General features: G+C 40.4%; 5 protein-coding genes and 1 long non-coding RNA gene across 12 annotated transcripts in view; 1 reads left to right on the forward strand and 5 right to left on the reverse strand.

Moving 5' to 3' along the window:
* Nucleotides 1-2,668: 2,668 nt before the first annotated feature.
* On the reverse strand, nucleotides 2,669-9,359 carry LOC147646794 (uncharacterized). Of its 4 annotated transcripts, none has more exons than XM_086872908.1 (12): nucleotides 9,091-9,359; nucleotides 8,663-8,734; nucleotides 8,503-8,574; nucleotides 7,791-8,415; nucleotides 7,090-7,161; nucleotides 6,930-7,001; nucleotides 6,744-6,842; nucleotides 6,185-6,292; nucleotides 5,828-5,899; nucleotides 5,127-5,204; nucleotides 3,921-4,086; nucleotides 2,669-3,391 (listed from the first exon to the last, which is right to left on the reverse strand). In XM_086872908.1, the coding sequence occupies exons 4-12, from the start codon at nucleotides 7,894-7,896 to the stop codon at nucleotides 3,193-3,195; spliced, it is 972 nt and encodes a 323-aa protein (XP_086729034.1). In that variant the 5' UTR covers nucleotides 7,897-8,415; nucleotides 8,503-8,574; nucleotides 8,663-8,734; nucleotides 9,091-9,359; the 3' UTR covers nucleotides 2,669-3,192. The 4 variants fall into 4 exon arrangements, with proteins under 4 accessions (XP_086729034.1, XP_086729032.1, XP_086729030.1 ...); XM_086872906.1 differs by having other exon boundaries at nucleotides 6,807-6,842; nucleotides 9,091-9,317; XM_086872904.1 differs by having other exon boundaries at nucleotides 8,503-8,580; nucleotides 9,091-9,317.
* A 4,290-nt stretch (nucleotides 9,360-13,649) lies between these two features.
* Nucleotides 13,650-226,715, forward strand: LOC147646795 (uncharacterized). The gene is made up of 3 exons (XM_086872855.1): nucleotides 13,650-13,701; nucleotides 13,888-14,932; nucleotides 225,742-226,715. Exons 1-3 carry the CDS (start codon nucleotides 13,650-13,652, stop codon nucleotides 226,625-226,627), a joined length of 1,983 nt encoding a protein of 660 aa, XP_086728981.1. The 3' UTR covers nucleotides 226,628-226,715.
* Nucleotides 35,791-201,409, reverse strand: LOC147646796 (serine/threonine-protein kinase pim-1-like). Its single transcript, XM_086872932.1, has 6 exons — nucleotides 201,364-201,409; nucleotides 37,648-37,754; nucleotides 37,493-37,543; nucleotides 36,922-37,288; nucleotides 36,132-36,308; nucleotides 35,791-35,897 (listed from the first exon to the last, which is right to left on the reverse strand). Exons 1-6 carry the CDS (start codon nucleotides 201,407-201,409, stop codon nucleotides 35,791-35,793), a joined length of 855 nt encoding a protein of 284 aa, XP_086729058.1.
* Nucleotides 208,309-210,247, reverse strand: LOC147646797 (uncharacterized). The gene is made up of 2 exons (XR_015281784.1): nucleotides 209,953-210,247; nucleotides 208,309-209,376 (listed from the first exon to the last, which is right to left on the reverse strand). It is a non-coding gene; the product is annotated as an uncharacterized LOC147646797 (long non-coding RNA).
* Nucleotides 214,324-221,073, reverse strand: LOC147646798 (uncharacterized). Of its 4 annotated transcripts, none has more exons than XM_086872864.1 (13): nucleotides 220,747-221,073; nucleotides 220,319-220,461; nucleotides 220,159-220,230; nucleotides 220,005-220,070; nucleotides 219,446-219,553; nucleotides 218,745-218,816; nucleotides 218,585-218,656; nucleotides 218,399-218,497; nucleotides 217,840-217,947; nucleotides 217,483-217,554; nucleotides 216,782-216,859; nucleotides 215,576-215,741; nucleotides 214,324-215,046 (listed from the first exon to the last, which is right to left on the reverse strand). In XM_086872864.1, exons 4-13 carry the CDS (start codon nucleotides 220,030-220,032, stop codon nucleotides 214,848-214,850), a joined length of 1,002 nt encoding a protein of 333 aa, XP_086728990.1. In that variant the 5' UTR covers nucleotides 220,033-220,070; nucleotides 220,159-220,230; nucleotides 220,319-220,461; nucleotides 220,747-221,073; the 3' UTR covers nucleotides 214,324-214,847. The 4 variants fall into 4 exon arrangements, with proteins under 4 accessions (XP_086728990.1, XP_086728987.1, XP_086728988.1 ...); XM_086872861.1 differs by having other exon boundaries at nucleotides 220,319-220,390; nucleotides 220,747-221,011; XM_086872862.1 differs by lacking the exon at nucleotides 218,585-218,656 and having other exon boundaries at nucleotides 220,319-220,390; nucleotides 220,747-220,984.
* A 23,182-nt stretch (nucleotides 226,716-249,897) lies between the features above and the next one.
* LOC147646799 (serine/threonine-protein kinase pim-1-like) overlaps nucleotides 249,898-281,740 on the reverse strand; it is a 34,570-nt gene continuing 2,727 nt past the window's right edge. The window contains exons 2-6 of the mRNA XM_086872945.1: nucleotides 251,805-251,978; nucleotides 251,647-251,697; nucleotides 251,076-251,442; nucleotides 250,286-250,462; nucleotides 249,898-250,051 (exon numbers count right to left, since the gene is read on the reverse strand). Of these exons, the coding sequence (XP_086729071.1) occupies nucleotides 249,945-250,051; nucleotides 250,286-250,462; nucleotides 251,076-251,442; nucleotides 251,647-251,697; nucleotides 251,805-251,978 (876 nt within the window). The 3' untranslated portion in view covers nucleotides 249,898-249,944. The remainder of the gene's footprint in view (nucleotides 250,052-250,285; nucleotides 250,463-251,075; nucleotides 251,443-251,646; nucleotides 251,698-251,804; nucleotides 251,979-281,740) is intronic.

Below are 281,740 nucleotides of genomic sequence, written 5' to 3' on the forward strand. Positions count from 1 at the left end.
TTTTTACCTTCCCCCCCCTTTTTTTTTCCTTTTTTCATCTTTTTATTTATTTACACTTAATTTGGGGGGCCAAGGGGCAGGAATTTTGGGGTGGGGTCACCTGGGGGGACAGGAAGCAGGGAGACCCCCCTCCCCAAAAATACGGGAAAAATCCTGAGATTTCTGGTGTTTCTCCCCCCACCCAAGGTATGAAAAAATTTATGTTCTCAGATTTTTGGTGATTTTTGGGGAGAGAGTTGCAGTTTTGTTGGAGGTTTTGGGAAGGCTTGCTGTTTTTTGGGGAGTTCTCCCAGGATTTGGGGTGGAATTGGAGAAATTTGGGGGTTCAGGGAGAAATTTGGTGTTTTGGGGCGAAACTCTGAAGGTCCTGGGGGGAATTTTGGGGTTTTAGGGCAAGAATTTAAGGACTTTTTTCTAATATTTGGGTGTTTGGGGAGGAGATTTGGGGTTTTGGGGAGAACTTTTGGGTTTTTAGGGAGAGGATTTGGGGTTTGGGGAAAAAAATTGGGGATTTGGTGGGGGAGGAAATTTGGTGGTTTTGGGGGGAAATTCAGGGGTCCTGGTGGAGTTCTGATTTTGGGAAGGGGATTTGGGGAGGATTTTTTGTCTTTTGGGGGAATTTCCATTGATGGGGAGAGGTCCTAATCCCAGTGAGGAGGGGCATTTTGGGGAGGCCTGAATTTGGGGAGGGGTCTCAGGGAGGATTTCTGATTTTGGAGTGAGATTTGGGGGATTTTCCAGCAATGGGGAGGTGTCTTGGGGGTGGGATTTGGGGAGGGGTCTCATCAGGGCACCATCCTGAGCTGGAAGCGGGGGAGATGTTGGGAGTGGAATTTGGGGAGCGTAATAAATGGAAATGATTTGTGCTAATTAAATTGTAACTATTTGGAAAGTTGTTATTAGAAGCAATCAAGGGAATTGGTGATACAAGGCAGATGTACCCCTTTGCAGATGTTACGTGTTGAAATTAAGGTACAGGATGTAGTTTTGAGGTAAGTGGTGTCCCAAGAAGAAATCAACCTTGAGATGGATAAAGTTGGAACAACTTTAGGCATAGGCCTGAAGATTATGAAGTGTAAGACTAATTAGTGGAACGCAATGCTTATTTACATAACACTTAGTACACATGCAAAACCGGTAAGTTTATCCAGAGGACAATGAGGATGAGCGTAAGCCTTCATCCAAAATACCATCGAAAGGAGACTGAAGACCCCCTAGCAACAAGTGAGGCTTGCGCCATGAAGAATAGTGATGTAAAATTAAAGAATCAAAAACAGGAGGAGACTTAGGGGAAACATGAATGAATATGTATAAGCATACAGTATATAAGTTTAGTTTGAATTGCTTTGTTTTGGTACGTGAGGCAGGGTGAGAAGCCCTGCCCATACCCCAGTCAGTTTTGCTCATGCTTTAATCATACTCAATTACTAGCAAATTATATTCACATATATATATATATATATATATGAAGATATTCACTAAATTGTACTCTTTTACTGAATTGTTTTCCTTTTATACTAAATTTCTATTCAACCCACTAAATAGTATTATTTTATTATATTGCATCCTTGTATTCAATTCACTCAGTTGTATAATTTTTTCCCTTGTTATTTAATTGCTGTTAATTCAATAGATCTAGTTGTCTGATTTTAATTTCATTTACAACAGCACCAAGAAGAAAAGGGGCTTACTGAGAGCAACTTAATCCTCTGCCAGGACACAAATTTAGAGGGCAAAAATTACAGAACCCCACAGCATCAGCCCAGCTTCCCAGTGAGAAGAGTTGGAACTCTCTGCCCTCAACACTTCCCCAGCAGGTTTACAAAGGTAACTGGGATCTAAGCTGTGCCCTCTGAACCAACAGAGCCAGCCTCCCCTCAGGCTGAAAAGCCACGGCCCCAGTTATAGCCCTGGGTGCCTCCTGTGCCCCAGAGAATGGCCCGGCTCACCCGGCCCAGCCTGGCCCGAGCAGCCCGGACTGGCCTCAAGGGATGGGCTCCACCTGCCCGCTGTGCCCACAGGCCGGGCCCAAGGGCTCACAAGAGGCTTCCTCCCAGCTCTGCAAAACCTTGGCCAAGACTGTCCCCTTTGCTGTGCTGAGAAGAGTAAAAAACCCTCTCAATTTAACCCCACTGCACTCCTCATGGGGAATCCCTGCACACCTTAGGAGAGAGCCCAAATTTTCCCTGTGTGCCTCATGAGGTGCAGGCCCAGGTGATGCCACTGAAGGAAATGTGCCCTCACAGCCCAGGGACGCTCAGCACGGGTTCCCCCAGCGCCTCGGGGCCCCACCGCTGGTCACGGCAGCCCCTGCCTGGCTCCTGCCTGCCCACACCATGGTCAGCCCTGCCTGCTCCTGGACATGGAGCTCAGCCAAGGCTGGTGCCATGTGGGCTTTGCTGGTGGTACCAGCCAGACACTGGGGTGACAGCTCCATCTCTTTATTTGAACAAAAAACATGGGCCAACCCCTGCTCTGGTGTCGCTGCCTGCTCGGCCCTTCACGCCCCGGCTAGCTTGTGCCAAGCGTCGGCGGCAGGAGTGGGGAACCAGGTGAGCACTATGTGGCTCGACCTGGAACCTCTAGAGCTCCTTTGGGCTTGGGCTCTATAGTATGCAGGGCGACACGAGGTGAAGTAAAGGGAGAGAGAGTGCTCGGAGTCCTCCAATTTCCCAGGAACAAGTTTATTCCAGCAGGTGCAGGGAGAAGGCGATGAGGGACAGGGCTGGGATCTCGAGGAGAAAGTCCGAGCCGAGCCCCTGGGCACCTCTGTGCGCCAGGTTTTAAAGCCCGTGGGCGGCTCATACAACAACCAATAATATTGCAGCAGGGGAGGTGTTGTGGGAAGGGGTTACAATACACAAATCCAATGGTAGGGACTTGGGGGAGGTAGGATAGCTATACAACCAATAGGGCATCGAGTAAGGGATGATGAGCAGGGAAGGAACCAGAACAAAAGGTGTGGTGTACATAGATTGATAGGGCTTGGGGGTAGGACCAAAGTGATGGATGGGGAACAATCTGGAAAGAGGGGAGAGGTTTACAATGACAGGCAACTGGGAACAAACTATATCGGGATAGTGGGGAGTAACTGGGGCAAACCAACTCTAAACTCAATGAAGGTGAACAAACATACTTAATGAAGGCAAACTAACAGGCGGCAACACTCTGGTGGACAGGGGCTGCCCAATTTCAGTCCTGGCCAGGGAACAGGGCCAGGGGGCTCAGGGGCAGAGGGTCTCGCTTGGGAGGTGTGGGTCTTGGGATGCCCTCAAGACGGGGATGCAGCTGCAGCACAGCAGATAGGGAGAGATGTGGAGAGCGAGGATAACAGGTCAGCTTCTCAGACACTGGAATCTTTGGCTGCTCTTCTGAAGCTGCAGAGGTGCTCCTGTGGAGAGAGGAGGTGGCTGAGGCCCCCAGCTACTGCTGGCACTCAGGGACCCTCCTGAACAGCAGGGCCCAGAGCGGCCAAGGCTCCCCAGCACCGCTGGAGCTGCTGGCACAGCTTGGCCCAGCTGGACAGCTGCCCCTCAAGGCCCCAGCGAGCAGGGGATGGCTCTGGGCAGGGTCCCTGGCCGGGAGCGGGCCCCAGAGCACCTCTGCCTTTCAAGGGCAATCTCGTCCCCGCTCTTTCTCCTGCCCACCTTGCTTTGCCTCTGCCCGCTGCTCCTGGGGCTGCTCTTGGCCAGGCAGCCTCAGTGGCAGCCAGCACTGGCTGCAGCCCCAGCGGGCTCCCCAGGACAAGGCCCAGCAATTAAGAGGCCAATGAAAGGCCTGGGCAGCAGCAGAACTCTCAGCAGTGTTATTTGGGCAACCAAGGCCTACCCACAAGTGCACAGCAGCCTCACTGGGAATGTTTCCTGACTATGAGCAGCCTTTCAAGAAGCTGTTTGAGGCTGAGATCGCAAAACACTCACCGTTTTCCCTTCTGGCAATACCAGATTCCGGCACAGCACATCATCAGGAAAACTGCTCCACCAGCCACAATGGCCATTAACTTAATCAAACCATCTGTTCCCTGGTAGAAAACTCTTCTCATGCTCTCCCAGATCTTCTGAGCATGTGCTGTGGTGCCAGCTGCATCTGTGGGAGCAATGGGCAGTGTGAGCCTTTGCTGTGCTCCACTGCTGAGCTGGCAGCACGCTGGATACAGCCAGGACGTTCTCTGTTTCCCCCAGAGCTGGGGCCTGCAGGCACCTTGCCACCCCTTGGCACAAGACTGCTCAACCCCCTGAGCTCGAATGGCACAATTTCTCTGTGCTGTGCTGGTCTTCTCCAGGCAATACTTGTCAAAGACATGGATAAGGATCAGGAAAATGCCCACGGTTTTGGAAATGCTCCAGGGCCACCCCTCTTCCAAACAGACCCTAAACCTGAACTAGCCTGAGACTGGAAATTTTCAGGGGATCTCAAGGTGTGCGTGCCCCATGGTGCAGTTTGGGTTCCCTGTCACCTGATGCCAAATGCTTTCCTGCAGAGGCTGGGGAGAAGCTGCAGCCAGGCCAGGCTGGGAAACAGCCCTGTAGGCCATGAAAGCAGCAGTGGGGCAGCAAGGCTGCCATGGATCCCTTCCTGCTGTACCGGGCACGGCGTGTCCAGATGTGCAGAGAAAGCCCCTGGCTGCTGAGTGTCAGGAGGAGGCTGAGGGACATGGACCCACCATGGCGTCCCTCCAGATCATTCAGGATTATGTCCAGGTATTTGAGTTCCCCCATTGCTACATTACTATCTCCTATAGGTTTGTCCTTCTTTCTCAGGGGACCATTATATAAAGTATTTGCATTTCTCAGGAATGGATCCCACAGAACCAGTGGTCAGCCTGTGGGATCAGCAGGGAGGCACCACACACCCCAGCGATGGGAGCTGGGCTTGCTGGCAGAATTTAGCTCAGGAGCTGGGAAAGTCCTCCCTGCAGACACACCTATAACTCAACAGCCACAGAAGCTTCAGTCATGTCTGCTGATCTGCACAGGCAGCACTGAGCCACAGGAGCAGTGAGAGGATCACGCAGGGTGAGGGCACAACCATGCACGGCTCTGTCCTGGCACCTGCAGAGATGCCACCGTGGCCGACCCTTGGGCTCTGAGCTGGCGGCTCTCCCAGGGGGAAAGGCCTTGACCTACCCTCATAATCTTCCTCATCATCAGGCTCAGTAACTGATATGGATTGGGAATCCGGATCATCTTCATCATCAGGTTCATCTGCAAAGAAAGTCAGGACAGAACAACTCCCGTGACACTGCTGAAGATTCTTCTTCAGGCTGGAGTGGCAGTGAGTACACCCAGGTGACTGCTGCCCTCCAAGGCACTTCCTCATCTCTGCTTTCAACTCAGTAGCAAGGGCAGGGGGACCACGTGCCTGCAGTGGGCCCACAGTGGGATGGAAGGAGCCCCTTGCACGGCAGTCAGGGGAGAAAGGACTCCCTGGAGCTGCCAGCAGCTCTGAACTGAGCCTCAAGCAGGGCCAGGGCTTGGCAGCTGGAGCAGGAGCATCTCAGGTTCCCTGGGGCCAGAAAGGAGCCACACAAGGCAGAGCCCCAGGGCACAGCCCTGAGCCCAGCCCTTCCCTCTCTGCTCTTCTCCGTGGCTGTACAGAGCACACGGAAGGAGACACTGGCATTACACACAGGAAGAGGATCGACAGCTAAATGCTCCTTCCTCCCACTGACAGCAATGCTGTGGGATCACTCAGGGCTCCAGAAGGGAGCAGGGCAAGGTTTCCAGAATCCGTCAACCTTCAGACTCTTGAGGGAAATGGCACATGAGTGAGCTTTTGCCACCTTGACACGGATTGTTCTGTGCGGAAAGGGACATTGAGAACTTGCCTCCAGCATCTGGCAAGGTCTTCAAACCGCCATTTACCAGCACTTCCAGATGCTCCATGTCACCATGCCAATCTAGAAGGGAGAACAGATCAGAACCATTCCATGGTGTGCTGGGATCCCTTTCTGCCTTAGGGAACTGGGCACTGCAAGGAGGTCACGTAAGGCCGTGGGAGCCAGATGTCAATGGACATGGCCAAAGCTGCAGAGAGGCCTGAGGAAAGCTCTGGACTGGCTCTGGACATTCTCAACACCATTTCCATGCTCTGTGCAAAATCCCTGAAAGGCAGGCACTGCCAAGGAGCAGAGATTTACATCTGAAGCCTCAGCAGGGCTCAGGCCCAGAGGCACAGCAATTACCTCCTGGGACTGTGCCTGGCATGGCCTCCCTTCCTGCAGCAGAGGCTGCCCATGAGCCACTTCTTCCTCCGGGAAATGGCACCTTCAGCACAGCCTTTGGGTTCATCTCTGGAGGAAGGAAGAGCCACAGCTGGATCAGATAGAACCATTCCCCATTGAGGAGGTGGCATGTTCAAGTGGCAATATTTGTTAAAGTCATGGTTAAGGATCAGGAGAAAGGCCAGGTTATTTGGGCTGGCCAGGGCCCTCCCTCCTCCAAACAGCCCCTACACCTGATCTAGCCCAAGACCAGGAAATTGCAAGGGATCTCTGGCTGTGCATGGCCTGTGCTGCAGTTTGGGCCCCCTGTCAGCTGATGCCAAATGCCTTCCTGCAGGGACTGGGGAGAAGCTGTAGCCAGGCCAGGCTGGGAAACAGCCCTGTAGGCCGTGAAAGCAGCAGTGGGACAGCGAGGCTGACATGGATGCCTTCCTGCTGTGCCAGCCATAGCATGTCCAGATGTGCAGAGAAAGCCCCCGGCTGCTGAGTCACAGGAGAAGGCTGAGGGACATGGACTCACTATGGCGTCTCTCCAGTTCACTCAACATCTTATCCATGTGTTTGGATGTCTCCAGCGACTTACTATCCTCTGTAGGTTTGTTCCTCCCTCTCGGAGAACCTTAACAGAAAGTATTTCCATTTCAGATGTATGGATCCCATAGAACCAGGGCTCAGCCTGTGGGATCAGCAGGGACACACCACTCACCCCTGTGATGGGAGCTGGGCTTGCGGGCAGCAACCAGAAAAGGAGCTTGAAATGTCCTTGATGCAGACACACCTGTAACTCAACAGCCACAGAAGCTTCTGTCACCTGGTTTGTGACAGGTTGTCAATGATTATTTCTTGTTGGGACAGTGAGAACATACCTGCATGGGGCTCCAGAGGCTTAAAATCTTCATGCAGCCAAGCTGCTGGAGGAGCCTTCCTACCACCCTCATCTGGAAGGGAGCACAGATCAGAACCATTCCATGGTGTGCTGGGACCCCCTTCTGCATTAGGAAACTGGGCACTGCAAGGGGGTCGGGGGATGGCCAAGGGAGCCAGATGTCAGTGGACATGGCCAAAGCTGCAGAGGGGCCTGGGGAGCTCTGGGCTGGCTCTGGACACTCTCCACCTTCTTTGCAGGCCCTGTGCAATATCCCTGGTGGGGCAGCGGCACCAGCCCAGGGCCCAGGGGCTCTCCCTGCCACAGAGGAAACCATTAAGCCCTGGGCCAAACTGCAGCATTCAGTGCCACAGACATCCCTACCTCCGTCCTGCCCTCTCTCCTGCCCTCCGTCCTTCAGCTGGGACAGCTCCCCCAGCCCAAGGGGACAGAGCCAGGCCCTCTCAGGGCACACTGGAGCTTTACCCTCCCCTCAGCCCTTTCCCCACCATGGGCATTCCTTGCAGCCGCTGCCAGGTTTTGGGATGTGTCTCCCATGGAGGGACTTCAGCAGAACTGCTCAGTAGCCGAGTGCCCTGAGCCTGCTCAGGATAATTCCTCTGCACTGTGCTCACAAAGCCAAGCAACAGAGATGGCAGCTCAAGCCTCAGCAGGGCTCAGGCCCAGAGGCACAGCAATTACCTCCTGGGACTGTGCCTGGCATGGCCTCCCTTCCTGCAGCAGAGGCTGCCCATGAGCCACTGCTTCCTCCGGGAAACGCTGCCTTCAGCACAGCCTTAGGGTTCATCTCTGGAGAAAAGAAGAGCCACAGCTGGATCAGGTGGGGCTGTTCCCCAACAGGAAGGTGGCATCTTCAAAAGGCAATACTTGTCCAAGTCATGAATAAGGTTCAGGAAGCCATCAAAACTTCGGAGCCAGGCCAGAGCCTTCCCTCCTCCAAAGAGCCGCCATTCCACATCTACCCCAAGACTGGGAAATTGCAAGGGATCTCTGGCTGTGCATGGCCTGTGCTGCAGTTTGGGCTCCCTGTCAGCTGATGCCAAATGCCTTCCTGCAGAGGCTGGGGAGAAGCTGTAGCCAGGCCAGGCTGGGAAACAGCCCTGCAGGCCAAGAAAGCAGCAGTGGGGCAGCAAGGCTGCCATGGATCCCTTCCCACTGTGCCAGGCACGGCATGTCCAGATGTGCAGAGAAAGCCCCTGGCTGCTGAGTCTCAGGAGAAGGCTGAAGGACATGGACCCACCATAGCGTCTATCCAGTTCACTCAGCATCTTGTCTTCTGTGGGTTTATTCCTCCCTCTCAGAGAACCTTAACAGAAAGTATTTCCATTTCAGATGAATGGATCCCACAGAACCAGGGCTCAGCCTGGGGGATCAGCAGGGACAAACCACTCACCCCCGTGATGGGAGCTGGGCTTGCGTGCAGCAACCAGAAAAGGAGCTTGAAATGTCCTTGATGCAGACACACCTGTAACTCAACAGCCACAGAAGCTTCTGTCACCTGGTTTGTGACAGGTTGTCAATGATTATTTCTTGTTGGGACAGTGAGAACATACCTGCATGGGGCTCCAGAGGCAGAAAATCTTCATGAAGCCAAGCTGCTGGAGAAGCCTTCCTACCACCCTCATCTAGAAGGGAGCACAGATCAGAACCATTCCATGGTGTGCTGGGACCCCCTTCTGCCTTAGGGAACTGGGCACTGCAAGGGGGTTGGGAAAGGCCGTGGGAGCCAGATGTCAATGGACATGGCCAAAGTTGCAGAGGGGCCTGGAGAGCTCTGGGCTGGCTCTGAACACTCTCCACCCTCCTTGCAGGCCCCATGCAACATCCCTGATGGGGCAGCGGGACCAGCCCAGGGCCCCTGGGGACTCTCTCCCATCCATAGAGGAAACCCTCCCTGAAGCCCTGCGGAAAACCATCCCCAACGCTTCCCAGGGAGAAGGAAGTGCTGTCTCAGGAAAGGGAAGCCAGGCCCTGGGCTCACCTGCTCGCCTTGCTCGCCACGGAGCAGCCTGGGCAGCCCTGTCAGGCAGGGCCACTGCCAGGAGGAGCAGGAGGAAGAGGCGCAGAGCAAAGGCCATGGTGCCTTGCCCACTGCCAGTCCTGCAGCTCTTGCTGCCACCACTGTCCTGACACCGCTGTCCCAATGTCAGCACCGCTGCTGCCGCCGCCGCTGCTGCCACAACAGTCGTGGTCAAGGACTGACTGCTCGGTCCTTGTGGTGCTGTGCAACCACGGGGCTCTGGGACCTCTGTGACCTCAGAGCCTGCTGTCACCTCAGCCTGCTGTCACCCCAGAGACTGCTGTGACCTCATGGCCTTGGCTGTACCCCCCGAGTGTACTCCCATCTGTACTCCAAACTGTACGGGACTGATTGTAAATATTTGACTTCATCTAAGGGTCATTGCTAAACAAAACCTTGGTTTTGCCTGCTGACATTGCTGGTCATGTTCTGTCCCAGGAGATACTCTTGATGGTTGCCTCTTTTCCTGGGCATGGCACTGGAGGAGGTCCAGGCCCAGGTGATGCCACTGAAGGAAATGTGCCCTCAGCCCAGGGACACTCAACACAGACTCCCCCAGCCCCTCAGTGCCCCGCTGCTGGTCACAGCAGCCCCTGCCTGGCTCCTGCCTGCCCACACCGTGGTCAGCCCCGCCTGCTCCTGGACATGGAGCTCAGCCGGGGCTGGTGCTGTGTGGGCTTTGCTGGTGGTACCAGCCAGACACTGGGGTGACAGCTCCATCTCTTTATTGGAACAGAAGAGCTGTGTCAGGCCCTGCCCTGGCAGGAGGGACCCACCTTCAGTCCAGGCCACAGAGCAGGGCAGGTCCCTTCAGGGACACAGGGCCTTGCTTTGGGTGGTGGCAGCATCTGCACAGCAGCAAGCTGGTAATGCAGCTGTGACAGGGACATCACGTATGGGCATGGAGATGTGAAATGTGTGGTGCAGGTGTCCCTGAGGGAGGTGTTTGGCTTTTCCTGTGAAGCTGCAGAGGGGAACCTGTTGAGAGAGGAGATGGCTGAGGCCCCAGCTGCAGCTGGCACACAGGGACCCTCTTGCACACTGGGAGATTCTCACTGTGCTCAAAGTTTCCCTCTGAAGACTAAGAGGTGAATGTGGATGGGCTTAGCAACTGGTCTGCAGGCCAAACAATTGAGGGAGCAAAAGAAGAAATTGAGAAAATACAGGTTTATCCATAGCAAGGAAGAAAGCAAGGCCGTTAGCATGGAAACCAATAAAAAGGTGCATAAGGCGTATTTGCAGTGGTAATAAATGGAATTGGTTCGTGCTAACTAAATTGTAGCTGTTCTTAAAGTTATTATTAGAAACAATCAAGAATCAGTGTTACAAAGCAGATGTGCCCCTTTGCAGATGTTACATGTCAAAATTAAGGTACAGGATGTAGTTTAGAAGATAAATGGTGTCTCAAGACCAAAATGGCCTTGAGATGGACCAAAATTAGAACAAATTTAAGCATTGGACGTAAGGACTAGTAAATATAAGGCTAATTAGTAGATTAATATAACACAAGGCTTAGTACGCACATACAAACCTGTAAGGTTATCCAAAGGACCATGAGGAAGAGGAGAAGCCTTTGCCAAAAGACCACCAAAAGAAGACTGAAGACCTCCTAACAACAAGTGAGGCATGTGCCGTGAAGGAAAATGATGTAAAGTCAGAAAAATCGGAAATAGGAGGAAACTTACAGGAAACATTAATGAATATGTATAAGCATACAGTATATGAGTTTAGCTTGAAGTGCTTTGTTTTGAACGTGAAGCAGGGTGGGAAGCCTCCGTACCCTGGACGGTTTTGCTTATGCTTTAATCATACTTAATTGCTAGTAGATTATATATATAAATTTTAATCTTTTATTAAACTGTATTATTTTACTAAACTGTATTCTTTTATACCACATTACTATTCACTTTAGTAAATGGTATTCATTTTTAATTAAACTGCCATTAAGCCAAGGGACCTAGTTGTCAAAATTCTAATTTCATTTATAACAATATTTTAGCAAAGAAAGCTGGTACAACAACATTGGTATTTAACAAACATGACACAATATGAGCTATATTAACAAAGAAGGCACCTTACGGTGACAACATTCTACTGTTCAAACTGTAAAATATCTTTCTGTACTGATCAGGAGGTCATGATTTACTCTTTACAATCCTGATGCTGAATGTCTCCTTAGGCAGTCTGGTCACAGGGAAGAATGAGGACCCTGTGGGCTGCCCCTGTTTGGACAACCTGCTCCTCAGCCCGAGCCTCAGCATGTCTGACATGGCCCACCTGGGACTGACATCCCAAAACATTGATAACATTTCTCTTTAGAATTTTTCTTTATAATTAAAATCTAATTAATTAAAAAAATAAAATGTTATTTTTTATAATAATATTGTTCTGTACTTATAGAACCTAATTTTTATATTTATATAAAAGAATTTATACAATTTTAGGAACAAAAAACATTATCGGTCCTTGGTTCAAAGTACCACCATTCCCTTCATTAATTAATTGACCACTATTTCTCCCTCTTTATGCTAATTTGTCCTACTTTTAGTCCTTTGATAATATTTTTTAATAATTTTCTCAGACAGGGTAAAAGGGACCACTTTGGGGTCCATGGAAACTTTTCTGGGGAACATTTGGGGCAGTTTTGTGTCTGGGGAGGGAATTTAGAGAGAACTTGGTGGTCTGGAGGACACTTGGGGGAGCCAGGTGGGCACTTAGGGATTCTGTGGGACAATTCGTGGTCTGGGGAAGCACTTGGGCGTCCAGGGGGGCGCTTGGAAGTCAGGGAGGAGAATCTGGGGGCCCTTCGGGGTCCGGGCGGGCACTTGGGGGGCTGTAACGGGGAATCTATGGGTCGCAGGGGATGATGGGAGTTGTAGGTGCCGATATAATACAGTTTAATGGGGCCGCGGAGCATCACGGGAGTTAAAGGCGCAGCTCCAGTGGATTCCGGTGAGGCGTGGGGCATGACGGAAGATGGAGTCATGGCTGGAATAGCACCATATGGGCGCCGCGGAGCATGATGGGAGATGTAGTTCCGTAAGTGGCTCGGAAGGCGCGTTTGGTGTTGCAGGGAAGCACTCAGAGAGAACTTTTCCGTTCGAGCTGTGGTTGCAGGTCCTCGGGGCGAATGTATACAGCTCGTGAGCACTTGGGGGGAACCTGGGGAGCTGTAACTGGGCTCTTTGGGGCGTGGGGCACGGCAGGAGGTTTGGGCGCGGAACTGTGTTCTGGGATGATGGGAGATGAATTCCCAGCTGTGTCTGGAAGGGGCATCTGTGGTGTCGGGAGCATTCAGGGATCCAGAGATGCTTTGGGGGGTCCTGAACGAGCGCTGAGAGGGCACTCGGGGATCCTGAAGGGTTTGGGGGAGACTTACGAGACATATGGGGGGCGATGCCGGGGTTCTAGGGAGTGCAGGGCATATTCCCAGTTCCTCACAACCTGATCTCAATTGCCCCCTGCAGTCTCCTACTCACTGCCAGGACGATCCCAGTATGATATCCCAGGATGATGTCAGTACACAGCCAGTGCAATCTCAGCCAGTGCCAGGACGATCCCAGTACAAACCAGTCCCTGCCAGTGCTGCCACTCCTGGAATCCCCCAGCCCTCTCTGTGTTCCCCCCTCCCACATCTCCCCAGAGGAGCCCCAAGGGCTGGCAGTCCCCAGCCAGGGTCCCCAGCCAGCCCCAGGTTGGATCTGCTGCCCCAAATTTTCCCAGTTTCCCTCTCCTTTTCCTCAGGCCGGGTTCCCCCCGTCCCCAGTGTGTGGGAGCAGCGGAGAGCCCCGCGCTGCCCATCCCGACCTGTCCCGGTTCCATCCCCGCTCCTCCCATGGGCTGTGAGGGGTTCGGGAATGGGGCACCGAGGGTGTCACTGCTCCTGGGGGAGGAGGGGGAGGGATGAAAGAGGAGCAGGAGGAGGAGGAAGAGGGACAAATGAGGATCAGGGAAAGGAGAAGGAACTACAAGGTCGAGCACTCCCTGAATTTATAGTCCCCCACCTGTGCGATCATCACCCACCATCCCACAGGTGACTGGGGAGCGGGAGCTTTGCCCAGATATCCTGAGGGGGTCCCTGGGTTGGGTTTATTTGGGGGGGGGATGTTTGGAGAATGTGGAACTCCAAAGCTGAGTGGAAAATCCTACTTGGGGGGACATTGGGGGGGTCCCACCATCCTTAAGTGGGGAGATGGAAACAGGGGGAACTTTTCAGATTCCTGGCACTCTCAGCAGCCCGGGGAGGGCAGGGACCAAGCCGACAGGTGATCCCCAGTACAAGCGTGACTCCCAGCAGCTGGGACAGGGGGAACCCTTGAACCCCAAACAGGAGAGACCAGAGATGGGGAACTCCTGGGAGGCATTTTCAGGCTGAATTTTGGTGTTTTCTGGAGGTTTTATGGACCCCAGATGTCCGGTGACTTCTAGAGATGAACACGGGCAGAGGGACCTGCAAACTCAATGTCCTCATCCCTTGTATTTCCCCAAAACAGGATTTCCCATTGCCAAACCTTGGCTGGATGGAGAAGGAGACTGTGAGGAAGAGGAAGATGCCCCGGGACACCCAGGCAGGTGAGGAGGAAGTCAGTGCCCCTTTCCCTCTCTCTCCTGCTCCATCTCCCAGCCCAGCATGGCCCCCAGCTGCAGGACAACCCCACTGCCAACACTGTCCTGCCAGGGACACACTGCGGGGATCTCCTTCCCCTTCCATCTGGCACGGAGGCAAATCCCATCCTCTCCTTGTCCTTCCTCCCCCAGACAAGGAGCTGAGGATGGAGACCAGGGAGGACAAATCCCTGCAGCAGAACCTTGTGGAAGAGGCTGATTTGAGCAGTTCCACAGTGCAGGAATCCAATGGGGAGGAAAAGCCCCGGAGATCCTGCAGGAGGAGGGGCTCCAAACCCATCCCAGGGTGCTCTGAGGAGGAAAGACCCACCCTGTGCCAGGAAGGCGGCCGGAGATCCAGCCGGGGCTCTGAGCTGGTGGTCCATGAGCAGCTTCAGGATGGGGAGAAGCGCTACGAGTGCTTGGAGTGTGGGAAGAGCTTCAGCCACAGCAACAGCCTGATCTGCCACCAGATGATCCACACTGGGGAATGGCCCTACAAGTGTGGGAAATGTGGGAAGGGCTTCAGCTTTAACTCCAAACTCATCATCCACCAGCGCAGCCACACTGGGGAGAGGCCCTACGAGTGTTCTGAGTGTGGGAAGAGTTTTCGGATCAGCTCCAGTCTCCTCGTGCACCAGAGGATTCACACAGAGGAGAGGCCCTTCCGCTGCCCTGACTGTGGGGAGGGCTTCAAGCACAGCTCCACCCTCACCATTCACCGGCGCATCCACACTGGGGAGAGGCCCTTCAAGTGTGGGGAATGTGGGAAGAGCTTCAGCCGGAGGTCCCACCTGATCCGCCACCAGAGGACCCACTCCGGGGAATGTCCCTATGAATGTGAGGAATGTGGGAAGAGCTTCAGCCGGAGCTCCCAACTGACCATCCATCAGATGATCCACACTGGGGAGAGGCCCTACGAGTGTCCAGAATGTGGGAAGAGGTTTCAGACCAGCTTCCAGCTCCTCAGGCACCAGCAGATTCACACGGATGAGAGGCCCTTCCGCTGCCGTGACTGTGGGGAGCGCTTCAAGCAAAACTCCCACCTCATCACCCACCGGCGCATCCACACTGGGGAGAGGCCTTATAAGTGTGACGAATGTGGGAAGGGGTTCAGCCAGAGCTCCAGCCTCAGTACCCACAAACGCATCCACACCAGGGAGAGGCCCTATGAGTGTCCCCAGTGTGGGAAGAACTTCTCAGACAGCTCTCAATTGACCAGACACAAACGGAGGCACCACTAAGGGAAGCCCTGCGAGTGCTCCAAGTGCAGGAAGAGCTTCGTGCGCTGCTCCAACTCCATCCCCCATCAGTGGACCCACGTTGGGCAGAGCCCTGATGGCCCATGTTCTCTGTGATCTGTGTTGGGAAGACACTGGGCTGGTGGTCGTTTTGGTTTTGTTCGAATTATCTTTAGATTCATCTTCATCCCTTTGGAACAGACTAAATTGGGGTAAAAATCAACAAATTAATGGCATCTAATTAATCAATGGCACCTAAAACCTCACATTTTACTAGTGCTTCAAGAGAAACTGGGAATCAGGGAGCTACTTGAGAGTATTTAGGGGTTGTGGGGTATTTGGAGTTGTCTCCATTTCTTGGCACTCAAAGAGATGAGGGGCTTCAATCTGTCACCTCAAGACCTCTCAGTGCCTCTGAATGCTAATCAGTCCCACCCCAAAATTAGTCAATTCCACCCCCCCCCCCCAGCTATGATGCCCTTAGTTTTAGCTTTCATATTTTTCATATTCTGCACTGCCTAGGTTTGTAGTTTTGAACTTCGTATTAATTGTTAGTGTCAGAAAAAATTAATCCACAAACACCAGAGGTTTATATCCAAAAAGGAGACAGAGGAGTGCTTTCAATTTTTTCAAATAAAGGGAGAGGCCACGGGGCATTCCCCTGGGATCTCTCTAATTTTTGGAGGGCGCAGCCTCCCTTTTATCCCAATTCCAGGCCGTACGTCCCTTCTCCCTTTCCCCATAGGCTGAGGGATTTGAGAGGTACAGACTTCCTGGTACTCATGATACCTGAGATACCATCCCCCCTCCCCCCAGTGCATAATCTCCTTCTTAGTTCTTAGCCCTTGTGGAATTTTGTGGTGCTTCCCCAGTGTCTCTTTCATCTTTCAGTTGAATCCATCCCATTGTTTCTGTTATCTCTCAGTGATAGTTTCATTTTATCGGCAGACTCACAGCTTGTTTGTAAAGACAAGTGTCACTCTGATAGTATAAGGTTTTAAAATCTTAGAAAATTTGGGGACTTAGAAAGAAAGTTAGGTTTGGTGAGCCCAGGAAGAGTAGGTCCTGGGAAGTGTTAGGCCTTGTACTTGCTAAAGATCATGTCAAACTGTACCTGTGTAATTGGTATATGATGAATGATACAATTGTTAAGTGTGATTAGATATAATTATTGTTTAAAGAACATGAGGAACAATGTTAGGGGGTTGAGGGGGATCAGGAGCAATCCATGCTTGGGTAAAAACAATGCATACAATAGAACAATGTAAGTTTAATAATTAATATGAAAGTTATATAATGATAGAGTATAAAAGTATGTTCAACTCAAAACCAAGTCAGGTCAGATTTGGGTATGTGTAACCCTGACACCCAGAGCTCTTAATAAAGCACCTTCATTTAATCATTCTGTGATTATGTGTGTTCCTGAACACTAACATTTTGGCGACCCCAGATGGGACCTTGTGAGTGCTGCTGAGCAAACTCACGACCCGATCACGCTCCAGCCGGCACCGAGGGATTCTTGGGGACCCCATCAGCTGCGACCGTCTCTGCTGCTCACAATTTCCCCAGGAGAGAAAGGTAAGGTGCTTTACTGTGGGGGTCAGGAAACCAGCTGATTCAGAGATCCTGGCTCTCCCTTGGAGGCAAGGCACTTTCTCTCAGAGAGAGAAAAGTATTACTCCCAGAAATCTTTGAGTTAGTTGCGTAGGCGCCGTCTGTCAGATGACTGCAATAGCGTTACAGATCCAGCATTTGTGGTATATTATAGTTATAATATGGAGAAACTTAAAGGGATTTTGGGCAGCAATGCTCCCATACCGGATACTTCTCCTTTGGGTGCTTATTAGCACATTGGAAACAAGGTAACTTTGGGGAAGAATTACATAAGACTAAGATGATTTCGGTCAGATCTTCCCACAGAAGAAGACCCCAGCAACCCCGTCTCTTCTGTTGGTAGCTATAACCCCCTCTTCTCTCTCTTTACTTTGTTTTCTTTATCTCTCCCTCTCTTCCTCTCCTCTCTCGCATAACCCTTGTTGTCACTAAAATAAAGGTACATTATTGTTGTTGTGATTTAAACTGAAATCCCTTGTGTCCGTCTTGCACTCTGAGATCAAACGAACCTCTCACGAGTCCCACTCGCGTTAGCGAATCGTGGCATTTAAACTGGAGTCACGGACAGGATTTCTGACAGACAGAAGGGGCTGCAGGTTTGTTGTGCAGTCTGTATTAGGGGAAGGACGTTTTGCTCCAGTTGCACCCAGCCCGACACTCCCAAAAGAGTGAGCGGTGTCTAGAAAGCAAGGGGGGCAACTTGAATTTCCCACAAACTGCACACGCCGAGGTGAAAAGCACCCCGCACTCACTTGAGGGCTCTGTCTGCAGAATTTCGCAAAAGATGTCTTAGTGCAAAAGGACTGGATTGTTTTTGTTGTTGCGTGTAGGAATTTTGACTGCTTGGTGTAGCAAAGAGACAACCAGAATTTTAAACTGAAGGAGTGCCTCCCAAGCAAATTTGTTCTTTTTACCCATACAGGGAAGCAAAAATTTGTGAGTGTGTGTGTGTGTATAATTTAAGTTGATACCTCCCTGTAGTGGTTTTTCCCTCTGTAAAAATGACAGAAAATGTCTGCAGAAGTTAAAGCTGTATTCTATGCATGTTATGCTTTGTTAGCAAAACACAGTGCCAAACCTCCAGGAGGGAAAGGTTCGTGCTTAATAATTGGTTTAATTTGGATAATGTGATTGATAGACTATGTTTTATTTACAACATGAAACAGAATTTAAACTGGGCAAAAATAAAACTATACTCTGCTCAGTTTTGGGAGCTTGTCTTACAGCAGCTATAGAAACTCGCTTTAAGTGAAGAAGTGAGGAAAGAACTACAGTAGACTCCCTCCAAAACCTAGTTAAAATTTTGCAAAAACAATTGGATGAAGAAAGGAGTAAGATCAATCTGTTGTGAATAGCCCTCCATGATAAAAATTTAAAAAATGCTGACTTGCTAAAGGAAACAAGAGAGGGAAACCCCTCTCATTAATCAAATTTACCCTCAAAAGGAGCTAACTTGGATAAAATTGTGGGGAACACTGGTGTCTTAGTTTGAAACCTCTAATTAAAACAGATTATAATATAATTATATCAATAATGAAAAGGATCTTGATCCGCATATAACCACTGAAAATAAAGAAAAAGAAAAAAAAAAGAATAAAAAAAAAAAAAGGGAGTACGGAGTCTGCCTCATGAGTCAGAGACAGAATATGTATTCTGAGTGTCTCTTACTGGAGGTGATCAAATTCGATTGAGAGAATGGGAAGCCAGTGGGTACTGGGGACATGGAGTCTTCGTAACAACAGGAGACAGACATAACCCATGGTCCCTAAATCAGCATGCAGCTTATCAGGCAGAGGGGCTAAACCCCTTGGAAAGGGGGGACCCTATAGCTATAGTTGGTACCCCCAACCAACTACTGGAAAACATTCACAAAGCTGCCTGCTTGCAAATGATACACAAAAGAAAATTAATTGCTGGTTCTAAATCACCAGTGTAGTTACCTGTGAAAACTGAAATTATGACCTCTTTAATTCAAGGCCTTCCAGAATCACTTAAACCTACAGCAATTTTTCTTATAAAAAACCCCCAAAACCACAGCAGCTATAACCCCTGTGGATAGACTAGATAGATTTCTTGGGAACCTGACTGATTGACCTGGTTCCACTGATCCTGGGTTTACTCCCTTCACCACCCCCTCTCAGCCGACAGGTTCACAACTGCGTTCTCCTGCTAGGAACCATAAAATTTGGACATGGAGCAAAGTTGCAAAAGAGTTAATTAATTACAGTAGAAATTATGGACCTGTAAAAATCCCAGAAGAAAAATCAGAGAAAGCAAAGGGTGTTAGATACATTGGTTCTCTTAATGAAAACCCAGAAAAGAGAAAACAAATCTCTAACCACCAGTACTGGTGGTCACTAAGGATAAAGAAGAGGGTCCCCAGAAACATAATGGATGACTTATCACTTAAAAGTTGAGTAAAGTAGTTTCTAATTAACACTGTCCCAAGTTCATTGTATCGAATGCCCCACTGTATAACCCAGCACACCTCCACAGGCTCTGGGCTGCGAGCCAAAGCAGTCTCCTTCTCAGCTTCTGGGAGTGGATCCCAAACAGCCTCAAACCCCAAATCAGGGAAACTGGGAACTCTGCCTCTCATGGGTGAGCAGAGAGGTGGAGGTTGGTTGTATTTAAAATGCTCACTAGAAATAACAAAACTGGAGACATACTGATTTTAGCAATGGTGGGTCCCAAACGTGCGCCTATTACTTCCAGTTAACGCTAGAGCCCAAATTTCTGTGTTAACCAATACAGACTAGTACAGGATTTGAGAGCAATAAATGCAATAACTAAAGATATTTACCCAGTGGTAGCTAATCCTTGCACATTGTTAACATCCATAAAAGAGAAATATAAATGGTTTACTGTAATTGATTTAAAAGATGCCTTTTTCTGCATACCCCTTGATAAATATATATGATAAAAATATATGAGATAAATATATGAGACAAATATATGAGATAACACACTTAATGTATCTCAATTTTTCTGCATACCCTTGACAAAGAAAGTAGGAAACTGTTTACCTTTGAGTGGGAAAATCCAGAAAATGGAAGGAAAACTCAGCTCACCTGGACACACCTCCCACAAGGATACAAGAACAGTCCAACCCTATTTGGAAGCCAGCTGGCTAAGGAGCTGGAGATTTGGACTGAGAATGAGCAAGTACTGAGAGAACAATACCTGCTGTTCCAATATGTTGATGATACACTGACAATTACAGAAGAGAAAACAACCTGCATAAAGGTAACAATTGAAATTTTAAATCAGCTGGGAATGGGAGGATATAAGGTGTCTAAAGAGAAGGCACAAATTGCCCGGCAAACTGTGATTTACCTGAGATGTGAAATCTCACAAGGGCAACGTAAGCTGGGTACTGATCATATTCAAGCTATTTGTGCTATTCCAGAACCCCAGAACCTGCATGAGCTGCGAGTTTTCCTTGGGATGACAGGGTGGTGCCACCTGTGGATCATGGACTATGGACTAATTGAAAACCTCTGTATGAAGCCCAGAAGACACAGCCGTTTACCTGGGGCAAACCACAGAAGGAGACCTTCCTCAAACTGAAGGAGGCATTGACAACAGCTCTGGCATTAGGATTGCCTGATTTGTCCAAAGATTTTCACCTGTTTGTGCATGAAAGACTACACCTAGCACTGGGAGTGCTGACCCAACCTTTGGGAGGCTGGAAAAGGCCGGTAGGCTACTTCTCCAAACAACTTGACAATGAGAGTGCCTGATGGCCTTCGTGCCTGCGGGCAGTCGCAGCCACTGTGATGCTGATACAAGAAGCCAGGAAACTCACAATGGGTAGAGACATAGATGTCTATGTGCCACACATGGTGACCACTGTTGTAGAACAAAAGGGGGGCCATTGGCTATCTCCAAGCAGGATGATGAAATTCCAGGTAATCCTGACTGAGCAGGATGATGTCACACTAAAGACAACTAACCTCTTGAATCCAGCTTTGTTCCCACGTACCACAACTGAAGAAGGCCCATTAGAGCACGACTATGTAGAAGTAATAGAGTACACCTATTTGGCAAGAGAAGACCTGAAAGACATCCCACTAGAGCAAGCAGAGTGAGAGCTATTCACAGATGGAAGCAGCTTGGTGGAGAACGGGACCAGATACGCTGGATATGCGTTAACAACAGTCAGTACAATAGTGGAGGCAAAAGCAAATACCAAATACAAATCACCAAATTCATCTGCCCAGAGGGCAGAACTGGTTGCCTTAAGCAGAGCACTAGAATTGAGTAAAGGGAAAAGGGTAAAGATATGGACTGACTCAAAGTATGCTTTTGGAGTAGTACATGTACATGGAGCACTGTAGAAAGAAAGAAGACTACTGGCTTCTCAAGGTACACACGTTAAACATCAAGATGCAGTCCTGCAATTGATAAAAGCAATACAAAAACCTGAAAAAGTATCAATTATACAGTGTAAAGCACACCAATCAAGAAACTCCAAAATTTGTGAGGAAAATCGAAAAGCAGACTGGACAGCTCGACAGATTGCTTGAGAAGTGCAAACAACAATGGCATTGATACCTTTAAAAGTTAATGTATCTCAATGTAATTTGCCTCCAAAACCAAAATATTCAGTAGAAGATGAGAAATTGGGACATTTGCTAAATGCACAAAATAATTCAGAAGAGTGGTATGTAACTGCACAAAGACAAATAGTGTTAACCCCCTTGATAATGAGAGAAGTTCTACAAATTAAATATAACAAATGCCATTGGGGTGCAGAAACATTGGTAAAATTGCTAAAACAAAAATTAATCTTGGTATGGATGCTAACAATGGCAAAATCAACTCAGTGGCTAGACACAGGCAGAGCTAGGAAGGATTAAGATAGGAATAGAATCAAGATGACACTTGGTAAGAACCCTTTAGTAGAGCGAAATTTGGGTGGGCCCTAGAGTCTTTGCTTGGTCCTATAGCAAACTATCAGAATAAAGAAATGTTGTACAAACTTACAGGTCAGGTAGATAAATTAGCAAGAGTGACCTGAGAAAGATTTAAAGAACTAAACATACAATTACAATTTACTACTCCTGAAAGAGCATGGAGTGTGTGGGTTTTTTAAAGGGATGGATTGATCATTGCTGCATCCACATCCCAAATGTAACTGCAGATGTAGAATATGACATCAATCAGTTGCAACAAATAGAGCATGGAGCACAGGAAGAGCAAAAGGATTTGACTACAATTGGTTAGGGAGAATCTTCAAAGGGTTAGGGTGGAATGTGAGGTCGTGGAGTAAATCTATCATTGAGAGTGCCATAATCTTACTAATTGTATTCTTAGCAATTTGGTTAGTTTGCAGCATCTTCAAGGTAGAAATACAGAAGAAAATGTCCTGGAACCAGAAAATAATAAAGGCACTGATGTGAGATCCACCATCTTCTGGTTCTCCAGTTCCTGACAGTATCCAGGACAGCTCACCTGGATGAGGTTTACATCAATCAAGGATTCAAAGAACATCAAGTATAAACTCAGAAACAAAGAACTGTATCAAGTGAAAACATTTGCACTTCTAGTGAAGTGAAAATGCTTTCATTTAGATATGTAATATCAAATATATAATACAAATATGTAATGATAGTAAAAGGTCTCAAAATCTTAGAAAATCCAGGGACTTAGAAAGTTAGGTTTGCCAAGCCTGGGAAAAGTTGGCCCTGGGAAATGTTAGGCCTTGTACTTGCTAAAAATCAGGTCAAAACTGCACCTGTGTAATCAGTAGATGATCATGATACAATTGTTAGATGTGATTAGCTGTAATTATTGTTTAAAGAACATGAGGAACAATGTTAGGGGGCTGGGGGGGATCAGGAGCAATCCATGCTTGGGTAAAAACAATGCATACAATAGAGCAATGTAAGTTTAATAATTAATATATAAGTTATATAATAACAGAGTATAAAACATGTTCAACTCAAAACCAAGATGGGTCAGATTTGGGTATGTGAACCCCTGACACCCAGATCTCTTAATAAAGCCCCTGCATATAATCATTTGTGATTATGTGTGTTCCTGAACGCTAACAATTTCATCAGATTTTACTGGAATTTTGTGGGATTTTTCTGGAATTTTGTGGGATTTTCCTTGAGTTTTGTGGGATTTTTCTTGAATTTTGTGGGGTTTTGAGAAGATTTAGGGACTTGTGGGATTTTTCTGGAATTTTGTGGGATTTTTCTTGGATTTTTCTGGCTATTGAAGAGATTTTGTGGGATGTTTCTGGAATTTTGTGGGATTCTCATGGAATTTTGTGGGATACTGAGGAGACTTGAAAACTTTTGAGGGATTTTTTTTAGATTTTGTGGAAATTTGTGGAGATATTGTGGAATATTTCTGGAATTTGGTAGCATTTTGAGAAGATTTAGGGGATTTTGTGGGATTTCTTTTCAATTTTGTGGGATTTTTGTGGAAGTATGTGAGACTTTGAACAAATGAAAATAATTTTGTGGGATGTTTCTTGAATTTTGTGGGATTTTTGTGAATGTTCTAGAATTGCCTAAAATTTTGTAGGATTTTTTAAAATTATTTTCGTGGGATTTTTCGGAAATTTTGTGGGACTTTTTTGGAATTTTGAAGGATTGTTCTTGAATTTTATGGGATATTCAGGCAATTTTGTGGGATTTTTCTGGAATTTTGTGGGATGTTTCTGGAATTTGGTAGGGTTTTGAGGAGATTTAGGGAATTTTTTGTGATTTTTCTGCAATTTACCAGGATATTGATGAGATTTTGTGGGATTTCTCTGGAATTACGTGGGATTTTTCAGGAATTTGGAAGTATTTTGAGGAGATTTAAGGAATTTCGTGGGATTTTTTTGAATATTAGTGGGATATTGAGATTTTTTGGGATGTTTCTGGAATTTTATGGGATTTTTCTTGAATTTTGTGAGGTTTTCCAAGGATTTTGTGAGATTTTTCTGGAATATTGTCAAAATTGACGGAGATATTGTGGGATTTTTCTGGATTTTTTTTTATTTTCCAGGAGTTTTGTTGGAAGTGGAGGAGATTTTGTGGGATGTTTCTGGAATTTGGTGGGATTTTTCTGAAATTTTGTGGGATTTTCCTTGAATGATGTGGGATTTTTTTCTAGATTTTCTTGGAAGTTGTGCAGATTTTGTGGGATGTTTTGTTATTTGGTGGGGTTTTGAGAAGATGTAGGGAATTTTGCGGGATTTTTCAGGAATTTGTGGGATTTTTCTTAAATTTTGTGGGATGTTTCTGGAATTTTGTAGGATTTTGAGGAGACTTGAAGAATTTTGAGGGATTTTTCTTAGAATTTGTGGAAATTTGTAAAGATCTTGTGGGATGTTTCTGGAATTTTGTAGATTTTTCTTCAATCTTGTGGGATTTTTCTGTAATCTTGTGAAATTTTTCAGGATTTTTTCAGAAATTTGTGGAGATTTAGTGAAATGTTTCTGGAATTTGCTAGGGTTTTCAGAAGATTTATGGAATTTTGTGGAATTTTTATTGAATTTGGTAGGATTTTTCTGGAATTGTGTGGGATTTTGAGGAAATGTTTTGGAATTTTGTGGGATGTACCTGGATTTTTTGTGGGATGTTTGTGGAATCTTCTCAGCTTTTTCTGGAATTTTGTAGGAAATTGGAGAAAATTTTGTGGGATGTTTCTGGAATTTGGTAGCGTTTTGAGAAGATTTAGGGAATTATGTGGGATTTTTCAGGAATTTAGTGGGATATTTCTGGAATTTTGTGGGAATTTCCCTGAATTTTATGTGACATTTCCTGAATTTTGTGGAATTTTTTTGGCATGTTGTGGAATGTTTTGGCATTTTGTGGGATTTTAGGGAGACTTGAAGAATTTTGAGAGATTTTTCTTAGATTTTCTGGAAATTGGAGGAGATTTTGTGGAATGTTTCTGGAATTTGGTGGGGTTTTTGTGGCATTTTGTGGCATTTTGAGGAGACTTGAAGAATTTTGAGGGATTTTTCTGAGATTTTGTGGAAATTTGTAAAGAATTTTGTGGGATGCTTCTGGAATTTCATAGCGTTTTGAAAAGATTTAGGGTATTTTGTGGGATTTTTCTTCAATCTTGTGGTATTTTTCTGCAATTGTGTGGAATTTGGAGGAGATTTTGTGGGATGTTTTTAGAATTTGGTACGGTTTTGAGAAGATTTAAGGAATTTTGTGGCATTTTTGTGGAGTTTTGTTGGCCTTTTGTCCTTCTTTAAGGCCAATTTAGGAGGAAAACTCCAAGTGGGGGTTTCCCCAGGGAAATGACCCCTCCCCCCTCAACTGTTCCGGGAAAGGAAAAGAATTTCCTCGGAGAGAAGTGGGAGAAGCTGTTTATTTAACAGAAATTGAATAATATTAAATAAGAAAACCTCTCGCTGTTGAATGGGATGGCAAATCTAGGAAGAAAAGTCCTTTTCATGTGCTGTAGCTCGGCTCGCTCAGGTTCTTATCAGTCCTTTCGGCGCTGGAAAGTGCCGAGGCCCAGGCCCTGGTGGGCCACAGGCGTGAGCTCCCGGGGTTTGGCTGCGTGTTCGGTCCAGAGCAGGCTTGCACAGATGCAGGTAAAAAGGGAAAAAACAAAGGTCCAGGGAACTCCTCTGCCTCAGCTAGCTAAAACTAACTAAAAGCCAGAGAGAAGCTGTGTCCTGCAGTGTGTCCGTGCTGCAGACACCACAGTCCAGGAGCGGGATGTGGGGGAGTGATGTTTTCTTTCAACACAAATTGCGCACTTCTTCTTCCGCCCCCTTCGCTCTCAGAGCCAGGCTTAAAGGTGCACAACTTAATATATAACATAAACCAGACGACTGGGGATACCAGGATCATAAAGTCACCCCAGGACAGCTCTATATATGACCTTTTTATTATTATTTTTTTTCCTACCAACTGGCCTCCTTTTCAGACACCTTAAGTCTTTTTAGCAAGAAAATTAAGCAGCTTTACAGTAGCCTCTTCAACCACTTTTTGTCCCCCTGACAAAAGCAAATCATCCACATCCTGCAACATCCTAACTCCTGAGGCTGGAGTAAACTCTCTTAATATTTTCTGCAAAGCTTGCCCAAACAAAACCAGTGACGCCGGATATCCCTGTGGGAGGACTGTCCATGTCAAATGTTGTTGTACCATTTTCCTTCCTTTTGTTCCAGTCATTTTCCTTTTAAACATGTTCCAGTTCAGTGGCAAGCAATGCCACTGCCTAAAGCCAATCACATTTTTTGTTTTAGTAACCAATTGCTCCCTGTCCCAATTTTTCGCATCAAGTCCATCTTAGGCGTAGGGAGGTGACTAAAAAATTAACCAAGGAAAGATAATAAAATACTTTCCCCTCAAGTTTTCCTACAGCCCCCACAGAGGAAGCTGCATGAGAAATACCTGGGCCTGCATAGGGACAGCACCAGCCCCGCAAGGCAGCAGCTGCAGAATCGGCCTCAGAACTGAATCCTGCCAATTCTGCCTTTTTACAACAAAACACACAAAAAGCAGAAGGGGCACGGTGAGACACAAACTTTGAAGAATTTAAGATTCTAGAGAAGCTGAGGCCTTAATTAAAAAGAAGCCTTGCTAACTCTAATTAAAATCAATAGATGGGCCTTGCTAAAATTAAAGGTAGATAGAGAGGATGTCGCTCTATTAGGAATGGCGAGAAGAACGACACAGACTCTCTTGGGAGTCGATCAGGAGAATTTCTCTCTGGTTTATTACCTCAGGTCTTTTTTATAGACCGATACGTGAAAAGTACAGAAAAGAAACTCTTATTGGTTAGTAAACTAACACATCACTATCATTGGTCAGTGGGGTACACCACCCCTCGACCTTCTCTTGCAAGAAAACAAGGAACAGACAAACAGCACCTGCAAGGCTGTTTTCTGTCTCTGAGGATTGTTTTAATTCCTCCTCATGATTTCCCAGGCCACTTTCTAAGGCAAGACTGAGAAAGCTATGTGGCCTGCAATTTCCATAGGCACCGTGCTCTCTGTTTCAGTTAGCATCCACAAGAGGCCTTGCTAAAATAGAGGTTAAGCATTGGCTAATAACTAATTGTCAACTTTATGCTTGTTCAGTTGGGCTTATAGTGAGAAATAAAGTATCTGGTAAAGAACTTCAAGAACATAAGACAGTTGCAAATCAGAAACTCATTGAAGATATGAAACAAGGAGCCCAGCCAAGGGTCCATTTGTCACTTTGCATTGAAAAGGTTGAAAGGGCAGAACGAGGAAGAGCCATATCCCTTCCTCCCTTCTGTGACCCCTCCTCAGAAAAAGACCACCGACCCATTTCAAGGATCATGCTTAACTGCTTTTTTTCCTAAGTAGCATAGGAAGTGAAAAGTTGGTGGGAACTGGGTCATGAATATGTATTTGTATTCAATACTTCTGTAAATAAAAAGCCTGTATTCACCTGTGCTTGGGGCCGTGTGTATTAAGGGGTGACCTGACACATCAGCCCAGTGCTGTGAATAAACATACACTTTTTAATCCTAAAACAGTTAAGGAGTCTTTGTCTTTCTCAGTTGGATATTGATACCAGATCATATCCATGTTTTAGTAAATCAGCCTTAAAATGAATCCAAAAATTGTATGTGGAAAAAGGAAAAGAATTTGGGGGTTTGGGAAGAGTAGGATGGGTTTTGTTAACAGCAAATAGGAAAAAGCACCAACAGAAGGAACAATTGTTTTTGGAACACTCCCATGTGGAGTGACAGAAGAAGGTTATAGTCTTGAGCTCAGATTTGTTTGTACAAGTGAAAAAACAACAACAAGAACAATGATGATAATGATTATAATAATGATGATAATGATGATAATGATAATGATAATGATAATGATAATGATAATGATAATGATAATGATAATGATAATGATAATGATAATAATAATATAACACAATAATATATATTTATATACATAAATAAAAATTGATAATTTGAAATAATGTTGACAGTACTGATTTGTGAGCTTTGGCTGCTCACTGTAACACTAAGCACCCTACAAAAAAGGACTGGCAAAGACCCAAATGTCAGTGGTAAACTTTTGTGAATTGTATACATGGAATAAAGGAGGAAGGGGTGAAATTGGCTGTTTTTATAGGGTTTGGTGATACTATGATGCAGAATGCTCTGTCTGTTCCTGTGAAAAACACACTGATTAAGACTGCTGGGTTTTTCATGTACCAGACTCTCTACAAGCTGCAGGATTGGTTGAACAGGTGAAGGAGTTGTTAAGAGAGCAGTTGATAAAATGAGGAAATGGGAACCTGTCCTGGTGGAGAACCCATCTCCCAGATGTGTTCCATGCCCTTAACAATGGGCCCACTGGGGAAATGGAAACCCCTGGGTGTGCAGGGCTGCACCCAATTTGCAAACACAACCATGGACAGTGAGACTTGGACTGCCTGGGAAATTGTTCTGGGTGTGATGGCCCCTGACAGGGCCACCCCAGAGGCTGCAGGGCTGGACCTTCATGCACTGGAATTAATTAGGAAAAAGCCAAAGCAAATGAAAGTTAACAATACAAGAATAGGAATTCAGATTCCTCCAGGATGCTTTGGTTTGGTAACTGCTCACTTGAGCTTGGCCTTGCAAAGTGTTGATGTCATGGGAGGAGGAATTGATGCAGATTATCAAGGAAAAATTGATGTAAGTCTGTTAAACAATAATGAACAAGATTTTGTTTTCCAACCCCATGGCAGGGTATTACAGTTATTAATACTGCAGTTTTAAAAACAATTGTGAAAGAAGGACATCTACCTCAAATCACCTCTGTTCATGGAGATCAAGAGTTTGGATGCACCAGTCCTAATAATTGGTCCAGAGGCCAAATGGGCCTCCAGAGGCAGCTGAAGGAACAGCTCTGGGGAAAGACAACGCTGTTTGAATCCTGAGACCTGGGCAGGAACAATGGGAATATGTCCCTGCAGCCAAGTGTTCTCTGCCACAACAAGCTGATGTTATGGGATATTGTTTTACAGATGCTGCCAGAGCAAATTACCCTGTTTGGCCCAACGACCCCTTTGGAAAATGCTCTGATCTACGGGGCTCCATGTGAAGGCTGATGTGACACTGAGGGACTTGCACACCAATTCCAGCCAGGAGCCTGGGTGCCCGTCAGGGACTGGGACCTGGCACTTCTCCAGCCGAAGGGGAGAGGATCCCAGTTTCCAGCTCCTGGCTGGAATTGGTGTGCAAGTCCCTCAGTGTCACATCAGCCTTCACATGGAGCCCCGTGGATCAGAGCATTTTCCAAAGGGGTCGTTGGGCCAAACAGGGAGATTTGCTCTGGCAGCATCTGTAAAACAATATTGACTTTTTCTGGCAGAGAACACTTGGCTGCAGGGACATATTCCCATTCTTCATGCTCAGGTTTCAGGATTCAAACAGTGTTGTCTTTCCCCAGAGCTGTTCCTTCAGCTGCCTCTGGAGGGCCATTTGGCCTCTGGACCCACACTCTGGACCAATTATTAGGACTGCTGCATCCAAACCTTTTATCTCCACAAACAGTGCTGATTGGAGGTGGATCTCCTTCTTTCACAATCGTTTTTAAACTGCAATATCAATATTTGTGATAACCTGTCATGGGGTTGAATAATCCAATCTTGTTCATTCATTTTTAACAGAATTTCTTTAATTTCTCCTTCATAATCTGCATCAATTCCTCCTCCCATGACATCAACACTTTGCAAGGCCAAGCTCAAGTGAGCAGTTACCAAACCAAAGGGTTCTGGAGGAATCTGAATTCCTATTCTTGTATTGTTAACTTTCATTTGCTTTGGCTTTTTCCTAATTAATTCCAGTGCATGAAGGTCCAGCCCTGCAGCCTCTGGGGTGGCCCTGTCAGGGGCCATCACACCCAGAACAATTTCCCAGGCAGTCCAAGTCTCACTGTCCATGGTTGTGTTTGCAAATTGGGTGCAGCCCTGCACACCCAGGGGTTTCCATTTCCCCAGTGGGCCCATTGTTAAGGGCATGGAACACATCTGGGAGATGGGTTCTCCACCAGGACAGGTTCCCATTTCCTCATTTTATCAACTGCTCTTTTAACAACTCCTTCACCTGTTCAACCAATCCTGCAGCTTGTAGAGAGTCTGGTACATGAAAAACCCAGCAGTCTTAATCAGTGTGTTTTTCACAGGAACAGACAAAGCATTCTGCATCATAGTATCAACAAACCCTATAAAAACAGCCAGTTTTATCCGTTCCTCCTTTATTCCTTGTATAAAATTCACAAAGTTTACCACTGACATTTGGGTCTTTGCCAGTTCTTTTTTGTAGGGTATTTAGTGTTACAGTGAGCAGCCAAAGCTCACAAATTGGTATTTTCAGCATTATTTCACATTATTGAGTTTTGGTTATATATATAAATATATATTATTGTGTTGTTATTGTTATTGTTATTGTTATTGTTATTGTTATTGTTATTATGTTACTTGCACAAACAAATCTGAGCTCAAGACTAAAACATTTTTCTGTACCTTCATGTGGGAGCATTCCAAAAAACAACTGTTCCTTCTGTTGGTGCTGTTAAGAAAATCCATCCTTGTCTTCCCAAACCCACAAGTTCTTTTCCTTTTTCCATATGCAATGTTTGGATGCATTTTAAGACATCCTGCGGTTCAGCCTCTTTTAACCGACTGCCCCACTGCTCGCACGGTGCTCCCACCTCAGCCCCACTCCAGAGCCAGTGAACTCTGGGGAGGGCTTCCCTTCTGGGAATTTCAGATGGGACTGATTCCTTACATTTACATTTAAAAAGTGATATTTTGTTGTGATCTGGCCAGACTTTGCCAATTTTGTTTCACCAGTGGGCAGAGTCAGCACCAAAGGCACAAACACCACCTGAAGGAATCAGTGTCACTTACTGCAGCTCCAAGCAGCAAAGGATCACAAAAGGAGCAGCTCAGCAATGCACCCAATCATCACTGCCAAAGATTGCCTGCAGGCATTAACAAAGATCCAGTTCCCCTCAGACTTTGCCATCCCCAGATCCACCCATCAGCTGGGGATGCTGTCACAGCCAAGGACTGGAGAGCCACTCCTGGACACTGGGAAATCCTGCAGGTGCCTCCAGCCACAGGTGAGGCTCAACCCCCGCTGTGAGAGAGGGCCCAGCTTTGATAGTGCTGAATAAACAAACTGACAGCACTTCTGCTGTGGGAACATCTGGTTTCATCCTCCTCTTGCGTCCCTACCAAAGCCTGGCCAGGCCTCAAGGAGGAACCAAGGGAGTTGACTCTGTCCATACACCCCAAACAAGGCCAGATGTCGGATTGAATGGCCTTGTCTGGCTTCTAAACACAGAAAGGTCAATCCATGTTTCATTGATGAGTGGATCCATCTATCACAGTGCTAATGACCATGCATATTTCAGTAATGAGCAGACAGACAGATAACCTCTGGTTGGAAGGTTCATCCAGAGGTCACCTTTGGCTCAGGGCCTGTTGTTCAGGCCTCACTCAGGGCCTGTTGTTCAGACCTTGGCACTTCAGGGACAAGGTTTAGTGCTGGGCTTCACACTGCTGGGTGACTGGCTGGACTGGATGAGCTCAGAGGCCTTTTCCAGCAAAATGGATTCTATAATTGCAGGATTCTATCTGCTGCATTCAGCTAGGTCCATTACTTAGCAGCATTACTTTGGCCCAAAAGCCCCCTCTTACTCAGCTCTTGTGGCCTGAGGCTTCAGCTCCTTCAGCTCCTGGTGCTGAGCTGCTCACACTGAACGAGACGACTCAGAGAGAAGAATACAGTTCATCCAATTCCTTCTGGGACACAGAGAGGGGAGGTGTGAAAACAGGAGCATTGTTTGGTGTGGCCTCTTCTCTGCCCTTCACACCTTTCAGGGCTTTGAACCAGCCAAGAGCTTCCTCCAGGAGTTCAATGAAGCAGCTGTTCCTGCTCCCAGGTCTGGCTCTTCCCAGTCTCTGACCTTGACTGCTTTTGTCCCTCTTGCTGTGCCCTCTGCTCCCCCAGGGCTTGGTGGCTGCTGCCCAGGACTGTGGGACTGGCACAGATCAAGGGGTTGAGCCCCTCCTTTCTGTGCCCTTGGAGCTGCCTGGTCACAGCAGCCTTTTCCATCTGGAAGCTCCACATGGGGAGGGAGTCCCCAGCTCTGTTCCTGGCGTAACATGCAGGAGCCCAGGGCTGCCATCTCAAGTACCTGCTGGCACTGAGGGCTCCCAGGTGCCTCAGGCTGCTGTGACACTGCTGCAAAGGGAGGGAAGCATGGCAGAGGCTGCACTGAAAGTCAGCTCCATGTGCTGGTGTTGGTACTGCTGCGGGTGCTGGCACTGCTGGTGCTGGTGCTGCTGGTGCTGGTGGTGCTGGTGGTGCTGGTGCTGGTGCTGGTGCTGCTGCTGCTGCTGCTGCTGGTGGTGCAGGTGCTGGTGGTGGTGCTGCTGGTCCTGCTGGTTCTGGTGCTGCCACTGATGCTGCTGGTGGTGATGCTGGTGCTGCAGGTGCTGCTGCTGCTGTGCTGGTGATGCTGGTGCTGATCCTGCCCCTGGTGATACTGCTGGTGCTGCTGGTGCTGGTGATGCTGCTGCTGGTACTGGTGCAGGTGCTGGTGCTGGTGCTGCTGCTGCTCGCACTGGTGGCAGTGCTGCTGCAAATGCTGCTGCTGCTGCTGCTGCTGCTTGTGTGCTGGTGATGCCACTGATGCTGCTGGTGCTTCTGCTGGTGCTGCTGCTGGTGCTGCTGGTGCTGGTCCAGCCCCTGGTGCTGCTGCTGGTGCTGCTGGTGCTGGTGCTGCTGGTGCTGCTCTTGGTGGTGGTGGTGCTGTTGGTGGTGCTGCTGCAGGTGCTGCTGGTGCTGCTGCTGTTGCTGCTATTGTTGCTGCTGTTGTTGCTGCTGCCACTGATGCTGCTGCTGATGCTGCTTCTTCTGGTGCTGCTGCTGCTGCTGGTGCTGGTCCAGCCCCTGGTGCTGCTGCTGATGCTATGGCTGGTGCTGCTGCTGGTGCTGCTGGTGCTGATCCTGCCCCTGGTGCTACTGCTGGTGCTGGTGGTGCTGCTGCTGGTTCTGCTGGTACTGCTGGTGCTGCTGGTCCTGGTGCTGCAGGTGATGCTGCTGCTGGTGCTTCTGCTGGTGCTGCTGCTGGTGCTGGTGCTGGTGCTGGTGCTGGTGCTGCTGGTACTGGTGCAGGTGCTGCTGGTGCTGCTGCTGGCACTGCCGCTGGTGCTGCTGGCACTACTGGTACTGCTGCTGTTGCTGCTGCTGGTGGTGCTGCTGGTGGTGCTGCTGGTGGTGCTGGTGCTGCTGGTGCTGATCTTGCCCCTGGTACTACTGCTGGTGCTGGTGGTGCTGCTGGTGGTGGTGCTTCTGGTGCTGCTGGCACTGGTGGTGGTGGTGGTGCTGCTGCTGCTGCTGCTGGTGCTGCTCGTGCTGGTGGTGGTGCTGCTGCTGGCACTGCTGGTGAAGCTAGTGCTGGTCCTGTCCCTGGTGCTGCTACCGCTGCTGGTTCTGCTGGTACTGCTGGTGCTGCTGGTGCTGCTGGTGCTGGTGCTGCTGCTAGTGCTGCTGGTGCTGGTACTGCTGGCACTGCTGGTGCTGTTGGTGTTGGTGCTGCTGGTGCTGCTGGTCCTGCTGCTGCTGCTTCGGCTGCTGGTCGTGCTGCTGCTGGTGCTGCTTTTGGTGGTGCTGCTGCTGTTGGTGCTTCTGGAGCTGGTTCTGCTGGTGCTGCTGCTGCTGCTGCTGCTGGAGCTGCTGGAGCTGCTGGAGCGGGTTCTGCTGGAGCTGGTTCTGCTGGTACTGCTGGTACTGCTGGTGCTGCTGGTGCTGCTGCTGGTGCTGATCCTGCCCCTGGTGCTGCTGCTCGTGCTGCTGCTGATCGTGCTGCTGGTGGTGCTGCTGCTGGCGCTGCTGGTGAAGCTGGTGCTGGTGGTGGTGCTGGTACTGCTGGTGCTGCTGGTGCTGCTGCTGCTGCTGCTGCTGCTCCTGCTGCTGGTGGTGCTGCTGCTGATGCTACTGCTGGTGCTGCTGGCGCTGGTGCTGCTGGTGCTGCTGGTGCTGCTGCTGGTGGTGGTGCTGCTGCTGCGATCATATTTCCAGCACTGCCCCACACTGAGGGATCAGATCGAGGCACTGCTTCTGCTCCCTCAGGACCAGCCCCACTTTGGTTGTTGCTGTCAGTGCCAGCAGAAGCCGTGGCTGGAGGAGCGGGTGCTGACAGTGCCCCAAGGCCCAGGGCTGGAGGGGTCCCTGGGCTGGGGCTGGGAGGGAGCTGCCCCTTCTTCTCCCTGTGCCTCACGCAGAGCTGGGCCAGGCACAAGTGGGGCAGCAGAGCCAACAGGGAGCCTGCGAGTCTCTTCCAGCTGTGTCTGCTCAGAGTTTGGCCTTGGAGCTTCAGGTGGGCAAAGGCAGCTGCTCTGCTCCCTCTGCGTGTCCCTGTGTTCAGCAGTGCTGCTCCATCAGTCTGTGCCCAGCAACGGGGAAAAGCCTCAGCCCTGCAGGGCCAGGAGCTGCTGGGCTCTGCCTGAGCAGCTCAGCCAGCGGGAAGGGAGCTGCTCCACACAGGAACCAGGAGCAAAGGACACTTCTTTTTCATAGCATGATTTCTGTTTTAAGGGGAAAAATGCGGAAAAATAAAAGAAAAAAAACTTATATAAAATGTGAAAGATAAAAACAGAACCCAAGTGTGCAGTGAAATATCTTCTCTAACTTTGAATTAAGGTGTAATTGGTCTTTTGAAACATAAAACACAGTTATTTACTTTGCAGATGTGCTGATGGCATGATGCATCTTACTGGCCTCAGAAACCTTTCTGAAAAAGTTTTTGGGGTTTGATTCCAATATTGTTATTTGAAATTGTGGTGAAATTGGAGTGAAGCAAGAAGAAAGTGCTTTGCGCCTTGCCAGCTCCAAGCAGCGCTGGGAATCTAAACTCTGTCAAACCCCAAATCCTTTAGAAGGTGCCCTTCCTTCTCACCCTGTGAATGAGCTGCACATTCCCTTTCAAACATTCAGGGGTTTCTTAAAGATGCAAAGTCCCACTTACAGCTTTTTGCTCTGGTTTGGAAGTGCAGAAGGGCGATTCTTCATCCATCAGCTCCAGACTGAACTGCCTCAGGAACACAGCAGTGGCACTTCTAGAGGAGGAAGAAAGTGCAATTGCACAATTGCAGCCAAAAAGAAAGGAAGAGTGGGACACAGAAAACATCCTGTGCAGATGCAGGCATTCAGCTGGGACTGTGGAGAGTTTGGGTCCTTGCCAATTATATGTGTGTCCCTAACTGCAATCTCTTGGCCTGCAGGAGAGTCTCACTCACCTGCAAAAGTAGAAAGCTCAGGCGGTGTGCTGGGAACGGGCTCGTGTGATGCAAAGCTGTCAGAGCAATGGGAGGGCAGGGTGAGCCCAGCTGTGCCTGGGGCTGAGCCCAGCAGAGCCCTGGCAGAGCCCAGAGCAGCCTCAGCATCCGCAGAGCCCGGCTGCAAGGAGAGAAACCAGAAACCGCTCGTCAGCTGAAGGCTCCTGTCCCCTTGTCCCAGCCACCCGCGGTGCCCAGGCCATGCTGGCCGTGCTCAGAGCTGGGCCCAAAGCTGCCCATCACTGCTGCCTTTGGGAGCAGAGCAGGAGGGCAGGCCATGTGCCCAGCCTGCAGCCAGCCACGGCAGACCCAGCCCCTCAGCAGCTGTCCAGAGACAAAAAGCAGCTTGGCAGCCAACTGAAGAATTGCTTGCATCCACCCCAGCCAAGGGGGGAACCTTTGGTGCCTGGCCAGGCTGTGCCATGCCCAGATCTGGGAGCATCCCCTGGCTGTGGACTCACCTGCAAATTGGGCGTGGAGCGAGTCTTTGAAGAAGACATGCCAGAATTGAAATCCATCATCTTCAGCTGGCCAGCTGGAGGAAGAGATTGCCATCCTTGAGGTTGCCCTTGGTGTCTCCAGCAGCAGCCCCAGCTGGTAACAGCTTCTCCAGGGGCTCCTTCTCCTTGCCTAGGGGCCAGACCAGGCTGTCAGTGCTCTGCCCAGGGTCCCAGCCATCAGTGAAGCAGACAAGCAAAAGCAGGGGGAATGGTGGCCACCAGTGCTTGCCACACCAGGTGTCCAGCTCAGCTCCAGCCCAAGAGCTGTGTGTTCCCTTCTGATGACCCCTGCTCAGAGCTACAGGCACGACAAAAACAGCCTGGTTTGCTTTGCCACCGATTGCCAAGAAATGTGTGGAGCTGTTACCTGCCAGGCCCCTGGATCCAACTGTGCATGTGGATCTCTCCCATCTCCTAGGGCAGATGAACAGCCTGCATCCAAGGATCGCGCAAAAGGTCTTCTAAGGATGGCCTGTCCGAGGGTTGCATGGACAAACACCTCTTAATAATATCTTGGCATTCTGAAGAGAGAAACCAGGAATCACCAGTCAGTTGGAGAAGTTGCCGCCCCCTTCCAGTGCCCAGGCCATGCTGGGTGTGCCCAGAGCTGGGCCTCAACTTCCCCATGGATTCCCTGTCTGCAGGAGAGCAGGACATGTGCCACCTCCTCAGCAGCTGCCAGAGCAGGATGCTCATAAGCCCACAGCTGTCTCCCAAGCCTGGTGTTCCCCCTGTGCCCAGAGATGAGGATTCACCTTGGAAGAGCCGTCGTGGGAACAAGATCCGCCCCCAGATGATCTGCTGGCCCCTCATGAATGGGTGCTTCCCTATGACCAGCTGGTAGAGCAGGAGGCCCAGGGACCAGATTGTTGCTGCCTGGCCATGGTAGCGTTGCTGGTGGATCCACTCTGGTGGGCTGTAGGACAGGGTTCCTGTGGAACACAGATGGAGCTCATCAGGGGGATGCTGCTGCTCCCAGAGCCTGGCCCCAGCATCCCTGGGCATGTGGGGGCTGCCCCAGCGGCACACGGGGTGACCCACTGCCCTCTTGCCAGCACCTGGCACTTGGCTACAAACCCAGGGTTGGAAAAGAAGCCACTGCTGCTGGAAGAGGGCAGCAGAAGCACTGGGGAGGCCCAACCATGGCAACCAAATAAAAACACACCCCGTGGTAGAGAAAACACACTCTCCTCCCTGCCTGCATGGCCTCCAAAAAATTGTTAATAGGCCAAGGCAAACGTGGGGAGCAGAGGAGTTCAAGCCCTTCCTCGCTGACTCACTAAACTCTCTGGGGCATGGTGTCAGACCCCTGCCCTCTGCTACCCCCATGGGGGTTTTTGTCAGGCTGGCTGTCCCAGCCCCAGCCCAGGGCACAGTGGGTGCTGAAGGCTCTTGGCAGGGCTGGGAGCTGGTCCCCCTCACACCCCCATCCAAATCAATTTGCCTCAAGCTTTGATCCCATCCTGGCAGCACCACGGGGAATCCCCGGTGCCACAGCCAGGCTGGGCCATGAGACGGCCAGGAGCATCCCCTGCGAGGGCTCACCTGCAAACTGGGTGTAGGCTGTGTCTTGCAGGAAGGCGCCACAGCCAAAGTCGATCAATTTCAGCTGCCCAGTGGCCAGGTCGAGCAGGATGTTCTCCGGTTTTATGTCCCTGTGCAGGACCCCGCAGCTGGTGCAGTGCTGCACGGCCTCCAGCACCTGGCGAAAGAGCCCCCGCGCCTCCTCCTCTGGCAGGAACCTCCGCTCCGCCAGCAAATGCGAGAGGTCCTGGCACCGCTGTGGACGCTCCAACACTAACACGAAGCTGTCGGGGAGCTCAAGCCACTCCAGCAGCTGAATGACTGCAGCACAGCCAGAGGAAACCCTGTCCAGCAGCACAATCTCCATGGGAGCACGGGTGCCGTCGGGCTGCGGGAGGAGCACGGTGCTGTCAGTGGGGCTGAGGCCGGGCCAGGGCTCTGGGACCCCTCAGCCAGCCCGGGATGCTCTGCACACCTCGCTCACCCCGCGCCCGCTCTCCCCGCAGGGCTCTCGGCGGCTCCCACCCCGCCTGGCCCCGGCTCATCCCTGCCCGGCACGCCCCGGCTTCTGCCGCTGGCTCCGCACACTCACCAGCTCGCCCCAGAGCCGGACGCGATCCCGCGGCACACATTTGATGGCCACCTGCGAACAAGGAGCAGCAGAGGCTTGAGCTCGCTGCCCGCCCCGCCGCGCCCCCGCCATCTCCTCCGCCCCCTCCTCCTCCTCCTCCTCTGCCCACCGCTCACCGGGGCGCCGTCCGAGAGTCGCGTGGCCGCGAAGACGCTGCCGAAGCCGCCGCGCCCCAGCAGCGGGCCCAGCTCGTAGCGCTGCTGCAGGGCCTCCTGCGCCTTCCCTGGGGGCGAGTCGCGGCCATCAGCGCTCGGCCCGGGGACAGGAACGGCCCCCGAGCGCTCCCCGAGCTCCCCGGGCCGGGCATCCGCAGGCGTTCCCTCATTGGAACGCGGCAGCGGCGGCTCGGGGCCAGCGGCCGCGCTGCTGAGCGGCGGAGCTCGGGCCGGGGAAGCCGCAGCGGAGGCGGCGGCAGCGGCCCCGCCGCCTGTGTCCTCCGCGGGCCCCGGGAGGAGCCGGGGCCGGGGCCGGGGCCGGGGCCGGGGCCGGGGCCGGGGCCGGGGGCAGGGCTGCGGTCGGGACCGGAGCTGGGGCCGGGACCGGAGCCTGCGTCGGGGCCGGGGCCGGGATCGGGCAAGGCGGAGCCAAAGGGCAGCGATGCCGCCCCAGCCCCAGGCAATGATGCCCGCCCAGCAGCGCCAGCGCCAGCACAGCCAGAGCCCAGCGGAGGCGAGACCACGGCGGGACGGCCGGGGCCGGGGCCGGGGCCGCCGGGGCCGGGGCAACCCCGCCTGGGCCCGTGGGCGGGACCGGGGGCGGGCCGGGGGCATGGCCCGGGCGGGTACGGGGAGAGGGAACCTGGAAGAGGGGGGGACGCAGGAAAAGGGAGACCCGGAGGGAATGTGGGTCCGTGGGAAAGGGAGAGGAGAGACAGAAAAGTGATAAATTGGCTGCTTTCGCTGCTTCCACTGCTGCTGCTGCCGCCGCTGCTGCTGCTGCTGCCGCTGCCGCCGCTGCAACTGAAGCACCGGGACAGTTTGTCCCCGTGTCCGTTTGTCCGTTGCCCGCTCGGCCCCGGCCCGAGCCCCGCACTCCCCGGGCAGCCCCTGAGCCTTGCCAAACACGGGAACTTTGCCGTGTTGAGCCAAGAGCCAGAGTCTTGAATCCTGCACAGGGGCACAGGAATGCCCTTGGCTGCTGCTGTGCCTTGTCCCTGCTGAGGGTCAGGCACCATCTGAGCACATTCCCTGAATGCAGAATTTGTACCCGACCCAAGCGCTGCACTTGTGTCTCCAGCATTGCTTTCCAAGGAAAACAGGGCAAGGCAAACTGGGTATAGCTCATGGTATTTTACAGTGTCTAAAACTTGCCAAGTCTCAGATCTTAGAGGTGAGATCCATTTGGAATGAATGGGATGGAGAAAGTGCAAGATGGAAAAGGGGAACATAAAAATAAATAGAGAAAAATAGAGAAAAACATATTGGTTGTTTCTTTTGATTTGATTCTCATTTCATAAGAAAGTTGTTTCAATTTTCCCAGAATCTTCTCCACAGTCCCGTCTGTTCTTTCCAAAAACCTGTCCTGGAGAACAAGGCGCAGCTCCTATCACAAGATGTGCCCCCAGCTGCAGCTTCTCTTGGCTTCCCACACTGTAAGTGACTGCAGCACAACTCTTGCAGCAAAGCAGAACAAATATTTGAAGCACTTGAAACTTGTTCTTTCTTTTCCTTGTGCACTGGGGAGTTGTGCCATTGGTAAGGTTTCCACTGTTACTCTTCTACCCAAAGAAAACATGATGAGGTACCAGGAATTGTTAGGGAATACAAGCCTGGCTGAATGTGGAGAAAGAATCTCCAGGGTGTGCAGCCAGAAGTGGAGAGCTGATCATTCCAAATCCCCCATGGACACCTTGAAAGTGATCTGGAACATGAAAATGGGCTGACAGAGAGAGTTTGTTTCTGTGTTCAGTTTAGATGATTCTACATCTCTTGCACTGGGAGAAATCAAGAGCACAATCAGTTGATGATAAGCATCAGAACATGATAAGCTGGACCTCTCTGGATGACAGAAAGAATGTGAAAAGGAGAAATGCAGGGAATGACTTGGTGAACTTTGTATATAAGAAGGTACATTTTTTCCTAATAATTTCCAATTCATTCCCTTTGTTTTATCCTTTTAAAAAGGCCAATTGCATCTCAGATTCCCCATGAAATGAGAACCCTGAGCTTGTGGAACTGCCTGAAAGGTGCCCTGTTCCTTTTTCTTCTGCTGCTCGGTAGAAACAGTGAAGTGAGTTGGGGAGTTCTGGGTTTTTTTTCTCCTAGTCGATTTTTTCATTTTATTTGCCACTGTAAAGGCAATTTCTGGCCTCTGTCAGTTGATTCTATTTCAGCAGCAGCAGCAACAGGGCTGTGTTTGAGCACTGCAAATGTGACCTGTGTGGCTTTAATTCTCTTTGATTTTGTGCTCAGGGAGTTGGGAGCATTTGGAGATCTACTACTCATGAGGCCTTTTTAACAAGCAGTCCGAGTTCCCTGTCAGAGAAGCACAGTGGGTAGCACTGATTGAAAGAGGCAATTGCAGCTGTACTGCTAAAATTCAAGTGGCAAGCAGAAGAGGGGCAAGATCAGCTGGGATCTCCAATTGCCAAGGCCAAGGCACCAACAGCCTCCTGCTGTCACCTCAGGGTGAGCAAAACAGTGCTGAAAACAGCGCTGGAACCCGATCCTTTCTTCCTCTGAGGGCTGGCTGAGGGCAGCAGAGGCGGGCCTGAGGAATCAGGGCTGTTTGTGGGGGATTGTTGCTGTAGTCCAGAATTGCCCTGGCAAAAGCCCTGGCAAGCCGAGGCAGGTGGGAAGGGCCGGCGCTGCTGCTGCTCGTGGCCGGGAGCCCCGGCCGGGCCGGGCCGGCGCCCGCTGCGCTGCGGCTGCTGCTGCTGCCAGAGCCGGGCGGGACTCGGGGACAGGGAATGGACACGGGGGGACAGCAAAGGCCTTGGGGGCTGCAGGGATGTTGGTGCTCGGGCCAGCGCCAGCACAGAGCTTCAGCCTGCAATGAACCCCGAGGGAAACGCTGGGGAAAGGCTCCATTCAGCCTTTGTTTACTCGTCGCTATGAAGGGACCGAAATAAAAGGAGAAAGAGCAGGGCCCGACCCCTTCTCCTTTGGGAGGAGCCCCGCGCCTGGAGCTGAGAGGGGCCGTGAGGAAAAATGAGGGGCCATGAAGGGCTTTGAGAGGCCATGAGGGACCATGAGAGGCCATGAGAGGTTTTATGGGGCCATGAGAGGTTCTGTGGGGCAATGAGGGGCTGTGAGGGGCCATGAGGAGCCTCAGCCCTGGCAGGAGGGGGTCCCACCACGTCCCCAGGGCAGGGCCGCCGTGAGGGGCCGCGAGCGCAGACGTGGCAGCAGAGCGGGCTTGGGGCGCCTCTGGGAGGGGATGAGACCCTTCCCCAGCTCCAAACCACACCAAACCCGGCATTAACAGGATTTTCCGTCTTTAGAATCCACTGGCAACTTGGAGTTGAGTGTCCAGTTTAATTCTGGTGGGAAAAACAAGGGAATTTTCCCAGTGTGTGACATCCAGCATTTGTTATTTATGTCTAAGATTTAAAAGTCTTGACAATGAAAAGTAATACTAATAAATAATAATAACAACAAGACCAAGAAATAAAGCCCCGAATCCCAACAGTCAGCTCAGAAACATGTTTTTGTTTGTAGTAATAGAGTAGTACTAAAGAAATAAATGAAAGGGATTTAATTTGTAATTCAGACAAAAGATGTTTCATCTTTTTCCAAGGTTCTGGTCCCCTTCCTCCAGGGTCATTTCCTTTACTCACCCACTTTCTAATAGGTAGAAGGGAGTTAAGGCCATTGGAAAAGACAACAGCTCCTGTTTCCAAGATTAGCAGCCACCACTCCAGGGACCCTGAATTGCCCCCAGGCACGTGTGTGCACTTGAAGGGTGAGCGGGTGTTGGGGACAGAGATCTCAAACTCCTTCTAAGGCTGTGAGAAACCCACAAGTGGCAAAGTATCATTGTGGGTCAGCTCCTGCTGAAATTGCATTCCCCCACACCCTCCAAATGGGCAGGCAGGGCTGGGCTCTGGCAGGGCTCAGTTTTGAGTGCCTTGTGCTCCCTGGCATGGAAGTGATCCTATGAACTCTGGCATTGATGGACTGTGGTATGGCTGCTGAAAGAGGAGGGGGAATCTCAGGAGACAGGAATGTCTCTTGTTCTCCCTTCTCCCTGCAGAACCCCCTCTCCAAAGAGAAATGCCTGTGCCGGGTTTCCATGAGACCCCTTCCCTCAGGCCAGTGTCTGAGCCACTGTGTGGTCTGCAGGAGCCAAAGCCAGGGGAGTCCCAATATCAGTCACCCCACGGTCCCCACACAGCAGGAGAAAGCACTGCTTGCAGTGGGGCTGCTGATCTGTGACCTGTCCTGGTTCCATCCACCCCACTCCTCTCAGCCACAGGACCAGAAGGATCCCAGGAAAGCCACAGTGCTCTACCAGATGTCAGGAGCACTCCCTGCTGTGGCCTCAGGGATGCTGGGTGACCTCGTCGATGAGGATCTCTGACTGGTGATGGAATGTACAGTTACAGCAGAGAACGTTGCTTGTTTCTAGAACTAGAACAAAGATCCCAGATGGAACAAGCCTTGCTGGTTATAGTCAGAAGCATCAGTGACCAAATGTTGTATTTCCTTTGGTTTGGTCACTTCTTTGTTCGTTCTCAGTGTTCAGGCTGGGCTGTGGGGTGTCCTCATTTGCTGCATTTTCTGAGCTCCTCTTGGATCCTTTGAGCAATAGGTTGTGCCCTCTGAGGATCCTTTGTGCTCCTTGGTGACCCAGGAGAACCTTGCAAACAATTTTTGGGGGAGCTGCTGCTGTGATGTCACAGGAACGTTGCCGTGTCCTTGTGGTGTTCCCGTTGCTGTGGGGCACAGAGGCCTCAGTGTCAGAGCGGCTCTGGGCACCTGCTCATTGCCTGAGGATCGTCCTGCCCAAGGCATTCTCAGCAGCCAGCCCAGCCCCTGATGGGTGTCCTTCTGTCCTTGCAGGGGGACAGAGAGTCTGCAGACATGTGCAGCACAGCCAAAATGATCCAGCAAGTGGTTGTTGCAGTTTTGCACTCTGGACTCTGTGGCTTCTTATGGGTATTTTTTAACCCACTGGGCCCTGAAGTTGAGGATTTCCCCAGGTGCACCATATGTGCCTTTGGGATTGCTGTGGGCTTTCTGTTCATCCTTTGGAACGGAGGTGATTTTGAATGAAAATTGCCATTAAGATGCCATTTATTTGGGACAGCTCCTGCCAACAACTTCTTAAAAAAGGGGTTGTTTGTAGCCAGCAGGGTGTGCACAGCATTGGAATGGAGCCTTGGGGGGTTCTGTTCCCCAAGAGGAGAGTCTGTGGCAACGGACCCTGGCGCTCCCTCTGTTTGCTCACCCAGCCAAAAACTGGACACAGCCTTATATTTTGTGCTGTTCTCTTGCTTGCTGTGTGATCCAAAAGGACTATGACTCCAGGAGGGAAGTTGTGAAAGTAAAATGCTCTCTCTTGGCATTGACTTGTTGTGTGGGATTTGCCAGCAGAGGCAGCTTTTTCTCCTAACAGCATCTGGTTCAGGTGAAGGTCCCCTCACACATGGACACTGGGAAGCTCCTTCTTCAGTGGGCAGGAAAAAAACCTTTGGTGTTCAGAGATCCCAGCTGTTCCCTTTCAACACCAGTATGAGTCCAGTAAGCTCCAGTATGATCCTTGTCACATGGCAGCACTCCCAGGATGGTCCCATTTGCCTCGGACTAGATCAACCCAGTCAGTCCCAGTATGATGCCGTTGGCTCCCAGCACGCTCCCAGTTGCTCCCAGTCACCCCCAGTATGGGGGATGATGTGCATGGTATGTTCCCAGTCATTCTCAGATACTCCCAGTATGAGTCCAGTCACTCCCAGTATGATCCAAAACTGGATTGGTGGGAGGCTTCATGGAATCCTGGAGACCATTGTGACACTCTAGGGCCCCATGGAACCGTGGTGACACCAGCTTGGCTGGGAGTGTTGATGTGCTACAGGGTAGAAGGGCTCTGCACAGGCAGCTGGACAGGCTGGATCCAGGGCCCAAACCCAACAAGGTGAGGTTTAACAAGTCCAAGTGTCGGGTCGTGCACTTTGGCCCCAACAACCCCTGCAGTGCTACAGGCTGGGGACAGAGTGGCTGGACAGCAGCCAGGCAGAAAGGGAGCTGGGACACTGATGGACAGCAGGCTGGGCATGAGCCAGCAGTGTGCCCAGGTGGCCAAGAAGGCCAATGGCTCCTGGCCTGGATCAGGAACAGTGTGGCCAGCAGGAGCAGGGCAGGGATTCCTCCCCTCTACTCTGCACTGGTTGGGCAGCACCTCGAGTGCTGTGTCCAGTTCTGGGCCCCCAATTTATTTAGGAAGGTCATGGATGGGCTGGAGCGTGTCCAGAGAAGGGCAACAAGGCTGGTGAGGGGTCTGGAGCACACAAGTCCTGTAAGTGATAGTAAAAGGTCTCAAAATGTTAGAAAATTTGGGGACTTATAAAGTTAGTTAGGTTTGGAAAGGCCTTGGAAAAGTTGGCGCTGGGAAATGTTAGGCCTTGTACTTGCTAAAAATCAGGTCAAAATTGCACCTGTGTAATCAGTAGATGATCATGATACAATTGTTAGATGTGATTAGCTGTAATTATTGTTTAAAGAACGTGAGGAACAATGTTAGGGGGCTGGGGTGGATCAGGAGAAATCCATGCTTGGGTAAAAACAATGCATACAATAGAACAATGTAAGTTTAATAATTAATATGTGAGTTATATAATGCTAGACTATGAAAATATGTTCAACCCAAAACCAAGATGAGAGAGATTTGGGTATGTGTACCCCTGACACCCAGATCTCTTAATAAAGCACCCGCATATAATCATTTGTGGTTATGTGTGTTCCTGAACGCTAACAATTTAATCAGATTTTACTGGAATTTTCGGAGATATTTGTGGAATTTTGTGTAATAATTGTGGAATTCTGTGGGATGTTTCTGGAATTTTGTGGGATTTTTGTGGAATTTTGTGGGATACTGAGGAGACTTGAAAAATTCTGAGGGATTTTTCTTCGATTTTGTGGAAATCCGTAAAGATTTTGTGGGATGGTTCTGGAAAATGGTAGGGTTTTGAGAAGATTTACAGATTTTGTTGGGATGTTTGTGGAATTTTCTGGGATTTCTCTGAAATTTTCTGGGATGTTCCTGGAATTTTGAGGAATTTTGACTAGACTTGAAGAATTTTGAAATATTTTTCTTAGATTGTATAGAAATTTGTGGAGATTTTGTGGGATGTTTCTGGAATTTGGTGGAGTTTTGTGAAAACGTAAAGAATTTTGTAGGAGGTTTCTGGAATGTGCAGGTTTTTTGAAATCTTGTGGAATGTTCTGGAATTTGGTGAGATTTTGAGAAGACTTGAAAAATTTTGAGGGATTTTTCTAGGATGAGTGGAAATTTCTAAAGTTTTTGTGGGAAGTTTCTGGAATTTGGTGGAGTTTTGAGAAGATTTAAGGAGTTTGTTGGGATGTTCATGGAATTTTGTGGGATTTTCCTAGAATTTTGAAGGACTTTGAAGAGACATGAAGAATTTTGACGTATTTTTCATAGATTGTATGGTAATTTGTAAAGATTTAGTGGGATATTTCTGGAATTCGGTGGGGTTTTGATAAGACTTAGGGAGTTTATTGGGATGTTTGTGGAATTTTGTGGGATGTTTCGGGAATTTTGAAGGACTTTGAGGAGACAAGAAGAATTTTGAGGTATTTTGCTTACATTGTGTGGAAATTTGTGGAGATTTTGTGGGATATTTCTGGAATTTGGTGGGGTTTTGAGAAGATTTTTCTGGAATTTTGTGCGATGTTTTCGGAATTTTGTGGGAAGTGGAAGAGATTTTGTTGGATGTTTCTGGAATTTGGAAGGGTTTTGAGAACATTTAGGGAATTGTGTGGGATGTTTGTGGAATTTCGAAAGACTTTGAGGAGACATGAAGAATTTTGAGGTATTTTTCTTAGATTGTGTGGAAATTTGTGGAGATTATGTGGGATGTTTCTGGAATATGGTAGGGTTTTGAGAAGATTTTGGGAGTTTGTTGGGATGTTTGTGGAATTTTGTGGGATGTTTCTGGAATTTGGTGTGATTTTTCTGGAATTGTGTGGGGTGTTTCTGGAAATTGAAGGACTTTGAGGAGACATGAAGCAATTTGAGGTATTTTTCTTAGATTGTGTGGAAATTTTTGGAGATTTTGTGGGATGTTTCTGAAATTTGAAAGACTTTGAGGAGTCATGAAGAATTTTGAGGGTTTTTTTAGATTGTGTGGAAATTTGTCAAGATTTTGTGGGATATTTCTGGAAATTCGTAGGGTTGTGAAAAGATTTTTCTGGAATTTTGTGGGATGTTTGTGGAATTTTGTGGAAATTTTTGTAGATTTTGTGGGAAGTTTCTGGAATTTGGTAGAGTTTTGAGAAGATTTAGGGAGTGTGTTGGGATGTTTGTGGAATTCCATGGAATGTTTTTGGAATTTGGTGGGATTTTTGAGGGATTTTGCTGGATGTTTCTGGAATTTCGTAGGGTTTTGAAAAGATTTTTCTGGAATTGTGCGGGATGTTTGTAGAATTTTGTGGAAATTTTTGGAGATTTTTGTGGGATGTTTCTGGAATTTGAGAGAGTTTTGCAAAAATGTAAACAATTTTGTGTGAGGTTTCTGGAATTTGCTAGGGTTTTGAGAAGACATGAAGAATTTTAAGGTATTTTTCTTTGTGTGGTAATTTGTAAAGATTTTGTGAGATATTTCTGGAATTTGGTAGGGTTTTGATAAGACTTAGGGAGTTTATTGGGATGTTTGTGGAATTTTGTGGGATTTTTCTGGAATTTGTGGAATGTTTGTGGAATTTTGTGGAAATCGGAAAAGTTTTTGTGGGATGTTTCTAGAATTTGGTAGGGTTTTGAGAAGATTTAGGGAGTTTGTTGGGATGTTTGTGGAGATTTTGTGGGATGTTTCTGGAATTTGGTGGAGTTTTGCGAAAATGTAAAGAATTTTGTGGGAGGCTTCTGGAATGTTGTGCGATTTCTTTGAAATGTCGTGGAATGTTCTGGAATTTGGTGAGATTTTGAGAAGGCTTGAAGAATTTTGAGGGTTTTTCTAGGATATGTGGAAATTTGTAAAGATTTTGTGGGGTGTTTCTGGAATTTGGTAGGGTTTTGAGAAGACATGAAGAATTTTGAGGAATTTTTCTTAGATTGTGTGGTAATTTGTAAGGATTTTGTGGGATATTTCTGGAATTTGAGAAAGTTTTGCAAAATTGTAAAGGATTTTGTGGGAGGTTTCTGGAATTTGGTAGGGTTTTGAGAAGACATGAAGAATTTTGAGGTATTTTTCTTAGATTGTGTGGTAATTTGTAAAGATTTTTTGGGCTATTTCTGGAATTTGGTGGGGTTTTGATAAGACTTAGGGTGTTTGTGGGGATGTTTGTGGAATTTTGTGGGATTTTTCTGGAATTTTGTGGAATGTTTGTGGAATTTTGTGGAAATTGGAAAAGTTTTTGTGGGATGTTTCTGGAATTTGGAAGGTTTTGAGAAGATTTAAGGAGTTGGTTGGGATGTTTCTGGAATTATGAAGGACTTTGAGGAGACATGAAGCATTTGGAGGGTTTTTTTTAGATTTTGTGGAAATTTGTCAAGTTTTTGTGGGATATTTCTGGAATTTGGTAGCGTTTTGAGAAGATTTTTCTGGAATTTTGTGCAATTTTCGTAGAATTTTGTGGAAATTTTTGGAGATTTTTGTGGGATGTTTCTGGAATTTTGAAGGACTTTGAGGGGACATGAAGAATTTTGAGGGTATTTCTTAGTATGTGTGGAAATTTGTCAAGATTTTGTGGGATATTTCTGGAATTTGGTGGGGATTTGCGAAGATTTTTCTGTAATTTTGTGGGATGTTTGTGGAATTTTGTGGGAAGTGTAAAAGATTTTGTGGGATGTTTCTAGAATTTGGAAGGGTTTTGAGAAGATTTAGGGAGTTTGTTGGGATGTTTGTGGAATTTTGTGGGATTTTTCTGGAATTTATGGAATGTTTGTTGAATTTTGTGGAAATTGGAAAAGTTTTTGTGGGATTTTTCTGGAATTTGGTAGGGTTTTGAGAAGATTTAGGGAGTTTGTTGGGATGTTTCTGGAATTTTGTGGGATGTTTCTAGAATTTTGTGGGATGTTTCTGGAATTTTGTGGGATTTTGACTAGACTTGAAGAATTTTGAAAGATTTTTCGTAGATTGCTTGCAAATTGGTGGAGGTTTAGTGGGAACTTCTGCAATTTGGTAGGGTTTTGTGAAAATGTAAAGAATTTTGTATGAGATTTCTGGAAGGTTGCGCGATTTTTTTGGAATGTTGTGGAATGTTTTGGAATTTGGTAAGATTTTAAAGAGACTTGAAGAATTTTGAGGGATTTTTCGATGATGTGTGGAAATTTTTAAGGTTTTTGACTTTGAGGAGAGATGAAGCATTTTGAAGTATTTTTCTTAAATTGTGTGGAAATTTTTGGAGATTTTGTGGGATGTTTCTGGAATTTGAAAGACTTTGAGGAGACATGAAGAATTTTGAGGGTTTTTTTTTGATTGTGTGGAAATTTGTCAAGATTTTGTGGGATATTTCTGGAATTTGGTGGGGTTTTGAGAAGGTTTTTCTGGAATTTTGTGGGTTGTTTGTGGAATTTTTGGAAATAGGAAGAGATTTTGTGGGATGTTTCTGGAATTTGGAAGGGTTTTGAGAAGATTTAGGGAATTGTGTGGGATGTTTCTGGAATTTGAAAGACTTTGAGGAGACATGAAGAATTTTGAGGTATTTTTCTTAGATTGTGTGGAAATTTGTGGAGATTTTGTGGGATGTTTCTGGAATTTGGTGGAGTTTTGCGAAAATGTAAAGAATTTTGTGGGAGGTTTCTGGAATGCTGTGCGATTTTTTTGAAATATTGTGAAGTGTTCTGGAATTTAGTGAGATTTTGAGAAGACTTGAAGAATGTTGAGGGATTTTTCTAGGATGTGTGGAAATTTGTAAACATTTTGTGGGAAGTTTCTGGAATTTGGTGGGGTTTTGAGAAGATTTTTCTAGAATTTTGTGAGATGTTTCTGGAATTTGGTAGGGCTTTGAGAACGTTTAAGGAGTTTGTTGAGATGTTTGTGGAATTGTGTGGGATGTTTGTGGAATTTGTAAGACTTTGAGGAGACATGAAGAATTTTGAGGGTTTTTTTTAGATTGTGTGGAAATTTGTCAAGATTTTGTGGGATATTTCTGGAATTTGGTGGGGTTTTGAGAAGATTTTTCTGGAATTTTGTGGGTTGTATGTGGAATTTTGTGGAAATTGGAAGAGTTTTTGTGGGATGTTTCTGGAATTTGGAAGGGTTTTGAGAAGATTTAGGGAATAGTGTGGGATGTTTGTGGAATTTCGAAAGACTTTGAGGAGACATGAAGAATTTTGAGGTATTTTTCTTAGATTGTGTGGAAATTTGTGGAGATTTTGTGGGATGTTTCTGGAATTTGGTAGCGTTTTGAGAAGACTTAGGGAGTTTGTTGGGATGTTTGTGGAATTTTTTGGGATGTTTGTGGAATTTTTTGGGATTTTGACTAGACTTGAAGAATTTTGAAAGATTTTTTTTAGATCGCTTGCAAATTGGAGGAGATTTTGTGGGATGTTTCTGGAATTTGGTAGACTGAAGAGACGTGAAGCATTTTGAGGTATTTTTCTTAGCTTGTGTGTAAAATGGAGGAGGTTTTGTGCGAAGTTTCTGGAATTTGGTAGGGTTTTGTGAAAATGTAAAGAATTTTGTGTGAGGTTTCTGGAAGGTTGTGCAATTTTTTTGGAATGTTGTGGAATGTACTGGAATTGGGTAAGATATTTAAAGAGACTAGAAGAATTTTGAGGGATTTTTTTAGATTGTGTGGAAATTTTTAAGGTTTTTGACTTTGAGGAGACATGAAGCATTTTGAAGTATTTTTCTTAAATTGTGTGGAAATTTTTGGAGATTTTGTGGGATGTTTCTGGAATTTGAAAGACTTTGAGGAGACATGAAGAATTTTGAGGGTTTTTTTTAGATTGTGTGGAAATTTGTCAAGATTTTGTGGGATATTTCTGGAATTTGGTGGGGTTTTGAGAAGGTTTTTCTGGAATTTTGTGGGTTGTTTGTGGAATTTTTGGAAATAGGAAGAGTTTTTGTGGGATGTTTCTGGAATTTGGAAGGGTTTTGAGAAGATTTAGGGAATTGTGTGGGATGTTTCTGGAATTTGAAAGACTTTGAGGAGACATGAAGAATTTTGAGGTATTTTTCTTAGATTGTGTGGAAATTTGTGGAGATTTTGTGGGATGTTTCTGGAATTTGGTGGAGTTTTGCGAAAATGTAAAGAATTTTGTGGGAGGTTTCTGGAATGCTGTGCGATTTTTTTGAAATATTGTGAAATGTTCTGGAATTTAGTGAGATTTTGAGAAGACTTGAAGAATGTTGAGTGATTTTTCTTCGATGTGTGGAAATTGGTAAAGATTTTGTGGGAAGTTTCTGGAATTTGGTGAGGTTTTGAGAAGATTTTTCGAGAATTGTGTGAGATGTTTCTGGAATTTGGTAGGGCTTTGAGAAGGTTTAAGGAGTTTGTTGGGATGTTTGTGGAATTGTGTGGGATGTTTGTGGAATTTCAAAAGACTTTGAGGAGACATGAAGAATTTTGAGGTATTTTTCTTAGATTGTGTGGAAATTTGTGGAGATTTTGTGGGATGTTTCTGGAATTTGGTAGCGTTTTGAGAAGACTTAGGGAGTTTGTTGGGATGTTTGTGGAATTTTTTGGGATGTTTGTGGAATTTTTTGGGATTTTTACTAGACTTGAAGAATTTTGAAAGATTTTTTTTTAGATTGTGTGCAAATTGGTGGAGGTTTAGTGGGAAGTTTCTGGAATTTGGTAGGGTTTTGTGAAATTGTAAAGAATTTTGTAGGAGGTTTCTGGAAGGTTGTGCGATTTTTTTGGAATGTTGTGGAATGTTCTGGAATTTGGTAAGATTTTAAAGAGACTTGAAGAATTTTGAGGGATTTTTCTAGGATGAGTGGAAATTGGAAAAGTTTTTGTGGGATTTTTCTGGAATGTGGTAGGGTTTTGAGAAGATGTAGGGAGTTTGATGGGATGTATGTGGAATTTTGTGTGATTTTTCTGGAATTTGGTGGGATGTTTCTTGAATTTTGTGGGATTTTGACTAGACGTGAAGAATTTTGAAAGATTTTTCTTAGATTGCTTGCAAATTGGTGGAGGTTTAGTGGGAAGTTTCTGCAATTTGGTAGGGTTTTGTGAAAATGTAAAGAATTTTGTAGGAGGTTTCTGGAAGGTTGCGCGATTTTTTTGGAATGTTGTAGAATGTTCTGGAATTTGGTAAGATTTTAAAGAGACTTGAAGAATTTTGAGGGATTTTTCGATGATGTGTGAAAATTTTTAAGGGTTTTGACTTTGAGGAGACATGAAGCATTTTGAAGTATTTTTCTTAAATTGTGTGGAAATTTTTGGAGATTTTGTGGGATGTTTCTGGAATTTGAAAGACTTTGAGGAGACATGAAGAATTTTGAGGGTTTTTTTTAGATTGTGTGGAAATTTGTCAAGATTTTGTGGGATATTTCTGCAATTTGGTAGGGTTTTGAGAAGATTTTTCTGGAATTTTGTGGGATGTTTGTGGAATTTTTGGAAATAGGAAGAGTTTTTGTGGGATGTTTCTAAAATTTGGTGGGGTTTTGAGAATATTTAGGGAATTGTGTGGGAAGTTTGTGGAATTTCGAAAGACTTTGAGGGGACATGAAGAATTTTGAGGTATTTTTCTTATATTGTGTGGAAATTTGTGGAGATTTTGTGGGATGTTTCTGGAATTTGGTGGAGTTTTGCGAAAATGTAAAGAATTTTGTGGGAGGTTTCTGGAATGCTGTGCGATTTTTTTGAAATGTTGTGGAATGTTCTGGAATTTAGTGAGATTTTGAGAAGACTTGAAGAATTTTGAGGGAATTTTCTAGGATGTGTGGAAATTTGTAAAGATTTTGTGGGAAGTTTCTGGAATTTGGTGGGGTTTTGAGAAGATTTTTCGAGAATTGTGTGAGATGTTTCTGGAATTTGGTAGGGCTTTGAGAAGGTTTAAGGAGTTTGTTGGGATGTTTGTGGAATTGTGTGGGATGTTTGTGGAATTTGTAAGACTTTGAGGAGACATGAAGAATTTTGAGGTATTTTTCTTAGATTGTGTGGAAATTGGAAAAGTTTTTGTGGGATGTTTCTGGGATTTGGTAGGGTTTTGAGAAGATTTAGGGAGTTTGATGGTATGTATGTGGAATTTTGTGTGATTTTTCTGGAATTTGGTGGGATGTTTCTGGAATTTTGTGGGATTTTGACTAGACTTGAAGAATTTTGAAAGATTTTTCTTAGATTGTGTGCAAATTGGTGGAGGTTTAGTGGGAAGTTTCTGGAATTTGGTAGGGTTTTGTGAAATTGTAAAGAATTTTGTATGAGATTTCTGAAAGGTTGTGTGATTTTTTTGGAATGTTGTGGAATGTTCTGGAATTTGGTAAGATTTTAAAGAGACTTGAAGAATTTTGAGGGATTTTTCTAGGATGAGTGGAAATTGGAAAAGTTTTTGTGGGATTTTTCTGGAATGTGGTAGGGTTTTGAGAAGATTTAGGGAGTTTGTTGGGATGTATGTGGAATTTTGTGTGATTTTTCTGGAATTTGGTGGGATGTTTCTGGAATTTTGTGGGATTTTGACTAGACGTGAAGAATTTGTAAAGATTTTTCTTAGATTGCTTGCAAATTGGTGGAGGTTTAGTGGGAACTTCTGCAATTTGGTAGGGTTTTGTGAAAATGTAAAGAATTTTGTATGAGATTTCTGGAAGGTTGCGCGATTTTTTTGGAATGTTGTAGAATGTTTTGGAATTTGGTAAGATTTTAAAGAGACTTGAAGAATTTTGAGGGATTTTTCGATGATGTGTGGAAATTTTTAAGGTTTTTAACTTTGAGGAGACATGAAGCATTTTGAAGTATTTTTCTTAAATTGTGTGGAAATTTTTGGAGATTTTGTGGGATGTTTCTGGAATTTGAAAGACTTTGAGGAGACATGAAGAATTTTGAGGGTTTTTTTTGATTGTGTGGAAATTTGTCAAGATTTTGTGGGATATTTCTGGAATTTGGTAGGGTTTTGAAAATATTTTTCTGGAATTTTGTGGGATGTTTGTGGAATTTTTGGAAATAGGAAGAGTTTTTGTGGGATGTTTCTGGAATTTGGAAGGGTTTTGAGAATATTTAGGGAATTGTGTGGGATGTTTGTGGAATTTCGAAAGACTTTGAGGAGACATGAAGAATTTTGAGGTATTTTTCTTATATTGTGTGGAAATTTGTGGAGATTTTGTGGGATGTTTCTGGAATTTGATGGAGTTTTGCGAAAATGTAAAGAATTTTGTGGGAGGTTTCTGGAATGTTGTGCGATTTCTTTGAAATGTTGTGAAATGTTCTGGAATTTAGTGAGATTTTGAGAAGACTTGAAGAATGTTGAGGGATTTTTCTAGGATGTGTGGAAATTTGTAAAGATTTTGTGGGAAGTTTCTGGAATTTGGTGGGGTTTTGAGAAGATTTTTCGAGAATTGTGTGAGATGTTTCTGGAATTTGGTATGGCTTTGAGAAGGTTTAAGGAGTTTGTTGGGATGTTTGTGGAATTGTGTGGGATGTTTGTGGAATTTGTAAGACTTTGAGGAGACATGAAGAATTTTGAGGTATTTTTCTTAGATTGTGTGGAAATTGGAAAAGTTTTTGTGGGATGTTTCTGGGATTTGGTAGGGTTTTGAGAAGATTTAGGGAGTTTGATGGTATGTATGTGGAATTTTGTGTGATTTTTCTGGAATTTGGTGGGATGTTTCTGGAATTTTGTGGGATTTTGACTAGACTTGAAGAATTTTGAAAGATTTTTCTTAGATTGTGTGCAAATTGGTGGAGGTTTAGTGGGAAGTTTCTGGAATTTGGTAGGGTTTTGTGAAATTGTAAAGAATTTTGTAGGAGGTTTCTGAAAGGTTGTGTGATTTTTTTGGAATGTTGTGGAATGTTCTGGAATTTGGTAAGATTTTAAAGAGACTTGAAGAATTTTGAGGGATTTTTCTAGGATGAGTGGAAATTGGAAAAGTTTTTGTGGGATTTTTCTGGAATGTGGTAGGGTTTTGAGAAGATTTAGGGAGTTTGTTGGGATGTATGTGGAATTTTGTGTGATTTTTCTGGAATTTGGTGGGATGTTTCTGGAATTTTGTGGGATTTTGACTAGACGTGAAGAATTTGTAAAGATTTTTCTTAGATTGCTTGCAAATTGGTGGAGGTTTAGTGGGAACTTCTGCAATTTGGTAGGGTTTTGTGAAAATGTAAAGAATTTTGTATGAGATTTCTGGAAGGTTGCGCGATTTTTTTGGAATGTTGTAGAATGTTTTGGAATTTGGTAAGATTTTAAAGAGACTTGAAGAATTTTGAGGGATTTTTCGATGATGTGTGGAAATTTTTAAGGTTTTTAACTTTGAGGAGACATGAAGCATTTTGAAGTATTTTTCTTAAATTGTGTGGAAATTTTTGGAGATTTTGTGGGATGTTTCTGGAATTTGAAAGACTTTGAGGAGACATGACGAATTTTGAGGGGTTTTTTTTGATTGTGTGGAAATTTGTCAAGATTTTGTGGGATATTTCTGGAATTTGGTAGGGTTTTGAAAATATTTTTCTGGAATTTTGTGGGATGTTTGTGGAATTTTTGGAAATAGGAAGAGTTTTTGTGGGATGTTTCTGGAATTTGGAAGGGTTTTGAGAATATTTAGGGAATTGTGTGGGATGTTTGTGGAATTTCGAAAGACTTTGAGGAGACATGAAGAATTTTGAGGTATTTTTCTTAGATTGTGTGGAAATTTGTGGAGATTTTGTGGGATGTTTCTGGAATTTGATGGAGTTTTGCGAAAATGTAAAGAATTTTGTGGGAGGTTTCTGGAATGTTGTGCGATTTCTTTGAAATGTTGTGAAATGTTCTGGAATTTAGTGAGATTTTGAGAAGACTTGAAGAATGTTGAGGGATTTTTCTAGGATGTGTGGAAATTTGTAAAGATTTTGTGGGAAGTTTCTGGAATTTGGTGGGGTTTTGAGAAGATTTTTCGAGAATTTTGTGAGATGTTTCTGGAATTTGGTATGGCTTTGAGAAGGTTTAAGGAGTTTGTTAGGATGTTTGTGGAATTGTGTGGGATGTTTGTGGAATTTGTAAGACTTTGAGGAGACATGAAGAATTTTGAGGTATTTTTCTTAGATTGTGTGGAAATTGGAAAAGTTTTTGTGGGATGTTTCTGGGATTTGGTAGGGTTTTGAGAAGATTTAGGGAGTTTGATGGTATGTATGTGGAATTTTGTGTGATTTTTCTGGAATTTGGTGGGATGTTTCTGGAATTTTGTGGGATTTTGACTAGACTTGAAGAATTTTGAAAGATTTTTCTTAGATTGTGTGCAAATTGGTGGAGGTTTAGTGGGAAGTTTCTGGAATTTGGTAGGGTTTTGTGAAATTGTAAAGAATTTTGTAGGAGGTTTCTGGAAGGTTGTGCGATTTTTTTGGAATGTTGTGGAATGTTCTGGAATTTGGTAAGATTTTAAAGAGACTTGAAGAATTTTGAAAGATTTTTCTAGGATGACTGGAAATTGGAAAAGTTTTTGTGGGATTTTTCTGGAATGTGGTAGGGTTTTGAGAAGATTTAGGGAGTTTGTTGGGATGTATGTGGAATTTTGTGTGATTTTTCTGGAATTTGGTGGGATGTTTCTGGAATTTTGTGGGATTTTGACTAGACTTGAAGAATTTTGAAAGATTTTTCTTAGATTGCTTGCAAATTAGTGGAGGTTTAGTGGGAAGTTTCTGCAATTTGGTAGGGTTTTGTGAAAATGTAAAGAATTTTGTATGAGATTTCTGGAAGGTTGCGCGATTTTTTTGGAATGTTGTAGAATGTTTTGGAATTTGGTAAGATTTTAAAGAGACTTGAAGAATTTTGAGGGATTTTTCGATGATGTGTGGAAATTTTTAAGGTTTTTGACTTTGAGGAGACATGAAGCATTTTGAAGTATTTTTCTTATATTGTGTGGAAATTTTTGGAGATTTTGTGGGATGTTTCTGGAATTTGAAAGACTTTGAGGAGACATGAAGAATTTTGAGGGTTTTTTTTTGATTGTGTGGAAATTTGTCAAGATTTTGTGGGATATTTCTGGAATTTGGTAGAGTTTTGAAAATATTTTTCTGGAATTTTGTGGGATGTTTGTGGAATTTTGTGGAAAGTGGAAGAGATTTTGTGGGATGTTTCTGGAATTTGGAAGGGTTTTGAGAATATTTAGGGAATTGTGTGGGATGTTTGTGGAATTTCGAAGGACTTTGAGGAGACATGAAGAATTTTGAGGTATTTTTCTTAGATTGTGTGGAAATTTGTGGAGATTTTGTGGGATGTTTCTGGAATTTGGTGGAGTTTTGCGAAAATGTAAAGAATTTCGTGGGAGGTTTCTGGAATGTTGTGCGATTTCTTTGAAATGTTGTGAAATGTTCTGGAATTTAGTGAGATTTTGAGAAGACTTGAAGAATGTTGAGGGATTTTTCTAAGATGTGTCGAAATTTGTAAAGATTTTGTGGGAAGTTTCTGGAATTTGGTGGGGTTTTGAGAAGATTTTTCGAGAATTGTGTGAGATGTTTCTGGAATTTGGTAGGGCTTTGAGAAGGTTTAAGGAGTTTGTTGGGATGTTTGTGGAATTGTGTGGGATGTTTGTGGAATTTCAAAAGACTTTGAGGAGACATGAAGAATTTTGAGGTATTTTTCTTAGATTGTGTGGAAATTTGTGGAGATTTTGTGGGATGTTTCTGGAATTTGGTGGAGTTTTGTGAAAATGTAAAGAATTTTGTGGGAGGTTTCTGGAATGTTGTGCGATTTCTTTGAAATGTTGTGGAATGTTCTGGAATTTGGTGAGATTTTGAGGAGATTTGAAGAATTTTGAGGGAATTTTCTAGGATGTGTGGAAATTTGGAAAGTTTTTGTGGGAAGTTTCTGGAATTTGGTAGGGTTTTGATAAGACTTAGGGAGTTTGTTGGGATGTTTGTGGAATTTTTTGGGATGTTTGTGGAATTTTGTGGGATTTTGACTAGACTTGAAGAATTTTGAAAGATTTTTTTAGATCGCTTGCAAATTGGAGGAGATTTTGTGGGATGTTTCTGGAATTTGGTAGACTGAAGAGACGTGAAGTATTTTGAGGTATTTTTCTTTGCTTGTGTGTAAAATGGAGGAGGTTTTGTGCAAAGTTTCTGGAATTTGGTAGGGTTTTGAGAAGATTTAGGGAGTTTGTTGGGATGTATGTGGAATTTTGTGTGATTTTTCTGGAATTTGGTGGGATGTTTCTGGAATTTTGTGGGATTTTGACTAGACTTGAAGAATTTTGAAAGATTTTTCTTAGATTGTGTGCAAATTGGTGGAGGTTTAGTGGGAAGTTTCTGCAATTTGGTAGCGTTTTGTGAAATTGTAAAGAATTTTGTAGGAGGTTTCTGGAAGGTTGTGCGATTTTTTTGGAATGTTGTGGAATGTTCTGGAATTTGGTAAGATTTTAAAGAGACTTGAAGAATTTTGAGGGATTTTTCTAGGATGAGTGGAAATTGGAAAAGTTTTTGTGGGATTTTTCTGGAATGTGGTAGGGTTTTGAGAAGATGTAGGGAGTTTGATGGGATGTATGTGGAATTTTGTGTGATTTTTCTGGAATTTGGTGGGATGTTTCTGGAATTTTGTGGGATTTTGACTAGACGTGAAGAATTTTGAAAGATTTTTCTTAGATTGCTTGCAAATTGGTGGAGGTTTAGTGGGAAGTTTCTGCAATTTGGTAGGGTTCTGTGAAAATGTAAAGAATTTTGTATGAGATTTCTGGAAGGTTGCGCGATTTTTTTGGAATGTTGTAGAATGTTTTGGAATTTGGTAAGATTTTAAAGAGACTTGAAGAATTTTGAGGGATTTTTCGATGATGTGTGGAAATTTTTAAGGTTTTTGACTTTGAGGAGACATGAAGCGTTTTGAAGCATTTTTCTTAAATTGTGTGGAAATTTTTGGAGATTTTGTGGGATGTTTCTGGAATTTGAAAGACTTTGAGGAGACATGAAGAATTTTGAGGGTTTTTTTTTGATTGTGTGGAAATTTGTCAAGATTTTGTGGGATATTTCTGGAATTTGGTAGGGTTTTGAAAAGATTTTTCTGGAATTTTGTAGGATGTTTGTGGAATTTTTGGAAATAGGAAGAGTTTTTGTGGGATGTTTCTGGAATTTGGTGGAGTTTTGCGAAAATGTAAAGAATTTTGTGGGAGGTTTCTGGAATGTTGTGCGATTTCTTTGAAATGTTGTGGAATGTTCTGGAATTTAGTGAGATTTTGAGAAGACTTGAAGAATTTTGAGGGAATTTTCTAGGATGTGTGGAAATTTGTAAAGATTTTGTGGGAAGTTTCTGGAATTTGGTAGGGCTTTGAGAAGGTTTAAGGAGTTTGTTGGGATGTTTGTGGAATTGTGAGGGATGTTCGTGGAATTTCAAAAGACTTTGAGGAGACATGAAGAATTTTGAGGTATTTTCCTTAGATTGTGTGGAAATTTGTGGAGATTTTTTGGGATGTTTCTGGAATTTGGTGGAGTTTTGTGAAAATGTAAAGAATTTTGTGGGAGGTTTCTGGAATGTTGTGCGATTTCTTTGAAATGTTGTGGAATGTTCTGGAATTTGGTGAGATTTTGAGGAGACTTGAAGAATTTTGAGGGAATTTTCTAGGATGTGTGGAAATTTGGAATGTTTTTGTGGGAAGTTTCTGGAATTTGGTAGGGTTTTGAGAAGGTTTTTCTAGAATTTTGTGAGATGTTTCTGGAATTTGGTAGGGTTTTGATAAGACTTAGGGAGTTTGTTGGGATGTTTGTGGAATTTTTTGGGATGTTTGTGAAATTTTGTGGGATTTTGACTAGACTTGAAGAATTTTGAAAGATTTTTTTAGATCGCTTGCAAATTTGTGGAGATTTTGTGGGATGTTTCTGGAATTTGGTAGACTGAAGAGACGTGAAGTATTTTGAGGTATTTTTCTTTGCTTGTGTGTAAAATGGAGGAGGTTTTGTGCAAAGTTTCTGGAATTTGGTAGGGTTTTGAGAAGATTTAGGGAGTTTGTTGGGATGTATGTGGAATTTTGTGTGATTTTTCTGGAATTTGGTGGGATGTTTCTGGAATTTTGTGGGATTTTGACTAGACTTGAAGAATTTTGAAAGATTTTTCTTAGATTGTGTGCAAATTGGTGGAGGTTTAGTGGGAAGTTTCTGCAATTTGGTAGGGTTTTGTGAAAATGTAAAGAATTTTGTATGAGATTTCTGGAAGGTTGCGCGATTTTTTTGGAATGTTGTAGAATGTTTTGGAATTTGGTAAGATTTTAAAGAGACTTGAAGAATTTTGAGGGATTTTTCTAGGATGAGTGGAAATTGGAAAAGTTTTTGTGGGATTTTTCTGGAATGTGGTAGGGTTTTGAGAAGATGTAGGGAGTTTGATGGGATGTATGTGGAATTTTGTGTGATTTTTCTGGAATTTGGTGGGATGTTTCTGGAATTTTGTGGGATTTTGACTAGACGTGAAGAATTTTGAAAGATTTTTCTTAGATTGCTTGCAAATTGGTGGAGGTTTAGTGGGAAGTTTCTGCAATTTGGTAGGGTTCTGTGAAAATGTAAAGAATTTTGTATGAGATTTCTGGAAGGTTGCGCGATTTTTTTGGAATGTTGTAGAATGTTTTGGAATTTGGTAAGATTTTAAAGAGACTTGAAGAATTTTGAGGGATTTTTCGATGATGTGTGGAAATTTTTAAGGTTTTTGACTTTGAGGAGACATGAAGCGTTTTGAAGCATTTTTCTTAAATTGTGTGGAAATTTTTGGAGATTTTGTGGGATGTTTCTGGAATTTGAAAGACTTTGAGGAGACATGAAGAATTTTGAGGGTTTTTTTTTGATTGTGTGGAAATTTGTCAAGATTTTGTGGGATATTTCTGGAATTTGGTAGGGTTTTGAAAAGATTTTTCTGGAATTTTGTGGGATGTTTGTGGAATTTTTGGAAATAGGAAGAGATTTTGTGGGATGTTTCTGGAATTTGGTGGAGTTTTGCGAAAATGTAAAGAATTTTGTGGGAGGTTTCTGGAATGTTGTGCGATTTCTTTGAAATGTTGTGGAATGTTCTGGAATTTAGTGAGATTTTGAGAAGACTTGAAGAATTTTGAGGGAATTTTCTAGGATGTGTGGAAATTTGTAAAGATTTTGTGGGAAGTTTCTGGAATTTGGTAGGGCTTTGAGAAGGTTTAAGGAGTTTGTTGGGATGTTTGTGGAATTGTGAGGGATGTTCGTGGAATTTCAAAAGACTTTGAGGAGACATGAAGAATTTTGAGGTATTTTCCTTAGATTGTGTGGAAATTTGTGGAGATTTTGTGGGATGTTTCTGGAATTTGGTGGAGTTTTGTTAAAATGTAAAGAATTTTGTGGGAGGTTTCTGGAATGTTGTGCGATTTCTTTGAAATGTTGTGGAATGTTCTGGAATTTGGTGAGATTTTGAGGAGACTTGAAGAATTTTGAGGGAATTTTCTAGGATGTGTGGAAATTTGGAATGTTTTTGTGGGAAGTTTCTGGAATTTGGTAGGGTTTTGAGAAGGTTTTTCTAGAATTTTGTGAGATGTTTCTGGAATTTGGTAGGGTTTTGATAAGACTTAGGGAGTTTGTTGGGATGTTTGTGGAATTTTTTGGGATGTTTGTGAAATTTTGTGGGATTTTGACTAGACTTGAAGAATTTTGAAAGATTTTTTTAGATCGCTTGCAAATTTGTGGAGATTTTGTGGGATGTTTCTGGAATTTGGTAGACTGAAGAGACGTGAAGTATTTTGAGGTATTTTTCTTTGCTTGTGTGTAAAATGGAGGAGGTTTTGTGCAAAGTTTCTGGAATTTGGTAGGGTTTTGAGAAGATTTAGGGAGTTTGTTGGGATGTATGTGGAATTTTGTGTGATTTTTCTGGAATTTGGTGGGATGTTTCTGGAATTTTGTGGGATTTTGACTAGACTTGAAGAATTTTGAAAGATTTTTCTTAGATTGTGTGCAAATTGGTGGAGGTTTAGTGGGAAGTTTCTGCAATTTGGTAGGGTTTTGTGAAAATGTAAAGAATTTTGTATGAGATTTCTGGAAGGTTGCGCGATTTTTTTGGAATGTTGTAGAATGTTTTGGAATTTGGTAAGATTTTAAAGAGACTTGAAGAATTTTGAGGGATTTTTCTAGGATGAGTGGAAATTGGAAAAGTTTTTGTGGGATTTTTCTGGAATGTGGTAGGGTTTTGAGAAGATGTAGGGAGTTTGATGGGATGTATGTGGAATTTTGTGTGATTTTTCTGGAATTTGGTGGGATGTTTCTGGAATTTTGTGGGATTTTGACTAGACGTGAAGAATTTGTAAAGATTTTTCTTAGATTGCTTGCAAATTGGTGGAGGTTTAGTGGGAAGTTTCTGCAATTTGGTAGGGTTTTGTGAAAATGTAAAGAATTTTGTATGAGATTTCTGGAAGGTTGCGCGATTTTTTTGGAATGTTGTAGAATGTTTTGGAATTTGGTAAGATTTTAAAGAGACTTGAAGAATTTTGAGGGATTTTTCGATGATGTGTGGAAATTTTTAAGGTTTTTGACTTTGAGGAGACATGAAGCATTTTGAAGCGTTTTTCTTAAATTGTGTGGAAATTTTTGGAGATTTTGTGGGATGTTTCTGGAATTTGAAAGACTTTGAGGAGACATGAAGAATTTTGAGGGTTTTTTTTTGATTGTGTGGAAATTTGTCAAGATTTTGTGGGATATTTCTGGAATTTGGTAGGGTTTTGAAAAGATTTTTCTGGAATTTTGTGGGATGTTTGTGGAATTTTTGGAAATAGGAAGAGTTTTTGTGGGATGTTTCTAAAATTTGGAAGGGTTTTGAGAATATTTAGGGAATTGTGTGGGAAGTTTGTGGAATTTCGAAAGACTTTGAGGGGACATGAAGAATTTTGAGGTATTTTTCTTATATTGTGTGGAAATTTGTGGAGATTTTGTGGGATGTTTCTGGAATTTGGTGGAGTTTTGCGAAAATGTAAAGAATTTTGTGGGAGGTTTCTGGAATGTTGTGCGATTTCTTTGAAATGTTGTGGAATGTTCTGGAATTTGGTGAGATTTTGAGGAGACTTGAAGAATTTTGAGGGAATTTTCTAGGATGTGTGGAAATTTGGAAAGTTTTTGTGGGAAGTTTCTGGAATTTGGTGGGGTTTTGAGAAGATTTTTCGAGAATTGTGTGAGATGTTTCTGGAATTTGGTAGGGCTTTGAGAAGGTTTAAGGAGTTTGTTGGGATGTTTGTGGAATTGTGTGGGATGTTTGTGGAATTTCAAAAGACTTTGAGGAGACATGAAGAATTTTGAGGTATTTTTCTTAGATTGTGTGGAAATTTGTGGAGATTTTGTGGGATGTTTCTGGAATTTGGTGGAGTTTTGTGAAAATGTAAAGAATTTTGTGGGAGGTTTCTGGAATGCTGTGCGATTTTTTTGAAATATTGTGAAATGTTCTGGAATTTAGTGAGATTTTGAGAAGACTTGAAGAATGTTGAGTGATTTTTCTTCGATGTGTGGAAATTTGTAAAGATTTTGTGGGAAGTTTCTGGAATTTGGTGAGGTTTTGAGAAGATTTTTCGAGAATTGTGTGAGATGTTTCTGGAATTTGGTAGGGCTTTGAGAAGGTTTAAGGAGTTTGTTGGGATGTTTGTGGAATTGTGTGGGATGTTTGTGGAATTTCAAAAGACTTTGAGGAGACATGAAGAATTTTGAGGTATTTTTCTTAGATTGTGTGGAAATTTGTGGAGATTTTGTGGGATGTTTCTGGAATTTGGTAGCGTTTTGAGAAGACTTAGGGAGTTTGTTGGGATGTTTGTGGAATTTTTTGGGATGTTTGTGGAATTTTTTGGGATTTTTACTAGACTTGAAGAATTTTGAAAGATTTTTTTTTAGATTGTGTGCAAATTGGTGGAGGTTTAGTTGTAAGTTTCTGGAATTTGGTAGGGTTTTGTGAAATTGTAAAGAATTTTGTAGGAGGTTTCTGGAAGGTTGTGCGATTTTTTTGGAATGTTGTGGAATGTTCTGGAATTTGGTAAGATTTTAAAGAGACTTGAAGAATTTTGAGGGATTTTTCTAGGATGAGTGGAAATTGGAAAAGTTTTTGTGGGATTTTTCTGGAATGTGGTAGGGTTTTGAGAAGATGTAGGGAGTTTGATGGGATGTATGTGGAATTTTGTGTGATTTTTCTGGAATTTGGTGGGATGTTTCTTGAATTTTGTGGGATTTTGACTAGACGTGAAGAATTTTGAAAGATTTTTCTTAGATTGCTTGCAAATTGGTGGAGGTTTAGTGGGAAGTTTCTGCAATTTGGTAGGGTTTTGTGAAAATGTAAAGAATTTTGTAGGAGGTTTCTGGAAGGTTGCGCGATTTTTTTGGAATGTTGTAGAATGTTCTGGAATTTGGTAAGATTTTAAAGAGACTTGAAGAATTTTGAGGGATTTTTCGATGATGTGTGAAAATTTTTAAGGGTTTTGACTTTGAGGAGACATGAAGCATTTTGAAGTATTTTTCTTAAATTGTGTGGAAATTTTTGGAGATTTTGTGGGATGTTTCTGGAATTTGAAAGACTTTGAGGAGACATGAAGAATTTTGAGGGTTTTTTTTAGATTGTGTGGAAATTTGTCAAGATTTTGTGGGATATTTCTGCAATTTGGTAGGGTTTTGAGAAGATTTTTCTGGAATTTTGTGGGATGTTTGTGGAATTTTTGGAAATAGGAAGAGTTTTTGTGGGATGTTTCTAAAATTTGGTGGGGTTTTGAGAATATTTAGGGAATTGTGTGGGAAGTTTGTGGAATTTCGAAAGACTTTGAGGGGACATGAAGAATTTTGAGGTATTTTTCTTATATTGTGTGGAAATTTGTGGAGATTTTGTGGGATGTTTCTGGAATTTGGTGGAGTTTTGCGAAAATGTAAAGAATTTTGTGGGAGGTTTCTGGAATGCTGTGCGATTTTTTTGAAATGTTGTGGAATGTTCTGGAATTTAGTGAGATTTTGAGAAGACTTGAAGAATTTTGAGGGAATTTTCTAGGATGTGTGGAAATTTGTAAAGATTTTGTGGGAAGTTTCTGGAATTTGGTGGGGTTTTGAGAAGATTTTTCGAGAATTGTGTGAGATGTTTCTGGAATTTGGTAGGGCTTTGAGAAGGTTTAAGGAGTTTGTTGGGATGTTTGTGGAATTGTGTGGGATGTTTGTGGAATTTGTAAGACTTTGAGGAGACATGAAGAATTTTGAGGTATTTTTCTTAGATTGTGTGGAAATTGGAAAAGTTTTTGTGGGATGTTTCTGGGATTTGGTAGGGTTTTGAGAAGATTTAGGGAGTTTGATGGTATGTATGTGGAATTTTGTGTGATTTTTCTGGAATTTGGTGGGATGTTTCTGGAATTTTGTGGGATTTTGACTAGACTTGAAGAATTTTGAAAGATTTTTCTTAGATTGTGTGCAAATTGGTGGAGGTTTAGTGGGAAGTTTCTGGAATTTGGTAGGGTTTTGTGAAATTGTAAAGAATTTTGTATGAGATTTCTGAAAGGTTGTGTGATTTTTTTGGAATGTTGTGGAATGTTCTGGAATTTGGTAAGATTTTAAAGAGACTTGAAGAATTTTGAGGGATTTTTCTAGGATGAGTGGAAATTGGAAAAGTTTTTGTGGGATTTTTCTGGAATGTGGTAGGGTTTTGAGAAGATTTAGGGAGTTTGTTGGGATGTATGTGGAATTTTGTGTGATTTTTCTGGAATTTGGTGGGATGTTTCTGGAATTTTGTGGGATTTTGACTAGACGTGAAGAATTTGTAAAGATTTTTCTTAGATTGCTTGCAAATTGGTGGAGGTTTAGTGGGAACTTCTGCAATTTGGTAGGGTTTTGTGAAAATGTAAAGAATTTTGTATGAGATTTCTGGAAGGTTGCGCGATTTTTTTGGAATGTTGTAGAATGTTTTGGAATTTGGTAAGATTTTAAAGAGACTTGAAGAATTTTGAGGGATTTTTCGATGATGTGTGGAAATTTTTAAGGTTTTTAACTTTGAGGAGACATGAAGCATTTTGAAGTATTTTTCTTAAATTGTGTGGAAATTTTTGGAGATTTTGTGGGATGTTTCTGGAATTTGAAAGACTTTGAGGAGACATGAAGAATTTTGAGGGTTTTTTTTGATTGTGTGGAAATTTGTCAAGATTTTGTGGGATATTTCTGGAATTTGGTAGGGTTTTGAAAATATTTTTCTGGAATTTTGTGGGATGTTTGTGGAATTTTTGGAAATAGGAAGAGTTTTTGTGGGATGTTTCTGGAATTTGGAAGGGTTTTGAGAATATTTAGGGAATTGTGTGGGATGTTTGTGGAATTTCGAAAGACTTTGAGGAGACATGAAGAATTTTGAGGTATTTTTCTTAGATTGTGTGGAAATTTGTGGAGATTTTGTGGGATGTTTCTGGAATTTGATGGAGTTTTGCGAAAATGTAAAGAATTTTGTGGGAGGTTTCTGGAATGTTGTGCGATTTCTTTGAAATGTTGTGAAATGTTCTGGAATTTAGTGAGATTTTGAGAAGACTTGAAGAATGTTGAGGGATTTTTCTAGGATGTGTGGAAATTTGTAAAGATTTTGTGGGAAGTTTCTGGAATTTGGTGGGGTTTTGAGAAGATTTTTCGAGAATTGTGTGAGATGTTTCTGGAATTTGGTATGGCTTTGAGAAGGTTTAAGGAGTTTGTTGGGATGTTTGTGGAATTGTGTGGGATGTTTGTGGAATTTGTAAGACTTTGAGGAGACATGAAGAATTTTGAGGTATTTTTCTTAGATTGTGTGGAAATTGGAAAAGTTTTTGTGGGATGTTTCTGGGATTTGGTAGGGTTTTGAGAAGATTTAGGGAGTTTGATGGTATGTATGTGGAATTTTGTGTGATTTTTCTGGAATTTGGTGGGATGTTTCTGGAATTTTGTGGGATTTTGACTAGACTTGAAGAATTTTGAAAGATTTTTCTTAGATTGTGTGCAAATTGGTGGAGGTTTAGTGGGAAGTTTCTGGAATTTGGTAGGGTTTTGTGAAATTGTAAAGAATTTTGTAGGAGGTTTCTGAAAGGTTGTGTGATTTTTTTGGAATGTTGTGGAATGTTCTGGAATTTGGTAAGATTTTAAAGAGACTTGAAGAATTTTGAGGGATTTTTCTAGGATGAGTGGAAATTGGAAAAGTTTTTGTGGGATTTTTCTGGAATGTGGTAGGGTTTTGAGAAGATTTAGGGAGTTTGTTGGGATGTATGTGGAATTTTGTGTGATTTTTCTGGAATTTGGTGGGATGTTTCTGGAATTTTGTGGGATTTTGACTAGACGTGAAGAATTTGTAAAGATTTTTCTTAGATTGCTTGCAAATTGGTGGAGGTTTAGTGGGAACTTCTGCAATTTGGTAGGGTTTTGTGAAAATGTAAAGAATTTTGTATGAGATTTCTGGAAGGTTGCGCGATTTTTTTGGAATGTTGTAGAATGTTTTGGAATTTGGTAAGATTTTAAAGAGACTTGAAGAATTTTGAGGGATTTTTCGATGATGTGTGGAAATTTTTAAGGTTTTTAACTTTGAGGAGACATGAAGCATTTTGAAGTATTTTTCTTAAATTGTGTGGAAATTTTTGGAGATTTTGTGGGATGTTTCTGGAATTTGAAAGACTTTGAGGAGACATGACGAATTTTGAGGGGTTTTTTTTGATTGTGTGGAAATTTGTCAAGATTTTGTGGGATATTTCTGGAATTTGGTAGGGTTTTGAAAATATTTTTCTGGAATTTTGTGGGATGTTTGTGGAATTTTTGGAAATAGGAAGAGTTTTTGTGGGATGTTTCTGGAATTTGGAAGGGTTTTGAGAATATTTAGGGAATTGTGTGGGATGTTTGTGGAATTTCGAAAGACTTTGAGGAGACATGAAGAATTTTGAGGTATTTTTCTTAGATTGTGTGGAAATTTGTGGAGATTTTGTGGGATGTTTCTGGAATTTGATGGAGTTTTGCGAAAATGTAAAGAATTTTGTGGGAGGTTTCTGGAATGTTGTGCGATTTCTTTGAAATGTTGTGAAATGTTCTGGAATTTAGTGAGATTTTGAGAAGACTTGAAGAATGTTGAGGGATTTTTCTAGGATGTGTGGAAATTTGTAAAGATTTTGTGGGAAGTTTCTGGAATTTGGTGGGGTTTTGAGAAGATTTTTCGAGAATTTTGTGAGATGTTTCTGGAATTTGGTATGGCTTTGAGAAGGTTTAAGGAGTTTGTTAGGATGTTTGTGGAATTGTGTGGGATGTTTGTGGAATTTGTAAGACTTTGAGGAGACATGAAGAATTTTGAGGTATTTTTCTTAGATTGTGTGGAAATTGGAAAAGTTTTTGTGGGATGTTTCTGGGATTTGGTAGGGTTTTGAGAAGATTTAGGGAGTTTGATGGTATGTATGTGGAATTTTGTGTGATTTTTCTGGAATTTGGTGGGATGTTTCTGGAATTTTGTGGGATTTTGACTAGACTTGAAGAATTTTGAAAGATTTTTCTTAGATTGTGTGCAAATTGGTGGAGGTTTAGTGGGAAGTTTCTGGAATTTGGTAGGGTTTTGTGAAATTGTAAAGAATTTTGTAGGAGGTTTCTGGAAGGTTGTGCGATTTTTTTGGAATGTTGTGGAATGTTCTGGAATTTGGTAAGATTTTAAAGAGACTTGAAGAATTTTGAAAGATTTTTCTAGGATGAGTGGAAATTGGAAAAGTTTTTGTGGGATTTTTCTGGAATGTGGTAGGGTTTTGAGAAGATGTAGGGAGTTTGATGGGATGTATGTGGAATTTTGTGTGATTTTTCTGGAATTTGGTGGGATGTTTCTTGAATTTTGTGGGATTTTGACTAGACGTGAAGAATTTTGAAAGATTTTTCTTAGATTGCTTGCAAATTGGTGGAGGTTTAGTGGGAAGTTTCTGCAATTTGGTAGGGTTCTGTGAAAATGTAAAGAATTTTGTATGAGATTTCTGGAAGGTTGCGCGATTTTTTTGGAATGTTGTAGAATGTTTTGGAATTTGGTAAGATTTTAAAGAGACTTGAAGAATTTTGAGGGATTTTTCGATGATGTGTGGAAATTTTTAAGGTTTTTGACTTTGAGGAGACATGAAGCGTTTTGAAGCATTTTTCTTAAATTGTGTGGAAATTTTTGGAGATTTTGTGGGATGTTTCTGGAATTTGAAAGACTTTGAGGAGACATGAAGAATTTTGAGGGTTTTTTTTTGATTGTGTGGAAATTTGTCAAGATTTTGTGGGATATTTCTGGAATTTGGTAGGGTTTTGAAAAGATTTTTCTGGAATTTTGTAGGATGTTTGTGGAATTTTTGGAAATAGGAAGAGTTTTTGTGGGATGTTTCTGGAATTTGGTGGAGTTTTGCGAAAATGTAAAGAATTTTGTGGGAGGTTTCTGGAATGTTGTGCGATTTCTTTGAAATGTTGTGGAATGTTCTGGAATTTAGTGAGATTTTGAGAAGACTTGAAGAATTTTGAGGGAATTTTCTAGGATGTGTGGAAATTTGTAAAGATTTTGTGGGAAGTTTCTGGAATTTGGTAGGGCTTTGAGAAGGTTTAAGGAGTTTGTTGGGATGTTTGTGGAATTGTGAGGGATGTTCGTGGAATTTCAAAAGACTTTGAGGAGACATGAAGAATTTTGAGGTATTTTCCTTAGATTGTGTGGAAATTTGTGGAGATTTTGTGGGATGTTTCTGGAATTTGGTGGAGTTTTGTGAAAATGTAAAGAATTTTGTGGGAGGTTTCTGGAATGTTGTGCGATTTCTTTGAAATGTTGTGGAATGTTCTGGAATTTGGTGAGATTTTGAGGAGACTTGAAGAATTTTGAGGGAATTTTCTAGGATGTGTGGAAATTTGGAATGTTTTTGTGGGAAGTTTCTGGAATTTGGTAGGGTTTTGAGAAGGTTTTTCTAGAATTTTGTGAGATGTTTCTGGAATTTGGTAGGGTTTTGATAAGACTTAGGGAGTTTGTTGGGATGTTTGTGGAATTTTTTGGGATGTTTGTGAAATTTTGTGGGATTTTGACTAGACTTGAAGAATTTTGAAAGATTTTTTTAGATCGCTTGCAAATTTGTGGAGATTTTGTGGGATGTTTCTGGAATTTGGTAGACTGAAGAGACGTGAAGTATTTTGAGGTATTTTTCTTTGCTTGTGTGTAAAATGGAGGAGGTTTTGTGCAAAGTTTCTGGAATTTGGTAGGGTTTTGAGAAGATTTAGGGAGTTTGTTGGGATGTATGTGGAATTTTGTGTGATTTTTCTGGAATTTGGTGGGATGTTTCTGGAATTTTGTGGGATTTTGACTAGACTTGAAGAATTTTGAAAGATTTTTCTTAGATTGTGTGCAAATTGGTGGAGGTTTAGTGGGAAGTTTCTGCAATTTGGTAGGGTTTTGTGAAAATGTAAAGAATTTTGTATGAGATTTCTGGAAGGTTGCGCGATTTTTTTGGAATGTTGTAGAATGTTTTGGAATTTGGTAAGATTTTAAAGAGACTTGAAGAATTTTGAGGGATTTTTCTAGGATGAGTGGAAATTGGAAAAGTTTTTGTGGGATTTTTCTGGAATGTGGTAGGGTTTTGAGAAGATGTAGGGAGTTTGATGGGATGTATGTGGAATTTTGTGTGATTTTTCTGGAATTTGGTGGGATGTTTCTGGAATTTTGTGGGATTTTGACTAGACGTGAAGAATTTTGAAAGATTTTTCTTAGATTGCTTGCAAATTGGTGGAGGTTTAGTGGGAAGTTTCTGCAATTTGGTAGGGTTCTGTGAAAATGTAAAGAATTTTGTATGAGATTTCTGGAAGGTTGCGCGATTTTTTTGGAATGTTGTAGAATGTTTTGGAATTTGGTAAGATTTTAAAGAGACTTGAAGAATTTTGAGGGATTTTTCGATGATGTGTGGAAATTTTTAAGGTTTTTGACTTTGAGGAGACATGAAGCGTTTTGAAGCATTTTTCTTAAATTGTGTGGAAATTTTTGGAGATTTTGTGGGATGTTTCTGGAATTTGAAAGACTTTGAGGAGACATGAAGAATTTTGAGGGGTTTTTTTTGATTGTGTGGAAATTTGTCAAGATTTTGTGGGATATTTCTGGAATTTGGTAGGGTTTTGAAAAGATTTTTCTGGAATTTTGTGGGATGTTTGTGGAATTTTTGGAAATAGGAAGAGATTTTGTGGGATGTTTCTGGAATTTGGTGGAGTTTTGCGAAAATGTAAAGAATTTTGTGGGAGGTTTCTGGAATGTTGTGCGATTTCTTTGAAATGTTGTGGAATGTTCTGGAATTTAGTGAGATTTTGAGAAGACTTGAAGAATTTTGAGGGAATTTTCTAGGATGTGTGGAAATTTGTAAAGATTTTGTGGGAAGTTTCTGGAATTTGGTAGGGCTTTGAGAAGGTTTAAGGAGTTTGTTGGGATGTTTGTGGAATTGTGAGGGATGTTCGTGGAATTTCAAAAGACTTTGAGGAGACATGAAGAATTTTGAGGTATTTTCCTTAGATTGTGTGGAAATTTGTGGAGATTTTGTGGGATGTTTCTGGAATTTGGTGGAGTTTTGTTAAAATGTAAAGAATTTTGTGGGAGGTTTCTGGAATGTTGTGCGATTTCTTTGAAATGTTGTGGAATGTTCTGGAATTTGGTGAGATTTTGAGGAGACTTGAAGAATTTTGAGGGAATTTTCTAGGATGTGTGGAAATTTGGAATGTTTTTGTGGGAAGTTTCTGGAATTTGGTAGGGTTTTGAGAAGGTTTTTCTAGAATTTTGTGAGATGTTTCTGGAATTTGGTAGGGTTTTGATAAGACTTAGGGAGTTTGTTGGGATGTTTGTGGAATTTTTTGGGATGTTTGTGAAATTTTGTGGGATTTTGACTAGACTTGAAGAATTTTGAAAGATTTTTTTAGATCGCTTGCAAATTTGTGGAGATTTTGTGGGATGTTTCTGGAATTTGGTAGACTGAAGAGACGTGAAGTATTTTGAGGTATTTTTCTTTGCTTGTGTGTAAAATGGAGGAGGTTTTGTGCAAAGTTTCTGGAATTTGGTAGGGTTTTGAGAAGATTTAGGGAGTTTGTTGGGATGTATGTGGAATTTTGTGTGATTTTTCTGGAATTTGGTGGGATGTTTCTGGAATTTTGTGGGATTTTGACTAGACTTGAAGAATTTTGAAAGATTTTTCTTAGATTGCTTGCAAATTGGTGGAGGTTTAGTGGGAAGTTTCTGCAATTTGGTAGGGTTTTGTGAAAATGTAAAGAATTTTGTATGAGATTTCTGGAAGGTTGCGCGATTTTTTTGGAATGTTGTAGAATGTTTTGGAATTTGGTAAGATTTTAAAGAGACTTGAAGAATTTTGAGGGATTTTTCGATGATGTGTGGAAATTTTTAAGGTTTTTGACTTTGAGGAGACATGAAGCGTTTTGAAGCATTTTTCTTAAATTGTGTGGAAATTTTTGGAGATTTTGTGGGATGTTTCTGGAATTTGAAAGACTTTGGAGAGACATGACGAATTTTGAGGGTTTTTTTTTGATTGTGTGGAAATTTGTCAAGATTTTGTGGGATATTTCTGGAATTTGGTAGGGTTTTGAAAAGATTTTTCTGGAATTTTGTGGGATGTTTGTGGAATTTTTGGAAATAGGAAGAGTTTTTGTGGGATGTTTCTGGAATTTGGTGGAGTTTTGCGAAAATGTAAAGAAATTTGTGGGAGGTTTCTGGAATGTTGTGCGATTTCTTTGAAATGTTGTGGAATGTTCTGGAATTTAGTGAGATTTTGAGAAGACTTGAAGAATTTTGAGGGAATTTTCTAGGATGTGTGGAAATTTGTAAAGATTTTGTGGGAGGTTTCTGGAATTTGGTAGGGCTTTGAGAAGGTTTAAGGAGTTTGTTGGGATGTTTGTGGAATTGTGAGGGATGTTCGTGGAATTTCAAAAGACTTTGAGGAGACATGAAAAATTATGAGGTATTTTCCTTAGATTGTGTGGAAATTTGTGGAGATTTTGTGGGATGTTTCTGGAATTTGGTGGAGTTTTGTGAAAATGTAAAGAATTTTGTGGGAGGTTTCTGGAATGTTGTGCGATTTCTTTGAAATGTTGTGGAATGTTCTGGAATTTGGTGAGATTTTGAGGAGATTTGAAGAATTTTGAGGGAATTTTCTAGGATGTGTGGAAATTTGGAATGTCTTTGTGGGAAGTTTCTGGAATTTGGTAGGGTTTTGAGAAGATTTTTCTAGAATTTTGTGAGATGTTTCTGGAATTTGGTAGGGTTTTGATAAGACTTAGGGAGTTTGTTGGGATGTTTGTGGAATTTTTTGGGATGTTTGTGGAATTTTGTGGGATTTTGACTAGACTTGAAGAATTTTGAAAGATTTTTCTTAGATTGCTTGCAAATTGGTGGAGGTTTAGTGGGAAGTTTCTGCAATTTGGTAGGGTTTTGTGAAAATGTAAAGAATTTTGTATGAGATTTCTGGAAGGTTGCGCGATTTTTTTGGAATGTTGTAGAATGTTTTGGAATTTGGTAAGATTTTAAAGAGACTTGAAGAATTTTGAGGGATTTTTCGATGATGTGTGGAAATTTTTAAGGTTTTTGACTTTGAGGAGACATGAAGCATTTTGAAGCATTTTTCTTAAATTGTGTGGAAATTTTTGGAGATTTTGTGGGATGTTTCTGGAATTTGAAAGACTTTGAGGAGACGAAGAATTATGAGGGGTTTTTTTTGATTGTGTGGAAATTTGTCAAGATTTTGTGGGATATTTCTGGAATTTGGTAGGGTTTTGAAAAGATTTTTCTGGAATTTTGTGGGATGTTTGTGGAATTTTTGGAAATAGGAAGAGTTTTTGTGGGATGTTTCTAAAATTTGGAAGGGTTTTGAGAATATTTAGGGAATTGTGTGGGAAGTTTGTGGAATTTCGAATGACTTTGAGGGGACATGAAGAATTTTGAGGTATTTTTCTTATATTGTGTGGAAATTTGTGGAGATTTTGTGGGATGTTTCTGGAATTTGGTGGAGTTTTGCGAAAATGTAAAGAATTTTGTGGGAGGTTTCTGGAATGTTGTGCGATTTCTTTGAAATGTTGTGGAATGTTCTGGAATTTGGTGAGATTTGAGGAGACTTGAAGAATTTTGAGGGAATTTTCTAGGATGTGTGGAAATTTGGAAAGTTTTTGTGGGAAGTTTCTGGAATTTGGTGGGGTTTTGCGAAGATTTTTCGAGAATTGTGTGAGATGTTTCTGGAATTTGGTAGGGTTTTGAGAATATTTAGGGAATTGTGTGGGAAGTTTGTGGAATTTCGAAAGACTTTGAGGGGACATGAAGAATTTTGAGGTATTTTTCTTATATTGTGTGGAAATTTGTGGAGATTTTGTGGGATGTTTCTGGAATTTGGTGGAGTTTTGCGAAAATGTAAAGAATTTTGTGGGAGGTTTCTGGAATGTTGTGCGATTTCTTTGAAATGTTGTGGAATGTTCTGGAATTTGGTGAGATTTTGAGGAGACTTGAAGAATTTTGAGGGAATTTTCTAGGATGTGTGGAAATTTGGAAAGTTTTTGTGGGAAGTTTCTGGAATTTGGTGGGGTTTTGAGAAGATTTTTCGAGAATTGTGTGAGATGTTTCTGGAATTTGGTAGGGCTTTGAGAAGGTTTAAGGAGTTTGTTGGGATGTTTGTGGAATTGTGTGGGATGTTTGTGGAATTTCAAAAGACTTTGAGGAGACATGAAGAATTTTGAGGTATTTTTCTTAGATTGTGTGGAAATTAGTGGAGATTTTGTGGGATGTTTCTGGAATTTGGTGGAGTTTTGTGAAAATGTAAAGAATTTTGTGGGAGGTTTCTGGAATGTTGTGCGATTTCTTTGAAATGTTGTGGAATGTTCTGGAATTTGGTGAGATTTTGAGGAGACTTGAAGAATTTTGAAAGATTTTTCTTAGATTGTGTGCAAATTGGTGGAGGTTTAGTGGGAAGTTTCTGCAATTTGGTAGCGTTTTGTGAAATTGTAAAGAATTTTGTAGGAGGTTTCTGGAAGGTTGTGCGATTTTTTTGGAATGTTGTGGAATGTTCTGGAATTTGGTAAGATTTTAAAGAGACTTGAAGAATTTTGAGGGATTTTTCTAGGATGAGTGGAAATTGGAAAAGTTTTTGTGCAAAGTTTCTGGAATGTGGTAGAGTTTTGAGAAGATGTAGGGAGTTTGATGGGATGTATGTGGAATTTTGTGTGATTTTTCTGGAATTTGGTGGGATGTTTCTGGAATTTTGTGGGATTTTGACTAGACTTGAAGAATTTTGAAAGATTTTTCTTAGATTGCTTGCAAATTGGTGGAGGTTTAGTGGGAAGTTTCTGCAATTTGGTAGGGTTTTGTGAAAATGTAAAGAATTTTGTATGAGATTTCTGGAAGGTTGCGCGATTTTTTTGGAATGTTGTAGAATGTTTTGGAATTTGGTAAGATTTTAAAGAGACTTGAAGAATTTTGAGGGATTTTTCGATGATGTGTGGAAATTTTTAAGGTTTTTGACTTTGAGGAGACATGAAGCATTTTGAAGCATTTTTCTTAAATTGAGTGGAAATTTTTGGAGATTTTGTGGGATGTTTCTGGAATTTGAAAGACTTTGAGGAGACATGAAGAATTTTGAGGTGTTTTTTTGTGATTGTGTGGAAATTTGTCAAGATTTTGTGGGATATTTCTGGAATTTGGTAGGGTTTTGAGAAGATTTTTCTGGAATTTTGTGGGATGTTTGTGGAATTTTTGGAAATTGGAAGAGTTTTTGTGGGATGTTTCTGGAATTTGGAAGGGTTTTGAGAATATTTAGGGAATTGTGTGGGAAGTTTGTGGAATTTCGAAAGACTTTGAGGGGACATGAAGAATTTTGAGGTATTTTTCTTATATTGTGTGGAAATTTGTGGAGATTTTGTGGGATGTTTCTGGAATTTGGTGGAGTTTTGCGAAAATGTAAAGAATTTTGTGGGAGGTTTCTGGAATGTTGTGCGATTTCTTTGAAATGTTGTGGAATGTTCTGGAATTTGGTGAGATTTTGAGGAGACTTGAAGAATTTTGAGGGAATTTTCTAGGATGTGTGGAAATTTGGAAAGTTTTTGTGGGAAGTTTCTGGAATTTGGTGGGGTTTTGAGAAGATTTTTCGAGAATTGTGTGAGATGTTTCTGGAATTTGGTAGGGCTTTGAGAAGGTTTAAGGAGTTTGTTGGGATGTTTGTGGAATTTTTTGGGATGTTTGTGGAATTTTGTGGGATTTTGACTAAACTTGAAGAATTTTGAAAGATTTTTTTTAGAACGCTTGCAAATTGGAGGAGATTTTGTGGGATGTTTCTGGAATTTGGTAGACTGAAGAGACGTGAAGCATTCTGAGGTATTTTTCTTAGCTTGTGTGTAAAATGGAGGAGGTTTTGTGCAAAGTTTCTGGAATTTGGTAGGGTTTTGAGAAGATTTAGGGAGTTTGATGGGATATATGTGGAATTTTGTGTGATTTTTCTGGAATTTGGTGGGATGTTTCTGGAATTTTGTGGGATTTTGACTAGACTTGAAGAATTTTGAAAGATTTTTCTTAGATTGTGTGCAAATTGGTGGAGGTTTAGTGGGAAGTTTCTGCAATTTGGTAGCGTTTTGTGAAATTGTAAAGAATTTTGTAGGAGGTTTCTGGAAGGTTGTGCGCTTTTTTTGGAATGTTGTGGAATGTTCTGGAATTTGGTGAGATTTTAAAGAGACTTGAAGAATTTTGAGGGATTTTTCTAGGATGAGTGGAAATTGGAAAAGTTTTTGTGGGATTTTTCTGGAATGTGGTAGGGTTTTGAGAAGATGTAGGGAGTTTGATGGGATGTATGTGGAATTTTGTGTGATTTTTCTGGAATTTGGTGGGATGTTTCTGGAATTTTGTGGGATTTTGACTAGACGTGAAGAATTTGTAAAGATTTTTCTTAGATTGCTTGCAAATTGGTGGAGGTTTAGTGGGAAGTTTCTGCAATTTGGTAGGGTTTTGTGAAAATGTAAAGAATTTTGTATGAGATTTCTGGAAGGTTGCGCGATTTTTTTGGAATGTTGTAGAATGTTTTGGAATTTGGTAAGATTTTAAAGAGACTTGAAGAATTTTGAGGGATTTTTCGATGATGTGTGGAAATTTTTAAGGTTTTTGACTTTGAGGAGACATGAAGCATTTTGAAGCATTTTTCTTAAATTGTGTGGAAATTTTTGGAGATTTTGTGGGATGTTTCTGGAATTTGAAAGACTTTGGAGAGACATGAAGAATTTTGAGGGGTTTTTTTTGATTGTGTGGAAATTTGTCAAGATTTTGTGGGATATTTCTGGAATTTGGTAGGGTTTTGAAAAGATTTTACTGGAATTTTGTGGGATGTTTGTGGAATTTTTGGAAATAGGAAGAGTTTTTGTGGGATGTTTCTGGAATCTGGAAGGGTTTTGAGAATATTTAGGGAATTGTGTGGGAAGTTTGTGGAATTTCGAAAGACTTTGAGGGGACATGAAGAATTTTGAGGTATTTTTCTTATATTGTGTGGAAATTTGTGGAGATTTTGTGGGATGTTTCTGGAATTTGGTGGAGTTTTGCGAAAATGTAAAGAATTTTGTGGGAGGTTTCTGGAATGTTGTGCGATTTTTTTGAAATGTTGTGGAATGTTCTGGAATTTAGTGAGATTTTGAGAAGACTTGAAGAATTTTGAGGGAATTATCTAGGATGTGTGGAAATTTGTAAATATTTTGTGGGAAGTTTCTGGAATTTGGTGGGGTTTTGAGAAGATTTTTTGAGAATTGTGTGAGATGTTTCTGGAATTTGGTAGGGCTTTGAGAAGGTTTAAGGAGTTTGTTGGGATGTTTGTGGAATTGTGTGGGATGTTTGTGGAATTTCAAAAGACTTTGAGGAGACATGAAGAATTTTGAGGTATTTTTCTTAGATTGTGTGGAAATTTGTGGAGATTTTGTGGGATGTTTCTGGAATTTGGTGGAGTTTTGTGAAAATGTAAAGAATTTTGTGGGAGGTTTCTGGAATGTTGTGCGATTTCTTTGAAATGTTGTGGAATGTTCTGGAATTTGGTGAGATTTTGAGGAGACTTGAAGAATTTTGAGGGAATTTTCTAGGATGTGTGGAAATTTGGAATGTTTTTGTGGGAAGTTTCTGGAATTTGGTAGGGTTTTGAGAAGATTTTTCTAGAATTTTGTGAGATGTTTCTGGAATTTGGTAGGGTTTTGATAAGACTTAGGGAGTTTGTTGGGATGTTTGTGGAATTTTTTGGGATGTTTGTGATATTTTGTGGGATTTTGACTAGACTTGAAGAATTTTGAAAGATTTTTTTAGATCGCTTGGAAATTGGAGGAGATTTTGTGGGATGTTTCTGGAATTTGGTAGACTGAAGAGACGTGAAGCATTTTGAGGTATTTTTCTTAGCTTGTGTGCAAAATGGAGGAGGTTTTGTGCGAAGTTTCTGGAATTTGGTAGGGTTTTGAGAAGATTTAGGGAGTTTGTTGGGATGTATGTGGAATTTTCTGTGATTTTTCTGGAATTTGGTGGGATGTTTCTTGAATTTTGTGGGATTTTGACTAGACGTGAAGAATTTTGAAAGATTTTTCTTAGATTGCTTGCAAATTGGTGGAGGTTTAGTGGGAAGTTTCTGCAATTTGGTAGGGTTTTGTGAAAATGTAAAGAATTTTGTATGAGATTTCTGGAAGGTTGCGCGATTTTTTTGGAATGTTGTAGAATGTTTTGGAATTTGGTAAGATTTTAAAGAGACTTGAAGAATTTTGAGGGATTTTTCGATGATGTGTGGAAATTTTTAAGGTTTTTGACTTTGAGGAGACATGAAGCATTTTGAAGTATTTTTCTTAAATTGTGTGGAAATTTTTGGAGATTTTGTGGGATGTTTCTGGAATTTGAAAGACTTTGAGGAGACATGAAGAATTTTGAGGGGTTTTTTTTGATTGTGTGGAAATTTGTCAAGATTTTGTGGGATATTTCTGGAATTTGGTAGGGTTTTGAAAAGATTTTTCTGGAATTTTGTGGGATATTTGTGGAATTTTTGGAAATAGGAAGAGTTTTTGTGGGATGTTTCTGGAATTTGGAAGGGTTTTGAGAAGATTTGGGAATTGTGTGGGATGTTTGTGGAATTTCGAAAGACTTTGAGGGGACATGAAGAATTTTGAGGTATTTTTCTTATATTGTGTGGAAATTTGTGGAGATTTTGTGGGATGTTTCTGGAATTTGGTGGAGTTTTGCGAAAATGTAAAGAATTTTGTGGGAGGTTTCTGGAATGTTGTGCGATTTCTTTGAAATGTTGTGGAATGTTCTGGAATTTGGTGAGATTTTGAGGAGACTTGAAGAATTTTGAGGGAATTTTCTAGGATGTGTGGAAATTTGGAAAGTTTTTGTGGGAAGTTTCTGGAATTTGGTGGGGTTTTGAGAAGATTTTTCGAGAATTATGTGAGATGTTTCTGGAATTTGGTAGGGCTTTGAGAAGGTTTAAGGAGTTTGTTGGGATGTTTGTGGAATTTTTTGGGATGTTTGTGGAATTTTGTGGGATTTTGACTAAACTTGAAGAATTTTGAAAGATTTTTTTTAGAACGCTTGCAAATTGGAGGAGATTTTGTGGGATGTTTCTGGATTTTGGTAGACTGAAGAGACGTGAAGCATTCTGAGGTATTTTTCTTAGCTTGTGTGTAAAATGGAGGAGGTTTTGTGCAAAGTTTCTGGAATTTGGTAGGGTTTTGAGAAAATTTAGGGAGTTTGATGGGATGTATGTGGAATTTTGTGTGATTTTTCTGGAATTTGGTGGGATGTTTCTGGAATTTTGTGGGATTTTGACTAGACTTGAAGAATTTTGAAAGATTTTTCTTAGATTGTGTGCAAATTGGTGGAGGTTTAGCGGGAAGTTTCTGCAATTTGGTAGGGTTTTGTGAAATTGTAAAGAATTTTGTAGGAGGTTTCTGGAAGGTTGTGCGATTTTTTTGGAATGTTGTGGAATGTTCTGGAATTTGGTAAGATTTTAAAGAGACTTGAAGAATTTTGAGGGATTTTTCTAGGATGAGTGGAAATTGGAAAAGTTTTTGTGGGATTTTTCTGGAATGTGGTAGGGTTTTGAGAAGATGTAGGGAGTTTGATGGGATGTATGTGGAATTTTGTGTGATTTTTCTGGAATTTGGTGGGATGTTTCTTGAATTTTGTGGGATTTTGACTAGACTTGAAGAATTTTGAAAGATTTTTCTTAGATTGCTTGCAAATTGGTGGAGGTTTAGTGGGAAGTTTCTGGAATTTGGTAGGGTTTTGTGAAAATGTAAAGAATTTTGTATGAGATTTCTGGAAGGTTGCGCGATTTTTTTGGAATGTTGTAGAATGTTTTGGAATTTGGTAAGATTTTAAAGAGACTTGAAGAATTTTGAGGGATTTTTCAATGATGTGTGGAAATTTTTAAGGTTTTTGACTTTGAGGAGACATGAAGCATTTTGAAGCATTTTTCTTAAATTGTGTGGAAATTTTTGGAGATTTTGTGGGATGTTTCTGGAATTTGAAAGACTTTGAGGAGACATGACGAATTTTGAGGGGTTTTTTTTGATTGTGTGGAAATTTGTCAAGATTTTGTGGGATATTTCTGGAATTTGGTAGGGTTTTGAAAAGATTTTTCTGGAATTTTGTGGGATGTTTGTGGAATTTTTGGAAATAGGAAGAGTTTTTGTGGGATGTTTCTAAAATTTGGAAGGGTTTTGAGAATATTTAGGGAATTGTGTGGGAAGTTTGTGGAATTTCGAAAGACTTTGAGGGGACATGAAGAATTTTGAGGTATTTTTCTTATATTGTGTGGAAATTTGTGGAGATTTTGTGGGATGTTTCTGGAATTTGGTGGAGTTTTGCGAAAATGTAAAGAATTTTGTGGGAGGTTTCTGGAATGTTGTGCGATTTCTTTGAAATGTTGTGGAATGTTCTGGAATTTGGTGAGATTTTGAGGAGACTTGAAGAATTTTGAGGGAATTTTCTAGGATGTGTGGAAATTTGGAAAGTTTTTGTGGGAAGTTTCTGGAATTTGGTGGGGTTTTGAGAAGATTTTTCGAGAATTGTGTGAGATGTTTCTGGAATTTGGTAGGGCTTTGAGAAGGTTTAAGGAGTTTGTTGGGATGTTTGTGGAATTTTTTGGGATGTTTGTGGAATTTTGTGGGATTTTGACTAAACTTGAAGAATTTTGAAAGATTTTTTTTAGAACGCTTGCAAATTGGAGGAGATTTTGTGGGATGTTTCTGGAATTTGGTAGACTGAAGAGACGTGAAGCATTCTGAGGTATTTTTCTTAGCTTGTGTGTAAAATGGAGGAGGTTTTGTGCAAAGTTTCTGGAATTTGGTAGGGTTTTGAGAAGATTTAGGGAGTTTGATGGGATGTATGTGGAATTTTGTGTGATTTTTCTGGAATTTGGTGGGATGTTTCTGGAATTTTGTGGGATTTTGACTAGACTTGAAGAATTTTGAAAGATTTTTCTTAGATTGTGTGCAAATTGGTGGAGGTTTAGTGGGAAGTTTCTGCAATTTGGTAGGGTTTTGTGAAATTGTAAAGAATTTTGTAGGAGGTTTCTGGAAGGTTGTGCGCTTTTTTTGGAATGTTGTGGAATGTTCTGGAATTTGGTGAGATTTTAAAGAGACTTGAAGAATTTTGAGGGATTTTTCTAGGATGAGTGGAAATTGGAAAAGTTTTTGTGGGATTTTTCTGGAATGTGGTAGGGTTTTGAGAAGATGTAGGGAGTTTGATGGGATGTATGTGGAATTTTGTGTGATTTTTCTGGAATTTGGTGGGATGTTTCTGGAATTTTGTGGGATTTTGACTAGACGTGAAGAATTTGTAAAGATTTTTCTTAGATTGCTTGCAAATTGGTGGAGGTTTAGTGGGAAGTTTCTGGAATTTGGTAGGGTTTTGTGAAAATGTAAAGAATTTTGTATGAGATTTCTGGAAGGTTGCGCGATTTTTTTGGAATGTTGTAGAATGTTTTGGAATTTGGTAAGATTTTAAAGAGACTTGAAGAATTTTGAGGGATTTTTCGATGATGTGTGGAAATTTTTAAGGTTTTTGACTTTGAGGAGACATGAAGCATTTTGAAGCATTTTTCTTAAATTGTGTGGAAATTTTTGGAGATTTTGTGGGATGTTTCTGGAATTTGAAAGACTTTGGAGAGACATGAAGAATTTTGAGGGGTTTTTTTTGATTGTGTGGAAATTTGTCAAGATTTTGTGGGATATTTCTGGAATTTGGTAGGGTTTTGAAAAGATTTTACTGGAATTTTGTGGGATGTTTGTGGAATTTTTGGAAATAGGAAGAGTTTTTGTGGGATGTTTCTGGAATCTGGAAGGGTTTTGAGAATATTTAGAAAATTGTGTGGGAAGTTTGTGGAATTTCGAAAGACTTTGAGGGGACATGAAGAATTTTGAGGTATTTTTCTTATATTGTGTGGAAATTTGTGGAGATTTTGTGGGATGTTTCTGGAATTTGGTGGAGTTTTGCGAAAATGTAAAGAATTTTGTGGGAGGTTTCTGGAATGTTGTGCGATTTTTTTGAAATGTTGTGGAATGTTCTGGAATTTAGTGAGATTTTGAGAAGACTTGAAGAATTTTGAGGGAATTATCTAGGATGTGTGGAAATTTGTAAATATTTTGTGGGAAGTTTCTGGAATTTGGTGGGGTTTTGAGAAGATTTTTTGAGAATTGTGTGAGATGTTTCTGGAATTTGGTAGGGCTTTGAGAAGGTTTAAGGAGTTTGTTGGGATGTTTGTGGAATTGTGTGGGATGTTTGTGGAATTTCAAAAGACTTTGAGGAGACATGAAGAATTTTGAGGTATTTTTCTTAGATTGTGTGGAAATTTGTGGAGATTTTGTGGGATGTTTCTGGAATTTGGTGGAGTTTTGTGAAAATGTAAAGAATTTTGTGGGAGGTTTCTGGAATGTTGTGCGATTTCTTTGAAATGTTGTGGAATGTTCTGGAATTTGGTGAGATTTTGAGGAGACTTGAAGAATTTTGAGGGAATTTTCTAGGATGTGTGGAAATTTGGAATGTTTTTGTGGGAAGTTTCTGGAATTTGGTAGGGTTTTGAGAAGATTTTTCTAGAATTTTGTGAGATGTTTCTGGAATTTGGTAGGGTTTTGATAAGACTTAGGGAGTTTGTTGGGATGTTTGTGGAATTTTTTGGGATGTTTGTGATATTTTGTGGGATTATGACTAGACTTGAAGAATTTTGAAAGATTTTTTTAGATCGCTTGGAAATTGGAGGAGATTTTGTGGGATGTTTCTGGAATTTGGTAGACTGAAGAGACGTGAAGCATTTTGAGGTATTTTTCTTAGCTTGTGTGCAAAATGGAGGAGGTTTTGTGCGAAGTTTCTGGAATTTGGTAGGGTTTTGAGAAGATTTAGGGAGTTTGTTGGGATGTATGTGGAATTTTCTGTGATTTTTCTGGAATTTGGTGGGATGTTTCTTGAATTTTGTGGGATTTTGACTAGACGTGAAGAATTTTGAAAGATTTTTCTTAGATTGCTTGCAAATTGGTGGAGGTTTAGTGGGAAGTTTCTGCAATTTGGTAGGGTTTTGTGAAAATGTAAAGAATTTTGTATGAGATTTCTGGAAGGTTGCGCGATTTTTTTGGAATGTTGTAGAATGTTTTGGAATTTGGTAAGATTTTAAAGAGACTTGAAGAATTTTGAGGGATTTTTCGATGATGTGTGGAAATTTTTAAGGTTTTTGACTTTGAGGAGACATGAAGCATTTTGAAGTATTTTTCTTAAATTGTGTGGAAATTTTTGGAGATTTTGTGGGATGTTTCTGGAATTTGAAAGACTTTGGAGAGACATGAAGAATTTTGAGGTTTTTTTTTTGATTGTGTGGAAATTTGTCAAGATTTTGTGGGATATTTCTGCGGTACGGTTTTGAAAAGATTTTTCTGGAATTTTGTGGGATGTTTGTGGAATTTTTGGAAATAGGAACAGTTTTTGTGGGATGTTTCTGGAATTTGGTGGAGTTTTGCGAAAATGTAAAGAATTTTGTGGGAGGTTTCTGGAATGTTGTGCGATTTCTTTGAAATGTTGTGGAATGTTCTGGAATTTAGTGAGATTTTGAGAAGACTTGAAGAATTTTGAGGGAATTTTCTAGGATGTGTGGAAATTTGTAAAGATTTTGTGGGAGGTTTCTGGAATTTGGTAGGGCTTTGAGAAGGTTTAAGGAGTTTGTTGGGATGTTTGTGGAATTGTGAGGGATGTTCGTGGAATTTCAAAAGACTTTGAGGAGACATGAAGAATTTTGAGGTATTTTCCTTAGATTGTGTGGAAATTTGTGGAGATTTTGTGGGATGTTTCTGGAATTTGGTAGCGTTTTGTGAAATTGTAAAGAATTTTGTAGGAGGTTTCTGGAATGTTGTGCGATTTCTTTGAAATGTTGTGGAATGTTCTGGAATTTGGTGAGATTTTGAGGAGACTTGAAGAATTTTGAGGGAATTTTCAAGGATGTGTGGAAATTTGGAATGTTTTTGTGGGAAGTTTCTGGAATTTGGTGGGGTTTTGAGAAGATTTTTCTAGAATTTTGTGAGATGTTTCTGGAATTTGGTAGGGTTTTGATAAGACTTAGGGAGTTTGTTGGGATGTTTGTGGAATTTTTTGGGATGTTTGTGGAATTTTGTGGGATTTTGACTAGACTTGAAGAATTTTGAAAGATTTTTCTTAGATTGCTTGCAAATTGGTGGAGGTTTAGTGGGAAGTTTCTGCAATTTGGTAGGGTTTTGTGAAAATGTAAAGAATTTTGTATGAGATTTCTGGAAGGTTGCGCGATTTTTTTGGAATGTTGTAGAATGTTTTGGAATTTGGTATGATTTTAAAGAGACTTGAAGAATTTTGAGGGATTTTTCGATGATGTGTGGAAATTTTTAAGGTTTTTGACTTTGAGGAGACATGAAGCATTTTGAAGCATTTTTCTTAAATTGTGTGGAAATTTTTGGAGATTTTGTGGGATGTTTCTGGAATTTGAAAGACTTTGAGGAGACATGAAGAATTTTGAGGGTTTTTTTTTGATTGTGTGGAAATTTGTCAAGATTTTGTGGGATATTTCTGGAATTTGGTAGGGTTTTGAAAAGATTTTTCTGGAATTTTGTGGGATGTTTGTGGAATTTTTGGAAATAGGAAGAGTTTTTGTGGGATGTTTCTAAAATTTGGAAGGGTTTTGAGAATATTTAGGGAATTGTGTGGGAAGTTTGTGGAATTTCGAAAGACTTTGAGGGGACATGAAGAATTTTGAGGTATTTTTCTTAGATTGTGTGGAAATTTGTGGAGATTTTGTGGGATGTTTCTGGAATTTGGTGGAGTTTTGCGAAAATGTAAAGAATTTTGTGGGAGGTTTCTGGAATGTTGTGCGATTTCTTTGAAATGTTGTGGAATGTTCTGGAATTTGGTGAGATTTTGAGGAGACTTGAAGAATTTTGAGGGAATTTTCTAGGATGTGTGGAAATTTGGAAAGTTTTTGTGGGAAGTTTCTGGAATTTGGTGGGGTTTTGAGAAGATTTTTCGAGAATTGTGTGAGATGTTTCTGGAATTTGGTAGGGCTTTGAGAAGGTTTAAGGAGTTTGTTGGGATGTTTGTGGAATTTTTTGGGATGTTTGTGGAATTTTTGGGATTTTGACTAAACTTGAAGAATTTTGAAAGATTTTTTTTAGAACGCTTGCAAATTGGAGGAGATTTTGTGGGATGTTTCTGGAATTTGGTAGACTGAAGAGACATGAAGCATTTTGAGGTATTTTTCTTAGCTTGTGTGCAAAATGGAGGAGGTTTTGTGCAAAGTTTCTGGAATTTGGTAGGGTTTTGAGAAGATTTAGGGAGTTTGTTGGGATGTATGTGGAATTTTGTGTGATTTTTCTGGAATTTGGTGGGATGTTTCTGGAATTTTGTGGGATTTTGTCTAGACTTGAAGAATTTTGAAAGATTTTTCTTAGATTGTGTGCAAATTGGTGGAGGTTTAGCGGGAAGTTTCTGCAATTTGGTAGGGTTTTGTGAAATTGTAAAGAATTTTGTAGGAGGTTTCTGGAAGGTTGTGCGATTTTTTTGGAATGTTGTGGAATGTTCTGGAATTTGGTAAGATTTTAAAGAGACTTGAAGAATTTTGAGGGATTTTTCTAGGATGAGTGGAAATTGGAAAAGTTTTTGTGGGATTTTTCTGGAATGTGGTAGGGTTTTGAGAAGATGTAGGGAGTTTGATGGGATGTATGTGGAATTTTGTGTGATTTTTCTGGAATTTGGTGGGATGTTTCTGGAATTTTGTGGGATTTTGACTAGACTTGAAGAATTTTGAAAGATTTTTCTTAGATTGCTTGCAAATTGGTGGAGGTTTAGTGGGAAGTTTCTGGAATTTGGTAGGGTTTTGTGAAAATGTAAAGAATTTTGTATGAGATTTCTGGAAGGTTGCGCGATTTTTTTGGAATGTTGTAGAATGTTTTGGAATTTGGTAAGATTTTAAAGAGACTTGAAGAATTTTGAGGGATTTTTCAATGATGTGTGGAAATTTTTAAGGTTTTTGACTTTGAGGAGACATGAAGCGTTTTGAAGCATTTTTCTTAAATTGTGTGGAAATTTTTGGAGATTTTGTGGGATGTTTCTGGAATTTGGTAGGGTTTTGAAAAGATTTTTCTGGAATTTTGTGGGATGTTTGTGGAATTTTTGGAAATAGGAAGAGTTTTTGTGGGATGTTTCTGGAATTTGGTGGAGTTTTGCGAAAATGTAAAGAATTTTGTGGGAGGTTTCTGGAATGTTGTGCGATTTCTTTGAAATGTTGTGGAATGTTCTGGAATTTAGTGAGATTTTGAGAAGACTTGAAGAATTTTGAGGGAATTTTCTAGGATGTGTGGAAATTTGTAAAGATTTTGTGGGAGGTTTCTGGAATTTGGTAGGGCTTTGAGAAGGTTTAAGGAGTTTGTTGGGATGTTTGTGGAATTGTGTGGGATGTTTGTGGAATTTCAAAAGACTTTGAGGAGACATGAAGAATTTTGAGGTATTTTTCTTAGATTGTGTGGAAATTTGTGGAGATTTTGTGGGATGTTTCTGGAATTTGGTGGAGTTTTGTGAAAATGTAAAGAATTTTGTGGGAGGTTTCTGGAATGTTGTGCGATTTCTTTGAAATGTTGTGGAATGTTCTGGAATTTGGTGAGATTTTGAGGAGACTTGAAGAATTTTGAGGGAATTTTCAAGGATGTGTGGAAATTTGGAATGTTTTTGTGGGAAGTTTCTGGAATTTGGTGGGGTTTTGAGAAGATTTTTCTAGAATTTTGTGAGATGTTTCTGGAATTTGGTAGGGTTTTGATAAGTCTTAGGGAGTTTGTTGGGATGTTTGTGGAATTTTTTGGGATGTTTGTGGAATTTTGTGGGATTTTGACTAGACTTGAAGAATTTGTAAAGATTTTTCTTAGATTGCTTGCAAATTGGTGGAGGTTTAGTGGGAAGTTTCTGCAATTTGGTAGGGTTTTGTGAAAATGTAAAGAATTTTGTATGAGATTTCTGGAAGGTTGCGCGATTTTTTTGGAATGTTGTAGAATGTTTTGGAATTTGGTAAGATTTTAAAGAGACTTGAAGAATTTTGAGGGATTTTTCGATGATGTGTGGAAATTTTTAAGGTTTTTGACTTTGAGGAGACATGAAGCGTTTTGAAGCATTTTTCTTAAATTGTGTGGAAATTTTTGGAGATTTTGTGGGATGTTTCTGGAATTTGAAAGACTTTGAGGAGACATGAAGAATTTTGAGGGTTTTTTTTTGATTGTGTGGAAATTTGTCAAGATTTTGTGGGATATTTCTGGAATTTGGTAGGGTTTTGAGAAGATTTTTCTGGAATTTTGTGGGATGTTTGTGGAATTTTTGGAAATAGGAAGAGTTTTTGTGGGATGTTTCTGGAATTTGGAAGGGTTTTGAGAATATTTAGGGAATTGTGTGGGAAGTTTGTGGAATTTCGAAAGACTTTGAGGGGACATGAAGAATTTTGAGGTATTTTTCTTATATTGTGTGGAAATTTGTGGAGATTTTGTGGGATGTTTCTGGAATTTGGTGGAGTTTTGCGAAAATGTAAAGAATTTTGTGGGAGGTTTCTGGAATGTTGTGCGATTTCTTTGAAATGTTGTGGAATGTTCTGGAATTTGGTGAGATTTTGAGGAGACTTGAAGAATTTTGAGGGAATTTTCTAGGATGTGTGGAAATTTGGAATGTTTTTGTGGGAAGTTTCTGGAATTTGGTAGGGTTTTGAGAAGATTTTTCTAGAATTTTGTGAGATGTTTCTGGAATTTGGTAGGGTTTTGATAAGACTTAGGGAGTTTGTTGGGATGTTTGTGGAATTTTTTGGGATGTTTGTGATATTTTGTGGGATTTTGACTAGACTTGAAGAATTTTGAAAGATTTTTTTAGATCGCTTGGAAATTGGAGGAGATTTTGTGGGATGTTTCTGGAATTTGGTAGACTGAAGAGACGTGAAGCATTTTGAGGTATTTTTCTTAGCTTGTGTGCAAAATGGAGGAGGTTTTGTGCGAAGTTTCTGGAATTTGGTAGGGTTTTGAGAAGATTTAGGGAGTTTGTTGGGATGTATGTGGAATTTTGTGTGATTTTTCTGGAATTTGGTGGGATGTTTCTTGAATTTTGTGGGATTTTGACTAGACGTGAAGAATTTTGAAAGATTTTTCTTAGATTGCTTGCAAATTGGTGGAGGTTTAGTGGGAAGTTTCTGCAATTTGGTAGGGTTTTGTGAAAATGTAAAGAATTTTGTATGAGATTTCTGGAAGGTTGCGCGATTTTTTTGGAATGTTGTAGAATGTTTTGGAATTTGGTAAGATTTTAAAGAGACTTGAAGAATTTTGAGGGATTTTTCGATGATGTGTGGAAATTTTTAAGGTTTTTGACTTTGAGGAGACATGAAGCATTTTGAAGTATTTTTCTTAAATTGTGTGGAAATTTTTGGAGATTTTGTGGGATGTTTCTGGAATTTGAAAGACTTTGAGGAGACATGAAGAATTTTGAGGGTTTTTTTTTGATTGTGTGGAAATTTGTCAAGATTTTGTGGGATATTTCTGGAATTTGGTAGGGTTTTGAGAAGATTTTTCTGGAATTTTGTGGGATGTTTGTGGAATTTTTGGAAATAGGAAGAGTTTTTGTGGGATGTTTCTGGAATTTGGAAGGGTTTTGAGAATATTTAGGGAATTGTGTGGGAAGTTTGTGGAATTTCGAAAGACTTTGAGGGGACATGAAGAATTTTGAGGTATTTTTCTTATATTGTGTGGAAATTTGTGGAGATTTTGTGGGATGTTTCTGGAATTTGGTGGAGTTTTGCGAAAATGTAAAGAATTTTGTGGGAGGTTTCTGGAATGTTGTGCGATTTCTTTGAAATGTTGTGGAATGTTCTGGAATTTGGTGAGATTTTGAGGAGACTTGAAGAATTTTGAGGGAATTTTCTAGGATGTGTGGAAATTTGGAAAGTTTTTGTGGGAAGTTTCTGGAATTTGGTGGGGTTTTGAGAAGATTTTTCGAGAATTGTGTGAGATGTTTCTGGAATTTGGTAGGGCTTTGAGAAGGTTTAAGGAGTTTGTTGGGATGTTTGTGGAATTTTTTGGGATGTTTGTGGAATTTTGTGGGATTTTGACTAAACTTGAAGAATTTTGAAAGATTTTTTTTAGAACGCTTGCAAATTGGAGGAGATTTTGTGGGATGTTTCTGGAATTTGGTAGACTGAAGAGACGTGAAGCATTCTGAGGTATTTTTCTTAGCTTGTGTGTAAAATGGAGGAGGTTTTGTGCAAAGTTTCTGGAATTTGGTAGGGTTTTGAGAAAATTTAGGGAGTTTGATGGGATGTATGTGGAATTTTGTGTGATTTTTCTGGAATTTGGTGGGATGTTTCTGGAATTTTGTGGGATTTTGACTAGACTTGAAGAATTTTGAAAGATTTTTCTTAGATTGTGTGCAAATTGGTGGAGGTTTAGCGGGAAGTTTCTGCAATTTGGTAGGGTTTTGTGAAATTGTAAAGAATTTTGTAGGAGGTTTCTGGAAGGTTGTGCGATTTTTTTGGAATGTTGTGGAATGTTCTGGAATTTGGTAAGATTTTAAAGAGACTTGAAGAATTTTGAGGGATTTTTCTAGGATGAGTGGAAATTGGAAAAGTTTTTGTGGGATTTTTCTGGAATGTGGTAGGGTTTTGAGAAGATGTAGGGAGTTTGATGGGATGTATGTGGAATTTTGTGTGATTTTTCTGGAATTTGGTGGGATGTTTCTTGAATTTTGTGGGATTTTGACTAGACTTGAAGAATTTTGAAAGATTTTTCTTAGATTGCTTGCAAATTGGTGGAGGTTTAGTGGGAAGTTTCTGGAATTTGGTAGGGTTTTGTGAAAATGTAAAGAATTTTGTATGAGATTTCTGGAAGGTTGCGCGATTTTTTTGGAATGTTGTAGAATGTTTTGGAATTTGGTAAGATTTTAAAGAGACTTGAAGAATTTTGAGGGATTTTTCAATGATGTGTGGAAATTTTTAAGGTTTTTGACTTTGAGGAGACATGAAGCGTTTTGAAGCATTTTTCTTAAATTGTGTGGAAATTTTTGGAGATTTTGTGGGATGTTTCTGGAATTTGAAAGACTTTGAGGAGACATGACGAATTTTGAGGGGTTTTTTTTGATTGTGTGGAAATTTGTCAAGATTTTGTGGGATATTTCTGGAATTTGGTAGGGTTTTGAAAAGATTTTTCTGGAATTTTGTGGGATGTTTGTGGAATTTTTGGAAATAGGAACAGTTTTTGTGGGATGTTTCTGGAATTTGGTGGAGTTTTGCGAAAATGTAAAGAATTTTGTGGGAGGTTTCTGGAATGTTGTGCGATTTCTTTGAAATGTTGTGGAATGTTCTGGAATTTAGTGAGATTTTGAGAAGACTTGAAGAATTTTGAGGGAATTTTCAAGGATGTGTGGAAATTTGTAAAGATTTTGTGGGAGGTTTCTGGAATTTGGTAGGGCTTTGAGAAGGTTTAAGGAGTTTGTTGGGATGTTTGTGGAATTGTGAGGGATGTTCGTGGAATTTCAAAAGACTTTGAGGAGACATGAAGAATTTTGAGGTATTTTCCTTAGATTGTGTGGAAATTTGTGGAGATTTTGTGGGATGTTTCTGGAATTTGGTAGCGTTTTGTGAAATTGTAAAGAATTTTGTAGGAGGTTTCTGGAATGTTGTGCGATTTCTTTGAAATGTTGTGGAATGTTCTGGAATTTGGTGAGATTTTGAGGAGACTTGAAGAATTTTGAGGGAATTTTCAAGGATGTGTGGAAATTTGGAATGTTTTTGTGGGAAGTTTCTGGAATTTGGTGGGGTTTTGAGAAGATTTTTCTAGAATTTTGTGAGATGTTTCTGGAATTTGGTAGGGTTTTGATAAGACTTAGGGAGTTTGTTGGGATGTTTGTGGAATTTTTTGGGATGTTTGTGGAATTTTGTGGGATTTTGACTAGACTTGAAGAATTTTGAAAGATTTTTCTTAGATTGCTTGCAAATTGGTGGAGGTTTAGTGGGAAGTTTCTGCAATTTGGTAGGGTTTTGTGAAAATGTAAAGAATTTTGTATGAGATTTCTGGAAGGTTGCGCGATTTTTTTGGAATGTTGTAGAATGTTTTGGAATTTGGTAAGATTTTAAAGAGACTTGAAGAATTTTGAGGGATTTTTCGATGATGTGTGGAAATTTTTAAGGTTTTTGACTTTGAGGAGACATGAAGCGTTTTGAAGCATTTTTCTTAAATTGTGTGGAAATTTTTGGAGATTTTGTGGGATGTTTCTGGAATTTGAAAGACTTTGAGGAGACATGAAGAATTTTGAGGGTTTTTTTTTGATTGTGTGGAAATTTGTCAAGATTTTGTGGGATATTTCTGGAATTTGGTAGGGTTTTGAAAAGATTTTTCTGGAATTTTGTGGGATGTTTGTGGAATTTTTGGAAATAGGAAGAGTTTTTGTGGGATGTTTCTAAAATTTGGAAGGGTTTTGAGAATATTTAGGGAATTGTGTGGGAAGTTTGTGGAATTTCGAAAGACTTTGAGGGGACATGAAGAATTTTGAGGTATTTTTCTTATATTGTGTGGAAATTTGTGGAGATTTTGTGGGATGTTTCTGGAATTTGGTGGAGTTTTGCGAAAATGTAAAGAATTTTGTGGGAGGTTTCTGGAATGTTGTGCGATTTCTTTGAAATGTTGTGGAATGTTCTGGAATTTGGTGAGATTTTGAGGAGACTTGAAGAATTTTGAGGGAATTTTCTAGGATGTGTGGAAATTTGGAATGTTTTTGTGGGAAGTTTCTGGAATTTGGTGGGGTTTTGAGAAGATTTTTCGAGAATTGTGTGAGATGTTTCTGGAATTTGGTAGGGCTTTGAGAAGGTTTAAGGAGTTTGTTGGGATGTTTGTGGAATTTTTTGGGATGTTTGTGGAATTTTTGGGATTTTGACTAAACTTGAAGAATTTTGAAAGATTTTTTTTAGAACGCTTGCAAATTGGAGGAGATTTTGTGGGATGTTTCTGGAATTTGGTAGACTGAAGAGACATGAAGCATTTTGAGGTATTTTTCTTAGCTTGTGTGCAAAATGGAGGAGGTTTTGTGCAAAGTTTCTGGAATTTGGTAGGGTTTTGAGAAGATTTAGGGAGTTTGTTGGGATGTATGTGGAATTTTGTGTGATTTTTCTGGAATTTGGTGGGATGTTTCTGGAATTTTGTGGGATTTTGTCTAGACTTGAAGAATTTTGAAAGATTTTTCTTAGATTGTGTGCAAATTGGTGGAGGTTTAGCGGGAAGTTTCTGCAATTTGGTAGGGTTTTGTGAAATTGTAAAGAATTTTGTAGGAGGTTTCTGGAAGGTTGTGCGATTTTTTTGGAATGTTGTGGAATGTTCTGGAATTTGGTAAGATTTTAAAGAGACTTGAAGAATTTTGAGGGATTTTTCTAGGATGAGTGGAAATTGGAAAAGTTTTTGTGGGATTTTTCTGGAATGTGGTAGGGTTTTGAGAAGATGTAGGGAGTTTGATGGGATGTATGTGGAATTTTGTGTGATTTTTCTGGAATTTGGTGGGATGTTTCTGGAATTTTGTGGGATTTTGACTAGACTTGAAGAATTTTGAAAGATTTTTCTTAGATTGCTTGCAAATTGGTGGAGGTTTAGTGGGAAGTTTCTGGAATTTGGTAGGGTTTTGTGAAAATGTAAAGAATTTTGTATGAGATTTCTGGAAGGTTGCGCGATTTTTTTGGAATGTTGTAGAATGTTTTGGAATTTGGTAAGATTTTAAAGAGACTTGAAGAATTTTGAGGGATTTTTCAATGATGTGTGGAAATTTTTAAGGTTTTTGACTTTGAGGAGACATGAAGCGTTTTGAAGCATTTTTCTTAAATTGTGTGGAAATTTTTGGAGATTTTGTGGGATGTTTCTGGAATTTGGTAGGGTTTTGAAAAGATTTTTCTGGAATTTTGTGGGATGTTTGTGGAATTTTTGGAAATAGGAAGAGTTTTTGTGGGATGTTTCTGGAATTTGGTGGAGTTTTGCGAAAATGTAAAGAATTTTGTGGGAGGTTTCTGGAATGTTGTGCGATTTCTTTGAAATGTTGTGGAATGTTCTGGAATTTAGTGAGATTTTGAGAAGACTTGAAGAATTTTGAGGGAATTTTCTAGGATGTGTGGAAATTTGTAAAGATTTTGTGGGAGGTTTCTGGAATTTGGTAGGGCTTTGAGAAGGTTTAAGGAGTTTGTTGGGATGTTTGTGGAATTGTGTGGGATGTTTGTGGAATTTCAAAAGACTTTGAGGAGACATGAAGAATTTTGAGGTATTTTCCTTAGATTGTGTGGAAATTTGTGGAGATTTTGTGGGATGTTTCTGGAATTTGGTGGAGTTTTGTGAAAATGTAAAGAATTTTGTGGGAGGTTTCTGGAATGTTGTGCGATTTCTTTGAAATGTTGTGGAATGTTCTGGAATTTGGTGAGATTTTGAGGAGACTTGAAGAATTTTGAGGGAATTTTCAAGGATGTGTGGAAATTTGGAATGTTTTTGTGGGAAGTTTCTGGAATTTGGTGGGGTTTTGAGAAGATTTTTCTAGAATTTTGTGAGATGTTTCTGGAATTTGGTAGGGTTTTGATAAGTCTTAGGGAGTTTGTTGGGATGTTTGTGGAATTTTTTGGGATGTTTGTGGAATTTTGTGGGATTTTGACTAGACTTGAAGAATTTGTAAAGATTTTTCTTAGATTGCTTGCAAATTGGTGGAGGTTTAGTGGGAAGTTTCTGCAATTTGGTAGGGTTTTGTGAAAATGTAAAGAATTTTGTATGAGATTTCTGGAAGGTTGCGCGATTTTTTTGGAATGTTGTAGAATGTTTTGGAATTTGGTAAGATTTTAAAGAGACTTGAAGAATTTTGAGGGATTTTTCGATGATGTGTGGAAATTTTTAAGGTTTTTGACTTTGAGGAGACATGAAGCGTTTTGAAGCATTTTTCTTAAATTGTGTGGAAATTTTTGGAGATTTTGTGGGATGTTTCTGGAATTTGAAAGACTTTGAGGAGACATGAAGAATTTTGAGGGTTTTTTTTTGATTGTGTGGAAATTTGTCAAGATTTTGTGGGATATTTCTGGAATTTGGTAGGGTTTTGAGAAGATTTTTCTGGAATTTTGTGGGATGTTTGTGGAATTTTTGGAAATAGGAAGAGTTTTTGTGGGATGTTTCTGGAATTTGGAAGGGTTTTGAGAATATTTAGGGAATTGTGTGGGAAGTTTGTGGAATTTCGAAAGACTTTGAGGGGACATGAAGAATTTTGAGGTATTTTTCTTATATTGTGTGGAAATTTGTGGAGATTTTGTGGGATGTTTCTGGAATTTGGTGGAGTTTTGCGAAAATGTAAAGAATTTTGTGGGAGGTTTCTGGAATGTTGTGCGATTTCTTTGAAATGTTGTGGAATGTTCTAGAATTTGGTGAGATTTTGAGGAGACTTGAAGAATTTTGAGGGAATTTTCTAGGATGTGTGGAAATTTGGAAAGTTTTTGTGGGAAGTTTCTGGAATTTGGTGGGGTTTTGAGAAGATTTTTCGAGAATTGTGTGAGATGTTTCTGGAATTTGGTAGGGCTTTGAGAAGGTTTAAGGAGTTTGTTGGGATGTTTGTGGAATTGTGTGGGATGTTTGTGGAATTTCAAAAGACTTTGAGGAGACATGAAGAATTTTGAGGTATTTTTCTTAGATTGTGTGGAAATTAGTGGAGATTTTGTGGGATGTTTCTGGAATTTGGTGGAGTTTTGTGAAAATGTAAAGAATTTTGTGGGAGGTTTCTGGAATGTTGTGCGATTTCTTTGAAATGTTGTGGAATGTTCTGGAATTTGGTGAGATTTTGAGGAGACTTGAAGAATTTTGAAAGATTTTTCTTAGATTGTGTGCAAATTGGTGGAGGTTTAGTGGGAAGTTTCTGCAATTTGGTAGCGTTTTGTGAAATTGTAAAGAATTTTGTAGGAGGTTTCTGGAAGGTTGTGCGATTTTTTTGGAATGTTGTGGAATGTTCTGGAATTTGGTAAGATTTTAAAGAGACTTGAAGAATTTTGAGGGATTTTTCTAGGATGACTGGAAATTGGAAAAGTTTTTGTGGGATTTTTCTGGAATGTGGTAAAATTTTGATAAGATTTAGGGAGTTTGACGGGATGTATGTGGAATTTTCTGTGATTTTTCTGGAATTTGGTGGGATGTTTCTGGAATTTTGTGGGATTTTGACTAGACTTGAAGAATTTTGAAAGATTTTTCTTAGATTGCTTGCAAATTGGTGGAGGTTTAGTGGGAAGTTTCTGGAATTTGGTAGGGTTTTGTGAAAATGTAAAGAATTTTGTATGAGATTTCTGGAAGGTTGCGCGATTTTTTTGGAATGTTGTAGAATGTTTTGGAATTTGGTAAGATTTTAAAGAGACTTGAAGAATTTTGAGGGATTTTTCGATGATGTGTGGAAATTTTTAAGGTTTTTGACTTTGAGGAGACATGAAGCATTTTGAAGCATTTTTCTTAAATTGTGTGGAAATTTTTGGAGATTTTGTGGGATGTTTCTGGAATTTGAAAGACTTTGAGGAGACATGAAGAATTTTGAGGTGTTTTTTTGTGATTGTGTGGAAATTTGTCAAGATTTTGTGGGATATTTCTGGAATTTGGTAGGGTTTTGAGAAGATTTTTCTGGAATTTTGTGGGATGTTTGTGGAATTTTTGGAAATAGGAAGAGTTTTTGTGGGATGTTTCTGGAATTTGGAAGGGTTTTGAGAATATTTAGGGAATTGTGTGGGAAGTTTGTGGAATTTCGAAAGACTTTGAGGGGACATGAAGAATTTTGAGGTATTTTTCTTATATTGTGTGGAAATTTGTGGAGATTTTGTGGGATGTTTCTGGAATTTGGTGGAGTTTTGCGAAAATGTAAAGAATTTTGTGGGAGGTTTCTGGAATGTTGTGCGATTTCTTTGAAATGTTGTGGAATGTTCTGGAATTTGGTGAGATTTTGAGGAGACTTGAAGAATTTTGAGGGAATTTTCTAGGATGTGTGGAAATTTGGAAAGTTTTTGTGGGAAGTTTCTGGAATTTGGTGGGGTTTTGAGAAGATTTTTCGAGAATTGTGTGAGATGTTTCTGGAATTTGGTAGGGCTTTGAGAAGGTTTAAGGAGTTTGTTGGGATGTTTGTGGAATTGTGTGGGATGTTTGTGGAATTTCAAAAGACTTTGAGGAGACATGAAGAATTTTGAGGTATTTTTCTTAGATTGTGTGGAAATTAGTGGAGATTTTGTGGGATGTTTCTGGAATTTGGTGGAGTTTTGCGAAAATGTAAAGAATTTTGTGGGAGGTTTCTGGAATGTTGTGCGATTTCTTTGAAATGTTGTGGAATGTTCTGGAATTTGGTGAGATTTTGAGGAGACTTGAAGAATTTTGAGGGAATATTCTAGGATGTGTGGAAATTTGGAAAGTTTTTGTGGGAAGTTTCTGGAATTTGGTAGGGTTTTGCGAAGATTTTTCTAGAATTTTGTGAGATGTTTCTGGAATTTGGAAGGGTTTTGAGAATATTTAGGGAATTGTGTGGGAAGTTTGTGGAATTTCGAAAGACTTTGAGGGGACATGAAGAATTTTGAGGTATTTTTCTTATATTGTGTGGAAATTTGTGGAGATTTTGTGGGATGTTTCTGGAATTTGGTGGAGTTTTGCGAAAATGTAAAGAATTTTGTGGGAGGTTTCTGGAATGTTGTGCGATTTCTTTGAAATGTTGTGGAATGTTCTAGAATTTGGTGAGATTTTGAGGAGACTTGAAGAATTTTGAGGGAATTTTCTAGGATGTGTGGAAATTTGGAAAGTTTTTGTGGGAAGTTTCTGGAATTTGGTGGGGTTTTGAGAAGATTTTTCGAGAATAGTGTGAGATGTTTCTGGAATTTGGTAGGGCTTTGAGAAGGTTTAAGGAGTTTGTTGGGATGTTTGTGGAATTGTGTGGGATGTTTGTGGAATTTCAAAAGACTTTGAGGAGACATGAAGAATTTTGAGGTATTTTTCTTAGATTGTGTGGAAATTAGTGGAGATTTTGTGGGATGTTTCTGGAATTTGGTGGAGTTTTGTGAAAATGTAAAGAATTTTGTGGGAGGTTTCTGGAATGTTGTGCGATTTCTTTGAAATGTTGTGGAATGTTCTGGAATTTGGTGAGATTTTGAGGAGACTTGAAGAATTTTGAAAGATTTTTCTTAGATTGTGTGCAAATTGGTGGAGGTTTAGTGGGAAGTTTCTGGAATTTGGTAGGGTTTTGTGAAATTGTAAAGAATTTTGTAGGAGGTTTCTGGAAGGTTGTGCGATTTTTTTGGAATGTTGTGGAATGTTCTGGAATTTGGTAAGATTTTAAAGAGACTTGAAGAATTTTGAGGGATTTTTCTAGGATGACTGGAAATTGGAAAAGTTTTTGTGGGATTTTTCTGGAATGTGGTAAAATTTTGATAAGATTTAGGGAGTTTGACGGGATGTATGTGGAATTTTGTGTGATTTTTCTGGAATTTGGTGGGATGTTTCTGGAATTTTGTGGGATTTTGACTAGACTTGAAGAATTTTGAAAGATTTTTCTTAGATTGCTTGCAAATTGGTGGAGGTTTAGTGGGAAGTTTCTGGAATTTGGTAGGGTTTTGTGAAAATGTAAAGAATTTTGTATGAGATTTCTGGAAGGTTGCGCGATTTTTTTGGAATGTTGTAGAATGTTTTGGAATTTGGTAAGATTTTAAAGAGACTTGAAGAATTTTGAGGGATTTTTCGATGATGTGTGGAAATTTTTAAGGTTTTTGACTTTGAGGAGACATGAAGCATTTTGAAGCATTTTTCTTAAATTGTGTGGAAATTTTTGGAGATTTTGTGGGATGTTTCTGGAATTTGAAAGACTTTGAGGAGACATGAAGAATTTTGAGGGTTTTTTTTTGATTGTGTGGAAATTTGTCAAGATTTTGTGGGATATTTCTGGAATTTGGTAGGGTTTTGAGAAGATTTTTCTGGAATTTTGTGGGATGTTTGTGGAATTTTTGGAAATAGGAAGAGTTTTTGTGGGATGTTTCTGGAATTTGGAAGGGTTTTGAGAATATTTAGGGAATTGTGTGGGAAGTTTGTGGAATTTCGAAAGACTTTGAGGGGACATGAAGAATTTTGAGGTATTTTTCTTATATTGTGTGGAAATTTGTGGAGATTTTGTGGGATGTTTCTGGAATTTGGTGGAGTTTTGCGAAAATGTAAAGAATTTTGTGGGAGGTTTCTGGAATGTTGTGCGATTTCTTTGAAATGTTGTGGAATGTTCTGGAATTTGGTGAGATTTTGAGGAGACTTGAAGAATTTTGAGGGAATTTTCTAGGATGTGTGGAAATTTGGAAAGTTTTTGTGGGAAGTTTCTGGAATTTGGTGGGGTTTTGAGAAGATTTTTCGAGAATTGTGTGAGATGTTTCTGGAATTTGGTAGGGCTTTGAGAAGGTTTAAGGAGTTTGTTGGGATGTTTGTGGAATTGTGTGGGATGTTTGTGGAATTTCAAAAGACTTTGAGGAGACATGAAGAATTTTGAGGTATTTTTCTTAGATTGTGTGGAAATTTGTGGAGATTTTGTGGGATGTTTCTGGAATTTGGTGGAGTTTTGTGAAAATGTAAAGAATTTTGTGGGAGGTTTCTGGAATGTTGTGCGATTTCTTTGAAATGTTGTGGAATGTTCTGGAATTTGGTGAGATTTTGAGGAGACTTGAAGAATTTTGAGGGAATATTCTAGGATGTGTGGAAATTTGGAAAGTTTTTGTGGGAAGTTTCTGGAATTTGGTAGGGTTTTGCGAAGATTTTTCTAGAATTTTGTGAGATGTTTCTGGAATTTGGTAGGGTTTTGAGAATATTTAGGGAATTGTGTGGGAAGTTTGTGGAATTTCGAAAGACTTTGAGGGGACATGAAGAATTTTGAGGTATTTTTCTTATATTGTGTGGAAATTTGTGGAGATTTTGTGGGATGTTTCTGGAATTTGGTGGAGTTTTGCGAAAATGTAAAGAATTTTGTGGGAGGTTTCTGGAATGTTGTGCGATTTCTTTGAAATGTTGTGGAATGTTCTAGAATTTGGTGAGATTTTGAGGAGACTTGAAGAATTTTGAGGGAATTTTCTAGGATGTGTGGAAATTTGGAAAGTTTTTGTGGGAAGTTTCTGGAATTTGGTGGGGTTTTGAGAAGATTTTTCGAGAATTGTGTGAGATGTTTCTGGAATTTGGTAGGGCTTTGAGAAGGTTTAAGGAGTTTGTTGGGATGTTTGTGGAATTGTGTGGGATGTTTGTGGAATTTCAAAAGACTTTGAGGAGACATGAAGAATTTTGAGGTATTTTTCTTAGATTGTGTGGAAATTAGTGGAGATTTTGTGGGATGTTTCTGGAATTTGGTGGAGTTTTGTGAAAATGTAAAGAATTTTGTGGGAGGTTTCTGGAATGTTGTGCGATTTCTTTGAAATGTTGTGGAATGTTCTGGAATTTGGTGAGATTTTGAGGAGACTTGAAGAATTTTGAAAGATTTTTCTTAGATTGTGTGCAAATTGGTGGAGGTTTAGTGGGAAGTTTCTGGAATTTGGTAGGGTTTTGTGAAATTGTAAAGAATTTTGTAGGAGGTTTCTGGAAGGTTGTGCGATTTTTTTGGAATGTTGTGGAATGTTCTGTAATTTGGTAAGATTTTAAAGAGACTTGAAGAATTTTGAGGGATTTTTCTAGGATGACTGGAAATTGGAAAAGTTTTTGTGGGATTTTTCTGGAATGTGGTAAAATTTTGATAAGATTTAGGGAGTTTGACGGGATGTATGTGGAATTTTGTGTGATTTTTCTGGAATTTGGTGGGATGTTTCTGGAATTTTGTGGGATTTTGACTAGACTTGAAGAATTTTGAAAGATTTTTCTTAGATTGCTTGCAAATTGGTGGAGGTTTAGTGGGAAGTTTCTGGAATTTGGTAGGGTTTTGTGAAAATGTAAAGAATTTTGTATGAGATTTCTGGAAGGTTGCGCGATTTTTTTGGAATGTTGTAGAATGTTTTGGAATTTGGTAAGATTTTAAAGAGACTTGAAGAATTTTGAGGGATTTTTCGATGATGTGTGGAAATTTTTAAGGTTTTTGACTTTGAGGAGACATGAAGCATTTTGAAGCATTTTTCTTAAATTGTGTGGAAATTTTTGGAGATTTTGTGGGATGTTTCTGGAATTTGAAAGACTTTGAGGAGACATGAAGAATTTTGAGGTGTTTTTTTGTGATTGTGTGGAAATTTGTCAAGATTTTGTGGGATATTTCTGGAATTTGGTAGGGTTTTGAGAAGATTTTTCTGGAATTTTGTGGGATGTTTGTGGAATTTTTGGAAATAGGAAGAGTTTTTGTGGGATGTTTCTGGAATTTGGAAGGGTTTTGAGAATATTTAGGGAATTGTGTGGGAAGTTTGTGGAATTTCGAAAGACTTTGAGGGGACATGAAGAATTTTGAGGTATTTTTCTTATATTGTGTGGAAATTTGTGGAGATTTTGTGGGATGTTTCTGGAATTTGGTGGAGTTTTGTGAAAATGTAAAGAATTTTGTGGGAGGTTTCTGGAATGTTGTGCGATTTCTTTGAAATGTTGTGGAATGTTCTGGAATTTGGTGAGATTTTGAGGAGACTTGAAGAATTTTGAGGGAATATTCTAGGATGTGTGGAAATTTGGAAAGTTTTTGTGGGAAGTTTCTGGAATTTGGTAGGGTTTTGAGAAGATTTTTCTAGAATTTTGTGAGATGTTTCTGGAATTTGGTAGGGTTTTGATAAGACTTAGGGAGTTTGTTGGGATGTTTGTGGAATTTTTTGGGATGTTTGTGATATTTTGTGGGATTTTGACTAGACTTGAAGAATTTTGAAAGATTTTTTTAGATCGCTTGGAAATTGGAGGAGATTTTGTGGGATGTTTCTGGAATTTGGTAGACTGAAGAGACGTGAAGCATTTTGAGGTATTTTTCTTAGCTTGTGTGCAAAATGGAGGAGGTTTTGTGCGAAGTTTCTGGAATTTGGTAGGGTTTTGAGAAGATTTAGGGAGTTTGTTGGGATGTATGTGGAATTTTGTGTGATTTTTCTGGAATTTGGTGGGATGTTTCTTGAATTTTGTGGGATTTTGACTAGACGTGAAGAATTTTGAAAGATTTTTCTTAGATTGCTTGCAAATTGGTGGAGGTTTAGTGGGAAGTTTCTGGAATTTGGTAGGGTTTTGTGAAAATGTAAAGAATTTTGTATGAGATTTCTGGAAGGTTGCGCGATTTTTTTGGAATGTTGTAGAATGTTTTGGAATTTGGTAAGATTTTAAAGAGACTTGAAGAATTTTGAGGGATTTTTCGATGATGTGTGGAAATTTTTAAGGTTTTTGACTTTGAGGAGACATGAAGCATTTTGAAGTATTTTTCTTAAATTGTGTGGAAATTTTTGGAGATTTTGTGGGATGTTTCTGGAATTTGAAAGACTTTGAGGAGACATGAAGAATTTTGAGGGTTTTTTTTTGATTGTGTGGAAATTTGTCAAGATTTTGTGGGATATTTCTGGAATTTGGTAGGGTTTTGAAAAGATTTTACTGGAATTTTGTGGGATGTTTGTGGAATTTTTGGAAATAGGAAGAGTGTGGGATGTTTCTGGAATTTGGAAGGGTTTTGAGAATATTTAGGGAATTGTGTGGGATGTTTGTGGAATTTCGAAAGACTTTGAGGGGACATGAAGAATTTTGAGGTATTTTTCTTATATTGTGTGGAAATTTGTGGAGATTTTGTGGGATGTTTCTGGAATTTGGTGGAGTTTTGCGAAAATGTAAAGAATTTTGTGGGAGGTTTCTGGAATGTTGTGCGATTTCTTTGAAATGTTGTGGAATGTTCTGGAATTTGGTGAGATTTTGAGGAGACTTGAAGAATTTTGAGGGAATTTTCTAGGATGTGTGGAAATTTGGAAAGTTTTTGTGGGAAGTTTCTGGAATTTGGTGGGGTTTTGAGAAGATTTTTCGAGAATTGTGTGAGATGTTTCTGGAATTTGGTAGGGCTTTGAGAAGGTTTAAGGAGTTTGTTGGGATGTTTGTGGAATTTTTTGGGATGTTTGTGGAATTTTGTGGGATTTTGACTAAACTTGAAGAATTTTGAAAGATTTTTTTTAGAACGCTTGCAAATTGGAGGAGATTTTGTGGGATGTTTCTGGAATTTGGTAGACTGAAGAGACGTGAAGCATTCTGAGGTATTTTTCTTAGCTTGTGTGTAAAATGGAGGAGGTTTTGTGCAAAGTTTCTGGAATTTGGTAGGGTTTTGAGAAAATTTAGGGAGTTTGATGGGATGTATGTGGAATTTTGTGTGATTTTTCTGGAATTTGGTGGGATGTTTCTGGAATTTTGTGGGATTTTGACTAGACTTGAAGAATTTTGAAAGATTTTTCTTAGATTGTGTGCAAATTGGTGGAGGTTTAGCGGGAAGTTTCTGCAATTTGGTAGGGTTTTGTGAAATTGTAAAGAATTTTGTAGGAGGTTTCTGGAAGGTTGTGCGATTTTTTTGGAATGTTGTGGAATGTTCTGGAATTTGGTAAGATTTTAAAGAGACTTGAAGAATTTTGAGGGATTTTTCTAGGATGAGTGGAAATTGGAAAAGTTTTTGTGGGATTTTTCTGGAATGTGGTAGGGTTTTGAGAAGATGTAGGGAGTTTGATGGGATGTATGTGGAATTTTGTGTGATTTTTCTGGAATTTGGTGGGATGTTTCTTGAATTTTGTGGGATTTTGACTAGACTTGAAGAATTTTGAAAGATTTTTCTTAGATTGCTTGCAAATTGGTGGAGGTTTAGTGGGAAGTTTCTGCAATTTGGTAGGGTTTTGTGAAAATGTAAAGAATTTTGTATGAGATTTCTGGAAGGTTGCGCGATTTTTTTGGAATGTTGTAGAATGTTTTGGAATTTGGTAAGATTTTAAAGAGACTTGAAGAATTTTGAGGGATTTTTCAATGATGTGTGGAAATTTTTAAGGTTTTTGACTTTGAGGAGACATGAAGCGTTTTGAAGCATTTTTCTTAAATTGTGTGGAAATTTTTGGAGATTTTGTGGGATGTTTCTGGAATTTGAAAGACTTTGAGGAGACATGACGAATTTTGAGGGGTTTTTTTTGATTGTGTGGAAATTTGTCAAGATTTTGTGGGATATTTCTGGAATTTGGTAGGGTTTTGAAAAGATTTTTCTGGAATTTTGTGGGATGTTTGTGGAATTTTTGGAAATAGGAAGAGTTTTTGTGGGATGTTTCTAAAATTTGGAAGGGTTTTGAGAATATTTAGGGAATTGTGTGGGAAGTTTGTGGAATTTTGAAAGACTTTGAGGGGACATGAAGAATTTTGAGGTATTTTTCTTATATTGTGTGGAAATTTGTGGAGATTTTGTGGGATGTTTCTGGAATTTGGTGGAGTTTTGCGAAAATGTAAAGAATTTTGTGGGAGGTTTCTGGAATGTTGTGCGATTTCTTTGAAATGTTGTGGAATGTTCTGGAATTTGGTGAGATTTTGAGGAGACTTGAAGAATTTTGAGGGAATTTTCTAGGATGTGTGGAAATTTGGAAAGTTTTTGTGGGAAGTTTCTGGAATTTGGTGGGGTTTTGAGAAGATTTTTCGAGAATTGTGTGAGATGTTTCTGGAATTTGGTAGGGCTTTGAGAAGGTTTAAGGAGTTTGTTGGGATGTTTGTGGAATTGTGTGGGATGTTTGTGGAATTTCAAAAGACTTTGAGGAGACATGAAGAATTTTGAGGTATTTTTCTTAGATTGTGTGGAAATTTGTGGAGATTTTGTGGGATGTTTCTGGAATTTGGTGGAGTTTTGTGAAAATGTAAAGAATTTTGTGGGAGGTTTCTGGAATGTTGTGCGATTTCTTTGAAATGTTGTGGAATGTTCTGGAATTTGGTGAGATTTTGAGGAGACTTGAAGAATTTTGAGGGAATATTCTAGGATGTGTGGAAATTTGGAAAGTTTTTATGGGAAGTTTCTGGAATTTGGTAGGGTTTTGCGAAGATTTTTCTAGAATTTTGTGAGATGTTTCTGGAATTTGGTAGGGTTTTGAGAATATTTAGGGAATTGTGTGGGAAGTTTGTGGAATTTCGAAAGACTTTGAGGGGACATGAAGAATTTTGAGGTATTTTTCTTATATTGTGTGGAAATTTGTGGAGATTTTGTGGGATGTTTCTGGAATTTGGTGGAGTTTTGCGAAAATGTAAAGAATTTTGTGGGAGGTTTCTGGAATGTTGTGCGATTTCTTTGAAATGTTGTGGAATGTTCTAGAATTTGGTGAGATTTTGAGGAGACTTGAAGAATTTTGAGGGAATTTTCTAGGATGTGTGGAAATTTGGAAAGTTTTTGTGGGAAGTTTCTGGAATTTGGTGGGGTTTTGAGAAGATTTTTCGAGAATTGTGTGAGATGTTTCTGGAATTTGGTAGGGCTTTGAGAAGGTTTAAGGAGTTTGTTGGGATGTTTGTGGAATTGTGTGGGATGTTTGTGGAATTTCAAAAGACTTTGAGGAGACATGAAGAATTTTGAGGTATTTTTCTTAGATTGTGTGGAAATTAGTGGAGATTTTGTGGGATGTTTCTGGAATTTGGTGGAGTTTTGTGAAAATGTAAAGAATTTTGTGGGAGGTTTCTGGAATGTTGTGCGATTTCTTTGAAATGTTGTGGAATGTTCTGGAATTTGGTGAGATTTTGAGGAGACTTGAAGAATTTTGAAAGATTTTTCTTAGATTGTGTGCAAATTGGTGGAGGTTTAGTGGGAAGTTTCTGGAATTTGGTAGGGTTTTGTGAAATTGTAAAGAATTTTGTAGGAGGTTTCTGGAAGGTTGTGCGATTTTTTTGGAATGTTGTGGAATGTTCTGTAATTTGGTAAGATTTTAAAGAGACTTGAAGAATTTTGAGGGATTTTTCTAGGATGACTGGAAATTGGAAAAGTTTTTGTGGGATTTTTCTGGAATGTGGTAAAATTTTGATAATATTTAGGGAGTTTGACGGGATGTATGTGGAATTTTGTGTGATTTTTCTGGAATTTGGTGGGATGTTTCTGGAATTTTGTGGGATTTTGACTAGACTTGAAGAATTTGTAAAGATTTTTCTTAGATTGCTTGCAAATTGGTGGAGGTTTAGTGGGAAGTTTCTGGAATTTGGTAGGGTTTTGTGAAAATGTAAAGAATTTTGTATGAGATTTCTGGAAGGTTGCGCGATTTTTTTGGAATGTTGTAGAATGTTTTGGAATTTGGTAAGATTTTAAAGAGACTTGAAGAATTTTGAGGGATTTTTCGATGATGTGTGGAAATTTTTAAGGTTTTTGACTTTGAGGAGACATGAAGCATTTTGAAGCATTTTTCTTAAATTGTGTGGAAATTTTTGGAGATTTTGTGGGATGTTTCTGGAATTTGAAAGACTTTGAGGAGACATGAAGAATTTTGAGGTGTTTTTTTGTGATTGTGTGGAAATTTGTCAAGATTTTGTGGGATATTTCTGGAATTTGGTAGGGTTTTGAGAAGATTTTTCTGGAATTTTGTGGGATGTTTGTGGAATTTTTGGAAATAGGAAGAGTTTTTGTGGGATGTTTCTGGAATTTGGAAGGGTTTTGAGAATATTTAGGGAATTGTGTGGGAAGTTTGTGGAATTTCGAAAGACTTTGAGGGGACATGAAGAATTTTGAGGTATTTTTCTTATATTGTGTGGAAATTTGTGGAGATTTTGTGGGATGTTTCTGGAATTTGGTGGAGTTTTGTGAAAATGTAAAGAATTTTGTGGGAGGTTTCTGGAATGTTGTGCGATTTCTTTGAAATGTTGTGGAATGTTCTGGAATTTGGTGAGATTTTGAGGAGACTTGAAGAATTTTGAGGGAATATTCTAGGATGTGTGGAAATTTGGAAAGTTTTTGTGGGAAGTTTCTGGAATTTGGTAGGGTTTTGAGAAGATTTTTCTAGAATTTTGTGAGATGTTTCTGGAATTTGGTAGGGTTTTGATAAGACTTAGGGAGTTTGTTGGGATGTTTGTGGAATTTTTTGGGATGTTTGTGATATTTTGTGGGATTTTGACTAGACTTGAAGAATTTTGAAAGATTTTTTTAGATCGCTTGGAAATTGGAGGAGATTTTGTGGGATGTTTCTGGAATTTGGTAGACTGAAGAGACGTGAAGCATTTTGAGGTATTTTTCTTAGCTTGTGTGCAAAATGGAGGAGGTTTTGTGCGAAGTTTCTGGAATTTGGTAGGGTTTTGAGAAGATTTAGGGAGTTTGTTGGGATGTATGTGGAATTTTGTGTGATTTTTCTGGAATTTGGTGGGATGTTTCTTGAATTTTGTGGGATTTTGACTAGACGTGAAGAATTTTGAAAGATTTTTCTTAGATTGCTTGCAAATTGGTGGAGGTTTAGTGGGAAGTTTCTGGAATTTGGTAGGGTTTTGTGAAAATGTAAAGAATTTTGTATGAGATTTCTGGAAGGTTGCGCGATTTTTTTGGAATGTTGTAGAATGTTTTGGAATTTGGTAAGATTTTAAAGAGACTTGAAGAATTTTGAGGGATTTTTCGATGATGTGTGGAAATTTTTAAGGTTTTTGACTTTGAGGAGACATGAAGCATTTTGAAGTATTTTTCTTAAATTGTGTGGAAATTTTTGGAGATTTTGTGGGATGTTTCTGGAATTTGAAAGACTTTGAGGAGACATGAAGAATTTTGAGGGTTTTTTTTTGATTGTGTGGAAATTTGTCAAGATTTTGTGGGATATTTCTGGAATTTGGTAGGGTTTTGAAAAGATTTTACTGGAATTTTGTGGGATGTTTGTGGAATTTTTGGAAATAGGAAGAGTGTGGGATGTTTCTGGAATTTGGAAGGGTTTTGAGAATATTTAGGGAATTGTGTGGGATGTTTGTGGAATTTCGAAAGACTTTGAGGGGACATGAAGAATTTTGAGGTATTTTTCTTATATTGTGTGGAAATTTGTGGAGATTTTGTGGGATGTTTCTGGAATTTGGTGGAGTTTTGCGAAAATGTAAAGAATTTTGTGGGAGGTTTCTGGAATGTTGTGCGATTTCTTTGAAATGTTGTGGAATGTTCTGGAATTTGGTGAGATTTTGAGGAGACTTGAAGAATTTTGAGGGAATTTTCTAGGATGTGTGGAAATTTGGAAAGTTTTTGTGGGAAGTTTCTGGAATTTGGTGGGGTTTTGAGAAGATTTTTCGAGAATTGTGTGAGATGTTTCTGGAATTTGGTAGGGCTTTGAGAAGGTTTAAGGAGTTTGTTGGGATGTTTGTGGAATTTTTTGGGATGTTTGTGGAATTTTGTGGGATTTTGACTAAACTTGAAGAATTTTGAAAGATTTTTTTTAGAACGCTTGCAAATTGGAGGAGATTTTGTGGGATGTTTCTGGAATTTGGTAGACTGAAGAGACGTGAAGCATTCTGAGGTATTTTTCTTAGCTTGTGTGTAAAATGGAGGAGGTTTTGTGCAAAGTTTCTGGAATTTGGTAGGGTTTTGAGAAAATTTAGGGAGTTTGATGGGATGTATGTGGAATTTTGTGTGATTTTTCTGGAATTTGGTGGGATGTTTCTGGAATTTTGTGGGATTTTGACTAGACTTGAAGAATTTTGAAAGATTTTTCTTAGATTGTGTGCAAATTGGTGGAGGTTTAGCGGGAAGTTTCTGCAATTTGGTAGGGTTTTGTGAAATTGTAAAGAATTTTGTAGGAGGTTTCTGGAAGGTTGTGCGATTTTTTTGGAATGTTGTGGAATGTTCTGGAATTTGGTAAGATTTTAAAGAGACTTGAAGAATTTTGAGGGATTTTTCTAGGATGAGTGGAAATTGGAAAAGTTTTTGTGGGATTTTTCTGGAATGTGGTAGGGTTTTGAGAAGATGTAGGGAGTTTGATGGGATGTATGTGGAATTTTGTGTGATTTTTCTGGAATTTGGTGGGATGTTTCTTGAATTTTGTGGGATTTTGACTAGACTTGAAGAATTTTGAAAGATTTTTCTTAGATTGCTTGCAAATTGGTGGAGGTTTAGTGGGAAGTTTCTGCAATTTGGTAGGGTTTTGTGAAAATGTAAAGAATTTTGTATGAGATTTCTGGAAGGTTGCGCGATTTTTTTGGAATGTTGTAGAATGTTTTGGAATTTGGTAAGATTTTAAAGAGACTTGAAGAATTTTGAGGGATTTTTCAATGATGTGTGGAAATTTTTAAGGTTTTTGACTTTGAGGAGACATGAAGCGTTTTGAAGCATTTTTCTTAAATTGTGTGGAAATTTTTGGAGATTTTGTGGGATGTTTCTGGAATTTGAAAGACTTTGAGGAGACATGACGAATTTTGAGGGGTTTTTTTTGATTGTGTGGAAATTTGTCAAGATTTTGTGGGATATTTCTGGAATTTGGTAGGGTTTTGAAAAGATTTTTCTGGAATTTTGTGGGATGTTTGTGGAATTTTTGGAAATAGGAAGAGTTTTTGTGGGATGTTTCTAAAATTTGGAAGGGTTTTGAGAATATTTAGGGAATTGTGTGGGAAGTTTGTGGAATTTTGAAAGACTTTGAGGGGACATGAAGAATTTTGAGGTATTTTTCTTATATTGTGTGGAAATTTGTGGAGATTTTGTGGGATGTTTCTGGAATTTGGTGGAGTTTTGCGAAAATGTAAAGAATTTTGTGGGAGGTTTCTGGAATGTTGTGCGATTTCTTTGAAATGTTGTGGAATGTTCTGGAATTTGGTGAGATTTTGAGGAGACTTGAAGAATTTTGAGGGAATTTTCTAGGATGTGTGGAAATTTGGAAAGTTTTTGTGGGAAGTTTCTGGAATTTGGTGGGGTTTTGAGAAGATTTTTCGAGAATTGTGTGAGATGTTTCTGGAATTTGGTAGGGCTTTGAGAAGGTTTAAGGAGTTTGTTGGGATGTTTGTGGAATTGTGTGGGATGTTTGTGGAATTTCAAAAGACTTTGAGGAGACATGAAGAATTTTGAGGTATTTTTCTTAGATTGTGTGGAAATTTGTGGAGATTTTGTGGGATGTTTCTGGAATTTGGTGGAGTTTTGTGAAAATGTAAAGAATTTTGTGGGAGGTTTCTGGAATGTTGTGCGATTTCTTTGAAATGTTGTGGAATGTTCTGGAATTTGGTGAGATTTTGAGGAGACTTGAAGAATTTTGAGGGAATATTCTAGGATGTGTGGAAATTTGGAAAGTTTTTGTGGGAAGTTTCTGGAATTTGGTAGGGTTTTGCGAAGATTTTTCTAGAATTTTGTGAGATGTTTCTGGAATTTGGTAGGGTTTTGAGAATATTTAGGGAATTGTGTGGGAAGTTTGTGGAATTTCGAAAGACTTTGAGGGGACATGAAGAATTTTGAGGTATTTTTCTTATATTGTGTGGAAATTTGTGGAGATTTTGTGGGATGTTTCTGGAATTTGGTGGAGTTTTGCGAAAATGTAAAGAATTTTGTGGGAGGTTTCTGGAATGTTGTGCGATTTCTTTGAAATGTTGTGGAATGTTCTAGAATTTGGTGAGATTTTGAGGAGACTTGAAGAATTTTGAGGGAATTTTCTAGGATGTGTGGAAATTTGGAAAGTTTTTGTGGGAAGTTTCTGGAATTTGGTGGGGTTTTGTGAAGATTTTTCGAGAATTGTGTGAGATGTTTCTGGAATTTGGTAGGGCTTTGAGAAGGTTTAAGGAGTTTGTTGGGATGTTTGTGGAATTGTGTGGGATGTTTGTGGAATTTCAAAAGACTTTGAGGAGACATGAAGAATTTTGAGGTATTTTTCTTAGATTGTGTGGAAATTAGTGGAGATTTTGTGGGATGTTTCTGGAATTTGGTGGAGTTTTGTGAAAATGTAAAGAATTTTGTGGGAGGTTTCTGGAATGTTGTGCGATTTCTTTGAAATGTTGTGGAATGTTCTGGAATTTGGTGAGATTTTGAGGAGACTTGAAGAATTTTGAAAGATTTTTCTTAGATTGTGTGCAAATTGGTGGAGGTTTAGTGGGAAGTTTCTGGAATTTGGTAGGGTTTTGTGAAAATGTAAAGAATTTTGTATGAGATTTCTGGAAGGTTGCGCGATTTTTTTGGAATGTTGTAGAATGTTTTGGAATTTGGTAAGATTTTAAAGAGACTTGAAGAATTTTGAGGGATTTTTCGATGATGTGTGGAAATTTTTAAGGTTTTTGACTTTGAGGAGACATGAAGCATTTTGAAGCATTTTTCTTAAATTGTGTGGAAATTTTTGGAGATTTTGTGGGATGTTTCTGGAATTTGAAAGACTTTGAGGAGACATGAAGAATTTTGAGGTGTTTTTTTGTGATTGTGTGGAAATTTGTCAAGATTTTGTGGGATATTTCTGGAATTTGGTAGGGTTTTGAGAAGATTTTTCTGGAATTTTGTGGGATGTTTGTGGAATTTTTGGAAATAGGAAGAGTTTTTGTGGGATGTTTCTGGAATTTGGAAGGGTTTTGAGAATATTTAGGGAATTGTGTGGGAAGTTTGTGGAATTTCGAAAGACTTTGAGGGGACATGAAGAATTTTGAGGTATTTTTCTTATATTGTGTGGAAATTTGTGGAGATTTTGTGGGATGTTTCTGGAATTTGGTGGAGTTTTGTGAAAATGTAAAGAATTTTGTGGGAGGTTTCTGGAATGTTGTGCGATTTCTTTGAAATGTTGTGGAATGTTCTGGAATTTGGTGAGATTTTGAGGAGACTTGAAGAATTTTGAAAGATTTTTCTTAGATTGTGTGCAAATTGGTGGAGGTTTAGTGGGAAGTTTCTGGAATTTGGTAGGGTTTTGTGAAATTGTAAAGAATTTTGTAGGAGGTTTCTGGAAGGTTGTGCGATTTTTTTGGAATGTTGTGGAATGTTCTGTAATTTGGTAAGATTTTAAAGAGACTTGAAGAATTTTGAGGGATTTTTCTAGGATGAGTGGAAATTGGAAAAGTTTTTGTGGGATTTTTCTGGAATGTGGTAAAATTTTGATAAGATTTAGGGAGTTTGACGGGATGTATGTGGAATTTTGTGTGATTTTTCTGGAATTTGGTGGGATGTTTCTGGAATTTTGTGGGATTTTGACTAGACTTGAAGAATTTTGAAAGATTTTTCTTAGATTGCTTGCAAATTGGTGGAGGTTTAGTGGGAAGTTTCTGGAATTTGGTAGGGTTTTGTGAAAATGTAAAGAATTTTGTATGAGATTTCTGGAAGGTTGCGCGATTTTTTTGGAATGTTGTAGAATGTTTTGGAATTTGGTAAGATTTTAAAGAGACTTGAAGAATTTTGAGGGATTTTTCGATGATGTGTGGAAATTTTTAAGGTTTTTGACTTTGAGGAGACATGAAGCATTTTGAAGCATTTTTCTTAAATTGTGTGGAAATTTTTGGAGATTTTGTGGGATGTTTCTGGAATTTGAAAGACTTTGAGGAGACATGAAGAATTTTGAGGGTTTTTTTTTGATTGTGTGGAAATTTGTCAAGATTTTGTGGGATATTTCTGGAATTTGGTAGGGTTTTGAGAAGATTTTTCTGGAATTTTGTGGGATGTTTGTGGAATTTTTGGAAATAGGAAGAGTTTTTGTGGGATGTTTCTGGAATTTGGAAGGGTTTTGAGAATATTTAGGGAATTGTGTGGGAAGTTTGTGGAATTTCGAAAGACTTTGAGGGGACATGAAGAATTTTGAGGTATTTTTCTTATATTGTGTGGAAATTTGTGGAGATTTTGTGGGATGTTTCTGGAATTTGGTGGAGTTTTGCGAAAATGTAAAGAATTTTGTGGGAGGTTTCTGGAATGTTGTGCGATTTCTTTGAAATGTTGTGGAATGTTCTGGAATTTGGTGAGATTTTGAGGAGACTTGAAGAATTTTGAGGGAATTTTCTAGGATGTGTGGAAATTTGGAAAGTTTTTGTGGGAAGTTTCTGGAATTTGGTGGGGTTTTGCGAAGATTTTTCTAGAATTTTGTGAGATGTTTCTGGAATTTGGTAGGGTTTTGAGAATATTTAGGGAATTGTGTGGGAAGTTTGTGGAATTTCGAAAGACTTTGAGGGGACATGAAGAATTTTGAGGTATTTTTCTTATATTGTGTGGAAATTTGTGGAGATTTTGTGGGATGTTTCTGGAATTTGGTGGAGTTTTGCGAAAATGTAAAGAATTTTGTGGGAGGTTTCTGGAATGTTGTGCGATTTCTTTGAAATGTTGTGGAATGTTCTAGAATTTGGTGAGATTTTGAGGAGACTTGAAGAATTTTGAGGGAATTTTCTAGGATGTGTGGAAATTTGGAAAGTTTTTGTGGGAAGTTTCTGGAATTTGGTGGGGTTTTGAGAAGATTTTTCGAGAATTGTGTGAGATGTTTCTGGAATTTGGTAGGGCTTTGAGAAGGTTTAAGGAGTTTGTTGGGATGTTTGTGGAATTGTGTGGGATGTTTGTGGAATTTCAAAAGACTTTGAGGAGACATGAAGAATTTTGAGGTATTTTTCTTAGATTGTGTGGAAATTAGTGGAGATTTTGTGGGATGTTTCTGGAATTTGGTGGAGTTTTGTGAAAATGTAAAGAATTTTGTGGGAGGTTTCTGGAATGTTGTGCGATTTCTTTGAAATGTTGTGGAATGTTCTGGAATTTGGTGAGATTTTGAGGAGACTTGAAGAATTTTGAAAGATTTTTCTTAGATTGTGTGCAAATTGGTGGAGGTTTAGTGGGAAGTTTCTGGAATTTGGTAGGGTTTTGTGAAATTGTAAAGAATTTTGTAGGAGGTTTCTGGAAGGTTGTGCGATTTTTTTGGAATGTTGTGGAATGTTCTGTAATTTGGTAAGATTTTAAAGAGACTTGAAGAATTTTGAGGGATTTTTCTAGGATGACTGGAAATTGGAAAAGTTTTTGTGGGATTTTTCTGGAATGTGGTAAAATTTTGATAAGATTTAGGGAGTTTGATGGGATGTATGTGGAATTTTGTGTGATTTTTCTGGAATTTGGTGGGATGTTTCTGGAATTTTGTGGGATTTTGACTAGACTTGAAGAATTTTGAAAGATTTTTCTTAGATTGCTTGCAAATTGGTGGAGGTTTAGTGGGAAGTTTCTGGAATTTGGTAGGGTTTTGTGAAAATGTAAAGAATTTTGTATGAGATTTCTGGAAGGTTGCGCGATTTTTTTGGAATGTTGTAGAATGTTTTGGAATTTGGTAAGATTTTAAAGAGACTTGAAGAATTTTGAGGGATTTTTCGATGATGTGTGGAAATTTTTAAGGTTTTTGACTTTGAGGAGACATGAAGCATTTTGAAGCATTTTTCTTAAATTGTGTGGAAATTTTTGGAGATTTTGTGGGATGTTTCTGGAATTTGAAAGACTTTGAGGAGACATGAAGAATTTTGAGGTGTTTTTTTGTGATTGTGTGGAAATTTGTCAAGATTTTGTGGGATATTTCTGGAATTTGGTAGGGTTTTGAGAAGATTTTTCTGAAATTTTGTGGGATGTTTGTGGAATTTTTGGAAATAGGAAGAGTTTTTGTGGGATGTTTCTGGAATTTGGAAGGGTTTTGAGAATATTTAGGGAATTGTGTGGGAAGTTTGTGGAATTTCGAAAGACTTTGAGGGGACATGAAGAATTTTGAGGTATTTTTCTTATATTGTGTGGAAATTTGTGGAGATTTTGTGGGATGTTTCTGGAATTTGGTGGAGTTTTGTGAAAATGTAAAGAATTTTGTGGGAGGTTTCTGGAATGTTGTGCGATTTCTTTGAAATGTTGTGGAATGTTCTGGAATTTGGTGAGATTTTGAGGAGACTTGAAGAATTTTGAGGGAATATTCTAGGATGTGTGGAAATTTGGAAAGTTTTTGTGGGAAGTTTCTGGAATTTGGTAGGGTTTTGAGAAGATTTTTCTAGAATTTTGTGAGATGTTTCTGGAATTTGGTAGGGTTTTGATAAGACTTAGGGAGTTTGTTGGGATGTTTGTGGAATTTTTTGGGATGTTTGTGATATTTTGTGGGATTTTGACTAGACTTGAAGAATTTTGAAAGATTTTTTTAGATCGCTTGGAAATTGGAGGAGATTTTGTGGGATGTTTCTGGAATTTGGTAGACTGAAGAGACGTGAAGCATTTTGAGGTATTTTTCTTAGCTTGTGTGCAAAATGGAGGAGGTTTTGTGCGAAGTTTCTGGAATTTGGTAGGGTTTTGAGAAGATTTAGGGAGTTTGTTGGGATGTATGTGGAATTTTGTGTGATTTTTCTGGAATTTGGTGGGATGTTTCTTGAATTTTGTGGGATTTTGACTAGACGTGAAGAATTTTGAAAGATTTTTCTTAGATTGCTTGCAAATTGGTGGAGGTTTAGTGGGAAGTTTCTGGAATTTGGTAGGGTTTTGTGAAAATGTAAAGAATTTTGTATGAGATTTCTGGAAGGTTGCGCGATTTTTTTGGAATGTTGTAGAATGTTTTGGAATTTGGTAAGATTTTAAAGAGACTTGAAGAATTTTGAGGGATTTTTCGATGATGTGTGGAAATTTTTAAGGTTTTTGACTTTGAGGAGACATGAAGCATTTTGAAGTATTTTTCTTAAATTGTGTGGAAATTTTTGGAGATTTTGTGGGATGTTTCTGGAATTTGAAAGACTTTGAGGAGACATGAAGAATTTTGAGGGTTTTTTTTTGATTGTGTGGAAATTTGTCAAGATTTTGTGGGATATTTCTGGAATTTGGTAGGGTTTTGAAAAGATTTTACTGGAATTTTGTGGGATGTTTGTGGAATTTTTGGAAATAGGAAGAGTGTGGGATGTTTCTGGAATTTGGAAGGGTTTTGAGAATATTTAGGGAATTGTGTGGGATGTTTGTGGAATTTCGAAAGACTTTGAGGGGACATGAAGAATTTTGAGGTATTTTTCTTATATTGTGTGGAAATTTGTGGAGATTTTGTGGGATGTTTCTGGAATTTGGTGGAGTTTTGCGAAAATGTAAAGAATTTTGTGGGAGGTTTCTGGAATGTTGTGCGATTTCTTTGAAATGTTGTGGAATGTTCTGGAATTTGGTGAGATTTTGAGGAGACTTGAAGAATTTTGAGGGAATTTTCTAGGATGTGTGGAAATTTGGAAAGTTTTTGTGGGAAGTTTCTGGAATTTGGTGGGGTTTTGAGAAGATTTTTCGAGAATTGTGTGAGATGTTTCTGGAATTTGGTAGGGCTTTGAGAAGGTTTAAGGAGTTTGTTGGGATGTTTGTGGAATTTTTTGGGATGTTTGTGGAATTTTTGGGATTTTGACTAGACTTGAAGAATTTTGAAAGATTTTTTTTAGAACGCTTGCAAATTGGAGGAGATTTTGTGGGATGTTTCTGGAATTTGGTAGACTGAAGAGACGTGAAGCATTCTGAGGTATTTTTCTTAGCTTGTGTGTAAAATGGAGGAGGTTTTGTGCAAAGTTTCTGGAATTTGGTAGGGTTTTGAGAAAATTTAGGGAGTTTGATGGGATGTATGTGGAATTTTGTGTGATTTTTCTGGAATTTGGTGGGATGTTTCTGGAATTTTGTGGGATTTTGACTAGACTTGAAGAATTTTGAAAGATTTTTCTTAGATTGTGTGCAAATTGGTGGAGGTTTAGCGGGAAGTTTCTGCAATTTGGTAGGGTTTTGTGAAATTGTAAAGAATTTTGTAGGAGGTTTCTTGAAGGTTGTGCGATTTTTTTGGAATGTTGTGGAATGTTCTGGAATTTGGTAAGATTTTAAAGAGACTTGAAGAATTTTGAGGGATTTTTCTAGGATGAGTGGAAATTGGAAAAGTTTTTGTGGGATTTTTCTGGAATGTGGTAGGGTTTTGAGAAGATGTAGGGAGTTTGATGGGATGTATGTGGAATTTTGTGTGATTTTTCTGGAATTTGGTGGGATGTTTCTTGAATTTTGTGGGATTTTGACTAGACTTGAAGAATTTTGAAAGATTTTTCTTAGATTGCTTGCAAATTGGTGGAGGTTTAGTGGGAAGTTTCTGCAATTTGGTAGGGTTTTGTGAAAATGTAAAGAATTTTGTATGAGATTTCTGGAAGGTTGCGCGATTTTTTTGGAATGTTGTAGAATGTTTTGGAATTTGGTAAGATTTTAAAGAGACTTGAAGAATTTTGAGGGATTTTTCAATGATGTGTGGAAATTTTTAAGGTTTTTGACTTTGAGGAGACATGAAGCGTTTTGAAGCATTTTTCTTAAATTGTGTGGAAATTTTTGGAGATTTTGTGGGATGTTTCTGGAATTTGAAAGACTTTGAGGAGACATGACGAATTTTGAGGGGTTTTTTTTGATTGTGTGGAAATTTGTCAAGATTTTGTGGGATATTTCTGGAATTTGGTAGGGTTTTGAAAAGATTTTTCTGGAATTTTGTGGGATGTTTGTGGAATTTTTGGAAATAGGAAGAGTTTTTGTGGGATGTTTCTAAAATTTGGAAGGGTTTTGAGAATATTTAGGGAATTGTGTGGGAAGTTTGTGGAATTTTGAAAGACTTTGAGGGGACATGAAGAATTTTGAGGTATTTTTCTTATATTGTGTGGAAATTTGTGGAGATTTTGTGGGATGTTTCTGGAATTTGGTGGAGTTTTGCGAAAATGTAAAGAATTTTGTGGGAGGTTTCTGGAATGTTGTGCGATTTCTTTGAAATGTTGTGGAATGTTCTGGAATTTGGTGAGATTTTGAGGAGACTTGAAGAATTTTGAGGGAATTTTCTAGGATGTGTGGAAATTTGGAAAGTTTTTGTGGGAAGTTTCTGGAATTTGGTGGGGTTTTGAGAAGATTTTTCGAGAATTGTGTGAGATGTTTCTGGAATTTGGTAGGGCTTTGAGAAGGTTTAAGGAGTTTGTTGGGATGTTTGTGGAATTGTGTGGGATGTTTGTGGAATTTCAAAAGACTTTGAGGAGACATGAAGAATTTTGAGGTATTTTTCTTAGATTGTGTGGAAATTTGTGGAGATTTTGTGGGATGTTTCTGGAATTTGGTGGAGTTTTGTGAAAATGTAAAGAATTTTGTGGGAGGTTTCTGGAATGTTGTGCGATTTCTTTGAAATGTTGTGGAATGTTCTGGAATTTGGTGAGATTTTGAGGAGACTTGAAGAATTTTGAGGGAATATTCTAGGATGTGTGGAAATTTGGAAAGTTTTTGTGGGAAGTTTCTGGAATTTGGTAGGGTTTTGCGAAGATTTTTCTAGAATTTTGTGAGATGTTTCTGGAATTTGGTAGGGTTTTGAGAATATTTAGGGAATTGTGTGGGAAGTTTGTGGAATTTCGAAAGACTTTGAGGGGACATGAAGAATTTTGAGGTATTTTTCTTATATTGTGTGGAAATTTGTGGAGATTTTGTGGGATGTTTCTGGAATTTGGTGGAGTTTTGCGAAAATGTAAAGAATTTTGTGGGAGGTTTCTGGAATGTTGTGCGATTTCTTTGAAATGTTGTGGAATGTTCTAGAATTTGGTGAGATTTTGAGGAGACTTGAAGAATTTTGAGGGAATTTTCTAGGATGTGTGGAAATTTGGAAAGTTTTTGTGGGAAGTTTCTGGAATTTGGTGGGGTTTTGTGAAGATTTTTCGAGAATTGTGTGAGATGTTTCTGGAATTTGGTAGGGCTTTGAGAAGGTTTAAGGAGTTTGTTGGGATGTTTGTGGAATTGTGTGGGATGTTTGTGGAATTTCAAAAGACTTTGAGGAGACATGAAGAATTTTGAGGTATTTTTCTTAGATTGTGTGGAAATTTGTGGAGATTTTGTGGGATGTTTCTGGAATTTGGTGGAGTTTTGTGAAAATGTAAAGAATTTTGTGGGAGGTTTCTGGAATGTTGTGCGATTTCTTTGAAATGTTGTGGAATGTTCTGGAATTTGGTGAGATTTTGAGGAGACTTGAAGAATTTTGAAAGATTTTTCTTAGATTGTGTGCAAATTGGTGGAGGTTTAGTGGGAAGTTTCTGGAATTTGGTAGGGTTTTGTGAAAATGTAAAGAATTTTGTATGAGATTTCTGGAAGGTTGCGCGATTTTTTTGGAATGTTGTAGAATGTTTTGGAATTTGGTAAGATTTTAAAGAGACTTGAAGAATTTTGAGGGATTTTTCGATGATGTGTGGAAATTTTTAAGGTTTTTGACTTTGAGGAGACATGAAGCATTTTGAAGCATTTTTCTTAAATTGTGTGGAAATTTTTGGAGATTTTGTGGGATGTTTCTGGAATTTGAAAGACTTTGAGGAGACATGAAGAATTTTGAGGTGTTTTTTTGTGATTGTGTGGAAATTTGTCAAGATTTTGTGGGATATTTCTGGAATTTGGTAGGGTTTTGAGAAGATTTTTCTGGAATTTTGTGGGATGTTTGTGGAATTTTTGGAAATAGGAAGAGTTTTTGTGGGATGTTTCTGGAATTTGGAAGGGTTTTGAGAATATTTAGGGAATTGTGTGGGAAGTTTGTGGAATTTCGAAAGACTTTGAGGGGACATGAAGAATTTTGAGGTATTTTTCTTATATTGTGTGGAAATTTGTGGAGATTTTGTGGGATGTTTCTGGAATTTGGTGGAGTTTTGTGAAAATGTAAAGAATTTTGTGGGAGGTTTCTGGAATGTTGTGCGATTTCTTTGAAATGTTGTGGAATGTTCTGGAATTTGGTGAGATTTTGAGGAGACTTGAAGAATTTTGAAAGATTTTTCTTAGATTGTGTGCAAATTGGTGGAGGTTTAGTGGGAAGTTTCTGGAATTTGGTAGGGTTTTGTGAAATTGTAAAGAATTTTGTAGGAGGTTTCTGGAAGGTTGTGCGATTTTTTTGGAATGTTGTGGAATGTTCTGTAATTTGGTAAGATTTTAAAGAGACTTGAAGAATTTTGAGGGATTTTTCTAGGATGAGTGGAAATTGGAAAAGTTTTTGTGGGATTTTTCTGGAATGTGGTAAAATTTTGATAAGATTTAGGGAGTTTGACGGGATGTATGTGGAATTTTGTGTGATTTTTCTGGAATTTGGTGGGATGTTTCTGGAATTTTGTGGGATTTTGACTAGACTTGAAGAATTTTGAAAGATTTTTCTTAGATTGCTTGCAAATTGGTGGAGGTTTAGTGGGAAGTTTCTGGAATTTGGTAGGGTTTTGTGAAAATGTAAAGAATTTTGTATGAGATTTCTGGAAGGTTGCGCGATTTTTTTGGAATGTTGTAGAATGTTTTGGAATTTGGTAAGATTTTAAAGAGACTTGAAGAATTTTGAGGGATTTTTCGATGATGTGTGGAAATTTTTAAGGTTTTTGACTTTGAGGAGACATGAAGCATTTTGAAGCATTTTTCTTAAATTGTGTGGAAATTTTTGGAGATTTTGTGGGATGTTTCTGGAATTTGAAAGACTTTGAGGAGACATGAAGAATTTTGAGGGTTTTTTTTTGATTGTGTGGAAATTTGTCAAGATTTTGTGGGATATTTCTGGAATTTGGTAGGGTTTTGAGAAGATTTTTCTGGAATTTTGTGGGATGTTTGTGGAATTTTTGGAAATAGGAAGAGTTTTTGTGGGATGTTTCTGGAATTTGGAAGGGTTTTGAGAATATTTAGGGAATTGTGTGGGAAGTTTGTGGAATTTCGAAAGACTTTGAGGGGACATGAAGAATTTTGAGGTATTTTTCTTATATTGTGTGGAAATTTGTGGAGATTTTGTGGGATGTTTCTGGAATTTGGTGGAGTTTTGCGAAAATGTAAAGAATTTTGTGGGAGGTTTCTGGAATGTTGTGCGATTTCTTTGAAATGTTGTGGAATGTTCTGGAATTTGGTGAGATTTTGAGGAGACTTGAAGAATTTTGAGGGAATTTTCTAGGATGTGTGGAAATTTGGAAAGTTTTTGTGGGAAGTTTCTGGAATTTGGTGGGGTTTTGAGAAGATTTTTCGAGAATTGTGTGAGATGTTTCTGGAATTTGGTAGGGCTTTGAGAAGGTTTAAGGAGTTTGTTGGGATGTTTGTGGAATTGTGTGGGATGTTTGTGGAATTTCAAAAGACTTTCAGGAGACATGAAGAATTTTGAGGTATTTTTCTTAGATTGTGTGGAAATTTGTGGAGATTTTGTGGGATGTTTCTGGAATTTGGTGGAGTTTTGTGAAAATGTAAAGAATTTTGTGGGAGGTTTCTGGAATGTTGTGCGATTTCTTTGAAATGTTGTGGAATGTTCTGGAATTTGGTGAGATTTTGAGGAGACTTGAAGAATTTTGAGGGAATATTCTAGGATGTGTGGAAATTTGGAAAGTTTTTGTGGGAAGTTTCTGGAATTTGGTAGGGTTTTGCGAAGATTTTTCTAGAATTTTGTGAGATGTTTCTGGAATTTGGTAGGGTTTTGAGAATATTTAGGGAATTGTGTGGGAAGTTTGTGGAATTTCGAAAGACTTTGAGGGGACATGAAGAATTTTGAGGTATTTTTCTTATATTGTGTGGAAATTTGTGGAGATTTTGTGGGATGTTTCTGGAATTTGGTGGAGTTTTGCGAAAATGTAAAGAATTTTGTGGGAGGTTTCTGGAATGTTGTGCGATTTCTTTGAAATGTTGTGGAATGTTCTAGAATTTGGTGAGATTTTGAGGAGACTTGAAGAATTTTGAGGGAATTTTCTAGGATGTGTGGAAATTTGGAAAGTTTTTGTGGGAAGTTTCTGGAATTTGGTGGGGTTTTGTGAAGATTTTTCGAGAATTGTGTGAGATGTTTCTGGAATTTGGTAGGGCTTTGAGAAGGTTTAAGGAGTTTGTTGGGATGTTTGTGGAATTGTGTGGGATGTTTGTGGAATTTCAAAAGACTTTGAGGAGACATGAAGAATTTTGAGGTATTTTTCTTAGATTGTGTGGAAATTAGTGGAGATTTTGTGGGATGTTTCTGGAATTTGGTGGAGTTTTGTGAAAATGTAAAGAATTTTGTGGGAGGTTTCTGGAATGTTGTGCGATTTCTTTGAAATGTTGTGGAATGTTCTGGAATTTGGTGAGATTTTGAGGAGACTTGAAGAATTTTGAAAGATTTTTCTTAGATTGTGTGCAAATTGGTGGAGGTTTAGTGGGAAGTTTCTGGAATTTGGTAGGGTTTTGTGAAAATGTAAAGAATTTTGTATGAGATTTCTGGAAGGTTGCGCGATTTTTTTGGAATGTTGTAGAATGTTTTGGAATTTGGTAAGATTTTAAAGAGACTTGAAGAATTTTGAGGGATTTTTCGATGATGTGTGGAAATTTTTAAGGTTTTTGACTTTGAGGAGACATGAAGCATTTTGAAGCATTTTTCTTAAATTGTGTGGAAATTTTTGGAGATTTTGTGGGATGTTTCTGGAATTTGAAAGACTTTGAGGAGACATGAAGAATTTTGAGGTGTTTTTTTGTGATTGTGTGGAAATTTGTCAAGATTTTGTGGGATATTTCTGGAATTTGGTAGGGTTTTGAGAAGATTTTTCTGGAATTTTGTGGGATGTTTGTGGAATTTTTGGAAATAGGAAGAGTTTTTGTGGGATGTTTCTGGAATTTGGAAGGGTTTTGAGAATATTTAGGGAATTGTGTGGGAAGTTTGTGGAATTTCGAAAGACTTTGAGGGGACATGAAGAATTTTGAGGTATTTTTCTTATATTGTGTGGAAATTTGTGGAGATTTTGTGGGATGTTTCTGGAATTTGGTGGAGTTTTGTGAAAATGTAAAGAATTTTGTGGGAGGTTTCTGGAATGTTGTGCGATTTCTTTGAAATGTTGTGGAATGTTCTGGAATTTGGTGAGATTTTGAGGAGACTTGAAGAATTTTGAAAGATTTTTCTTAGATTGTGTGCAAATTGGTGGAGGTTTAGTGGGAAGTTTCTGGAATTTGGTAGGGTTTTGTGAAATTGTAAAGAATTTTGTAGGAGGTTTCTGGAAGGTTGTGCGATTTTTTTGGAATGTTGTGGAATGTTCTGTAATTTGGTAAGATTTTAAAGAGACTTGAAGAATTTTGAGGGATTTTTCTAGGATGAGTGGAAATTGGAAAAGTTTTTGTGGGATTTTTCTGGAATGTGGTAAAATTTTGATAAGATTTAGGGAGTTTGACGGGATGTATGTGGAATTTTGTGTGATTTTTCTGGAATTTGGTGGGATGTTTCTGGAATTTTGTGGGATTTTGACTAGACTTGAAGAATTTTGAAAGATTTTTCTTAGATTGCTTGCAAATTGGTGGAGGTTTAGTGGGAAGTTTCTGGAATTTGGTAGGGTTTTGTGAAAATGTAAAGAATTTTGTATGAGATTTCTGGAAGGTTGCGCGATTTTTTTGGAATGTTGTAGAATGTTTTGGAATTTGGTAAGATTTTAAAGAGACTTGAAGAATTTTGAGGGATTTTTCGATGATGTGTGGAAATTTTTAAGGTTTTTGACTTTGAGGAGACATGAAGCATTTTGAAGCATTTTTCTTAAATTGTGTGGAAATTTTTGGAGATTTTGTGGGATGTTTCTGGAATTTGAAAGACTTTGAGGAGACATGAAGAATTTTGAGGGTTTTTTTTTGATTGTGTGGAAATTTGTCAAGATTTTGTGGGATATTTCTGGAATTTGGTAGGGTTTTGAGAAGATTTTTCTGGAATTTTGTGGGATGTTTGTGGAATTTTTGGAAATAGGAAGAGTTTTTGTGGGATGTTTCTGGAATTTGGAAGGGTTTTGAGAATATTTAGGGAATTGTGTGGGAAGTTTGTGGAATTTCGAAAGACTTTGAGGGGACATGAAGAATTTTGAGGTATTTTTCTTATATTGTGTGGAAATTTGTGGAGATTTTGTGGGATGTTTCTGGAATTTGGTGGAGTTTTGCGAAAATGTAAAGAATTTTGTGGGAGGTTTCTGGAATGTTGTGCGATTTCTTTGAAATGTTGTGGAATGTTCTGGAATTTGGTGAGATTTTGAGGAGACTTGAAGAATTTTGAGGGAATTTTCTAGGATGTGTGGAAATTTGGAAAGTTTTTGTGGGAAGTTTCTGGAATTTGGTGGGGTTTTGAGAAGATTTTTCGAGAATTGTGTGAGATGTTTCTGGAATTTGGTAGGGCTTTGAGAAGGTTTAAGGAGTTTGTTGGGATGTTTGTGGAATTGTGTGGGATGTTTGTGGAATTTCAAAAGACTTTGAGGAGACATGAAGAATTTTGAGGTATTTTTCTTAGATTGTGTGGAAATTTGTGGAGATTTTGTGGGATGTTTCTGGAATTTGGTGGAGTTTTGTGAAAATGTAAAGAATTTTGTGGGAGGTTTCTGGAATGTTGTGCGATTTCTTTGAAATGTTGTGGAATGTTCTGGAATTTGGTGAGATTTTGAGGAGACTTGAAGAATTTTGAGGGAATATTCTAGGATGTGTGGAAATTTGGAAAGTTTTTGTGGGAAGTTTCTGGAATTTGGTAGGGTTTTGCGAAGATTTTTCTAGAATTTTGTGAGATGTTTCTGGAATTTGGTAGGGTTTTGAGAATATTTAGGGAATTGTGTGGGAAGTTTGTGGAATTTCGAAAGACTTTGAGGGGACATGAAGAATTTTGAGGTATTTTTCTTATATTGTGTGGAAATTTGTGGAGATTTTGTGGGATGTTTCTGGAATTTGGTGGAGTTTTGCGAAAATGTAAAGAATTTTGTGGGAGGTTTCTGGAATGTTGTGCGATTTCTTTGAAATGTTGTGGAATGTTCTAGAATTTGGTGAGATTTTGAGGAGACTTGAAGAATTTTGAGGGAATTTTCTAGGATGTGTGGAAATTTGGAAAGTTTTTGTGGGAAGTTTCTGGAATTTGGTGGGGTTTTGAGAAGATTTTTCGAGAATTGTGTGAGATGTTTCTGGAATTTGGTAGGGCTTTGAGAAGGTTTAAGGAGTTTGTTGGGATGTTTGTGGAATTGTGTGGGATGTTTGTGGAATTTCAAAAGACTTTGAGGAGACATGAAGAATTTTGAGGTATTTTTCTTAGATTGTGTGGAAATTAGTGGAGATTTTGTGGGATGTTTCTGGAATTTGGTGGAGTTTTGTGAAAATGTAAAGAATTTTGTGGGAGGTTTCTGGAATGTTGTGCGATTTCTTTGAAATGTTGTGGAATGTTCTGGAATTTGGTGAGATTTTGAGGAGACTTGAAGAATTTTGAAAGATTTTTCTTAGATTGTGTGCAAATTGGTGGAGGTTTAGTGGGAAGTTTCTGGAATTTGGTAGGGTTTTGTGAAATTGTAAAGAATTTTGTAGGAGGTTTCTGGAAGGTTGTGCGATTTTTTTGGAATGTTGTGGAATGTTCTGTAATTTGGTAAGATTTTAAAGAGACTTGAAGAATTTTGAGGGATTTTTCTAGGATGACTGGAAATTGGAAAAGTTTTTGTGGGATTTTTCTGGAATGTGGTAAAATTTTGATAAGATTTAGGGAGTTTGACGGGATGTATGTGGAATTTTGTGTGATTTTTCTGGAATTTGGTGGGATGTTTCTGGAATTTTGTGGGATTTTGACTAGACTTGAAGAATTTTGAAAGATTTTTCTTAGATTGCTTGCAAATTGGTGGAGGTTTAGTGGGAAGTTTCTGGAATTTGGTAGGGTTTTGTGAAAATGTAAAGAATTTTGTATGAGATTTCTGGAAGGTTGCGCGATTTTTTTGGAATGTTGTAGAATGTTTTGGAATTTGGTAAGATTTTAAAGAGACTTGAAGAATTTTGAGGGATTTTTCGATGATGTGTGGAAATTTTTAAGGTTTTTGACTTTGAGGAGACATGAAGCATTTTGAAGCATTTTTCTTAAATTGTGTGGAAATTTTTGGAGATTTTGTGGGATGTTTCTGGAATTTGAAAGACTTTGAGGAGACATGAAGAATTTTGAGGTGTTTTTTTGTGATTGTGTGGAAATTTGTCAAGATTTTGTGGGATATTTCTGGAATTTGGTAGGGTTTTGAGAAGATTTTTCTGGAATTTTGTGGGATGTTTGTGGAATTTTTGGAAATAGGAAGAGTTTTTGTGGGATGTTTCTGGAATTTGGAAGGGTTTTGAGAATATTTAGGGAATTGTGTGGGAAGTTTGTGGAATTTCGAAAGACTTTGAGGGGACATGAAGAATTTTGAGGTATTTTTCTTATATTGTGTGGAAATTTGTGGAGATTTTGTGGGATGTTTCTGGAATTTGGTGGAGTTTTGTGAAAATGTAAAGAATTTTGTGGGAGGTTTCTGGAATGTTGTGCGATTTCTTTGAAATGTTGTGGAATGTTCTGGAATTTGGTGAGATTTTGAGGAGACTTGAAGAATTTTGAAAGATTTTTCTTAGATTGTGTGCAAATTGGTGGAGGTTTAGTGGGAAGTTTCTGGAATTTGGTAGGGTTTTGTGAAATTGTAAAGAATTTTGTAGGAGGTTTCTGGAAGGTTGTGCGATTTTTTTGGAATGTTGTGGAATGTTCTGTAATTTGGTAAGATTTTAAAGAGACTTGAAGAATTTTGAGGGATTTTTCTAGGATGACTGGAAATTGGAAAAGTTTTTGTGGGATTTTTCTGGAATGTGGTAAAATTTTGATAAGATTTAGGGAGTTTGACGGGATGTATGTGGAATTTTGTGTGATTTTTCTGGAATTTGGTGGGATGTTTCTGGAATTTTGTGGGATTTTGACTAGACTTGAAGAATTTTGAAAGATTTTTCTTAGATTGCTTGCAAATTGGTGGAGGTTTAGTGGGAAGTTTCTGGAATTTGGTAGGGTTTTGTGAAAATGTAAAGAATTTTGTATGAGATTTCTGGAAGGTTGCGCGATTTTTTTGGAATGTTGTAGAATGTTTTGGAATTTGGTAAGATTTTAAAGAGACTTGAAGAATTTTGAGGGATTTTTCGATGATGTGTGGAAATTTTTAAGGTTTTTGACTTTGAGGAGACATGAAGCATTTTGAAGCATTTTTCTTAAATTGTGTGGAAATTTTTGGAGATTTTGTGGGATGTTTCTGGAATTTGAAAGACTTTGAGGAGACATGAAGAATTTTGAGGTGTTTTTTTGTGATTGTGTGGAAATTTGTCAAGATTTTGTGGGATATTTCTGGAATTTGGTAGGGTTTTGAGAAGATTTTTCTGGAATTTTGTGGGATGTTTGTGGAATTTTTGGAAATAGGAAGAGTTTTTGTGGGATGTTTCTGGAATTTGGAAGGGTTTTGAGAATATTTAGGGAATTGTGTGGGAAGTTTGTGGAATTTCGAAAGACTTTGAGGGGACATGAAGAATTTTGAGGTATTTTTCTTATATTGTGTGGAAATTTGTGGAGATTTTGTGGGATGTTTCTGGAATTTGGTGGAGTTTTGTGAAAATGTAAAGAATTTTGTGGGAGGTTTCTGGAATGTTGTGCGATTTCTTTGAAATGTTGTGGAATGTTCTGGAATTTGGTGAGATTTTGAGGAGACTTGAAGAATTTTGAAAGATTTTTCTTAGATTGTGTGCAAATTGGTGGAGGTTTAGTGGGAAGTTTCTGGAATTTGGTAGGGTTTTGTGAAATTGTAAAGAATTTTGTAGGAGGTTTCTGGAAGGTTGTGCGATTTTTTTGGAATGTTGTGGAATGTTCTGGAATTTGGTAAGATTTTAAAGAGACTTGAAGAATTTTGAGGGATTTTTCTAGGATGACTGGAAATTGGAAAAGTTTTTGTGGGATTTTTCTGGAATGTGGTAAAATTTTGATAAGATTTAGGGAGTTTGACGGGATGTATGTGGAATTTTGTGTGATTTTTCTGGAATTTGGTGGGATGTTTCTGGAATTTTGTGGGATTTTGACTAGACTTGAAGAATTTTGAAAGATTTTTCTTAGATTGCTTGCAAATTGGTGGAGGTTTAGTGGGAAGTTTCTGGAATTTGGTAGGGTTTTGTGAAAATGTAAAGAATTTTGTATGAGATTTCTGGAAGGTTGCGCGATTTTTTTGGAATGTTGTAGAATGTTTTGGAATTTGGTAAGATTTTAAAGAGACTTGAAGAATTTTGAGGGATTTTTCGATGATGTGTGGAAATTTTTAAGGTTTTTGACTTTGAGGAGACATGAAGCATTTTGAAGCATTTTTCTTAAATTGTGTGGAAATTTTTGGAGATTTTGTGGGATGTTTCTGGAATTTGAAAGACTTTGAGGAGACATGAAGAATTTTGAGGGTTTTTTTTTGATTGTGTGGAAATTTGTCAAGATTTTGTGGGATATTTCTGGAATTTGGTAGGGTTTTGAGAAGATTTTTCTGGAATTTTGTGGGATGTTTGTGGAATTTTTGGAAATAGGAAGAGTTTTTGTGGGATGTTTCTGGAATTTGGAAGGGTTTTGAGAATATTTAGGGAATTGTGTGGGAAGTTTGTGGAATTTCGAAAGACTTTGAGGGGACATGAAGAATTTTGAGGTATTTTTCTTATATTGTGTGGAAATTTGTGGAGATTTTGTGGGATGTTTCTGGAATTTGGTGGAGTTTTGCGAAAATGTAAAGAATTTTGTGGGAGGTTTCTGGAATGTTGTGCGATTTCTTTGAAATGTTGTGGAATGTTCTGGAATTTGGTGAGATTTTGAGGAGACTTGAAGAATTTTGAGGGAATTTTCTAGGATGTGTGGAAATTTGGAAAGTTTTTGTGGGAAGTTTCTGGAATTTGGTGGGGTTTTGAGAAGATTTTTCGAGAATTGTGTGAGATGTTTCTGGAATTTGGTAGGGCTTTGAGAAGGTTTAAGGAGTTTGTTGGGATGTTTGTGGAATTGTGTGGGATGTTTGTGGAATTTCAAAAGACTTTGAGGAGACATGAAGAATTTTGAGGTATTTTTCTTAGATTGTGTGGAAATTTGTGGAGATTTTGTGGGATGTTTCTGGAATTTGGTGGAGTTTTGTGAAAATGTAAAGAATTTTGTGGGAGGTTTCTGGAATGTTGTGCGATTTCTTTGAAATGTTGTGGAATGTTCTGGAATTTGGTGAGATTTTGAGGAGACTTGAAGAATTTTGAGGGAATATTCTAGGATGTGTGGAAATTTGGAAAGTTTTTGTGGGAAGTTTCTGGAATTTGGTAGGGTTTTGCGAAGATTTTTCTAGAATTTTGTGAGATGTTTCTGGAATTTGGTAGGGTTTTGAGAATATTTAGGGAATTGTGTGGGAAGTTTGTGGAATTTCGAAAGACTTTGAGGGGACATGAAGAATTTTGAGGTATTTTTCTTATATTGTGTGGAAATTTGTGGAGATTTTGTGGGATGTTTCTGGAATTTGGTGGAGTTTTGCGAAAATGTAAAGAATTTTGTGGGAGGTTTCTGGAATGTTGTGCGATTTCTTTGAAATGTTGTGGAATGTTCTAGAATTTGGTGAGATTTTGAGGAGACTTGAAGAATTTTGAGGGAATTTTCTAGGATGTGTGGAAATTTGGAATGTTTTTGTGGGAAGTTTCTGGAATTTGGTGGGGTTTTGAGAAGATTTTTCGAGAATTGTGTGAGATGTTTCTGGAATTTGGTAGGGCTTTGAGAAGGTTTAAGGAGTTTGTTGGGATGTTTGTGGAATTGTGTGGGATGTTTGTGGAATTTCAAAAGACTTTGAGGAGACATGAAGAATTTTGAGGTATTTTTCTTAGATTGTGTGGAAATTAGTGGAGATTTTGTGGGATGTTTCTGGAATTTGGTGGAGTTTTGTGAAAATGTAAAGAATTTTGTGGGAGGTTTCTGGAATGTTGTGCGATTTCTTTGAAATGTTGTGGAATGTTCTGGAATTTGGTGAGATTTTGAGGAGACTTGAAGAATTTTGAAAGATTTTTCTTAGATTGTGTGCAAATTGGTGGAGGTTTAGTGGGAAGTTTCTGGAATTTGGTAGGGTTTTGTGAAATTGTAAAGAATTTTGTAGGAGGTTTCTGGAAGGTTGTGCGATTTTTTTGGAATGTTGTGGAATGTTCTGTAATTTGGTAAGATTTTAAAGAGACTTGAAGAATTTTGAGGGATTTTTCTAGGATGACTGGAAATTGGAAAAGTTTTTGTGGGATTTTTCTGGAATGTGGTAAAATTTTGATAAGATTTAGGGAGTTTGACGGGATGTATGTGGAATTTTGTGTGATTTTTCTGGAATTTGGTGGGATGTTTCTGGAATTTTGTGGGATTTTGACTAGACTTGAAGAATTTTTAAAGATTTTTCTTAGATTGCTTGCAAATTGGTGGAGGTTTAGTGGGAAGTTTCTGGAATTTGGTAGGGTTTTGTGAAAATGTAAAGAATTTTGTATGAGATTTCTGGAAGGTTGCGCGATTTTTTTGGAATGTTGTAGAATGTTTTGGAATTTGGTAAGATTTTAAAGAGACTTGAAGAATTTTGAGGGATTTTTCGATGATGTGTGGAAATTTTTAAGGTTTTTGACTTTGAGGAGACATGAAGCATTTTGAAGCATTTTTCTTAAATTGTGTGGAAATTTTTGGAGATTTTGTGGGATGTTTCTGGAATTTGAAAGACTTTGAGGAGACATGAAGAATTTTGAGGTGTTTTTTTGTGATTGTGTGGAAATTTGTCAAGATTTTGTGGGATATTTCTGGAATTTGGTAGGGTTTTGAGAAGATTTTTCTGGAATTTTGTGGGATGTTTGTGGAATTTTTGGAAATAGGAAGAGTTTTTGTGGGATGTTTCTGGAATTTGGAAGGGTTTTGAGAATATTTAGGGAATTGTGTGGGAAGTTTGTGGAATTTCGAAAGACTTTGAGGGGACATGAAGAATTTTGAGGTATTTTTCTTATATTGTGTGGAAATTTGTGGAGATTTTGTGGGATGTTTCTGGAATTTGGTGGAGTTTTGTGAAAATGTAAAGAATTTTGTGGGAGGTTTCTGGAATGTTGTGCGATTTCTTTGAAATGTTGTGGAATGTTCTGGAATTTGGTGAGATTTTGAGGAGACTTGAAGAATTTTGAAAGATTTTTCTTAGATTGTGTGCAAATTGGTGGAGGTTTAGTGGGAAGTTTCTGGAATTTGGTAGGGTTTTGTGAAATTGTAAAGAATTTTGTAGGAGGTTTCTGGAAGGTTGTGCGATTTTTTTGGAATGTTGTGGAATGTTCTGTAATTTGGTAAGATTTTAAAGAGACTTGAAGAATTTTGAGGGATTTTTCTAGGATGACTGGAAATTGGAAAAGTTTTTGTGGGATTTTTCTGGAATGTGGTAAAATTTTGATAAGATTTAGGGAGTTTGACGGGATGTATGTGGAATTTTGTGTGATTTTTCTGGAATTTGGTGGGATGTTTCTGGAATTTTTTGGGATTTTGACTAGACTTGAAGAATTTTGAAAGATTTTTCTTAGATTGCTTGCAAATTGGTGGAGGTTTAGTGGGAAGTTTCTGGAATTTGGTAGGGTTTTGTGAAAATGTAAAGAATTTTGTATGAGATTTCTGGAAGGTTGCGCGATTTTTTTGGAATGTTGTAGAATGTTTTGGAATTTGGTAAGATTTTAAAGAGACTTGAAGAATTTTGAGGGATTTTTCGATGATGTGTGGAAATTTTTAAGGTTTTTGACTTTGAGGAGACATGAAGCATTTTGAAGCATTTTTCTTAAATTGTGTGGAAATTTTTGGAGATTTTGTGGGATGTTTCTGGAATTTGAAAGACTTTGAGGAGACATGAAGAATTTTGAGGGTTTTTTTTTGATTGTGTGGAAATTTGTCAAGATTTTGTGGGATATTTCTGGAATTTGGTAGGGTTTTGAGAAGATTTTTCTGGAATTTTGTGGGATGTTTGTGGAATTTTTGGAAATAGGAAGAGTTTTTGTGGGATGTTTCTGGAATTTGGAAGGGTTTTGAGAATATTTAGGGAATTGTGTGGGAAGTTTGTGGAATTTCGAAAGACTTTGAGGGGACATGAAGAATTTTGAGGTATTTTTCTTATATTGTGTGGAAATTTGTGGAGATTTTGTGGGATGTTTCTGGAATTTGGTGGAGTTTTGTGAAAATGTAAAGAATTTTGTGGGAGGTTTCTGGAATGTTGTGCGATTTCTTTGAAATGTTGTGGAATGTTCTGGAATTTGGTGAGATTTTGAGGAGACTTGAAGAATTTTGAGGGAATTTTCTAGGATGTGTGGAAATTTGGAAAGTTTTTGTGGGAAGTTTCTGGAATTTGGTGGGGTTTTGAGAAGATTTTTCGAGAATTGTGTGAGATGTTTCTGGAATTTGGTAGGGCTTTGAGAAGGTTTAAGGAGTTTGTTGGGATGTTTGTGGAATTGTGTGGGATGTTTGTGGAATTTCAAAAGACTTTGAGGAGACATGAAGAATTTTGAGGTATTTTTCTTAGATTGTGTGGAAATTTGTGGAGATTTTGTGGGATGTTTCTGGAATTTGGTGGAGTTTTGTGAAAATGTAAAGAATTTTGTGGGAGGTTTCTGGAATGTTGTGCGATTTCTTTGAAATGTTGTGGAATGTTCTGGAATTTGGTGAGATTTTGAGGAGACTTGAAGAATTTTGAGGGAATATTCTAGGATGTGTGGAAATTTGGAAAGTTTTTGTGGGAAGTTTCTGGAATTTGGTAGGGTTTTGCGAAGATTTTTCTAGAATTTTGTGAGATGTTTCTGGAATTTGGTAGGGTTTTGAGAATATTTAGGGAATTGTGTGGGAAGTTTGTGGAATTTCGAAAGACTTTGAGGGGACATGAAGAATTTTGAGGTATTTTTCTTATATTGTGTGGAAATTTGTGGAGATTTTGTGGGATGTTTCTGGAATTTGGTGGAGTTTTGCGAAAATGTAAAGAATTTTGTGGGAGGTTTCTGGAATGTTGTGCGATTTCTTTGAAATGTTGTGGAATGTTCTAGAATTTGGTGAGATTTTGAGGAGACTTGAAGAATTTTGAGGGAATTTTCTAGGATGTGTGGAAATTTGGAAAGTTTTTGTGGGAAGTTTCTGGAATTTGGTGGGGTTTTGAGAAGATTTTTCGAGAATTGTGTGAGATGTTTCTGGAATTTGGTAGGGCTTTGAGAAGGTTTAAGGAGTTTGTTGGGATGTTTGTGGAATTGTGTGGGATGTTTGTGGAATTTCAAAAGACTTTGAGGAGACATGAAGAATTTTGAGGTATTTTTCTTAGATTGTGTGGAAATTAGTGGAGATTTTGTGGGATGTTTCTGGAATTTGGTGGAGTTTTGTGAAAATGTAAAGAATTTTGTGGGAGGTTTCTGGAATGTTGTGCGATTTCTTTGAAATGTTGTGGAATGTTCTGGAATTTGGTGAGATTTTGAGGAGACTTGAAGAATTTTGAAAGATTTTTCTTAGATTGTGTGCAAATTGGTGGAGGTTTAGTGGGAAGTTTCTGGAATTTGGTAGGGTTTTGTGAAATTGTAAAGAATTTTGTAGGAGGTTTCTGGAAGGTTGTGCGATTTTTTTGGAATGTTGTGGAATGTTCTGTAATTTGGTAAGATTTTAAAGAGACTTGAAGAATTTTGAGGGATTTTTCTAGGATGACTGGAAATTGGAAAAGTTTTTGTGGGATTTTTCTGGAATGTGGTAAAATTTTGATAAGATTTAGGGAGTTTGACGGGATGTATGTGGAATTTTGTGTGATTTTTCTGGAATTTGGTGGGATGTTTCTGGAATTTTGTGGGATTTTGACTAGACTTGAAGAATTTTGAAAGATTTTTCTTAGATTGCTTGCAAATTGGTGGAGGTTTAGTGGGAAGTTTCTGGAATTTGGTAGGGTTTTGTGAAAATGTAAAGAATTTTGTATGAGATTTCTGGAAGGTTGCGCGATTTTTTTGGAATGTTGTAGAATGTTTTGGAATTTGGTAAGATTTTAAAGAGACTTGAAGAATTTTGAGGGATTTTTCGATGATGTGTGGAAATTTTTAAGGTTTTTGACTTTGAGGAGACATGAAGCATTTTGAAGCATTTTTCTTAAATTGTGTGGAAATTTTTGGAGATTTTGTGGGATGTTTCTGGAATTTGAAAGACTTTGAGGAGACATGAAGAATTTTGAGGTGTTTTTTTGTGATTGTGTGGAAATTTGTCAAGATTTTGTGGGATATTTCTGGAATTTGGTAGGGTTTTGAGAAGATTTTTCTGGAATTTTGTGGGATGTTTGTGGAATTTTTGGAAATAGGAAGAGTTTTTGTGGGATGTTTCTGGAATTTGGAAGGGTTTTGAGAATATTTAGGGAATTGTGTGGGAAGTTTGTGGAATTTCGAAAGACTTTGAGGGGACATGAAGAATTTTGAGGTATTTTTCTTATATTGTGTGGAAATTTGTGGAGATTTTGTGGGATGTTTCTGGAATTTGGTGGAGTTTTGTGAAAATGTAAAGAATTTTGTGGGAGGTTTCTGGAATGTTGTGCGATTTCTTTGAAATGTTGTGGAATGTTCTGGAATTTGGTGAGATTTTGAGGAGACTTGAAGAATTTTGAGGGAATTTTCTAGGATGTGTGGAAATTTGGAATGTTTTTGTGGGAAGTTTCTGGAATTTGGTAGGGTTTTGAGAAGATTTTTCTAGAATTTTGTGAGATGTTTCTGGAATTTGGTAGGGTTTTGATAAGACTTAGGGAGTTTGTTGGGATGTTTGTGGAATTTTTTGGGATGTTTGTGATATTTTGTGGGATTTTGACTAGACTTGAAGAATTTTGAAAGATTTTTTTAGATCGCTTGGAAATTGGAGGAGATTTTGTGGGATGTTTCTGGAATTTGGTAGACTGAAGAGACGTGAAGCATTTTGAGGTATTTTTCTTAGCTTGTGTGCAAAATGGAGGAGGTTTTGTGTGAAGTTTCTGGAATTTGGTAGGGTTTTGAGAAGATTTAGGGAGTTTGTTGGGATGTATGTGGAATTTTCTGTGATTTTTCTGGAATTTGGTGGGATGTTTCTTGAATTTTGTGGGATTTTGACTAGACGTGAAGAATTTTGAAAGATTTTTCTTAGATTGCTTGCAAATTGGTGGAGGTTTAGTGGGAAGTTTCTGGAATTTGGTAGGGTTTTGTGAAAATGTAAAGAATTTTGTATGAGATTTCTGGAAGGTTGCGCGATTTTTTTGGAATGTTGTAGAATGTTTTGGAATTTGGTAAGATTTTGAAGAGACTTGAAGAATTTTGAGGGATTTTTCGATGATGTGTGGAAATTTTTAAGGTTTTTGACTTTGAGGAGACATGAAGCATTTTGAAGTATTTTTCTTAAATTGTGTGGAAATTTTTGGAGATTTTGTGGGATGTTTCTGGAATTTGAAAGACTTTGAGGAGACATGAAGAATTTTGAGGGTTTTTTTTTGATTGTGTGGAAATTTGTCAAGATTTTGTGGGATATTTCTGGAATTTGGTAGGGTTTTGAAAAGATTTTACTGGAATTTTGTGGGATGTTTGTGGAATTTTTGGAAATAGGAAGAGTGTGGGATGTTTCTGGAATTTGGAAGGGTTTTGAGAAGATTTGGGAATTGTGTGGGATGTTTGTGGAATTTCGAAAGACTTTGAGGGGACATGAAGAATTTTGAGGTATTTTTCTTATATTGTGTGGAAATCTGTGGAGATTTTGTGGGATGTTTCTGGAATTTGGTGGAGTTTTGCGAAAATGTAAAGAATTTTGTGGGAGGTTTCTGGAATGTTGTGCGATTTCTTTGAAATGTTGTGGAATGTTCTGGAATTTGGTGAGATTTTGAGGAGACTTGAAGAATTTTGAAAGATTTTTCTTAGATTGTGTGCAAATTGGTGGAGGTTTAGTGGGAAGTTTCTGGAATTTGGTAGGGTTTTGTGAAATTGTAAAGAATTTTGTAGGAGGTTTCTGGAAGGTTGTGCGATTTTTTTGGAATGTTGTGGAATGTTCTGTAATTTGGTAAGATTTTAAAGAGACTTGAAGAATTTTGAGGGATTTTTCTAGGATGACTGGAAATTGGAAAAGTTTTTGTGGGATTTTTCTGGAATGTGGTAAAATTTTGATAAGATTTAGGGAGTTTGACGGGATGTATGTGGAATTTTGTGTGATTTTTCTGGAATTTGGTGGGATGTTTCTGGAATTTTGTGGGATTTTGACTAGACTTGAAGAATTTTGAAAGATTTTTCTTAGATTGCTTGCAAATTGGTGGAGGTTTAGTGGGAAGTTTCTGGAATTTGGTAGGGTTTTGTGAAAATGTAAAGAATTTTGTATGAGATTTCTGGAAGGTTGCGCGATTTTTTTGGAATGTTGTAGAATGTTTTGGAATTTGGTAAGATTTTAAAGAGACTTGAAGAATTTTGAGGGATTTTTCGATGATGTGTGGAAATTTTTAAGGTTTTTGACTTTGAGGAGACATGAAGCATTTTGAAGCATTTTTCTTAAATTGTGTGGAAATTTTTGGAGATTTTGTGGGATGTTTCTGGAATTTGAATGACTTTGAGGAGACATGAAGAATTTTGAGGTGTTTTTTTGTGATTGTGTGGAAATTTGTCAAGATTTTGTGGGATATTTCTGGAATTTGGTAGGGTTTTGAGAAGATTTTTCTGGAATTTTGTGGGATGTTTGTGGAATTTTTGGAAATAGGAAGAGTTTTTGTGGGATGTTTCTGGAATTTGGAAGGGTTTTGAGAATATTTAGGGAATTGTGTGGGAAGTTTGTGGAATTTCGAAAGACTTTGAGGGGACATGAAGAATTTTGAGGTATTTTTCTGATATTGTGTGGAAATTTGTGGAGATTTTGTGGGATGTTTCTGGAATTTGGTGGAGTTTTGTGAAAATGTAAAGAATTTTGTGGGAGGTTTCTGGAATGTTGTGCGATTTCTTTGAAATGTTGTGGAATGTTCTGGAATTTGGTGAGATTTTGAGGAGACTTGAAGAATTTTGAGGGAATTTTCTAGGATGTGTGGAAATTTGGAATGTTTTTGTGGGAAGTTTCTGGAATTTGGTAGGGTTTTGAGAAGATTTTTCTAGAATTTTGTGAGATGTTTCTGGAATTTGGTAGGGTTTTGATAAGACTTAGGGAGTTTGTTGGGATGTTTGTGGAATTTTTTGGGATGTTTGTGATATTTTGTGGGATTTTGACTAGACTTGAAGAATTTTGAAAGATTTTTTTAGATCGCTTGGAAATTGGAGGAGATTTTGTGGGATGTTTCTGGAATTTGGTAGACTGAAGAGACGTGAAGCATTTTGAGGTATTTTTCTTAGCTTGTGTGCAAAATGGAGGAGGTTTTGTGTGAAGTTTCTGGAATTTGGTAGGGTTTTGAGAAGATTTAGGGAGTTTGTTGGGATGTATGTGGAATTTTCTGTGATTTTTCTGGAATTTGGTGGGATGTTTCTTGAATTTTGTGGGATTTTGACTAGACGTGAAGAATTTTGAAAGATTTTTCTTAGATTGCTTGCAAATTGGTGGAGGTTTAGTGGGAAGTTTCTGGAATTTGGTAGGGTTTTGTGAAAATGTAAAGAATTTTGTATGAGATTTCTGGAAGGTTGCGCGATTTTTTTGGAATGTTGTAGAATGTTTTGGAATTTGGTAAGATTTTAAAGAGACTTGAAGAATTTTGAGGGATTTTTCGATGATGTGTGGAAATTTTTAAGGTTTTTGACTTTGAGGAGACATGAAGCATTTTGAAGTATTTTTCTTAAATTGTGTGGAAATTTTTGGAGATTTTGTGGGATGTTTCTGGAATTTGAAAGACTTTGAGGAGACATGAAGAATTTTGAGGGTTTTTTTTTGATTGTGTGGAAATTTGTCAAGATTTTGTGGGATATTTCTGGAATTTGGTAGGGTTTTGAAAAGATTTTACTGGAATTTTGTGGGATGTTTGTGGAATTTTTGGAAATAGGAAGAGTGTGGGATGTTTCTGGAATTTGGAAGGGTTTTGAGAAGATTTGGGAATTGTGTGGGATGTTTGTGGAATTTCGAAAGACTTTGAGGGGACATGAAGAATTTTGAGGTATTTTTCTTATATTGTGTGGAAATTTGTGGAGATTTTGTGGGATGTTTCTGGAATTTGGTGGAGTTTTGCGAAAATGTAAAGAATTTTGTGGGAGGTTTCTGGAATGTTGTGCGATTTCTTTGAAATGTTGTGGAATGTTCTGGAATTTGGTGAGATTTTGAGGGGACTTGAAGAATTTTGAGGGAATTTTCTAGGATGTGTGGAAATTTGGAAAGTTTTTGTGGGAAGTTTCTGGAATTTGGTGGGGTTTTGAGAAGATTTTTCGAGAATTGTGTGAGATGTTTCTGGAATTTGGTAGGGCTTTGAGAAGGTTTAAGGAGTTTGTTGGGATGTTTGTGGAATTTTTTGGGATGTTTGTGGAATTTTTGGGATTTTGACTAAACTTGAAGAATTTTGAAAGATTTTTTTTAGAACGCTTGCAAATTGGAGGAGATTTTGTGGGATGTTTCTGGAATTTGGTAGACTGAAGAGACGTGAAGCATTCTGAGGTATTTTTCTTAGCTTGTGTGTAAAATGGAGGAGGTTTTGTGCAAAGTTTCTGGAATTTGGTAGGGTTTTGAGAAGATTTAGGGAGTTTGATGGGATGTATGTGGAATTTTGTGTGATTTTTCTGGAATTTGGTGGGATGTTTCTGGAATTTTGTGGGATTTTGACTAGACTTGAAGAATTTTGAAAGATTTTTCTTAGATTGTGTGCAAATTGGTGGAGGTTTAGCGGGAAGTTTCTGCAATTTGGTAGGGTTTTGTGAAATTGTAAAGAATTTTGTAGGAGGTTTCTGGAAGGTTGTGCGATTTTTTTGGAATGTTGTGGAATGTTCTGGAATTTGGTAAGATTTTAAAGAGACTTGAAGAATTTTGAGGGATTTTTCTAGGATGACTGGAAATTGGAAAAGTTTTTGTGGGATTTTTCTGGAATGTGGTAGGGTTTTGAGAAGATGTAGGGAGTTTGATGGGATGTATGTGGAATTTTGTGTGATTTTTCTGGAATTTGGTGGGATGTTTCTGGAATTTTGTGGGATTTTGACTAGACTTGAAGAATTTTGAAAGATTTTTCTTAGATTGCTTGCAAATTGGTGGAGGTTTAGTGGGAAGTTTCTGGAATTTGGTAGGGTTTTGTGAAAATGTAAAGAATTTTGTATGAGATTTCTGGAAGGTTGCGCGATTTTTTTGGAATGTTGTAGAATGTTTTGGAATTTGGTAAGATTTTAAAGAGACTTGAAGAATTTTGAGGGATTTTTCGATGATGTGTGGAAATTTTTAAGGTTTTTGACTTTGAGGAGACATGAAGCATTTTGAAGCATTTTTCTTAAATTGTGTGGAAATTTTTGGAGATTTTGTGGGATGTTTCTGGAATTTGAAAGACTTTGAGGAGACATGAAGAATTTTGAGGTGTTTTTTTGTGATTGTGTGGAAATTTGTCAAGATTTTGTGGGATATTTCTGGAATTTGGTAGGGTTTTGAGAAGATTTTTCTGGAATTTTGTGGGATGTTTGTGGAATTTTTGGAAATAGGAAGAGTTTTTGTGGGATGTTTCTGGAATTTGGAAGGGTTTTGAGAATATTTAGGGAATTGTGTGGGAAGTTTGTGGAATTTCGAAAGACTTTGAGGGGACATGAAGAATTTTGAGGTATTTTTCTTATATTGTGTGGAAATTAGTGGAGATTTTGTGGGATGTTTCTGGAATTTGGTGGAGTTTTGTGAAAATGTAAAGAATTTTGTGGGAGGTTTCTGGAATGTTGTGCGATTTCTTTGAAATGTTGTGGAATGTTCTGGAATTTGGTGAGATTTTGAGGAGACTTGAAGAATTTTGAAAGATTTTTCTTAGATTGTGTGCAAATTGGTGGAGGTTTAGTGGGAAGTTTCTGGAATTTGGTAGGGTTTTGTGAAATTGTAAAGAATTTTGTAGGAGGTTTCTGGAAGGTTGTGCGATTTTTTTGGAATGTTGTGGAATGTTCTGTAATTTGGTAAGATTTTAAAGAGACTTGAAGAATTTTGAGGGATTTTTCTAGGATGACTGGAAATTGGAAAAGTTTTTGTGGGATTTTTCTGGAATGTGGTAAAATTTTGATAAGATTTAGGGAGTTTGACGGGATGTATGTGGAATTTTGTGTGATTTTTCTGGAATTTGGTGGGATGTTTCTGGAATTTTGTGGGATTTTGACTAGACTTGAAGAATTTTGAAAGATTTTTCTTAGATTGCTTGCAAATTGGTGGAGGTTTAGTGGGAAGTTTCTGGAATTTGGTAGGGTTTTGTGAAAATGTAAAGAATTTTGTATGAGATTTCTGGAAGGTTGCGCGATTTTTTTGGAATGTTGTAGAATGTTTTGGAATTTGGTAAGATTTTAAAGAGACTTGAAGAATTTTGAGGGATTTTTCGATGATGTGTGGAAATTTTTAAGGTTTTTGACTTTGAGGAGACATGAAGCATTTTGAAGCATTTTTCTTAAATTGTGTGGAAATTTTTGGAGATTTTGTGGGATGTTTCTGGAATTTGAAAGACTTTGAGGAGACATGAAGAATTTTGAGGGTTTTTTTTTGATTTTGTGGAAATTTGTCAAGATTTTGTGGGATATTTCTGGAATTTGGTAGGGTTTTGAGAAGATTTTTCTGGAATTTTGTGGGATGTTTGTGGAATTTTTGGAAATAGGAAGAGTTTTTGTGGGATGTTTCTGGAATTTGGAAGGGTTTTGAGAATATTTAGGGAATTGTGTGGGAAGTTTGTGGAATTTCGAAAGACTTTGAGGGGACATGAAGAATTTTGAGGTATTTTTCTTATATTGTGTGGAAATTTGTGGAGATTTTGTGGGATGTTTCTGGAATTTGGTGGAGTTTTGCGAAAATGTAAAGAATTTTGTGGGAGGTTTCTGGAATGTTGTGCGATTTCTTTGAAATGTTGTGGAATGTTCTGGAATTTGGTGAGATTTTGAGGAGACTTGAAGAATTTTGAGGGAATTTTCTAGGATGTGTGGAAATTTGGAAAGTTTTTGTGGGAAGTTTCTGGAATTTGGTGGGGTTTTGAGAAGATTTTTCGAGAATTGTGTGAGATGTTTCTGGAATTTGGTAGGGCTTTGAGAAGGTTTAAGGAGTTTGTTGGGATGTTTGTGGAATTGTGTGGGATGTTTGTGGAATTTCAAAAGACTTTGAGGAGACATGAAGAATTTTGAGGTATTTTTCTTAGATTGTGTGGAAATTTGTGGAGATTTTGTGGGATGTTTCTGGAATTTGGTGGAGTTTTGTGAAAATGTAAAGAATTTTGTGGGAGGTTTCTGGAATGTTGTGCGATTTCTTTGAAATGTTGTGGAATGTTCTGGAATTTGGTGAGATTTTGAGGAGACTTGAAGAATTTTGAGGGAATATTCTAGGATGTGTGGAAATTTGGAAAGTTTTTGTGGGAAGTTTCTGGAATTTGGTAGGGTTTTGCGAAGATTTTTCTAGAATTTTGTGAGATGTTTCTGGAATTTGGTAGGGTTTTGAGAATATTTAGGGAATTGTGTGGGAAGTTTGTGGAATTTCGAAAGACTTTGAGGGGACATGAAGAATTTTGAGGTATTTTTCTTATATTGTGTGGAAATTTGTGGAGATTTTGTGGGATGTTTCTGGAATTTGGTGGAGTTTTGCGAAAATGTAAAGAATTTTGTGGGAGGTTTCTGGAATGTTGTGCGATTTCTTTGAAATGTTGTGGAATGTTCTAGAATTTGGTGAGATTTTGAGGAGACTTGAAGAATTTTGAGGGAATTTTTTGGGATGTGTGGAAATTTGGAAAGTTTTTGTGGGAAGTTTCTGGAATTTGGTGGGGTTTTGAGAAGATTTTTCGAGAATTGTGTGAGATGTTTCTGGAATTTGGTAGGGCTTTGAGAAGGTTTAAGGAGTTTGTTGGGATGTTTGTGGAATTGTGTGGGATGTTTGTGGAATTTCAAAAGACTTTGAGGAGACATGAAGAATTTTGAGGTATTTTTCTTAGATTGTGTGGAAATTAGTGGAGATTTTGTGGGATGTTTCTGGAATTTGGTGGAGTTTTGTGAAAATGTAAAGAATTTTGTGGGAGGTTTCTGGAATGTTGTGCGATTTCTTTGAAATGTTGTGGAATGTTCTGGAATTTGGTGAGATTTTGAGGAGACTTGAAGAATTTTGAAAGATTTTTCTTAGATTGTGTGCAAATTGGTGGAGGTTTAGTGGGAAGTTTCTGGAATTTGGTAGGGTTTTGTGAAATTGTAAAGAATTTTGTAGGAGGTTTCTGGAAGGTTGTGCGATTTTTTTGGAATGTTGTGGAATGTTCTGTAATTTGGTAAGATTTTAAAGAGACTTGAAGAATTTTGAGGGATTTTTCTAGGATGACTGGAAATTGGAAAAGTTTTTGTGGGATTTTTCTGGAATGTGGTAAAATTTTGATAAGATTTAGGGAGTTTGACGGGATGTATGTGGAATTTTGTGTGATTTTTCTGGAATTTGGTGGGATGTTTCTGGAATTTTGTGGGATTTTGACTAGACTTGAAGAATTTTGAAAGATTTTTCTTAGATTGCTTGCAAATTGGTGGAGGTTTAGTGGGAAGTTTCTGGAATTTGGTAGGGTTTTGTGAAAATGTAAAGAATTTTGTATGAGATTTCTGGAAGGTTGCGCGATTTTTTTGGAATGTTGTAGAATGTTTTGGAATTTGGTAAGATTTTAAAGAGACTTGAAGAATTTTGAGGGATTTTTCGATGATGTGTGGAAATTTTTAAGGTTTTTGACTTTGAGGAGACATGAAGCATTTTGAAGCATTTTTCTTAAATTGTGTGGAAATTTTTGGAGATTTTGTGGGATGTTTCTGGAATTTGAAAGACTTTGAGGAGACATGAAGAATTTTGAGGTGTTTTTTTGTGATTGTGTGGAAATTTGTCAAGATTTTGTGGGATATTTCTGGAATTTGGTAGGGTTTTGAGAAGATTTTTCTGGAATTTTGTGGGATGTTTGTGGAATTTTTGGAAATAGGAAGAGTTTTTGTGGGATGTTTCTGGAATTTGGAAGGGTTTTGAGAATATTTAGGGAATTGTGTGGGAAGTTTGTGGAATTTCGAAAGACTTTGAGGGGACATGAAGAATTTTGAGGTATTTTTCTTATATTGTGTGGAAATTTGTGGAGATTTTGTGGGATGTTTCTGGAATTTGGTGGAGTTTTGTGAAAATGTAAAGAATTTTGTGGGAGGTTTCTGGAATGTTGTGCGATTTCTTTGAAATGTTGTGGAATGTTCTAGAATTTGGTGAGATTTTGAGGAGACTTGAAGAATTTTGAGGGAATTTTCTAGGATGTGTGGAAATTTGGAAAGTTTTTGTGGGAAGTTTCTGGAATTTGGTGGGGTTTTGAGAAGATTTTTCGAGAATTGTGTGAGATGTTTCTGGAATTTGGTAGGGCTTTGAGAAGGTTTAAGGAGTTTGTTGGGATGTTTGTGGAATTGTGTGGGATGTTTGTGGAATTTCAAAAGACTTTGAGGAGACATGAAGAATTTTGAGGTATTTTTCTTAGATTGTGTGGAAATTAGTGGAGATTTTGTGGGATGTTTCTGGAATTTGGTGGAGTTTTGTGAAAATGTAAAGAATTTTGTGGGAGGTTTCTGGAATGTTGTGCGATTTCTTTGAAATGTTGTGGAATGTTCTGGAATTTGGTGAGATTTTGAGGAGACTTGAAGAATTTTGAAAGATTTTTCTTAGATTGTGTGCAAATTGGTGGAGGTTTAGTGGGAAGTTTCTGCAATTTGGTAGGGTTTTGTGAAATTGTAAAGAATTTTGTAGGAGGTTTCTGGAAGGTTGTGCGATTTTTTTGGAATGTTGTGGAATGTTCTGTAATTTGGTAAGATTTTAAAGAGACTTGAAGAATTTTGAGGGATTTTTCTAGGATGACTGGAAATTGGAAAAGTTTTTGTGGGATTTTTCTGGAATGTGGTAAAATTTTGATAAGATTTAGGGAGTTTGACGGGATGTATGTGGAATTTTGTGTGATTTTTCTGGAATTTGGTGGGATGTTTCTGGAATTTTGTGGGATTTTGACTAGACTTGAAGAATTTTGAAAGATTTTTCTTAGATTGCTTGCAAATTGGTGGAGGTTTAGTGGGAAGTTTCTGGAATTTGGTAGGGTTTTGTGAAAATGTAAAGAATTTTGTATGAGATTTCTGGAAGGTTGCGCGATTTTTTTGGAATGTTGTAGAATGTTTTGGAATTTGGTTAGATTTTAAAGAGACTTGAAGAATTTTGAGGGATTTTTCGATGATGTGTGGAAATTTTTAAGGTTTTTGACTTTGAGGAGACATGAAGCATTTTGAAGCATTTTTCTTAAATTGTGTGGAAATTTTTGGAGATTTTGTGGGATGTTTCTGGAATTTGAAAGACTTTGAGGAGACATGAAGAATTTTGAGGTGTTTTTTTGTGATTGTGTGGAAATTTGTCAAGATTTTGTGGGATATTTCTGGAATTTGGTAGGGTTTTGAGAAGATTTTTCTGGAATTTTGTGGGATGTTTGTGGAATTTTTGGAAATAGGAAGAGTTTTTGTGGGATGTTTCTGGAATTTGGAAGGGTTTTGAGAATATTTAGGGAATTGTGTGGGAAGTTTGTGGAATTTCGAAAGACTTTGAGGGGACATGAAGAATTTTGAGGTATTTTTCTTATATTGTGTGGAAATTTGTGGAGATTTTGTGGGATGTTTCTGGAATTTGGTGGAGTTTTGCGAAAATGTAAAGAATTTTGTGGGAGGTTTCTGGAATGTTGTGCGATTTCTTTGAAATGTTGTGGAATGTTCTGGAATTTGGTGAGATTTTGAGGAGACTTGAAGAATTTTGAGGGAATTTTCTAGGATGTGTGGAAATTTGGAATGTTTTTGTGGGAAGTTTCTGGAATTTGGTAGGGTTTTGAGAAGATTTTTCTAGAATTTTGTGAGATGTTTCTGGAATTTGGTAGGGTTTTGATAAGACTTAGGGAGTTTGTTGGGATGTTTGTGGAATTTTTTGGGATGTTTGTGATATTTTGTGGGATTTTGACTAGACTTGAAGAATTTTGAAAGATTTTTTTAGATCGCTTGGAAATTGGAGGAGATTTTGTGGGATGTTTCTGGAATTTGGTAGACTGAAGAGACGTGAAGCATTTTGAGGTATTTTTCTTAGCTTGTGTGCAAAATGGAGGAGGTTTTGTGTGAAGTTTCTGGAATTTGGTAGGGTTTTGAGAAGATTTAGGGAGTTTGTTGGGATGTATGTGGAATTTTCTGTGATTTTTCTGGAATTTGGTGGGATGTTTCTTGAATTTTGTGGGATTTTGACTAGACGTGAAGAATTTTGAAAGATTTTTCTTAGATTGCTTGCAAATTGGTGGAGGTTTAGTGGGAAGTTTCTGGAATTTGGTAGGGTTTTGTGAAAATGTAAAGAATTTTGTATGAGATTTCTGGAAGGTTGCGCGATTTTTTTGGAATGTTGTAGAATGTTTTGGAATTTGGTAAGATTTTAAAGAGACTTGAAGAATTTTGAGGGATTTTTCGATGATGTGTGGAAATTTTTAAGGTTTTTGACTTTGAGGAGACATGAAGCATTTTGAAGTATTTTTCTTAAATTGTGTGGAAATTTTTGGAGATTTTGTGGGATGTTTCTGGAATTTGAAAGACTTTGAGGAGACATGAAGAATTTTGAGGGTTTTTTTTTGATTGTGTGGAAATTTGTCAAGATTTTGTGGGATATTTCTGGAATTTGGTAGGGTTTTGAAAAGATTTTACTGGAATTTTGTGGGATGTTTGTGGAATTTTTGGAAATAGGAAGAGTGTGGGATGTTTCTGGAATTTGGAAGGGTTTTGAGAAGATTTGGGAATTGTGTGGGATGTTTGTGGAATTTCGAAAGACTTTGAGGGGACATGAAGAATTTTGAGGTATTTTTCTTATATTGTGTGGAAATTTGTGGAGATTTTGTGGGATGTTTCTGGAATTTGGTGGAGTTTTGCGAAAATGTAAAGAATTTTGTGGGAGGTTTCTGGAATGTTGTGCGATTTCTTTGAAATGTTGTGGAATGTTCTGGAATTTGGTGAGATTTTGAGGGGACTTGAAGAATTTTGAGGGAATTTTCTAGGATGTGTGGAAATTTGGAAAGTTTTTGTGGGAAGTTTCTGGAATTTGGTGGGGTTTTGAGAAGATTTTTCGAGAATTGTGTGAGATGTTTCTGGAATTTGGTAGGGCTTTGAGAAGGTTTAAGGAGTTTGTTGGGATGTTTGTGGAATTTTTTGGGATGTTTGTGGAATTTTTGGGATTTTGACTAAACTTGAAGAATTTTGAAAGATTTTTTTTAGAACGCTTGCAAATTGGAGGAGATTTTGTGGGATGTTTCTGGAATTTGGTAGACTGAAGAGACGTGAAGCATTCTGAGGTATTTTTCTTAGCTTGTGTGTAAAATGGAGGAGGTTTTGTGCAAAGTTTCTGGAATTTGGTAGGGTTTTGAGAAGATTTAGGGAGTTTGATGGGATGTATGTGGAATTTTGTGTGATTTTTCTGGAATTTGGTGGGATGTTTCTGGAATTTTGTGGGATTTTGACTAGACTTGAAGAATTTTGAAAGATTTTTCTTAGATTGTGTGCAAATTGGTGGAGGTTTAGCGGGAAGTTTCTGCAATTTGGTAGGGTTTTGTGAAATTGTAAAGAATTTTGTAGGAGGTTTCTGGAAGGTTGTGCGATTTTTTTGGAATGTTGTGGAATGTTCTGGAATTTGGTAAGATTTTAAAGAGACTTGAAGAATTTTGAGGGATTTTTCTAGGATGAGTGGAAATTGGAAAAGTTTTTGTGGGATTTTTCTGGAATGTGGTAGGGTTTTGAGAAGATGTAGGGAGTTTGATGGGATGTATGTGGAATTTTGTGTGATTTTTCTGGAATTTGGTGGGATGTTTCTGGAATTTTGTGGGATTTTGACTAGACTTGAAGAATTTTGAAAGATTTTTCTTAGATTGCTTGCAAATTGGTGGAGGTTTAGTGGGAAGTTTCTGCAATTTGGTAGGGTTTTGTGAAAATGTAAAGAATTTTGTATGAGATTTCTGGAAGGTTGCGCGATTTTTTTGGAATGTTGTAGAATGTTTTGGAATTTGGTAAGATTTTAAAGAGACTTGAAGAATTTTGAGGGATTTTTCGATGATGTGTGGAAATTTTTAAGGTTTTTGACTTTGAGGAGACATGAAGCATTTTGAAGCATTTTTCTTAAATTGTGTGGAAATTTTTGGAGATTTTGTGGGATGTTTCTGGAATTTGAAAGACTTTGAGGAGACATGAAGAATTTTGAGGTGTTTTTTTGTGATTGTGTGGAAATTTGTCAAGATTTTGTGGGATATTTCTGGAATTTGGTAGGGTTTTGAGAAGATTTTTCTGGAATTTTGTGGGATGTTTGTGGAATTTTTGGAAATAGGAAGAGTTTTTGTGGGATGTTTCTGGAATTTGGAAGGGTTTTGAGAATATTTAGGGAATTGTGTGGGAAGTTTGTGGAATTTCGAAAGACTTTGAGGGGACATGAAGAATTTTGAGGTATTTTTCTTATATTGTGTGGAAATTAGTGGAGATTTTGTGGGATGTTTCTGGAATTTGGTGGAGTTTTGTGAAAATGTAAAGAATTTTGTGGGAGGTTTCTGGAATGTTGTGCGATTTCTTTGAAATGTTGTGGAATGTTCTGGAATTTGGTGAGATTTTGAGGAGACTTGAAGAATTTTGAAAGATTTTTCTTAGATTGTGTGCAAATTGGTGGAGGTTTAGTGGGAAGTTTCTGCAATTTGGTAGCGTTTTGTGAAATTGTAAAGAATTTTGTAGGAGGTTTCTGGAAGGTTGTGCGATTTTTTTGGAATGTTGTGGAATGTTCTGTAATTTGGTAAGTTTTTAAAGAGACTTGAAGAATTTTGAGGGATTTTTCTAGGATGACTGGAAATTGGAAAAGTTTTTGTGGGATTTTTCTGGAATGTGGTAAAATTTTGATAAGATTTAGGGAGTTTGACGGGATGTATGTGGAATTTTGTGTGATTTTTCTGGAATTTGGTGGGATGTTTCTGGAATTTTGTGGGATTTTGACTAGACTTGAAGAATTTTGAAAGATTTTTCTTAGATTGCTTGCAAATTGGTGGAGGTTTAGTGGGAAGTTTCTGCAATTTGGTAGGGTTTTGTGAAAATGTAAAGAATTTTGTATGAGATTTCTGGAAGGTTGCGCGATTTTTTTGGAATGTTGTAGAATGTTTTGGAATTTGGTAAGATTTTAAAGAGACTTGAAGAATTTTGAGGGATTTTTCGATGATGTGTGGAAATTTTTAAGGTTTTTGACTTTGAGGAGACATGAAGCATTTTGAAGCATTTTTCTTAAATTGTGTGGAAATTTTTGGAGATTTTGTGGGATGTTTCTGGAATTTGAAAGACTTTGAGGAGACATGAAGAATTTTGAGGGTTTTTTTTTGATTGTGTGGAAATTTGTCAAGATTTTGTGGGATATTTCTGGAATTTGGTAGGGTTTTGAGAAGATTTTTCTGGAATTTTGTGGGATGTTTGTGGAATTTTTGGAAATAGGAAGAGTTTTTGTGGGATGTTTCTGGAATTTGGAAGGGTTTTGAGAATATTTAGGGAATTGTGTGGGAAGTTTGTGGAATTTCGAAAGACTTTGAGGGGACATGAAGAATTTTGAGGTATTTTTCTTATATTGTGTGGAAATTTGTGGAGATTTTGTGGGATGTTTCTGGAATTTGGTGGAGTTTTGCGAAAATGTAAAGAATTTTGTGGGAGGTTTCTGGAATGTTGTGCGATTTCTTTGAAATGTTGTGGAATGTTCTGGAATTTGGTGAGATTTTGAGGAGACTTGAAGAATTTTGAGGGAATTTTCTAGGATGTGTGGAAATTTGGAAAGTTTTTGTGGGAAGTTTCTGGAATTTGGTGGGGTTTTGAGAAGATTTTTCGAGAATTGTGTGAGATGTTTCTGGAATTTGGTAGGGCTTTGAGAAGGTTTAAGGAGTTTGTTGGGATGTTTGTGGAATTGTGTGGGATGTTTGTGGAATTTCAAAAGACTTTGAGGAGACATGAAGAATTTTGAGGTATTTTTCTTAGATTGTGTGGAAATTTGTGGAGATTTTGTGGGATGTTTCTGGAATTTGGTGGAGTTTTGTGAAAATGTAAAGAATTTTGTGGGAGGTTTCTGGAATGTTGTGCGATTTCTTTGAAATGTTGTGGAATGTTCTGGAATTTGGTGAGATTTTGAGGAGACTTGAAGAATTTTGAGGGAATATTCTAGGATGTGTGGAAATTTGGAAAGTTTTTGTGGGAAGTTTCTGGAATTTGGTAGGGTTTTGCGAAGATTTTTCTAGAATTTTGTGAGATGTTTCTGGAATTTGGTAGGGTTTTGAGAATATTTAGGGAATTGTGTGGGAAGTTTGTGGAATTTCGAAAGACTTTGAGGGGACATGAAGAATTTTGAGGTATTTTTCTTATATTGTGTGGAAATTTGTGGAGATTTTGTGGGATGTTTCTGGAATTTGGTGGAGTTTTGCGAAAATGTAAAGAATTTTGTGGGAGGTTTCTGGAATGTTGTGCGATTTCTTTGAAATGTTGTGGAATGTTCTAGAATTTGGTGAGATTTTGAGGAGACTTGAAGAATTTTGAGGGAATTTTTTGGGATGTGTGGAAATTTGGAAAGTTTTTGTGGGAAGTTTCTGGAATTTGGTGGGGTTTTGAGAAGATTTTTCGAGAATTGTGTGAGATGTTTCTGGAATTTGGTAGGGCTTTGAGAAGGTTTAAGGAGTTTGTTGGGATGTTTGTGGAATTGTGTGGGATGTTTGTGGAATTTCAAAAGACTTTGAGGAGACATGAAGAATTTTGAGGTATTTTTCTTAGATTGTGTGGAAATTAGTGGAGATTTTGTGGGATGTTTCTGGAATTTGGTGGAGTTTTGTGAAAATGTAAAGAATTTTGTGGGAGGTTTCTGGAATGTTGTGCGATTTCTTTGAAATGTTGTGGAATGTTCTGGAATTTGGTGAGATTTTGAGGAGACTTGAAGAATTTTGAAAGATTTTTCTTAGATTGTGTGCAAATTGGTGGAGGTTTAGTGGGAAGTTTCTGGAATTTGGTAGGGTTTTGTGAAATTGTAAAGAATTTTGTAGGAGGTTTCTGGAAGGTTGTGCGATTTTTTTGGAATGTTGTGGAATGTTCTGTAATTTGGTAAGATTTTAAAGAGACTTGAAGAATTTTGAGGGATTTTTCTAGGATGACTGGAAATTGGAAAAGTTTTTGTGGGATTTTTCTGGAATGTGGTAAAATTTTGATAAGATTTAGGGAGTTTGACGGGATGTATGTGGAATTTTGTGTGATTTTTCTGGAATTTGGTGGGATGTTTCTGGAATTTTGTGGGATTTTGACTAGACTTGAAGAATTTTGAAAGATTTTTCTTAGATTGCTTGCAAATTGGTGGAGGTTTAGTGGGAAGTTTCTGGAATTTGGTAGGGTTTTGTGAAAATGTAAAGAATTTTGTATGAGATTTCTGGAAGGTTGCGCGATTTTTTTGGAATGTTGTAGAATGTTTTGGAATTTGGTAAGATTTTAAAGAGACTTGAAGAATTTTGAGGGATTTTTCGATGATGTGTGGAAATTTTTAAGGTTTTTGACTTTGAGGAGACATGAAGCATTTTGAAGCATTTTTCTTAAATTGTGTGGAAATTTTTGGAGATTTTGTGGGATGTTTCTGGAATTTGAAAGACTTTGAGGAGACATGAAGAATTTTGAGGTGTTTTTTTGTGATTGTGTGGAAATTTGTCAAGATTTTGTGGGATATTTCTGGAATTTGGTAGGGTTTTGAGAAGATTTTTCTGGAATTTTGTGGGATGTTTGTGGAATTTTTGGAAATAGGAAGAGTTTTTGTGGGATGTTTCTGGAATTTGGAAGGGTTTTGAGAATATTTAGGGAATTGTGTGGGAAGTTTGTGGAATTTCGAAAGACTTTGAGGGGACATGAAGAATTTTGAGGTATTTTTCTTATATTGTGTGGAAATTTGTGGAGATTTTGTGGGATGTTTCTGGAATTTGGTGGAGTTTTGTGAAAATGTAAAGAATTTTGTGGGAGGTTTCTGGAATGTTGTGCGATTTCTTTGAAATGTTGTGGAATGTTCTAGAATTTGGTGAGATTTTGAGGAGACTTGAAGAATTTTGAGGGAATTTTCTAGGATGTGTGGAAATTTGGAAAGTTTTTGTGGGAAGTTTCTGGAATTTGGTGGGGTTTTGAGAAGATTTTTCGAGAATTGTGTGAGATGTTTCTGGAATTTGGTAGGGCTTTGAGAAGGTTTAAGGAGTTTGTTGGGATGTTTGTGGAATTGTGTGGGATGTTTGTGGAATTTCAAAAGACTTTGAGGAGACATGAAGAATTTTGAGGTATTTTTCTTAGATTGTGTGGAAATTAGTGGAGATTTTGTGGGATGTTTCTGGAATTTGGTGGAGTTTTGTGAAAATGTAAAGAATTTTGTGGGAGGTTTCTGGAATGTTGTGCGATTTCTTTGAAATGTTGTGGAATGTTCTGGAATTTGGTGAGATTTTGAGGAGACTTGAAGAATTTTGAAAGATTTTTCTTAGATTGTGTGCAAATTGGTGGAGGTTTAGTGGGAAGTTTCTGCAATTTGGTAGGGTTTTGTGAAATTGTAAAGAATTTTGTAGGAGGTTTCTGGAAGGTTGTGCGATTTTTTTGGAATGTTGTGGAATGTTCTGTAATTTGGTAAGATTTTAAAGAGACTTGAAGAATTTTGAGGGATTTTTCTAGGATGACTGGAAATTGGAAAAGTTTTTGTGGGATTTTTCTGGAATGTGGTAAAATTTTGATAAGATTTAGGGAGTTTGACGGGATGTATGTGGAATTTTGTGTGATTTTTCTGGAATTTGGTGGGATGTTTCTGGAATTTTGTGGGATTTTGACTAGACTTGAAGAATTTTGAAAGATTTTTCTTAGATTGCTTGCAAATTGGTGGAGGTTTAGTGGGAAGTTTCTGGAATTTGGTAGGGTTTTGTGAAAATGTAAAGAATTTTGTATGAGATTTCTGGAAGGTTGCGCGATTTTTTTGGAATGTTGTAGAATGTTTTGGAATTTGGTAAGATTTTAAAGAGACTTGAAGAATTTTGAGGGATTTTTCGATGATGTGTGGAAATTTTTAAGGTTTTTGACTTTGAGGAGACATGAAGCATTTTGAAGCATTTTTCTTAAATTGTGTGGAAATTTTTGGAGATTTTGTGGGATGTTTCTGGAATTTGAAAGACTTTGAGGAGACATGAAGAATTTTGAGGTGTTTTTTTGTGATTGTGTGGAAATTTGTCAAGATTTTGTGGGATATTTCTGGAATTTGGTAGGGTTTTGAGAAGATTTTTCTGGAATTTTGTGGGATGTTTGTGGAATTTTTGGAAATAGGAAGAGTTTTTGTGGGATGTTTCTGGAATTTGGAAGGGTTTTGAGAATATTTAGGGAATTGTGTGGGAAGTTTGTGGAATTTCGAAAGACTTTGAGGGGACATGAAGAATTTTGAGGTATTTTTCTTATATTGTGTGGAAATTTGTGGAGATTTTGTGGGATGTTTCTGGAATTTGGTGGAGTTTTGCGAAAATGTAAAGAATTTTGTGGGAGGTTTCTGGAATGTTGTGCGATTTCTTTGAAATGTTGTGGAATGTTCTGGAATTTGGTGAGATTTTGAGGAGACTTGAAGAATTTTGAGGGAATTTTCTAGGATGTGTGGAAATTTGGAATGTTTTTGTGGGAAGTTTCTGGAATTTGGTAGGGTTTTGAGAAGATTTTTCTAGAATTTTGTGAGATGTTTCTGGAATTTGGTAGGGTTTTGATAAGACTTAGGGAGTTTGTTGGGATGTTTGTGGAATTTTTTGGGATGTTTGTGATATTTTGTGGGATTTTGACTAGACTTGAAGAATTTTGAAAGATTTTTTTAGATCGCTTGGAAATTGGAGGAGATTTTGTGGGATGTTTCTGGAATTTGGTAGACTGAAGAGACGTGAAGCATTTTGAGGTATTTTTCTTAGCTTGTGTGCAAAATGGAGGAGGTTTTGTGCGAAGTTTCTGGAATTTGGTAGGGTTTTGAGAAGATTTAGGGAGTTTGTTGGGATGTATGTGGAATTTTGTGTGATTTTTCTGGAATTTGGTGGGATGTTTCTTGAATTTTGTGGGATTTTGACTAGACGTGAAGAATTTTGAAAGATTTTTCTTAGATTGCTTGCAAATTGGTGGAGGTTTAGTGGGAAGTTTCTGGAATTTGGTAGGGTTTTGTGAAAATGTAAAGAATTTTGTATGAGATTTCTGGAAGGTTGCGCGATTTTTTTGGAATGTTGTAGAATGTTTTGGAATTTGGTAAGATTTTGAAGAGACTTGAAGAATTTTGAGGGATTTTTCGATGATGTGTGGAAATTTTTAAGGTTTTTGACTTTGAGGAGACATGAAGCATTTTGAAGTATTTTTCTTAAATTGTGTGGAAATTTTTGGAGATTTTGTGGGATGTTTCTGGAATTTGAAAGACTTTGAGGAGACATGAAGAATTTTGAGGGTTTTTTTTTGATTGTGTGGAAATTTGTCAAGATTTTGTGGGATATTTCTGGAATTTGGTAGGGTTTTGAAAAGATTTTTCTGGAATTTTGTGGGATGTTTGTGGAATTTTTGGAAATAGGAAGAGTGTGGGATGTTTCTGGAATTTGGAAGGGTTTTGAGAAGATTTGGGAATTGTGTGGGATGTTTGTGGAATTTCGAAAGACTTTGAGGGGACATGAAGAATTTTGAGGTATTTTTCTTATATTGTGTGGAAATTTGTGGAGATTTTGTGGGATGTTTCTGGAATTTGGTGGAGTTTTGCGAAAATGTAAAGAATTTTGTGGGAGGTTTCTGGAATGTTGTGCGATTTCTTTGAAATGTTGTGGAATGTTCTGGAATTTGGTGAGATTTTGAGGGGACTTGAAGAATTTTGAGGGAATTTTCTAGGATGTGTGGAAATTTGGAAAGTTTTTGTGGGAAGTTTCTGGAATTTGGTGGGGTTTTGAGAAGATTTTTCGAGAATTGTGTGAGATGTTTCTGGAATTTGGTAGGGCTTTGAGAAGGTTTAAGGAGTTTGTTGGGATGTTTGTGGAATTTTTTGGGATGTTTGTGGAATTTTTGGGATTTTGACTAAACTTGAAGAATTTTGAAAGATTTTTTTTAGAACGCTTGCAAATTGGAGGAGATTTTGTGGGATGTTTCTGGAATTTGGTAGACTGAAGAGACGTGAAGCATTTTGAGGTATTTTTCTTAGCTTGTGTGCAAAATGGAGGAGGTTTTGTGCAAAGTTTCTGGAATTTGGTAGGGTTTTGAGAAGATTTAGGGAGTTTGATGGGATGTATGTGGAATTTTGTGTGATTTTTCTGGAATTTGGTGGGATGTTTCTGGAATTTTGTGGGATTTTGACTAGACTTGAAGAATTTTGAAAGATTTTTCTTAGATTGTGTGCAAATTGGTGGAGGTTTAGCGGGAAGTTTCTGCAATTTGGTAGGGTTTTGTGAAATTGTAAAGAATTTTGTAGGAGGTTTCTGGAAGGTTGTGCGATTTTTTTGGAATGTTGTGGAATGTTCTGGAATTTGGTAAGATTTTAAAGAGACTTGAAGAATTTTGAGGGATTTTTCTAGGATGAGTGGAAATTGGAAAAGTTTTTGTGGGATTTTTCTGGAATGTGGTAGGGTTTTGAGAAGATGTAGGGAGTTTGATGGGATGTATGTGGAATTTTGTGTGATTTTTCTGGAATTTGGTGGGATGTTTCTGGAATTTTGTGGGATTTTGACTAGACTTGAAGAATTTTGAAAGATTTTTCTTAGATTGCTTGCAAATTGGTGGAGGTTTAGTGGGAAGTTTCTGCAATTTGGTAGGGTTTTGTGAAAATGTAAAGAATTTTGTATGAGATTTCTGGAAGGTTGCGCGATTTTTTTGGAATGTTGTAGAATGTTTTGGAATTTGGTAAGATTTTAAAGAGACTTGAAGAATTTTGAGGGATTTTTCGATGATGTGTGGAAATTTTTAAGGTTTTTGACTTTGAGGAGACATGAAGCATTTTGAAGCATTTTTCTTAAATTGTGTGGAAATTTTTGGAGATGTTGTGGGATGTTTCTGGAATTTGAAAGACTTTGAGGAGACATGAAGAATTTTGAGGGTTTTTTTTTGATTGTGTGGAAATTTGTCAAGATTTTGTGGGATATTTCTGGAATTTGGTAGGGTTTTGAGAAGATTTTTCTGGAATTTTGTGGGATGTTTGTGGAATTTTTGGAAATAGGAAGAGTTTTTGTGGGATGTTTCTGGAATTTGGAAGGGTTTTGAGAATATTTAGGGAATTGTGTGGGAAGTTTGTGGAATTTCGAAAGACTTTGAGGGGACATGAAGAATTTTGAGGTATTTTTCTTATATTGTGTGGAAATTTGTGGAGATTTTGTGGGATGTTTCTGGAATTTGGTGGAGTTTTGCGAAAATGTAAAGAATTTTGTGGGAGGTTTCTGGAATGTTGTGCGATTTCTTTGAAATGTTGTGGAATGTTCTGGAATTTGGTGAGATTTTGAGGAGACTTGAAGAATTTTGAGGGAATTTTCTAGGATGTGTGGAAATTTGGAAAGTTTTTGTGGGAAGTTTCTGGAATTTGGTGGGGTTTTGAGAAGATTTTTCGAGAATTGTGTGAGATGTTTCTGGAATTTGGTAGGGCTTTGAGAAGGTTTAAGGAGTTTGTTGGGATGTTTGTGGAATTGTGTGGGATGTTTGTGGTATTTCAAAAGACTTTGAGGAGACATGAAGAATTTTGAGGTATTTTTCTTAGATTGTGTGGAAATTAGTGGAGATTTTGTGGGATGTTTCTGGAATTTGGTGGAGTTTTGTGAAAATGTAAAGAATTTTGTGGGAGGTTTCTGGAATGTTGTGCGATTTCTTTGAAATGTTGTGGAATGTTCTGGAATTTGGTGAGATTTTGAGGAGACTTGAAGAATTTTGAGGGAATATTCTAGGATGTGTGGAAATTTGGAAAGTTTTTGTGGGAAGTTTCTGGAATTTGGTAGGGTTTTGCGAAGATTTTTCTAGAATTTTGTGAGATGTTTCTGGAATTTGGTAGGGTTTTGAGAATATTTAGGGAATTGTGTGGGAAGTTTGTGGAATTTCGAAAGACTTTGAGGGGACATGAAGAATTTTGAGGTATTTTTCTTATATTGTGTGGAAATTTGTGGAGATTTTGTGGGATGTTTCTGGAATTTGGTGGAGTTTTGCGAAAATGTAAAGAATTTTGTGGGAGGTTTCTGGAATGTTGTGCGATTTCTTTGAAATGTTGTGGAATGTTCTAGAATTTGGTGAGATTTTGAGGAGACTTGAAGAATTTTGAGGGAATTTTCTAGGATGTGTGGAAATTTGGAAAGTTTTTGTGGGAAGTTTCTGGAATTTGGTGGGGTTTTGAGAAGATTTTTCGAGAATTGTGTGAGATGTTTCTGGAATTTGGTAGGGCTTTGAGAAGGTTTAAGGAGTTTGTTGGGATGTTTGTGGAATTGTGTGGGATGTTTGTGGAATTTCAAAAGACTTTGAGGAGACATGAAGAATTTTGAGGTATTTTTCTTAGATTGTGTGGAAATTAGTGGAGATTTTGTGGGATGTTTCTGGAATTTGGTGGAGTTTTGTGAAAATGTAAAGAATTTTGTGGGAGGTTTCTGGAATGTTGTGCGATTTCTTTGAAATGTTGTGGAATGTTCTGGAATTTGGTGAGATTTTGAGGAGACTTGAAGAATTTTGAAAGATTTTTCTTAGATTGTGTGCAAATTGGTGGAGGTTTAGTGGGACGTTTCTGCAATTTGGTAGGGTTTTGTGAAATTGTAAAGAATTTTGTAGGAGGTTTCTGGAAGGTTGTGCGATTTTTTTGGAATGTTGTGGAATGTTCTGTAATTTGGTAAGATTTTAAAGAGACTTGAAGAATTTTGAGGGATTTTTCTAGGATGACTGGAAATTGGAAAAGTTTTTGTGGGATTTTTCTGGAATGTGGTAAAATTTTGATAAGATTTAGGGAGTTTGACGGGATGTATGTGGAATTTTGTGTGATTTTTCTGGAATTTGGTGGGATGTTTCTGGAATTTTGTGGGATTTTGACTAGACTTGAAGAATTTTGAAAGATTTTTCTTAGATTGCTTGCAAATTGGTGGAGGTTTAGTGGGAAGTTTCTGGAATTTGGTAGGGTTTTGTGAAAATGTAAAGAATTTTGTATGAGATTTCTGGAAGGTTGCGCGATTTTTTTGGAATGTTGTAGAATGTTTTGGAATTTGGTAAGATTTTAAAGAGACTTGAAGAATTTTGAGGGATTTTTCGATGATGTGTGGAAATTTTTAAGGTTTTTGACTTTGAGGAGACATGAAGCATTTTGAAGCATTTTTCTTAAATTGTGTGGAAATTTTTGGAGATTTTGTGGGATGTTTCTGGAATTTGAAAGACTTTGAGGAGACATGAAGAATTTTGAGGTGTTTTTTTGTGATTGTGTGGAAATTTGTCAAGATTTTGTGGGATATTTCTGGAATTTGGTAGGGTTTTGAGAAGATTTTTCTGGAATTTTGTGGGATGTTTGTGGAATTTTTGGAAATAGGAAGAGTTTTTGTGGGATGTTTCTGGAATTTGGAAGGGTTTTGAGAATATTTAGGGAATTGTGTGGGAAGTTTGTGGAATTTCGAAAGACTTTGAGGGGACATGAAGAATTTTGAGGTATTTTTCTTATATTGTGTGGAAATTTGTGGAGATTTTGTGGGATGTTTCTGGAATTTGGTGGAGTTTTGTGAAAATGTAAAGAATTTTGTGGGAGGTTTCTGGAATGTTGTGCGATTTCTTTGAAATGTTGTGGAATGTTCTGGAATTTGGTGAGATTTTGAGGAGACTTGAAGAATTTTGAAAGATTTTTCTTAGATTGTGTGCAAATTGGTGGAGGTTTAGTGGGAAGTTTCTGCAATTTGGTAGGGTTTTGTGAAATTGTAAAGAATTTTGTAGGAGGTTTCTGGAAGGTTGTGCGATTTTTTTGGAATGTTGTGGAATGTTCTGTAATTTGGTAAGATTTTAAAGAGACTTGAAGAATTTTGAGGGATTTTTCTAGGATGACTGGAAATTGGAAAAGTTTTTGTGGGATTTTTCTGGAATGTGGTAAAATTTTGATAAGATTTAGGGAGTTTGACGGGATGTATGTGGAATTTTGTGTGATTTTTCTGGAATTTGGTGGGATGTTTCTGGAATTTTGTGGGATTTTGACTAGACTTGAAGAATTTTGAAAGATTTTTCTTAGATTGCTTGCAAATTGGTGGAGGTTTAGTGGGAAGTTTCTGCAATTTGGTAGGGTTTTGTGAAAATGTAAAGAATTTTGTATGAGATTTCTGGAAGGTTGCGCGATTTTTTTGGAATGTTGTAGAATGTTTTGGAATTTGGTAAGATTTTAAAGAGACTTGAAGAATTTTGAGGGATTTTTCGATGATGTGTGGAAATTTTAAAGGTTTTTGACTTTGAGGAGACATGAAGCATTTTGAAGCATTTTTCTTAAATTGTGTGGAAATTTTTGGAGATTTTGTGGGATGTTTCTGGAATTTGAAAGACTTTGAGGAGACATGAAGAATTTTGAGGTGTTTTTTTGTGATTGTGTGGAAATTTGTCAAGATTTTGTGGGATATTTCTGGAATTTGGTAGGGTTTTGAGAAGATTTTTCTGGAATTTTGTGGGATGTTTGTGGAATTTTTGGAAATAGGAAGAGTTTTTGTGGGATGTTTCTGGAATTTGGAAGGGTTTTGAGAATATTTAGGGAATTGTGTGGGAAGTTTGTGGAATTTCGAAAGACTTTGAGGGGACATGAAGAATTTTGAGGTATTTTTCTTATATTGTGTGGAAATTAGTGGAGATTTTGTGGGATGTTTCTGGAATTTGGTGGAGTTTTGTGAAAATGTAAAGAATTTTGTGGGAGGTTTCTGGAATGTTGTGCGATTTCTTTGAAATGTTGTGGAATGTTCTGGAATTTGGTGAGATTTTGAGGAGACTTGAAGAATTTTGAGGGAATTTTCTAGGATGTGTGGAAATTTGGAAAGTTTTTGTGGGAAGTTTCTGGAATTTGGTGGGGTTTTGAGAAGATTTTTCGAGAATTGTGTGAGATGTTTCTGGAATTTGGTAGGGCTTTGAGAAGGTTTAAGGAGTTTGTTGGGATGTTTGTGGAATTTTTTGGGATGTTTGTGGAATTTTGTGGGATTTTGACTAAACTTGAAGAATTTTGAAAGATTTTTTTTAGAACGCTTGCAAATTGGAGGAGATTTTGTGGGATGTTTCTGGAATTTGGTAGACTGAAGAGACGTGAAGCATTCTGAGGTATTTTTCTTAGCTTGTGTGAAAAATGGAGGAGGTTTTGTGCAAAGTTTCTGGAATTTGGTAGGGTTTTGAGAAGATTTAGGGAGTTTGATGGGATGTATGTGGAATTTTGTGTGATTTTTCTGGAATTTGGTGGGATGTTTCTGGAATTTTGTGGGATTTTTACTAGACTTGAAGAATTTTGAAAGATTTTTCTTAGATTGTGTGCAAATTGGTGGAGGTTTAGTGGGAAGTTTCTGCAATTTGGTAGCGTTTTGTGAAATTGTAAAGAATTTTGTAGGAGGTTTCTAGAAGGTTGTGCGCTTTTTTTGGAATGTTGTGGAATGTTCTGGAATTTGGTGAGATTTGAAAGAGACTTGAAGAATTTTGAGGGATTTTTCTAGGATGAGTGGAAATTGGAAAAGTTTTTGTGGGATTTTTCTGGAATTTGGTAGGGTTTTGAGAAGATGTAGGGAGTTTGATGGGATGTATGTGGAATTTTGTGTGATTTTTCTGGAATTTGGTGGGATGTTTCTGGAATTTTGTGGGATTTTGACTAGACGTGAAGAATTTTGAAAGATTTTTCTTAGATTGCTTGCAAATTGGTGGAGGTTTAGTGGGAAGTTTCTGCAATTTGGTAGGGTTTTGTGAAAATGTAAAGAATTTTGTATGGGATTTCTGGAAGGTTGCGCGATTTTTTTGGAATGTTGTAGAATGTTTTGGAATTTGGTAAGATTTTAAAGAGACTTGAAGAATTTTGAGGGATTTTTCGATGATGTGTGGAAATTTTTAAGGTTTTTGACTTTGAGGAGACATGAAGCATTTTGAAGCATTTTTCTTAAATTGTGTGGAAATTTTTGGAGATTTTGTGGGATGTTTCTGGAATTTGAAAGACTTTGGAGAGACATGAAGAATTTTGAGGGGTTTTTTTTGATTGTGTGGAAATTTGTCAAGATTTTGTGGGATATTTCTGGAATTTGGTAGGGTTTTGAAAAGATTTTACTGGAATTTTGTGGGATGTTTGTGGAATTTTTGGAAATAGGAAGAGTTTTTGTGGGATGTTTCTGGAATCTGGAAGGGTTTTGAGAATATTTAGGGAATTGTGTGGGAAGTTTGTGGAATTTCGAAAGACTTTGAGGGGACATGAAGAATTTTGAGGTATTTTTCTTATATTGTGTGGAAATTTGTGGAGATTTTGTGGGATGTTTCTGGAATTTGGTGGAGTTTTGCGAAAATGTAAAGAATTTTGTGGGAGGTTTCTGGAATGTTGTGCGATTTCTTTGAAATGTTGTGGAATGTTCTGGAATTTGGTGAGATTTTGAGGAGACTTGAAGAATTTTGAGGGAATTTTCTAGGATGTGTGGAAATTTGGAAAGTTTTTGTGGGAAGTTTCTGGAATTTGGTGGGGTTTTGAGAAGATTTTTCGAGAATTGTGTGAGATGTTTCTGGAATTTGGTAGGGCTTTGAGAAGGTTTAAGGAGTTTGTTGGGATGTTTGTGGAATTGTGTGGGATGTTTGTGGTATTTCAAAAGACTTTGAGGAGACATGAAGAATTTTGAGGTATTTTTCTTAGATTGTGTGGAAATTAGTGGAGATTTTGTGGGATGTTTCTGGAATTTGGTGGAGTTTTGTGAAAATGTAAAGAATTTTGTGGGAGGTTTCTGGAATGTTGTGCGATTTCTTTGAAATGTTGTGGAATGTTCTGGAATTTGGTGTGATTTTGAGGAGACTTGAAGAATTTTGAGGGAATATTCTAGGATGTGTGGAAATTTGGAAAGTTTTTGTGGGAAGTTTCTGGAATTTGGTAGGGTTTTGCGAAGATTTTTCTAGAATTTTGTGAGATGTTTCTGGAATTTGGAAGGGTTTTGAGAATATTTAGGGAATTGTGTGGGAAGTTTGTGGAATTTCGAAAGACTTTGAGGGGACATGAAGAATTTTGAGGTATTTTTCTTATATTGTGTGGAAATTTGTGGAGATTTTGTGGGATGTTTCTGGAATTTGGTGGAGTTTTGCGAAAATGTAAAGAATTTTGTGGGAGGTTTCTGGAATGTTGTGCGATTTCTTTGAAATGTTGTGGAATGTTCTAGAATTTGGTGAGATTTTGAGGAGACTTGAAGAATTTTGAGGGAATTTTCTAGGATGTGTGGAAATTTGGAAAGTTTTTGTGGGAAGTTTCTGGAATTTGGTGGGGTTTTGAGAAGATTTTTCGAGAATTGTGTGAGATGTTTCTGGAATTTGGTAGGGCTTTGAGAAGGTTTAAGGAGTTTGTTGGGATGTTTGTGGAATTGTGTGGGATGTTTGTGGAATTTCAAAAGACTTTGAGGAGACATGAAGAATTTTGAGGTATTTTTCTTAGATTGTGTGGAAATTAGTGGAGATTTTGTGGGATGTTTCTGGAATTTGGTGGAGTTTTGTGAAAATGTAAAGAATTTTGTGGGAGGTTTCTGGAATGTTGTGCGATTTCTTTGAAATGTTGTGGAATGTTCTGGAATTTGGTGAGATTTTGAGGAGACTTGAAGAATTTTGAAAGATTTTTCTTAGATTGTGTGCAAATTGGTGGAGGTTTAGTGGGAAGTTTCTGGAATTTGGTAGGGTTTTGTGAAATTGTAAAGAATTTTGTAGGAGGTTTCTGGAAGGTTGTGCGATTTTTTTGGAATGTTGTGGAATGTTCTGTAATTTGGTAAGATTTTAAAGAGACTTGAAGAATTTTGAGGGATTTTTCTAGGATGACTGGAAATTGGAAAAGTTTTTGTGGGATTTTTCTGGAATTTGGTAGGGTTTTGAGAAGATGTAGGGAGTTTGATGGGATGTATGTGGAATTTTGTGTGATTTTTCTGGAATTTGGTGGGATGTTTCTGGAATTTTGTGGGATTTTTACTAGACTTGAAGAATTTTGAAAGATTTTTCTTAGATTGTGTGCAAATTGGTGGAGGTTTAGTGGGAAGTTTCTGCAATTTGGTAGCGTTTTGTGAAATTGTAAAGAATTTTGTAGGAGGTTTCTAGAAGGTTGTGCGCTTTTTTTGGAATGTTGTGGAATGTTCTGGAATTTGGTGAGATTTGAAAGAGACTTGAAGAATTTTGAGGGATTTTTCTAGGATGAGTGGAAATTGGAAAAGTTTTTGTGGGATTTTTCTGGAATTTGGTAGGGTTTTGAGAAGATGTAGGGAGTTTGATGGGATGTATGTGGAATTTTGTGTGATTTTTCTGGAATTTGGTGGGATGTTTCTGGAATTTTGTGGGATTTTGACTAGACGTGAAGAATTTTGAAAGATTTTTCTTAGATTGCTTGCAAATTGGTGGAGGTTTAGTGGGAAGTTTCTGCAATTTGGTAGGGTTTTGTGAAAATGTAAAGAATTTTGTATGGGATTTCTGGAAGGTTGCGCGATTTTTTTGGAATGTTGTAGAATGTTTTGGAATTTGGTAAGATTTTAAAGAGACTTGAAGAATTTTGAGGGATTTTTCGATGATGTGTGGAAATTTTTAAGGTTTTTGACTTTGAGGAGACATGAAGCATTTTGAAGCATTTTTCTTAAATTGTGTGGAAATTTTTGGAGATTTTGTGGGATGTTTCTGGAATTTGAAAGACTTTGGAGAGACATGAAGAATTTTGAGGGGTTTTTTTTGATTGTGTGGAAATTTGTCAAGATTTTGTGGGATATTTCTGGAATTTGGTAGGGTTTTGAAAAGATTTTTCTGGAATTTTGTGGGATGTTTGTGGAATTTTTGGAAATAGGAAGAGTTTTTGTGGGATGTTTCTGGAATCTGGAAGGGTTTTGAGAATATTTAGGGAATTGTGTGGGAAGTTTGTGGAATTTCGAAAGACTTTGAGGGGACATGAAGAATTTTGAGGTATTTTTCTTATATTGTGTGGAAATTTGTGGAGATTTTGTGGGATGTTTCTGGAATTTGGTGGAGTTTTGCGAAAATGTAAAGAATTTTGTGGGAGGTTTCTGGAATGTTGTGCGATTTCTTTGAAATGTTGTGGAATGTTCTGGAATTTGGTGAGATTTTGAGGAGACTTGAAGAATTTTGAGGGAATTTTCTAGGATGTGTGGAAATTTGGAAAGTTTTTGTGGGAAGTTTCTGGAATTTGGTGGGGTTTTGAGAAGATTTTTCGAGAATTGTGTGAGATGTTTCTGGAATTTGGTAGGGCTTTGAGAAGGTTTAAGGAGTTTGTTGGGATGTTTGTGGAATTGTGTGGGATGTTTGTGGAATTTCAAAAGACTTTGAGGAGACATGAAGAATTTTGAGGTATTTTTCTTAGATTGTGTGGAAATTTGTGGAGATTTTGTGGGATGTTTCTGGAATTTGGTGGAGTTTTGTGAAAATGTAAAGAATTTTGTGGGAGGTTTCTGGAATGTTGTGCGATTTCTTTGAAATGTTGTGGAATGTTCTGGAATTTGGTGTGATTTTGAGGAGACTTGAAGAATTTTGAGGGAATATTCTAGGATGTGTGGAAATTTGGAAAGTTTTTGTGGGAAGTTTCTGGAATTTGGTAGGGTTTTGCGAAGATTTTTCTAGAATTTTGTGAGATGTTTCTGGAATTTGGAAGGGTTTTGAGAATATTTAGGGAATTGTGTGGGAAGTTTGTGGAATTTCGAAAGACTGAGGGGACATGAAGAATTTTGAGGTATTTTTCTTATATTGTGTGGAAATTTGTGGAGATTTTGTGGGATGTTTCTGGAATTTGGTGGAGTTTTGTGAAAATGTAAAGAATTTTGTGGGAGGTTTCTGGAATGTTGTGCGATTTCTTTGAAATGTTGTGGAATGTTCTGGAATTTGGTGAGATTTTGAGGAGACTTGAAGAATTTTGAAAGATTTTTCTTAGATTGTGTGCAAATTGGTGGAGGTTTAGTGGGAAGTTTCTGGAATTTGGTAGGGTTTTGTGAAATTGTAAAGAATTTTGTAGGAGGTTTCTGGAAGGTTGTGCGATTTTTTTGGAATGTTGTGGAATGTTCTGTAATTTGGTAAGATTTTAAAGAGACTTGAAGAATTTTGAGGGATTTTTCTAGGATGACTGGAAATTGGAAAAGTTTTTGTGGGATTTTTCTGGAATGTGGTAAAATTTTGATAAGATTTAGGGAGTTTGACGGGATGTATGTGGAATTTTGTGTGATTTTTCTGGAATTTGGTGGGATGTTTCTGGAATTTTGTGGGATTTTGACTAGACTTGAAGAATTTTGAAAGATTTTTCTTAGATTGCTTGCAAATTGGTGGAGGTTTAGTGGGAAGTTTCTGGAATTTGGTAGGGTTTTGTGAAAATGTAAAGAATTTTGTATGAGATTTCTGGAAGGTTGCGCGATTTTTTTGGAATGTTGTAGAATGTTTTGGAATTTGGTAAGATTTTAAAGAGACTTGAAGAATTTTGAGGGATTTTTCGATGATGTGTGGAAATTTTTAAGGTTTTTGACTTTGAGGAGACATGAAGCATTTTGAAGCATTTTTCTTAAATTGTGTGGAAATTTTTGGAGATTTTGTGGGATGTTTCTGGAATTTGAAAGACTTTGAGGAGACATGAAGAATTTTGAGGGTTTTTTTTTGATTGTGTGGAAATTTGTCAAGATTTTGTGGGATATTTCTGGAATTTGGTAGGGTTTTGAGAAGATTTTTCTGGAATTTTGTGGGATGTTTGTGGAATTTTTGGAAATAGGAAGAGTTTTTGTGGGATGTTTCTGGAATTTGGAAGGGTTTTGAGAATATTTAGGGAATTGTGTGGGAAGTTTGTGGAATTTCGAAAGACTTTGAGGGGACATGAAGAATTTTGAGGTATTTTTCTTATATTGTGTGGAAATTAGTGGAGATTTTGTGGGATGTTTCTGGAATTTGGTGGAGTTTTGTGAAAATGTAAAGAATTTTGTGGGAGGTTTCTGGAATGTTGTGCGATTTCTTTGAAATGTTGTGGAATGTTCTGGAATTTGGTGAGATTTTGAGGAGACTTGAAGAATTTTGAAAGATTTTTCTTAGATTGTGTGCAAATTGGTGGAGGTTTAGTGGGAAGTTTCTGCAATTTGGTAGGGTTTTGTGAAATTGTAAAGAATTTTGTAGGAGGTTTCTGGAAGGTTGTGCGATTTTTTTGGAATGTTGTGGAATGTTCTGGAATTTGGTAAGATTTTAAAGAGACTTGAAGAATTTTGAGGGATTTTTCTAGGATGAGTGGAAATTGGAAAAGTTTTTGTGGGATTTTTCTGGAATGTGGTAGGGTTTTGAGAAGATGTAGGGAGTTTGATGGGATGTATGTGGAATTTTGTGTGATTTTTCTGGAATTTGGTGGGATGTTTCTGGAATTTTGTGGGATTTTGACTAGACTTGAAGAATTTTGAAAGATTTTTCTTAGATTGCTTGCAAATTGGTGGAGGTTTAGTGGGAAGTTTCTGCAATTTGGTAGGGTTTTGTGAAAATGTAAAGAATTTTGTATGGGATTTCTGGAAGGTTGCGCGATTTTTTTGGAATGTTGTAGAATGTTTTGGAATTTGGTAAGATTTTAAAGAGACTTGAAGAATTTTGAGGGATTTTTCGATGATGTGTGGAAATTTTTAAGGTTTTTGACTTTGAGGAGACATGAAGCATTTTGAAGCATTTTTCTTAAATTGTGTGGAAATTTTTGGAGATTTTGTGGGATGTTTCTGGAATTTGAAAGACTTTGAGGAGACATGAAGAATTTTGAGGTGTTTTTTTGTGATTGTGTGGAAATTTGTCAAGATTTTGTGGGATATTTCTGGAATTTGGTAGGGTTTTGAGAAGATTTTTCTGGAATTTTGTGGGATGTTTGTGGAATTTTTGGAAATAGGAAGAGTTTTTGTGGGATGTTTCTGGAATTTGGAAGGGTTTTGAGAATATTTAGGGAATTGTGTGGGAAGTTTGTGGAATTTCGAAAGACTTTGAGGGGACATGAAGAATTTTGAGGTATTTTTCTTATATTGTGTGGAAATTTGTGGAGATTTTGTGGGATGTTTCTGGAATTTGGTGGAGTTTTGCGAAAATGTAAAGAATTTTGTGGGAGGTTTCTGGAATGTTGTGCGATTTCTTTGAAATGTTGTGGAATGTTCTAGAATTTGGTGAGATTTTGAGGAGACTTGAAGAATTTTGAGGGAATTTTCTAGGATGTGTGGAAATTTGGAAAGTTTTTGTGGGAAGTTTCTGGAATTTGGTGGGGTTTTGAGAAGATTTTTCGAGAATTGTGTGAGATGTTTCTGGAATTTGGTAGGGCTTTGAGAAGGTTTAAGGAGTTTGTTGGGATGTTTGTGGAATTGTGTGGGATGTTTGTGGAATTTCAAAAGACTTTGAGGAGACATGAAGAATTTTGAGGTATTTTTCTTAGATTGTGTGGAAATTAGTGGAGATTTTGTGGGATGTTTCTGGAATTTGGTGGAGTTTTGTGAAAATGTAAAGAATTTTGTGGGAGGTTTCTGGAATGTTGTGCGATTTCTTTGAAATGTTGTGGAATGTTCTGGAATTTGGTGAGATTTTGAGGAGACTTGAAGAATTTTGAAAGATTTTTCTTAGATTGTGTGCAAATTGGTGGAGGTTTAGTGGGAAGTTTCTGGAATTTGGTAGGGTTTTGTGAAATTGTAAAGAATTTTGTAGGAGGTTTCTGGAAGGTTGTGCGATTTTTTTGGAATGTTGTGGAATGTTCTGTAATTTGGTAAGATTTTAAAGAGACTTGAAGAATTTTGAGGGATTTTTCTAGGATGACTGGAAATTGGAAAAGTTTTTGTGGGATTTTTCTGGAATGTGGTAAAATTTTGATAAGATTTAGGGAGTTTGACGGGATGTATGTGGAATTTTGTGTGATTTTTCTGGAATTTGGTGGGATGTTTCTGGAATTTTGTGGGATTTTGACTAGACTTGAAGAATTTTGAAAGATTTTTCTTAGATTGCTTGCAAATTGGTGGAGGTTTAGTGGGAAGTTTCTGCAATTTGGTAGGGTTTTGTGAAAATGTAAAGAATTTTGTATGAGATTTCTGGAAGGTTGCGCGATTTTTTTGGAATGTTGTAGAATGTTTTGGAATTTGGTAAGATTTTAAAGAGACTTGAAGAATTTTGAGGGATTTTTCGATGATGTGTGGAAATTTTTAAGGTTTTTGACTTTGAGGAGACATGAAGCATTTTGAAGCATTTTTCTTAAATTGTGTGGAAATTTTTGGAGATTTTGTGGGATGTTTCTGGAATTTGAAAGACTTTGGAGAGACATGAAGAATTTTGAGGGGTTTTTTTTGATTGTGTGGAAATTTGTCAAGATTTTGTGGGATATTTCTGGAATTTGGTAGGGTTTTGAAAAGATTTTACTGGAATTTTGTGGGATGTTTGTGGAATTTTTGGAAATAGGAAGAGTTTTTGTGGGATGTTTCTGGAATTTGGAAGGGTTTTGAGAATATTTAGGGAATTGTGTGGGAAGTTTGTGGAATTTGGAAAACTTTGAGGGGACATGAAGAATTTTGAGGTATTTTTCTTATATTGTGTGGAAATTAGTGGAGATTTTGTGGGATGTTTCTGGAATTTGGTGGAGTTTTGTGAAAATGTAAAGAATTTTGTGGGAGGTTTCTGGAATGTTGTGCGATTTCTTTGAAATGTTGTGGAATGTTCTGGAATTTGGTGAGATTTTGAGGAGACTTGAAGAATTTTGAAAGATTTTTCTTAGATTGTGTGCAAATTGGTGGAGGTTTAGTGGGAAGTTTCTGCAATTTGGTAGCGTTTTGTGAAATTGTAAAGAATTTTGTAGGAGGTTTCTGGAAGGTTGTGCGATTTTTTTGGAATGTTGTGGAATGTTCTGGAATTTGGTAAGATTTTAAAGAGACTTGAAGAATTTTGAGGGATTTTTCTAGGATGACTGGAAATTGGAAAAGTTTTTGTGGGATTTTTCTGGAATGTGGTAGGGTTTTGAGAAGATGTAGGGAGTTTGATGGGATGTATGTGGAATTTTGTGTGATTTTTCTGGAATTTGGTGGGATGTTTCTGGAATTTTGTGGGATTTTGACTAGACTTGAAGAATTTTGAAAGATTTTTCTTAGATTGCTTGCAAATTGGTGGAGGTTTAGTGGGAAGTTTCTGCAATTTGGTAGGGTTTTGTGAAAATGTAAAGAATTTTGTATGAGATTTCTGGAAGGTTGCGCGATTTTTTTGGAATGTTGTAGAATGTTTTGGAATTTGGTAAGATTTTAAAGAGACTTGAAGAATTTTGAGGGATTTTTCGATGATGTGTGGAAATTTTTAAGGTTTTTGACTTTGAGGAGACATGAAGCATTTTGAAGCATTTTTCTTAAATTGTGTGGAAATTTTTGGAGATTTTGTGGGATGTTTCTGGAATTTGAAAGACTTTGAGGAGACATGAAGAATTTTGAGGTGTTTTTTTGTGATTGTGTGGAAATTTGTCAAGATTTTGTGGGATATTTCTGGAATTTGGTAGGGTTTTGAGAAGATTTTTCTGGAATTTTGTGGGATGTTTGTGGAATTTTTGGAAATAGGAAGAGTTTTTGTGGGATGTTTCTGGAATTTGGAAGGGTTTTGAGAATATTTAGGGAATTGTGTGGGAAGTTTGTGGAATTTCGAAAGACTTTGAGGGGACATGAAGAATTTTGAGGTATTTTTCTTATATTGTGTGGAAATTTGTGGAGATTTTGTGGGATGTTTCTGGAATTTGGTGGAGTTTTGTGAAAATGTAAAGAATTTTGTGGGAGGTTTCTGGAATGTTGTGCGATTTCTTTGAAATGTTGTGGAATGTTCTGGAATTTGGTGAGATTTTGAGGAGACTTGAAGAATTTTGAAAGATTTTTCTTAGATTGTGTGCAAATTGGTGGAGGTTTAGTGGGAAGTTTCTGCAATTTGGTAGCGTTTTGTGAAATTGTAAAGAATTTTGTAGGAGGTTTCTGGAAGGTTGTGCGATTTTTTTGGAATGTTGTGGAATGTTCTGGAATTTGGTAAGATTTTAAAGAGACTTGAAGAATTTTGAGGGATTTTTCTAGGATGACTGGAAATTGGAAAAGTTTTTGTGGGATTTTTCTGGAATGTGGTAAAATTTTGATAAGATTTAGGGAGTTTGACGGGATGTATGTGGAATTTTGTGTGATTTTTCTGGAATTTGGTGGGATGTTTCTGGAATTTTGTGGGATTTTGACTAGACTTGAAGAATTTTGAAAGATTTTTCTTAGATTGCTTGCAAATTGGTGGAGGTTTAGTGGGAAGTTTCTGGAATTTGGTAGGGTTTTGTGAAAATGTAAAGAATTTTGTATGAGATTTCTGGAAGGTTGCGCGATTTTTTTGGAATGTTGTAGAATGTTTTGGAATTTGGTAAGATTTTAAAGAGACTTGAAGAATTTTGAGGGATTTTTCGATGATGTGTGGAAATTTTTAAGGTTTTTGACTTTGAGGAGACATGAAGCATTTTGAAGCATTTTTCTTAAATTGTGTGGAAATTTTTGGAGATTTTGTGGGATGTTTCTGGAATTTGAAAGACTTTGAGGAGACATGAAGAATTTTGAGGTGTTTTTTTGTGATTGTGTGGAAATTTGTCAAGATTTTATGGGATATTTCTGGAATTTGGTAGGGTTTTGAGAAGATTTTTCTGGAATTTTGTGGGATGTTTGTGGAATTTTTGGAAATAGGAAGAGTTTTTGTGGGATGTTTCTGGAATTTGGAAGGGTTTTGAGAATATTTAGGGAATTGTGTGGGAAGTTTGTGGAATTTCGAAAGACTTTGAGGGGACATGAAGAATTTTGAGGTATTTTTCTTATATTGTGTGGAAATTTGTGGAGATTTTGTGGGATGTTTCTGGAATTTGGTGGAGTTTTGTGAAAATGTAAAGAATTTTGTGGGAGGTTTCTGGAATGTTGTGCGATTTCTTTGAAATGTTGTGGAATGTTCTGGAATTTGGTGAGATTTTGAGGAGACTTGAAGAATTTTGAGGGAATTTTCTAGGATGTGTGGAAATTTGGAATGTTTTTGTGGGAAGTTTCTGGAATTTGGTAGGGTTTTGAGAAGATTTTTCTAGAATTTTGTGAGATGTTTCTGGAATTTGGTAGGGTTTTGATAAGAGTTAGGGAGTTTGTTGGGATGTTTGTGGAATTTTTTGGGATGTTTGTGATATTTTGTGGGATTTTGACTAGACTTGAAGAATTTTGAAAGATTTTTTTAGATCGCTTGGAAATTGGAGGAGATTTTGTGGGATGTTTCTGGAATTTGGTAGACTGAAGAGACGTGAAGCATTTTGAGGTATTTTTCTTAGCTTGTGTGCAAAATGGAGGAGGTTTTGTGCGAAGTTTCTGGAATTTGGTAGGGTTTTGAGAAGATTTAGGGAGTTTGTTGGGATGTATGTGGAATTTTCTGTGATTTTTCTGGAATTTGGTGGGATGTTTCTTGAATTTTGTGGGATTTTGACTAGACGTGAAGAATTTTGAAAGATTTTTCTTAGATTGCTTGCAAATTGGTGGAGGTTTAGTGGGAAGTTTCTGCAATTTGGTAGGGTTTTGTGAAAATGTAAAGAATTTTGTATGAGATTTCTGGAAGGTTGCGCGATTTTTTTGGAATGTTGTAGAATGTTTTGGAATTTGGTAAGATTTTAAAGAGACTTGAAGAATTTTGAGGGATTTTTCGATGATGTGTGGAAATTTTTAAGGTTTTTGACTTTGAGGAGACATGAAGCATTTTGAAGTATTTTTCTTAAATTGTGTGGAAATTTTTGGAGATTTTGTGGGATGTTTCTGGAATTTGAAAGACTTTGAGGAGACATGAAGAATTTTGAGGGTTTTTTTTTGATTGTGTGGAAATTTGTCAAGATTTTGTGGGATATTTCTGGAATTTGGTAGGGTTTTGAAAAGATTTTTCTGGAATTTTGTGGGATGTTTGTGGAATTTTTGGAAATAGGAAGAGTGTGGGATGTTTCTGGAATTTGGAAGGGTTTTGAGAAGATTTGGGAATTGTGTGGGATGTTTGTGGAATTTCGAAAGACTTTGAGGGGACATGAAGAATTTTGAGGTATTTTTCTTATATTGTGTGGAAATTTGTGGAGATTTTGTGGGATGTTTCTGGAATTTGGTGGAGTTTTGCGAAAATGTAAAGAATTTTGTGGGAGGTTTCTGGAATGTTGTGCGATTTCTTTGAAATGTTGTGGAATGTTCTGGAATTTGGTGAGATTTTGAGGGGACTTGAAGAATTTTGAGGGAATTTTCTAGGATGTGTGGAAATTTGGAAAGTTTTTGTGGGAAGTTTCTGGAATTTGGTGGGGTTTTGAGAAGATTTTTCGAGAATTGTGTGAGATGTTTCTGGAATTTGGTAGGGCTTTGAGAAGGTTTAAGGAGTTTGTTGGGATGTTTGTGGAATTTTTTGGGATGTTTGTGGAATTTTTGGGATTTTGACTAAACTTGAAGAATTTTGAAAGATTTTTTTTAGAACGCTTGCAAATTGGAGGAGATTTTGTGGGATGTTTCTGGAATTTGGTAGACTGAAGAGACGTGAAGCATTCTGAGGTATTTTTCTTAGCTTGTGTGTAAAATGGAGGAGGTTTTGTGCAAAGTTTCTGGAATTTGGTAGGGTTTTGAGAAGATTTAGGGAGTTTGATGGGATGTATTTGGAATTTTGTGTGATTTTTCTGGAATTTGGTGGGATGTTTCTGGAATTTTGTGGGATTTTGACTAGACTTGAAGAATTTTGAAAGATTTTTCTTAGATTGTGTGCAAATTGGTGGAGGTTTAGCGGGAAGTTTCTGCAATTTGGTAGGGTTTTGTGAAATTGTAAAGAATTTTGTAGGAGGTTTCTGGAAGGTTGTGCGATTTTTTTGGAATGTTGTGGAATGTTCTGGAATTTGGTAAGATTTTAAAGAGACTTGAAGAATTTTGAGGGATTTTTCTAGGATGAGTGGAAATTGGAAAAGTTTTTGTGGGATTTTTCTGGAATGTGGTAGGGTTTTGAGAAGATGTAGGGAGTTTGATGGGATGTATGTGGAATTTTGTGTGATTTTTCTGGAATTTGGTGGGATGTTTCTGGAATTTTGTGGGATTTTGACTAGACTTGAAGAATTTTGAAAGATTTTTCTTAGATTGCTTGCAAATTGGTGGAGGTTTAGTGGGAAGTTTCTGCAATTTGGTAGGGTTTTGTGAAAATGTAAAGAATTTTGTATGGGATTTCTGGAAGGTTGCGCGATTTTTTTGGAATGTTGTAGAATGTTTTGGAATTTGGTAAGATTTTAAAGAGACTTGAAGAATTTTGAGGGATTTTTCGATGATGTGTGGAAATTTTTAAGGTTTTTGACTTTGAGGAGACATGAAGCATTTTGAAGCATTTTTCTTAAATTGTGTGGAAATTTTTGGAGATTTTGTGGGATGTTTCTGGAATTTGAAAGACTTTGAGGAGACATGAAGAATTTTGAGGGTTTTTTTTTGATTGTGTGGAAATTTGTCAAGATTTTGTGGGATATTTCTGGAATTTGGTAGGGTTTTGAAAAGATTTTACTGGAATTTTGTGGGATGTTTGTGGAATTTTTGGAAATAGGAAGAGTTTTTGTGGGATGTTTCTGGAATTTGGAAGGGTTTTGAGAATATTTAGGGAATTGTGTGGGAAGTTTGTGGAATTTCGAAAGACTTTGAGGGGACATGAAGAATTTTGAGGTATTTTTCTTATATTGTGTGGAAATTTGTGGAGATTTTGTGGGATGTTTCTGGAATTTGGTGGAGTTTTGCGAAAATGTAAAGAATTTTGTGGGAGGTTTCTGGAATGTTGTGCGATTTCTTTGAAATGTTGTGGAATGTTCTGGAATTTGGTGAGATTTTGAGGAGACTTGAAGAATTTTGAGGGAATTTTCTAGGATGTGTGGAAATTTGGAAAGTTTTTGTGGGAAGTTTCTGGAATTTGGTGGGGTTTTGAGAAGATTTTTCGAGAATTGTGTGAGATGTTTCTGGAATTTGGTAGGGCTTTGAGAAGGTTTAAGGAGTTTGTTGGGATGTTTGTGGAATTGTGTGGGATGTTTGTGGAATTTCAAAAGACTTTGAGGAGACATGAAGAATTTTGAGGTATTTTTCTTAGATTGTGTGGAAATTAGTGGAGATTTTGTGGGATGTTTCTGGAATTTGGTGGAGTTTTGTGAAAATGTAAAGAATTTTGTGGGAGGTTTCTGGAATGTTGTGCGATTTCTTTGAAATGTTGTGGAATGTTCTGGAATTTGGTGAGATTTTGAGGAGACTTGAAGAATTTTGAGGGAATATTCTAGGATGTGTGGAAATTTGGAAAGTTTTTGTGGGAAGTTTCTGGAATTTGGTAGGGTTTTGCGAAGATTTTTCTAGAATTTTGTGAGATGTTTCTGGAATTTGGTAGGGTTTTGAGAATATTTAGGGAATTGTGTGGGAAGTTTGTGGAATTTCGAAAGACTTTGAGGGGACATGAAGAATTTTGAGGTATTTTTCTTATATTGTGTGGAAATTTGTGGAGATTTTGTGGGATGTTTCTGGAATTTGGTGGAGTTTTGCGAAAATGTAAAGAATTTTGTGGGAGGTTTCTGGAATGTTGTGCGATTTCTTTGAAATGTTGTGGAATGTTCTAGAATTTGGTGAGATTTTGAGGAGACTTGAAGAATTTTGAGGGAATTTTCTAGGATGTGTGGAAATTTGGAAAGTTTTTGTGGGAAGTTTCTGGAATTTGGTGGGGTTTTGAGAAGATTTTTCGAGAATTGTGTGAGATGTTTCTGGAATTTGGTAGGGCTTTGAGAAGGTTTAAGGAGTTTGTTGGGATGTTTGTGGAATTGTGTGGGATGTTTGTGGAATTTCAAAAGACTTTGAGGAGACATGAAGAATTTTGAGGTATTTTTCTTAGATTGTGTGGAAATTAGTGGAGATTTTGTGGGATGTTTCTGGAATTTGGTGGAGTTTTGTGAAAATGTAAAGAATTTTGTGGGAGGTTTCTGGAATGTTGTGCGATTTCTTTGAAATGTTGTGGAATGTTCTGGAATTTGGTGAGATTTTGAGGAGACTTGAAGAATTTTGAGGGAATTTTCTTAGATTGTGTGCAAATTGGTGGAGGTTTAGTGGGAAGTTTCTGGAATTTGGTAGGGTTTTGTGAAATTGTAAAGAATTTTGTAGGAGGTTTCTGGAAGGTTGTGCGATTTTTTTGGAATGTTGTGGAATGTTCTGTAATTTGGTAAGATTTTAAAGAGACTTGAAGAATTTTGAGGGATTTTTCTAGGATGACTGGAAATTGGAAAAGTTTTTGTGGGATTTTTCTGGAATGTGGTAAAATTTTGATAAGATTTAGGGAGTTTGACGGGATGTATGTGGAATTTTGTGTGATTTTTCTGGAATTTGGTGGGATGTTTCTGGAATTTTGTGGGATTTTGACTAGACTTGAAGAATTTTGAAAGATTTTTCTTAGATTGCTTGCAAATTGGTGGAGGTTTAGTGGGAAGTTTCTGGAATTTGGTAGGGTTTTGTGAAAATGTAAAGAATTTTGTATGAGATTTCTGGAAGGTTGCGCGATTTTTTTGGAATGTTGTAGAATGTTTTGGAATTTGGTAAGATTTTAAAGAGACTTGAAGAATTTTGAGGGATTTTTCGATGATGTGTGGAAATTTTTAAGGTTTTTGACTTTGAGGAGACATGAAGCATTTTGAAGCATTTTTCTTAAATTGTGTGGAAATTTTTGGAGATTTTGTGGGATGTTTCTGGAATTTGAAAGACTTTGAGGAGACATGAAGAATTTTGAGGTGTTTTTTTGTGATTGTGTGGAAATTTGTCAAGATTTTGTGGGATATTTCTGGAATTTGGTAGGGTTTTGAGAAGATTTTTCTGGAATTTTGTGGGATGTTTGTGGAATTTTTGGAAATAGGAAGAGTTTTTGTGGGATGTTTCTGGAATTTGGAAGGGTTTTGAGAATATTTAGGGAATTGTGTGGGAAGTTTGTGGAATTTCGAAAGACTTTGAGGGGACATGAAGAATTTTGAGGTATTTTTCTTATATTGTGTGGAAATTTGTGGAGATTTTGTGGGATGTTTCTGGAATTTGGTGGAGTTTTGTGAAAATGTAAAGAATTTTGTGGGAGGTTTCTGGAGTGTTGTGCGATTTCTTTGAAATGTTGTGGAATGTTCTGGAATTTGGTGAGATTTTGAGGAGACTTGAAGAATTTTGAAAGATTTTTCTTAGATTGTGTGCAAATTGGTGGAGGTTTAGTGGGAAGTTTCTGCAATTTGGTAGCGTTTTGTGAAATTGTAAAGAATTTTGTAGGAGGTTTCTGGAAGGTTGTGCGATTTTTTTGGAATGTTGTGGAATGTTCTGGAATTTGGTAAGATTTTAAAGAGACTTGAAGAATTTTGAGGGATTTTTCTAGGATGACTGGAAATTGGAAAAGTTTTTGTGGGATTTTTCTGGAATGTGGTAAAATTTTGATAAGATTTAGGGAGTTTGACGGGATGTATGTGGAATTTTGTGTGATTTTTCTGGAATTTGGTGGGATGTTTCTGGAATTTTGTGGGATTTTGACTAGACTTGAAGAATTTTGAAAGATTTTTCTTAGATTGCTTGCAAATTGGTGGAGGTTTAGTGGGAAGTTTCTGCAATTTGGTAGGGTTTTGTGAAAATGTAAAGAATTTTGTATGAGATTTCTGGAAGGTTGCGCGATTTTTTTGGAATGTTGTAGAATGTTTTGGAATTTGGTAAGATTTTAAAGAGACTTGAAGAATTTTGAGGGATTTTTCGATGATGTGTGGAAATTTTAAAGGTTTTTGACTTTGAGGAGACATGAAGCATTTTGAAGCATTTTTCTTAAATTGTGTGGAAATTTTTGGCGATTTTGTGGGATGTTTCTGGAATTTGAAAGACTTTGAGGAGACATGAAGAATTTTGAGGTGTTTTTTTGTGATTGTGTGGAAATTTGTCAAGATTTTGTGGGATATTTCTGGAATTTGGTAGGGTTTTGAGAAGATTTTTCTGGAATTTTGTGGGATGTTTGTGGAATTTTTGGAAATAGGAAGAGTTTTTGTGGGATGTTTCTGGAATTTGGAAGGGTTTTGAGAATATTTAGGGAATTGTGTGGGAAGTTTGTGGAATTTCGAAAGACTTTGAGGGGACATGAAGAATTTTGAGGTATTTTTCTTATATTGTGTGGAAATTAGTGGAGATTTTGTGGGATGTTTCTGGAATTTGGTGGAGTTTTGTGAAAATGTAAAGAATTTTGTGGGAGGTTTCTGGAATGTTGTGCGATTTCTTTGAAATGTTGTGGAATGTTCTGGAATTTGGTGAGATTTTGAGGAGACTTGAAGAATTTTGAGGGAATTTTCTAGGATGTGTGGAAATTTGGAAAGTTTTTGTGGGAAGTTTCTGGAATTTGGTGGGGTTTTGAGAAGATTTTTCGAGAATTGTGTGAGATGTTTCTGGAATTTGGTAGGGCTTTGAGAAGGTTTAAGGAGTTTGTTGGGATGTTTGTGGAATTTTTTGGGATGTTTGTGGAATTTTGTGGGATTTTGACTAAACTTGAAGAATTTTGAAAGATTTTTTTTAGAACGCTTGCAAATTGGAGGAGATTTTGTGGGATGTTTCTGGAATTTGGTAGACTGAAGAGACGTGAAGCATTCGGAGGTATTTTTCTTAGCTTGTGTGAAAAATGGAGGAGGTTTTGTGCAAAGTTTCTGGAATTTGGTAGGGTTTTGAGAAGATTTAGGGAGTTTGATGGGATGTATGTGGAATTTTGTGTGATTTTTCTGGAATTTGGTGGGATGTTTCTGGAATTTTGTGGGATTTTTACTAGACTTGAAGAATTTTGAAAGATTTTTCTTAGATTGTGTGCAAATTGGTGGAGGTTTAGTGGGAAGTTTCTGCAATTTGGTAGCGTTTTGTGAAATTGTAAAGAATTTTGTAGGAGGTTTCTAGAAGGTTGTGCGCTTTTTTTGGAATGTTGTGGAATGTTCTGGAATTTGGTGAGATTTGAAAGAGACTTGAAGAATTTTGAGGGATTTTTCTAGGATGAGTGGAAATTGGAAAAGTTTTTGTGGGATTTTTCTGGAATTTGGTAGGGTTTTGAGAAGATGTAGGGAGTTTGATGGGATGTATGTGGAATTTTGTGTGATTTTTCTGGAATTTGGTGGGATGTTTCTGGAATTTTGTGGGATTTTGACTAGACGTGAAGAATTTGTAAAGATTTTTCTTAGATTGCTTGCAAATTGGTGGAGGTTTAGTGGGAAGTTTCTGGAATTTGGTAGGGTTTTGTGAAAATGTAAAGAATTTTGTATGGGATTTCTGGAAGGTTGCGCGATTTTTTTGGAATGTTGTAGAATGTTTTGGAATTTGGTAAGATTTTAAAGAGACTTGAAGAATTTTGAGGGATTTTTCGATGATGTGTGGAAATTTTTAAGGTTTTTGACTTTGAGGAGACATGAAGCATTTTGAAGCATTTTTCTTAAATTGTGTGGAAATTTTTGGAGATTTTGTGGGATGTTTCTGGAATTTGAAAGACTTTGGAGAGACATGAAGAATTTTGAGGGGTTTTTTTTGATTGTGTGGAAATTTGTCAAGATTTTGTGGGATATTTCTGGAATTTGGTAGGGTTTTGAAAAGATTTTACTGGAATTTTGTGGGATGTTTGTGGAATTTTTGGAAATAGGAAGAGTTTTTGTGGGATGTTTCTGGAATCTGGAAGGGTTTTGAGAATATTTAGGGAATTGTGTGGGAAGTTTGTGGAATTTCGAAAGACTTTGAGGGGACATGAAGAATTTTGAGGTATTTTTCTTATATTGTGTGGAAATTTGTGGAGATTTTGTGGGATGTTTCTGGAATTTGGTGGAGTTTTGCGAAAATGTAAAGAATTTTGTGGGAGGTTTCTGGAATGTTGTGCGATTTCTTTGAAATGTTGTGGAATGTTCTGGAATTTGGTGAGATTTTGAGGAGACTTGAAGAATTTTGAGGGAATTTTCTAGGATGTGTGGAAATTTGGAAAGTTTTTGTGGGAAGTTTCTGGAATTTGGTGGGGTTTTGAGAAGATTTTTCGAGAATTGTGTGAGATGTTTCTGGAATTTGGTAGGGCTTTGAGAAGGTTTAAGGAGTTTGTTGGGATGTTTGTGGAATTGTGTGGGATGTTTGTGGTATTTCAAAAGACTTTGAGGAGACATGAAGAATTTTGAGGTATTTTTCTTAGATTGTGTGGAAATTTGTGGAGATTTTGTGGGATGTTTCTGGAATTTGGTGGAGTTTTGTGAAAATGTAAAGAATTTTGTGGGAGGTTTCTGGAATGTTGTGCGATTTCTTTGAAATGTTGTGGAATGTTCTGGAATTTGGTGTGATTTTGAGGAGACTTGAAGAATTTTGAGGGAATATTCTAGGATGTGTGGAAATTTGGAAAGTTTTTGTGGGAAGTTTCTGGAATTTGGTAGGGTTTTGCGAAGATTTTTCTAGAATTTTGTGAGATGTTTCTGGAATTTGGAAGGGTTTTGAGAATATTTAGGGAATTGTGTGGGAAGTTTGTGGAATTTCGAAAGACTTTGAGGGGACATGAAGAATTTTGAGGTATTTTTCTTATATTGTGTGGAAATTTGTGGAGATTTTGTGGGATGTTTCTGGAATTTGGTGGAGTTTTGCGAAAATGTAAAGAATTTTGTGGGAGGTTTCTGGAATGTTGTGCGATTTCTTTGAAATGTTGTGGAATGTTCTAGAATTTGGTGAGATTTTGAGGAGACTTGAAGAATTTTGAGGGAATTTTCTAGGATGTGTGCAAATTGGTGGAGGTTTAGTGGGAAGTTTCTGGAATTTGGTAGGGTTTTGTGAAATTGTAAAGAATTTTGTAGGAGGTTTCTGGAAGGTTGTGCGATTTTTTTGGAATGTTGTGGAATGTTCTGTAATTTGGTAAGATTTTAAAGAGACTTGAAGAATTTTGAGGGATTTTTCTAGGATGACTGGAAATTGGAAAAGTTTTTGTGGGATTTTTCTGGAATGTGGTAAAATTTTGATAAGATTTAGGGAGTTTGACGGGATGTATGTGGAATTTTGTGTGATTTTTCTGGAATTTGGTGGGATGTTTCTGGAATTTTGTGGGATTTTGACTAGACTTGAAGAATTTTGAAAGATTTTTCTTAGATTGCTTGCAAATTGGTGGAGGTTTAGTGGGAAGTTTCTGGAATTTGGTAGGGTTTTGTGAAAATGTAAAGAATTTTGTATGAGATTTCTGGAAGGTTGCGCGATTTTTTTGGAATGTTGTAGAATGTTTTGGAATTTGGTAAGATTTTAAAGAGACTTGAAGAATTTTGAGGGATTTTTCGATGATGTGTGGAAATTTTTAAGGTTTTTGACTTTGAGGAGACATGAAGCATTTTGAAGCATTTTTCTTAAATTGTGTGGAAATTTTTGGAGATTTTGTGGGATGTTTCTGGAATTTGAAAGACTTTGAGGAGACATGAAGAATTTTGAGGGTTTTTTTTTGATTGTGTGGAAATTTGTCAAGATTTTGTGGGATATTTCTGGAATTTGGTAGGGTTTTGAGAAGATTTTTCTGGAATTTTGTGGGATGTTTGTGGAATTTTTGGAAATAGGAAGAGTTTTTGTGGGATGTTTCTGGAATTTGGAAGGGTTTTGAGAATATTTAGGGAATTGTGTGGGAAGTTTGTGGAATTTCGAAAGACTTTGAGGGGACATGAAGAATTTTGAGGTATTTTTCTTATATTGTGTGGAAATTTGTGGAGATTTTGTGGGATGTTTCTGGAATTTGGTGGAGTTTTGCGAAAATGTAAAGAATTTTGTGGGAGGTTTCTGGAATGTTGTGCGATTTCTTTGAAATGTTGTGGAATGTTCTGGAATTTGGTGAGATTTTGAGGAGACTTGAAGAATTTTGAGGGAATTTTCTAGGATGTGTGGAAATTTGGAAAGTTTTTGTGGGAAGTTTCTGGAATTTGGTGGGGTTTTGAGAAGATTTTTCGAGAATTGTGTGAGATGTTTCTGGAATTTGGTAGGGCTTTGAGAAGGTTTAAGGAGTTTGTTGGGATGTTTGTGGAATTGTGTGGGATGTTTGTGGTATTTCAAAAGACTTTGAGGAGACATGAAGAATTTTGAGGTATTTTTCTTAGATTGTGTGGAAATTTGTGGAGATTTTGTGGGATGTTTCTGGAATTTGGTGGAGTTTTGTGAAAATGTAAAGAATTTTGTGGGAGGTTTCTGGAATGTTGTGCGATTTCTTTGAAATGTTGTGGAATGTTCTGGAATTTGGTGAGATTTTGAGGAGACTTGAAGAATTTTGAGGGAATATTCTAGGATGTGTGGAAATTTGGAAAGTTTTTGTGGGAAGTTTCTGGAATTTGGTAGGGTTTTGCGAAGATTTTTCTAGAATTTTGTGAGATGTTTCTGGAATTTGGTAGGGTTTTGAGAATATTTAGGGAATTGTGTGGGAAGTTTGTGGAATTTCGAAAGACTTTGAGGGGACATGAAGAATTTTGAGGTATTTTTCTTATATTGTGTGGAAATTTGTGGAGATTTTGTGGGATGTTTCTGGAATTTGGTGGAGTTTTGCGAAAATGTAAAGAATTTTGTGGGAGGTTTCTGGAATGTTGTGCGATTTCTTTGAAATGTTGTGGAATGTTCTAGAATTTGGTGAGATTTTGAGGAGACTTGAAGAATTTTGAAAGATTTTTCTTAGATTGTGTGCAAATTGGTGGAGGTTTAGTGGGAAGTTTCTGGAATTTGGTAGGGTTTTGTGAAATTGTAAAGAATTTTGTAGGAGGTTTCTGGAAGGTTGTGCGATTTTTTTGGAATGTTGTGGAATGTTCTGTAATTTGGTAAGATTTTAAAGAGACTTGAAGAATTTTGAGGGATTTTTCTAGGATGACTGGAAATTGGAAAAGTTTTTGTGGGATTTTTCTGGAATGTGGTAAAATTTTGATAAGATTTAGGGAGTTTGACGGGATGTATGTGGAATTTTGTGTGATTTTTCTGGAATTTGGTGGGATGTTTCTGGAATTTTGTGGGATTTTGACTAGACTTGAAGAATTTTGAAAGATTTTTCTTAGATTGCTTGCAAATTGGTGGAGGTTTAGTGGGAAGTTTCTGCAATTTGGTAGGGTTTTGTGAAAATGTAAAGAATTTTGTATGAGATTTCTGGAAGGTTGCGCGATTTTTTTGGAATGTTGTAGAATGTTTTGGAATTTGGTAAGATTTTAAAGAGACTTGAAGAATTTTGAGGGATTTTTCGATGATGTCTGGAAATTTTTAAGGTTTTTGACTTTGAGGAGACATGAAGCATTTTGAAGCATTTTTCTTAAATTGTGTGGAAATTTTTGGAGATTTTGTGGGATGTTTCTGGAATTTGAAAGACTTTGAGGAGACATGAAGAATTTTGAGGGTTTTTTTTTGATTGTGTGGAAATTTGTCAAGATTTTGTGGGATATTTCTGGAATTTGGTAGGGTTTTGAAAAGATTTTTCTGGAATTTTGTGCGATGTTTGTGGAATTTTTGGAAATAGGAAGAGTTTTTGTGGGATGTTTCTAAAATTTGGAAGGGTTTTGAGAATATTTAGGGAATTGTGTGGGAAGTTTGTGGAATTTTGAAAGACTTTGAGGGGACATGAAGAATTTTGAGGTATTTTTCTTATATTGTGTGGAAATTGGTGGAGATTTTGTGGGATGTTTCTGGAATTTGGTGGAGTTTTGCGAAAATGTAAAGAATTTTGTGGGAGGTTTCTGGAATGTTGTGCGATTTCTTTGAAATGTTGTGGAATGTTCTGGAATTTGGTGAGATTTTGAGGAGACTTGAAGAATTTTGAGGGAATTTTCTAGGATGTGTGGAAATTTGGAAAGTTTTTGTGGGAAGTTTCTGGAATTTGGTGGGGTTTTGAGAAGATTTTTCGAGAATTGTGTGAGATGTTTCTGGAATTTGGTAGGGCTTTGAGAAGGTTTAAGGAGTTTGTTGGGATGTTTGTGGAATTTTTTGGGATGTTTGTGGAATTTTTGGGATTTTGACTAAACTTGAAGAATTTTGAAAGATTTTTTTTAGAACGCTTGCAAATTGGAGGAGATTTTGTGGGATGTTTCTGGAATTTGGTAGACTGAAGAGACATGAAGCATTTTGAGGTATTTTTCTTAGCTTGTGTGCAAAATGGAGGAGGTTTTGTGCAAAGTTTCTGGAATTTGGTAGGGTTTTGAGAAGATTTAGGGAGTTTGTTGGGATGTATGTGGAATTTTGTGTGATTTTTCTGGAATTTGGTGGGATGTTTCTGGAATTTTGTGGGATTTTGACTAGACTTGAAGAATTTTGAAAGATTTTTCTTAGATTGTGTGCAAATTGGTGGAGGTTTAGCGGGAAGTTTCTGCAATTCGGTAGGGTTTTGTGAAATTGTAAAGAATTTTGTAGGAGGTTTCTGGAAGGTTGTGCGATTTTTTTGGAATGTTGTGGAATGTTCTGGAATTTGGTAAGATTTTAAAGAGACTTGAAGAATTTTGAGGGATTTTTCTAGGATGAGTGGAAATTGGAAAAGTTTTTGTGGGATTTTTCTGGAATGTGGTAGGGTTTTGAGAAGATGTAGGGAGTTTGATGGGATGTATGTGGAATTTTGTGTGATTTTTCTGGAATTTGGTGGGATGTTTCTGGAATTTTGTGGGATTTTGACTAGACTTGAAGAATTTTCAAAGATTTTTCTTAGATTGCTTGCAAATTGGTGGAGGTTTAGTGGGAAGTTTCTGCAATTTGGTAGGGTTTTGTGAAAATGTAAAGAATTTTGTATGAGATTTCTGGAAGGTTGCGCGATTTTTTTGGAATGTTGTAGAATGTTTTGGAATTTGGTAAGATTTTAAAGAGACTTGAAGAATTTTGAGGGATTTTTCAATGATGTGTGGAAATTTTTAAGGTTTTTGACTTTGAGGAGACATGAAGCGTTTTGAAGCATTTTTCTTAAATTGTGTGGAAATTTTTGGAGATTTTGTGGGATGTTTCTGGAATTTGGTAGGGTTTTGAAAAGATTTTTCTGGAATTTTGTGGGATGTTTGTGGAATTTTTGGAAATAGGAAGAGTTTTTGTGGGATGTTTCTGGAATTTGGTGGAGTTTTGCGAAAATGTAAAGAATTTTGTGGGAGGTTTCTGGAATGTTGTGCGATTTCTTTGAAATGTTGTGGAATGTTCTGGAATTTAGTGAGATTTTGAGAAGACTTGAAGAATTTTGAGGGAATTTTCTAGGATGTGTGGAAATTTGTAAAGATTTTGTGGGAGGTTTCTGGAATTTGGTAGGGCTTTGAGAAGGTTTAAGGAGTTTGTTGGGATGTTTGTGGAATTGTGAGGGATGTTCGTGGAATTTCAAAAGACTTTGAGGAGACATGAAGAATTTTGAGGTATTTTCCTTAGATTGTGTGGAAATTTGTGGAGATTTTGTGGGATGTTTCTGGAATTTGGTGGAGTTTTGTGAAAATGTAAAGAATTTTGTGGGAGGTTTCTGGAATGTTGTGCGATTTCTTTGAAATGTTGTGGAATGTTCTGGAATTTGGTGAGATTTTGAGGAGACTTGAAGAATTTTGAGGGAATTTTCAAGGATGTGTGGAAATTTGGAATGTTTTTGTGGGAAGTTTCTGGAATTTGGTGGGGTTTTGAGAAGATTTTTCTAGAATTTTGTTAGATGTTTCTGGAATTTGGTAGGGTTTTGATAAGTCTTAGGGAGTTTGTTGGGATGTTTGTGGAATTTTTTGGGATGTTTGTGGAATTTTGTGGGATTTTGACTAGACTTGAAGAATTTTGAAAGATTTTTCTTAGATTGCTTGCAAATTGGTGGAGGTTTAGTGGGAAGTTTCTGCAATTTGGTAGGGTTTTGTGAAAATGTAAAGAATTTTGTATGAGATTTCTGGAAGGTTGCGCGATTTTTTTGGAATGTTGTAGAATGTTTTGGAATTTGGTAAGATTTTAAAGAGACTTGAAGAATTTTGAGGGATTTTTCGATGATGTGTGGAAATTTTTAAGGTTTTTGACTTTGAGGAGACATGAAGCATTTTGAAGCATTTTTCTTAAATTGTGTGGAAATTTTTGGAGATTTTGTGGGATGTTTCTGGAATTTGAAAGACTTTGAGGAGACATGACGAATTTTGAGGGGTTTTTTTTGATTGTGTGGAAATTTGTCAAGATTTTGTGGGATATTTCTGGAATTTGGTAGGGTTTTGAAAAGATTTTTCTGGAATTTTGTGGGATGTTTGTGGAATTTTTGGAAATAGGAAGAGTTTTTGTGGGATGTTTCTAAAATTTGGAAGGGTTTTGAGAATATTTAGGGAATTGTGTGGGAAGTTTGTGGAATTTCGAAAGACTTTGAGGGGACATGAAGAATTTTGAGGTATTTTTCTTATATTGTGTGGAAATTTGTGGAGATTTTGTGGGATGTTTCTGGAATTTGGTGGAGTTTTGCGAAAATGTAAAGAATTTTGTGGGAGGTTTCTGGAATGTTGTGCGATTTCTTTGAAATGTTGTGGAATGTTCTGGAATTTGATGAGATTTTGAGGAGACTTGAAGAATTTTGAGGGAATTTTCTAGGATGTGTGGAAATTTGGAAAGTTTTTGTGGGAAGTTTCTGGAATTTGGTGGGGTTTTGAGAAGATTTTTCGAGAATTGTGTGAGATGTTTCTGGAATTTGGTAGGGCTTTGAGAAGGTTTAAGGAGTTTGTTGGGATGTTTGTGGAATTGTGTGGGATGTTTGTGGAATTTCAAAAGACTTTGAGGAGACATGAAGAATTTTGAGGTATTTTTCTTAGATTGTGTGGAAATTTGTGGAGATTTTGTGGGATGTTTCTGGAATTTGGTGGAGTTTTGTGAAAATGTAAAGAATTTTGTGGGAGGTTTCTGGAATGTTGTGCGATTTCTTTGAAATGTTGTGGAATGTTCTGGAATTTGGTGAGATTTTGAGGAGACTTGAAGAATTTTGAGGGAATATTCTAGGATGTGTGGAAATTTGGAAAGTTTTTGTGGGAAGTTTCTGGAATTTGGTAGGGTTTTGCGAAGATTTTTCTAGAATTTTGTGAGATGTTTCTGGAATTTGGTAGGGTTTTGAGAATATTTAGGGAATTGTGTGGGAAGTTTGTGGAATTTCGAAAGACTTTGAGGGGACATGAAGAATTTTGAGGTATTTTTCTTATATTGTGTGGAAATTTGTGGAGATTTTGTGGGATGTTTCTGGAATTTGGTGGAGTTTTGCGAAAATGTAAAGAATTTTGTGGGAGGTTTCTGGAATGTTGTGCGATTTCTTTGAAATGTTGTGGAATGTTCTAGAATTTGGTGAGATTTTGAGGAGACTTGAAGAATTTTGAGGGAATTTTTTGGGATGTGTGGAAATTTGGAAAGTTTTTGTGGGAAGTTTCTGGAATTTGGTGGGGTTTTGAGAAGATTTTTCGAGAATTGTGTGAGATGTTTCTGGAATTTGGTAGGGCTTTGAGAAGGTTTAAGGAGTTTGTTGGGATGTTTGTGGAATTGTGTGGGATGTTTGTGGAATTTCAAAAGACTTTGAGGAGACATGAAGAATTTTGAGGTATTTTTCTTAGATTGTGTGGAAATTAGTGGAGATTTTGTGGGATGTTTCTGGAATTTGGTGGAGTTTTGTGAAAATGTAAAGAATTTTGTGGGAGGTTTCTGGAATGTTGTGCGATTTCTTTGAAATGTTGTGGAATGTTCTGGAATTTGGTGAGATTTTGAGGAGACTTGAAGAATTTTGAAAGATTTTTCTTAGATTGTGTGCAAATTGGTGGAGGTTTAGTGGGAAGTTTCTGCAATTTGGTAGCGTTTTGTGAAATTGTAAAGAATTTTGTAGGAGGTTTCTGGAAGGTTGTGCGATTTTTTTGGAATGTTGTGGAATGTTCTGGAATTTGGTAAGATTTTAAAGAGACTTGAAGAATTTTGAGGGATTTTTCTAGGATGACTGGAAATTGGAAAAGTTTTTGTGGGATTTTTCTGGAATGTGGTAAAATTTTGATAAGATTTAGGGAGTTTGACGGGATGTATGTGGAATTTTGTGTGATTTTTCTGGAATTTGGTGGGATGTTTCTGGAATTTTGTGGGATTTTGACTAGACTTGAAGAATTTTGAAAGATTTTTCTTAGATTGCTTGCAAATTGGTGGAGGTTTAGTGGGAAGTTTCTGGAATTTGGTAGGGTTTTGTGAAAATGTAAAGAATTTTGTATGAGATTTCTGGAAGGTTGCGCGATTTTTTTGGAATGTTGTAGAATGTTTTGGAATTTGGTAAGATTTTAAAGAGACTTGAAGAATTTTGAGGGATTTTTCGATGATGTGTGGAAATTTTTAAGGTTTTTGACTTTGAGGAGACATGAAGCATTTTGAAGCATTTTTCTTAAATTGTGTGGAAATTTTTGGAGATTTTGTGGGATGTTTCTGGAATTTGAAAGACTTTGAGGAGACATGAAGAATTTTGAGGTGTTTTTTTGTGATTGTGTGGAAATTTGTCAAGATTTTGTGGGATATTTCTGGAATTTGGTAGGGTTTTGAGAAGATTTTTCTGGAATTTTGTGGGATGTTTGTGGAATTTTTGGAAATAGGAAGAGTTTTTGTGGGATGTTTCTGGAATTTGGAAGGGTTTTGAGAATATTTAGGGAATTGTGTGGGAAGTTTGTGGAATTTCGAAAGACTTTGAGGGGACATGAAGAATTTTGAGGTATTTTTCTTATATTGTGTGGAAATTAGTGGAGATTTTGTGGGATGTTTCTGGAATTTGGTGGAGTTTTGTGAAAATGTAAAGAATTTTGTGGGAGGTTTCTGGAATGTTGTGCGATTTCTTTGAAATGTTGTGGAATGTTCTGGAATTTGGTGAGATTTTGAGGAGACTTGAAGAATTTTGAAAGATTTTTCTTAGATTGTGTGCAAATTGGTGGAGGTTTAGTGGGAAGTTTCTGCAATTTGGTAGCGTTTTGTGAAATTGTAAAGAATTTTGTAGGAGGTTTCTGGAAGGTTGTGCGATTTTTTTGGAATGTTGTGGAATGTTCTGTAATTTGGTAAGATTTTAAAGAGACTTGAAGAATTTTGAGGGATTTTTCTAGGATGACTGGAAATTGGAAAAGTTTTTGTGGGATTTTTCTGGAATGTGGTAAAATTTTGATAAGATTTAGGGAGTTTGACGGGATGTATGTGGAATTTTGTGTGATTTTTCTGGAATTTGGTGGGATGTTTCTGGAATTTTGTGGGATTTTGACTAGACTTGAAGAATTTTGAAAGATTTTTCTTAGATTGCTTGCAAATTGGTGGAGGTTTAGTGGGAAGTTTCTGCAATTTGGTAGGGTTTTGTGAAAATGTAAAGAATTTTGTATGAGATTTCTGGAAGGTTGCGCGATTTTTTTGGAATGTTGTAGAATGTTTTGGAATTTGGTAAGATTTTAAAGAGACTTGAAGAATTTTGAGGGATTTTTCGATGATGTGTGGAAATTTTTAAGGTTTTTGACTTTGAGGAGACATGAAGCATTTTGAAGCATTTTTCTTAAATTGTGTGGAAATTTTTGGAGATTTTGTGGGATGTTTCTGGAATTTGAAAGACTTTGAGGAGACATGAAGAATTTTGAGGTGTTTTTTTGTGATTGTGTGGAAATTTGTCAAGATTTTGTGGGATATTTCTGGAATTTGGTAGGGTTTTGAGAAGATTTTTCTGGAATTTTGTGGGATGTTTGTGGAATTTTTGGAAATAGGAAGAGTTTTTGTGGGATGTTTCTGGAATTTGGAAGGGTTTTGAGAATATTTAGGGAATTGTGTGGGAAGTTTGTGGAATTTCGAAAGACTTTGAGGGGACATGAAGAATTTTGAGGTATTTTTCTTATATTGTGTGGAAATTTGTGGAGATTTTGTGGGATGTTTCTGGAATTTGGTGGAGTTTTGCGAAAATGTAAAGAATTTTGTGGGAGGTTTCTGGAATGTTGTGCGATTTCTTTGAAATGTTGTGGAATGTTCTGGAATTTGGTGAGATTTTGAGGAGACTTGAAGAATTTTGAGGGAATTTTCTAGGATGTGTGGAAATTTGGAAAGTTTTTGTGGGAAGTTTCTGGAATTTGGTGGGGTTTTGAGAAGATTTTTCGAGAATTGTGTGAGATGTTTCTGGAATTTGGTAGGGCTTTGAGAAGGTTTAAGGAGTTTGTTGGGATGTTTGTGGAATTTTTTGGGATGTTTGTGGAATTTTGTGGGATTTTGACTAAACTTGAAGAATTTTGAAAGATTTTTTTTAGAACGCTTGCAAATTGGAGGAGATTTTGTGGGATGTTTCTGGAATTTGGTAGACTGAAGAGACGTGAAGCATTCTGAGGTATTTTTCTTAGCTTGTGTGAAAAATGGAGGAGGTTTTGTGCAAAGTTTCTGGAATTTGGTAGGGTTTTGAGAAGATTTAGGGAGTTTGATGGGATGTATGTGGAATTTTGTGTGATTTTTCTGGAATTTGGTGGGATGTTTCTGGAATTTTGTGGGATTTTTACTAGACTTGAAGAATTTTGAAAGATTTTTCTTAGATTGTGTGCAAATTGGTGGAGGTTTAGTGGGAAGTTTCTGCAATTTGGTAGCGTTTTGTGAAATTGTAAAGAATTTTGTAGGAGGTTTCTAGAAGGTTGTGCGCTTTTTTTGGAATGTTGTGGAATGTTCTGGAATTTGGTGAGATTTGAAAGAGACTTGAAGAATTTTGAGGGATTTTTCTAGGATGAGTGGAAATTAGAAAAGTTTTTGTGGGATTTTTCTGGAATTTGGTAGGGTTTTGAGAAGATGTAGGGAGTTTGATGGGATGTATGTGGAATTTTGTGTGATTTTTCTGGAATTTGGTGGGATGTTTCTGGAATTTTGTGGGATTTTGACTAGACGTGAAGAATTTGTAAAGATTTTTCTTAGATTGCTTGCAAATTGGTGGAGGTTTAGTGGGAAGTTTCTGGAATTTGGTAGGGTTTTGTGAAAATGTAAAGAATTTTGTATGGGATTTCTGGAAGGTTGCGCGATTTTTTTGGAATGTTGTAGAATGTTTTGGAATTTGGTAAGATTTTAAAGAGACTTGAAGAATTTTGAGGGATTTTTCGATGATGTGTGGAAATTTTTAAGGTTTTTGACTTTGAGGAGACATGAAGCATTTTGAAGCATTTTTCTTAAATTGTGTGGAAATTTTTGGAGATTTTGTGGGATGTTTCTGGAATTTGAAAGACTTTGGAGAGACATGAAGAATTTTGAGGGGTTTTTTTTGATTGTGTGGAAATTTGTCAAGATTTTGTGGGATATTTCTGGAATTTGGTAGGGTTTTGAAAAGATTTTACTGGAATTTTGTGGGATGTTTGTGGAATTTTTGGAAATAGGAAGAGTTTTTGTGGGATGTTTCTGGAATCTGGAAGGGTTTTGAGAATATTTAGGGAATTGTGTGGGAAGTTTGTGGAATTTCGAAAGACTTTGAGGGGACATGAAGAATTTTGAGGTATTTTTCTTATATTGTGTGGAAATTTGTGGAGATTTTGTGGGATGTTTCTGGAATTTGGTGGAGTTTTGCGAAAATGTAAAGAATTTTGTGGGAGGTTTCTGGAATGTTGTGCGATTTCTTTGAAATGTTGTGGAATGTTCTGGAATTTGGTGAGATTTTGAGGAGACTTGAAGAATTTTGAGGGAATTTTCTAGGATGTGTGGAAATTTGGAAAGTTTTTGTGGGAAGTTTCTGGAATTTGGTGGGGTTTTGAGAAGATTTTTCGAGAATTGTGTGAGATGTTTCTGGAATTTGGTAGGGCTTTGAGAAGGTTTAAGGAGTTTGTTGGGATGTTTGTGGAATTGTGTGGGATGTTTGTGGTATTTCAAAAGACTTTGAGGAGACATGAAGAATTTTGAGGTATTTTTCTTAGATTGTGTGGAAATTTGTGGAGATTTTGTGGGATGTTTCTGGAATTTGGTGGAGTTTTGTGAAAATGTAAAGAATTTTGTGGGAGGTTTCTGGAATGTTGTGCGATTTCTTTGAAATGTTGTGGAATGTTCTGGAATTTGGTGTGATTTTGAGGAGACTTGAAGAATTTTGAGGGAATATTCTAGGATGTGTGGAAATTTGGAAAGTTTTTGTGGGAAGTTTCTGGAATTTGGTAGGGTTTTGCGAAGATTTTTCTAGAATTTTGTGAGATGTTTCTGGAATTTGGAAGGGTTTTGAGAATATTTAGGGAATTGTGTGGGAAGTTTGTGGAATTTGGTAAGATTTTAAAGAGACTTGAAGAATTTTGAGGTATTTTTCTTATATTGTGTGGAAATTTGTGGAGATTTTGTGGGATGTTTCTGGAATTTGGTGGAGTTTTGCGAAAATGTAAAGAATTTTGTGGGAGGTTTCTGGAATGTTGTGCGATTTCTTTGAAATGTTGTGGAATGTTCTGGAATTTGGTGAGATTTTGAGGAGACTTGAAGAATTTTGAGGGAATTTTCTAGGATGTGTGGAAATTTGGAAAGTTTTTGTGGGAAGTTTCTGGAATTTGGTGGGGTTTTGAGAAGATTTTTCGAGAATTGTGTGAGATGTTTCTGGAATTTGGTAGGGCTTTGAGAAGGTTTAAGGAGTTTGTTGGGATGTTTGTGGAATTGTGTGGGATGTTTGTGGAATTTCAAAAGACTTTGAGGAGACATGAAGAATTTTGAGGTATTTTTCTTAGATTGTGTGGAAATTAGTGGAGATTTTGTGGGATGTTTCTGGAATTTGGTGGAGTTTTGTGAAAATGTAAAGAATTTTGTGGGAGGTTTCTGGAATGTTGTGCGATTTCTTTGAAATGTTGTGGAATGTTGTGGAATTTGGTGAGATTTTGAGGAGACTTGAAGAATTTTGAAAGATTTTTCTTAGATTGTGTGCAAATTGGTGGAGGTTTAGTGGGAAGTTTCTGCAATTTGGTAGGGTTTTGTGAAATTGTAAAGAATTTTGTAGGAGGTTTCTGGAAGGTTGTGCGATTTTTTTGGAATGTTGTGGAATGTTCTGGAATTTGGTAAGATTTTAAAGAGACTTGAAGAATTTTGAGGGATTTTTCTAGGATGAGTGGAAATTGGAAAAGTTTTTGTGGGATTTTTCTGGAATGTGGTAAAATTTTGATAAGATTTAGGGAGTTTGATGGGATGTATGTGGAATTTTGTGTGATTTTTCTGGAATTTGGTGGGATGTTTCTGGAATTTGTGGGATTTTGACTAGACTTGAAGAATTTTGAAAGATTTTTCTTAGATTGCTTGCAAATTGGTGGAGGTTTAGTGGGAAGTTTCTGCAATTTGGTAGGGTTTTGTGAAAATGTAAAGAATTTTGTATGGGATTTCTGGAAGTTTGCGCGATTTTTTTGGAATGTTGTAGAATGTTTTGGAATTTGGTAAGATTTTAAAGAGACTTGAAGAATTTTGAGGGATTTTTCAATGATGTGTGGAAATTTTTAAGGTTTTTGACTTTGAGGAGACATGAAGCATTTTGAAGTATTTTTCTTAAATTGTGTGGAAATTTTTGGAGATTTTGTGGGATGTTTCTGGAATTTGAAAGACTTTGAGGAGACATGAAGAATTTTGAGGGGTTTTTTTTGATTCTGTGGAAATTTGTCAAGATTTTGTGGGATATTTCTGGAATTTGGTAGGGTTTTGAGAAGATTTTTCTGGAATTTTGTGGGATGTTTGTGGAATTTTTGGAAATAGGAAGAGTTTTTGTGGGATGTTTCTGGAATTTGGAAGGGTTTTGAGAATATTTAGGGAATTGTGTGGGAAGTTTGTGGAATTTCGAAAGACTTTGAGGGGACATGAAGAATTTTGAGGTATTTTTCTTATATTGTGTGGAAATTTGTGGAGATTTTGTGGGATGTTTCTGGAATTTGGTGGAGTTTTGCGAAAATGTAAAGAATTTTGTGGGAGGTTTCTGGAATGTTGTGCGATTTCTTTGAAATGTTGTGGAATGTTCTGGAATTTAGTGAGATTTTGAGAAGACTTGAAGAATTTTGAGGGAATTTTCTAGGATGTGTGGAAATTTGTAAAGATTTTGTGGGAAGTTTCTGGAATTTGGTGGGGTTTTGAGTAGATTTTTCGAGAATTGTGTGAGATGTTTCTGGAATTTGGTAGGGCTTTGAGAAGGTTTAAGGAGTTTGTTGGGATGTTTGTGGAATTGTGTGGGAAGTTTGTGGAATTTCGAAAGACTTTGAGGAGACATGAAGCATTTTGAGGTATTTTTCTTTGATTGTGTGGAAATTTGTGGAGATTTTGTGGGATGTTTCTGGAATTTGGTGGAGTTTTGCGAAAATGTAAAGAATTTTGTGGGAGGTTTCTGGAATGTTGTGCGATTTCTTTGAAATGTTGTGGAATGTTCTGGAATTTGGTGAGATTTTGAGGAGACTTGAAGAATTTTGAGGGAATTTTCTAGGATGTGTGGAAATTTGGAAAGTTTTTGTGGGAAGTTTCTGGAATTTGGTAGGGTTTTGAGAAGATTTTTCTAGAATTTTGTGAGATGTTTCTGGAATTTGGTAGGGTTTTGATAAGACTTAGGGAGTTTGTTGGGATGTTTGTGGAATTTTTTGGGATGTTTGTGGAATTTTGTGGGATTTTGACTAGACTTGAAGAATTTTGAAAGATTTTTTTAGATCGCTTGCAAATTGGAGGAGATTTTGTGGGATGTTTCTGGAATTTGGTAGACTGAAGAGACGTGAAGCATTTTGAGGTATTTTTCTTAGCTTGTGTGCAAAATGGAGGAGGTTTTGTGCAAAGTTTCTGGAATTTGGTAGGGTTTTGAGAAGATTTAGGGAGTTTGTTGGGATGTATGTGGAATTTTGTGTGATTTTTCTGGAATTTGGTGGGATGTTTCTGGAATTTTGTGGGATTTTGACTAGACTTGAAGAATTTTGAAAGATTTTTCTTAGATTGCTTGCAAATTGGTGGAGGTTTAGTGGGAAGTTTCTGCAATTTGGTAGGGTTTTGTGAAAATGTAAAGAATTTTGTATGGGATTTCTGGAAGTTTGCGCGATTTTTTTGGAATGTTGTAGAATGTTTTGGAATTTGGTAAGATTTTAAAGAGACTTGAAGAATTTTGAGGGATTTTTCAATGATGTGTGGAAATTTTTAAGGTTTTTGACTTTGAGGAGACATGAAGCATTTTGAAGTATTTTTCTTAAATTGTGTGGAAATTTTTGGAGATTTTGTGGGATGTTTCTGGAATTTGAAAGACTTTGAGGAGACATGAAGAATTTTGAGGGGTTTTTTTTGATTCTGTGGAAATTTGTCAAGATTTTGTGGGATATTTCTGGAATTTGGTAGGGTTTTGAGAAGATTTTTCTGGAATTTTGTGGGATGTTTGTGGAATTTTTGGAAATAGGAAGAGTTTTTGTGGGATGTTTCTGGAATTTGGAAGGGTTTTGAGAATATTTAGGGAATTGTGTGGGAAGTTTGTGGAATTTCGAAAGACTTTGAGGGGACATGAAGAATTTTGAGGTATTTTTCTTATATTGTGTGGAAATTTGTGGAGATTTTGTGGGATGTTTCTGGAATTTGGTGGAGTTTTGCGAAAATGTAAAGAATTTTGTGGGAGGTTTCTGGAATGTTGTGCGATTTCTTTGAAATGTTGTGGAATGTTCTGGAATTTAGTGAGATTTTGAGAAGACTTGAAGAATTTTGAGGGAATTTTCTAGGATGTGTGGAAATTTGTAAAGATTTTGTGGGAAGTTTCTGGAATTTGGTGGGGTTTTGAGTAGATTTTTCGAGAATTGTGTGAGATGTTTCTGGAATTTGGTAGGGCTTTGAGAAGGTTTAAGGAGTTTGTTGGGATGTTTGTGGAATTGTGTGGGAAGTTTGTGGAATTTCGAAAGACTTTGAGGAGACATGAAGCATTTTGAGGTATTTTTCTTTGATTGTGTGGAAATTTGTGGAGATTTTGTGGGATGTTTCTGGAATTTGGTGGAGTTTTGCGAAAATGTAAAGAATTTTGTGGGAGGTTTCTGGAATGTTGTGCGATTTCTTTGAAATGTTGTGGAATGTTCTGGAATTTGGTGAGATTTTGAGGAGACTTGAAGAATTTTGAGGGAATTTTCTAGGATGTGTGGAAATTTGGAAAGTTTTTGTGGGAAGTTTCTGGAATTTGGTAGGGTTTTGAGAAGATTTTTCTAGAATTTTGTGAGATGTTTCTGGAATTTGGTAGGGTTTTGATAAGACTTAGGGAGTTTGTTGGGATGTTTGTGGAATTTTTTGGGATGTTTGTGGAATTTTGTGGGATTTTGACTAGACTTGAAGAATTTTGAAAGATTTTTTTAGATCGCTTGCAAATTGGAGGAGATTTTGTGGGATGTTTCTGGAATTTGGTAGACTGAAGAGACGTGAAGCATTTTGAGGTATTTTTCTTAGCTTGTGTGCAAAATGGAGGAGGTTTTGTGCAAAGTTTCTGGAATTTGGTAGGGTTTTGAGAAGATTTAGGGAGTTTGTTGGGATGTATGTGGAATTTTGTGTGATTTTTCTGGAATTTGGTGGGATGTTTCTGGAATTTTGTGGGATTTTGACTAGACTTGAAGAATTTTGAAAGATTTTTCTTAGATTGTGTGCAAATTGGTGGAGGTTTAGTGGGAAGTTTCTGGAATTTGGTAGGGTTTTGTGAAATTGTAAAGAATTTTGTAGGAGGTTTCTGGAAGGTTGTGCGATTTTTTTGGAATGTTGTGGAATGTTCTGGAATTTGGTAAGATTTTAAAGAGACTTGAAGAATTTTGAGGGATTTTTCTAGGATGAGTGGAAATTGGAAAAGTTTTTGTGGGATTTTTCTGGAATTTGGTAGGGTTTTGATAAGATTTAGGGAGTTTGATGGGATGTATGTGGAATTTTGTGTGATTTTTCTGGAATTTGGTGGGATGTTTCTGGAATTTTGTGGGATTTTGACTAGACTTGAAGAATTTTGAAAGATTTTTCTTAGCTTGCTTGCAAATTGGTGGAGGTTTAGTGGGAAGTTTCTGCAATTTGGTAGGGTTTTGTGAAAATGTAAAGAATTTTGTATGAGATTTCTGGAAGCTTGCGCGATTTTTTTGGAATGTTGTAGAATGTTTTGGAATTTGGTAAGATTTTAAAGAGACTTGAAGAATTTTGAGGGATTTTTCTAGGATGTGTGGAAATTTTTAAGGTTTTTGACTTTGAGGAGACATGAAGCATTTTGAAGTATTTTTCTTAAATTGTGTGGAAATTTTTGGAGATTTTGTGGGATGTTTCTGGAATTTGAAAGACTTTGAGGAGACATGAAGAATTTTGAGGGTTTTTTTTTGATTGTGTGGAAATTTGTCAAGATTTTGTGGGATATTTCTGGAATTTGGTAGGGTTTTGAAAAGATTTTTCTGGAATTTTGTGGGATGTTTGTGGAATTTTTGGAAATAGGAAGAGTTTTTGTGGGATGTTTCTGGAATTTGGAAGGGTTTTGAGAATATTTAGGGAATTGTGTGGGAAGTTTGTGGAATTTCGAAAGACTTTGAGGGGACATGAAGAATTTTGAGGTATTTTTCTTATATTGTGTGGAAATTTGTGGAGATTTTGTGGGATGTTTCTGGAATTTGGTGGAGTTTTGTGAAAATGTAAAGAATTTTGTGGGAGGTTTCTGGAATGTTGTGCGATTTCTTTGAAATGTTGTGGAATGTTCTGGAATTTGGTGAGATTTTGAGGAGACTTGAAGAATTTTGAGGGATTTTTCTAGGATGTGTGGAAATTTGTAAAGCTTTTGTGGGAAGTTTCTGGAATTTGGTGGGGTTTTGAGAAGATTTTTCTAGAATTTTGTGAGATGTTTCTGGAATTTAGTAGGGTTTTGAGAAGATTTAGGGAGTTTGTTGGGATGTTTGTGGAATTTTGTGGGATTTTTCTGGAATTTGGTGGCATGTTTCTGTAATTTGAAAGACTGAGGCGACATGCAGCATTTTGAAGTATTTTTCTTAGATTGTGTGGTAATTTGTGGTGATTTTTGTGGGATGTTTCTGGAATTTGGTAGGGTTTTGAGAAGACTTAGGGAGTATTTTGGGATGTTTGTGGAATTTTGTGGGATGTTTTTGGAATTGGGCGGGATTTTTGTGGAATTTTGTAGGATGTTTCTGGAATTTTGAAGGACTTTGAGGAGACATGAAGAATTTTGTGGGATTTTTTCTTAGATTGTGTGGAAATTTTTGGAGATTTTGTGGGATGATTTTGGAATGTGGTAGTGTTTTGAGAAGGTTTAGGGAGTTTGTTGGGATGTTTGTGGAATTTTGTGGAATTTTGACTAGACTTGAATCATTTTGAACGATTTTTCATATGTTGTGTGGAAATCTGTGGAGATTTTGTGGAATGTTTCTGGAATTTGAAAGACTTGGAAGAGATGTCGTGGTTTTAAACCAATAACTGAGAAAATTATTTATTTCTTTCTTTGAGATACGTATTAGAACAAGAGCAAAACAGGCCTAAAACTTAAAAGGAAAAAGTAAAGTTTATTGACAAACTACAATAATAAGAACACCAGAATAAACTTCCAGAAAACCTTTTCATCCCCTATCTACCCACTATTTCCTTGTTCACATGACATCAGAGACAAAAACTTTGGAACTTTGATGGTTAAAACAGTCCCAATTCTTGCTACAGTCTTTTCACCAGTCTTTGTAGAGAAACAGAAGTTTCTTCCTGTTAATTTATGGAGTTTCTTAGAAGAAAACTATTTTTGTTATAGTTTTCCATTGCCTTAATGTTAGCTGCCCAGAGCTGTTATTATTAGAGCCCACTCCTCCCATTTTCACATCACTCTGAGGTTTGTATGGGCCATGAGTCTAGGGGTAGCATTTTTAAGGATAAGTTATTCAAAGGCAAAATGTCTTCTTCATCTATTCTGTGAGCTTCACTAGAAAACAGTTTTTTCATTGCCTCTCAAGGCTTCAAATCTCCCAGCACTTCACTATACCATAATTACTCTACTTTTTACTCAAATTTACACTTTGAACACTTTATTCCTCTCTAGATTCTGTATCATGAATTAAAGGAGTTCTTTTCAGAACTGTCCATCTCCATAGTTTTAACAGAAAGATATTTCAGCTTAATTAAAGCATCTTCTTAATTCTCTACCTTTCCTGAAGCTTCTTTTCTTTCCTGTCAGTGGTAGTTTATAAAGTCTCTTTTCATGTTGATCCCTCTCTCTCTCTCTCTGGATAAAAAGATTAATCCGCAAGTCTCATCTGGGTAATGAAAGAGTTAAAATCTTGCCCAGGCTTTTGTAGGTGGTTCGGTGATCTCTGCCGAACAGGAGCTGGAGCCGTCTGCGATGGAAAGTTCCTCATGGCTGCTCTGGAGAGTGTAGTCGCTGCTCCAGCCCGCTGCAAGTCCAGGGCCTCTCTCTTTCTTCACTCGGCATTTTCCAGTGAATTTAGTTACAGCAAAACCTGCAGCTGAGCCAGAGATCGGTTCGGCCCGGCCCGGGCCCAAGGAAAACCTTCCGCAGGCCCCCCGCCATCTGGCGGCCGGGACACGCGGCTGGCCTCGGCCCCGGCCCCGCCCGGCCGCATGGCCTGGGCAGGGAACGGGAGGCCTGGAGCTCTGCCACCCTTCACAGCCAGGAAACAAAGAGAACCAAGAGAGCTCTGGTTTTACACTTTAAGGTAGGGTTCACAAGTTGATCCCACTTTTCAATGGCGTAAACTGCTGTCAATTCTCAGCAATGACCGATAATTGGTCAGGAGAAAAGACTCCAGGCAGTTCCCAGCAACTCCAACTCCCTTAAAGGTAAAGTTAACTCCATGACAATATGATGATATTGTTTTAATTAAAGGTTTCAAGCTAGGACAGCAGTGCTGCCCACAATTTTTCATCAGTTAGTTCTTTTTGAGGCTAAATTTGATTAATGAGAGGGGTTTCCCTCTCCACTGTTTTTTTGGTGAGTAAGCATTCTTTGAATTTTTAACCCATTCCTCTCTTCGGGCCACTGGCAAGAGATGGATCTCATTCCTTTCTTCATCTAATTGTTTTTGCAAAATTTCAACTAGGTTTTGAAAGGAGATGTCATGGTTTTAAACCAGTAACTAAAAAATTACTTATTTCTTGCTGTGAGATATGGATTAGAGCAAGAGCAAAACAGGCTTAAAACTTAAAAAGGGATAAAGAAAGTTTATTAACAAAACTACAAGAATAAGAACACCAGAATAAACTTCCAGAAAACTCTTCTATCTCTCACTACTTGACCATTTCTTTGTATACATGACAACATAGAGACAAAAAAAATTTTGAACTTTGGTGGTTAAAAACAGTCCCAATTCTTGTTACAGTCTTTTCATCAGTCTTTGTAGAGAAACAGAAGTCTCTTTCTGATAACCTATGGAGTTTCTCACAAGAAAACTGTTTCTGTTACAGTTCTCTGTTGCTCTGATGCCAGCTGCCCGGAAATCTGTCATCAGTTCTTCTCCTCTCATTTCACATCACTCTGAGGTGTGTATGGGCCATGAGTCTAGGGATGTCATTTTAAGGATGAGTCATTCAAAGGCAAAAGTCTTCTTCATCTGTCTCTGTGAGCTTTCCTAGAAAACAGTTTTCTCATTGCCCCCAAGGCTTCAAAATCTTCGCTTTACTCAGTTCCAGCAACTCACTGTATCACAATTACTCTCTCTTTTGCTCAAAAATCCACACTTTGAACACTCCAAGCTTCCCAATACTCTGTCATGAATTAAAGGAGTCTTTTTAAGCTACTATTGTCCATCTCCATAGCTTTAACAGAAAGGTATTTCAGCTTGTAAAGCATCTCCTTATTCTCTCTTCCCCATTTAAAACTTAACTCTTTTCCTCACTGGTTTTAGTGGTTTTATGATGTCTTCTTCATGTTGATTGTCTCTCTCTTTCTCTGTCTTTCTGGGAAAAAGGAGTAATCTGTACGTTTTATTCAGGTAGTAAAAGAATTAAAAGCTTTAGAAAAGCTGCAAGAGTTCATGGTGTCAGGTTTCAGTCCAGCAGCAGAAACTGAAAACTAAACCAGGTTGGCCGGCTCTGCTTTCTTTTCCTCGGTGCCCCCCCTGCCCCCGTCCCCCCCCCTTTGTCCTCTGCGGCCTTGTCCGGCTTGGCGGGGGAGGGGGCAGGGGAGAAGGAGGAGGCCACGACAGAGCCTTGTTACCTTTTCAGAAGCCGGAAACAAAAGAGCGGACCAGAGTGCTCTGACTTTACATATTAGGGCGGTGTTCACAGTTTGAATTCACTTTTTAATGGTCAAAACTGCTGTCAGTTCTTAAAAATGACTGATAATTGGTCAGGAGGAAAGTCTCCCATCAGCCACCAGCACCTTCAACTTCCTTAGCTCCTAAAATCACTATAAAGGTAAAGCCACCCCATGACATCAATTAAAGACAGGAATGGCAGCGTGGTGGGGAAAAAGGGTTTCTGGAAGTTCTATTCTGCATTCCTAACCTTGTAGTTTGGTTAATAAACTTACTCATTCCTTTAGGTTTTAAGCTTCTTTTGCCCTTCTCATCATCCACATCTCACAGCAAGAAATGAGTAAGTTTTACAGTGATTTTCTAACTAATGCTTTAAAACCACGACAGGCGTAACAGAGAGTGGAACACTGGGGCTGTGCCTGCTGTGGTGTCACAGAGAGGAGAACACTGGGGCTGTCCCTGCTGTCATGTCACAGAGAGGGGGAAATTGGGACAGTCACAGCAGTGGTGTCACAAAGAGGAGGACATGGTAGCTATCACTGCTGTGGTGTCACAGAGAGGAGAACACTGGGGCTGTCCCTGCTGTGGTGTCACAGAGAGGGGAACACTGGGGCTGTCCCTGCTGTGGTGTCACAGAGAGGGGAACACTGGGGCTGTCACTTGTGCCAGTGTGTGTTAGATTGACATTTATGAAAAAAAGAGAAACAGCTAAGGAAGTTAAGGTTGCTGGAAACTGATTGGAGATTTTTGTCCTGGCCAATACCTGGCCATTTCTGGAATTGACAGTAGTTTTGCCCATTGAAAAGTGACATCAACCTGTGAACACCACCCTTTCAATTTTAAGCCTGGGAATTTCTCTTTCTCTTTGCTTTCTGGCTTTTGAAGAGGTAACAGGGCTCTGGTTCAACCTCCACCGCTCCACGTCAGACAAGGCCGCGGCGGGGAGCGGGGCTGGCTGGAGTTCTGCGGTTCCTGGTGCTGGATGGCGACTGTGAAGTGACAGGAGCCCCTTCCCAGAGGGGCTGAAGCCCTTGCAGGGCTAGCTGCGCCTTGTGCAGCGGGGCTGCCGGGTCAGGCCGCTTCCTGGCTCGGCTGCAGTTTCTGACGCTGCTGGCTTTCAGCAGAGACTGCCGAGGAAGGGGAGGGAAAGCTCTTGAGCTGCGGCGTGCTGAGACAGTGGCCACACTCCTCCAGAGCAGCTACCAAAAATCTTCCCTGGCAAATGGCTCCAGCCGCTGCCTCGGCAGAGATCAAGGCCTGGGCAAGAGTTTAACCCTTTCACTAGGCAGATGAGACTTGCAGATTAATCCTTTTTCCAGAGAGAGGGGAAGAGAGAGGGATCACCATGGAAAGAGACAGCATCAAGGATCAAAGGCAGGAAGGGAAGGAATTAACCCTCAGATGGAAAGACAATAAGGAGATGCCTGAATAAGCTGAAGTTTTCTTTTGTTCAAGCTATGGAGAGGGACAATAATGTCCTGAAAAAACTCCTTTCATTCCTGAAAGAGTATTTTGGGGGGAATGGAGTATTTCAAAGTGTAGATCTGAGCAAAAGTAATTCATTGATAAAGCTGAGTCAAGGGTGAAGTGGTTGTAATCCTAGGAGATGCTGGAAGAGAAAAGGAGAAGTGAGAGTTGTTGAAGATTTGTGGCTCTTAAGAGACAAAGCAAAAATTTCTGTTTCCAGAGATGGTCACAGAGACAAATGAAGAGAACTTTTGCCTTGGAAGATCTCATCCTTCAAAGGACACCCCTTGAATCATGGCCCAAGAACACAGCTCAGAGTGGTGTGAAATGGGAGGAAAGGACTGATGGCAGAGTTTTCTGGGCCACTGGCATCAGAGCAATAGGAAGCCACGAGAAAATGGTTTTCTTATGAAAAACTCCATAGATTGACAAAAAAGAACTTCTTTTTCTCGACAAAGACTGCTGAAAAGACTATAGCAAAGTTTGGACTGTTTTAACCACCAGGGTTTGGTTTTTTTCCTCTATGTTGTCAATTAAAGACAGGAATGGCAGCGTGGTGGGAAAAAAGGGTTTCTGGAAGTTTTATTCTGCTTTCTTACCCTTGTAGTTTGGTTAATAAACTTACTCATTCCTTTAGGTTTTAAGCTTCTTTTGCCCTTCTCATCATCCACATCTCACAGCAAGAAATGAGTAAGTTTTACAGTGATTTTCTAACTAATGCTTTAAAACCACGACAGGCGTAACAGAGAGTGGAACACTGGGGCTGTGCCTGCTGTGGTGTCACAGAGAGGAGAACACTGGGGCTGTCCCTGCTGTGCTGTCACAGAGAGGTGGAAACTGGGACATTCACAGCGGTTGTGTCACAGTGTCATGGGGTGGTTTTACCTTTATGGTAGTTTTGAGAGCTAAGGAAGTTGAAGGTGCTGGTGGCTGATGGCAGTCTTTCCTCCAGACCAATTATCAGTCATTTCTAACAATTGACAGCAGTTTTGACCATTAAAATGTAGAGTCACCCTGTGAACACCTCCTTAAGATGTAAAGTCAGAGCACTCTTGTCCTCTTTTGTTTCTGGCTTCTGAAAAGGTAACAAGGCTCTGTCTTGGCCTCCTCCTCTCCCCCCCCGCCCTCCAGGCCGGACAAGGCCACAGAGGATGAAGGTGGGGGCGGAGGAAAAGAAAGCAGAGCCGGCCAACCTGGTTTAGTTTTCAGTTTCTGCTGCTGGACTGAAACCTGACACCATGAACTCTTGCAGCTTTTCTAAAGCTTTTAATTCTTTTACTACCTGAATAAAACGTACAGATTACTCCTTTTTCCCAGAAAGACAGAGAAAGAGAGAGACAATCAACATGAAGAAGACATCATAAAACCACTAAAACCAGTGAGGAAAAGAGTTAAGTTTTAAATGGGGAAGAGAGAATAAGGAGATGCTTTACAAGCTGAAATACCTTTCTGTTAAAGCTATGGAGATGGACAATAGTAGCTTAAAAAGACTCCTTTAATTCATGACAGAGTATTGGGAAGCTTGGAGTGTTCAAAGTGTGGATTTTTGAGCAAAAGAGAGAGTAATTGTGATACAGTGAGTTGCTGGAGCAGGGTGAAGTGAAGATTTGAGGCCTTGAGGGCAATGAGAAAACTGTTTCCAGAGAAGCTCACAGAGACAGATGAAGAAGACTTTTGCCTTTGAATGACTCATCCTTAAAATGACATCCCTAGACTCATGGCCCATACACACCTCAGAGTGATGTGAAATGGGAAGAGGAAATCTGATGACAGATTTCTGGGCAGCTGGCATCAGGGAAATGTAAAACTATAACAAAAGAGGTTTTCTTGTGAGAAACTCCATAGGTTATCAGAAAGAGACTTCTGTTTCTCTACAAAGACTGATGAAAAGACTCTAGCAGGAATCGAGACTGTTTTAACCACCAAAGTTCTAAAGTTTTTTGTCTCTATGTTGTTACATGTACAAGAGAATGGTCAAGTAGTGGGGGATAAAAGAGTGTTCTGGAAGTTTATTCTGGTGGTTTTATTCTTGTAGTTTTGTTAATAAACTGTCTTTATTCCTTTTAAGTTTTGCCCTTGTTCTAATCCATATCTCACAGCAAGAAATAAGTAATTTTTTTAGTTACTGCTTTAAAACCATGACAAGGCCATCGCCTGCCCTTTTGGAACGACGCTCGCCTGTTGCTTAGGACCAACTGACCCATGTTCAACTGCTGTTCACATGGAACCCTGCTCCACTTCAGCCTTTGTAAGAGATGGTCCGAAGAGTCTCCCATCTGTCTTACAACTGCTGCAAGGAAGGACCCTGAATATCACAAGGGACTCGGTACAGGGGCTCTGACCTGGTTGAGGTGGAAGCTTGCCAAGTGATTGTTTGCCAGTGTGCTTGCTGTGCTGCCATGGTACACTGCCCTCGTTCCTGCTGGCGAGAAGAGATTTGTACCACACATCTGCCCCCCCTGAGCAATGGGTTTCATCACAATGGTCATCAATCTCCTCTGTTTTTGGCCTTGTGCCCCTCGCTTTGTAAAAAACTATAAAATACACCCAAATATAAAATAAAATATAATATAATAATAATAATAATAATAATAATAATAATAATAATAATAATAATAATAATAATAATAATAATAATAATATAAAAGAAATAATTCTATAATAAATATAAAATTTATTTCTATAATAAAATATAAACATAATAATAAAAATTATAAATATTATAAAATAAAATAAAAATTGTAAAATAAACCCAAAACTTACTTTCCTTTGAGATCTCACCAACAGACAGAAGACTCTGCATCGTTGGATGGCGGAGTGGACTTCGACATTGGTAGCTATAATCCCCTTACTCTCTTTCTTTGTGCTTTGCTTTCTCCTCTTTTCCCTCTATCGCATATTAGTGCTGATGAGCACTCAGTAAAATGTGTTCTGCTGTTTGAGTCCCTGGTTTGCTGATAATCTTTTGTACTCTACAATCAAATAAAAGAGCCACATCACGAATCCCACCTTGCGGATCATGACATAAATTGGCATCATGGACAGGATTCTGAGAGACAGAAGTGGTTGCAGGTTGTTGTGCAGTCTGTATCAGGGGAAGGACGTTTCGCTTCAGCCGCCCCTAGCCTGCCACGCTGCTGAGCAGTGTTTAGAAAGCAAGGGAGGCAACTCGAATTTCTCACAAACTGCACATGCCCAGGTGAAAAGCACCCCTACACTCATTTGAGGGCTCTGTCTTCAGAATTTCACAAGGCATCTTCGAGTGCAAAAGGTGGGACTGATATTTTTTTCTATTTTGACTGCTTGGTGTAGCAGAGAGACCAGCAGATATTTTAAACTGAAAGAGTCACAAGCAGATTTGGTCTCTTCACCCATTCAGGGAAGCAAAGGGAAACATAGCATGGGCTACGTAGTGTAACTAAGTTTTACTTTACTCCCTGTAGTGGTATTGGTCCCTTCACAAACAAAGATGAATGAAAACTCTGAAAACTCTAGTGCAAAAGATAAAGCTGCATTTTGTTTTGTTAGCAAAACATAATGCTAGGCCCTCTCCAGCTGGGGAAGAATGGGCTCAAAATAATTGGTTCAAGCTGGAAAATGTAACTGACAGAATTTGCTCCCTGCAACATGAGGCAAAGTTCAAATTTGGCCGTAATAAAGCCATAATTTGTTCTGTATTGGGAGCTTGCCTTACGTCAGCTGTAGAGGCTTGCATGAGACAAAGGTAGGAAGAAAATGCAATTAGTCAATCCCTAGAAAATTTAGTTGAAAGTTTGCAAAATGAAGAAAATAATTTCTTACAAACTGCCCTGAGTGAGGAGTGTGCCAAAAATTCACAGTGTGCTGACTCCTTTAAGGAGTTGCTGGAAAAAGAAACTCCTCAGACAAATCACATATATCCTCAAGCAGATTTACATTTGGTAAAAAATTGTGGTGAAAACTGTTGCTCCCAAGTAAGACCTTTGATTAAAACAGAATATAACTACATCAATGATGAAGATCTTGATCTGCATATAACCACTAAAGAAATCCCGTACACTGCTACTGCATTGGCTAAGTTAAAAAAGGAGTACGGGCATCTCCCTCATGACTCAGAGACAGAATACGTATTCCGAGTGTCTCTCTCACAGGGGGAGATCAAATTCGATGAACAGAACAAGAAGCAAGTGGTTATTTGGGACATGGTGTTTTCTTAACAACAGGAGATAACCGCAACCCATGGTCCCTAACCCAGCGAGCTGCATATTGGGCAGGGGGACTTAACCCCCTGGAAAGGGGAGATCCTGTAGCTTTGGCTGGTTCCCCAGACCAAATTCTAGAAAATATTCATAAGGCAGCTTGTTTGCAAGTGATTCATGAAAGAAAATTAAATGCTGGTTATGAATCACCAATGTTGCTACCTGTGAATGCTAAAATTATGACCCCTTTAATTTGTGGTCTTCCAGAATCACTGAAACCTACAGCAATTCTCCTCGAAACAACCATAGATGATATCCTCGTGGGAGGAGATGAAAAAGAAGTAATAAAAAATAAAGACGCTGAAAAGAGTTACACTACCTGGGAAAAAGGATTGTTTGTAGTTATTCCAGCTCTCATAGAAGTAGGAAAAACTGCACAACAACAACCAATTGCATTAAAAGGCCCTTTTGAAGTTATGAAGACAGTCAGTACTGGGACTCCCCCCTCCAATGGGGTGGTCCAGAGGGCCTCAGTGAGAAAGTGGTATGCACAGATTGAACATTACTCTAACATCTTCTCAATAACAGAAGGAGCTGTAAAAAATCAGGTGATACAAAAAACTGAGAGCTTAAGTAGCAGCTATGACAAACCTGACTTGATAATTAAAGAAACCCCTCCTAATATAAAAACAGAAAACGGTAGGCAAATTTCTAGTCTACAGTATTGGTGGAACTTGGGGGTGAAGAAAAGGGTACTGAAGGGTTTAATGGTTAACCTGCCGCTTGAAAAATTAAGTAAATTGGTCTCTCAGTGGCAGGATTCCAGCCCCATTGTACCAAGCACTCCACCTTGCCCTCAACTGATTCTGGGCAGTGGGCTGAAGCAACACCACTCACAGGTTCTGGACAGTGAGCAAAAACAATCAGCAAACTCTTGGTTCACTGATACCTCTGCCAAACGAGAGGGAGAGGTGTGGAGGTGCAGGGCAGTAGCCCTCCACCTTTCCTCTGCTGAACAAATTGTTACTGAGGAAGAAAGCAGCGCTCAGGATGCAGTGCTGAGAGCTGTTTGGAGTGTTTTCCAGCGTGAGGCTCAGAATACCTCTCTTGTCTGTATCTACACTAACTCCTATGCTATGTTCAAGGGATATACTGAGTGGCTTCCTTTTTGGCAACAAAAGGACTGGGAAGTAAACAGGATTCAGGTATGGCAAAAGGAAAAGTGGCAAGAAATTCTACGCTTTGTGCTGGTAAGAGTGGGGATTATATCTTGGTTAGTCCAAGCTGAAGCTTTTAAAAGAACTACAGGAGAATATGCATGGGTATCCTTCGATGCCTTGGGGAAAGAGCATCGGATAAACACGTGCTGGATAATTCCATTGTTTTAATCTCCTGCCCCTATGTGGCAGACTCTGCTTTGTTTATTCTCTACAGAAGAATACCGAGGGACATGAAGATCAGATAAACCATGAACTTCCAGATTTAAAACAAATGCTGTAGCAAGGCCTATATTTAGTGTAATAATCACATACCATGATGTGAACACTCCTTTTTGTGCTAAATTACAAAACTAATGTTTCCCCTTCTTTCCTGTTAACTCAAGGTGATGATGTTTCAATACGCTGCAGACTGAGTACTGGATCCCATACTGAGCCTGTACACAGTCAAGTCGCCAGATCTCGTGGCCAGGTTAAATCTTGTGAAACTCGGAATCAAGATTGTTGGCTGAATTTAACAGCTGTACAATTGTCCTCCGAAGTTGTGTGTGGTAAAAACAATACCAAATATTGGGGAGAGCTTAATGTTCATGTTGTAATACCTACCACACAGCCACCAATTAGATTGACTCCAAAAATTTCTGAAACTGGACCCTATGTAATCAGGAAAACTGGCCAACAACAAATGCTATTTAATCCAGCATGGTCTATCAAACTGTGATGGATTGGCATTTAAGAAAACAAAGAGAAATACCTAAGGAAGTTCAAACCGCTGGAGCCTGATGGGAGTTTGTCTCCTAGCCAACAGCTGGTCATTTCTAAGAATTGACAGCAGTTCTTAACCATTGAAAAGTGAGACACCACCTTAAGACCCAAGCCTGGGAATTTCTTGGTCTCTTTGTTTCCTGTCTGTGAAAGGTAACTGAGCTTTAGCTGGCTTCCCGTCCCCGGCCCAGCCCATGCGGCCCGGGCAGGGGCTGGGCTGGGCCTGCCGCGGCTCCCGGCTGGGAGATGGGGCCTGCGGGGCTCGCCCCGGGCTCTGGCCGAGCCAGGCCGGTCCCTGGCTTGGCTGCAGTTTTTGCTGTGACTGAATTCACCAGAGACTGCCAAGTAAGGAAAGAAAAGAAGCTCTTGACCTGCGGCGGGCTGAGACAGTGACCACACTCTCCAGAGCAGCCATGAACAATCTTCCATCGCAGACAACTCCAGCTGCTGCTCCGGCAGAGATCACAGAACCATCTACAAAGCCTGGGCAAGATTTTAACTCTTTCATCACCCAGATGAGACTTTCAGATTAATCCTTTTTTTCCAGAAAAAGAAAAATATAGTAATCAACATGTAAAGAGACTTTATAAACTATCAGAGACAGTAAAGAAAAGAGTTAAGCTTCAGAAGAGGTAGAGAATAAGGAGATGCTTTAATTAAGCTGAAATATTTTTCTGTTAAAGTTATGGAGATGGACAATAGTGTCCTGAAAAAACTCCTTTAATTCATGACAGAGTATATAGGGAGGAATGGAGTGTTCAAAGTGTAGATTTTGAGCAAAAGGTGGAGGAATTGTGATACAGTGAAGTGCTGGAACAGAGAGGGGAGAAGTAAAAGTTGAAGATTTGAAGCCTTGAGAGGCAAAGAGAAAATTTCTTTTTTCCAGGGAAGCTCACAAAGACAAATGAAGAGAACTTTTGCCTTTGAATAACTCATCCTTAAAAATGACATCCCTAGACTCATGGCCCATAACACACCCCAGAGTGATGTGAAATGGGAGGAGAAAATAGGATGACAGATTTCTGGACATCAGAAAAATAGAAAGCTATAACAAAAATAGTTTTCTTGTGAGAAACTCCATAGATTAGCAGAAGAAGACTTCTGTTTCTCTACAAAGGCTGATGAAAAGACTCTATCAGGGATTGGGACTGTTTTAAACACCTGAGTTCCAAACATTTTTATCTCTATGTTGTCATTTGAACGAGGGAATGGTTAAGTAGTGGGGGATAAAAAGGTTTTTCTGGAGGTTTATTCTGGTGTTCTTATTCTTGTAGTTTTGTTAATGAACTTACTTTATTCCTTTTAAGTTTTAAGCCTGTTTTGCTCTTGTTCTAATCCACATCTCATAGCAAGAAATAAGTAAATTTTCTAGTAATTTTTTAGTTACTGCTTTAAAACCACAACACTTTTGTAGTCTAAAAGGATTGCTCCTTTGAAAAAGAAGCCAAATTTTAAATTATAATTTACTTTTTCTCTCTTATTTTTTAAACCTCTTCAGGGCTTCATATAATTCTATTTTATAGCAAAAAGAACATTTGCCAAAAAAGCTTTAAAACAAATAGCCAAGCACTGATACATGGTAAAATGCTGATCTTTTTATCTTTTTTTTTTTACCATTTCTTATCAGTGTTTTTTCTTCTTCTTTTCACTGCAATAGCATCACAAGTAAGGAGAAAGAAAAAAGGCCACAGTCCATCATCATTTTCATCATTTTACAGAAATTTCTAAAAACTTTTGGGAATGAGGATGGGCAAAATCAGAACTACAAGAACAGGAGGCAACTGCAAGTCCCATCAGAAAGAAACCGGGATTTTCCTGGAAAAAACCAAAATGCAATAACATTGATAAACACAAAAAAAATTCCCAAATAAAATGAAAAATTTGGGCCCTCCCAGGCCTTGGTAACCTGTTGTGTTGGAATTTCTCCTATTCCACCTCCAAGTTATTCTTTTCTCTCGCACTGTATTAGGAACGGCGAGGAATACGACACTGACTCCCTTGGCTGCATTGTCCAAGAGAGCAAAGTTTATTATTCTTAATCTTCTTTTATACACATGTTCGAGAAGGTCTGAGAGGTAAAACTCCCATTGCTCATTAAAGGTACACATCACCTTCATTGCTTAAGTGGAACACCAGCCCTTGACTAACACCTGCAAATTGGTGTCCTTTACCAAGAACTGTTGGGATTCCTTCTTATGCTTTCCCAGGCCAGAGAGAGAAGCCTGTGTGACTTAGTTTCACACAGGCTCTGTGCCCCCTGCCTGCTTTCAGCATCCATACACATCCAGTGCATTTGGTTGGAATGTTATCCTTTTTTTCCCTTCTTAAAAATGCTTTTTTTCCCAGTTCCTTTGTGCTTGTTTCTACTGCGATTTCCCCATTCCCAGCACTATCCGGTATTTTTCTGGATCTGGATTCTCTCCTGCCTCACTCCCCGCTGTCTCAGACACCTGAAATCCCGCCCCCAAAAAAATCCCCAAAACTCTCAGAAGACTGAATCAGCACAACTTGTATCAGCACCATCACCGGAGTGTTCCTAGACAAACAGGCAGATTATTTGGGACGAGAACCCATTATCCAGCAGATCCATGAGTTCCTCCAATGTGGAGCTGGAAAAAGCTGCTAAAATTGTGATTTTGCCATTCTGGGACTGTTTTGGAGCCCAGGTTTATTCCCATGGGGGATAAAATCCTTCCTGGTTTGAACCAATCCATTTGGAAGGCTGCACATGGCTCATCTGGACTGGGAACAACTGGGGAAAAAATGGGAAAATCATGGATTACAAACATGATAGCTCCATCCCTCTGGAATGCTGCACATGGCTCACCTGGGCTGGGAAAAAGCAGAAAAATCCTGGATCACACACCTGAGGGAGGGGTCTGTTAATCCTGGCTCATCCCACAAACTTCCATTCCTCAATCAGGGAAGGATGGATTAGGGAAATCCCCCATCCAGGAGCACCTATGGCACCTCCCAAATAAACATTTCCTTCTTTTTCCAGTTCCAGGGACTGAAATCCTGGATTATTTCCCATCAGGAAATGGGGTTCATTAAAGATCAGGTTTTTTCCCAGCATTCCGGTCTTAAGCACTCCAGCGATTCTGCTATTCTCTATCCCTGGTGTGATTCAGAGGGTTGGGATCTCCTGGAAAAGGGGATTGATGGTTTCTTCCTTGGAAACCCCAGGGCTCTGGTCCTGGCACATCCTGCCATTCTCACCCCCCTCAGATAAACCTGCTCCAGTTAGGAGCTCCAGGGAAGCACCAGAGCAGCCGGCTGTCAGGAACAAGGCAAATCAAGCCTGGGGGCTGCTCATGGAGTTGGAGCAAGATGCACCTGGGAGCCCTCAGCAATCCAGCCAGCACCACATGGGCAGGAGGACACAGACGGCACTGCCAGGCTGGGACAGGGCTTGTGCCTTCAGCAGAACCACCAAAGGCCAAGGGGCTTCTGGCCATTTTCCCTGCACCACTGCACACCTGGGCAGCTTGCTGAGCACAAAGACCCTTTTCCCCCTCTTCCCCTATGCCCTGCAGACCCTGGGCAGCAAAAGAACAGTCTTGCAGTCTGTTTATTAGAACACATCTTTTATTTATACACTACAGAAAAATGATAAAAGAACAGTCTTGAAATAAATGGAGAATGCCTTGCAGATCAGGTCCCTGTGGAGCTCCAGCAGCACAGCCAGGCACAGCCCCACGGACGAGGCCGTGTTCTTTTCCCAGCTGTGCATCTCTTTAAATACCTTCATGCAGTCTTTGGTTATTTCACTAATGGTGTGGGTGGGATTCTTATTTTTCTTTTTGAGAATTTCTTGGAAGGCTTCCTGATACAAAATGAAGGTGCCATCACTGATCTTTGATGGGATAATATCTTCCTAGTGTTTTTTCAACTGCTTTATTTTGGTTTCTTTACGCTTTGATGGCTTTTGAATTTTTTCCTGTGGCTGCTCTTCTGTTTTTCTGTTAGTTTGTAATCCAATTGAGGCTTGTTGTTTTAACATCAGATAGCATCTCTTGTCACTGATTTGTTTTGCAGTTTTGGATGGGATGTGTTCAGCAATCAGTTTATTAATGTTTTTATTACCCTCATATTGTTTTATTAGTTGGATTAGCAGATTTTCCTCCTCTTCACTCCAGCATTTCTTGTGGGCTCCTCTTGCTGATGTTTCTTTTGGTCTCATGGCTTCTAGCCTCTCCTGGTTTCTGACTGCTGGATGTGCAATTCTTTTATGTTGTCCCAGTCCAATTTTAGTTTGAAAACTCATCTGGCATACATTGCAGGGCCATTTTCCTGGGGATGTTTTTTTTATTTTACCTTTGCATTTTGGATAGTGGCAGGCAATGCTGTGAAAATTTGTATTTTCCAAATCACATTTGGTGCATTTAAATTTGCATTCTCTAATTCCATGTGCTCTGAGTAAATGTTCAATTAATCCAGGCATTTTATTCGTTTTAATACCGCAGCACGGGCAGGGTGGATTCTCATCTGGAACTGATATGACAGGGCAGTCTTCTGATTCCCCATTGTTTGGTGGTTGAATAGTGGTTTCCTCTGGCTCTGATAAAACGGCTGCTTCTTCCTGGGTGGGTGGGGGTGTGGCAGTCTTTTCCTGGCTCTTATCAATCCCGTTATCATCTAGAGATAAACAAGTCATTGTATCATCACAGTACACATCAGGGTATTCCTCCAGCCCCTCCCGCCCCACACAATGGGCATTACATTCTTCGGCACAATGCATCGAGTTGTAGAACTCCAGTTTTAAACTTTTCCAAACCTCCCTTTCCAATTCTGAGGGTTTAAAATTTGGGTTTTGTGGCGATTTTATATGCCAGTCTTTAAAATTAGTTTGAGTTGCCGTGGACACACGGAGTAGCTTTAAAGCCTTTACCGTGGTGCCGTTTCAAAGTAAAACTAAGTCCAATTGAGGGAATATTGACTAACAGCACCCCCTCAAGCGCTGTCAGCTTTGCCCAACTTGACCGCGGGCTCGGTTTCAGACAGGGAGCTTTTAAGGAGCTTCTGCCGATAACTTTTCGACGCAAAATCGTGAAACTGCACTTTGGGTGGCGAGTCCAAAGGCAGGGAGGCAGTGAAAAACACAACCTCACTCACACTGGGGCAGAAATCAGCTAGTTACCCTTGCGGGTATCCAGCGGGACCACGAGGAGGTCTGATTTCAGCGGCTAAGCCCAGTTAGGAATGCAAACTTACCTCTGTTAAGAGTCATAGTGACTCGACTCGAGTCGCCGGCAGAGGCGGCGAGCGGGCGGCCGCTTGCACAGGCCGGCAACGGGGCGTCCCCACCCCGCGGGGAGCAGACACGGCACCAGCCAGCAAGCGGCACCTCGGGGCGGACAGCGGGGAAAAGGAAGCAGGCGGAAGCGGGCGGTGGGACGCGGCTGGAAGCCGCCGGCCCCCGGCCTGACTCGACTCGAATCCCCGGCAGAGGCGGCGAGCGGGCGGCCGCTTGCACAGGCCGGCTCTTCGGCGCTCCGCGCAGGTCTTTGGCCACGGGCCCGCCTCCGGGGGCTCGCCGGGCGGCCCCGCCCTCTGACGTCACCCTGCCTTGGCACCGCCTTCCGGGCTTTCCCCGCCCCCCTGCGGCTTGGGTTCGGGCCGCCGCCGTCGGCCCCTCCCCGCCCACGGCCCAGGCGGCTCCTCAAGCGGCCGGCCGCTCGGCACCGCGACAACGCCTGCGGGGGCTGAGGAGCGGGCCGACGGGGCCGCCGGCGGCTTGAGGCTCGGTCTCCTCCCTTTCCGAGGAAGCTTTCTCGCCGGCGCTCTCTCGGAGGCTTTCGCTCCGACGGCGGCTTCCTTCCCGCTCGCCCCCGGCCGGCCCCACCGAAACCTGCAGGCGGACGGCAGCCCCGCTGACCGAGCCAGCCGGGCAGAAACCGAGGCGGGAGCAGGGCCGCCATCTGCTCGGGCCCAGACACGGGAGGGAGCGCCGCCGGCTTCTGAGGGTTCCCTCCTTCCCTCTCAGGGAGACGCGAAGGCGGCGAGGCGCTCAGGCCGATAGGGGAGAGCCGCTCGACGCGTCACACGGCGGCCCGCCGGCCGACAGCAGGTCTACCCAGCGGGCGGCCGACAGCAGCCACCAAAGGCCGCTCGCGTGCCACTGGGCTCCACCCCAAAGGCAGCCAACTGCCGAGGGACGCTGTCCTGGTTTAGGGCAAATTTGGGAGAAAACCTCCAATGGGGCTCCCCCCGGGAAGCAAACCCAGGTGGCCCTTTTCTCCCACCCCTCAACCGGTTCGGAAGAGATTTCTCTGAGAGAAGTGGAAAAATCCTGTTTATTTCACAGGCACAGCTCTACCCAGCACAAAAATTAATGATATCAAATTACAAAACCTCTCGCCATTCAGAAGAGATGACAAACTTCAGAGGGTCTCTTTCTGTGGGTGTTCGCTCTGTTATCAGTCCCTCTGGTGCTGGAAAATGCCGCTGCCCAAGCTGGGCTCTCGGTAGTCCACGGGTGCAAGCTCCCGGTGCTCCCCCGACTCCCCAGTCCAGAGCAGGTTCGATTCGTTTCAGAAAAAGGGAAAGAAAACAGTCCAGGAAGACCTCTCTGCTCCGGCTAGTTGGAAAGCCAAGGCGATCTGTGTCTTGTTGTCTGTCTGTGCTGTAGTCAAAACTCCCGATGTGGGGGGAGCAAGTACAGTCTGATAACAGGCTCAGTGCTTCTTTTCCACTCACTTTTAGATGGAATATTAAGAATACAAAATCTGTGTCTGGGTTAGGTGGACGAATGGGGATACAATTTAACATCATAATCAACCCAGGACACGGGGGGTCCCTCAATTTTTTTTTTTCTGGAGGTTCACCCCCTCCCCCAATATTTCCTCCATCCCCTTCCCCCCAAACTGAGGTGAGAAAATATTTTTTTAATTTTTTCTCTGGCTTTTTTTTTTTTTTACCTTTCCCCCCCCCTCTTTTTTTTTTTTCCTTTTTTCATCTTTTTATTTATTTACACTTAATTTGGGGGGCCGAGGGGCAGGAATTTTGGGGTGGGGTCACCTGGGGGGACAGGAAACAGGGAGACCCCACTCCCCAAAAAAACGGGAAAAATCCTGAGATTTCTGGTGTTTCTCCCCCCACCCGCGGCGTGAAAAAATTTATGTTCTCAGATTTTTGGCGATTTTTAGGGAGAGAGTTGCAATTTTGGTGGAGGTTTTGGGAAGGCTTGCTGTTTTTTGGGGAGTTCTCCCAGGATTTGAGGTGGAATTGGAGAAATTTGGGGGTTCAGAGGGAAATTTGGGGTTATGGGGCAAAACTCTGAAGGTCCTGGGGGGAATTTTGGGGTTTTAGGGCAAGAATTTAAGGATTTTTTTTCTAACATTTGGGTGTTTGGGGAGGAAGTTTGGGACTTTGGGGAGAACTTTGGGGTTTTTAGGGAGAGGATTTGGGATTTGGGGAAAAAAATTGGGGATTTGGGGGGGAAAATTTGGTGGTTTTGGGGGGAAATTCAGGGGTCCTGGTGGAGTTCTGATTTTGGGAAGGGGATTTGGGGAGGATTTTTTGTGTTTTGGGGGAATTTCCATTGATGGGGAGAGGTCCTAATCCCAGTGAGGAGGGGCATTTTGGGGAGGCCTGAATTTGGGGAGGGGTCTCAGGGAGGATTCCCAATTTTGGAGTGAGATTTGGGGGATTTTCCAGCGATGGGGAGGTGTCTTGGGGGTGGGATTTGGGGAGGGGTCTCATTGGGGCACCATCCTGAGCTGGAAGCGGGGGAGATGTTGGGAGTGGAATTTGGGGAGCGTAATAAATGGAAATGATTTGTGCTAACTAAATTGTAACTATTTGGAAAGTTATTCTTAGAAGCAATCAAGGGAATTGGTGATACAAGGCAGATGTACCCCTTTGCAGATGTTACGTGTTGAAATTAAGGTACAGGATGTAGTTTTGAGGTAAGTGGTGTCCCAAGAAGAAATCAACCTTGAGATGGATAAAGTTGGAACAACTTTAGGCATAGGCCTGAAGATTATGAAGTGTAAGACTAATTAGTGGAACACAATGCTTATTTACATAACACTTAGTACCCATGCAAAACCTGTAAGGTTATCCAGAGGACAATGAGGATGAGCGTAAGCCTTCATCCAAAATACCATCGAAAGGAGACTGAAGACCCCCTAGCAACAAGTGAGGCTTGCACCATGAAGAATAGTGATGTAAAATTAAAGAATCAAAAATAGGAAGAGACTTAGGGGAACATTAATGAATATGTATAAGCATACAGTATATAAGTTTAGTTTGAATTGCTTTGTTTTGGTACGTGAGGCAGGGTGAGAAGCCCTGCCCATATCCCAGTCAGTTTTGCTCATGCTTTAATCATACTCAATTACTAGCAAATTATATTCACATATATATATATATATGAAGATATTCACTAAATTGTACTCTTTTACTGAATTGTTTTCCTTTTATACCAAATTTCTATTCAATCCACTAAATAGTATTATTTTATTATATTGCATCCTTGTATTCAATTCACTAAGTTGTATAATTTTTTCCCTTGTTATTTAATTGCTGTTAACTCAATAGATCTTGTTGTCTGATTTTAATTTCATTTACAACAGCACCAAGAAGCAAAGGGGCTTACTGAGAGCAAGCAAACTTAATCCTCTGCCAGGACACAAATTTAGAGGCCAAAAAATTAAAAAACCCCACAGCATCAGCCCAGCTTCCCAGTGAGAAGGGTTGGAACTCTCTGCCCTCAACACTTCCCCAGCAGGTCTACAAAGGTAACTGGGATCTAAGCTGTGCCCTCTGAACCAACAGAGCCAGCCTCCCTTCAAGCTGAAAAGCCACGGCCCCAGTTATAGCCCTGGGTGCCTCCTGTGCCCCAGAGAATGGCCCGGCTCACCCGGCCCAGCCTGGCCCGAGCAGCCCGGACTGGCCTCAAGGGATGGGCTCCACCTGCCCGCTGTGCCCACAGGCCGGGCCCAAGGGCTCACAAGAGGCTTCCTCCCAGCTCTGCAAAACCTCGGCCAAGACTGTCCCCTTTGCTGTGCTGAGAAGAGTAAAAAACCCTCTCAGTTTAACCCCACTGCACTCCTCCTGGGGAATCCCTGCACACCTTAGGAGAGAGCCCAAATTTGCCCTGTGTGCCTCATGAGGTGCAGGCCCAGGTGATGCCACTGAAGGAAATGTGCCCTCACAGCCCAGGGATGCTCAGCACGGGTTCCCCCAGCGCCTCGGGGCCCCACCGCTGGTCACGGCAGCCCCTGCCTGGCTCCTGCCTGCCCACACCATGGTCAGCCCTGCCTGCTCCTGGACATGGAGCTCAGCCAAGGCTGGTGCCATGTGGGCTTTGCTGGTGGTACCAGCCAGACACTGGGGTGACAGCTCCATCTCTTTATTTGAACAAAAAACATGGGCCAACCCCTGCTCTGGTGTCGCTGCCTGCTCGGCCCTTCACACCCCGGCTAGCTTGTGCCAAGCGTCGGCGGCAGGAGTGGGGAACCAGGTGAGCACTATGTGGCTCGACCTGGAACCTCTAGAGCTCCTTTGGGCTTGGGCTCTATAGTATGCAGGGAGACACGAGGTGAAGTAAAGGGAGAGAGAGTGCTCGGAGTCCTCCAATTTCCCAGGAACAAGTTTATTCCAGCAGGTGCAGGGAGAAGGCGATGAGGGACGGGGCTGGGATCTCGAGGAGAAAGTCCGAGCCGAGCCCCTGGGCACCTCTGTGCGCCAGGTTTTAAAGCCCGTGGGCGGCTCATACAACAACCAATAATATTGCAGCAGGGGAGGTGTTGTGGGAAGGGGTTACAATACACAAATCCAATGGTAGGGACTTGGGGGAGGTAGGATAGCTATACAACCAATAGGGCATCGAGTAAGGGATGATGAGCAGGGAAGGAACCAGAACAAAAGGTGTGGTGTACATAGATTGATAGGGCTTGGGGGTAGGACCAAAGTGATGGATGGGGAACAATCTGGAAAGAGGGGAGAGGTTTACAATGACAGGCAACTGGGAACAAACTATATCGGGATAGTGGGGAGTAACTGGGGCAAACCAACTCTAAACTCAATGAAGGTGAACAAACATACTTAATGAAGGTAAACTAACAGGCAGCAACACTCTGGTGGACAGGGGCTGCCCAATTTCAGTCCTGGCCAGGGAACAGGGCCAGGGGGCTCAGGGGCAGAGGGTCTCGCTTGGGAGGTGTGGGTCTTGGGATGCCCTCAAGACGGGGTTGCAGCTGCAGCACAGCAGATAGGGAGAGATGTGGAGAGCGAGGATAACAGGTCAGCTTCTCAGACACTGGAATCTTTGGCTGCTCTTCTGAAGCTGCAGAGGTGCTCCTGTGGAGAGAGGAGGTGGCTGAGGCCCCCAGCTACTGCTGGCACTCAGGGACCCTCCTGAACAGCAGGGCCCAGAGCGGCCAAGGCTCCCCAGCACCGCTGGAGCTGCTGGCACAGCTTGGCCCAGCTGGACAGCTGCCCCTCAAGGCCCCAGCGAGCAGGGGATGGCTCTGGGCAGGGTCCCTGGCCGGGAGCGGGCCCCAGAGCACCTCTGCCTTTCAAGGGCAATCTCGTCCCTGCTCTTTCTCCTGCCCACCTTGCTTTGCCTCTGCCCACTGCTCCTGGGGCTGCTCTTGGCCAGGCAGCCTCAGTGGGAGCCAGCACTGGCTGCAGCCCCAGCGGGCTCCCCAGGACAAGGCCCAGCAATTAAGAGGCCAATGAAAGGCCTGGGCAGCAGCAGAACTCTCAGCAGAGTTATTTGGGCAACCAAGGCCTACCCACAAGTGCACAGCAGCCTCACTGGGAATGTTTCCTGACTATGAGCAGCCTTTCAAGAAGCTGTTTGAGGCTGAGATCGCAAAACACTCACCGTTTTCCCTTCCAGCAATACCAGATTCCGGCACAGCACATCATCAGGAAAACTGCTCCACCAGCCACAATGGCCATTAACTTAATCAAACCATCTGTTCCCTGGTAGAAAACTCTTCTCATGCTCTCCCAGATCTTCTGAGCATGTGCTGTGGTGCCAGCTGCATCTGTGGGAGCAATGGGCAGCGTGAGCCTTTGCTGTGCTCCACTGCTGAGCTGGCAGCACGCTGGATACAGCCAGGACGTTCTCTGTTTCCCCCAGAGCTGGGGCCTGCAGGCACCTTGCCACCCCTTGGCACAAGACTGCTCAACCCCCTGAGCTCGAATGGCACAATTTCTCTGTGCTGTGCTGGTCTTCTCCAGGCAATACTTGTCAAAGACATGGATAAGGATCAGGAAAATGCCCACGGTTTTGGAAATGCTCCAGGGCCACCCCTCTTCCAAACAGACCCTAAACCTGAACTAGCCTGAGACTGGAAATTTTCAGGGGATCTCAAGGTGTGCGTGCCCCATGGTGCAGTTTGGGTTCCCTGTCACCTGATGCCAAATGCTTTCCTGCAGAGGCTGGGGAGAAGCTGCAGCCAGGCCAGGCTGGGAAACAGCCCTGTAGGCCATGAAAGCAGCAGTGGGGCAGCAAGGCTGCCATGGATCCCTTCCTGCTGTACCGGGCAGGGCGTGTCCAGATGTGCAGAGAAAGCCCCTGGCTGCTGAGTGTCAGGAGGAGGCTGAGGGACATGGACCCACCATGGCGTCCCTCCAGATCATTCAGGACTATGTCCAGGTATTTGAGTTCCCCCATTGCTACATTAGTATCTCCTATAGGTTTGTCCTTCTTTCTCAGGGGACCATTATATAAAGTATTTGCATTTCTCAGGAATGGATCCCACAGAACCTGTGGTCAGCCTGTGGGATCAGCAGGGAGGCACCACACACCCCAGCGATGGGAGCTGGGCTTGCTGGCAGAATTTAGCTCAGGAGCTGGGAAAGTCCTCCCTGCAGACACACCTATAACTCAACAGCCACAGAAGCTTCAGTCATGTCTGCTGATCTGCACAGGCAGCACTGAGCCACAGGAGCAGTGAGAGGATCACGCAGGGTGAGGGCACAACCATGCACGGCTCTGTCCTGGCACCTGCAGAGATGCCACCGTGGCCGACCCTTGGGCTCTGAGCTGGCGGCTCTCCCAGGGGGAAAGGCCTTGACCTACCCTCAGAATCTTCCTCATCATCAGGCTCAGTAACTGATATGGATTGGGAATCCGGATCATCTTCATCATCAGGTTCATCTGCAAAGAAAGTCAGGACAGAACAACTCCCGTGACACTGCTGAAGATTCTTCTTCAGGCTGGAGTGGCAGTGAGTACACCCAGGTGACTGCTGCCCTCCAAGGCACTTCCTCATCTCTGCTTTCAACTCAGTAGCAAGGGCAGGGGGACCACGTGCCTGCAGTGGGCCCACAGTGGGATGGAAGGAGCCCCTTGCACGGCAGTCAGGGGAGAAAGGACTCCCTGGAGCTGCCAGCAGCTCTGAACTGAGCCTCAAGCAGGGCCAGGGCTTGGCAGCTGGAGCAGGAGCATCTCAGGTTCCCTGGGGCCAGAAAGGAGCCACACAAGGCAGAGCCCCAGGGCACAGCCCTGAGCCCAGCCCTTCCCTCTCTGCTCTTCTCCGTGGCTGTACAGAGCACACGGAAGGAGACACTGGCATTACACACAGGAAGAGGATTGACAGCTAAATGCTCCTTCCTCCCACTGACAGCAATGCTGTGGGATCACTCAGGGCTCCAGAAGGGAGCAGGGCAAGGTTTCCAGAATCCGTCAACCTTCAGACTCTTGAGGGAAATGGCACATGAGTGAGCTTTTGCCACCTTGACACGGATTGTTCTGTGCGGAAAGGGACATTGAGAACTTGCCTCCAGCATCTGGCAAGGTCTTCAAACCGCCATTTACCAGCACTTCCAGATGCTCCATGTCACGATCCCAGTCTAGAAGGGAGAACAGATCAGAACCATTCCATGGTGTGCTGGGATCCCTTTCTGCCTTAGGGAACTGGGCACTGCAAGGAGGTCACGTAAGGCCGTGGGAGCCAGATGTCAATGGACATGGCCAAAGCTGCAGAGAGGCCTGAGGAAAGCTCTGGACTGGCTCTGGACATTCTCAACACCTTTTCCATGCTCTGTGCAAAATCCCTGAAAGGCAGGCACTGCCAAGGAGCAGAGATTTACATCTCAAGCCTCAGCAGGGCTCAGGCCCAGAGGCACAGCAATTACCTCCTGGGACTGTGCCTGGCATGGCCTCCCTTCCTGCAGCAGAGGCTGCCCATGAGCCACTGCTTCCTCCGGGAAATGGCACCTTCAGCACAGCCTTTGGGTTCATCTCTGGAGGAAGGAAGAGCCACAGCTCGATCAGATAGAACCATTCCCCATTGAGGAGGTGGCATGTTCAAGTGGCAATATTTGTTAAAGTCATGGTTAAGGATCAGGAGAAAGGCCAGGTTATTTGGGCTGGCCAGGGCCCTCCCTCCTCCAAACAGCCCCTACACCTGATCTAGCCCAAGACCAGGAAATTGCAAGGGATCTCAGGGTGTGCATGGCCCATGCTGCAGTTTGGGCTCCCTGTCAGCTGATGCCAAATGCCTTCCTGCAGGGACTGGGGAGAAGCTGCAGCCAGGCCAGGCTGGGAAACAGCCCTGTAGGCCGTGAAAGCAGCAGTGGGACAGCGAGGCTGACATGGATGCCTTCCTGCTGTGCCAGCCATAGCATGTCCAGATGTGCAGAGAAAGCCCCCGGCTGCTGAGTCACAGGAGAAGGCTGAGGGACATGGACTCACTATGGCGTCTCTCCAGTTCACTCAACATCTTATCCATGTGTTTGGATGTCTCCAGCGACTTACTATCCTCTGTAGGTTTGTTCCTCCCTCTCGGAGAACCTTAACAGAAAGTATTTCCATTTCAGATGTATGGATCCCATAGAACCAGGGCTCAGCCTGTGGGATCAGCAGGGACACACCACTCACCCCTGTGATGGGAGCTGGGCTTGCGTGCAGCAACCAGAAAAGGAGCTTGAAATGTCCTTGATGCAGACACACCTGTAACTCAACAGCCACAGAAGCTTCTGTCACCTGGTTTGTGACAGGTTGTCAATGATTATTTCTTGTTGGGACAGTGAGAACATACCTGCATGGGGCTCCAGAGGCTTAAAATCTTCATGCAGCCAAGCTGCTGGAGGAGCCTTCCTACCACCCTCATCTGGAAGGGAGCACAGATCAGAACCATTCCATGGTGTGCTGGGACCCCCTTCTGCATTAGGAAACTGGGCACTGCAAGGGGGTCGGGGGATGGCCAAGGGAGCCAGATGTCAGTGGACATGGCCAAAGCTGCAGAGGGGCCTGGGGAGCTCTGGGCTGGCTCTGGACACTCTCCACCTTCTTTGCAGGCCCTGTGCAATATCCCTGGTGGGGCAGCGGCACCAGCCCAGGGCCCAGGGGCTCTCCCTGCCACAGAGGAAACCATTAAGCCCTGGGCCAAACTGCAGCATTCAGTGCCACAGACATCCCTACCTCCGTCCTGCCCTCTCTCCTGCCCTCCGTCCTTCAGCTGGGACAGCTCCCCCAGCCCAAGGGGACAGAGCCAGGCCCTCTCAGGGCACACTGGAGCTTTACCCTCCCCTCAGCCCTTTCCCCACCATGGGCATTCCTTGCAGCCGCTGCCAGGTTTTGGGATGTGTCTCCCATGGAGGGACTTCAGCAGAACTGCTCAGTAGCCGAGTGCCCTGAGCCTGCTCAGGATAATTCCTCTGCACTGTGCTCACAAAGCCAAGCAACAGAGATGGCAGCTCAAGCCTCAGCAGGGCTCAGGCCCAGAGGCACAGCAATTACCTCCTGGGACTGTGCCTGGCATGGCCTCCCTTCCTGCAGCAGAGGCTGCCCATGAGCCACTGCTTCCTCCGGGAAACGCTGCCTTCAGCACAGCCTTAGGGTTCATCTCTGGAGAAAAGAAGAGCCACAGCTGGATCAGGTGGGGCTGTTCCCCAACAGGAAGGTGGCATCTTCAAAAGGCAATACTTGTCCAAGTCATGAATAAGGTTCAGGAAGCCATCAAAACTTCGGAGCCAGGCCAGGGCCTTCCCTCCTCCAAAGAGCTGCCATTCCACATCTACCCCAAGACTGGGAAATTGCAAGGGATCTCTGGCTCTGCATGGCCTGTGCTGCAGTTTGGGCTCCCTGTCAGCTGATGCCAAATGCCTTCCTGCAGAGGCTGGGGAGAAGCTGTAGCCAGGCCAGGCTGGGAAACAGCCCTGCAGGCCAAGAAAGCAGCAGCGGGGCAGCAAGGCTGCCATGGATCCCTTCCCACTGTGCCAGGCACGGCATGTCCAGATGTGCAGAGAAAGCCCCCGGCTGCTGAGTCTCAGGAGAAGGCTGAAGGACATGGACCCACCATAGCGTCTATCCAGTTCACTCAGCATCTTGTCTTCTGTGGGTTTATTCCTCCCTCTCAGAGAACCTTAACAAAAAGTATTTCCATTTCAGATGAATGGATCCCACAGAACCAGGGCTCAAGCCTGTGGGATCTGCAAGGACACACCACTCACCCCCGTGATGGGAGCTGGGCTTGCGTGCAGCAACCAGAAAAGGAGCTTGAAATGTCCTTGATGCAGACACACCTGTAACTCAACAGCCACAGAAGCTTCTGTCACCTGGTTCGTGACAGGTTGTCAATGATTATTTCTTGTTGGGACAGTGAGAACATACCTGCATGGGGCTCCAGAGGCAGAAAATCTTCATGAAGCCAAGCTGCTGGAGAAGCCTTCCTACCACCCTCATCTAGAAGGGAGCACAGATCAGAACCATTCCATGGTGTGCTGGGACCCCCTTCTGCCTTAGGGAACTGGGCACTGCAAGGGGGTTGGGAAAGGCCGTGGGAGCCAGATGTCAGTGGACATGGCCAAAGTTGCAGAGGGGCCTGGAGAGCTCTGGGCTGGCTCTGAACACTCTCCACCCTCTTTGCAGGCCCCATGCAACATCCCTGGTGGGGCAGCGGGACCAGCCCAGGGCCCCTGGGGACTCTCTCCCATCCATAGAGGAAACCCTCCCTGAAGCCCTGGGGAAAACCATCCCCAACGCTTCCCAGGGAGAAGGAAGTGCTGTCTCAGGAAAGGGAAGCCAGGCCCTGGGCTCACCTGCTCGCCTTGCTCGCCACGGAGCAGCCTGGGCAGCCCTGTCAGGCAGGGCCACTGCCAGGAGGAGCAGGAGGAAGAGGTGCAGAGCAAAGGCCATGGTGCCTTGTCCACTGCCAGTCCTGCAGCTCTTGCTGCCACCACTGTCCTGACACTGCTGTCCCAATGTCAGCACCGCTGCTGCCGCCGCCGCTGCTGCCACAACAGTCGTGGTCAAGGACTGACTGCTCGGTCCTTGTGGTGCTGTGCAACCACGGGGCTCTGGGACCTCTGTGACCTCAGAGCCTGCTGTCACCTCAGCCTGCTGTCACCCCAGAGACTGCTGTGACCTCATGGCCTTGGCTGTACCCCCCGAGTGTACTCCCATCTGTACTCCAAACTGTACGGGACTGATTGTAAATATTTGACTTCATCAAAGGGTCATTGCTAAACAAAACCTTGGTTTTGCCTGCTGACATTGCTGGTCATGTTCTGTCCCAGGAGATGCTCTTGATGGTTGCCTCTTTTCCTGGGCATGGCACTGGAGGAGGTCCAGGCCCAGGTGATGCCACTGAAGGAAATGTGCCCTCAGCCCAGGGACACTCAACACAGACTCCCCCAGCCCCTCGGGGCCCTGCCGCTGGTCACAGCAGCCCCTGCCTGGCTCCTGCCTGCCCACACCGTGGTCAGCCCTGCCTGCTCCTGGACATGGAGCTCAGCCAGGGCTGGTGCTGTGTGGGCTTTGCTGGTGGTACCAGCCAGACACTGGGGTGACAGCTCCATCTCTTTATTGGAACAGAAGAGCTGTGTCAGGCCCTGCCCTGGCAGGAGGGACCCACCTTCAGTCCAGGCCACAGAGCAGGGCGGGTCCCTTCAGGGACACAGGGCCTTGCTTTGGGTGGTGGCAGCATCTGCACAGCAGCAAGCTGGTAATGCAGCTGTGACAGGGACATCACGTATGGGCATGGAGATGTGAAATGTGTGGTGCAGGTGTCCCTGAGGGAGGTGTTTGGCCATTCCTGTGAAGCTGCAGAGGGGAACCTGTTGAGAGAGGAGATGGCTGAGGCCCCAGCTGCAGCTGGCACACAGGGACCCTCTTGCACACTGGGAGATTCTCACTGTGCTCAAAGTTTCCCTCTGAAGACTAAGAGCTTAATGTGGATGGGCTTAGAAACTGGTCTGCAGGCCAAACAATTGAGGTAGCAAAAAAAGAAATTGAGAAAATACAAGTTTATCCATAGCAAGGAAGAAAGCAAGGCCGTTAGCATGGAAACCAATAAAAAGGGACATAAGGGGTATTTGCAGTTGTAATAAATGGAATTGGTTCGTGCTAACTAAATTGTAACTGTTATTAAAGTTATTATCAGAAACAATCAAAAATCAGTGTTACAAAGCAGATGTACCCCTTTGCAGATGTTACATGTCAAAATTGAGGTACAGGATGTAGTTTAGAAGATAAATGGTGTCTCAAGACCAAAATGGCCTTGAGATGGATCAAAATTAGAACAAATTTAGGCATTGGGCCTAAAGATTAGTAAACATAAGGCTAATTAGTAGACTAACATAACACAAGGCTTAGTAGGCACACGCAAACCTGTAAGGTTATCCAAAGGACAATGAGGAAGAAGAGAGGCCTTCACCAAAAGACCACCAAAAGAAGACTGAAGACCCCATTGCAACAAGTGAGGCATGTGCCGTGAAGAAAAGTGATGTTAAGTCAGAAAAATTTGCAATAGGAGGAAACTTACAGGAAACATGAATGAATATGTATAAGCATACAGTATATGAGTTTAGCTTGAAGTGCTTTGTTTTGAACGTGAGGCAGGGTGGGAAGCCTCCGTACCCTGGTGGGTTTTGCTTATGCTTTAATCATACTTAATTACTAGTAGATTATATATAAATTTTATTTTTTTATTAAACTCTATTATTTTACAAAACTGTATTCTTTTATACCACATTACTATTCAGATTAGTAAATTGTATTCATTTTTAATTAAACTTCCATTAAGCCAAGGGACCTAGTTGTCAAAACTCTAATTTCATTTATAACAATATTTTAACAAAGAAGGCTGGTACAACAACATTGGTATTTAACAAACGTGACACAATATGAGCTATATTAACAAAGAAGGCACCTTATGGTGACAACATTCTACTCTTCAGACTGTAAACATCTTTCTGTACTGATCAGGAGGTCAGGATTTGCTCTTTACAATCCTAATGCTGAATGTCTCCTTAGGCAGTCTGGTCACAGAGAAGAATGAATCCCTTGCAGGCTGCCCCTGTTTGGACAACCTGCTCCTCACCCCAAGCCTCAGCATGTCTGACATGGCCCACCTGGGACTGACATCCCAAAACATTGATAACATTTCTCTTTATAATTTTTCTTTATCATTAAAATCTAATTAATTAATAAAAATAAATTTTTATTTTTATTATAATATTGTTCTATATTTTTAGAACCTAATTTTTATATTTATATAAAATAATTGATATATTTTTAGCAACTAATAACTTTATCATTCCTTGGTTCAAAGTAATACAATTCCCTTCATCAATTTATTGATCACTATTTCTCCCTCTTTATGCTAATTACACGTATTTTTGGTCCTTTGATCATATTTTTTAATAATTTTCTCAGACAGGGTAAAAGGGACCACTTTGGGGTCCATGGAAACTTTTCTGGGGAACATTTGGGGCAGTTTTGGGTCTGGAGAGGGAATTTAGAGAGAACTTGGTGGTCTGGAGGACACTTGGGGGAGCCAGGTGGGCACTTAGGGATTCTGTGGGACAATTCATGGTCTGGGGGAGCACTTGAGCGTCCAGGGGGGCGCTTGGAGGTCAGGGAGGAGAATCTGGGGGCCCTTCGGGGTCCGGGCGGGCACTTGGGGGGCTGTAACGGGGCTCCATGGGGCGCGGGGGATGATGGGAGTTGTAGGTGCCGGTATAATACGGTTTAACGGGGCCGCGGAGCATCACGGGAGTTATAGGCGCATCTCCAGTGGATTCCGGTGGGGCGTGGGGCATGACGGGAGATGGAGTTATGGCTGGAATAGCACTCTATGGGCGCCGCGGAGCATGATGGGAGATGTAGTCCCGAAAGTGGCTCGGTAGGCGCTTTTGGTGGTGCAGGGAAACACTTGGAGAGAAATTTTCCGTCCGAGTTGTGATTGCAGGTCCTCGGGGTGAATGTATACGGCTCGTGAGCACTTGGGGGGAACCTGGGGAGCTGTAACTGGGCTCTTTGGGGCCTGGGGCACGGCAGGAGGTTTGGGCGCGGAACTGTGTTCTGGGATGATGGGAGATGAATTCCCAGCCGTGTCTGGAAGGGGCATCTGTGGGGTCGGGAGCATTCAGGGATCCAGAGATGCTTTCGGGGGTCCTGAACGAGCGCTGAGGGGGCACTCAGGGATCCTGGAGGTTTTGGGGGAGACTTATGGGACATATGGGGGGCGATGCCGGGGTTCTGGGGAGCGCAGGGCATGTTCCCAGTTCCTGACAACCTGATCTCAATTGCCCCCTGCAGTCTCCTACTCACTGCCAGGACGATCCCAGTATGATATCCCAGGATGATGTCAGTACACAGCCAGTGCAATCTCAGCCACTGCCAGGATGATCCCAGTACAAACCAGTCCCTCCCAGTGCTGCCACTCCTGGGATCCCCCAGCCCTCTCTGTGTTCCCCCCTCCCGCATCTCCCCGGAGGAGCACCAAGGGCTGGCAGTCCCCAGCCAGGGTCCCCAGCCAGCCCCAGGTTGGATCTGCAGCCCCCAGTTTTCCCAGTTTCCCTCTTCTTTTCCTCAGGCCGGGTTCCCCCCGTCCCCAGTGTGTGGGAGCAGCGGAGAGCCCCGCGCTGCCCATCCCGACCTGTCCCGGCTCCATCCCCGCTCCTGCCATGGGCTGTGAGGGGTTCGGGAACGGGGCACCGAGGGTGTCACTGCTCCTGGGGGAGGAGGGGGAGGGATGAAAGAGGAGCAGGAGGAGGAAGAGGGACAAATGAGGATCAGGGAAAGGAGAAGGAACCACAAGGTTGAGCACTCCCTGAATTTATAGTCCCCCACCTGTGCGATCATCACCCACCATCCCACAGGTGACTGGGGAGCGGGAGCTTTGCCCAGATATCCTGGGGGGGTCCCTGGGTTGGGTTTATTTGGGGGGGGGATGTTTGGAGAATGTGGAACTCCAAAGCTGAGTGGAAAATCCTACTTGGGGGGACACTGGGGGGTCCCACCATCCTTAAGTGGGGAGATGGAAACAGGAGGAAATTTTCGGATTCCTGGCACTCTCAGCAGCCCGGGGAGGGCAGGGACCGAGCAGACAGGTGATCTCCAGTACAAGCGTGACTCCCAGCAGCTGGGACAGGGGGGAACCCTTGAACCCCAAACAGGAGAGACCAGAGATGGGGAACTCCTGGGAGGCATTTTCAGGCTGAATCTTGTTGTTTTCTGGAGGTTTTATGGACCCCAGATGTCCGGTGACTTCTAGAGATGAACATGGGCAGAGGGACCTGCAAACTCATTGTCCTCATCCCTTGTATTTCCCCAAACCAGGATTTCCCATTCCCAAACCTTGGCTGGATGGAGAGGAAGGCTGCAAGGAAGAGGAAGATGCCTCGGGACACCCAGGCAGGTGAGGAGGAAGTCAGTGCCCCTTTCCCTCTCTCTCCTGCTCCATCTCCCAGACCAGCATGGCCCCCAGCTGCAGGACAACCCTGTTGCCGAGGCCGTCCTGCCGGGGACGCACTGGGGGGATCTCCTTCCCCTTCCCTCTGGCACGGAGGCAAATCCCATCCTCTCCTTGTCCTTCCTCCCCCAGACAAGGAGCTGAGGATGGAGACCAGGGAGGACAAATCCTCACAGCAAAACCTCATGGAAGAGGCTGACTTGAGCGGCTCCACATTCCAGGAATCCAATGGGGAGGAAAAGCCCCAGAGATCCCACAGGAGGAGAAGCTCCAAACCTATCCCAGGGTGCTCTGAGGAGGAAAGATCCACCCTGTGCCAGGAAGGCAGCTGGAGATCCAGCCGGGGCTCTGAGCTGGTGGTCCATGAGCAGCTTCACAAAGGGCAGAAGCGCTACAAGTGCTTGGAGTGTGGGAAGAGCTTCAGCCAGAGCAACAGCCTGATCTGCCACCAGATGATCCACACTGGGGAATGGCCCTACAAGTGTGGGAAATGTGGGAAGGGCTTCAGCTTTAACTCCAAACTCATCATCCACCAGCGCAGCCACACTGGGGAGAGGCCCTACGAGTGTCCCGAGTGTGGGAAGAGTTTTCGGATCAGCTCCAGTCTCCTCGTGCACCAGAGGATTCACACAGAGGAGAGGCCCTTCCGCTGCCCTGACTGTGGGGAGGGCTTCAAGCACAGCTCCACCCTCACCATTCACCGGCGCATCCACACTGGGGAGAGACCCTTCAAGTGTGGGGAATGTGGGAAGAGCTTCAGCCGGAGGTCCCACCTGATCCGCCACCAGAGGACCCACTCCGGGGAATGTCCCTATGAATGTGAGGAATGTGGGAAGAGCTTCAGCCGGAGCTCCCAACTGACCATCCATCAGATGATCCACACTGGGGAGAGGCCCTACAAGTGTCCAGAATGTGGGAAGAGGTTTCAGACCAGCTTCCAGTTCCTCAGGCACCAGCAGATTCACACGGATGAGAGGCCATTCCGCTGCCCTGACTGTGGGGAGCGCTTCAAGCAAAACTCCCACCTCATCACCCACCGGCGCATCCACACTGGGGAGAGGCCTTATAAGTGTGACGAATGTGGGAAGGGGTTCAGCCAGAGCTCCAGCCTCAGTACCCACAAACGCATCCACACCGGGGAGAGGCCCTATGAGTGTCCCCAGTGTGGGAAGAACTTCTCAGACAGCTCTCAACTGACCAGACACAAACGGAGGCACCACTAAGGGAAGCCCTGCGAGTGCTCCAAGTGCAGGAAGAGCTTCGTGCGCTGCTCCAACTCCATCCCCCATCAGTGGACCCACGTTGGGCAGAGCCCTGATGGCCCATGTTCCCTGTAATCTGTGTTGGGAAGACACTGGGCTGGTGGTCATTTTGGTTTTGTTCTAATTATCTTTAGATTCATCTTCATCCCTTTGGAACAGACTAAATTGGGGTAAAAATCAACAAATTAATGGCATCTAATTAATCAATGGCACCTAAAACCTCACATTTTACTAGTGCTTCAAGAGAAACTGGGAATCAGGGAGCTACTTGAGAGTATTTAGGGGTTGTGGGGTATTTGGAGTTGTCTCCATTTCTTGGCACTCAAAGGGGTGAGGGGCTTCAATCTGTCACCTCAAGACCTCTCAGTGCCTCTGAATGCTAATCAGTCCCACCCCAAAATTATTCAATTCCACCCCCACCTCCAGCTATGATGCCCTTAGTTTTAGCTTTCATATTTTTCATATTCTGCACTGCCTAGGTTTGTAGTTTTGAACTTCATATTAATTGTTAGTGTCCGAAAAAATTAATCCACAAACACCAGAGGTTTATATGCAAAAAGGAAATAGAGGAGTGCTTTCAATTTTTTCAAATAAAGGGAGAGGCCATGGGGCATTCCCCTGGGATCTCTCTAATTTTTGGAGGGCGCAGCCTCCCTTTTACCCCAATTCCAGGCCGTACATCCCTTCTCCTTTTCCCCATAGGCTGAGGGATTTGAGAGGTTGTCGTGGTTTTAAACCAGTAACTAAAAAACTACTTATTTTTTGTTGTGAGATATGGATTAAAACAAGAGCAAAACAGGCTTAAGACTTAAAAGGAATAAAGACAGTTTATTAACAAACTACAAGAATGAGAATACCAGAATAAACTTTCAGAAAACCCCCTTATATTCTACATCTTAACTATTTCTCTGTACACGTGACAACATAGAGAAAAATAACTTTAGGATTCTGGTGGTTAAAAACAGTCTTAATTCTTGCTACAGTCTTTCATCAGTCTTTGTAGAGAAACAGAAGTCTCTTTCTGTTAGCTTACGGAGTTTCTCACGAGAAAACTATTTTTCATCATAGTTTTCTATTTCTCTAATGCCAGCTGCCCGGAAATCTGTCATTAGATCTTCTCCTCCCATTTCACATCTCCAAGGTGTGTATGGGTCACAGAGTTTAGGAATCTTATTTTTAAGGATAAGTTATTCAAAGGCAGAAGTCTTCTTCATTTGTCTCTGTGAGCCTTCCTGGAAAACAGTTTTCTCTTTGCCCCCAAAGCTTCAAAATCTTCACTTAACTCAATTCCAGCAACTCACAGTATCACAAGCACTCTCTCTGTCTCTCTTCTGCTCAAAAGTTACACTTTGAATATCTCATTCCTCCTAATACTCTTATCATGAATTAAAGGAGTCTTTTTATACTATTATTGTCCATCTCTATAGCTTTAACAGAAAGATATTTCAGCTGTAAAGCATCTCCTTATTCTCTCTTTCTTATTTAAACTTAACTCTTTTCTTCACTGTTTTTGGTGGTTTTATGATGTCTCCTCTATGTTGATTGTCTCTCTCTCTGTCTTTCTGAGAAAAGGAGTAATCTGTATGTTTATCCAGGTAGTAAAAGAATTAAAAGCTTTAGGAAAACTGCAAGAGTTCATGGTGTTAAGTTTCAGTCTAGCAGCAAAAACTGAAAACCAAGCTCGGCTGGCCAGCGCTGCTTCTCTTCTCCCTCCCCCCCCTCCACCCCGCGGCCTTGTAGGCCTGGAGAGGGTGGGGGGAAGGCCAAGACAGAGCCTGCTACCTTGTCAGAAGCCGGAAACCAAAGAGGGCAAGAGAATTCTGTCTGTACTTCTTAAGGGGGTGTTTACAAGTTGAATTCACTTTTTAATGGTCAGATCTGCTGTCAATTCTTGAAAATGACCGATAATTGGTCAGGAGGGAAAAACTCCCATCAGGCACCAGCAGCTTCAACTTCCTCTCCCTCCAAGCTGTCTTAAAGGTAAAGCTACTCCATGACATTCCACCCCTTCAACTTGTAAACACCTACTCAAAAATTATCAATTATATTCAATATACAACTTAAAAAACTAATAAATTGACAGAAAAGAAGAAACAAATATTTACTACTTTCCACCCCTAGATTTTACTATCACTGCTATATAAACTTAAGACAATCATGCTTTGCTCTTACTTAATCCTTTATCTCACAGTAACACTATTAATATACTAGTTTAGATTTGCTAATTTTCGTTTTCCCGGCCAACGCACCAATTAAATGTCGTGGTTTTAAACCAGTAACTAAAAAACTACTTATTTTTTGTTGTGAGATATGGATTAAAACAAGAGCAAAACAGGCTTAAGACTTAAAAGGAATAAAGACAGTTTATTAACAAACTACAAGAATGAGAATACCAGAATAAACTTTAAGAAAACCCCCTTATCTTCTACATCTTAACTATTTCTCTGTACACATGACAACATAGAGACAAATAACTTTAGGATTCTGGTGGTTAAAAACAGTCTTAATTCTTGCTACAGTCTTTCATCAGTCTTTGTAGAGAAACAGAAGTCTCTTTCTGTTAGCTTACGGAGTTTCTCACGAGAAAACTATTTTTCATCATAGTTTTCTATTTCTCTAATGCCAGCTGCCCGGAAATCTGTCATTAGATCTTCTCCTCCCATTTCACATCTCCAAGGTGTGTATGGGTCACAGAGTTTAAGAATCTTATTTTTAAGGATAAGTTATTCAAAGGCAAAAGTCTTCTTCATTTGTCTCTGTGAGCCTTCCTGGAAAACAGTTTTCTCTTTGCCCCCAAAGCTTCAAAATCTTCACTTAACTCAATTCCAGCAACTCACAGTATCACAAGCACTCTCTCTGTCTCTCTTCTGCTCAAAAGTTACACTTTGAATATCTCATTCCTCCTAATACTCTTATCATGAATTAAAGGAGTCTTTTTATACTATTATTGTCCATCTCTATAGCTTTAACAGAAAGATATTTCAGCTGTAAAGCATCTCCTTATTCTCTCTTTCTTATTTAAACTTAACTCTTTTCTTCACTGTTTTTGGTGGTTTTATGATGTCTCCTCTATGTTGATTGTCTCTCTCTCTGTCTTTCTGAGAAAAGGAGTAATCTGTATGTTTATCCAGGTAGTAAAAGAATTAAAAGCTTTAGGAAAACTGCAAGAGTTCATGGTGTTAAGTTTCAGTCTAGCAGCAAAAACTGAAAACCAAGCTCGGCTGGCCAGCGCTGCTTCTCTTCTCCCTCCCCCCCCTCCACCCCGCGGCCTTGTAGGCCTGGAGAGGGGGGGGAGGAGGCCAAGACAGAGCCTGCTACCTTGTCAGAAGCCGGAAACCAAAGAGAGCAAGAGAATTCTATCTGTACTTCTTAAGGGGGTGTTTACAAGTTGAATTCACTTTTTAATGGTCAGATCTGCTGTCAATTCTTGAAAATGACCGATAATTGGTCAGGAGAGAAAAACTCCCATCAGCCACCAGCAGCTTCAACTTCCTCTCCCTCCAAGCTGTCTTAAAGGTAAAGCTACTCCATGACAGAGGTACAGACTTCCTGGTACACATGATACCTGAGATACCATCCCCCCTCTCCCCAGTGCATAATCTTCTTAGTTCTTAGCCCTTGTGGAATTTTATGGTGTTTCCCCAGTGTCTCTTTCATCTTTCAGTTGAATCCATCCCTTTGTTTTTGTTATCTCTCAGTGATAGTTTCATTTTATCGGCAGACTCACGGCTTGTTTGTAAAGACAAGTGTCACTCTGATAGTATAAGGTTTTAAAATCTTAGAAAATTTGGGGACTTAGAAAGAAAGTGAGGTTTGGTGAGCCCGGGAAGAGTAGGTCCTGGGAAGTGTTAGGCCTTGTACTTGCTAAAGATCATGTCAAACTGCACCTGTGTAATTGGTATATGATGAATGATACAATTGTTAGATGTGATTAGATATAATTATTGTTTAAAGAACATGAGGAACAATGTTAGGGGGTTGAGGGGGATCAGGAGAAATCCATGCTTGGGTAAAAACAATGCATACAATATAACAATGTAAGTTTAATAATTAATATGAAAGTTATATAATGATAGAGTATAAAAGCATGTTCAACTCAAAACGAAGTCAGGTTAGATTTGGGTATGTGTACCCCTGACACCCAGAGCTCTTAATAAAGCACCTTCATTTAATCATTCTGTGATTATGTGTGTTCCTGAACACTAACATTTTGGCGACCCCAGATGGGACCTTGTGAGTGCTGCTGAGCAAACTCACGACCCGATCACGCTCCAGCCAGCACCGAGGAATTCTTGGGGACCCCATCAGCTGCGACCGTCTCTGCTGCTCACAATTTCCCCAGGAGAGAAAGGTAAGGTGCTTTACTGTGAGGGTCAGGAAACCAGCTGATTCAGAGATCCTGGCTCTCCCTTGGAGGCAAGGCACTTTCTCTCAGAGAGAGAAAAGTGTTACTCCCAGAAATCTTTGAGTTAGTTGCGTAGGCGCCGTCTGTCAGACGACTGCAATAGCGTTGCAGATCCAGCATTTGTGGTTTATTATAGTTACAATATGGAGAAACTTAAAGGGATTTTGGACAGCAATGCTCCCATACCGGATACTTCTCCTTTGGGTGCTTATTAGCACATTGGAAACAAGGTAACATTGGGGAAGAATTACATAAGATTAAGATAATTTCGGCCAGATCATCCCACAGAAAAAGACCCCAGCAACCCCGTCTCTTCTGTTGGTAGCTATAACCCCCTCTTCTCTCTCTTTACTTTGTTTTCTTTATCTCTCCCTCTCTTCCTCTCCTCTCTCGCATAACCCTTGTTGGCACTAAAATAAAGGTACATTATTGTTGTTGTGATTTAAACTGAAATCCCTTGTGTCCGTCTTGCACTCTGAGATCAAACGAACCTCTCACGAGTCCCACTCGCGTTAGCGAATCGTGGCATTTAAACTGGAGTCACGGACAGGATTTCTGACAGACAGAAGGGGCTGCAGGTTTGTTGTGCAGTCTGTATTAGGGGAAGGACATTTTGCTCCAGTTGCACCCAGCCCGACACTCCCAAAGAGTGAGCGGTGTCTAGAAAGCAAGGGGGGCAACTTGAATTTCCCGCAAACTGCACACGCCGAGGTGAAAAGCACCCCACACTCACTTGAGGGCTCTGTCTGCAGAATTTCACAAAAGATCTCTTAGTGCAAAAGGGCGGGACTGTTTTTGTTGTTGTGTGTATGAATTTTGACAGCTTGGTGTAGCAAAGAGACAACCAGAATTTTAAACTGAAGGAGTGCCTCCCAAGCAGATTTTTCCTTTTTACCCATACAGGGAAGCAAAAATCTGTGTGTGTGTGTGTGTATAATTTAAGTTGATACCTCCCTGTAGTGGTTTTTCCCTCTGTAAAAATGACCGAAAATGTCTGCAGAAGTTAAAGCTGCATTTTATGCATGTTATGCTTTGTTAGCAAAACACAGTGCCAGACCTCCAGGAGGGAAAAGTTGGTGCTTAATAATTGGTTTAATTTGGAAAATGTGATTGATAGACTATGTTTTATTTACAACATGAAAAAGAATTTAAACTGGGCAAAAATAAAACTATACTCTGCTCAGTTTTGGGAGCTTGTCTTACAGCAGCTATAGAAACTCGCTTTAAGTGAAGAAGTTAGGAAAGAACTATAATAGACTCCCTCCAAAACCTAGTTAAAATTTTGCAAAAACAATTGGATGAAGAAAGGAGTAAGATCAATCTGTTGTGAGTAGCCCTCCATGATAAAAATTCAAAAAATGCTGACTTGCTAAAGGAAACGAGAGGGAAACCTCTCTCATTAATCAAATTTACCCTCAAAAGGAGCTAACTTGGATAAAATTGTGGGGAACACCGGTGTCTTAGTTTGAAACCTCTAATTAAAACAGAATTTAATATAATTATATCAATACTGAAAAGGATCTTGATCCGCATATAACCACTGAAAATAAAGAAAAATAAAAAAAAAAAAAAAAAAAAAAAAAGGGAGTACGGGAGTCTGCCTCACGAGTCAGAGACAGAATATGTATTCTGAGTGTCTCTTACTGGAGGTGATTAAATTCGATTGAGAGAACAGGAAGCCAGTGGGTACTGGGGACATGGAGTCTTCGTAACAACAGGAGACAGACGTAACCCATGGTCCCTAAATCAGCATGCAGCTTATCAGGCAGAGGGGCTAAACCCCTTGGAAAGGGGGGACCCTATAGCTATAGTTGGTACCCCCAACCAACTACTGGAAAACATTCACAAAGCTGCCTGCTTGCAAATGATACACAAGAAAATTAATTGCTGGTTCTAAATCACCAGTGTTGTTACCTGTGAAAACTGAAATTATGACCTCTTTAATTCAAGGCCTTCCAGAATCACTTAAACCTACAGCAATTTTTCTCATAAAAAACCCCCAAAACCATAGCAGCTATAACCCCTGTGGATAGACTAGATAGATTTCTTGGGAACCCGACTGATTGACCTGGTTCAGCTGATCCTGGGTTTACTCCCTTCACCACCCCCTCTCAGCAGACAGGTTCACAACTGCGTTCTCCTGCTAGGAACCATAAAATTTGGACATGGAGCAAAGTTGCAAAAGAGTTACCTAATTACAGTAGAAATTATGGACCTGTAAAAATCCCAGAAGAAAAATCAGAGAAAGCAAAGGGTGTTAGATACATTGGTTCTCTTAATGAAAACCCAGAAAAGAGAAAACAAATCTCTAACCACCAGTACTGGTGGTCACTAAGGATAAAGAAGAGGGTCCCCAGAAACATAATGGATGACTTATCACTTAAAAGTTGAGTAAAGTAGTTTCTAATTAACACTGTCCCAGGTTCATTGTATCGAATGCCCCACTGTATAACCCAGCACACCTCCACAGGCTCTGGGCTGTGAGCCAAAGCAGTCTCCTTCTCAGCTTCTGGGAGTGGAGCCCAAACAGCCTCAGAATCAGGGAAACTGGTAACTCTGCCTCTCATGGGTGAGCAGAGAGGTGGAGGTTGGTTGTATTTAAAATGCTCACTAGGAATAACAAAACTGGAGACATACTGATTTTAGCAATGGTGGGTCCCAAACGTGCGCCTATTACTTCCAGTTAACGCTAGAGCCCAAATTTCTGTGTTAACCAATACAGACTAGTACAGGATTTGAGAGCAATAAATGCAATAACTAAAGATATTTACCCAGTGGTAGCTAATCCTTGCACATTGTTAACATCCATAAAAGAGAAATATAAATGGTTTACTGTAATTGATTTAAAAGATGCCTTTTTCTGCATAGCCCTTGATAAATATATATGATAAAAATATATGAGATAAATATATGAGACAAATATATGAGATAACACACTTAATGTATCTCAATTTTTCTGCATACCCTTGACAAAGAAAGTAGGAAACTGTTTGCCTTTGAGTGGGAAAATCCAGAAAATGGAAGGAAAACTCAGCTCACCTGGACACACCTCCCACAAGGATACAAGAACAGTCCAACCCTATTTGGAAGCCAGCTGGCTAAGGAGCTGGAGATTTGGACTGAGAATGAGCAAGTACTGAGAGAACAATACCTGCTGTTCCAATATGTTGATGATACACTGACAATTACAGAAGAGAAAACAACCTGCATAAAGGTAACAATTGAAATTTTAAATCAGCTGGGAATGGGAGGATATAAGGTGTCTAAAGAGAAGGCACAAATTGCCCGGCAAACTGTGATTTACCTGAGATGTGTAATCTCACAAGGGCAACGTAAGCTGGGTACTGATCATATTCAAGCTATTTGTGCTATTCCAGAACCCCAGAACCTGCATGAGCTGCGAGTTTTCCTTGGGATGACAGGGTGGTGCCACCTGTGGATCATGGACTACGGACTAATTGCAAAAGCCCTGTATGAAGCCCAGAAGACGCAGCCGTTTACCTGGGGCAAACCACAGAAGGAGACCTTCCTCAAACTGAAGGAGGCATTGACAACAGCTCTGGCATTAGGATTGCCTGATTTACCCAAAGATATTCACCTGTTTGTGCATGAAAGACTACACCTAGCACTGGGAGTGCTGACCCAACCTTTGGGAGGCTGGAAAAGGCCGGTAGGCTGCTTTTCCAAACAACTTGACAATGAGAGTGCCTGATGGCCTTCGTGCCTGTGGGCAGTCGCAGCCACTGTGATGCTGATACAAGAAGCCAGGAAACCCACAATGGGTAGAGACATAGATGTCTATGTGCCACACATGGTGACCACTGTTGTAGAACAAAAGGGGGGCCATGGGCTATATCCAAGCAGGATGATGAAATTCCAGGTAATCCTGACTGAGCAGGATGATGTCACACTAAAGACAACTAACCTCTTGAATCCAGCTTTGTTCCCACGTACCACAACTGAAGAAGGCCCATTAGAGCACGACTGTGTAGAAGAACTAGAGTACACCTATTCGGCAAGAGAAGACCTGAAAGACATCCCACTAGAGCAAGCAGAGTGAGAGCTATTCACAGATGGAAGCAGCTTGGTGGAGAACGGGACCAGATACGCTGGATATGCGGTAACAACAGTCAGTACAATAGTGGAGGCAAAAGCATTATCAGCAAATCCATCTGCCCAGAGGGCAGAACTGGTTGCCTTAAGCAGAGCACTAGAATTGAGTAAAGGGAAAAGGGTAAACATATGGACTGACTCAAAGTATGCTTTTGGAGTAGTACATGTACATGGAGCACTGTAGAAAGAAAGAAGACTACTGGCTTCTCAAGGTACACACGTTAAACATCAAGATGCAGTCCTGCAATTGATAAAAGCAATACAAAAACCTGAACAAGTATCAATTATACAGTGTAAAGCACACCAATCAAGAAACTCCAAAATTTGTGAGGAAAATCGAAAAGCAGACTGGACAGCTCGACAGATTGCTTGAGAAGTGCAAACAACAATGGCATGGATACCTTTAAAAGTTAATGTATCTCAATGTAATTTGCCTCCAAAACCAAAATATTCAGTAGAAGATGAGAAATTGGGACATTTGCTAAATGCACAAAATAATTCAGAAGAGTGGTATGTAACTGCACAAAGACAAATAGTGTTAACCCCCTTGATAATGAGAGAAGTTCTACAAATTAAATATAACAAATGCCATTGGGGTGCAGAAACGTTGGTAAAATTGCTAAAACAAAAATTAATCTTGGTATGGATGCTAACAATGGCAAAATCAACTCAGTGGCTAGACACAGGCAGAGCTAGGAAGGATTAAGATAGGAATAGAATCAAGATGACACTTGGCAAGAACCCTTTAGTAGAGTGAAATTTGGGTGGGCCCTAGAGTCTTTGCTCGGTCCTATAGCAAGCTATCAGAATAAAGAAATGTTGTACAAACTTACAGGTCAGGTAGATAAATTAGCAAGAGTGACCTGAGAAAGATTTAAAGAACTAAACGTACAATTACAATTTACTACTCCTGAAAGAGCATGGAGTGTGTGGGTTTTTTAAAGGGATGGATTGATCATTGCTGCATCCACATCCCAAATGTAACTGCAGATGTAGAATATGACATCAATCAGTTGCAACAAATAGAGCATGGAGCACAGGAAGAACAAAAGGATTTGACTACAAGTTGGTTAGGCAGAATCTTCAAAGGGTTAGGGTGGAATGTGAGGTCATGGAGTAAATCTATCATTGAGAGTGCCATAATCTTACTAATTGTATTCTTAGCAATTTGGTTAGTTTGCAGCATCTTCAAGGTAGAAATACAGAAGAAAATGTCCTGGAACCAGAAAATAATAAAGGCACTGATGTGAGATCCACCATCTTCTGGTTCTCCAGTTCCTGACAGCATCCAGGACAGCTCACCTGGATGAGGTTTACATCAATCAAGGATTCAAAGAACATCAAGTATAAACTCAGAAACAAGGAACTGTATCAAGTGAAAACATTTGCACTTATAGTGAAGTGAAAATGCTTTCATTTAGATATGTAATATCAAATATATAATACAAATATGTAATGATAGTAAAAGGTCTCAAAATCTTAGAAAATCCAGGGACTTAGAAAGTTAGGTTTGCCAAGCCTGGGAAAAGTTGGCCCTGGGAAATGTTAGGCCTTGTACTTGCTAAAAATCAGGTCAAAACTGCACCTGTGTAATCAGTAGATGATCATGATACAATTGTTAGATGTGATTAGCTATAATTATTGTTTAAAGAACATGAGGAACAATATTAGGGGACTGGGGGGGATCAGGAGAAATCCATGCTTGGGTAAAAACAATGCATACGATAGAACAATGTAAGGTTAATAATTAATATATAAGTTATATAATAACAGAGTATAAAACATGTTCAACTCAAAACCAAGATGGGTCAGATTTGGGTATGTGAACCCCTGACACCCAGATCTCTTAATAAAGCCCCTGCATATAATCATTTGTGATTATGTGTGTTCCTGAACGCTAACAATTTCATCAGATTTTACTGGAATTTTGTGGGATTTTTCTGGAATTTTGTGGGATTTTCCTTGAGTTTTGTGGGATTTTTCTTGAATTTTGTGGGGTTTTGAGAAGATTTAGGGACTTGTGGGATTTTTCTGGAATTTTGTGGGATTTTTCTTGGATTTTTCTGGCTATTGAAGAGATTTTGTGGGATGTTTCTGGAATTTTGTGGGATTCTCATGGAATTTTGTGGGATATTGAAGAGACTTGAAAACTTTTGAGGGATTTTTTTTAGATTTTGTGGAAATTTGTGGAGATATTGTGGAATATTTCTGGAATTTGGTAGCATTTTGAGAAGATTTAGGGAATTTTGTGGGATTTTTTTTTCAATTTTGTGGGATTTTTGTGGAAGTATGTGAGACTTTGAACAAATGAAAATAATTTTGTGGGATGTTTCTTGAATTTTGTGGGATTTTTGTGAATGTTCTAGAATTGCCTAAAATTTTGTAGGATTTTTTAAAATTATTTTTGTGGAATTTTTCGGAAATTTTGTGGGACTTTTCTGGAATTTTGAAGGATTGTTCTGGAATTTTATGGGATATTCAGGCAATTTTGTGGGATTTTTCTGGAATTTTGTGGGATGTTTCTGGAATTTGGTAGGGTTTTGAGGAGATTTAGGGAATTTTTTGTGATTTTTCTGCAATTTACCAGGATATTGATGAGATTTTGTGGGATTTCTCTGGAATTACGTGGGATTTTTCAGGAATTTGGAAGTATTTTGAGGAGATTTAGGGAATTTTGTGGGAATTTTTTGAATATTAGTGGGATATTGAGATTTTTGGGATGTTTCTGGAATTTTATGGGATTTTTCTTGAATTTTGTGAGGTTTTCCAAGGATTTCGTGAAATTTTTCTGGAATATTGTCAAAATTGGCGGAGATATTGTGGGATTTTTCTGGAATTTTTTTTTATTTTCCAGGAGTTTTGTTGGAAGTGGAGGAGATTTTGTGGGATGTTTCTGGAATTTGGTGGGATTTTTCTGAAATTTTGTGGGATTTTCCTTGAATGATGTGGGATTTTTTTCTAGATTTTCTTGGAACTTGTGCAGATTTTGTGGGATGTTTTGTTATTTGGTGGGGTTTTGAGAAGATGTAGGGAATTTTGCGGGATTTTTCAGGAATTTGTGGGATTTTTCTTAAATTTTGTGGGATGTTTCTGGAATTTTGTAGGATTTTGAGGAGACTTGAAGAATTTTGAGGGATTTTTCTTAGAATTTGTGGAAATTAGTAAAGATCTTGTGGGATTTTTCTGTAATCTTGTGAAATTTTTCAGGATTTTTTCAGAAATTTGTGGAGATTTAGTGAAATGTTTCTGGAATTTGGTAGGGTTTTCAGAAGATTTATGGAATTTTGTGGAATTTTTATTGAATTTGGTAGGATTTTTCTGGAATTGTGTGGGATTTTGAGGAAATGTTTTGGAATTTTGTGGGATGTTTGTGGATTTTTGTGGGATGTTTGTGGAATCTTCTCAGCTTTTTCTGGAATTTTGTAGGAAATTGGAGAAAATTTTGTGGGATGTTTCTGGAATTTGGTAGCGTTTTCAGAAGATTTAGGGAATTATGTTGGATTTTTCAGGAATTTAGTGGGATATTTCTGGAATTTTGTGGGATTTTTCTTGAATTTTGTGTGACATTTCTTGAATTTTGTGGAATTTTTTTGGCATGTTGTGCAATGTTTTGGCATTCTGTGGGATTTTGGGGAGACTTGAAGAATTTTGAGAGATTTTTCTTAGATTTTCTGGAAATTGGAGGAGATTTTGTGGGATGTTTCTGGAATTTTGTGGGGTTTTGAGAAGATTTAGGGAATTTCGTGTGATGTTTCTAAAATTTTTTGGGATTTTTCTTGAATTTTGTGGGATACTGAGCAGATTTTGTGTGATGTTTCTGGAATTTGCTGGGGTTTTTGTGGCATTTTGTGTCATTTTGAGGAGACTTGAAGAATTTTGAGATATTTTTCTGAGATTTTGTGGAAATTTGTAAAGAATTTTGTGGGATGTTTCTGGAATTTCATAGCGTTTCGAAAAGATTTATGGTATTTTGTGGGATTTTTCTTCAATCTTGTGGTATTTTTCTGCAATTTTGTGGAAACTGGAGGAGTTTTTGTGGGATGTTTTTGGAATTTGGTAGGGTTTTGAGAAGATTTAAGGAATTTTGTGGCAATTTTGTGGAGTTTTGTTGGCCTTTTGTCCTACTTTAAGGCCAATTTAGGAGGAAAACTCCAAGTGGGGGTTTCCCCAGGGAAATGACCTCTCCCCCCCCAACTGTTCCGGGAAAGGAAAAAAAATTTCCTTGGAGAGAAGTGGAAAAAGCTGTTTATTTAACAGAAATTGAATAATATTAAATAAGAAAACCTCTTGCTGTTGAATGGGATGGCAAATCTAGGAAGAAAAGTCCTTTTCATGTGCTGTAGCTCGGCTCGCTCAGGTTCTTATCAGTCCTTTCGGCGCTGGAAAGTGCCGAGGCCCAGGCCCCGGTGGGCCACAGGCGTGAGCTCCCGGGGTTTGGCTGCGTGTTCGGTCCAGAGCAGGCTTGCACAGATGCAGGTAAAAAGGGAAAAAACAAAGGTCCAGGGAACTCCTCTGCCTCAGCTAGCTAAAACTAACTAAAAGCCAGAGAGAAGCTGTGTCCTGCAGTGTGTCCGTGCTGCAGACACCACAGTCCAGGAGCGGGATGTGGGGGAGTGATGTTTTCTTTCAACACAAATTGCGCACTTCTTCTTCTGCCCCCTTCGCTCTCAGAGCCAGGCTTAAAGGTGCACAACTTAATATATAACATAAACCAGACGATTGGGGATACCAGGATCATAAAGTCACCCCAGGACAGCTCTATATATGACCTTTTTATTATTATTTTTTTTTCCTACCAACTGGCCTCATTTTCAGACACCTTAAGTCTTTTTTTAGCAAGAAAATTAAGCAGCTTTACAGTAGCCTCTTCAACCACCTTTTGTCCTCCTGACAAAAGCAAATCATCCACATCCTGCAACATCCTAACTCCTGAGGCTGGAGTAAACTCTCTTAATATTTTCTGCAAAGCTTTCCCAAACAAAACCAGTGACGCTGGATATCCCTGTGGGAGGACTGTCCATGTCAAATGTTGTTGTACCATTTTCCTTTCTTTTGTTCCAGTCATTTTCCTTTTAAACATGATCCAGTTCAGTGGCAAGCAATGCCACTGCCTAAAGCCAATCACATTTTTTGTTTTAGTAACCAATTGCTCCCTGTCCCAATTTTTCGCATCAAGTCCATTTTAGGCGTAGGGAGGTGACTAACAAATTAACCAAGGAAAGATAATAAAATACTTTCCCTTCAAGTTTTCCTACAGCCCCCACAGAGGAAGCTGCATGAGAAATACCTGGGCCTGCATAGGGACAGCACCAGCCCCACAAGGCAGCAGCTGCAGAATCGGCCTCAGAACTGAATCCTGCCAATTCTGCCTTTTTACAACAAAACACACAAAAAGCAGAGGGGCATGGTGAGACACAAACTTTGAAGAATTTAAGATTCTAGAGAAGCTGAGGCCTTAATTAAAAAGAAGCCTTGCTAACTCTAATTAAAATCAATAGATGGGCCTTGCTAAAATTAAAGGTAGACAGAGAGGATGTTGCTCTGTTAGGAACGGCGAGAAGAACGACACAGACTCTCTTGGGAGTCGATCAGGAGAATTTCTCTCTGGTTTATTACCTCAGGTCTTTATTATAGACCGATACGTGAAAAGTACAGAAAAGAAACTCTTATTGGTTAGTAAACTAACACATCACTATCATTGGTCAGTGGGGTACATCACCCCTCGACCTTCTCTTGCAAGAAGACAAGGAACAGACAAACAGCACCTGCAAGGTTGTTTTCTGTCTCTGAGGATTGTTTTAATTCCTCCTCATGATTTCCCAGGCCACTTTCTCAGGCAAGACTGAGAAAGCTATGTGGCCTGCAATTTCCACAGGCACCGTGCTCTCTGTTTCACAGTTAGCATCCACAAGAGGCCTTGCTAAAATAGAGGTTAATCATTGGCTAATAACTAATTGTCAACTTTATGCTTGTTCAGTTGGGCTTATAGTGAGAAATAAAGTATCTGGTAAAGAACTTCAAGAACATAAGACAGTTGCAAATCAGAAACTCATTGAAGATATGAAACAAGGAGCCCAGCCAAGGGTCCATTTGTCACTTTGCATTGAAAAGGTTGAAAGGGCAGAACGAGGAAGAGCCATATCCCTTCCTCCCTTCTGTGACCCCTCCTCAGAAAAAGACCACCGACCCATTTCAAGGATCATGCTTAACTGCTTTTTTTCCTAAGTAGCATAGGAAGTGAAAAGTTGGTGGGAACTGGGTCATGAATATGTATTTGTATTCAATATTTCTGTAAATAAAAAGCCTGTATTCACCTGTGCTTGGAGCCGTGTGTATTAAGGGGTGACCTGACACATCAGCCCAGTGCTGTGAATAAACATACACTTTTTAATCCTAAAACAGTTAAGGAGTCTTTGTCTTTCTCAGTTGGATATTGATACCAGATCATATCCATATTTTAGTAAATCAGCCTTAAAATGAATCCAAAAATTGCATGTGGAAAAAGGAAAAGAATTTGGGGGTTTGGGAAGAGCAGGATGGGTTTTGTTAACAGCAAATAGGAAAAAGCACCAACAGAAGGAACAATTGTTTTTGGAACACTCCTATGTGGAGTGACAGAAGAAGGTTATAGTCTTGAGCTCAGATTTGTTTGTGCAAGTGAAACAACAACAACAAGAACAATGATGATAATGATTATAATAATGATGATAATGATAATGATAATGATGATAATGATGATAATAATATAACACAATAATATATATTTATATACATAAATAAAAATTGATAATTTGAAATAATGTTGACAGTACTGATTTGTGAGCTTTGGCTGCTCACTGTAACACTAAATACCCTACAAAAAAGGACTGGCAAAGACCCAAATGTCAGTGGTAAACTTTTGTGAATTGTATACATGGAATAAAGGAGGAAGGGGTGAAATTGGCTGTTTCTATAGGGTTTGGTGATACTATGATGCAGAATGCTTTGTCTGTTCCTGTGAAAAACACACTGATTAAGACTGCTGGGTTTTTCATGTACCAGACTCTCTACAAGCTGCAGGATTGGTTGAACAGGTGAAGGAGTTGTTAAAAGAGCAGTTGATAAAATGAGGAGATGGGAACCTGTCCTGGTGGAGAACCCATCTCCCAGATGTGTTCCATGCCCTTAACAATGGGCCCACTGGGGAAATGGAAACCCCTGGGTGTGCAGGGCTGCACCCAATTTGCAAACACAACCATGGACAGTGAGACTTGGATTGCCTGGGAAATGGTTCTGGGTGTGATGGCCCCTGACAGGGCCACCCCAGAGGCTGCAGGGCTGGACCTTCATGCACTGGAATTAATTAGGAAAAAGCCAAAGCAAATGAAAGTTAACAATATAAGAATAGGAATTCAGATTCCTCCAGGATGCTTTGGTTTGGTAACTGCTCACTTGAGCTTGGCCTTGCAAAGTGTTGATGTCATGGGAGGAGGAATTGATGCAGATTATCAAGGAAAAATTGATGTAAGTCTGTTAAACAATAATGAACAAGATTTTGTTTTCCAACCCCATGGCAGGGTATTACAGTTATTAATACTGCAGTTTTAAAAACAATTGTGAAAGAAGGACATCTATCTCAAATCACCTCTGTTCATGGAGATCAAGAGTTTGGATGCACCAGTCCTAATAATTGGTCCAGAGGCCAAATGGCCCTCCAGAGGCAGCTGAAGGAACAGCTCTGGGGAAAGACAACAGTGTTTGAATCCTGAGACCTGGGCAGGAACAATGGGAATATGTCCCTGCAGCCAAGTGTTCTCTGCCACAACAAGCTGATGTTATGGGATATTGTTTTAGAGATGCTGCCAGAGTAAATCTCCCTGTTTGGCCCAACGACCCCTTTGGAAAATGCTCTGATCCACGGGGCTCCATGTGAAGGCTGATGTGACACTGAGGGACTTGCACACCAATTCCAGCCAGGAGCCTGGGTGCCCGTCAGGGACTGGGACCTGGCACTTCTCCAGCCGAAGGGGAGAGGATCCCAGTTTCCAGCTCCTGGCTGGAATTGGTGTGCAAGTCCCTCAGTGTCACATCAGCCTTCACATGGAGCCCCGTGGATCAGAGCATTTTCCAAAGGGGTCGTTGGGCCAAACAGGGAAATTTGCTCTGGCAGCATCTGTAAAACAATATTGACTTTTTCTGGCAGAGAACACTTGGCTGCAGGGACATATTCCCATTCTTCATGCTCAGGTTTCAGGATTCAAACAGTGTTGTCTTTCCCCAGAGCTGTTCCTTCAGCTGCCTCTGGAGGGCCATTTGGCCTCTGGACCCACACTCTGGACCAATTATTAGGACTGCTGCATCCAAACCTTTTATCTCCACAAACAGTGCTGATTGGAGGTGGATCTCCTTCTTTCACAATCCTTTTTAAACTGCAATATCAATATTTGTGATAACCTGTCATGGGGTTGAATAATCCAATCTTGTTCATTCATTTTTAACAGAATTTCTTTAATTTCTCCTTCATAATCTGCATCAATTCCTCCTCCCATGACATCAACACTTTGCAAGGCCAAGCTCAAGTGAGCAGTTACCAAACCAAAACGTCCTGGAGGAATCTGAATTCCTATTCTTGTATTGTTAACTTTCATTTGCTTTGGCTTTTTCCTAATTAATTCCAGTGCATGAAGGTCCAGCCCTGCAGCCTCTGGGGTGGCCCTGTCAGGGGCCATCACACCCAGAACCATTTCCCAGGCAGTCCAAGTCTCACTGTCCATGGTTGTGTTTGCAAATTGGGTGCAGCCCTGCACACCCAGGGGTTTCCATTTCCCCAGTGGGCCCATTGTTAAGGGCATGGAACACATCTGGGAGATGGGTTCTCCACCAGGACAGGTTCCCATCTCCTCATTTTATCAACTGCTCTTTTAACAACTCCTTCACCTGTTCAACCAATCCCGCAGCTTGTAGAGAGTCTGGTACATGAAAAACCCAGCAGTCTTAATCAGTGTGTTTTTCACAGGAACAGACAAAGCATTCCGCATCATAGTATCAACAAACCCTATAAAACAGCCAGTTTTATCCGTTCCTCCTTTATTCCTTGTATAAAATTCACAAAGTTTACCATTGACATTTGGGTCTTTGCCAGTTCTTTTTTGTAGGGTATTTAGTGTTACAGTGAGCAGCCAAAGCTCACAAATTGGTATTTTCAGCATTATTTCACATTATTGAGTTTTGGTTATATATATAAATATATATTATTGTGTTGTTATTGTTATTGTTATTATGTTACTTGCACAAACAAACCTGAGCTCAAGACTAAAACCTTTTTCTGTACCTTCATGTGGGAGCATTCCAAAAAACAACTGTTCCTTCTGTTGGTGCTGTTAAGAAAATCCATCCTTGTCTTTCCAAACCCACAAGTTCTTTTCCTTTTTCCATATGCAATGTTTGGATGCATTTTAAGACATCCTGCGGTTCAGCCTCTTTTAACCGACTGCCCCACTGCTCGCACGGTGCTCCCACCTCAGCCCCACTCCAGAGCCAGTGAACTCTGGGGAGGGCTTCCCTTCTGGGAATTTCAGATGGGACTGATTCCTTACATTTACATTTAAAAAGTGATATTTTGTTGTGATCTGGCCAGACTTTGCCAATTTTGTTTCACCAGTGGGCAGGGTCAGCACCAAAGGCACCAACACCACCTAAAGGAATCAGTGTCACTTACTGCAGCTCCAAGCAGCAAAGGATCACAAAAGGAGCAGCTCAGCAATGCACCCAATCATCACTGCCAAAGATTGCCTGCAGGCATTAACAAAGATCCAGTTCCCCTCAGACTTTGCCATCCCCAGATCCACCCATCAGCTGGGGATGCTGTCACAGCCAAGGACTGGAGAGCCACTCCTGGACACTGGGAAATCCTGCAGGTGCCTCCAGCCACAGGTGAGGCTCAACCTCCGCTGTGAGAGAGGGCCCAGCTTTGATAGTGCTGAATGAACAAACTGACAGCACTTCTGCTGTGGGAACATCTGGTTTCATCCTCCTCTTGCGTCCCTACCAAAGCCTGGCCAGGCCTCAAGGAGGAACCAAGGGAGTTGACTCTGTCCATACACCCCAAACAAGGCCAGATGTCCGATTGAATGGCCTTGTCTGGCTTCTAAACACAGAAAGGTCAATCCATGTTTCATTGATGAGTGGATCCATCTATCACAGTGCTAATGACCATGCATATTTCAGTAATGAGCAGACAGACAGATAACCTCTGGTTGGAAGGTTCATCCAGAGGTCACCTTTGGCTCAGGGCCTGTTGTTCAGGCCTCACTCAGGGCCTGTTGTTCAGACCTTGGCACTTCAGGGACGAGGTTTAGTGCTGGGCTTGACACTGCTGGGTGACTGGCTGGACTGGATGAGCTCAGAGGCCTTTTCCAGCAAAATGGATTCTATAATTGCAGGATTCTATCTGCTGCATTCAGCTAGGTCCATTACTTAGCAGCATTACTTTGGCCCAAAAGCCCCCTCTTACTCAGCTCTTGTGGCCTGAGGCTTCAGCTCCTTCAGCTCCTGGTGCTGAGCTGCTCACACTGAACGAGACGACTCAGAGAGAAGAATACAGTTCATCCAATTCCTTCTGGGACACAGAGAGGGGAGGTGTGAAAACAGGAGCATTGTTTGGTGTGGCCTCTTCTCTGCCCTTCACACCTTTCAGGGCTTTGAACCAGCCAAGAGCTTCCTCCAGGAGTTCAATGAAGCAGCTGTTCCTGCTCCCAGGTCTGGCTCTTCCCAGTCTCTGACCTTGACTGCTTTTGTCCCTCTTGCTGTGCCCTCTGCTCCCCCAGGGCTCGGTGGCTGCTGCCCAGGACTGTGGGACTGGCACAGATCAAGGGGTTGAGCCCCTCCTTTCTGTGCCCTTGGAGCTGCCTGGTCACAGCAGCCTTTTCCATCTGGAAGCTCCACATGGAGAGGGAGTCCCCAGCTCTGTTCCTGGCGTAACATGCAGGAGCCCAGGGCTGCCATCTCAAGTACCTGCTGGCACTGAGGGCTCCCAGGTGCCTCAGGCTGCTGTGACACCGCTGCACAGGGAGGGAAGCATGGCAGAGGCTGCACTGAAAGTCAGCTCCATGTGCTGCTGTTGGTACTGCTGCGGGTGCTGGCACTGCTGGTGCTGGTGCTGGTGGTGCTGGTGGTGCTGGTGCTGGTGGTGCTGGTGCTGCTGCTGGTGCTGGTGCTGCTGCTGCTGGTGCTGCTGCTGGTGCTGCTGGTGCTGATCCTGCCCCTGGTGCTACTGCTGGCGCTGGCGGTTCTGTTGCTGCTGTTGCTGCTGCTGGTGCTGCTGCTAGCACTGCTGGTGCTGGTGGTGGTGGTGCTGCTGCTGGTGCTGCTGGTACTGGTGCTGCTGGTGCTGCTCTTGGTGGTGGTGGTGCTGTTGGTGGTGCTGCTGCAGGTGCTGCTGGTGCTGCTGCTGGTGCTGCTATTGTTGCTGCTGTTGTTGCTGCTGCCACTGATGCTGCTGCTGATGCTGCTTCTTCTGGTGCTGCTGCTGCTGCTGGTGCTGGTCCAGCCCCTGGTGCTGCTGCTGATGCTATGGCTGGTGCTGCTGCTGGTGCTGCTGGTGCTGATCCTGCCCCTGGTGCTACTGCTGGTGCTGGTGGTGCTGCTGCTGGCACTGGTGGTAGTGCTGCTGCTGGTTCTGCTGGTACTGCTGGTGCTGCTGGTCCTGGTGCTGCAGGTGATGCTGCTGCTGCTGCTGGTGATGCTGGTGCTGCTGGTGCTTCTGCTGGTGCTGCTGCTGGTGCTGGTGGTGCTGCTGCTGCTGCTGGTACTGGTGCAGGTGCTGCTGGTGCTGCTGCTGGCACTGCTGCTGGTGCTGCTGGCACTACTGGTACTGCTGCTGTTGCTGCTGCTGTTGCTGCTGCTGGTGGTGCTGCTGGTGGTGCTGGTGCTGCTGGTGCTGATCTTGCCCCTGGTACCACCAGCTGGTGCTGGTGGTGCTGCTGGTGGTGGTGCTTCTGGTGCTGCTGGCACTGGTGGTGGTGCTGCTGGTGCTGGTGCTGCTGCTGCTGGTGCTGCTCGTGCTGGTGGTGGTGCTGCTGCTGGCACTGCTGGTGAAGCTAGTGCTGGTCCTGTCCCTGGTGCTGCTACCGCTGCTGGTTCTGCTGGTACTGCTGGTGCTGCTGGTGCTGCTGGTGCTGGTGCTGCTGCTAGTGCTGCTGGTGCTGGTACTGCTGGCACTGCTGGTGCTGTTGGTGTTGGTGCTGCTGGTGCTGCTGGTCCTGCTGCTGCTGCTTCGGCTGCTGGTCGTGCTGCTGCTGGTGCTGCTTTTGGTGCTGCTGCTGCTGTTGGTGCTTCTGGAGCTGGTTCTGCTGGTGCTGCTGCTGGTGCTGATCCTGCCCCTGGTGCTGCTGCTCGTGCTGCTGCTGATCGTGCTGCTGGTGGTGCTGCTGCTGGCGCTGCTGGTGAAGCTGGTGCTGGTGGTGGTGCTGGTACTGCTGCTGCTGCTGCTGGTGCTGCTGCTGCTGCTGGTGCTGCTGCTGATGCTACTGCTGGTGCTGCTGGCGCTGGTGCTGCTGGTGCTGCTGGTGCTGCTGCTGGTGGTGGTGCTGCTGCTGCAATCATATTTCCAGCACTGCCCCACACTGAGGGATCAGATCGAGACACTGCTGCTGCTCCCTCGGGACCAGCCCCAGTTTGGTTGGTGCTGTCAGTGCCAGCACAAGCCGTGGCTGGAGCAGCAGGTGCTGACAGTGCCCCAAGGCCCAGGGCTGGAGGGGTCCCTGGGCTGGGGCTGGGAGGGAGCTGCCCCTTCTTCTCCCTGTGCCTCACACAGAGCTGGGCCGGGCACAAGTGGGGCAGCAGAGCCAACAGGGAGCCTGCGAGTCTCTTCCAGCCGTGCCTGCTCAGAGTTTGGCCTTGGAGCTTCAGGTGGGCAAAGGCAGCTGCTCTGCTCCCTCTGCGTGTCCCTGTGTTCAGCAGTGCTGCTCCATCAGTCTGTGCCCAGCAACGGGGAAAAGCCTCAGCCCTGCAGGGCCAGGAGCTGCCGGGCTCTGCCTGAGCAGCTCAGCCAGCAGGAAGGGAGCTGCTCCACACAGGAACCAGGAGCAAAGGACACTTCTTTTTCATAGCATGATTTCTGTTTTAAGGGGAAAAATGCGGAAAAATAAAAGAAAAAAAACTTCTATAAAATGTGAAAGATAAAAACAGAACCCAAGCGTACAGTGAAAAATCTTCTCTAACTTTGAATTAAGGTGTAATTGGTCTTTTGAAACATAAAACACAGTTATTTACTTTGCAGATGTGCTGATGGCATGATGCATCTTACCGACCTCAGAAACCTTTTTGAAAAAGTTTGTGGGGTTTGATTCCAATATTGTTATTTGAAATTGTGGTGAAATTGGAGTGAAGCAAGAAGAAAGTGCTTTGCGCCTTGCCAGCTCCAAGCAGCGCTGGGAATCTAAACTCTGTCAAACCCCAAATGCTTTAGAAGGTGCCCTTCCTTCTCACCCTGTGAATGAGCTGCACATTCCCTTTCAAACATTCAGGGGTTTCTTAAAGATGCAAAGTCCCACTTACAGCTTTTTGCTCTGGTTTGGAAGTGCAGAGGGGCGATTCTTCATCCATCAGCTCCAGACTGCACTGCCTCAGGAACACAGCAGTGGCACTTCTAGAGGAGGAAGAAAGTGCAATTGCACAATTGCAGCCAAAAAGAAAGGAAGAGTGGGACACAGAAAACATCCTGTGCAGATGCAGGCATTCAGCTGGGACTGTGGAGAGTTTGGGTCCTTGCCAATTATATGTGTGTCCCTAACTGCAATCTCTTGGCCTGCAGGAGAGTCTCACTCACCTGCAAAAGTAGAAAGCTCAGGCGGTGTGCTGGGAACGGGCTCGTGTGATGCAAAGCTGTCAGAGCAATGGGAGGGCAGGGTGAGCCCAGCTGTGCCTGGGGCTGAGCCCAGCAGAGCCCTGGCAGAGCCCAGAGCAGCCTCAGCATCCGCAGAGCCCGGCTGCAAGGAGAGAAACCAGAAACCGCCCGTCAGCTGAAGGCTCCTGTCCCCTTGTCCCAGCCACCCGCGGTGCCCAGGCCATGCTGGCCGTGCTCAGAGCTGGGCCCAAAGCTGCCCATCACTGCTGCCTTTGGGAGCAGAGCAGGAGGGCAGGCCATGTGCCCAGCCTGCAGCCAGCCACGGCAGACCCAGCCCCTCAGCAGCTGTCCAGAGACAAAAAGCAGCTTGGCAGCCAACTGAAGAATTGCTTGCATCCACCCCAGCCAAGGGGGGAACCTTTGGTGCCTGGCCAGGCTGTGCCATGCCCAGATCAGGGAGCATCCCCTGGCTGTGGACTCACCTGCAAATTGGGCGTGGAGCGAGTCTTTGAAGAAGACATGCCAGAATTGAAATCCATCATCTTCAGCTGGCCAGCTGGAGGAAGAGATTGCCATCCTTGAGGTTGCCCTTGGTGTCTCCAGCAGCAGCCCCAGCGGGTAACAGCTTCTCCAGGGGCTCCTTCTCCTTGCCTAGGGGCCAGACCAGGCTGTCAGTGCTCTGCCCAGGGTCCCAGCCATCAGTGAAGCAGACAAGCAAAAGCAGGGGGAATGGTGGCCACCAGTGCTTGCCACACCAGGTGTCCAGCTCAGCTCCAGCCCAAGAGCTGTGTGTTCCCTTCTGATGACCCCTGCTCAGAGCTACAGGCACGACAAAAACAGCCTGGTTTGCTTTGCCACCGATTGCCAAGAAATGTGTGGAGCTGTTACCTGCCAGGCCCCTGGATCCAACTGTGCATGTGGATCTCTCCCATCTCCTAGGGCAGATGAACAGCCTGCATCCAAGGATCGCGGAAAAGGTCTTCTAAGGATGGCCTGTCCGAGGGTTGCATGGACAAACACCTCTTAATAATATCTTGGCATTCTGAAGAGAGAAACCAGGAATCACCAGTCAGTTGGAGAAGTTGCCGCCCCCTTCCAGTGCCCAGGCCATGCTGGGTGTGCCCAGAGCTGGGCCTCAACTTCCCCATGGATTCCCTGTCTGCAGGAGAGCAGGACATGTGCCACCTCCTCAGCAGCTGCCAGAGCAGGATGCTCATGAGCCCACAGCTGTCTCCCAAGCCTGGTGTTCCCCCTGTGCCCAGAGATGAGGATTCACCTTGGGAGAGCCGTCGTGGGAACAAGATCCGCCCCCAGATGATCTGCTGGCCCCTCATGAATGGGTGCTTCCCTATGACCAGCTGGTAGAGCAGGAGGCCCAGGGACCAGATTGTTGCTGCCTGACCATGGTAGCGTTGCTGGTGGATCCACTCTGGTGGGCTGTAGGACAGGGTTCCTGTGGAACACAGATGGAGCTCATCAGGGGGATGCTGCTGCTCCCAGAGCCTGGCCCCAGCATCCCTGGGCATGTGGGGGCTGCCCCAGCAGCACACGGGGTGACCCACTGCCCTCTTGCCAGCACCTGGCACTTGGCTACAAACCCAGGGTTGGAAAAGAAGCCACTGCTGCTGGAAGAGGGCAGCAGAAGCACTGGGGAGGCCCAACCATGACAAGCAAATAAAAACACACCCCGTGGTAGAGAAAACACACTCTCCTCTCTGCCTGCATGGCCTCCAAAACATTGTTAATAGGCCAAGGCAAACGTGGGGAGCAGAGGAGTTCAAGCCCTTCCTCGCTGACTCACTAAACTCTCTGGGGCATGGGGTCAGACCCCCGCCCTCTGCTACCCCCATGGGGGTTTTTGTCAGGCTGGCTGTCCCAGCCCCAGCCCAGGGCACAGTGGGTGCTGAAGGCTCTTGGCAGGGCTGGGAGCTGGCCCCACTCACACCCCCATCCAAATCAATTTGCCTCAAGCATTGATCCCATCCTGGCAGCATCACGGGGAATCCCCGGTGCCACAGCCAGTCTGGGCCATGAGACGGCCAGGAGCATCCCCTGCGAGGGCTCACCTGCAAACTGGGTGTAGGCTGTGTCTTGCAGGAAGGCGCCACAGCCAAAGTCGATCAATTTCAGCTGCCCAGTGGCCAGGTCGAGCAGGATGTTCTCCGGTTTTATGTCCCTGTGCAGGACCCCGCAGCTGCTGCAGTGCTGCACGGCCTCCAGCACCTGGCGAAAGAGCCCCCGCGCCTCCTCCTCTGGCAGGAACCTCCGCTCCGCCAGCAAATGCGAGAGGTCCTGGCACCGCTGTGGACGCTCCAACACTAACACGAAGCTGTCGGGGAGCTCAAGCCACTCCAGCAGCTGAATGACTGCAGCACAGCCAGAGGACACCCTGTCCAGCAGCACAATCTCCATGGGAGCACGGGTGCCGTCGGGCTGCGGGAGGAGCACGGTGCTGTCAGTGGGGCTGAGGCCGGGCCAGGGCTCTGGGACCCCTCAGCCAGCCCGGGATGCTCTGCACACCTCGCTCACCCCACGCCCGCTCTCCCCGCAGGGCTCTCGGCGGCTCCCACCCCGCCGGGCCCCGGCTCATCCCTGCCCGGCACGCCCCGGCTTCTGCCGCTGGCCCCGCACACTCACCAGCTCGCCCCAGAGCCGGACGCGATCCCGCGGCACACATTTGATGGCCACCTGCGAGCAAGGAGCAGCAGAGGCTTGAGCTCGCTGCCCGCCCCGCCGCGCCCCCGCCATCTCCTCCGCCCCCTCCTCCTCCTCCTCCTCCTCTGCCCACCGCTCACCGGGGCGCCGTCCGAGAGTCGCGTGGCCGCGAAGACGCTGCCGAAGCCGCCGCGCCCCAGCAGCGGGCCCAGCTCGTAGCGCTGCTGCAGGGCCTCCTGCGCCTTCCCTGGGGGCGAGTCGCGGCCATCAGCGCTCGGCCCGGGGACAGGAACGGCCCCCGAGCGCTCCCCGAGCTCCCCGGGCCGGGCATCCGCAGGCGTTCCCTCATTGGAACGCGGCAGCGGCGGCTCGGGGCCAGCGGCCGCGCTGCTGAGCGGCGGAGCTCGGGCCGGGGAAGCCGCAGCGGAGGCGGCGGCAGCGGCCCCGCCGCCTGTGTCCTCCGCGGGCCCCGGGAGGAGCCGGGGGCAGGGCCGGGGTCGGGACCGGGGCCGGGGACAGGGCCGGGGTCGGGACCGGAGCTGGGGCCGGGACCGGAGCCTGCGTCGGGGCCGGGGCCGGGATCGGGCAAGGCGGAGCCAAAGGGCAGCGATTCCGCCCCAGCCCCAGGCAATGATGCCCGCCCAGCAGCGCCAGCGCCAGCACAGCCAGAGCCCAGCGGAGGCGAGACCACGGCGGGACGGCCGGGGCCGGGGTCGGGGACGGGGCCGGGGCCGGGGCAACCCCGCCTGGGCCCGTGGGCGGGGCCGGGGGCGGGCCGGGGGCATGGCCCGGGCGGGTACGGGGAGAGGGAACCTGGAAAAGGGGGGGACGCAGGAAAAGGGAGACCCACAGAGAATGTGGGACAGTGGGAAAGGGAGAGGAGAGACAGAAAAGTGATAAATTTGATGCTTTCGCTGCTTCTACTGCTGCTGCTGCCGCCGCTGCTGCTGCTGCCGCTGCTGCCGCCGCTGCAACTGAAGCACCGGGACCGTTTGTCCCCGTGTCCGTTTGTCCGTTGCCCGCTCGGCCCCGGCCCGAGCCCCGCACTCCCCGGGCAGCCCCTGAGCCTGGCCAAACACGGGAACTTTGCCGTGTTGAGCCAAGAGCCAGAGTCTTGACTCCTGCACAGGGGCACAGGAATGCCCTTGGCTGCTGCTGTGCCTTGTCCCTGCTGAGGGTCAGGCACCGTCTGAGCACATTCCCTGAATGCAGAATTTGTACCCGATCCAAGCACTGCACTTGTGTCTCCAGCATTGCTTTCCAAGGAAAACAGGGCAAGGCAAACTGGGCATAGCTCATGGTATTTTACGGTGTCTAAAACTTGCCAAGTCTCAGATCTTAGAGGTGAGATCCATTTGGAATGAATGGGATGGAGAAAGTGCAAGATGGAAAAGGGGAATATAAAAATAGAGAATAGAGAAAAATAGAGAAAAATATATTGGTTGTTTCTTTTGATTTGATTTTCATTTCATAAAAATGTTGTTTCAATTTTCCCAGAATCTTCTCCACAGTCCCGTCTGTTCTTTCCAAAAACCTGTCCTGGAGAACAAGGCGCAGCTCCTGTCACAAGATGTGCCCCCAGCTGCAGCTTCTCTTGGCTTCCCACACTGTGACTGCAGCACAACTCTTGCAGCAAAGCAGGACAAATATTTCAAGCACTTGACAACTTGTTCTTTCTTTTCCTTGTGCACTGGGGAGTTGTGCCATTGGTAAGGATTTCACTGTTACTCTTCTAGACAAAGAAAACATGATGAGGTACCAGGAATTGTTCGGGAATACAAGCCTGGCTGAATGCGGAGAAAGAATCTCCAGGGTGTGCAACCAGAAGTGGAGAGCTAATCATTCCAATAGCCCCATGGACATCTTGAAAGTGATCTGGAACATGAAGATTGGCTGACAGAGAGAGTTTGTTTCTGTGTTCAGTTTAGATGATTCTACATCTCTTGCAGTGGTAGAAATCAAGAGCACAATCAGTTGATGATAAGCATCTGAACATGATAAGCTGGACCTCTCTGGATGACAGAAAGAATGTGAAAAGGAGAAATGCAGGGAATGACTTGGTGAACTTTGTATATAAGAAGGTACATTTTTTCCTAATAATTTCCAATTCATTCCCTTTGTTTTATCCTTTTAAAAAGGCCAATTGCATCTCAGATTCCCCATGAAATGAGAACCCTGAGCTTGTGGGACTGCCTGAAAGGTGCCCTGTTCCTTTTTCTTCTGCTGCTCCGTAGAAACAGTGAAGCGAGTTGGGGAGTTATGTTTTTTTTTCTCCTAGTCGATTTTTTCATTTTATTTGCCACTGTAAAGGCAATTTCTGTGATGGCCTCTGTCAGTTGATTCTATTTCAGCAGCAGCAGCAGCAACAGGGCTGTGTTTGAGCACTGCAAATGTGACCTGTGTGGCTTTAATTCTCTTTGATTTTGTGCTCAGGGAGTTGGGAGCATTTGGAGATCTACTACTCATGAGGCCTTTTTAACAAGCAGTCCGAGTTCCCTGTCAGAAAAGCACAGTGGGTCGCACTGATTGAAAGAGGCAATTGCAGCTGTACTGCTAAAATTCAAGTGGCAAGCAGAAGAGGGGCAAGAGCAGCCGGGATCTACAACTGCCAAGGCCAAGGCACCAACAGCCTCCTGCTGTCACCTCAGGGTGAGTAAAACAGTGCTGAAAACAGCGCTGGAACCCGATCCTTTCTTCCTCTGAAGGCTGGCTGAGGGCAGCAGAGGCGGGCCTGAGGAATCAGGGCTGTTTGTGGGGGATTGTTGCTGTAGTCCAGAATTGCCCTGGCAAAAGCCCTGGCAAGCCGAGGCAGGAGCAGGTGGGAAGGGCCGGCGCTGCTGCTGCTCGTGGCCTGGAGCCCCGGCCGGGCCGGGCCGGCGCCCGCTGCGCTGCGGCTGCTGCTGCTGCCAGAGCCGGGCGGGACTCGGGGACAGGGAATGGACACGGGGGGACAGCAAAGGCCTTGGGGGCTGCAGGGATGTTGGCACTGGGGCCAGCGCCTGCACAGAGCTTCAGCCCGCAATGAACCCCGAGGGAAACGCTGGGGAAAGGCTCCATTCAGCCTTTGTTTACTCGTCGCTATGAAGGGACCGAAATAAAAGGAGAAAGAGCAGGGCCCGACCCCTTCTCCTTTGGGAGGAGCCCCGCGCCTGGAGCTGAGAGGGGCCGTGAGGAAAAATGAGGGGCCATGAAGGGCTTTGAGAGGCCATGAGAGGTTTTATGGGGCCCTGAGAAGTTCTATGGGGCCATGAGGGGCTGTGAGGGGCCATGAGGAGCCTCAGCCCTGGCAGGAGGGGGTCCCACCATGTCCCCAGGGCAGGGCCGCCGTGAGGGGCCGCGAGTGCAGACGTGGCAGCAGAGCGGGCTTGGGGCACCTCTGGGAGGGGATGAGACCCTTCCCCAGCTCCAAACCACACGAAACCCGGCATTAACAGGATTTTCCGTCTTTAGAATCCACTGGCAACTTGGAGTTGAGTGTCCAGTTTAATTCTGGTGGGAAAAACAAGGGAATTTTCCCAGTGTGTGACATCCAGCCATTGTTATTTATGTCTAAGATTTAAAAGTCTTGACAATGAAAAGTAATACTAAAAAATAATAATAACAACAACAAGAACAAGAAATAAAGCCCCGAATCCCAACAATCAGCTCAGAAACATGTTTTTGTTTGTAGTAATAGAGTAGTACTAAAGAAATAAATGAAAGCGATTTAATTTGTAATTCAGACAAAAGATGTTTCATCTTTTTCCAAGGTTCTGGTCCCCTTCCTCCAGGGTCATTTCCTTTACTCACCCACTTTCTAATAGCTAGAAGGGAGTTAAGGCCATTGGAAAAGACAACAGCTCCTGTTTCCAAGATTAGCAGCCACCACTCCAGGGACCCTGAATTGCCCCCAGGCGCGTGTGTGCACTTGAAGGGTGAGCGGGTGTTGGGGACAGAGATCTCAAACTCCTTCTAAGGCTGTGAGAAACCCACAAGTGGCAAAGTATCATTGTGGGTCAGCTCCTGCTGAAATTCCATTCCCCCACACCCTCCAAATGAGCAGGTAGTGCTGGGCTCTGGCAGGGTTCTGTTTTGAGTGCCTTGTGCTCCCTGGCATGGAAGTGACCCTATGAACTCTGGTATTGATGGATTGTGGTATGGCTGCTGAAAGAGGAGGGGGAATCTCAGGAGACAGGAAAGTCTCTCGTTTTCCCTTCTCCCTGCAGAACCCCCTCTCCAAAGAGAAATGCCTGTGCCGGGTTTCCATGAGACCCCTTCCCTCAGGCCAGTGTCTGAGCCACTGTGTGGTCTGCAGGAGCCAAAGCCAGAGGAGTCCCAATATCAGTCACCCCACGGTCCCCACACAGCAGGAGAAAGCACTGCTTGCAGTGGGGCTGCTGATCTGTGACCCATCCTGGTTCCATCCACCCCACTCCTCTCAGCCACAGGCACCAGAAGGATCCCAGGAAAGCCACAGTGCTGTACCAGATGTCAGGAGCACTCCCTGCTGTGGCCTCAGGGATGCTGGGTGACCTCGTCGATGAGGATCTGTGGCTGGTGATGGAATGTGTGGATGGAGGCCCTTGACAGGAGGTTGTTGGAGACACGCATGGGGCTGAAGGAGAGATGGCAGCTGTCAGTCGGGAGGGCAGGGACCCCGCTTGTGAGTCCATTGCCTTGGACACCCTCAGCCACAAGATGTCCAAGAAGTCACACAAAACTTCTTTCCCCCAAGTTCCAGCTTTATGTACAGTTACAGCAGAGAACGTTGCTTGTTTCTAGAACAAAGATCCCAGATGGAACAGCCTTGCTGGTTATAGTCAGAAGCATCAGTGACCAAAAGTTGTATTTCCTTTGGTTTGGTCACTTCTTTGTTCGTTCTCAGTGTTCAGGCTGGGCTGTGGGGTGTCCTCATTTGCTGCATTTTCTGAGCTCCTCTTGGATCCTTTGAGCAATAGGTTGTGCCCTCTGAGGATCCTTTGTGCTCCTTGGTGACCCAGGAGAACCTTGCAGGCAATTTTTGGGGGAGCTGCTGCTGTGATGTCACAGGAACGTTGCCGTGTCCTTGTGGTGTTCCCGTTGCTGTGGGGCACAGAGGCCTCAGTGTCAGAGCGGCTCTGGGCGCCTGCTCATTGCCTGAGGATCGTCCTTCCCGAGGCATTCTCAGCAGCCAGCCCAGCCCCTGATGGGTGTCCTTCTGTCCTTGCAGGGGGACAGAGAGTCTGCAGACATGTGCAGCACAGCCAAAATGATCCAGCAAGTGGTTGTTGCAGTTTGCACTCTGCACTCTGTGGCTTCTTATGGGTATTTTTTAACCCACTGGGCCCTGAAGTTGAGGATTTCCCCAGGTGCACCATATGTGCCTTTGGGATTGCTGTGGGCTTTCTATTCATCCTTTGGAACGGAGGTGATTTTGAATGAAAATTGCCATTAAGATGCCATTTATTTGGGAAAGCTCCTGCCAACAACTTCTTAAAAAAGGGGTTGTTTGTAGCCAGCAGGGTGTGCACAGCATTTGGAATGGAGCCTGGGGGGTTCTGTTCCCCAAGAGGAGAGTCTGTGGCAGCGGACCCTGGCACTCCCTCTGTTTGCTCACCCAGCCAAAAACTGGACACAGCCTTATATTTTGTGCTGTTCTCTTGCTTGCTGTGTGATCCAAAAGGACTGTGGCTCCAGGAGGGAAGTTGTGAAAGTAAAATGCTCTCTCTTGGCATTGACTTGTTGTGTGGGATTTGCCAGCAGAGGCAGCTTTTTCTCCTAACAGCATCTGGTTCAGGTGAAGGTCCCCTCACACATGGACACTGGGAAGCTCCTTCTTCAGTGGGCAGGAAAGGAACCTTTGGTGTTCAGAGATCCCAGCTGTTCCCTTTCAACACCAGTATGAGTCCAGTAAGCTCCAGTATGATCCTTGTCACATGGCAGCACTCCCAGGATGGTCCCATTTTCCTCGGACTAGATCAACCCAGTCAGTCCCAGGATGATGCCGTTGGCTCCCAGCACGCTCCCAGTTGCTCCCAGTCACCCCCAGTATGGGGAATGATGTGCATGGTATGTTCCCAGTCATTCTCAGATACTCCCAGTATGAGTCCAGTCACTCCCAGTATGATCCAAAACTGGATTGGTGGGAGGCTTCATGGAATCCTGGAGACCATTGTGACACTCTAGGGCCCCATGGAACCGTGGTGACACCAGCTTGGCTGGGAGTGTTGATGTGCTGCAGCGTAGGAGGGCTCTGCACAGGCAGCTGGACAGGCTGGATCCAGGGCCCAAACCCAACAAGGTGAGGTTTAACAAGTCCAAGTGTCGGGTCGTGCACTTTGGCCCCAACAACCCCTGCAGTGCTACAGGCTGGGGACAGAGTGGCTGGACAGCAGCCAGGCAGAAAGGGAGCTGGGACACTGATGGACAGCAGGCTGGGCATGAGCCAGCAGTGTGCCCAGGTGGCCAAGAAGGCCAATGGCTCCTGGCCTGGATCAGGAACAGTGTGGCCAGCAGGAGCAGGGCAGGGATTCCTCCCCTCTACTCTGCACTGGTTGGGCAGCACCTCGAGTGCTGTGTCCAGTTCTGGGCCCCCAATTTAGGAAGGTCATGGATGGGCTGGAGCGTGTCCAGAGAAGGGCAACAAGGCTGGTGAGGGGTCTGGAGCACACAAGTCCTATAAGTGATAGTAAAAGGTCTCAAAATGTTAGAAAATTTGGGGACTTATAAAGTTAGTTAGGTTTGGAAAGGCCTTGGAAAAGTTGGCCCTGGGAAATGTTAGGCCTTGTACTTGCTAAAAATCAGGTCAAAATTGCACCTGTGTAATCAGTAGATGATCATGATACAATTGTTAGATGTGATTAGCTGTAATTATTGTTTAAAGAACGTGAGGAACAATGTTAGGGGGCTGGGGCGGATCAGGAGCAATCCATGCTTGGGTAAAAACAATGCATACAATAGAACAATGTAAGTTTAATAATTAATATGTGAGTTATATAATGCTAGACTATGAAAATATGTTCAACTCAAAACCAAGATGGGAGAGATTTGGGTATGTGTACCCCTGACACCCAGATCTCTTAATAAAGCACCCGCATATAATCATTTGTGATTATGTGTGATCCTGAACGCTAACAATTTAATCAGATTTTACTGGAATTTTGTGAGATATTTGTGGAATTTTGTGGAATAACTGTGAAATTTTGTGGGATGTTTCTGGAATTTTGTGGGATTTTTGTGGAATTTTGTGGGATATGGAGGAGACTTGAAAAATTCTGAGGGATTTTTCTTCGATTTTGTGGAAATCTGTAAAGATTTTGTGAGAAGTTTCTAGAATATGGTATGGTTCTGAGAAGATTTAGAGATTTTGTTGGGATGTTTGTGGAATTTTGTGGGATTTTTCTGGAATTTTCTGGGATGTTTCTGGAATTTTGAGGAATTTTGACTAGACTTGAAGAATTTTGAGGTATTTTTCTTAGATTGTGTGGTAATTTGTAAAGATTTTGTGGGATAATTCTGGAATTTGGTAGGGTTTTGAGAAGACTTAGGGAGTTTGTTGGGATGTTTGTGGAATTTTGTGTGATTTTTCTGGAATTTGGTGGAGTGTTTGTGGAATTTTGTGGAAATTGGAAAAGTTTTTGTGGGATGTTTCTGGAATTTGGTAGGGTTTTGAGAAGATTTAGGGAGTTTGCTGGGATGTTTCTGGAATTTCGTGGGATTTTGACTAGACTTGAAGAATTTTGAAAGAGTTTTCTAAGATTGTGTGCAAATTAGAGGATATTTTTTAAGATGTTTCTGGAATTTGGTAGACTTTGAAGAGACATGAAGCATTTTAAGGTATTTTTCTTAGATTGTGTGGAAATTTGTGGAGATTTTGAGGGATGTTTGTGGAATTCGGTAGGGTTTTGTGAAAATGTAAAGAAATTTGTGTGAGGTTTCTGGAATGTTGTGCGATTTTTTTGGAATGTTGTGGAATGTTCTGGAATTAGGTGAGATTTTGAGAAGACTTGAAGAATTTTGAGGGATTTATCTAGGATGTGTGGTAATTTGTGGAGATTTTTGTGGGATGTTTCTGGAATTTGTTAGGGTTTTAAGAAGACTTAGGGAGTTTGTTGGGATTTTTGTGGAATTTTTTGGGATGTTTCTGGAATTTGGTGGGACTTTTGTGGAATTTGGTGGGATGTTTCTGGAATTTTGAAGGACATTGAGGAGACATGAAGCATTTTGAGGTATTTTTCTTAGATTGTGTGGGAATTTTTGGAGATTTTGTGTGATGTTTCTGGAATTTGAAAGACTGAGGAAGCATGAAGAATTTTGAGGGTTTTTCATAGATTGTGTGATAATTTGTGGAGATTTTTGTGGGATATTTCTGGAATTTGGTACGGTTTTGAGAAGATTTAGTGATTTTTTTGGGATGTTTGTAGAATTTCTTGGGATGTTTTTGGAATTTGTTGAAATTTTTGGATAATTCCGTGGGATGTTTCTGCAATTTGGTAGGGTTTTGAGAAGATTTAGGGTATTTGTTGGGATGTTTGTGGCATTTTGTGGAATGTTTTTGGAATGTGGTGGGATTTTTGAGGGATTTTGCAGGATGTTTCTGGAATTGGTAGACTTTGAGGAGAGATGAAAGATTTTGAGGTATTTTCATAGATTGTGTGGTAATTTGTGGAGATTTTTATGGGATGTTTCTGGAATTTGGTAGGGTTTTGATAAGACTTAAGGAGTTTGTTGGGATGTTGGTGGAATTTTGTGGGATTTTTCTGGAATTTTGTGGAATGTTTGTGGAATTTTGTGGAAATTGGAGAAGTTTTTGTGGGATGTTTCTGGAATTTGGTGGAGTTTTGTGAAAATGTAAAAAATTTTGTGGGAGGTTTCTGGAATGTTGTGCGATTTTTTTGAAATGTTGTGGAATATTCTGGAATTTGGTGAGATTTTGAGGAGACTTGAAGAATGTTCAGGGATTTTTCTAGGATGTGTGGAAATTTGTGGAGATTTTGTGGGATGTTTCTGGAATATGAGAGAGTTTTGCAAAAATGTAAAGAATTTTGTGGGAGGTTTCTGGAATAGGGTAGGGTTTTGAGAAGACATGAAAAATTTTGAGGTATTTTTCTTAGATTGTGTGGTAATTTGTAAAGATTTTGTGGGATATTTCTGGAATTTGGTAGGGTTTTGATAAGACTTAAGGAGTTTGTTGGGATGATTCTGGAATTTTGTGGGATTTTTCTGGAATTTTTTGGAATGTTTGTGGAATTTTGTGGAAATTGGAAAAGATTTTGTGGGAAGTTTCTGGAATTTGGTGGGGTTTTGAGAAGATTTTTCTAGAATTTTGTGAGATGTTTCTGGAATTTGGTAGGGTTTTGAGAAGGTTTAAGGAGTTTGTTGGGATGTACGTGGAATTGTGTGGGATGTTTGTGGAATTTCGAAAGACTTTGAGGAGACATGAAGAATTTTGAGGCATTTTTCTTAGATTGTGTTGTAATTTGTAAAGATTTTGTGGGATATTTCTGGAATTTGGTAGGGTTTTGATAAGACTTAGGGAGTTTGTTGGGATGTTGGTGGAATTTTTTGGGATGTTTCTGGAATTTTGTGGGATTTTGACTGGACTTGAAGAATTTTGAAAGATTTTTCTTAGATTGTGTGCAAATTGGTGGAGGTTTAGTGGGAAGTTTCTGGAATTTGGTAGGGTTTTGTGAAAATGTAAAGAATTTTGTATGAGGTTTCTGGAAGATTGTGCGATTTGTTTGGAAAGTTGTGGAATGTTCTGGAATTTGATAAGATTTTAAAGAGACGAAGAATTTTGAGGGATTTTTCTAGGATGAGTGGAAATTGGAAAAGTTTTTGTGGGATATTTCTGGAATGTGGTAGGGTTTTGAGAAGATTTAGGGAGTTTGTTGGGATATTTGTGGAATTATGTGCGATGTTTCTGGAATTCTGTGGGATTTTTGTGGAATTTTGTGGGATGTTTCTGCAGCTTTAAGGACTGAGGAGATATGAAGCAATTGAGGTATTTTTCTTAGATTGTGTGGAAATTTTTGGAGATTTTGTGGGATGTTTCTGGAATGTGATAGGGTTTTGAGAAGATTTAATGAGTTTGTTGGGATGTTTCAGGGAATTTTGAGGGATTTTGACTAGACTTGATGAATTTTGAAAGAGTTTTCTTAGTTTGTGTGCAAATTTGTGGAGATTTTTTTGGGATGTTTCTGTAATTTGAAAGACTTTGAGGAGACATGAAGAATTTTGAGGGGTTTTTTTAGATTGTGTGGAAATTTGTCAAGATTTTGTGGGATATTTCTGGAATTTGGTAGGGTATTGAGAAGATTTTTCTGTTATTTTGTGGGATGTTTCTGGAATTTGGGAGGGTTTTGAGAAGATTTATTGAGTTTGTTGAGATGCTTGGAATTCCGTGGTATGTTTTTGGAATTTGGTGGTATTTTTGTGGGATTTTACAGGATGTTTCTGGAGTGTGGTAGGGTTTTGAACAGATTTTTCTGGATATTTGTGGGATGTTTGCGGAATTTTTGGAAATTGGAAGAGTTTTTGTGGGATGTTACTGGAATTTGGTAGGGTTTTGAGAAGATTTAGGGAATTGTGTGGGATGTTTGTGGAATTTCGAAAGACTTTGAGGAGACATGAAGGATTTTGAGGTATTTTTCTTAGATTGTGTGGTAATTTGTGGAGATTTCATGGGATATTTTTGGAATTTGGTAGACTTTGAGGAGACATGAAGTATTTTGAAGTATTTTTCTTAGATTGTGTGGTAATTTGTAAAGTTTTTTTGGGATGTTTCTGGAATTTGGTACGGTTTTGAGAAGATTTAGTGAGTTTGTTGGGATATTTGTGGAATTCTGTGGGGTGTTTTGGGAATCTGTTGAAATTTTTGTGGAATTTTGTGGGATGTTTCTGGAATTTGGTAGGGTTTTGAGAAGATTTTTCTAGAATTTTGTGAGATTTTTCTGGAATTTAGTGGGGTTTTGAGAAGATTTAGGGAGTTTGTTGGGATGTTTGTGGAATTCCGTGGAATGTTTTTGGAATTTGGTGGGGTTTTTGAGGGATTTTGCAGGATGTTTCTGGAATTGGTAGACTTTGAGGAGACGTGAAGGATTTTGAGGTATTTTCATAGATTGTGCGGAAATTTGTGGAGATTTTTGTGGGATGTTTCTGGAATTTGGTAAGGTTTTGAGAAGATTTAGGGAGTTTGTTGGGATGTTTGTGGAATTCCGTGGAATGTTTTTGGAATTTGGTGGGATTTTTGAGGGATTATGCAGGATGTTTCTGGAATTTGGTAGATTTTGAGGAGACATGAAGAATTTTGAGGTATTTTTCTTAGATTGTGTGGAAATTTGTGGAGATTTTGTGGGATGTTTCTGGAATTTGGTAAAGTTTTGTGAAAATGTAAAGAATTTTGTGGGAGGTTTCTGGAATTTGGTAGGGTTTTGATAAGACTTAGGGAGTTTTTTGGGATGTCTGTGGAATTTTTTGGGATGTTTGTGGAATTTTGTGGGATTTTAACTAGACTTGAAGTATTTTGAAAGATTTTTTTTAGATCACTTGCAAATTGGAGGAGATTTTGTGGGATGTTTCTGGAATTTCGTAGACTGAAGAGACGTGAAGCATTTTCAGGTATTTTTCTTAGCTTGTGTGCAAATTGGAGGAGGTTTTGTAGAAAGTTTCTGGCATTTGGTAGGGTTTTGTGAAAATGTAAAGCATTTTGTGGGAGGTTTCTGGAAGGTTGTGCGATTTTTTTGAAATGTTGTGGAATGTTCTGGAATTTGGTGAGATTTCGAGGCGACTTGAAGAATTTTGAGGGATTTTTCTAGGACGTGTGGAAATTTTTAAAGTTTTGACTTTGAGGAGACATGAAGCATTTTGAGGTATTTTTCTTAGATTGTGTGGAAATTTTTGGAGATTTTTGTGGGATGTTTCTGAAATGTGGTAGGGTTTTGAGAAGATTTTTCTTTAATTTTGTGGGATGTTTGTGGAATTTTATGGAAATTGGAAGAGATTTTGTGGGATGTTTCTGGAATTTTAAAGGGTTTTGAGAAGATTTAGGGAATTGTGTGGGATGTTTGTGGAATTTCGAAAGACTTTGAGGAGACATGAAGAATTTTGAGGTATTTTTCTTAGATTGTGTGGAAATTTGTGGAGATTTTGTGGGATGTTTCTGGAATTTGGTGGAATTTTGCGAAAACGTAAAGAATTTTGTGGGAGGTTTCTGGAATGTTGTGCGATTTCTTTGAAATATTGTGGAATGTTCTGGAATTTGGTGAGATTTTGAGGAGACTTGAAGAATGTTGAGGGATTTTTCTAGGATGTGTGGAAATTTGTAAAGATTTTGTGGGAAATTTCTGGAATTTGGTAGGGTTTTGAGAAGATTTAGGGAGTTTGTTGGGATGTTTGTGGAATTTTGTGGGATGTTTCTGGAATTTGGTAGCGTTTTGAGAAGATTTTTCTGGAATTTTGTGGGATGTTTGTGAAATTTTGTGGAAATTGGAAGAGTTTTTGTGGGATGATTCTGGAATTTGGTGGAGTTTTGCAAAAATGTAAAGAATTTTGTGGGAGGTTTCTGGAATGTTGTGCGATTTCTTCGAAATGTTGTGGAATGTTCTGGAATTTAGTGAGATTTTGAGGAGACTTGAAGAATGTTCAGGGATTTTTCTAGGATGTATGGAAATTTGTAAAGATTTTGTGGGATGTTTCTGGAATTTGAGGGAGTTTCGCAAAAATGTAAAGGATTTTCTGGGAGGTTTCTGGAATTGGGTAGGGTTTTGAGAAGACATGAAGAATTTTGAGGTATTTTTATTTGTGTGGTAATTTGTAAAGATTTTGTGGGATATTTCTGGAATTTGGTAGGGTTTTGATAAGACTTAGGGAGTTTGTTGGGATGTTGGTGGAATTTTTTGGGATGTTTCTGGAATTTTGTGCGATATTGACCAGACTTGAAGAATTTTGAAAGAGTTTTCTTAGATTGTGTGCAAATTGGAGGAGATTTTTTGGGATGTTTCTGGAATTGGGCAGACATTGAAGAGACATGAAGCATTTTGAGGTATTTTTCTTGGATTGTGTGGAAATTTGTGGAGATTTTGTGGGATGTTTCTGGAATTTGTTAGGGTTTTGAGAAGACTTAAGGAGTTTGTTGGGATGTTTGTGGAATTTTGTGGGATGTTTCTGGAATTTTGAAGGACTTTGAGGAGACATGAAGAATTTTGAGGTATTTTTCTTTGATTGTGTGGAAATTTGTGGAGATTTTGTGAGATGTTTCTGGAATTTGGTGGAGTTTTGTGAAAAAGTAAAGAATATTGTGGGAGGTTTCTGGAATGTTGTGCGATTTTTTTGAAATGTTTTGGAATGTTCTGGAATTTGGTGAGATTTTGAGAAGACGAAGAATTTTGAGGGATTTTTCTAGGATGTGTGGAAATTTGTAAAGATTTTGTGGGGTGTTTCTGGAATTTGAGAAAGTTTTGCAAAAATGTAAAGGATTTTGTGGGAGGTTTCTGGAGTTGGGTAGGGTTTTGAGAAGACATGAAGAATTTTGAGATATTTTTCTTAGATTGTGTGGTAATTTCTAAAGATTTTGTGGGATATTTCTGGAATTTGGTAGGGTTTTGATAAGACTTAGGGAGTTTGTTGGGATGTTTGTGGAATTTTGTGGAAATTGGAAAAGTTTTTATGGGATGTTTGTGGAATTTGGTAGGGTTTTGAGAAGATTTAGGGAGTTTGTTGGGATGTTTGTGGAATTTTGTGGAATGTATTTGGAATTTGGTGTAATGTTTGTGGAATTTTGTGGAAATTGGAAAAGGTTTTGTGTGAGGTTTCTGGAATTTGGTAGGGTTTTGAGAAGATTTAGGGAGTTTGTTGGGATGTTTGTGGAATTCTGTGGAATGTTTTTGGAATGTGGTGGGATTTTTGAGGGATTTTGCAGGATGTTTCTGGAATTGGTAGACTTTGAGGAGACGTGAAGGATTTTGAGGTATTTTCATAGATTGTGCGGAAATTTGTGGAGATTTTTGTGGAATGTTTCTGGAATTTGGTAAGGTTTTGAGAAGATTTAGGGAGTTTGTTGGGATGTTTGTGGAATTCCGTGGAATGTTTTTGGAATTTGGTGGGATTTTTGAGGGATTATGCAGGATGTTTCTGGAATTTGGTAGACTTTGAGGAGACATGAAGATTTTTGAGGTATTTTTCTTAGATTGTGTGGAAATTTGTGGAGATTTTGTGGGATGTTTCTGTAATTTGGTAAAGTTTTGTGAAAATGTAAAGACTTTTGTGGGAGGTTTCTGGAATTTGGTAGGGTTTTGAGAAGATTTTTCTGGAATTTTGTGGGATGTTTGTGGAATTTTGTGGAAATTGGAAGAGTTTTTGTGGGATGATTCTGGAATTTGGTGGAGTTTTGCGAAAATGTAAAGAATTTTGTGGGAGGTTTCTGGAATTGGGTAGGGTTTTGAGAAGACATGAAGAATTTTGAGGTATTTTTCTTTGTGTGGTAATTTGTAAAGATTTTGTGGGATATTTCTGGAATTTGGTAGGGTTTTGATAAGACTTAGGGAGTTTGTTGGGATGTTGGTGGAATTTTTTGGGATGTTTCTGGAATTTTGTGCGATATTGACCAGACTTGAAGAATTTTGAAAGAGTTTTCTTAGATTGTGTGCAAATTGGAGGAGATTTTTTGGGATGTTTCTGGAATTGGGCAGACATTGAAGAGACATGAAGCATTTTGAGGTATTTTTCTTGGATTGTGTGGAAATTTGTGGAGATTTTGTGGGATGTTTCTGGAATTTGTTAGGGTTTTGAGAAGACTTAGGGAGTTTGTTGGGATGTTTGTGGAATTTTGTGGGATGTTTCTGGAATTTTGAAAGACTTTGAGGAGACATGAAGAATTTTGAGGTATTTTTCTTAGTGTCCTGGGGTGACTTTATGATACTGGTATCCCCAATCGTCTGGTTTATGTTATATATTAAGTCCTGCACCTTTAAGACTGTCTCTGAAAGCAAGAGAGGGGAAAGAAGAAGCGCGCAGTGTGTTAAGGAAAACATCACTCCCACGCACCCCGCTCCTGGACTGTGGTGTCTGCAGCACGGACAGACAGCGGGACAGAGCTTCTCTCTGACTTTTAGTTAGTTTTAGCTAGCTGAGGCAGAGGAGTTCCCTGGACCCTTGTTTTTTTCAATTTTCTTGGATCTGTGCAAGCCTGCTCTGGACTGAACACCCAGCCAAACCCCGGGAGCTCACGCCTGTGGCCCACCGGGGCCTGGGCCTCGGCACTTTTCCAGCGCCAGAGGGACTGATAAGAACCTGAGTGAGCCGAGCTGCACCACATGAAAAAAAGACCTTTCTTCCTAGACTTACCATCCCATCGAACAGCAAGAGGTTTTATTATTAGGATTGTGTGGAAATTTGTGGAGATTTTGTGAGATGTTTCTGGAATTTGGTGGAGTTTTGTGAAAAAGTAAAGAATTTTGTGGGAGGTTTCTGGAATGTTGTGCGATTTTTTTGAAATGTTTTGGAATGTTCTGGAATTTGGTGAGATTTTGAGAAGACGAAGAATTTTGAGGGATTTTTCTAGGATGTGTGGAAATTTGTAAAGATTTTGTGGGAGGTTTCTGGAATTGGGTAGGGTTTTGAGAAGACATGAAGAATTTTGAGATATTTTTCTTAGATTGTGTGGTAATTTCTAAAGATTTTGTGGGATATTTCTGGAATTTGGTAGGGTTTTGATAAGACTTAGGGAGTTTGTTGGGATGTTTGTGGAATTTTGTGGAAATTGGAAAAGTTTTTATGGGATGTTTGTGGAATTTGGTAGGGTTTTGAGAAGATTTAGGGAGTTTGTTGGGATGTTTGTGGAATTTTGTGGAATGTATTTGGAATTTGGTGTAATGTTTGTGGAATTTTGTGGAAATTGGAAAAGTTTTTGTGTGAGGTTTCTGGAATTTGGTAGGGTTTTGAGAAGATTTAGGGAGTTTGCTGGGATGTTTGTGGAATTCTGTGGAATGTTTTTGGAATGTGGTGGGATTTTTGAGGGATTTTGCAGGATGTTTCTGGAATTTGGTAGACTTTGAGGAGACATGAAGATTTTTGAGGTATTTTTCTTAGATTGTGTGGAAATTTGTGGAGATTTTTGTGGGATGTTTCTGGAATTTGGTAAAGTTTTGAGAAGATTTAGGGAGTTTGTTGGGATGTTTGTGGAATTCCGTGGAATGTTTTTGGAATTTGGTGGGATTTTGAGGGATTATGCAGGATGTTTCTGGAATTTGGTAGACTTTGAGGAGACATGAAGATTTTTGAGGTATTTTTCTTAGATTGTGTGGAAATTTGTGGAGATTCTGTGAGATGTTTCTGGAATTTGGTGGAGTTTTGTGAAAAAGTAAAGAATTTTGTGGGAGGTTTCTGGAATGTTGTGCGATTTTTTTGAAATGTTTTGGAATGTTCTGGAATTTGGTGAGATTTTGAGAAGACGAAGAATTTTGAGGGATTTTTCTAGGATGTGTGGAAATTTGTAAAGATTTTGTGGGGTGTTTCTGGAATTTGAGAAAGTTTTGCAAAAATGTAAAGGATTTTGTGGGAGGTTTCTGGAGTTGGGTAGGGTTTTGAGAAGACATGAAGAATTTTGAGATATTTTTCTTAGATTGTGTGGTAATTTCTAAAGATTTTGTGGGATATTTCTGGAATTTGGTAGGGTTTTGATAAGACTTAGGGAGTTTGTTGGGATGTTTGTGGAATTTTGTGGAAATTGGAAAAGTTTTTATGGGATGTTTGTGGAATTTGGTAGGGTTTTGAGAAGATTTAGGGAGTTTGTTGGGATGTTTGTGGAATTTTGTGGAATGTATTTGGAATTTGGTGTAATATTTGTGGAATTTTGTGGAAATTGGAAAAGTTTTTGTGTGAGGTTTCTGGAATTTGGTAGGGTTTTGAGAAGATTTAGGGAGTTTGCTGGGATGTTTGTGGAATTCTGTGGAATGTTTTTGGAATGTGGTGGGATTTTTGAGGGATTATGCAGGATGTTTCTGGAATTTGGTAGACTTTGAGGAGACATGAAGATTTTTGAGGTATTTTTCTTAGATTGTGTGGAAATTTGTGGAGATTCTGTGGGATGTTTCTGGAATTTGGTGGAGTTTTGTGAAAATGTAAAGACTTTTGTGGGAGGTTTCTGGAATTTGGTAGGGTTTTGAGAAGATTTTTCTGGAATTTTGTGGGATGTTTGTGGAATTTTGTGGAAATTGGAAGAGTTTTTGTGGGATGTTTCTGGAATTTGGTGGAGTTTTGAGAAAATGTAAAGAATTTTGTGGGAGGTTTCTGGAATGTTGTGCGATTTTTTTGAAATGTTGTGGAATGTTCTGGAATTTGGTGAGATTTTGAGAAGGCTTGAAGAATGTTCAGGGATTTTTCTAGGATGTGTGGAAATTTGTAAATATTTTGTGCGATGTTTCTGGAATTTGAGGGAGTTTGGCAAAAATGTAAGGGATTTAGTGGGAAGTTTCTGGAATTGGGTAGGGTTTTGAGAAGACTTAAGGAGTTTGTTGTATATTTGTGGAATTTTGTGGGATGTATTTGGAATTTTGTGGAATGTTTGTGGAATTTCGTGCAAATTGGAAGAGTTTTTGCGGGATGATTCTGGAATTTGGTGGAGTTTTGCAAAAATGTAAAGAATTTTGTGGGAGGTTTCTGGAAAGTTGTGCGATTTCTTTGAAATATTGTGGAATGTTCTGGAATTTGGTGGGATTTTGAGGAGACTTGAAGAATTCTGAGAGATTTTTCTAGGATGAGTGGAAATTTGTAAAGTTTTTGTGGGAAATTTCTGGAATTTGGTGGGGTTTTGAGAAGGTTTAAGGAGTTCATTGGGACGTTCGTGGAATTGTGTGGCATGTTTGTGGAATTTTGTGGGATGTTTCTGGAATTTTGAAGGACTTTGAGGAGACATGAAGAATTTTGAGGTATTTTTCTTTGATTGTGTGGAAATTTGTGGAGATTTTGTGAGATGTTTCTGGAATTTGGTGGAGTTTTGTGAAAAAGTAAAAAATTTTGTGGGAGGTTTCTGGAATGTTGTGCGATTTTTTTGAAATGTTTTGGAATGTTCTGGAATTTGGTGAGATTTTGAGAAGACGAAGAATTTTGAGGGATTTTTCTAGGATGTGTGGAAATTTGTAAAGATTTTGTGGGGTGTTTCTGGAATTTGAGAAAGTTTTGCAAAAATGTAAAGGATTTTGTGGGAGGTTTCTGGAATTGGGTAGGGTTTTGAGAAGACATGAAGAATTTTGAGATATTTTTCTTAGATTGTGTGGTAATTTCTAAAGATTTTGTGGGATATTTCTGGAATTTGGTAGGGTTTTGATAAGACTTAGGGAGTTTGTTGGGATGTTTGTGGAATTTTGTGGAAATTGGAAAAGTTTTTATGGGATGTTTGTGGAATTTGGTAGGGTTTTGAGAAGATTTAGGGAGTTTGTTGGGATGTTTGTGGAATTTTGTGGAATGTATTTGGAATTTGGTGGAATGTTTGTGGAATTTTGTGGAAATTGGAAAAGTTTTTGTGTGAGGTTTCTGGAATTTGGTAGGGTTTTGAGAAGATTTAGGGAGTTTGTTGGGATGTTTGTGGAATTCTGTGGAATGTTTTTGGAATGTGGTGGGATTTTTGAGGGATTTTGCAGGATGTTTCTGGAATTGGTAGACTTTGAGGAGACGTGAAGGATTTTGAGGTATTTTCATAGATTGTGCGGAAATTTGTGGAGATTTTTGTGGGATGTTTCTGGAATTTGGTAAGGTTTTGAGAAGATTTAGGGAGTTTGTTGGGATGTTTGTGGAATTTTGTGGGATGTTTCTGGAATTTGGCAGCGTTCTGAGAAGATTTAGGGAGTTCATTGGGATGTTTGTGGAATTTTGTGGAAATTGGAAAAGTTTTTATGGGATGTTTGTGGAATTTGGTAGGGTTTTGAGAAGATTTAGGGAGTTTGTTGGGATATTTGTGGAATTTTGTGGAATGTATTTGGAATTTGGTGTAATGTTTGTGGAATTTTGTGGAAATTGGAAAAGTTTTTGTGTGAGGTTTCTGGAATTTGGTGGGGTTTTGAGAAGATTTAGGGAGTTTGTTGGGATGTTTGTGGAATTCTGTGGAATGTTTTTGGAATGTGGTGGGATTTTTGAGGGATTTTGCAGGATGTTTCTGGAATTGGTAGACTTTGAGGAGACGTGAAGGATTTTGAGGTATTTTCATAGATTGTGCGGAAATTTGTGGAGATTTTTGTGGGATGTTTCTGGAATTTGGTAAGGTTTTGAGAAGATTTAGGGAGTTTGTTGGGATGTTTGTGGAATTCCGTGGAATGTTTTTGGAATTTGGTGGGATTTTTGAGGGATTATGCAGGATGTTTCTGGAATTTGGTAGACTTTGAGGAGACATGAAGATTTTTGAGGTATTTTTCTTAGATTGTGTGGAAATTTGTGGAGATTCTGTGGGATGTTTCTGGAATTTGGTGGAGTTTTGTGAAAATGTAAAGAATTTTGTGGGAGGTTTCTGGAATGTTGTGCGATTTTTTTGAAATGTTGTGGAATGTTCTGGAATTTGGTGAGATTTTGAGAAGGCTTGAAGAATGTTCAGGGATTTTTCTAGGATGTGTGGAAATTTGTAAATATTTTGTGCGATGTTTCTGGAATTTGAGGGAGTTTCGCAAAAATGTAAGGGATTTAGTGGGAAGTTTCTGGAATTGGGTAGGGTTTTGAGAAGACATGAAGAATTTTGAGGTATTTTTCTTTGTGTGGTAATTTGTAAAGATATTGTGGGATATTTCTGGAATTTGGTAGGGTTTTGATAAGACTTAAGGAGTTTGTTGGGATATTTGTGGAATTTTGTGGGATGTATTTGGAATTTTGTGGAATGTTTGTGGAATTTTGTGCAAATTGGAAAAGTTTTTGTGGGATGCTTCTGGAATTTGGTAGGGTTTTGAGAAGATTTAGGGAGTTTGTTGGGATGTTTGTGGAATTTTTTGGGATGTTTCTGGAATTTGGTAGGGTTTTGAGAAGATTTTTCTGGAATTTTGTGGGATGTTTGTGGAATTTTGTGGAAATTGGAAGAGTTTTTGCGGGATGATTCTGGAATTTGGTGGAGTTTTGCGAAAATGTAAAGAATTTTGTGGGAGGTTTCTGGAAAGTTGTGCGATTTCTTTGAAATATTGTGGAATGTTCTGGAATTTGGTGGGATTTTGAGGAGGCTTGAAGAATTCTGAGAGATTTTTCTAGGATGAGTGGAAATTTGTAAAGTTTTTGTGGGAAATTTCTGAAATTTGGTGGGGTTTTGAGAAGGTTCAAGGAGTTCGTTGGGACGTTCGTGGAATTGTGTGGCATGTTTGTGGAATTTTGAAAGACTTTGAGGAGACATGAAGAATTTTGAGATATTTTTCTTAGATTGTGTGGTAAAGATTTTGTGAGATATTTCTGGAATTTGGTAGGGTTTTGATAAGACTTAGGGAGTTTATTGGGATGTTGGTGGAATTTTTTGGGATGTTTCTGGAATTTTGTGCGATATTGACCAGACTTGAAGAATTTTGAAAGAGTTTTCTTAGATTGTGTGCAAATTGGAGGAGATTTTTTGGGATGTTTCTGGAACTGGGTAGACATTGAAGAGACATGAAGCATTTTGAGGTATTTTTCTTGGATTGTGTGGAAATTTGTGGAGATTTTGTGGGATGTTTCTGGAATTTGGTAGGGCTTTGAGAAGGTTTAAGGAGTTTGTTGGGATGTTTGTGGAATTGTGTGGGATGTTTGTGGAATTTCAAAAGACTTTGAGGAGACATGAAGAATTTTGAGGTATTTTTCTTAGATTGTGTGGAAATTTGTGGAGATTTTGTGAGATGTTTCTGGAATTTGGTGGAGTTTTGTGAAAATGTAAAGAATTTTGTGGGAGGTTTCTGGAATGTTGTGCGATTTTTTTGAAATGTTGTGGAAATGTCATGGGGTAGCTTTACCTTTAAAACAGCTTGGAGGGAGAGGAAGTTGAAGCTGCTGGTGGCTGATGGGAGTTTTTCCTCCTGACCAATTATCGGTCATTTCCAAGAATTGACAGCAGATCTGACCATTAAAAAGTGAATTCAACTTGTAAACACCCCCTTAAGAAGTACAGACAGAATTCTCTTGCTCTCTTTGGTTTCCGGCTTCTGACAAGGTAGCAGGCTCTGTCTCGGCCTCCTCCCCCCCCCCTCCAGGCCTACAAGGCCGCGGGGTGGAGGGGGGGGAGGGGGAAGAGAAGCAGCGCTGGCCAGCCGAGCTTGGTTTTCAGTTTTTGCTGCTAGACTAAAACTTAACACCATGAACTCTTGCAGTTTTCTTAAAGCTTTTAATTCTTTTACTACCTAGATAAACATACAGATTACTCCTTTTCTCAGAAAAACAGAGAGAGAGACAATCAACATGGAAGAGACATCATAGAACCACCAAAAACAGTGAAGAAAAGAGTTAAGTTTAAATAAGAAAGAGAGAATAAGGAGATGCTTTACAGCTGAAATATCTTTCTGTTAAAGCTATGGAGATAGACAATAATAGTTTAAAAAGACTCCTTTAATTCATGATAAGAGTATTAGGAGGAATGAGATATTCAAAGTGTAACTTTTGAGCAGAAGAGAGAGAGAGAGAGTACTTGTGATACTGTGAGTTACTGGAATTGAGTTGAGTGAAGATTTTGAAGCTTTGAGAGCAAAGAGAAAACTGTTTTCCAGGAAGGCTCACAGAGACAAATGAAGAAGACTTCTGCCTTTGAATAACTTATCGTTAAAAATAAAATTCCTAAACTCTGTGACCCATACACACCTTGGAAATATGAAATGAGAGGAGAAAATCTAATGACAGATTTCCAGGCAGCTGGCATTAGAGAAATAGAAAACTATGATGAAAAATAGTTTTCTCGTGAGAAACTCCGTAAGCTATCAGAAAGAGACTTCTGTTTCTCTACAAAGACTGATGAAAGACTGTAGCAAGAATTAAGACTGTTTTTAACCACCAAAGTCCTAAAGTTATTTGTCTCTATGTTGTCATGTGTACAGAGAAATAGTTAAGATGTAGAAGATAAAAGGGTTTTCTGAAAGTTTATTCTGGTATTCTCATTCTTGTAGTTTGTTAATAAACTGTCTTTATTCCTTTTAAGTCTTAAGCCTGTTTTGCTCTTGTTTTAATCCATATCTCACAACAAAAAATAAGTAGTTTTTTAGTTACTGGTTTAAAACCACGACAGGAATGTTCTGGAATTTGGTGAGATTTTGAGGAGACTTGAAGAGTTATGATGGATTTTTCTAGGATGTGTGGAAATTTGTAGAGATTTTGTGGGATGTTTCTGGAATTTGAGGGAGTTTCGCAGAAATGTAAAGGATTTTGTGGGAGGTTTCTGGAATTGGGTAGGGTTTTGAGAAAACATGAAGAATTTTGAGATATTTTTCTTAGATTGTGTGGTAATTTCTAAAGATTTTGTGGGATATTTGTGGAATTTGGTAGGGTTTTGATAAGACTTAGGGAGTTTGTTGGGATGTTTGTGGAATTTTGTGGAATGTATTTGGAATTTGGTGGAATGTTTGTGGAATTTTGTGGAAATTGGAAAAGTTTTTGTGTGAGGTTTCTGGAATTTGGTAGGGTTTTGAGAAGATTTAGGGAGTTTGTTGGGATGTTTGTGGAATTCTGTTGAATGTTTTTGGAATGTGGTGGGATTTTTGAGGGATTTTGCAGGATGTTTCTGGAATTGGTAGACTTTGAGGAGACGTGAAGGATTTTGAGGTATTTTCATATATTGTGCGGAAATTTGTGGAGATTTTTGTGGGATGTTTCTGGAATTTGGTAAGGTTTTGAGAAGATTTAGGGAGTTTGTTGGGATGTTTGTGGAATTCTGTGGAATGTTTTTGGAATGTGGTGGGATTTTTGAGGGATTTTGCAGGATGTTTCTGGAATTTGGTAGACTTTGAGGAGACATGAATAATTTTGAGGTATTTTTCTTAGATTGTGTGGAAATTTGTGGAGAATTTGACTAGACTTGAAGAATTTTGAAAGATTTTTTTTAGATCACTTGCAAATTGGAGGACATTTTGTGGGATGTTTCTGGAATTTGGTAGACTGAAGAGACGTGAAGCATTTTGAGGTATTTTTCTTAGCTTGTGTGCAAATTGGAGGAGGTTTTGTGGGAAGTTTCTGGCATTTGGTAGGGTTTTGTGAAAATGTAAAGCATTTTGTGGGAGGTTTCTGGAAAGTTGTGCGATTTTTTTGAAATGTTGTGGAATGTTTTGGAATTTGGTAAGATTTTAAAGAGACTTGAAGAATTTTGAGGGATTTTTCTATGATGTGTGGAAATTTGTAAAGTTTTTGACTTTGAGGAGACATGAAGCATTTTGAGGTATTTTTCTTAGATTGTGTGGAAATTTTTGGAGATTTTTGTGGGATGTTTCTGGAATGTGGTAGGGTTTTGAGAAGATTTAGGGAGTTTGTTGGGATACTTCTGGAAATTTGAGGGATTTTGACTAGACTTGAAGAATTTTGAAAGAGTTTTCTTGAATTTTGTGCAAATTTTTGGTGATTTTGTGGGATGTTTCTGGAATTTGATGGAGTTTTGTGAAAATGTAAAGAATTTTGTGGGAGGTTTCTGGAATGTTGTGCGATTTTTTTGAAATGTGGAATGTTCTGGAATTTGTTGTGATTTTGAGGAGACTTGAAGAATGTTCAGGGATTTTTCTAGGATGTGTGGAAATTTGTAAAGATTTTGTGGGATGTTTCTGGAATTTGAGGGAGTTTCGCAAAAATGTAAAGGATTTTGTGGGAGGTTTCTGGAATTGGGTAGGGTTTTGAGAAGACATGAAGAATTTTGAGGTATTTGTGTGGTAATTTGTAAAGATATTGTGGGATATTTCTGGAATTTGGTAGGGTTTTGAGAAGATTTAGGGAGTTTGTTGGGATGTTTGTGGAATTTTGTGGGATGTTTCTGGAATTTTGAAGGACTTTGAGAAGATTTAGGGAGTTTATTGGGATGTTTGTGGAATTTTGTGGGATGTTTCTAGAATGTGGTAGGGTTTTGAGAAGATTTTTCTGGAATTTTGTGGGGTGTTTGTGGAATTTTGTGGAAATTGGAAGAGTTTTTGCGGGATGATTCTGGAATTTGGTGGAGTTTTGTGAAAATGTAAAGAATTTTGTGGGGGGTTTCTGGAATGTTGTGCGATTTCTTTGAAATGTTGTGGAATGTTCTGGAATTTGGTGAGATTTTGCGGAGACTTGAAGAATTTTGAGGGATTTTTCTAGGATGTGTGGAAATTTGTAACGTTTTTGTGGGAAATTTCTGGAATTTGGGGGGGTTTTGATAAGGTTGAAGGAGTTCGTTGGGACGTTCGTGGAATTGTGTGGCATGTTTGTGGAATTTTGAAAGACTTTGAGGAGACATGAAGAATTTTGAGGTATTTTTCTTAGATTGTGTGGTAATTTGTAAAGATTTTGTTGGATATTTCTGGAATTTGGCAGGGTTTTGATAAGACTTCGGGAGTTTCTTGGGATGTTTGTGGAATTTTGTGGAAATTGGAAAAGTTTTTGTGGGATGTTTCTGGAATTTGGTAGGGTTTTGAGAAGATTTAGGGAGTTTGATGGGATGTATGTGGAATTTTGTGTGATTTTTCTGGAATTTGGTGGGATGTTTCTGGAATTTTGTGGGATTTTGACTAGACTTGAAGAATTTTGAAAGATTTTTCTTAGATTGTGTGCATATTGGTGGCGGTTTAGTGGGAAGTTTCTGGAATTTGGTAGGGTTTTGTGAAATTGTAAAGAATTTTGTAGGAGATTTCTGGAAGGTTGTGTGATTTTTTTGTAAAGTTGTGGAATGTTTTGGAATTTGATAAGATTTTAAAGAGACTTGAAGAATTTTGAGGGATTTTTCTAGGATGAGTGGAAACTGGAAAAGTTGTTGTGGGATGTTTCTGGAATGTGGTAGGGTTTTGAGAAGATTTAGGGAGGTTGTTGGGTTGTTTGTGGAATTATGTGCGATGTTTCTGGAATTATGTGTGATTTTTGTGGAATTTTGTGGGCTGTTCCTGCAATTTTACGGACTGAGGAGATATGAAGCAATTGAGGTATTTTTCTTAGATTGTGTGGATATTTTTGGAGATTTTGTGGGATGTTTCTCTAATTTGAAAGACTTTGAGGAGACATGAATAATTTTGAGGGTTTTTTTTAGATTGTGTGGAAATTTGTCAAGATTTTGTCGGATATTTCTGGAATTTGGTATGGTTTTGAGAAGATTTTTCTGTAATTTTGTGGGATGTTTCTGTAATTTGGAAGGGTTTTGAGAAGATTTATGGAGTTTGTTGGGATGCTTGGAATTCCGTGGGATGTTTTTGGAATTTGGTGGGATTTTTGTGGGATTTTGCAGGATGTTTCTGGAGTTTGGTAGGGTTTTGAAAAGGTTTTTCTGGATATTTGTGGGATGTTTGCGGAATTTTTGGAAATTGGAAGAGGTTTTGTGGGATGTTACTGGAATTTGGTAGGGTTTTGAGAAGATTTAGGGAATTGTGTGGAATGTTTGGGGAATTTCGCAAGACTTTGAGGAGACATGAAGGATTTTGAGGTATTTTTCTTAGATTGTGTGGTAATTTGTGGAGATTTTGTGGGATGTTTTTGGAATTTGGTAGGGTTTTGAGAAGATTTAGTGAGTTTGTTGGGATGTTTGTGGAATTCTGTGGGGTGTTTTTGGAATCTGTTGAAATTTTTGTGAAATTTTTTCGGATGTTTCTGGAATTTGGTAGGGTTTTGAGAAGATTTAGGCAATTGTGTGTGATGTTTGGGGAATTTCGAAAGACTTTGAGGAGACATGAAGGATTTTGAGGTATTGTTCTTAGATTGTGTGGTAATTTGTGGAATTTTGTGGGATGTTTTTGGAATTTGGTAGACTTTAAGGCGACATGAAGGATTTTGAGGTATTTTTCTTAGATTGTGTGGTAATTTGTGGAGATTTTTGTGGGATGTTTCTGGAATTTGGTAGGGTTTTGAGAAGATTTAGGCAATTGTGTGGGATGTTTGGGGAATTTCGAAAGACTGAGGAGACATGAAGGATTTTGAGGTATTTTTCTTAGATTGTGTGGAAATTTGTGGAGATTTTGTGGGATGTTTCTGGAATTTGGTGGAATTTTGTGAAAATGTAAAGAATTTTGTGGGAGGTTTCTGGAATATTGTGCGATTTTTTTGAAATGTTGTGGAATGTTCTGGAATTTGATGAGATTTTGAGAAGACTTGAAGAATTTTGAGGGAATTTTCTAGGATGTGTGGAAATTTGTAACGTTTTTTTTGGAAGTTTCTGGAATTTGGTGGGGTTTTGAGAAGATTTTTCTAGAATATTGTGAGATGTTTCTGGAATTTAGTGGGGTTTTGAGAAGATTTAGGGAGTTTGTTGGGATATTTGTGGAATTTTGTGGGATTTTTCTGGAATTTGGTGGCATGTTTCAGGAATTTGAAAGACTTTGAGGCGACATGAAGCATTTTGAAATATTTTTCTTAGATTGTGTGGAAATTTGTGGAGATTTTTGTGGGATGATTCTGGAATTTGGTAGGGTTTTGAGAAGATTTAGGGAGTTTGTTGGGATGTTTCTGGAATTTTGTGGGATTTTGACTAGACTTGAATCATTTTGAAAGATTTTTCATAGTTTGTGTGCAAATTTGTGGAGATTTTGTGGAATGTTTCTGGAATTTGAAAGACTTTGAAGAGATGTCGTGGTTTTAAACCAGTAACTGAGAAAATTACTTATTTCTTGCTGTGAGATATGTATTAGAACAAGAGCAAAACAGGCCTAAAACTTAAAAGGAAAAAGGAAAGTTTATTGACAAACTACAATAATAAGAACACCAGAATAAACTTCCAGAAAACCTTTTCATCCCCTATCTACTCACTATTTCCTTGTTCACATGACAACAGAGACAAAAACTTTGGAACTTTGATGGTTAAAACAGTCCCAATTCTTGCTACAGTCTTTTCATCAGTCTTTGTAGAGAAACAGAAGTTTCTTCCTGTAAATTTATGGAGTTTCTCAGAAGAAAACTATTTTTGTTATAGTTTTCCTTGCCCTAATGTTTGCTGCCCAGAGCTGCTATTATTCGAGCCCACTCCTCCCATTTTCACATCACTCTGAGGTTTGTATGGGCCATGAGTCTAGGGATAGCATTTTTAAGGATAAGTTATTCAAAGGCAAAAAGTCTTCTTCATCTGTTTCTGTGAGCTTCACTAGAAAACAGTTTTCTCATTGCCTCTCAAGGCTTCAAATCTCCCAGCACTTCACTATACCACAATTACTCTACTTTTTACTCAAATTTACACTTTGAACACTTTTTTCCTCTCTAGATTCTGTATCATGAATTAAAGGAGTTCTTTTCAGAACTGTCCATCTCCATAGTTTTAACAGAAAGATATTTCAGCTTAATTAAAGCATCTTCTTAATTCTCTACCTTTTCTGAAGCTTCTTTTCTTTCCTGTCACTGGTAGTTTATAAGGTCTGTTTTCATGTTGATCACTCTGTCTCTCTCTCTCTGGATAAAAAGATTAATCCGCAAGTCTCATCTGGGTAATGAAAGAGTTAAAATCTTGCCCAGGCTTTTGTAGGTGGTTCGGTGATCTCTGCCGAACAGGAGCTGGAGCCGTCTGCGATGGAAGGTTCTTCATGGCTGCTCTGGAGAGTGTAGTCGCCGCTCCAGCCCACTGCAAGTCCAGGGCCTCTCTCTTTCTTCACTCGGCATTTTCCAGTGAATTTAGTTACAGCAAAACCTGCAGCTGAGCCAGAGATCGGTTCGGCCCGGCCTGGGCCCGAGGAAAACCTTCCGCAGGCCCCCCGCCATCTGGCGGCCGGGACACGCGGCTGGCCCCGGCCCCGGCCCCACCCGGCCGCATGGCCTGGGCAGGGAACGGGAGGCCTGGAGCTCTGCCACCCTTCACAGCCAGGAAACAAAGAGAACCAAGAGAGCTCTGGGTTTACACTTTAAGGTAGGGTTCACAAGTTGATCCCACTTTTCAATGGCGTAAACTGCTGTCAATTCTCAGCAATGACCGATAATTGGTCAGGAGAAAAGACTCCAGGCAGTTCCCAGCAACTCCAACTCCCTTAAAGGTAAAGTAACTCCATGACAATATGATTATATTCTGTTTTAATTAAAGGTTTCAAGCTAGGACAGCAGTGCTCCCCAAAATTTTTCATCAGTTAGTTCTTTTTGAGGCTAAATTTGATTAATGAGAGGGGTTTCCCTCTCCACCGTTTCTTTGGTGAGTAAGCATTCTTTGAATTTTTAACCCATTCCTCTCTTCGGGCCACTGGCAAGAGATGGGTCTCATTCCTTTCTTCATCTAATTGTTTTTGCAAAATTTCAACTAGGTTTTGAAAGGAGATGTCATGGTTTTAAACCAGTAACTAAAAAATTACTTATTTCTTGCTGTGAGATATGGATTAGAACAAGGGCAAAACAGGCTTAAAACTTAAAAAGGGATAAAGAAAGTTTATTAACAAAACTACAAGAACACCAGAATAAACTTCCAGAAAACTCTTCTATCTCTCACTACTTGACCATTTCTTTGTATACATGACACCATAGAGACAAAAAAATTTTGAACTTTGGTGGTTAAAAACAGTCCAAATTCTTGCTACAGTCTTTTCATCAGTCATTGTAGAGAAACAGAAGTCTCTTTCTGATAACCTATGGAGTTTCTCACAAGAAAACTATTTCTGTTACAGTTCTCTGTTGCTCTGATGCCAGCTGCCCAGAAATCTGTCATCAGTTCTTCTCCTCTCATTTCACATCACTCTGAGGTGTGTATGGGCCATGAGTCTAGGGATGTCATTTTAAGGATGAGGCATTCAAAGGCAAAAGTCTTCTTCATCTGCCTCTGTGAGCTTTCCTAGAAAACAGTTTTCTCATTGCCCCAATGTTTCAAAATCTTCGCTTTACTCAGTTCCAGCAACTCACTGTATCACAATTACTCTCTCTTTTGCTCAAAAATCCACACTTTGAACACTCCAAGCTTCCCAATACTCTGTCATGAATTAAAGGAGTCTTTTTAAGCTACTATTGTCCATCTCCATAGCTTTAACAGAAAGGTATTTCAGCTTGTAAAGCATCTCCTTATTCTCTCTTCCCCATTTAAAACGTAACTCTTTTCCTCACTGTTTTTAGTGGTTTTATGATGTCTTCTTCATGTTGATTGTCTCTCTCTTTCTCTGTCTTTCTGGGAAAAAGGAGTAATCTGTACATTTTATTCAGGTAGTAAAAGAATTAAAAGCTTTAGAAAAGCTGCAAGAGTTCATGGTGTCAGGTTTCAGTCCAGCAGCAGAAACTGAAAACTAAACCAGGTTGGCCGGCTCTGCTTTCTTTTCCTCTGCGCCCCCCCTGCCCCCGTCCCCCCCCCTTTCGTCCTCTGCGGCCTTGTCCGGCTTGGCGGGGGAGGGGGCAGGGGAGAAGGAGGAGGCCACGACAGAGCCTTGTTACCTTTTCAGAAGCCGGAAACAAAAGAGCGGACCAGAGTGCTCTGACTTTACATATTAGGGCGGTGTTCACAGTTTGAATTCACTTTTTAATGGTCAAAACTGCTGTCAGTTCTTAAAAATGACTGATAATTGGTCAGGAGGAAAGTCTCCCATCAGCCACCAGCACCTTCAACTTCCTTAGCTCCTAAAATCACTATAAAGGTAAAGCCACCCCATGACATCAATTAAAGACAGGAATGGCAGCGTGGTGGGGAAAAAGGGTTTCTGGAAGTACTATTCTGCATTCTTAACCTTGTAGTTTGGTTAATAAACTTACTCATTCCTTTAAGTTTCTTTTGCCCTTCTCATCATCCACATCTCACAGCAAGAAATGAGTAAGTTTTACAGTGATTTTCTAACTAATGCTTTAAAACCACGACAGGCGTAACAGAGAGTGGAACACTGGGGCTGTGCCTGCTGTGGTGTCACAGAGAGGAGAACACTGGGGCTGTCCCTGCTGTGGTGTCACAGATAGGAGAACACTGGGGCTGTCCCTGCTGTTGTGTCACAGAGAGGGGGAAATTGGGACAGTCACAGCAGTGGTGTCACAAAGAGGAGGACATGGTAGCTATCACTGCTGTGGTGTCACAGAGAGGAGAACACTGGGGCTGTCACTTGTGCTAGTGTGGGTTAGA

Source organism: Cyanistes caeruleus, unplaced genomic scaffold (assembly GCF_971803275.1).
Source record: "Cyanistes caeruleus unplaced genomic scaffold, bCyaCae1.hap1.1 HAP1_SCAFFOLD_78, whole genome shotgun sequence".
Classification (NCBI taxonomy): Eukaryota; Metazoa; Chordata; class Aves; order Passeriformes; family Paridae; genus Cyanistes; species Cyanistes caeruleus.

Coding starts and splice junctions, on each gene's coding strand:
- LOC147646794 (XM_086872907.1), bottom strand. CDS start 7,896: ATGAACCCTAAGGCTGTGCTGAAGGCAGCGTTTCCCGGAGGAAGCAGT. Junction 7,008..7,089: donor GCCTCTGGAGCCCCATGCAG/GTATGTTCTCAC, acceptor GTGGCTGTTGAG/TTACAGGTGTGTCTGCATCA. Junction 5,900..6,184: donor GCCAGGCACAGTCCCAGGAG/GTAATTGCTGTG, acceptor TCTCCCTTCTAG/ATTGGCATGGTGACATGGAG.
- LOC147646795 (XM_086872855.1), top strand. CDS start 13,650: ATGGAGAAGGAGACTGTGAGGAAGAGGAAGATGCCCCGGGACACCCAG. Junction 13,702..13,887: donor GCCCCGGGACACCCAGGCAG/GTGAGGAGGAAG, acceptor TTCCTCCCCCAG/ACAAGGAGCTGAGGATGGAG. Junction 14,933..225,741: donor CCCCAGTGTGGGAAGAACTT/CTCAGACAGCTC, acceptor CAGCTGGAGATC/CAGCCGGGGCTCTGAGCTGG.
- LOC147646796 (XM_086872932.1), bottom strand. CDS start 201,409: ATGTCGAAGTCCACTCCGCCATCCAACGATGCAGAGTCTTCTGTCT. Junction 37,289..37,492: donor TCCGGCTCTGGGGCGAGCTG/GTGAGTGTGCGG, acceptor CTCCTCCCGCAG/CCCGACGGCACCCGTGCTCC. Junction 35,898..36,131: donor CCCACGACGGCTCTTCCAAG/GTGAATCCTCAT, acceptor TTCTCTCTTCAG/AATGCCAAGATATTATTAAG.
- LOC147646798 (XM_086872861.1), bottom strand. CDS start 220,843: ATGGCCTTTGCTCTGCACCTCTTCCTCCTGCTCCTCCTGGCAGTGGCC. Junction 216,860..217,482: donor GACCTTGCCAGATGCTGGAG/GCAAGTTCTCAA, acceptor CTTTCTTTGCAG/ATGAACCTGATGATGAAGAT. Junction 215,742..216,781: donor TGATGAGGAAGATTCTGAGG/GTAGGTCAAGGC, acceptor TTGCTCCCACAG/ATGCAGCTGGCACCACAGCA.